Source organism: Pogona vitticeps, chromosome 3, assembly GCF_051106095.1.
Source record: "Pogona vitticeps strain Pit_001003342236 chromosome 3, PviZW2.1, whole genome shotgun sequence".
NCBI lineage: Eukaryota > Metazoa > Chordata > Lepidosauria > Squamata > Agamidae > Pogona > Pogona vitticeps.
The window spans coordinates 225,423,418-225,711,775 of record NC_135785.1 but is presented as its reverse complement, the minus strand read 5'-3'; the positions used below and the strand labels follow the sequence as shown (position 1 = coordinate 225,711,775).

Below are 288,358 nucleotides of genomic sequence, written 5' to 3'. Positions count from 1 at the left end.
CTAAATTCCTAAAGACAATGTGCTTTCTACACATTCATTTTGGATTTTTATTAGTTAAAATTGGATGGTAACACTTACTACGTATTTATTGCTACTTACTTACACCTGACTCTGATGATAGTAATAATTTGAGGTAGCAAATAAAAATGTACAAGTACAGAACACAAAAGTTAGATTTTGAACACACACACAAAGTGATGTGGTAGCCATGAAGAAAGCAAAAAGCCTTAACAGCAAAAGGTGTTCCTAGACAGATTTCCATTTCCTGAAAGTCCTCAGCTAGCCCCAGTCTCAAGATAAAAACCAAAAACACCCTGAATGAATGGTAGAAAGTGCAAGATGAGGGACTGCTGTGGAGAAAAACTTGCTCTCTTCCCTGATGTGGAGATCAGGAGACACATAAAGGATGGAGTCTGAACCCAGAATAGTGTTTTAAAGGCCGAAAGCAACCCTTTGAAGTGAGACGAAGTGAAATGCAATGCAAAATTCTGAAAGCATCTGTTACGCTAATAAGAGCTTGGAAAGTTGCTTTAAAAATAATTAGTTACAGTTACAGCCCGGAGGCCCCCAAGTACTTAATTATTGTTAGGGGAGGAGTATTACAAGCAGGTACAGCTTGGGAAAGTTACTTTTTTTGATTACAGCTCCCAGAATCCCTCAAGCATCACTGGCTGTGGAATTCTACTAATCATAGTCCAAAAAGTAATTTTCCATTCTAGATCTGATACTTCTGAACAATATGGAAACAAAACTGGGCTGTTGGGTGTTTTTTTAGTCACTAACAACTTTAGTGACTTTCAGGTAACCACATATCTCTCAATTTACATCAAAACAGGCAGTTAAAAAAAAGGCAACTGCCTAAATCCAGGGCCGTGGCTACACGTGCTTGTCTGCTGCGAGGCATTTGTGGGCCATGTTAGAGACCTGCTTGTTCTATGATCTAAATTATCCCATGACTGAGCCAACCTTCCAGCATGAACTGAAAGTCAATCTGACATCTGCGTTCTTGAGGTAATTTTTTTATGTGCTGGTTTTTTTTTGTTGTTTTTTTTTTGAGAGGAAGAGTGGTTTTGCATAGAAAAAAACCTCACCTCTCTTAACATAGCTGCTAAAAGCCATTTCTATCAGTAACTTGTCAACAGCCTTGTTGCGTAGTTTCCTGTCCCCCTTGAGAGTCTGATTAAAGTAGAGTTCATCCCTGCCTGTTTTACTCCATGCTGTGCACCTACATGAAGCTGAAGCTGGGAGTTATTTTCCTGCGTGGTAAAAAAATAAGCAAAGCCTGTCACATCCATTTTTCATGCTGAAACGATTCAGCAAATTGCCTCGCCTAGCTCAGAAAGCGCTGCTACTGGTTTGTTTGTGATCTTTTGTAAAACAAAGTGTCACTCAAACAGTTACTCCCCTCCCCACTAACATCAAGGCTCTTCTTTTACAACAGCTTGTCCTGAGATATCTTCTCAGCCTGCTTATGCAAGGTCTTATCTTATCCAGGGCTCTTTTTATGGTGTGAGCAATTTTTAATTTTTTTTTTTTAAGTTTAATATTTTGGTCATTCTCAGCCTTGATCAGATTTTGAAGGAACGTGGAGATACTGTGCGATCATGTGCAGATATATAATCATAAATACCGGAGTATAAGTGGCCATCATAATAAACCTTATAACAGTGGGTCCCAACATTTCCTCTAATTTTTAGCCCTCCTGTGTGGGAGCCTCACCCTGCGTGTGCGCAGAGGGGTGGAGTTTTATCTGAAGCCCAGAACTTGAAGAGTATCAACACCGACTGCCTCTGCACAAACTCAATGGAGCTCTCTGTGTGTGCATGTGTGCTTAGCTTGAAGGGAACAATGACAGTGATCTAAATATGTGGACAGATATATGCCTCTATATAACAGGAATAGGTCTTTTGTAGAACTGGTGGGTTTTATTTCTCCAGTAAGACCAAATCTTCATGTACCACTTTGCGTTACAATAGTGATGCTCACAAGAATAAATTGTTGCTGGCAGTAATTTCTCCACAAGTCAGTAGAGATTGTAGTTGAGCTCAGAGGAAAAAGGGAAGTCTGAGGTTAGTGGCAGATGATGTAATTGTCTCTAGTAATCAAATCTGCTGGCACTTTGTCCCTGTAAGCTCTAGCTCACTCCATCACAGATCATGCCGCCATACTTCCTCCTGTTCCACCCAAGAAAATTCCAAAGCACAGTACAAAACTGTTTAGGTTCTACAATTGTGAGGGTTTTTTTCCCTTTCAAATATCATGAGGTAGGGTGTGCACTGGATTCGGACAAATTCTGAATTGCTAACTGAATCATCTGATTTGGACCGTGCAAGGTGTGAATGTAAGGAGAAGGGCTGATGTAATTCCACGGCAAATTAAAGTGAATTTGCAAACTGATTTGTGCCTAGGATAGAAAGCTGGTTGGATAGGGGCACAAGTTACGTAAGACTTTCTGTTTTTTTCTAAAATTGAAATTAAAGGAGACTAGTACACAAGCCGCTGAAGATAGCTGTTTCAAATTTTGGCAGACTTAGTGCACTGTTTAGTCTCTAGTATTGGATATCTCCAAATTTCATGTACATTAGTGGAAAAACAAAGAAACTGAAAATGTTTTTGTTTTCCAGTGTAAGTTAATGGGAAGAGTACCAATACACTGAGGACCAGGATACAAATAAAATTGTGGAATAAATAATTTTGAAGTTCTGAAGGGCATCTAGATTGGATGGGAGGACCCAGGCATAGCCCTATCTAAAAGATTTCTTTACTCTCCAGGTAAGATTAACTGGATAGGTCAGTGAGTTAGGTATCTGCCTCACCTAACAGTGAGTAAGGAACATGGCAGTTTGATTCCCTGCCACACCTCTTAGGAGACAAGCCAGCCCGTGTAACTTTGAACAAGCTGTATAGTCTCAGAGAGCCTCCAAAAGAAGGGAATGGTAATCCACTTTTGAGTATTCTGTACCTATAAAAACCTGGAAAGGTCAGCATAAGTTTGAATCAATTTGACAGCATACAATTATTATTTAGATTGACTTTTAAAATACAGTACTGTATATATTACTATGCTACAGGTTGTCGTAACTAATAGCCATCATTAAGAGCAAATTCCACTGAAATAACCATTCAATAGTCACTATCAAAAATAATTAAGAAGGCAACTTTGATACCTTCCTAGTAGCAGCAGGAATCGGAGTGCATTTTGGGTGGAGACACACAATAGCCCCCAAATACAAAACATGCCCTCTTTGGGCTGCCTGTCAAATGGGCCTCTGCCCGTGAGCGTGTCCTCAAGAGAGCCTCTTTGCACGTTCTTAACTTGCGGACAGATTGTTAATAACACACGCAGTCTGGTGGCTGGGCGACAAAGTTCTTCAGATTTTCATCGTTAAAACCAACTCTGACTGGTTCTGGAAAGAAGCTGGCAACCAGTGCAGGTTTCTTGATATTGGAACCATTTTGTCTTGGTGCTGTGCTTCTACAACTCAGTAGCTGATTATTGGCCTCTTCGCTTGTGTTTCCATTTGCTGTGCTGCCCATCTGTAGCCAGGATAGAAAGGCAGAGGCAAATTTGGTGTTAGATGGGGAAGCTACAGCTGTTGTTTTCATCCTGCAAGATATGGAAAGGTACAGGAGCACCCTCAAAGCGGCACAATCATATGCATTTCTCAGGGGCTAAACATGGATTGATTCAGCAAAGGATGCAACAACCTTTAGTTTGTAAGAAATGAGCAGACCTGTTAATGAGTGTGACATAGATCAAAGCTTAGCAAAGATGACTGGCCCAGAGTCACCCAAGATTGTTTCATGGCTCAATGAGGACTTGCACCTGGATCTTCTTAAGTCTGCATAGAATATTACAATCACTGCACCATATGGCCTCTGTTATCATCAAACAGAAAAGTTTGGGAAGGGGGGAAATTGTACTACACTGTCCAAAATCTCCCAGCCACCATGGTCCCCCTTCAAAGTTATTCTTCCAACTTTTATTTGAAAATTCCTGCTGTGTACTGTTATTCCTTATCTGCCATGATACACGAGAGAGCAAACAGAGGGCTTGAAAAAATCCTGGCTGAAAGATTTTGGTACAAAATTGTAGTACAACATGGTAGTAAAAAAAAACCACTCCCAGCTTCTGCCTAATAGTGGTGCTCCAAAGAGTCATTAATGCATACAGTTTAACATTAATTTTATTGTTAACTGTTCTTTGCATTTCATGACATATAATCCTTCTCAACATACACAATGCTTCCTCCTCATGCGCTATACTTAGGGAGTAATGAGGAAATCTTTGTTTGCCCTCTAGATGGTGCTACAGCTCTGCCTAAGGCAACAATACAATACAGTATCTGTAATAACCAGTTTAAAATATTTATTTCTACAAGCAACTGAAAAAATGAGAGCCATTTAGTGATGTGCCTCTAGTTCTTCCTACTGTTGCATATTGGGCAAGAAATACAATAGTTTTATTTATATATTACTAATAACATGTGTCACAATCCTTTGTGTACACTTGATCGATAATTTGTGAATAGCGCACGAGTGATGGATAATATTCCTTGATGCATAAATAAAAAGACAATTTGTTCAAGGGAATACACAAAGTTTGTGATTAATGTTTTCTTTTTGCTTACTAAAAATCTAAATATGTACAGTTGTCCATGCTGAGCAGTGGGGTTTTATCGCCATACGCTTCATTTAGAGTATTGGCAGGGCTGTCTTCTGATGCAGAGTACAGAGGGAAATGACATTCTTCAAATTCCAGAGCATCTCTTAATAACATGTTCCATATTTATAAGGCTATCAGTCTGCACAGCATGTTCTCCTCCTGAATCACTTTACTGCCCCAGGTAGAAGAAGCAGAGAAGGAGGAATTCAATAGGTTATGCTTTGGGAATGGTATAATTTTTAACCACAGAGAGGCTTCCAAAGGCAGCTTTCTCTTACGAAGAAGGGTGGTGAGTAAAACCCAGAAATGAGAAAGGCTGCTTTTTCAGACTATGTCTGCAAAAAATGTTTTATTTGTCATAAGGTCTCATGACTGCAGCCCATGAATGATTGTGTCATCTACATACAACTTCCCAGTCTTTGAGGTGCTATAAGACTCTGGTTTCTGGTTCATTTTGGTTATGCTGCAACAGACTACTGAGGAACACAGTTGACTCTCTGGACATTTTTTGGATTTTATGTCTAAGAACTCCACAGCTAGCAGATGGTGTGCTAGAGCTACTCATGTTAATTACTTTCAACAGCCAGTGGACCAGTCATGTGGAATACTTGAGTCCTTAAATGTTTTGGCCTGGAGCTCCCATCAGCCCTATTTAGTATGGCTAATGGTAAGGGATTGTGGGAATTGTAATCTAAAACATCTGGAGGTCTAAAAATTTCCTATCCCTCTTCTATGGGCATTTTGGTTTTGAATTTCAAATGTGAACATGTTTTATTTCTGCCGATGATGCATGGGGAATCCTAGTTAATAAAAGGATAAAATACTGTGTTTCCCCGAAAATAAGACAGGGTCTTGTATTAATTTTTGCAGCAAAACAAAACAGAAAAAAAAACGCATTAGGGCTTATTTTCAGGAGATGTTTTATTTTTTCATGTAAAACAACCTACAATTATTCATATATAGTCATGTCACCTTCTTCTGGTTGCTGCACAAGGGTGGAGGGTGTTTTCACTTAACTGGGACTTATTTTGGGGGTAGGGCTTATATTACGAGCATCCTGAAAAATCATACTAGGGCTTATTTTCAGGTTAGGTCTTATTTTAGGGGGAACAGGGTAAGTAGGAAAAATGATTTGGTTTAAAGATCAGTTTCTTGCTTTCTTCACACTTCTTTAAATTATCAATATTAAATGACAGCCTGCAGCAAGGTGGAGTGTTTGGTGCTCTGCATGAAGCCTGCCAACTTTTTGCTCCCAGGAGAGTTGCGAAAGCTTCCCCTTTCCTTATTCCTCATTTTTTTTATATATTTTATTTTATCTTTTAATTTAACTTTAAATCTCTTGTAAATTGAAACAAAATAACTGCATTATACCTAATTTGAAGCCAGGAGCTTTCAAAGCTCAAGGAACTTAACTGTTTCAAGACCTCTAGGTAAAGGTAAAGGTTCCCCTTGACAATTTTTGTCCAGTCGTGTTCGACTCTAGGGGGTGGTGCTCATCCCTGTTTCTAAGCCATAGAGCCAGAGTTTTGTCCGAAGACAATCTTCCGTGGTCACATGGCCAGTGCGACTTAGACACGGAACGCTGTTACCTTCCCACTGAAGTGGTCCCTATTTATCTACTCGCATTTGCATGCTTTCAAACCGCTAGGTTGGCGGGAGCTGGGACAAGCGACGGGCGCTCACTCCGTCACGTGGATTCGATCTTACAACTGCTTGGTCTTCTGACCCTGCAGCACAAGCTTCTGCGGTTTAGCCCACAGCGCCACCACGTCCCTCTAAGCTCCGCCTTTATGAGGGTCTTCCTACTGTGCCTGCCTTCTGAAAAATGTTTGTATTAAATAGGCTTTTTAAAGAGGACACAAGCAACCTGAAAGAACCCTGGATGTGCAGGTATTTGCTCCGAAGGAGCCCCTGTTTGCAGGGGCACATACCAAGTAACTTTTGAATATTTCCTAGCCTTTCAGTTCATTTCTCATTAGGCCTTTGCCTCAAATTAGGGATTCGTACTCAGATTTTGGTGAATTCAGCATTCACAAAATAATGCCATGCTCAGATAGCTCTGAATATATCTGAATTTGAATTTCATAGTTCTGAATAACTGTAATAATGGTTCCTAATATTCAGAGTCCCACTTATACTTACAAATTAGAAAGCCAAAGGGTTAGATTTCTGCTTAATAGAGGAAGAAGTAAAAGTAAAACCCGTTTCTAAGGCATCCTGGAGAGATTTCTTGAGAAATAGAACTTAAAGATACTCTAGGTAGTGCCAAAGACAACTGATTGGGGTTGCGATGGGTTCCCCAAAGGGCATAGGGAGGAGGTGAGAGCAAACCTGTAAATGCCTGTTTTCACTAATGAAATCTAGAAACAGGAACACAGACATCTGCATAGCTCATCTTAGATACTCTTCAGCAAATGAGGTCCCAGAGCAATTTAAAGAAAAATAAAACAAGCAATTTAAAAAAAGAGAGAGAGAGAAATATAAAAATCCAAACAAATAATCACAATAAAACATAACATTGCTGCTGAGATCTAAAACCATATTTTAAAATCCAATATAAAATACATACAGCATTATTTATGAGTATGCTATTCCTCTTAGTCAGTTCGTGATGTGCTGTGTGCCTTAAGCTGTTCTCAGATAGTTTAACTGATTCCATTCCATTTGGTTTGTTTCTGACAAATAAAAAATATAGTCTGCATTTATAGCAATTTCTTTAGTCTACCATTACAGTGTAATTTCTACACTTTCTGGAAAAAAGAAGGATCACCAGTAAATTAATTGGGACATGAATAATAAGCTGCGAAAAGTACTGCCAAAACTATGAATAAGTGAGCGGAAGTCAAAAAGAAAATCTATAAGGTGTATAATTAAGTATGTTAGAGAAAGCTTTGCACTAAACCTTTATGAGCAATATTAACATAATGGACTAGATAAATTTAGTGCCCTAATTATAGGGGGGAAACCTGCATTTGGCTTTACCTTTGAATGAACGCAATTATTTAGAACGGGTATAGCTTGGTAGTAGAGCATACACCTTAAATACTGAAAAGTTCAGGGTTCAGTCCATGATATGTCCAGATAGGGCTAGAAAAACTCCATTCTGAAATCCTGGAGAATTACTACCAGTTAGCATTGATAGTCTCGATAACCAATGGTATTCCAAAATCATCCAGCAGCTTCATATGCTCCCCATTATTGGCTTGATGTGATTCTAAACTGAATGGATCCTTGTTTTTTTTTACCAACCACTGGAACACATGTCTTTATGCAATAATGTACACATAGTCTTCAAAAATCATCAAATAAGTAAGCACTCATTGGCTAAAATCCTGTTGCTTAGCATAGTAAGTCAAACTATAGGAGGCCCATTGGATATTACAGCTCCTTTGTAAGTTACACTAATTCAAAATTCCTGTTCTAATTGCAACTTACTATAATTAAGCAAATCACAAGTAGAATAGACCCATTTTAATATCAATGGAACCTAACTCACCAAATCTCCACTCATTCATTGGGTCTGCTCTAGTGTTAGGTGGGGTCTGTGGGATTTTTAAATTTTAACTTGTAAAATTTGTAAGTTTTAACTTGTAAGAGTAGGGCTTGTATTAATGGGATAGTATATAAATCAAATCAAATCAAACAAAGAAATAAGCTACAGGATTTCAGCCAATGAAGAAACAAAATAACTCCAAGTAAATGGACATTCCTGTACAGTGGTGCCTCGCTTAACGATTGCCTCGTTAAATGATGGAACGCTTGACGATGAAGTTTTTGCGACCACAAAACAATGTTCCTATGGGGAAAATTCACTTAACGATGATCGGTTGCCTGCTTCGAGAACTGATTTTTCGCTAAACGACGATTCAGAAACAGCTGATCAGCAATTCTAAACTGGCCACCCGCTGTGCAAAATGGCTCCCCGCTGTGTTTTCAGGATGGATTCCCTGCTTTACAGGCAGCGAAAATGGCCACCCCTATGGAGGATCTTCGCTGGACGGTGAGTTTTCAGCCCATTGGAATGCATTGAACCGGTTTCAATGCATTTCAGTGGGCTTTTTCGTTTCGCAAGACGATGTTGTAAGACAGCGATTTTCGCGGAACAAATTAACATCGTCTTGCAAGGCACCACTGTATTACACAAACAATTTTATTTGCCTTAGAATAATCAGTGTGTATAAAAACCCATTTCCAACATTTTCTTTCTCTTTGCCACTTGTGGCTGGATAATTCAGTGAGTTAGATATCTGGCTGCAGAGCTAGAGATTGAGAGTCTTGTTCCCCACTGTGCATCCCAGAAGAGCCAACCTGTGAGGCCTTGTGCAACCTGCACAGTCCCAGAATGCCCCAAGAAGATAGGAATGATAAAGCACTTCTATATATTCTTTACGTAGAAAAGGTGGTCTCCCTAAGTCAGAATGGACTTGATGGCACACAATTATTATAAGAACTGCTGGATAGCTTAGTGGTTTAGACAGAGGCTGGGAGTTCAATTCCACACTCTGCCTCCTTGACAGCGGCTGGACTCTGTTCATGGTCCATAGAGCCTCTTTCACCTTTGCAGTTCTCAGATTATTTATTTATTTATTTATTTATTTATTTATTTATTCATTCATTCATTCATTCATTCATTCATTCATTCATTCATTTTCACTTGCAGCAAAATAGAAAGTTGTTTCTATTCTTAGATAGGGATTTTTAAACATATTTTTATTTTATTTTTGAATGATAGCCTCCAAAATACTACAGCAGCATGGGCACTCATAGACCATGTTGGCTGAAGTATTTTATAAGTTAGTCTATAAATATTAATATTACCCATCTGTACTCTATACCAAGTCATACCATTGGTTCAATAGCTCAGTATTTTCTGTACACATTGGCAATGGCTTTTATAGATCTCAGTTTGGAGACTTTCACCTCTGTACTTAGAAGTGAGATGGGGGTTGAATTCACAAGCATATATACAAAAAGTTTCAGGCAATTATTGCATGCAATGGAGTCTGAATCCTCTTAATCTTTTGTGGAGGAGGTCATTAGAGGGTGAAAAAGAGCTTTTCTATTGCTCCCCATTTTAATAAGAAAAATGTTGGGGTGCAGAATCACAGGAGCAGGGTTGTTGGGTCTCCCTGGGTGAATTCACTTTAGCCAACCAGATAAAAAAGAGAAGAGAAAATTGACAATAAACCCTTGTTTGGAACTTGTTAAAGCAGTTTCTTCTGTAGCTGTTTAAATCTGCAGAGGCACAGCAAAGCTACTTTAATAAGCTGGAAACACTCTGATTGCCCATTTTCTTCTCTCCCTCCTGACTCCTTTTTTGGTTAGCTAAAGGAAATGGAGATCTGCCAGGTGGTCCTTGTAACCAAGAGGGGATCACCAATTTCCTCCACTCTCTCTCTCTCTCTGTGTGTGTCTCACTCTCTCTCTTTTTGGTCTTGTGGGTCCTCGAGTGAACTACCACTTGCACTAAGCTTTTTTTTTTTTAAAAAAAGTTGGGAGACAAGAAGTGCTTGGTTGAGGGGAACTGATACCACGTTGAATGCCCCTTTTTCTTCTTATCTCCCCACCTTTAATTAAGAGGCTAGGAGAACCAGCTTCTGGTCATCTATTAGGCCATGAAGCGGCACAAGCTCAATCAACTATACTATCTGCACATGCATTCACTTTGAAAACAAGAGTAGAAACTTCAGCAGAAGGGGGGAGGAATTCTGATGTAGACCTGGGTGTTACAATCCTGGAGCATTTCCATATTATTTGCCAATGCAGTCACCCTTTTAACCACCCTCCAAATCTCATTTTTAATTTCTAAAAAAGAAACAAAAAATAAAACAAGAAGTACTGCAAACTTGTCTTCACTCCTTTCAGACTCTGAGCTGATGATTTTATCAAAGCAAGTCAGGAGGGCTGGTGAAATCTCACTCCCACTGAGATACCATCACTCCCACTGAGATACCAGTGTAAGAGCCCCATGGGAACATATATAGCTATCTAATTAAGGTTTATATTTAAAGCTATCAAACAGTCAAATCGGTTCCTAAACTACAGCAAGCTGATGATAAATTTAAAACTGGGCAAGTTGGAATGAATTATATGCTACAACCTGGAAGAGCATATATATAAATAAAAATAAAAATAAAAATAAAATCTGATCCTATTGCACAACCATAGCTTGCTTGTCTTGTGGTCCCCGTCCAGAGAAGAAGACTCAAAATTAAATCTGTGAGACTTGCGTTAGTCAGAAGAGCATTAGTCTGACTGATTTCAATATATATTTTTAAATCCAAATATTTCTGCCTGGCACCAGTGACTGACTGTTGTTGTGTTTTTTTTACAGTCATTGCTCTATACTGCATTCTGCTGAAAATGACAGTGATATGCACAAGAACTAGAAAGTGCATGAGAAGTACAGCTACATTTTCTTCACTCTGCAAAAAAAAGTCTCCATAAAAGTTGTTAGCATTTATGATTCCCTGTTTGAAGGTATATGAATCTCGAAAACTGGTGTGCTATCAGAGCAGAACTTGTCCATTCTGCTCTAATATTTTCTGCTCTGACTGGCAGCAGTGCAGCAAGATCTCGGACAAGGTTGTCTCTCCCATTACATGCTCCTGGGCTAATGCTGCTAATTGTAAATTTCATGGATCGCCTTTCAGATACAAAGCAGGAGCTCAGAAATGACTATAATCTCTGTCCATAAAATAATACAACCAAGTGGAAACGCAGATCTCTTATCCCCATTCGTAGGGGTGTGTCTGGGATTATTTGCATCTCAGAGCCTGCTATTTCTGGTTTATCTCTTTTTTATATATTTACAATCAGTTTTTGAAACAGCATCCTCAAAAATGCTATTGATCACAGTAGACTAGAATGGCAACCAACCACACAGTAGTACTCAACAGTTCTGTAACCACGAATTGCCTGTTGACAGAGCACAGCCTTAGAAAATAATTTGGACATTTGTGTAAATAGTATTGGGAGAGAATTAGCTAGAAATTTTCATAAAGAAGCGCAAAAAAGGAAACAGTGGTGCAGTTACCATCAGTGGGTGGCTGGAAAGTTCTTTAGATGATAATGTCATCCATCTGCTTAGTTATTTCTAAATATAAGCTGCTAGACATTTGCCCCCAAGTCTTGGCCTGCTGATGCCCAAGGCAGAACTAGGGGTGGGTGAAAATGATGCAGCTAAACAAGCAAAGAACAGAAAGAAGAACTCCTGAGATACCAATTTATTTGCCCTCCAGAAATCTACATAGGTCACTAATTGCTGGTGATGATAAAGGAGGAAATAACGACAATGTTAATTTCACAGTTCTGTGACTGGACTTCAAGCTGTCATTTGATATTCTGTTCGTAGGTGGCAAAAGATCCTTCTTGTGTAGTGATGTCATTACACAAGAAAAAAAGGGGAGTTACTTTGGTCCAATGAGTCACAGCCAGAGTGTGGGATTCAACGGATGAAGAATATCTGTTTGTCAGAGCATGCCAGAGAATTTCTCCCACTTATCTGTCCACATTTAATGTCCTTTGTTTTGTGACTGCTCATTGGAATGTAACAGTGGGCTTAAGGTGAACATTTTTGTGAAAGGGAACACAGGTTAACTACCTGGAATACCTGTTCCTCTTAATATTGGTTTGACCCTGAGAAAATCCCAGTTGTCACCATGAAGGCAGTTTATTTCTATGAATATCACTGTGCTGTGACTGCCATGTAGAATGTGTCTGCCCTCACTATGATAAAACAATTGTCCATGAAAAACAATACAATTCCTTTGTTTGCTCTTTGTGTCCACAGAGAAGCTTCCATTCCTTTCCTCGTGATTCCTCTCTCCCCATGCTTAAATATACCCCTAATTGCATTCATATAGTTAACATGGTATCGTGTTCCGCCCTGAAGTATATTACTTTGCCATAGTCCTGATGTAGCTGCTTATAAGTGGGCAGCTATGTATAGTATGGAAAGTGAACATCTGATCTTGTAGCTGGCCTGGTTGACCTTCCAGGAATTGTACTGCAACTCATCTTATCCCTTTCCATTGGCTTTAACGACTAGGGCTGATGGGAACTACGGTCCAACGGCATGTATATGGCCATGGACCCCCCATCCTGATTTATAAGGTTAAGAGGACAATTCATTATCTCATGCCAGTGCTACAACCTCACATTTAAGTAACTTGTATAGCATTATTTGATGGCATCGCAGTGTCTGACAGGTAAATACTGCATCAGCTTTATTTAAAGGAGATCCTTAGCCCAGTGGTATGTCAACAGAAGCTAGCTGAAGATTATAGAAAGTTGGCAGCTTCCTTAATGAACAACTTAAAGATTGCTTGGATGCTGTGGTACACTCCGAGAGGTGATTCTTTTTATAAAAAATTAATTCTCATGGCTGTGTGTGATATTGACAAGTCTGCTGCAGGAGACCTGGTAGCAATTATCTCTGTGCAAATGATCATTAGCTCCATTACCTAACTAGCTAGTACATTAGCACCAACAGTCTTTTGTGTGCATGCAACAAACATTGGGGGGGCACGCGATATGGTAGTTACACAAAGCAAATTAGAATGACCTAATCCTATAAACCAATCTAATTAAAAAGGCTTTCTACAACACAAACAGTGTAATTGCTGTACCCTTGCAATATAGTCTCTGGAATTGTACAGATACATTGATTTTACCAACAAAATGGGCTTTGTTGTGACACAAATTGGCTATGTAGAAAATGCAAACACATGACATTTTCACTGGAACTGATAATAACTATACTGAATACTTTGTGGAGGTAATCACACACAGTATTATCCTGCAATGTGAGCTCATGATGGATATACTTATAATTAGTTTGTTTTACCCCTCAATTTGCTCTAATATTTTGTTGATATACTTTCATCTCCAGTGTTCCTTCAGTGACGTTATCAGTTTATTAATATATGCTGTTTTGTAGCTCAAAGCTGGCTATAGTATGTGAAAAATCTGAGTAGTTAATGTCAAATTACAGAATATAATGATGTAGGGTTGGCCCCAAAGTTTTTGTTGTTCGAGCTAAACCAGCAAATTTTGCTCTCCTGCCAGAGTATGGCATCTGAAACCAGCCACTTTGCTCTGCTACATGGGACACAAGATCCAAGAAGGCCCCAACCGAATGGCAGAGCTGATCCCATGAGGATACAGTATTTTTGGGGGGGGGGGGGTCCAGAAGAGTCCCTTTGTTTTGGCATTCAGCTGTCAAAAGCAGCCAGCTAGATTCTCTGGAAAGTTCAAAAACATAAAAATGTTAATAGTCAAATTTTGTCTCCAGTAGGTGTATGAATACCCTTTTGTTCCTTCACATCAGCTGGAATTTCACTCTCTGATCTCCCATTCTCATCCTTCACATCAGTATTGCAGTTTTATTCAAGGAGGGGAAATGTTTATTTCTCTTGAAAAAGAAAGCTGGAAAAAAAAATCTTTAAATCCTATCTCTAGCCTTTCCATCCTTTCTCTTCCCCCCATCACAAGTGCTCCAAGCAACATAGACTTTGATAGTTTAATTAATGACTTTTGCAGTCCACTTTGGTAGAGAAAGAAATGAAAGTTTTGCTTCTTTCAAAGTAGAATAGATTGATTTTCCTTTTCATACAGACACAACAGGTGGCTCAAAAACTTTTTTAAAACACACATTAAAACAACTGCCAGAATCTTATTGGTGTTTGTGAAACATTTTTATAACTTGCCATAGCTTTTTTGCTGTTAATTAGGCACATAACCAGGCACAAAAACTAACCTTGTCAATTAGCTGCATGTTATACAACCTTTATGCAGAGACCAACAAGATTCTAGCCATTAATAACTAGAACACATATGTCAACATTTTTAAAAAAAATCCAAAGTAGCACTGAATTTAAATTAACCAAGATCAGTGTCAAATGCTTGTTTAAGAAGAATGAGGAAATGCACTTTAAAGGTGATTTACACAAATGTGATTTACACACATGCCACTAGTAACTACCCACAGTAATTTTCTGGCTACTTTTTAAACATTGCGTTTTTACCATTCCTTCCTCACACAAAATCATTTCTGTTTTTGAAAAAAAAAATCCTCTTGGAAATAGACATGGCTTCATTGTGCTCACAAGTATATTATATTTAGCAGCATTTCACTTACTGTTTCCAAGCCATTCAATAATGGCTAAAATAGGTCACTCCAGCTTCTGTGGAAATGTCCTTTGTGGACATTTTATACAAATCTTGACTTTTAGTGCTGTTGTCCTGATCCTGATTCACATTTAGCTTCAGTCATATAAATCTTTTTTTTCCTTCTCCCTCACCTCATTTTCAGTTTCTAAACTTTCAGTGAAACTGAAACATATGGAGCTTCATTACTATTGAGAAAGCAACCTGCTCACAGAAGTACATTTGATAAATGGAGTCCAAGGTTCTGCTCAAAACATTATTGCAGAATAGATCAAGTTCGTATCGGAGGTGCTGAAGTTTTTATCGCCTTTCCATTTGAAATAACAGTTCTCTTGTCACAAGGGCTTCATAATCTCAACAGAGGGAATCTTTCAGATTGACAAAATGATTTATAAAACTCCCGTCATGACTGAAGAATAGAAATGTAAATTAGAAATGTTTTCTTGAAGTGAAAATTGCTGCTGCTGAAGCCACTCTTTGATGAAGAGAAGCTGCATATTCTAAAGAGAAATGATTTAAATTCAGAAATCCCACATGTACTTTCATGGGAATAGCATTATGCTAATGAAGACTAATATCAATTCACAATCTTCACTAATTAAATTTGAGTAATGGCTCCTCACTTGAAAATATACTCAGTTTAATTTGCTGCATGACTCAGGAATTTTTTATTCTGGGAAAAACAGAACTCGCAGCATTAAAATGGTGGACATTGGCAACAACCTTCACCTCCTTTAGTAGCTATTTGAGTATCTTTAAAGAAGGATTTGAATTAGGCAAACCCATTTGTTCCTCCACTACACTTTGGAAGTATGATGGAAGATCACACATATTACTGAGCAAGAAGATATTAAAGTGCTACAGTAACTTGACTAGGGCTGAAGGACTAAGTTATAAGTAACATAGTTTTATGTAACTAGTTAGTTTTGCGAGTAACAAATATAATTATAGCCTTTTATAAATAATATAATAATATAATTAGAATGAAATATGCTTTATTGGTATAAACAGTAAAGTTTTCTAATTCCAAAAGTCACTTCCTACAGTTTTCAGGCACTGTTAAAACACTGTGTTAGAATTTTCCAAATTTTATGCTTATGCCATTCTTTTCCCAATACTATTTTTTTCCCCAAAAATCTATAGAAATTAATGGGAAGCACAAATTAGTTTTCAATTTTATAACAAGTAACAAAAACTGGTTACTTTTCAAACACTGCAGCTAGTAATGAGAATAAATTACTTTGTAAGTTTGTGTGCCCTCCTTCACACTTTACTACTTTGCTGTGACAATGAAATAAATACGAGGGCTGCAGGCCCTCGAATATTTCCTGTTAAATTGTAGAAATTTTCAAGACAATTAGAAATGTCTTTTAGGAGATAGTGCTGATACTGTATTTATCTTTACTGGTTGTCAATCACACAACATTTTCCTTTCCATCCCATGTTTGGGAAATTCTGCAGCAGCAGCTACAAGGAGTGGCTGGCCTTCCCATCAAAGAATTGAATACAGCAATTAATGTTTTTAAAAAATGAGAAGAAAGACACACATTGATACACTAGTTGTACACAATAGGCCAGCTGGCCACATGCCATGTTTTTTCTTTCTTAAAACCTTCCACTCCCAGAATCCCGACCCATAAGGCCCTGCTGCCTGTGAGTTCTGAGAGCTGTAGTCCAAAAAAGTAATATTTTTCAAGCTCTGGGCCAGCCTTGCCTCTTCAGTCTTGCGCAGAAGAACATCTGGACAAAGTGTTCCCCCGGGCAAGACATGTCCAAGTCGGCATTTGCATCCCATTATCATGAACTAGTTCAGCAGTCTAGCCTCAGATTAGGCAGGCAGGCAGGCAGATATTCTGACAGATTTCAAAGGGTCTTTCACATTGTGTGGGGATGAGAACAGTTGAAACTTAGATGACAGTCACACTTGTTTCTTGCAATCTGACTGGATTATACATCCCAAGGGCTGCGTTAAGATTAAAAAGCAAGGACATGTGAAGATGTTACTGTACATCATTTTAGCTAAGAATTATGAAAGTTTAAATTGGCTTAGCATCAAGGCAGACAACTGGGGTTAAGAAAATAGGTCAATCCAGCTGTTGTGCTGCTGTCTCCGCCCACCACCAGCAGAGGGGCATCAATGAACAAGGCTAACCTTTCCCCGTACCCTTTACATTTATCGCCTTAATTATTTTGCTTAGGCTCCATACAGTTTCACTCTGCTTGAGACAGAGCAGAAAATCCAGTGACAAAAGGCTGGCCTTCCAACGTCTTTTAGGAAATGAGCCTACTTGGATATCCTGTCGTGAAGCAGCTACTAGATGAGAGGCTGTCCCTCTGGCAGGGCTGCTTGAGAAACTGTCATATACCTTAACACTTCATGAGAGCAGTCAGCAAAACAAGCTTTTCTTGTAAGGTGCAATGAAAGAAGTCCCATGGTTGAAAAAAAAGAGCAGACTTGGAGGAACAAAGGCAGGAGGGGAGAAAGGCCTTTTAAAGATCCTGACAGGCCCATGATAGAATGACTTCTGGTGCCTTTCCCCAGTGCTACCTTGTAGAGGGGCATTGGGATTTGGGTGAATCTGAACAGGAGACAGTCTGCTACATGTTGAACCCCCCTGTGCAGTCTGGAACCATGATTTTGCCCAATTGTGTATATAGCAGAAGCTTTCCTCTTCAGACCATCTAGGTGGAGCTAAAACTCTGTTTTGGTGGTTGCTTTCACATTAAGCCTTTCTTGAATGCCTGAACAGGGCTAGTGGCAGTGAATGAGGTCCCCTCCATTTATGAGGCCTGGTGCAATTGTCCCCAGCCATGACTCTGGGGCAGAGAACAGAGTGAGGTTGCTCACATCCAGCCCCACACCCTTTCAGCTTCTTTGTTGCCATCTAGAGCAGTGTGTGTAGTCTGCTCCAGGCTTCCCGAGATAGTTCTTTTTGCTAGCCTTGGGTGCAACACAGGAGACTGTTTCAACACTGGTATTTAAGGCAGTAAGTCCGACAGTTACTCTTGTTGGCCTTTGCACATGAAGTGAGTGGACGTGGGAAAATATATCAGGCTGGACTTGAAAAAAGATTTCTTCTAGTGACAAGAGTGCAAGTGTAGTCCAGTGGATGAGCCACAGCAGGAAGGGCTAACACTGGAAGGAAGAGAGACATTAGCAAATAAGAAGTATGTTTTGAATTACTCTTTTCAGATATTTTCCAGCAGTGAACGAAGACATGATGTAATTGTATTGAGTATTCAGGGTTCTTCTGAAATGTATATTAACATTGGGGATGTGCAAGGGCTGACACTGATCAAGACTGCATGAGGAAGAAAAATGTAACCTTTTGCTCTTTGCTGTGATCTTAAGCAAAATCCTTCTTCTGAAATATGGGTTTGCACTAGATGGCCAAATTTGTCTGTTGTTCATTGGGAGGAAACTCCCTATTAGAGAATTTCAGCCTTACCATTCCATTTTTGTTGTTGCTGTTGAGAAGATCTTTGAAGCCTTGCCAACATGTTCAGAACTTGACTCCAGTGTGGTTGATACAATAAAACAGCAAGTCAGTGAGACAGCCATCTGAGGCAACAAATACAGTGGTGCCCCGTATAGCGAGGTTAATCCGTTCCGGATTAACCTTCGCTATGCAAAAACATCGCTGTACGGGCAAGGAAAGCCTATTGGAACGCATTAAACTTAGTTTAATGCGTTCCAATAAGCGTCCAAACTTACCCCTCCAGCGATGTTTTCGCGTCCGGCGGCCATTTTGGAGCCGCTGAACAGCTGATCGGCGGCTCCAAAATGGCTGCCGGACGCCCCAATCGTCGCAAAGCGAGTGCGGCGATTGGGGCAGATCCGTATAGCGATCCCCAAAAAGGGATCGCTATACGGATTCTTCGTTAAACGGTGCACTCGTTAAGCGAGGCACCACTGTAATGGGTTTCATTTGTAAGTGCTTTTGATTTCTCTGACATTAAATCTGGGAAAGCCAGTATCTTGATTTTTGTCTCAGGCAACAAAATGTTTCCAGTCCCCCCTTGTTGAACATCTAACAGGATGGGAAAGGAGATGAATTTGTACAAAAATGGATTTGAGGAAGGCTTTCTCCTGCTCACATGTCTAAAAGTAAGCTCAGTTATTCATTATTTATTTATTTGTTTGTTTGTTTGTTTGTTTGTTTATTACCCCATGCCATTTATTTATTTATTTATTTATTTATTTATTTATTTCATTTATACCCCGCCTATCTAGTCAATTGTGACCACTCTAGGCGGCTTACAACATGCATTTAAAAAAGAAACATATAACAAACCACATCACAAATAATAATTACATAAATTAAGATAGAATAAAAAAGCAGGCCACTCTGGGTGGCTAACGCCAGTAGAAACAACAATATTAAAACACAATAAAAATAAATTAATTAATACAAGCCAAATAGGATGAATTAAAGCAGATGGCAATAAAGGTGGAAAAAAAGGGTGATGGAGAGGATGACATAAAGGATGGTAAAATGGAGGCCAAGATCTTAATGCTCTGGGAAAGCCTGATTGAAGAGCCAGGTTTTCAATGTTCATTTAAACCCATCTAGCGAGGGTGCCAGGCGGATCTCAATTGGCAGGTTATTCCATAGGCGGGGGGGGGGGCACTGAGAAGGCCCGGTTTCTTGTTATTTCCCTCTGGGCCTCCTTCGGGATCAAGGTCCTCAACTGCCCTGCCTGTGAAAAATGAGTATTATGGACAGATCTGGCTGGGAGCAGGCGTTCTGATAGGTACCGAGGCCCTAAACCATTTAGGGCTTTGAATGTTATTATCATAACCTTGAAGTCGATGCGGAAATGAACTGGTAGCCAATGAGAACGGCCAGAGTGGAGGAGATGTGCTGGAATTCTTTCACCCCGGTTATTAATCTGGCCGCCAAATTTTGGACCTGTTCAAGTCTCTGCATTAACCTCATGTAGAGAGCACTGCAGTAGTCTATTCTTGAGATTACGAGGGCATGAATCAGTGTCATGAGTGCCCCCCCGTCTGGATCGGGACACAGCTGGGCAATCCTCCAAAGATGGAAATGGGCTGCCCAGACCACAGATGCCACCTGGGTGAGATCCGGGTCCAGGCAGATGCTCAAGCTGCGAACCTCACTCTTCGGGGGAAGATATAGTTAGATATAGTAGAACATGCTTCAAAAGAAACATACTGTACAGTATATCACAGAAGTGAGTACACTCCATCACATTTCATAAATATATTAGTATATCTTTTCATGTGACAACACTGAAGCAATGACACTTGGCTACAATGTAAAGTGGTGAGTATACAGCTTGTATAATAGTGTAAATATGCTGTCCCCTCAAAATAACGCAACACACAGCCATTAATTTATAAACTGCTGGCAACAAAAATGAGTAAACCCCTAAGTTACAATGTCCAAATTGGGCCCAAAGTGTCAATAATTTTGTGTGGCCACCAGTATTTTCGAGCACTGCCTTAACCCTCTTGGGCATAGAATTCACCAGAGCTTCACAGGTTGCCACTGGAGTCCTCTTCCAGTCCTCCATGACGACATCACAGAGCTGGTGGATTTTAGAGACCGTGTGCATCTCCACCTTCCATTTCAGGATGCTCCACAGATACTCAACAGGGTTTAGGTTTGAAGACATGCTTGGCCAGTCCATCACCTTTACCCTCAGCTGCTATAGCAAGGCAGTGTTTGTTTTGGAGGTGTGTTTAGGGTCGCTACCATGTTGGAATATTGCCCTGGAGCCCAGTCTCTGAAGGGCAGGGATCATGCTCTGCTTCAGTATGTCAAAATACATGTTGGCATTCATGGTTCCCTCAATGAACTGTAGCTCCCCAATGCCGGCAGCAGAAATGCAGCCCCAGACCATGACACTCCCACCACCATGTTTGACTTTAGGCACGACACATTTGTCTTTGTATTCCTCACCTGGTTGCCGCCACATACGCTTGACACCATCTAAACCAAATAAGTTTATCTTGGTCTCATCGGACCACAGGACATGGTTCCAGAAATCCATGTCCTTAGTCTGCTTGTCTGAAGCAAACTGTAGGCGGGCTTTCTTGTGCATCATCTTTAGAAGAGGCTTCCTTCTGGGACAACAGCCCTAGAGACTAATTTGATGCAGTGTGTGGTGTATGGTCTGAATACTGACAAACTGACCCCACCCCTTCAACCTCTGCAGCAATGCTGGCAGCACTCATACATCCATTTCCTAAAGCCAACCTCTGGACGTGACGCTGAGCACAGGCACTCAACTTCTTTGGCTGACTATGGTGAGGCCTGTTCTGAGTGGAACCTGTCTTGTTAAACCGCTGTATGGTCTTGGCCACTGTGCTGCACCTCAATTTCAGAGTTTTGGCAATCTTCTTATAGCCTTGGCCATCTTTATGCAACAATTGGTTTTTTCAAATCAGATAGCTCTTTACCATGAGGTACCATGTGGAACTTCCAGTGACCAGTCTGAGAGAGTGAGAGCGATAATACCTGCTCCCCCTTCACGCCTGAGACTTGTGATACTAACGGGTCTCATGACACCAGGGAGGGAAAATTGGGCCCAATTTGGGCCCAATTTGGATATTGTCACTTAAAGGTGTACTCATTTTTGTTGCCAGCGGTTTAGACATTAATGGCTGTGTGTTGCGTTATTTTGAGAGGACAGCAAATTTACACTGTTATACAAGCTGTATACTCACTCCTTTACATTGTAGCCAAGTGTCATTTCTTCAGTGTTGTCACATGAAATGATATACTAAAATATTTATGAAATGTGAGGGGGTGTACTCACTTCCGTGATGTACTGTATGCAGAACTATACAGTGGACCCTCTACTTAAGGAATTAATCTGTATTGGAATGGTGGCTGCAAGTCGAAAAGTCTGTAAGTCAAATCTCCATTGACCTACAATGCACTGAAAACCAATTAATCCCATAACCAGTGGTTTTTATTCTATTTTTATTCCATTTTGGTTTTTTTCTGGTCTGTAAGTCAATTCTCTGGCTGCAAGTTGAATCTAAATTTTGCAGCCAGAGAAGTCTGTAACTCGAAAAGTGTGTAAGTCGAGCCGTCTGTAAGTCGAGGGTCCACTGTACTGCAAATGCATCAAGGATTTACAAACACAGTGGAATGACATTTCCAAACTGTTAATCATTATTTGTGTTTTATGTGCTGTTATGTTGATTCCAACTTATGGCAACTCTCTTGTGGTTTCCAAAGTATTTACCAGTGCCACTCCCCATTGAGCTTTCATGTGAATGAACCCAGATCTGACAAACCTAGACAGTATCTTAAAAAGCAGAGACATCACCTTGACGACAAAGGTCTGCATAGTCAAAGCTATGCTTTTTCCAGTAGCGATGTATGGAAGTGAGAGCTGGACCATAAAAAAGGCTGTCCACTGAAGAATTGATGCTTTTGGGTTGTAGTGTTGGAGGAAACACTTGAGAGTCCCCTATCCGTTCTTAAGGAAATCAACCCTGAGTGCTCACTGGAAAGACAGATCCTGAAGCTGAGGCTCCAATACTTTGGCCATCTGATGAGGAGAGAAGACTCCCTGAAAAAGACCCTGATATTGGGAAAGTGTGATGTCAAGAGGAGAAGGGAACGACAGAGGATGAGATGGTTGGACAGTGTCATCAAAGCTACAAATATGAATTTGACCAAAGTCCGGGAGGCAGCGGAAGACAGGAGGGCCTGGTGTGCTCTGGTCCATGGGGTCACAAAGAGTCAGACATGACTTAACGACTAAACAACAACAAAGTAATTCCGGAAGGGTATGACTCAGTAAGAACTTTGTTCTTTAATGAATAGTTTCTCTTCACTTAAGAAAACTATTTCTATTACCCTGTTTCTTTGAAAATAAGACCTAACCTGAAAATAAGCCCTAGTATGATTTTTCAGGATGCTCATAATATAAGCCCTACCCCCAAAATAAGCCCCAATTGAGTGAAACCCCGCCCTCCACCATTGTGCAGCAACCAGAAGAAGATAACATAACTGTGTTTGAATAAATGTAGATTGTTGTACATGAAAAGAATAAAATATCACCTCAAAATAAATCCTAATGTGTTTTTTTTTTGGGGGGGGGAGAGCAAAAAGTAATATAAGACCCTGTCTTGTTTTTGGGGAAACACTGTTGGTCTCGGCAGCTGCTTCCATACAAAGTGAACAAATACAGGGTGTTGCCCCACTAGATCCTGGCATGTCTGTCATGTGTGTCAAGAAAGTAGGCAGTGTTACTCTTAATGGAAAATGTGCGCATGCAAAATTACTTTGATGCTCTGGCCACAAGCATTGTTCAAAGTTCTGGGGGAAAAGTAGTGGTTTCTCCACAGGAAGTCTACAATGCTGTTTATAGTGAGAACATTCTTTCGACTGCAGGTGATACTACCACAGTAATGTTTTAAGAGACACTTTTAACTTCAGTTGTAGTTATGTGCTATTTTAAGAAAAAAAAGATGCTATTTTAAGGCAGAACATAGACAATTGTTATCTTTATTATTTATATAGTTTTTATTACTTTCATTTATATGGTATGCTTTTCTTCTGTCCGAAGACACCCAGAATGACACATGCGATGCAAACAACTATGTAGCAAACACAGCAATCAAATAATAGAATACTTTGCAGAAATGCTAAAAATGCAAATAAAAATTTGCAACATGTTTTTTGTGTGTGAAAGAAAATGAAATTTGGGGAAAGAAAGGATAATGCACTGATTAAATGTGCATACTGGTAAATTTTAAAAAGAAAGTACAGTACAAAAATATGCTTTGTCTCTAAACGAGATATTTATTCATTATAGCTTGCATCAGCTCAGAAGACATAGCGCTCACTAGATGGGCATTTGTCCCCCTCTTTGCTGCTTTGCAGGGGCAGATGGGTTGGCTCTCTTTGTTTGGCAATTGCACAATGCACGGATCAATTTGACCCTGTTTATACCCAGGGTACCCCAACCTGTACCTTTGGAGTCCCCGTCAGGGCTTCTAGATTTTTGGCATGGGTTGGTGTGCTCTTACTTAGTCCATTTCCACCACATGCAACTGAACATGTCACTGGAAATGGACTAAAATTGAACTTTGCAACTGTAAAAGCTGCCAAGGTTCCTTCCTGTTTGAATTTCTAGTATCATGAATTGCCTTAATAAACAAGGTACTTAAGGATATTAATAAGATGAACACTGTCTCTGCTGTCTCTGGAGGGGCAAAAAAAGTGATATTATTCAAAAACTACCAGGCATAGTCAATTAAAATTATATATTAAAAAATAACTGGTGGTATTATATAAAGATACAAGTCTTAACCAAAAACCTATGTATCTGTTAAATATCAGTTCAGTATGTATGCTGTTCCTATTATTGTCGGGTTTTTGTAGCTCTGAGGGCGTGATTATTGAGATTTGCAACTGTTTATAGTACTGTGTGAAGTTTCTTGATATTGTTCCCAAAGCCCCAATGACTACGGAGACCACTGAAGTGTATTTCTTCCAGAGGCAAGATGTTTCGATTGCCAGGTCTCTGTACTTTGTTAGTTTTTCCAATTCTTTATTTTCAACTCTGGCATCCCCTGGAATTGCAATGATCTGGACATTTCTTCATTCTACCCTGCTTTCCCCAAAATAAGACCTAACCTGAAAATAAGCTCTAGTATGATTTTTCAGGATGCTTGAAATATAAGCCCTACCCCCAAAATAAGCCCTAGTTAAGTGAAACCCCACCCTCCACCATTGTGCAGCAACCTGAAGATGACATGACTGTAAAATAAAACATCCCCTGAAAATAAGCCCTAATGTGTTTTTTGGAGCAAAAATTAATATAAAACCATGTCTTATTTTCAGGGGAACACGGTATTATTACTATGTCTGGTGTGTTATGTTCAAGGTGTCTGTTTGGATCTGGAAAGCCCACAAGATCTTGACTTCCTCATTTTCTGACACCTTCTGTATCTGATGTTTCACAGGTTTTTGGAGGCCAGCAAGTTATATTTTTTGCATAATGACCAGTGCACTAACTTTGCCACTCTATCATGTATAACTTTGTAATCTGTGCAATCTTTGGACATTCACAGATGAGGTGTGACACAGTTTCATCTTTTCCTTGGCAGTGCTGATATTTGCTGTTAGCACTAACTCCTTGGATCTTAGCTTTCACCACATTGATTTGGAGTGCTTGTTCTTGTGCAGCAAAAGTCAAGCCTTCGGGTTTTTTTCTTAAGGGTCCCCAGTTTTAGCCATGCCCTTCTTGAATTATGATCATGCTTTCCATCAATATTTATCAGGTGTTGTCCATGTAGTGTTTTATTTTTTCAACTGTTTAATTTCTTTTCAAATGGTTGTTTCTTATATTGAGCCTTTGTTTCTGTTGTTTTCAAAATATTATCCATTTTTACTGCTTTCAGTAATTTTTCTCTGCCGTATTTGCAGTAATCCATGGCCTCCAATTTTTCATAGTAAATATAATCTGTCCAAATGTAATCTGTAAATACAATCTGATGCATATTCATTAGTGTCCGTGTTTTTTGATCTAATTCTTCAAATTTGTTTTGAGTCCAATATATTATTCCAACTGGGTATCTAATTACTGGAACTGACCATATGTTTATGGCTTTGATTATATTTCCCCTATTTTGATTTTAAGATTTTTCTGCTGTCTTTTCATATATTCTGTTTCTGTCAGTTCTTTAACATTTGTGTGCACAATGTTGTCTGCTTCTAGTTTTCCAATGTATTTATAATTTTCATCACTTGATAGTGATTTCATAATATTCCCATTTTTAACTCTATTCCATCTAGTTTTTGGATCTTGACATGGTGTATAGACAGAGCTGCACATTTGTCAATTCTAAGTTTCATTTGGATATATTCACTAAATATTTGCACTGTGTTTAGCAGTGATTCTATCTCTTTGGAACTTTTTGCATATAGTTTTAGGACAACCATGTATAAGAGATGATTGATTTTTCCAGCTTATTGTGAAATATGGTAGCACAATCCAGTGTTGTTTATAATTATTGACATGGGGATTAGTGAGATGTTAAACAGCAGTGGTGACAAAGAATCCCCCTGAAATATTCCTCTTTGATGCTAACTCCCCCAATTTCTGCACCATTGGTCATTAAGATGGTTTTCTATTTTTCTGTGTTTTTCTTGAGGAACTTCTGAATGTTTTTACTAATCCCAAACATTTTTAGGCAGATGTTAATCCAGTTGTGTGGCAATGACATTAGCAATTTAAAAGACTTGAAAGATTCAAAACTTAAAAAGGAAAAAGGAAAAGCCAGACTATGCATCTAGCTAACTATCTGTCCCAGTGTCCTCTGCTAGTTGAAATTACTTGCTATATGATTTTTGGTCCATGTCCAGTCATTGTCATAGTCACATTTCAAGGAGAGAACAAAAAGAGAGGCAGTTCTGTAGATCCATAGAAATAATCCTGTTTGAATGTTCTCCAAGATCATTTGCAAAGCTACGGACTCTTGGTTGAACATTTAATACTGAACCATCCCAAATTATTTTGCGTCTTGGGTTGTTCCTGGAAAAATCCATCCATGTCACTCTCTGCCCCTTGGCACAACCACCAAGATACTGTGAAAACAGCACTATCTCTGCAAATTACAAAATTGGCAGTACTTCATGCTATAGAGCCCTGGCTTCATTGCATTATTGTAGATTAGCCTTTGTCAAACAATTGATTAAAGTGGAAACCAATAGTATGAGAATTCAGAATGGATTTTTTTTTACCAGACTATCAAAATGAAGAGCTCTGAGGTACTGAAGATACGTTTTATGTGAACATACACATACTAGAGTACAGCTTGTGGAGGTTTGACTGCTTTGCTGGTTGGGGGAAAGTTTCTCTCCTAAAATTGAAACAAATAACTGAGCCATCACCTTTTCATGTAGCAGTTTAATAATGCTAAATCTCATAACTGGATTTGTAGGAAATACATGGAGATCATATTTAAATTGGCTTAGATGCTCTTTGTGTAATGTAATAATACGGAAATCATATTCATTTTACAATGAATGGAACGTTCAGGCTCTGAAAATAAAGACCGAGCTCACCCCACACAGCAATCCTATTTCTGTCTTCTTAGAACCAGCCCCCACTGAGTTCCTGCCAGGTAAATTGATAAGGTAGAAGACTTCATGTTTAATCCTGTACTTGTTTCAGCCCCAATAAGATTTTTTCAAAAAAGACTCATCAAATGTGTGAGTGTGGAGCAGGGCTGTATTAGCCACTCATCTCTTTGTTGTCAGTGCTTCCCTATGACTCTGTCCATACATTCAGGCAAACATACATTCAGGTCAACCATCTGTCAGATCTGCTTTGATTTGGATTCCTACATTGAGTAAAGAGTTGGAGTCGGTGGTGTGACAATCGCCTTCCAACTCAATGATTGTATGAGTCTATGGAAAGGTTCTTTTCAGGCATTGATTTGAATGCATTTACCTCAGGGGAAGATGGCATAAAGGGAATTATCAAGTATTTGGGACATTGATGGCTGATTAGTCCTTTATCCTTACTTTAGTCCTTACTTATCCCTTCCTGTCAAAGGAACTGGCAACAGTGTGTGTTATCCTCACTGGTTTTTATGTTCTGAATTGGAGGGACAGCTGCAGGTCACCCCCCCCAAGTTTCTTTCAACGGCTAGAGCCAAAGGCTACAAGCTCCACACTAACTCCAGTTTCCAGGTGCTACTCCTCCCCTTCCTTGGCCACCCAAGCACTTTCACTTCCTCCCAGGCACTTGGGGGCTTTTAAAAAAATTAAAAGGAGGGGAGTCAGATTTTGTACTGGGAAATGAAGCAACACAAAGCAAGCCAAGAGATTTAGGCTAGTCAAAACACTGTGGGAACTCATGGAGACTCCCTTCTTTTCATTCTTCTGCATAGATAATGGGAAAATCATCTGGATATTGGAGAGGAGCTTCCATGAAGACCAGAGCCTAATGCTGAACTTCACAAAGTACAGATTCCCCATCTGGAAGATCCCTTAGTTTCAAAAATTAGAATACTTAGCTGATGTTACTGTTTCCCTATTATTATGCAATGCTTTTTATATCTTTGAAACATCCATGAAAACTTAGCTCAAGAGAGAGAGGAGGACTTTTGCTGTCAAAACTTGCATACATCTTACATATCTTTGTGGAGAAGATAATGAAGAAGAGAACCTTAGCTCTGATCCCGTGGTTGTTATCGAAGTTACGTCTACGTCATTTCCTGTTTGCAACTACAAAAGATTTAAACTTGCAGTTTAGGTGCCCAGATGAATTCTAAAATTGGGCTACAAGAAACCAGCCTTTGGAGCCTCTGAGGTTCTCAACTCTGAAAAACAGTTTGTTTCCTGTTTCAGAAGAGGTCTCATTTTCTGCAGGAAATTGCAGAAAGTTCTGCAGGAAATTAAAAGGTACGTACCATTCCTTTGCACTGGCAGTTTTGAATGTGGTTATGTTGACAAAGTTGCCTTCCAGAGAGTTACAGATCTCACAGCAGGTTACCTCACATTGCTACATTTATTTTAGTAAATTTGTTGACTAATCATTATGATCATTTTCGTAGACTATGGCTAATTTCTAGTTCGGTGGACAGAAGCTTCCATTAATATTATTCGATAGAACTAATGTGCGTGCTATATATAGTTACCTTATGCAAGGAATTTCTGTGTTTCTCTGTACCTTTTGCTCTCTAAAAGTATGTGATCTGAATATTAAAAACCTAATTAACAGAATTTTGATTAATTGCCATTTAGGGATCCATTTCAAGAGATTCAGCCCTATCTCAGTAGGCCATGAAGGTCATCATTTTATGTTGATTTCAGATTATTAAGTCATTTAATAAATTTGCTTTTGGTAAGGGTCAGTGTTACAAAATCTTACTTACATCACAAGTACAGAGCAATGAGTAGCCTGCATAATTAAACTGTTAACTCCCCAGAGAACGTTCTAAGCACTGTGGGTGGTATACGAGCAGCACACTTTGCTTTTATTAGGGAAGAATATTTTCTTTGTATGAATCAGCATTCAGAAGCATTAAGCAGCTTCTCCTTTGTCCAGTCTGACATGGAATGAGGAGAAGATAAACTGTACCCTCTACTGGTGATCTTGTCATTCAAAGGACACTTTTCTTTAGAGGTTTAGAAGACATCCTAGTATGAAAAAGATCCTTAAACGTTTCCTGCACTATAACCTTCTGCATGTGTATTCAGACACAAGAGTGCTACTGATAAGGGTGTACAAGGCTGGAGCCTATATCCTAATTTGTTTTCACACACTAGTTGTTTCTCACATAATATACAGCATTGAACAGTATACGTACTGTACCTCATATTGTTCACTCCAAATTGCACGGGTGTCCTCAGGATGAAGGGCAATGGGAAATCCTTACGCCTATAGAATCCTGAACTTTCTTATTATTTTAATGCATGGAGTGCATTGTGGTATATACTACGCAGGCAAATATTGCTAACATACTACTGTTCACCTTTGTCTTCCACTGCATAAAAAGGCAGGTTTCTGTTCATCGTGCAGCATACCTGTCCAGCCAAATGCTAAAGCTCAGTAAAAGTCTGGTCCCTGCACTCTGTGCACTGCAATCAAGAACACTTAATATTATATTTTACCAGATTGCACATAGGAAGGTGCCCAGAACATTACTTCGGATATTTGTTAAATGCTAAGATAGTTAAATAAGAGTCCTGTCCAGATTGCTACAAGGACGATCACCCATTTAATACAGCAGGCCTAAGATGCTCCTGGTGAAATTATATTTTGGCTGTCTGCCACAGGGATAGATATATATTTTCAGAAGCAGTCCTTGGGTATCAAGTTATTTTGGATATGGCAGCTGAATTTAAGACGAATTGAGGAGCACATGTTTCAGATCACTGGAAAAATAATGAGGTTTGTTTGTCATGTGTTGTCATACAGCATTTGATTTATGGCAACCTTAACAAGAGAAGAGCCAGCATGTGTAGCCTTGGGCAAGCTGTTCAGCATCTGAAAGAATGGAACAGAAAACCACTTCTGAGTATTGTACACCTAGAAAACCCTGGAAAGGGCTACCATAGGTCAGAACTGATTTGATAGTTCCTAACATGTTCTAATGGTTTATACTTTAGTATTTGAAACATTTATACTTTCAGAGTGGTTTTACCAGTGCCATCCCCCAGTAAGTTTCCATGACTGGGTAGAGATTTGAACCTTAAGTCTTCTTAAGTCCTAATGCATCATTCTCTCTTCTACAGCACTCTAGCAGCTCCCAAAAATGATGGCAATTACCAACTTGTCCAGGGTTGAAATCAGTCACCAGAACTGTCCCAAATATTAGATTCTCTCATAAGCCTATGGTAAGGCATGCAAACAGCTAGGTGATATTAGAGCTGATGGGAAAGAAATAACTGCATGAATCTGATTATAGCTACATGATTCGTATGAAGCACAGACACCAAACAAAATGAAAGCCGCTGAGAATTAGTAATAGATTGAATGGTTATGAAGATTAGATCCTTAAGTTGTGTCTCATGAATAAGAAGCCTCCTAAAGAAGATGCTTTCAAGTAGCTGCTGATGTTAGTGAAAACAAAAAGACAGACAAAAAGTCATCAGTGAACTCCTATATTCTGTTTTTGCAGAGTCTGTAATACTTAATTTGTTTCAAGTACAGACCTGTGTTTGTTGATACCAGCCACAGAAAACTGATGTTCAGCATCAACAAGTCCATTGACATTTCTTGTTTTTCTTTTGTTGCCTTAAATCATGGCAATCATGGAATCCCTGGACAGTATCTCACAATTGATTGTGTAAAAATAGTATGCTAGAAGATTCTCATGTAGAAGACATGCAGCTGACTTAAGTACAGTTTACTAATAAGCAGGGATGTTGGCAAGTCTTTGGGTCCGATGTCCACATCCAAGTCCAAGTCTTTGGTGCCAAGTCCTGAGTCCCAAGTCCCAAGTCTGAGTTCCTATTAAAAACAAGCTTTTTTCCCCCAGAAAAAAATGCAGGGGTGGATGGGTTCTAAGTCACAAGTGAAGTCTGAATCCTTGAAAAAAAAAAGTCCGAGTCAAGTAACCGGTGTGACTTAAGTCTGACTGACAGGGAGTCCTGTAACTCACATCCCAGTCCCTGCTGATAAGTGACATAATGCAGTGCTTGGCCTTCAGTTGACATCTAGAGGGTCCAGTAAGACAACCATCTCTATCCAAACCCAAATGGGTGGAATCAAACATCTAGATAATTTGAAATTGCGCAGTTTCACATTGGTTTATTCTCAAAGTATATAGTTCTTTTCTTTCTGTTCAGCTTTTTTTTGGGTAACGAAATTAATGTGACACGGACAAATAGGTATGAGCAAAATGAAAATAAAAGTAAAAAAACCCCACACACCTTGTGGCACCTTAAAGGCTAACTTATATATATATATTAATGTGAGCTTTCTTAGACAAATCTTTTAATTCAGAGGCTGGAAGGAACAAGTGATTAATGTTCGATAGATATACAGTCACCGCGGCCCAGGAAAGTCCCTTCCAGTCCATCAAAACACAGATAGCATACAGGGTTGTTAAATTCCAACAACCAGTAGGGTGTTTTTTCCTTGCTGACGACTTTGCTAAATGAGACATTGATTCTGCATCTAGAAGCAGTGGAACGTGGTGGCATCTAGAAGCAGGCACCCACAAAAGGAAAAGACAATAACCAGTATCTTGGTCAATATTTAAAAATGTGGTGATCTGACAAGGTGATGGGTTGGCACTTTATCAGATCATCATGACATCTTTTGCAGTTGGAGCTCCATGTATGTAAATGCTAACTAGGATACTGGACTATTCTAAGGTGAGCTTGCCTCAATCCACATATGGCAAATTAACCTGTGTTAACTTTGTAACTGGTCCATTGAAAGCTAACCAAGCTTTGTTGGCATGATTGATGTCTTAGGTATCTTAATGTTTGATCTGACTCTTGGTAGCTGTGCCTTGGTCTGTAGTGCAAAGGTGCAATCTTATACTCACTTAGATCCTTTTGAACATTTTATTTTCTTCTGAGTAGATATGCACAGCATTGTGCTGTAAGTCTTCTGTCTGCTCCTATATTTCCTCTGAAGACTGTCATTAAATGCACATTTGTAGCTTCTGAATCTAACTGCATTTTCCCTCCTTTAATCACACTCATTTCCTACTTTCTGATTTGTTTAATATCCAACCTGATGAAGAGTTTTGGAGAATTTTTAAACAATTTAATGCTCAATTAAGTTCACAGGTTCAATTTCCATTGTATACATAATTCTTGGAACCTAAGCATGTTTAAATATCTGTCAGATTGCAAGTTTAAGAATTAATGAATTAAAATGCTCATTTTATATATGTATAAATGTTTTTATTGCAGAAATGGGGGATGAGTGTATCCATTGTTGGATACCTCTTGCTTTGATAACGACAGTTATGATTATTTCCTTACTGAAAAATATTTCGTACTACTTAAAAGAAAAGAAACAAAAAGGTAAGAAACACTGCAATTTTGCTCTTCCAGAAAAGTTATTCTTAGTGTCTCACTAAATGTTCCTCCATAGCATCATAAGTCAATTCATGTGATACACTTACACACATGTTAAATTACACAATGTTAAATTACAACTAATTCTCCTGCAAGGCTTAAGTATTATTGAATTAGGATGTGACTACATGGGGGGGGGGTCTGGGTTGTGTCCCTGCCAGATTTTATACAATCAGTTATTGTGTTGCAGGAATCCATGGGGCAGAGGCAGAAAGTTGTGAAAAGAGCTATCTTTGCTGAGATTGGCAATTTCCAGTGGAACGCCCCTTCATCTTTTTATATATATAAATGACATATAATTTAATAATATATAATTTATATAAAAATTAATAAATGACATAGTACTTATCTGGTACAGTGCTGTCTTTGGCAAGCAGATTTTTAAAAAATAGCAAAATTGTCTGGAGGATGGTAGGCAAGAGGTGCTCAGTTGAGGGGAGCTGATGTCGACCAGATGGGCGGGATATAATAAATGAATAAATGAATAAATGAATAAATGAATAAATGAATAAATAAATAAATAAATAAATAAATAAATAAATAAATAAATAAATAAATAAATAAATGTAGTAATGCATCCACTGACATCCCCATGACTATTCCTTTGCATCAGATTAGATGATCACACATGCCAGAAAGTCAAGAAAAGCAATGCCACCCAAATCAGAGCAGAATAAGCTATTCCTTGCCAGCAGAACTAAAAGAAGCAATTTCCCAGTGGAAAACACTGGGTTTCCTCCTCATGTGGTCAGCAGTTTTTAATTCAGTTCTACCTATGCCAAATCCAACACAAACTATGAGGTAAATAATCAATGTACTTGTCCCATAGTTTAGATGTGAAGATTTATTTCACTGAAATGTTTATCTGTATTTACATTGCTTTATTGGCATGTATTTCGTTAGGGAAAAATAATATGCATCTAAAATTTCATAGTAATAGATCAGTAATACAAAAGTAAAAGTGAAAGGTCTGTCCTGCAGTACATGTTTTGTTTGCACATGTCCATAAACTTAATTGTTGGCATGTCCAGTGAACAATGTATTCAGTGTATCACTCAGTCAGAATTATGGATCAGAAATCCAGATTTTGGACTGTAATTGCCGAAATTCTTGAACTTTGACCATACTGGTTGGGTCTCATGCAAGATAGAGTCATATCTAGAATCTAGGTTATACAGGACCATAGATTTCCCATTGCTTCTGCAGAGCACATTGGGCTAGATGACAGATATTCTGAATGAATATAAGTCAGCTTCATGTAAGAGTATTAATGGAATACGTTAGAATATTAGACCTTAGTTTGGGCATGAAGGGTGCAGTACATGACTGGAAGAAAAGGGAATAAGCTAAATGTTCACTATCCTCTTTGAACTAATGTGAGTCTGACTTAAATAACAGAGAACTGTGCTATTGAAAATATGGAAGGATAAATTTTGCAGGATGAGACAAAGCAGGAAATGCATTGGAATATGAAGAAAAAAATAATCTTTTGCTCGTCTTTTGTAAGAGGTTGACTAAGAAGACTGAATATTTATTTATTCCTGTGTCATGGTCATGTGCTCAGTATTACTTAATAATGTTAGAGGGTCTTGTTATCCTTTCAATGTATATTTTCTACACTCCGTTTGGAGATTAAATTTGGCCTCTATCTGTGCAAAATTAAAATTGCACAGATTTTCCCTGTCTTTGAAAAAAATTCTGGGCTTACAGGAAATTATTTAAACCAATGGACAGTTGCATATGAGAAAGCATCTGAATCACAACTACAACTGTGGGCTATGACTCCCCAGATCCCCCAGACAGCATTGAAACTGTAGTTTTAAAAAGTAACATTTCCAAGCTCTAGTCTGAATTAGAAGGACCCCAGTGGATCAGATCCAGAGCTCTATGAATTTAGATTATTAACATTTCTGAAATCTGGTCAGAAAACATGAGTTTTGTCTTAGATTCTGTTCACTACTGTGGCCAACCCTGTGGAGCTCAACACTGTCTTTGCTACATCCGATGGCCTGTCTGTGGAACTGTTGGGTCCCATAAATGTCATCAACCATCTTGAATAAGAAAATCACAAACAACTTCTTGGTCCTTTTGACTGACATAGTTGGGAAAATGTAATGCATTTCCTGTGACTGAGAAATCTTTATGAAAAGAGCACAAAGGAAGTGGGATGTGCATCTGGGGCAAGTTGTTAACATAATTTGTTCCCAATGTGTGAAGTAGCATCTCTGACCTGATTAGGCAGGATGTGTTATTTTGTTTTTCTTTTTTAAAATTTTGTCTTGTCTTAGCTAAAACACCCATTTTTCAAGGTTTGTTCTATTTCTTCTACGTTGTCCTACCTGAACTCCCAACAGGGAGAACAGGTGGTCAATAAAACTGCATAACCTGACCCAACTCATTTTTTTTTTGCTGCTGAAGGCAAAATACAGGATGGTTCTTTCCATTTCCTGAACAGAACAGACTGGCACTTGCGCCTAGCTGTAGAACTTGCTGATCGCAAAGGATCTTTCATTATATTGAAAGCAGTGGGAGGACACATCTCCTTGGGTTACACACAGCTCTGTGTTCTAAGACACGAATGGCTGAGAAATTCAGGAGGAACAGCGGGAGGAGCTGTTACTGCTCTTCCACACAAACACACACCAGCATTTGCTGCTTGAGGCAAGTACCTCAATCTACCCAGGGCTAGCTGAATAGATATTTGGTGGTTTTAAATCTCCTTTCCTAACCTCATGTTGTAATGCAGTGGGGTTTTTTTTTCCCAATTGCTTCCTGTTGCCATGGCCTCAAGTTGTTGGATACATTTATTATTTAAATATAAGAAGATGTTGGGCACATTTATTTATTTTTTTTACAATATTTTTTACAGTATGAATGAAAAGTATATTCTTAAAATAAAAGTCATTGCCTTTCACTAATTGGTACATGCCTACAGGGACATTTTTCTGGCCTCTATGGATTAATGGGAACTTTGCAAGAATATTTAAGATAAACTTAGTTACCTATCATTTCAAGTCAGAACACTTAATCTGTTCTCAGGGGAAAGTAATAAGGCAGGAAGGAGCATTTTTAACAATATGGCAACTTTTGATAACATAAATTACAATGCTTATTTGTTTTCAATTTTTCTAACCTTTCCCCCCAAAATATTTTCCAGGCATGAGTGTGAAGTGTGAGAACTACCAGGAACCATGGTATGATACATGTTCTCATTCTTTTGTTTGTCCTCTCATGTAAAGGATTGGTATGGGCCTTTATTTTGTGTTTATTTCCCATAGACATTTGAGGTTGGATCCTAAGGCATGCCTCTATTCACCAGTTGGCTGTGTAAAAGGGAAAGGAGGACACTGTTTAAAATGTTGGTACAATTTTCAAAGGAGAGGGGAGAAATCTAGAAAAATTACCTTGCAATCTCCCATTGGTATGCACTGCTTATGCTCTTTCCACCTACACTCATCTCAAGGGGAATCTTACAATGTGGTCCATTGTATTTACTCACACAGCTGTAAGATACAGTCGTTCATGCAAAGACTTGGCAGACAAGTCAATCTATTTTATATAACATTTTATTCTAAATATATTGTGGATTTTTGCTGCTATGTGCTGTTCAGTTGGAAATGACTTATAATGACCCTAGTAGGGTGTTTAAGGTAAGTGAGATATTTAATAACAGATTTACTTAGTTCAATTGCCCAGTGAGATTCCATGGCTAAGCAGGGATTTGAACTCAGGTCTTCTGAATCCTAGTCAATCACTCTTTCCACTATACCACGTAGGTACTGTGGATACTTTCATATGAAATGCATCCTGGGCTATTGTGTTCCTATGAATCTAAACTTGACTTTTTTTTCTTCTTTGTTTCTTCTTTCATCCTTTTTCACAGCAACAGTGAATTTTATTCTGAGGAATGTCCTGTTTATGACAATCTCAATCGCTGTCATCAAGATATACTAAGTAAGTTATATTTAAGGTTGTCCATTTATATTATTTAGGATCCTTTGGCTAAGCCACGTGCAGCTAGTGGACTGAGAAAGAGAAGCAAGCGTTCCCACACCAAGCTGTGGGAGATCTCCCCAGCCCTGCTTTGGCTCAGCGTTAAACTAAACTAAATTATTGTTTGTGCTTGTAAGGTGAAGATTTAATTCGATCTTTATTTTGAAAATGAGTAGTATATTGCAGTTTTTAGTGTCATCATGAGCACAGTTTCTTACATACAAATACCTTGAATACCCTTGCTTTTAAGTGATACAGAACATACTGACTTTACATTATCATTGTGCTCATATTTACTGTACTCACTTTAACTAGGCATTCTGGTAATAAGCCTTTCTGTACTCAGCTTGACTGACATTTGGATTATGAACATGTAGTTTGCTTCTGGAGTGTATTTAAAGTTGGAAAAACCTGTTTGAACTATACTGGCATTCCCTTTGAGAGACATGAGTATCTCCATGGTACTGTGAAATGGCAAGAGAAGGACTTTAGGATAGTCATATATGTATACCAGTGGTTCCCAATCTTGGGTAACCTAGGTGTTCTTCGACTGCAATTCCCAGAAACCTTCACCACCAGCTATGCTAGCCAGGGTTTCTGGGAGTTGCAGTCCAAGAACATCTGGGTTAACCAAGGTTGGGAACCCCTGATATATACAAATGTCCTCAATATGATACATGCATGTCTTTTTCAAATTTTCTCCTATTGTGCCACCTCATGTCTATAGCAATAAAGGTTTTTTTTAAGTACAATAAAACCTTGATGGCAGAAAATGATTCCATCAAAATATTTTTACAATGAATTGGAAATTTAAGCTTTTAGCAAGACATTAATAACATTTTAGCAGCAACTGTTTTAATTTTTTTTCTTTCAAACTATATCCAGATGAAAGTTGCTATGAACAAATGAATGCCCATGCTCAGCCTCACACATCTATCACTGAAGCACAGGTACTGTTATTAATAATTTTTATCCTTTGCATTTCTGTGATTTCCATACAGGGGAAGCATTTTTATAAGGTTTAATTTGTGTCTGAATGTTATGGAATTTTTTCCTTCCATAGATCGTTGATGAGAGGGTCTCTGGAAGTTCTAATCTTCAATCAGACCAAAAAAGGTGTATTTGTCTTAAGAAGTCTTTCATTACTGAGAATTGTTGGCACTGGATTATGTTACTGGTTCAGTAATGAAAGTCTTCCTCCTTCCGTCCTGCTGCTCCCACAGCTTCCACGTGATGAAATGGATTATTCTCAGTTAACAAGATAGTCAGACAATTCAGAAGATATAAAGGGAAATATTTTAATTACCAAAAATCTTCTCCTGTTAGTGATATCATCACCCTTCTGCAGGTGTAGTTATACCATAGGATTTCAGCCAATATATACTTGTGGTATATTTCCCCAAATAGCTCTCAGATATGAAAAGTCTCATAGGTGAAGAAAGAATCATATGTTAATCAATAATATAATTCTTTTTATAGCAGACAGCTGAGCGCCAGATGTGCTATGCTTCCCTGGATCACAGTGTGAAAAGAAAAAACAAAAACCTTCGAAAAAAGAAAAATCCTCCACCAGAAGTGGATGACCACCATACCAGAATGAGCTCGGTGCCCTCAGACACGTGTATTTATCTCAATAGTGCACAGCTGAATGCTGAAAATACACTCTCTGAAGATGCTACTCATGATGATCCCTTCAGTGTATTTGGTTTCATTCCGAGGACAAATGATGCCAGATTTTAGTAGAGACTTGGCCCACTTGTAATCGCAGTGAATGGAATGGATTATCTTCTACTAGGAAAATAACTAAATAACCATCTGTGGCTTGAACTTGGTAATTAAAAAGAAAATACTTATTTGATTGGGAAGGACTCCTGAGACCACAGCAAGAGCTGTTTGTTTGGCACTCATTATGGATGTATGTGGATGACATTTCACACAGATAAAGTCAGTCTGGTGTATAATACCGATATGTACATCTCCCTAGGTGCTCCAGAGGTGAGTGGTCACACATAGTGAATTACCAAGTCACTGTAAGACCAGGAAGATGTTAAGTGTGAGGGAAATCTTGATCAGATTTCATTCCTGATGGCACTGTTCAAAACATTCAGGGTTGGATTGAGATACAAATTTGTGATATGAACCATCTTTGGATAAATGTGTAAATATTAAGTGAATTGGTAATTAATTCATTACTGCGGTGAGCCTGTGGGCATGTCCACAAGTGTAAAACATGGTGGAGTGACACATGAATCCTTTGTCTTAAAGCTGACATTCACACATCACGGTTAGAAATGGGGGAAGAGAGAACGAAAGACTCTGGAAGATGAAACACACTATGCTCTTTACCTTAGAAATGAACTGACTGGAGGATAGCTCCCTCAAAGTTATATCTGGATTGAGGAAGCTTTGTCTATTGCACTTCTCACAAAGATGACATGGTGTAGGCAAAAATTTTAGCACATTTGTTGCTCTTCCAGTTAAGCCAGCGAGCAGCATGCCGCAGTATTCCATTATAATCAGACATTTGATTCGCAACAAGCGTGGAGATTCCCCTTAAAATGCCACTCATCATTCCAACTGGAAGTGAAAGCATGGAATCTCTCTTGGCACTAACTGGGGATAATAGCAGGGATGCCTTTCCCATTCACTTCTGGGGGAGGAAATTAAGGGTCAGTCTCTGTGGAACAGATTAGATACCCAGCCTGGAAGTTTTTCATCTTTGTTACATGCTTTTATCAAAATGAGGAGTTATAACACCCGAACAACTAGCAGTGTTGCTAACATAGGGTGTAAGCTTTGTTCATCCAGTGTGGTTGCCACATTGTACATGTAGCAATTACATACAATGTTTAAGGTTAATTAGAGAGTAAAGTAACTGTATTAGTTCATCTAATTAACACTTAGATAGCTAGCAAATTAGTGTCTAAATATGTTTCGCTTCCTGCTGGTAAGTACTGCTAGTGTCAATCTCCACCACTCAATGTCTCAATGTGTTTATAATGTCTTGTGTGCCTGAATTCTATTATTTGTAAAGAAAGGGTTATAAAATTAAACCTGCAAAGAAGACTTTGACATTCTTCAAATACTTAAAATATTATCATTGGCTTTTATGCCCATGTTTCATAATCTGTTCTAGACAATGCAATATTTCTCATTGTTCCCCACTTGGATGAACCCTCTTATTAATCCAGCCCGAGGCCTTGAATTTAAAGTCCAATGCTATAAAAAACATTTGCATAAAACAAATGTTAACCCTGTTGAAATCAATGGGTAACATCAGTGGACTGCTTAAAAAGTCTGGCTTTTTAATCTTCTTTGAATTATGATGAATAATAGCCCTGAGGTCCTAATGACTAACACAAAGGAACACCAGCATGGCTCTTTTGTTAACCTACATATGCCAAGACATTTCAATTTATGTAACAGTAAAGTGTTGGTGAAGACATGTGGTCTGATTTTGCTGCAAGAATGAACATCTAGTGCCAAAATGTCAATTGAAAGTAACTATTTCTAGTGATCAAACTGAGTACTTAAATTTTCATTAATTTATTTTTTAGCTGTAGAACTAGACAAATGCTAGCATGTGTTCATGGACCTTTAGCAGCACTCAGCATGCCGTATTTGCATACTGCCAACTGTAATTCTGAAGAAGCTGAATTTCTGAAAGTCTGCACTTGACTGAACGCAACATAAAACCCAATAGTTGTTGTGGGGTTTTCGGGCTGTTTGGCTGTGTTCTGGACATTTTTTTCCCCAATGTTTCTTCCTAATGTTTTCTTCCTAATGTGGCTGGCATCTTCAGAGGACAGAAGTTAGAACTCTGTGTTCTGGTGCAGTGTGTGGGATAGTGGAGTATTTCATCAAACCGAGAAAACAACACCGAACTGAAGAATAAAAACAGACACCCACAAATAAAATATTTCTGCCATACATCAAAGGGATCACGGATCGCATGGGGAAACTTTAAAAAAACAACAACCCCACAACCTACAAGCAGTATTCAGGCCCACCACAAAAATACAAAAAATATTATAGTCAGAACCACCTTCAGAACACGGCCAAGAAGCCCGAAAAACCCACAACAACCATTAGATCCCGGCCGTGAAAGCCTTCGCGAATACAATGTTATAGTCAGCTAAGGACAAAAGGGACCCCCTCACCAATGCAGGAGTATACAGGATACCTATATTGGGACCACAAAACACAGCATCCACACCAGAAACAAAGAACATGAAAGACACTGCAGACTAGAACAACCGGAAAAATTGGCAATAGTTGAACATGCACTGAAACAAACTGGACATGAAATTCTATTTCGAAACACAGAAGTACTGGACAACACCAGCAATCGTCATGTTAGACTACATAGGGAAGCCACTGAAATCCACAAACACCAGCAGAATTTCAACAAAAAGGACAAAAATCTAAAACTCAACAAAGCCTGGTTCCCAGCACTGAATATACAACCTGCAAAAGGTCAACGAACTCTATCCAGCCACAAGGACCAGTGATCACTGCACACAAAATACATTACTAGCTAATGACACTCATTAATCACAGTGACAGACCATCTCTCCCCCCCTTATTACAATACACTCATAACAAAAAACACCCTGAGCATCATAATCACCCAATCTCCTCAAAAGGACAAAAACTGATCCCACAGCTACAAATAGTCAACCATCCCACACACTACACCAGAATACAAGAGTTCTGACTCCTGTCCTCTGAAGATGCTTGCCACAGAGACTGGCGAAGCGTTAGGAAGAAAAACCTCAAGAACATGGCCAAACAGCCCGAAAAACCTACAAATATCAGATCCCGTCCGTGAAAGCCTTTGAGAATACATTATAACCCAATAGTTTCAAATTTTCCATTGAAAATGGAACATCAGCAAGTATTTTATTTACATACAAATGTGTTAGCAGTAAAAATAATCATATGGCTACGTCTCATCATTGCCCAGTATTAAGAAATACCTGGCATTTTATAGCAAATCAACAGAGGGAGAGATTGAAACTGAATAATTTCAGATTATTTAACCCTTGTACAATTGCAAAGGCATATGGCTAATGGCAAATAAAGAATACTGTTACTAACTCTAATACCATCTCACTGCCAATTAGAAGCAAATTGTTATGCTATTCACTTTGTGTACATAAAAAGCAACAGGACTGCAGCCACTGTTTAGACACTATGCAAATAGATTCTGACTCAACAGAATTTCTTTCTGTTAATAATGATAATCATGTGCTGTCAAAGTCAATTCTGACTTATGGCAGTCCTTTTCAGGGTTTTCCAGGTAGAGAATACTCAGAAGTAATATACCATTTCCTTCTTCAGAGGGTGCCCTGGGACTGTGCAGCTTGCCCAAGGCCAGATGGGTTGGCTCTACACACAAGAGGCATAGTGGGGAATTGAAGTCTCAACCTCTTGCTCCACAGCCAGATACCTAAACCACTGAACTATCCAATCCTGCTATGATTAACTAATACAATGATTACATGTATTTATTTACAATATTTTTAGCCGCACCATTACCGGTGGCTTCTGGGAGGCGTAAACATTAAGGCAAACATTCTTTGGATATACCATGGGAAGGCAAGAATCACTAGAAAAGAAACAAATGGTAGGAAAAGTTGAAAATGTCAGATGGCAGTAGGAAAAGAGGAAGACTGAGACTCAGATTATTCACTGAATAAAGGAAGCTGTGACCTGAGCAGAGCTGTTAACAGGATGCTATAGAGACTTCCTTCTTGTGATACCGATGTCCTCCCAAGGGCGATATTTCTCGATGCAGCTAGTTCACCCAAAATGGCAACAGGCAACCTCCTGTCTAGGGAGAGGAATCATCCCATGGGTCAGATTATAGTCAATTCCCAGGTGCTTCCTTGAACCTTACAGATACAGGAGGTGCTCTCCTGCACCTTCCTACCCTTCTCTAGTTGAGGGAGTCCTGATCCGCTGTATTCCAGGAGGGTTTTCTCGGAGCCCCGAAATATCCCAGCTGCTCTTGCTGCTCAGTCTGCTCCCCTCAAGAAATACAAGACTTTTGAAGGGTTTCCACACACATACTGTCTTCTGTCTGCACCTGAGCTAAGATTTGTAATGAGGATTTTGGTGCAAATTTTCTTTTTAAATTAGTAATATAGCCAAAGGAAACAAATATACTGTATTTCCCAGTTACTGACTGGAGATTTATTTCAGTCAGAAGCTAGAACGGTAGGATACTGTATCTGGAGGTAAACCACTGAGGTGATATACGGTAGTTATCTTTATTTATTCCACCATAGTTCTTATGCAGTTAATGATTCAAGAACTAGCACTCCAGGACTAGATGGCACTTAACAGCATTCAACACATTTTACAAAGGCCTCCACAGCATGAGTTTAGTGATTTTATTATAAAGAGATGCTACCAATCTTATATGAAACATATCATACCCATTGATTTAGATTTTACACATTGATATTTAGCAATCATTTTAGGGCACTATGAATTTAATGAAGTTCTTAGCTAATACACGGCTTGAAAGGTTAAGCTCAAAGTAGACAGACAATGATGTACTAACTTCAAGTTTTACTTAAGTTTTTTTTCCTTTCAGATGAGTAAGCCATTTCCAATGCAACTACCTACCCTCAAATTGTATACAGTAACTATCTCTGACAGAATGCAGTGTCCCTGGTACATCTTGATTGATGCAGTCTACACCTTCACATACACATTACTACTCATAGGACAACATCCTATTGCTTAGTGTGGCAAATGTAATAGGGTAGACCTATTGAATCAATGGTGTTTTGATGTATCAACTCCTCTGTAAGTTCCATTGATACAAATGGGCCTACTCTGTGACTTACTATGCTAAAGTAAGCCACCATTAGAGTATACCCATTTGAATCAACAGAATATATGGAGGAGTTGACTCACCAAATTCTCATTGATTCAATGAGCTTATTCTAGTATGACTTGCCAAACTAAGTAAAAGGATTTTGGTCTTTGTAAAATAGCTCCCCCACCAGCTTTTCTCATTAACCTATCCACTTTTCCAGGCAAGAAGCTAAGAAAGCAAGTGTTGAGAAATAGCCACAAAGTTGAAAAACACAGTCAATTAACTTAGCACTTCAGTTATTATTGTCAAATAGAAAACTCCCAGATATATTCCACTAGCTGACTAATTTCAATTAAACATCCAAACCACTACAAGTTATACAGGTTTATTAGGCAGTAATGATATACAAATGTCAACTACTACATGGACACACATTTAACATATTAAAATCAAATCTGAAATAAACAAAATAGATATTTCAAACTCTTCAAAGATATAATGCTCCGCTGATTCCAAAAGCTGAAACTCACTAAGTACCAAGTAGTATATTAAATGCATTTGAATTGCTTAGAAAATTATGTATTGAGAACAGATCTTGATTGGCCAAGCAATATACATTAGAAATAACAGAAATTATATACAGTCAATCACCATAAAGATATTTGTTCCCAATAAGAGAAGTTTAAGCTTAATGAGCTTTCAGGAAGAACCAGCAGTCTCTCTTAATAAGTCAAATATATCTTATGCCAGGAAGAAAAAAACAAACAAACAAAACTGCTTGGATTCTAGTCATGGTTCTTACTCAGCTGCTGGTAGAATATGCAATTCTCAAATGACAAAGCATACATACAATGTGTTTGGCTACATCTAAAGTCATGTGAGCATGAGTTTCTGTTCACAGAACAGAGTGCTCTCAGCATTCCTTTCCCTCTGAGCTTCTTGTATACTTAAAGTAGAAGTAGAAGGCTCTTTCCAAACATTGCTGGACTGCAGATCCCATCATCTCTAGCTGTAACAGCCAATAGTCCAACAATTTGAAGGGCCAAATTCACCCATCTGGCACCCCTTGTGGATCTGGTGGGTTGCAGCAGTAATGGGAGTTGATGAAAATTATTTTCCCATGTCCATTCATGGTAAAATCACCTTTCCCCTTAAAAATCATGTATTTCTCCATATCCTTTCAAGAATGATTCTTTACTGCTTTTGTACACAAGTTCTTCCATACTATCATTTTTGTTTCTTGCTCTCCCATCATTATAGCTGAGATTTCTGGAAGTCCTGGAAAAGAAAAGAGAACCTTATTTGTAAGAAATAAATATTGGAAACCGTTGAAATCACAATTTTGAGTGGAATGCAAGCATCTAAAACTGCATTGTCAACAAACAATATTTTTCATCTGAAAACGAAGACTTTTTTTACTCCCTCAAAGGAAAGCCCCCCAAAACAATCATCTTTCACTAAGATTCTCCAGCTCTATACGTAATTAACACATCAGTGCAGCACTGGAAAGATCTCCATACAGAAAATGCATTATGTATCAAAGTACAATAAACATACAAGTGTAACATAAACATGACTAATGTTAAACCATTACTGATTCAACAAGATGTAAAATTATAATCCCAGACCTCTTTAACAGCTGGAGCTGGAGCAAAAGACTGCTACATTTATTTATTTTATTTATTTATTTAATTTATATCCCACCCATCTGGTATATCATACCACTCTGTCATGTAATTGATTACAGGAGCTTTGTCTCTTAGTAATGGCACAATTTTAGCAGCGATGGAGAGCATTGACCATATCTAGAAGCTGTTTTTATCTGTCTGTCAAAGGATGAAGTGCTTTATCTACATAAAGTAGCTCTTTAGTAATTCTTTAATCATATACACAAGTTATCTGACTTTCTGCTGTTTGAACACTTCCTCAGCTTACAAACAAACATGCTGGCAGTCATTTTCCTTACAAAAAACAACAACACTGAGGCAGACGGAGAAAGTATTACTCTTTCTTGCCAATATTTGTATCTTCCCATTAGCTTTTTCCAGAAACACGTGCTTTTGGGCAGGCAACAAGTTCTAACCTTGTCTAAACTCATCAGCATGATTTTGTATGATGCAGAACATATTTACACGTTCATGTAATATTATGAAACGTAACTGCACATTCCTTCCTGAATTAATTTGGAATAAGGCAAAGCAACATCTGTCTTAACTAGAGATGGGCATGACTGAGAAAAAAAATGCTGATTTGATTTCAAGGTTGATAAATCAGAAATGCACAATTTTTCTGATAAAAAAATCAATTTGTCAATTCTTCAGAAAAATTGTTAATTGACAAATCAGTTTGTCAATTCAGTTTTGACTTTAAAATCTTATAACCCCCCCAGCACCCAGAGACACCAAATTCAGAGAGAGAGAGAGAGAGAGAGAGAGAGAGAGAGAGAGAGAGAGAGAGAGAGAGAGAGAGAGGGATGTGAATTGCATGGATAGTATCATCTGACCACTTCCATATATTATGTCAAATACTATACAGTGGTGCCTCGCATAGCGACGTTAATCCGTGCAGTAAAAATAGCTGCAAAGCGATTTTGTTGATATGCAATTTTAAAAAGCCCACAGAAACACATTAAAACCTATTTAATGCATTCCTATGGGCTAAAAACTCACCTTAAAGCGAAGATCTTCTATACGGCAGCCATTTTCGCTGCCTCTAAAGTGAGGAATCAGCACGAAAATATAGCGGGCCCGACGTTTTGTTTACCCAGTGGCCATTTTGGAACCACCGATCAGCTGTTAAAAATCATCGCTTTGCGATGATTGGTAAGCGAAACAGCGAACCGATCATCGCAAAGCAAAAAAATCCCATAGGTAACATCGCAAAGCGATCACTTTTGCAATCACAAAAAGTTAATCGGTATGCGGTTTTGTCGCTAAACGGAGCGCCCGTTAAGCGAGGCACCACTGTAGAGCTGGAAGGGACCCTATGAATCACTAAGCCCAGCCCTGTCAAGAAAGCAAACTGGGGAACTGAACTTCCAACTTCTGACTCTACAGCCAGATACCTAAGCCACATGTTTGCTTCTGTGAATTCTAAAAGGAATTATGTCAAACTCTGTGGGGCAGCAATGGGGAACGTACAGCCCACCAGGCTTCCACAGATGGCCTATGTTCTCTTCCCTCAGGCCAGGCTCTCTCATCGCTTAAAATCTGGCACTGCAAAGACTGGTTTAATCCTCAACTGTTGGACTGCTCTATTTTTTAAATAATAAAGTTCCAGTAAGTCACATGAAATTCAATGAACATAAAATGAAAAAAATGACCCCCTACCCATTTGTGTCAAAAACATTTTAAAACAAGCCTCAGCATTAAGTCCCAGTGAAGACAAAATTGATAGTCCTAATAAACATGTCATCATTGTAGCTAATAGGGATCCATGAAAATTGTTTTCTCTTCCCCCATACAATTCCACAGAGAAAGATAATAAAGGGAAATTCAGAGAGAATTCAAGTGCCACTTACTTTGTTGTAGTTTTGTGATTTTCCTAGAGAGATACAACTATATAAACAATTGTCATCTACATCTGCAATCCTGGATTCTGTGAAGAGATTAGATATGACAAATATGCTGTATATCATTTTAAGAACTTTGGACGCAAAAAGAACTGGACTACCTCACAGAGGACACAATACAAAGAACACAAAGAATCTGCACATGAAAGGGTGATTAAGTAAAAATAAATTAAAATTATTTAAAATAAAAATTGTGTATCCTCAAGAACTCATGAGAAGACTCCCTGGAAAAGACCTTGATGTTGGGAAAGTGTGAAGGCAAGAGGAGAAGGGGGACGACAGAGGATGAGATGGTTGGACAGTGTCATCAAAACTACCAACATGAATCTGACCAAACTCCGGGAGGCAGTGGAAGACAAGGAGGGCCAGGCGTGCTCTGGTCTATGGGGTCACGAAGAGTCAGACACGACTTAACAACTAAGCAACAACATCCCTCAGAACTGTAACTATGGCAGGGCAATTGGGGCTTTACCCCAAGGGACCAAAATCTAGAGGGTGCCAAATTTAGAGGTGAGTTTACTAGAGTGCCAGAAAAACAAACTACATCTTCCAAAACTATTCAGTTCTAGTGTCTGAGTTCTTTCCTTGTTTAAGACAAAGCCACAACAGCATTGCGTCAAACGAGAAAGTTTACACTTTCAATAAATAAATAAATAAATAAATAAATGGGGAGGCAGGAAAAGGACATCATTATCAGACAATAAAGACTTGTGCAGTTGTTGCATATGAATCTAATACCCAAGAAGGAGATGCCACATTGTGGGATAGCCTCATTCTTCCCAAATAAAGGGAAGGGGCCTCAGGTGCAGTGAGATAGGTGATGCTTCTTGCCCTACCACCTGAAATTGCTAGCTACAGCCCAATGTATCCTTTAAAGAAGCATTAAGAAGAAATGAAAGTATTCAGGTCTATAACTAATCACTTTTAAACCTGCATCCATGGCTACCCGGGTATTTAAAGCCTAGTTTTTATGTGAAGAACTAAGATGGAAAATAATTGACCTGGGGATCAATTGCTAAAATGACACATCTGAACTATGTTATCAGTTTATTAAGTCAAGACACTGTGTTTCCCCAGGGTCTTATACTGTATTACTTTTTGCTCCAAAAAACATCAGGGCTTATTTTCAAGGGATGTTTTCTTTTTTTCAAGTACAACAATCTACATTTATTAAAAAACAGTCATATCATCTTCTGGTTGTTGCACAATGGTGGAGGGTGGGGTTTCACTTAACTAGGGCTTATTTTTGGGGTAGGGCTTATATTACGAGCATCATGAAAAATCATACTAGCAGGGGGCAATTTCCAGTGGTTTAAAAGATCTTTTTTCTTTGTCTTGATTTGTCTGATTCATAAGTACTCTGTTTAATTACATGGAAGCCATAGGATAGATGAAATCTTTAATTACCAAAAATCTCCACCACCAGGTGAGGGTATTGGCAGGGGGTAATTTTCAGCAGTTAAAAACTGGACAAGAAGGTGGACAAGCTGTAAGAAGGAAAAAGTCTTGCATCGCCCCTGCCAGTGACAATGTCACCCTTCCAAATTTATTACTTAAACAGAATTTCAGCTTAAAAGGTAGAGCCCTACCTTTCATGTCAGTTCTTGAAGCAGTCAGAAAGTTGTTGCTTGAGGAAAAAGAAAACCCAGAATTCTGAAAATTAAATATTCACACATTAAAAGATGCAGTTTTACAATATGTATTACTATCTCTGAGGATTTTCATTGTCAACAAACTCTTATTCCCTTTTTCTGAAACTGCATTTGCTTTAGAGTTGCAGTAAATACATATATAGATCTTCCAGAAGATTGGGAAATACATACATTAAATGAAAACAACTATTTCTTTTTTCTTTCTACTATACATGCTGCTAAATTCTGTCCAGATTCCTGGCTGCAAGTCAAATTCTTCGTTCAAGTACTGCTAACCAAATACTTATACTGTTCTACAGTATTTGTTTTCACAAATATGGGGGGGAAAGCAATGGAAACAAACATTAACTGGCATGCCAATTAGAAAGTCTTCTAGCCCATTACCATGACTGTTTGGAAGTTAAGTTTACTTGGAAAGAAGACCCACTGGGTTTAGTCAAACTTATTTCCAGGTAGGTTTGCACAGAACTAACCTTGTTAATTCATGTCATGTTGTTGAAGGATACTATCAACTACTTAAAAAAATTACAGGCTGAAATACTTTTTACACAAGCCACTCATTTACTTACCACATCTGAGGGCCAATTATTTATGTTAGGAGTGTACGATGTGAAAGTCTTATCTGTTTTCTGAAGGTTTATGCTTTTCCAGGAAGGCATTTTCTGACATATTCTGTAAGAGTTCTCGGGTATATTTTTCAATCTTTTTATGGGTGAAGGCTGAAAGTCTTCCTTGCTGAAGTTTGCTGCTCTTTTAGTTCTGGCAACTGCAGGTACAGTTCTTAAAGGAGAATTAACTAAGGCATTTACAGTTTCAGACATATGTACTCCCTCATATTTCTTTTTTAGGTTTGCTGCTCTTAGAAATATAGGGATTTTTGGAAATCCTTCGGAACACAATTTTTGGTATATACTTTCAAATGCATCATTAGGTCTCTCATTAAATTTTGAAGATGTGCTAAAACCAGATGTGTGCAGTTCTGCAGACTTCCTAGGGCTTTTGCAAATATTTGAAAACTTAAATGATTTCTGCAACTTTGGAGAACACAATTCTTTATACATTTTTTCAAATGCATCTTCACAACTCTGGTGAACATTGGCAGGTCTTCGATTGACTGGAAGGGATGAAAATGAATGTCTTCGCTGAAGTGAAACAGCTGCACTGAGCATTTTAATTTCTGAATTTCCCAGTAATCTAATTGACATTTTAACTGGAGAAGACTCGTTCTTTTGCAAATAAGATTTCATGCTACTATTCAAGGACAAGCTTAAACGTGACGTAGTATTGAATGTCATAGTGCTTATTTCCTCAGGATTGTCTTCTGTTGTTACATTACATTTTTCTGAATCCATAGTGCAATCTGTAGGACAGCACTTTTCAGAAGTCTGACCCTTTCTTACAAAGTCTGTAGGTAAACAAATGCACATTGGGGTTTGGACCAGAAAAGTTTCTCCTGTAGAAACGCCACTAGGAATAATGGTGGTTTTCATACCACCTTGTCTGACTTTCTCAGTATATGAAGTATCTTCTGCCATGCCACAAGAGTCTATTTCCATGCTATCTGGAATACAGCATATGGAAGATAGTGTTCTAGTTATATTGTTCGCTGAACACTGATGCTTGCCATTATCAAAAAAACTACTACTTCCATCCACTAACAAGGGCAATTTATGCCTCTTCTGATCCTCTTTTTTAGTTGTCAAGCTAGACTTCGATTTTAAAAGTCTATACTTCCTTATTCTCTCTGTAGTAGTATTAAGCTTTGTTTTTTTTGGATGCCAATACCCATATTTGTACCGTTTGATTAATGAACTGGAAGAGGCTTTGTGCAACAGTTTACTAAGTGCCTTCACCATCCCTGGATACAAGTCTGCTATTGTGACATTATTCCAAGAACAATGCTCATCTGCAGACTCATACATTTCCAGAAAACTACTGAAGCCATTTTCATTGCCACCCCAAAGAGCGCTGCTTTCCAATTCAACACTGGCTGAATTTGATGCTACAGAGATGGGTAACTGCAGAGAAAGTGTAGTTGGTGGTTCATTTGTAGATGGCACTCGTTTCCCAAGGACATCGGGATCACCTCCTAGGCCAAATAAAAGGGACATATAGTATTTTGCACTTCATATTTTTACTATATTATTAATAACATTAACTGAAATGAGAAAGCAGTAACTATTATCTGTTTTTTGGTTACTTAGGTTCTCATTTGTGAAACAAGATATCTTCTGTTTCAAGAGGCCACTTTCTTGATTATATCTGGATAAAATTTAGCAGCGTTAACATAAATTTCACCTTACAGTAAGAAAGCAAATACCTGATATTATTTAATAGTTTAACATTTTCTAAAATATCTTTGTTCTAATCCAAAAACTTCAGCATAGTCCAGTGAGGCAAAAGTAACTCCGGCACTTGTCTACTTTTCCATTCACTTTGATGCTAAATGCATCCCCACACAGGTAATTAACATGAAAGGTTAAAACCTTCTCCAGTGACGAAGAAACTCAGCTTAAGCATGTTATGTATATATGTGCACAAAAACACAGAGTTTCTGAATCAGACAAACTATTTATAGATATTCAAAAGCATTTTGTTCCAGTTATCTAATAACTTAACAAAATCAAACTATGGAGACATTAAAATAAAGCATATGAAGCTACAAAGGAAGTAGTAGTTTGAAATCTTCATCCCAATTATTCTAAAAATTAAACGTTATTAGAAATCTCATTTTTCTCATAGGTTCACCATCACTGCTCTAGGGACAAAGCTGGAGTACCTCTTTCAGTTCAAGACCTTATTCAATTACAGAAATGCTCTGAGGTGCAAATTTTAGTGAGTTCATAAAGAAACTGGTGGGACCAAAAATACTGGCATATGTTAGCTGAAAGGTTTTACTATCAGTAATTAAGCTACAGGAGAACCAGTCCATTGAGAACCAGAAAAATCCTATACAAAAGTTGGAAAACCACTAATGGTGGAATTATGTGGATGGGGGTATGACCTTTGGGGAAACCCAGAAGGCTGAACTGAGAACCAAGGAATACCAGATTATGTCCCAGTACTTAAGTCCTACTCCACTGTACTTCTTAGCAAAACATATGTGACTTGTTATACTCACGTATTGAGGAATTATCATCTAACTCTTGCAAAGGAGACCACTGGTGAGCATTTCTTGCTCTTGTTCCTGTAATCTAAGCCCAAATCCCCAAACAAAACACTGTAAATAACTGCAGGAAAACATTAGCATTCACTCATGAAGAAGTTTAATTTAATTTGAAATACATATCCTATTTATATAACTTCATATTCAATTGGATGAGTGTTAAAATAGTATAGTTCTTAGCTAATATGCTAAGACTTAAGTATTAGTGAATGGCATTCCCATTTAAATCAAACCAAATTGTTTGATTTAAACTGTTTGGGGATGAATCAAACTGGATTTCATGAATTCAGTGTAGTAATTGGAATTCCTCCTGAGGAGCTCCTGTGACCATCCTTATTATAATAAAGGGACATGGTTTGAGCAGTCATTTCAAATGCATACACAGCTAGCACACCATCTAAATAAATAAATAAATAGCTGAAAATCTATATACTGGGGGTATATAGACTGAAACTGTGCAATAAACACACAAAAATCTGGACAAGTGTGAGTAGCTGTTAGAAGAGAATTTAATAGCATCACTGAACAGTTGTGTTACCGTAAGCACTTCAGGAACAGAGTTGGTACCATCATCCAACAACATGTCCATTTGAACTCTGTATTTATTCTTCACTGGTGTCTCAGAATAGCATATAAGAGGAATATTCTCCTTTTATTAAACAAAGAAAATTAAAGTGAAATAAATTTAGCTATTTGTAGCAAATAAAGACTAAATGCAGATGAAGTTAGTTGTGCACAGCTCCCATTGAATCAATGAGACTTTACTTAGACGTGATTAACTTTTTACACTGTTTTCAGTGGGATGCAAACTGAAAGAGCTAACGCCTTATTCAGGTGTTATGCCTAACACTATGGAGACGTTTAAATGGATGGTGTGACAGACAGTCCAAATGTCACGCCTGTCCATCATGTTAGAACCCTGATGTGGGAGCCAATGATAGGACAGGAGGACAGAACCAAGGAGGAAGGGGGGAAAAGGAGGACAGTTGGAATTAGTTAGGGTGGACAGTTAGGAAAAGCTGGGACAGGGGAAGAGTTAGAGAGAAGAAGGATAGGGATATATAGAGGGATAGACAGACAGGGAAGATAGGATTTAAAAGACAATACTTGGAAAGTTAATCTGTGACAGAACTGAAAGTGAAAGTTATAAGAATTAAATAAACAGTTACACCGTACTTGAAAATGAATATAAATGAACCAACATATGTATAAAGCAAAAGAAGTTTAATGAATTGCAACTACAATACCATCCATGATTATCTTTGTGTGTTTCACCTGTTAATCTTTAAATAAACATTGTTATATTTGACATCAGTGATTCTGTGTTCATAATTGGTAACTAAGGAAGTAATCCTCTGGTAGTAGCGTAATTAGGGAGAAAAGGAACAGTCATACACGAAGGCAAATCTGTCTGTTAGGGAAAACAGAAAGCTGGGGTTGTGTGACAGATGGTAATGTCACATACAAGCATGCAGACTCTGCCTGCATGTCCCCCTCAAACAATAAAGACCTTAATACATTTAATGTCCTACCAGATACATCCTACATTCTCAAATGCTCAAGCTGTGGGAGCCAAATACACAAGTATGCTGAAGTATTACCTTGATATGTATATTTTCCAAATGTCTTTTAATAGAAGCCAACTTAGCACTGCTTTTGTGATCTGCAACTGAAAGTTAGAATATATTTCAATCTGAATTACTAACACCTACAGATGCCAGTCATTTCTTATGTAAGACTGTTCCTGATATTTTTATTAGCAATTTTACTTTTATGGCAAAACAGCCCTCTAAAAGAACCCAAGGCAATGCTTTTTATGTAACACAATTCTCTCTCTATTTGTTTATTTGGCACATATAAAATCACACCAGTACTTGCATGATGTGAACCTCATATGTGGATGAAAAGCAAGTAACTTGTTTAACAAGACTTATGTTAGAATTAGCACTACAGCTCCTTCTTCTCTAAAAGAAGATCTAAAAATGCTTGTGGAGGGTAGTTGTCATGATTATATAACATGCAGAAAAGCTCTGAGATAACGCTTTAAAAAAATAAAGGATGCCAAGTATATCATTTTGTTCTTTGAGTCAGCAAAATAAGGGCCAGTCATGTTCTATTCAGTCAGAAGCTAGATTTAAGATACACTGGTGTCTCACATGACAACGTTAATTTGTTCCAGCGAAATTGCTGTAGAACGAAAACGTCGTTATGCGATTTTTAAAAGCCCATAGAAGCGCATTAAAACCAGATTAATGCGTTCCTAAGGGATTCAAACTCACCGTCCAGCCAAGATCCTCCAAAGCACAGCCATTTTCGCTGCCTGTGCAGCGAGGAATCCGTGCGAAAACACAGCAGGCGGCCATTTTGTTTACCTGGCAGCCATTTTGAAACCGCCAATCAGCTGTTAAAAAATCATCACTTTGTGATGATCGGTTCCCAAAGCAGGAACCGCTGTTAGCCACCTAGAGTGGTCTTAACCGATCAGATAGGCGGGATATAAATAAAATAAATAAATAAAGCGAAATTCCCCCATAGGGAACATTGTTTTGTGATCGCAAAAACATCAACGTCAAGTGATTTTGTCGTCAAACTGAGCACCCATCTTGTGGGGCACCACTGTATTTTAAATAACAATAATGAGCAAAGAAGGGGCTATAATATGCCAACATGTGAGAACTGGACAAATGATGGGGAGAGGTGTCTGATATGGCACCTGAGTTGTTGACCCTAGAAAACTCCCTCGGTCTAGCCCTATGAGTGCCACTACCTAACTATCTCATCTAAACAAGACTTCTCAAGAGTTGTTTAATCAATAAAAATGGAATATGTGAAAGGAAAAGAGAAGTAAGATTTTCCAGTTACATTTTTATATGCCACTACATTATAAGCTGGCATGTGGTACACAGTAATTCTGTCAAAAATACATGTTTGAAGACTTTATACGATAATGGAAGGAAGCTTGGGGAGGTATAAATTATGGGGGGTGCGGAGAAAGAGGGAGAAGTTTTATTTGATAAGATCAGTTTAATAACTTAAACCTGCATTTGACCTGCCCCTCATACTACACCCATTGCCAAAACTGCGAAGATCAATGCTACAGACCTCTTGAGTTGCATATTTTGTTTTGTGCTTCTTTATCTGCATCAAGCTGATTAGTTCCCAAGGAGTCTGTGAATTGTTCTTCCTCAAATGACTTTTAGGAATCAAACAAACAAACAAAACACCAAATACTAGATTAGATAAATTTGGATTACAAATATACTGTGAATTTCGTTGTATGGTATACTGTGTATATACTTACAATGACAATAAATTATATTATTATTATTATTATTATACTTACAGCCAAAGAAACCAGACTATGTTATTTTATGAAGAAAAAGTATTTCTATTTTTTTCTCAAACCATAGTCCTTATTTATTTACCACCCCTTTAGTGGAAACACTACTCTGGGTAGTTTACAAGAACCTTGCATAACTTCATATAACAATACAATCAACAAGGCATTCACTGATATAGATCTGAAAGCCACACAAAAATAAAAAATAAAAAGGAAAAAAAGGAAAAATTTAAATTAATTAACAGCATGTGGGGGGATAAGTTAGTGAAAGCTGATTTGTATAATTCTGTTTTCACTAATTTCCTTGATGTCAGGGGGAAAGAAGCCTGGCGTACCTCAAGTCAATGCTTATTACAAAGATTGGGGGTCACCATCAAGAAGGCCCAATTCCTTGCTGTCACCTTTTTAGCCTCTTCTCAATATACCCATTTTTAGCAACATGGATTACTTACGTCAGTAAATAAATAATAATTTATTTAGTATTTATAAATACTAGATAAATAAATACTAATTTATTTATCCAGAGAAATCTGTCCATCCATGTCATTAATCTTATCTTTTACAATACATATCAACAGACTTATAAAAGCATAGTGCATATGTTACACCCACAGAAGCATGATAATGCCACTTGCAGGAAAGATCTGCGGTAATTAAAGACTTGCTCTTCCTGTCCTGGGGCTTGCACACAATGAAACAAATTACATGTTGAGTTGGACAAGCAACAGGACAGAAGTGCAATCATGAGACTTAACCTTCCTCATCTTTCTCTTCTCCTTATGAATGGCTAAAGATGAGGAACAGAAGATTAATAGTTGCAGAGACAGAATAATTGCCTTGTTTCTTGTGTTTAGTCTTCTTTTCTGCTCCCAAAGAACAGGTAAATATTAACTTGCCAAGCAAATCAAGAAAGGAAGGAAGTCCTTCTGTAGGGGTGAGCTTACTAAAACTGGCCGCAACAAAGAAATTGGACTGGGGGAGTAAGCTGTCTATGACTCCTTAGTAAACTGCCTTTCCAAGTCCTGCTTATACAAATATCATCCCAACAGACAAAGAGAATGGAGTTACTAAAGCCAAGACTTAGTAATAAACACGTCATCCTGGGCACATAATAGGCTATCAACAATGTGTTGGGTAATTTTAATCAGTCATTTTGTTGTTTGTTTTTATTTGTCTAGATGGAATAACAGAAAAATTGAATTATAGCCATGTCCTTCTACTCATCTCTCTAGCTCTCTTTTTTCTTTAATAAGCCACTTTTCTCCTGATAAGGGCACCCAAGGTTTTACAAGGTATAAACCCTCAAAAGGTTTGTAGAAGGGTTAATGAATGAACTGTTTCAGCAACAGTGCTTCAATCTAAGTTGCCATGAAGCATTATTCAAAAGTATGACTATGTTTGTAACCTCCCAAAATATTTCTAGATTTTGAACTTGGAAGAAGTAATATTACCCAACAAATGAAAATAAAGGAAAGCATTCACAATATTATGTATTTTTAATACCTGGTATGATGTATCTGTACATTCAGTGCTTGATTCTTCTCCCCAAGCCCTTGGCCCTAGAAATTATACAAGATTGTTACTGAAATGTCACCTGCATAAAATTTTGTTAGACATGTATGGTATTACAACATATATAGGTTGTTGTCTTATATGATACTAATATGGGAAGACACAAGTGGTAAATCAGGAACATCGTTAAGGTAGGTGCTGAATCTGTTCACTAATACTGTACTACTGAACCCAATCACTGATAACTGAATAAAATAATAAAGAGCAGTCTCGTTTCCCAATAGTTATCAATAAAGAAACACAATAGTCCTAAGTCAACTCTTCTCCTTTCACAAAACAAAAGCAGTCATTTCACTTCTAGCTGCAGTGGTTTGCTAACTTGTTTGTCTTCTTGTTTTTCTAACAAAGGTGGCATTTCATATGCAATGCCTGAAGTAAATTGCAACTAAAGTAGGCCCAAATTAGGCTTTACCAAATCCCCACCAATTTGATGGGCCTACTCTAGTTGCAACTTAGTACCGGATTTCGGTTAGCAAATAATATACATATAGACTGAGTCTGGAGAGAAGGTTGGGCATAGTTATGTGACAAAGATGATTCTTGTACAGGAAACTTCTAAGGCCTCTAATTAATGGATTGTCACAGCTGAACCAGGAAAGTGGTGTAGTATCTGAACATAACCGAGACAGAATCAGATAGCAACTTCCTATCTGAAATGGATTTAGCAACCCACCCATTAGGTTTATATTTTCTGATAGGGACTACACTGGATCCTAAGTTTTAGAACCTGGCTCAATCTTTTAACTTACAGGGCTGTAAACACTTTCCACTTGACCTTTTACATCCTGACCAACAAAAACAAGTTCATATTGATATGGTATTAAAATCACTTTTAGGCCACTCTTAAGAATGGAGTGTTCCCAAAGCAGCAATACCGAGAAAGACATGGAGAAGTCTCTCCAAAATCCACAAGAACATTTTCCACCATGACCTAAGACAGAAGTGGAAGATAATATATTACAACACTGTGCCAGAAAGGAAAACAGAAAATGAGATATGTATTTTCACCTCTATTTGCCTAGTTTCACTCTTTTAATTATGTGAAGATTTAATTCTAGCTGCCTTGTACATAAACATTTCAGAAAGAGCTCTATGCAAATGTGCAAAGCACAACCCACTCTGTTAGTTGTGCCTAGAAAATATTACAACTTAAGTACATAACAATGGAATAACCATAAAAAGACTGCAATATAGCATCCCTTTCAAATGCATCTTGTATGTTTTCTGTGTCAACTTCTGCTTGTGTAAGAACAAATTATTGAAGATTTTAATGTATTTGTATATACAGTACAATAACTGAAATACTACTAGCATTCCTTTCTTTTCAATGCCTCAGCTAGGATCTTTTCCCAAATGTCATAGAAAGGAAGGTTTTATACACAATGTAATGTTAGAATAGTGCTACAAAGCAAGTTGCAAGGTTAACATTAAGTCTGTAATTTAAGAAGACTTGGTGGACTTTCACTTGAACAAGTGAATTCCATTCAGCCACACTACTCACGTATTTTTCATAACATTTATGCTTTGCAAAACCAAATGAAAATTAAAATATAATATATTGCTAAAGAGAACGTACCATCAGATGTATTGTATGTCAGTGATTTGATAGAGACAATCAGATCATCATCAAAAGGAAAATTATACTAGTTTCAAAAAGAGACAGAGACAGACCATTATTACAAAATAACTTATTGCAACAACTTCAAATACAAAGAAATCATCCAGAGGCAGTATGAAATGTTGATTACACTGAGATTAAAACTTCAAGATGCTAATCTATAGGAATTTAATCAGAACAAGGGCATGTCCAATTTGAAAGTTGCTTTCCTGTCCCACATAGTAATGGTCTGCATTACCCAGAACCAAACAATATGTTACTCAGGAGAGCTGTGACTGGAATTGTCAATTTATTTACAGCCGCACTGGCAGCATTCATCAGATCTGGTAAAAGTACTGAGGGTGGTACTATATAAATCAGCATGCTATTTTCTTCAGACTTCCCCACTCACTTGCACATTCTTTTAACTATAAGATAAACAGTGGCTGATGAAAAATACTCTTCCATTAATTATGTATTCTGAAGACACTGTCCTCTGCTATCTTTCATTCATGACAATCTCATAAGCATACATTTTTAGAATGAAAGCTCATCTTATTTGTAACTTTCTAGTGATCTGGAAAGGGCACTGCTCAACCTCATAACGTATTGCTATCTATGGCTTATACTGCAATTTCCTTTGGAATAGTAATGTCAGAATATACTGTATACATGTGTAAGCTGGCCATTTGCAACTGACAACTGTACATGACAATCTTTTCTAAAACTTTGAGAAGTTGATATGGCAGAATTCTGAAGCTACCAACTTGTGTTTCAGGATACAGGCAAAGACCGACTCCTCCCCAGCAAAAGAAAGAAAAAAAGTGAACAGACACTTATATCACTCTCAAGATTTCCACAGATATTCCCCAAAAAGGTGTCCAATTCTAATGGAGCACCCCTCCTAGAAACAAAACAAAAAAAATGCCTTCCACTGAGTCAGACCATGGATCTGTCTAGCACAGCATTATGAAATCCGCCTGGCAACACCCATCCAGGCAGGATGGATGATGCCCTTTCCAAGCCCCGATCTCTAGCCCTTACTAATACTTCGCAGCTCCATCCCTAGGGGTAGTAATGATATGATTTATACAAATGTTCACGGGACCTTCAGAAAATATAATTCTCTGTGCAATTAAACCTGAAGGTCGCAAAACGCAGGCGCTCAACAGCACCGCTAATGCAACCCTCTCCCCTTCCAGTCAGGACGGAAAGATGCCTATAAAGACCGCCTTCAGCAGCCAGAGATTTCGCCGTCCCTGAATGCCTCAGTCAGAGGAAACTCCGGTTTCCTCTTAAGCAAAAGGCACCGGGAGCCTCCAAGAAGGAAGCGGGCCAAGGAGGAATATAACCTGTGAGGTGGTCAAAGCCACGGGAGACCCCGAAAGAAGGAAGACAAGGCCAGGCGCTTCCTTCGGGGGCCTAAATTGAGGCCTTGTAACCCCTCCCCGGCCCTCCTTGCTCGGTCCCACCCGGGGCTCACCTTCTCCACGATGCTGCTCATGGCGGAGGCGAAATGGCGGCTACTCCGCCTCAGTCTTCGGTCCATGGAGCTGTCGCCGTCCTCGCACGTTCCTCGGAAGGGGCTCCCGGGAGGAACCGCCCGCCCCTCCATTTTCGTGCCTCGCCTCAGCTTCTCACGCCTCCCATCTCACCCGTTGCCTTGGTTTGTTCTGTGCTCCCCCACCTAAAGGGAGGCATTGGTTGTGCCCATTCACGCGACATCGGAGGAAAAAAAAAGGCCTCTCCAACTTCCTCGCCCAATTCAAATTCAGCGCTCTTCCAATCTCCCAGCGGCTTCGTTGGCGTTCCACACTCCGATAGGCGGATGCCCACGTCGCTTTACGTAAACCGTCCAATCAGCTGCAGAGAACGGACTGCTCGATTGGCCGGCTGCGACTAAAACCCTATTCCCGCCTTGATTAGCTTCTGAGGTCTATATTTTAAACGGGTTCTTAAGGGACATCCAGGAAGCAGAAGGGAAATGTTGGGCGCGATGGGTGTGTGTGTGTGTTAAAGTAGCCTAGCATTTCCACGCGAATGAATTTCTGTTGGGGGGGGGGTAAATCAAGGGAGTGGTGTCATGGGTCTCAGGTCCCAGGTCCAGAGATGGACTTGGGAAAGAATGGGGAGAAAGGGTAGTGGGCTGTTTTGTTAACACTTTTGTTAAGTATTAGTGTTAAGTATTCAGTGTTACTTTGCTGAGGGGCAATAAAATGAGGGACTTTTTTTTCTTTGAAAAAGCAAATTAATTTATCAGGAAATAGTAAACAAGTGTTGTTGTTGTTTAGTTGTTAAGTCGTGTCCGACTCTTCCTGACCCCACGCACCAGAGCAGGCCAGGCCCTCCTGTCTTCCACTGCCTCCCAAATAGTGGCCATTACTGTCTCCCAAATATACTTTATGTTTGTCAAATTCATGTTGGTTGCTTTTGGACAACATCCAACCATCTCAACAAGTACTGTAGTAATATTCTTTTGCCATGCTAAAATTAAATTTTCTGGAACATGTACCATCATAGATAATTTGCAACTTTTCACATTCTGCCTTTCCTCTTAACAAGTTTAAGAGACTGATTCTGCTGTTTTGATGGCTTTTCTCCACTGGAACCTCACAACAAACCTGTGAGGTAGGCAGACTGGGGAATGGAAGAAAGGCGAAAGAAGGGATGTCTGCCAATACATACTGTTTCCTGGCGTGAACCAGAAATCTCACACTGCTATGCCATACTGGGGCAGCAAGAGACTTGCCTTTCTTTTGGTGTATGTTTTTATGGAGTCAGCTTGATCAAATCACGAAGTTTCTTATAGGAGTCTGCTTTAAAGAGCCTTGGGAAACATTATTACTTATTTGTGGGTTTATATAAACAAATGCATTTTGAAAAGCAGAGACATCACCTTGCCAACAAAAGGCCGAATAGTCAAAGCTATGGTTTTTCCTCTAGTGTTGTATGGAAATGAGAGCTGGACCATAAAGAAAGCTGACCGCCAAAGAATTGATGCCTTTGAATTGTGCTGGAGGAGGCTCTTGAGAGTCCCCTGGACTGCAAGGACAACAAACCTATCCATTCTAAAGGAAATCAAACCTGAGTGCTCACTCAGTTTTGTCGGCAAGGTGATGTCTCTGCTTTTTAAGCTGCTGTCTAGGTTTGTCATCACTTTCCTCCCAAGAAGCAGACGTCTTTTAATTTCGTGGCTGCTGTCACCATCTGCAGTGATCATGGAGCCCAAGGAAGCACTGTAAAATCTCTCCCTGCCTCCATATCTTCCCCTTCTATTTGCCATGAGGTGATGGGACCAGTGGCCATGATCTTAGTTTTTCTTTATGTTGAGCTTCATACCATTTTTGCGCTCTCCTCTTTCACTCTCATTAAGAGGTTCTTTAATTCCTCCTGACTTTCTGCCATCAGAGTGGTATCATCTGCATATCGGAGGTTGTTGAGATTTCTTCCTGCAGTGTTAATTCTGGCTTGGGATTCCTCCAGTCCGGCCTTTCGCATGATGTAGCCTGCATATAAGTTAAATAAGCACGGAGACAATATACAGCCTTGTCCTACTCCTTTCCCAATGTTGAACCAATCAGTTGTTCCATATCCAGTTCTAACTGTTGTTTCCTGTCCCACATATAGATCTCTCTTGACATATACAGTGGTGCCTCGCTTAGCGATGTTAATTGGTTAAAAAAAAAACATCGCTATGGGAAAACATCGCTAAGCGAAACACCATTTCCCATAAGAATGCATTGAAAACTGGATAATCAGTTCCAATGGGAATGGATTACTGTCCTGAAGTGAAAATCGCCATAGGAAACATTGCTAAGCGAAACGCGGTTTCCCCCATTGAAATGCATTGAATAGGTTTCAATGCATTTCAATGGTTTTGACAGGTCCGTTTTTGCTATTTTTAAAGTGTCTTAAAATGTTCAAAAACTGTTTAAAATGCTTGGAATCATTAGTGCACCCCGTAAAACCTTTGCAAACTTAATTTGGCTTTGTTCTGAGTCTTCGTTAATTTTTGGTGAATTTTTTCTCCCCCCTTTGAAATGCATTGAACTGTAGGTTTGACAGCTGTCAATGCATTCTGAAATTCATACAAAAAGAATAAACAACAAAAAATGTCTAAATTAAAATTAATTAAGAGCTTTTGCTTTATTCTGTACAATTCTGTTTCCACCAGTTTCTTAAATATCAGGAAGGAAGGAGCCTGGCGTATCTCAGTTGGAAGCTTATTCCCAAGACTGGGGGCTACCACTTAAAAGGCCTGATTCCTTGTTGCCTTTTGCCAGAGTGTAGATTATTACTTATTTAATAGCCATATTAATCTGCTCTTTATCAAAATAAATTATTATTAATCTAATCCTTTACAACACATATGTTCCTGAAACAGATATATAAAAGCATTGGCCAAAATCATAGCGAGTTATATCCACTAGAGCAGGTGAAGCCAGTAACTGATTTCTGAGGGAGATGTTCCATTTTTTCTCCCCCCTTTGTGCTAAACCGTAAGGGCTTATAGGTCATAACCAGTGCTTTGAATTGAGCATGGAAACTGACAGGAAGCCAATGAAGGCAAGCCAATGTACTGATATTGTGGAGCACCTTTTTCTGAAACATCTGTCTTGTTCTATTATAATAGGCCTTCCAGTGCTCAATAGGGATTTTTCTCATGCATATTTCAGAATTATGCGGACTGAAACTGATTACTACTGTTAAAGTTTTTTATTAATTGTATTGCGTGGGTGTCTTGTTGATATTTGGTTGTATTGATTTGTCATTTGTACATATCTTGTAAGCTGCTCTGTATATCAAAGGATAAATGTTGGGGTATAAATATCGAGCACGGCTGTTAATGATGGGACATTTTACAGGTCATCCATCCACAGGGTTGCGGTAAGTGAGGAGCAACTTGATGGTACATAAGAAGAAATAAATATTTTTGCAAATAAAGGTCATAAAGAAGTGAACAATCTTGCAAATTCATCGGTGTTTTTCATCAGGACAAAGATTAAGTACGTAAAAACAAAAGGGCAGGGGGGCAGAAATGTGACAGAATGGGGAGAAAGTTTCTGCCTGTCAAAATAATATCTTTGCAACCTCGTGTCATGTCGAACCCTGAGCCAAGAGTGCTACACCTGGCCTGATATTTGAACTGTTTGCCTTAACCCCATGTTTTATACCATCTTTGCCTGGTGAAAAGTTCTGCAGAATGTCAAAATTCTTTGTATTTGTAACCTTTAAGTGTTCTAGTGAAGATATTGACCAATCTCAAACTTTGTTCATTAAAACTGGTGTTTGAACTAGCAATGGACCAAAGAATTAAACCTGAAGCAGATTTGAACCCTATTTTTTGAATGTTTCTTTCCTTTATTTACATGGAATACAGAGGTGAGAAACAATATTACTCTTCTGTGCCTTGATTAAGCCACATCAAATTAGATAAAAGCCTGCAATTAGGGTGTTTTCTTGGTAATCTACTGGAGTCAGAGTATTAAACAGCTCAGTCACTAATAATAAGAAAATATATTTAAAGAGTTAATCACTATTGTTAAGTGATTCCAGAGTACCATAGTGAGCTCTTTGAAGTTTTATTAGAAGGTCAGAACATGAAAGAAGATTAGGGCATGCAATAAGCATAACAACAGTGTTCTTTGTAGGTAACCTGTTAATCTTTCCTCTTTACTTTGTATTTTTTTAGCCTTGTAAGTAAGCCCATCAAAGTTACTAGTGTGTCATTACTTTACTAGCTCATGCTTGCATGCCATCTTCAGAAGAAGGGAAACAAACTAGGAAACCTAAAAAGCGGGGAAAAGAAAAATGTTCTGCAAAGCAGGCTGGTAGAGAGGGAAGGTGGGAGCCATCCATCACTCCGTAGGTAGCCTTCTTGTTTTCCATCCTAGCCACAGAAGTTTCTGTTTCTGCACGGCAAGCACAAAAACAAACCAGTTTTAAAGAGGAAAGAGACAGTGTGGAATTCTTTGTACCTATTATTTATTTATTTATTATTTAATTTATATGCCGCCCACACTACCCAAAAGTCTCTGGGCGGCTATGGTGATGATGACTTGATAAAAGCTGTCTTTAGATAAGCAAAAGCCAGGCTGGGATGGGGTGGGGATGGTGGAACTTTTGGAGGCTTCGCAGAACCTCAGCTGCTTCTTAAAACCTTTGAAACAATTCTTTCCTTTTCTGGTAGATGTGGTTAATGGTTATCCGAAAACAAGGTTTCTGGCTCTTTCTTCTGGCTATTCATACAGTTGGAATAGAATTGAACTCATGTAGTTTGTCAAGCAATGCCATGGCTTGGAGGTGCTTCTAGATCAGGGGTCTCAAACATGCGGCCCGGGGGCCATTTGCAGCATGATAGTTTGTGGCCCCCGCCTTGCCTGCCCCCGAAGCGCTCACACATCCTCTGCTGTCAAGAGTAAAAAAAAAAAAGCCTCGCCTCACTCGCCGGCTCTCCCAAGACAGCGCCTCTTGCACCCTCCATCCGGAACTGCAGCCTGCCAGCCAGCCCACCTGTCTGCCGGCTGGCAGGCTGCACTTCTGGATGGAAGGGGCAAGAGACACCGTCTTAGGGGAGAGCCGGCAAGCGAGGCCCACTGCCAGCCCTTTTCTCTGAGTGCCCGAGCCACCGCCAAGCGATGCCTGAGAGTGGAGCTCGCTCCTGGCCCCTCCTTGAAGAGCGCCTCCAAGTCGCCAACAGCAGCTGCCGCCGCCGCTTCCAGGGAAGCTGCTCTCTGGCTCTCTTTCTCTCTCGGCACCCCCAGCACCAGCCCGGCCAGCGGCCGCCTCAGCACCCGGCAGTGCTTCCTCCTCTTCCTCCTGCTTCAGCCGCCTTGGCTCTGGAGGCTGCCTAGGCTTGGCTCGCAAATTTTGCTCCTCTGTTGTGGTGGGGGCAGTTGCTGCTGCTGAATGCACCTTTTTTTGGAGGGGAGGCCCTCAGAGGAAGGTTGCCAGACCTCCGTGTGTGTTTGTGTGTGTGCATGCACGCGCACCTATGGCCCCCCCAGGTCTGTTTAATTTTGCGGCTACCAGTGGGGGCTTTTCTCCTTTGGCAAGGTGAATTCTGTGAGGGGTTTTTAAAATTTTATGTTGTGCCCTCCTCCCCCCCCCGGCTAGGACGTCGCTGGCACACCTTCCTCCGCTTCTTCGTCCTGCTGCTGCTTTGGTGGTAGTGAAGAAGGAGCTGGAGGGGGTCGTGGCCAGCGACGAGGACTCGCATGCCCCTCCCCCTCCTCCTCAGAGCCCCAGGCGGGCTAAGGAAATTCCTGGGTGGCTTCCTCAGGCTCCTGCTCCGCTTGGCGGAAAATCTGATGCGGCCCAGCCTTACCCAGACTCTGCACTGGCCCCCAGGTAAATTGAGTTTGAGACCCCTGTTCTAGATGAAGCTTTTCCTGTACCCTGACATAGTCACAGAATTTTGAGATGGGGGTATCTCAAGATCTGGTTCTCAATCTTTGATCCTCCAGATATTTCGGACTTCATCTTCTAGGACTGCTGACCATTGGCTATGCTGACTGTGACATCTGAGAGTTGAAATTAAAAACATCTCTAGTGGCAAGGTAGATGACCATGTCTTGCATTCATAACCTTTGAATGTTTTTCCTCCACTTTTTTTGTCTTCATGTCAGAAAATAACAGAGGGTCAGAAGAGCTCCATAGATAAGAACTCCCAAGTTTGGTATCTGGCTGAGGAGAAAGAGTTGGAAGGTAATTGAAGGCAGGTAATTATTATTCATCTGGAAGGATATTTGGATACAAGAATGAAAAATGAGGGCATATTCATTGACAGTTAGCTGAAGCGGAGACCCATCCTGTGTTTTGTGAATGTATGTAAACAGCTTGTAACGGGTGCAGGGTGCTAGCCTACCATGAACATCGTAGGGTGAAGTGCTCTCCTATGTGGACCACAATGTGCCCCTCCATAATTCATGACTAAAAATAATGTGGGTTTTTTTGGTGGTAAAGACCAGAAGGGATTGTGAAGAGCTCCAGAAGGATCTATCCAAACTGGGAGAATGGGCGGCAAAATAGCCAATGTAAATGCGTTTCAGTATATGAAAAGTAATTTTTCACATGTGGGCAAAAATCAAAACTTTATTTATTAGCTGGTAGGTTCTGAGCTGTCTATGATGGATCAGGAAAGAGATCTTGGTGTGCTGGTGAACAGCTCGATGAAAGTGGCAACCCAGTGTGCAGCGGCAGAACAGAAGGCCAATTCTGTTCTAGGTATCATTACAAAGGGGATTGAAAATAAGCAGCTAACATTATGATGCTATTGTACAAAACAATGGTAAAGCCACACCTGGGGTATTGTGTACGGTTCTAGTTGCCACAGCTCAAAAAAGACATAGTGGAACTGGAAAAGGTGCGGAAGAGAGTGACTAAAATGATGACTGGGCTTTCCTTATGAGGAAAGGCGACAGCATTTGGAGCTCTTTAATCTAGAGAAAAGGCACCTGGGGGCGGGAACATGATTGAGATATATGAAATTATGCAGGCGAGGGATAAAGTGAATAGAGGGAAGCTCTTTTCCCTCATACAATACTAGAACCAGGGGACATCTACTCAAATTGAGTGTTGGGAGAGTGAGAACAGACAAAACAAAATATTTATTTATCCAGCAGGTTGTTAGTCTGTGGAACTCCTTGCCACAGAATGTGGTGATGGCATGTGGCCTAGATGCCTTTAAAAGGGAATTGGACAGATTTCTGGAGGAAAAGTCCATTGCCGGTTAGAAGCCATGACGGAGATGTATAATCTCCAGACTTAAAAGGAAGGTATCTCAAAAGGCCAGATGCAGGGAAGGGGTATCAGGAGACAGGGATCTAGTTGTCTCATGTGCTCCCAGAGGCATCTGGTGGGGCCACTGGGATATACAGGAAGTTGGACTAGATGGGCCCTTGGCCTGACCCAGCATGGCTCTTCTTAGGTTCTTAATGCCTACATGAGATTTTTCGTTATTAAAACATAATTAGAGAATAGTACATTTATTTTTCACACAGTTAAAGTTTATAACAACAAGGAAGTTAATGGATTACGAAACAGAATGCTGAATGAGTGTTCTACGGCTGTCAGTGCTATCTTTCTCTCCAAATTAATTGCTTTTCAATTTGTGCCAAACAAAATAATATTAAAAAACAATGCAAAGAAAAATAAAAGATGTAGTCTGAAAGCAATACTAAAAAATAAGCTACAGATACAGTATCAATGCATTAAAGGCTTCTCAGAAGAACCACACATAACCTTGGCTGTATAGCTGGGGCCTTGAGTGATTTTTTTGTTGTTGGTTTCTAATAGATTGCTACTGTGGGCCCCAGTGTGACCCAGAGCACATGCTTCCATTGGCTTTACCAAGAAAGGACCCATTAAAATCTTACATATCTTTGCTTGGAAGTAAGCTCTACTGGCCAGAATCTTACTGCTTTTCACTATGTGCAGAAAAGAAATTGCAAAATCCGCAGTAACTGACCTCATCAATTACCTGTAATTAGGCATGTCAGCTTCTATGGACAGTAAAAAACAGTAGGATTCTGGCTGTTGTGTGCAATGGAACTGGTGGGTATGGATAAGATTGCAGGATCAGCTGAGTATTTATTTAGTCTTAGCATTTAGTATCACTTCTCACAAAGGCATTTAATTCTGTCAGTGCTGGTTGGAAGCAACTCTGCTGAAAACATCGGAGGATCTCTGCAGAAAATGGGAGAAATGTTCCTACTTCAACTTACTGTGCTCTAAAAATTAATATAAAAATATTATTCAGTGGTGAATTTGGGGCCAGTCAGTAAGCAGTATTCCTGGCACCATCTCTGTTAACTATATGGCACCAGATGATGACTTGTTTGGGATACCAAGTGAAAGTTATTTTTTTACCCGTTTAGGAGTGTTAGTTTTGACAAATGAATTTATCTCACTTTCACATCTGCTGTTATATCAAATTGCTGCTGATTAAAGACTTCCTATTTGTCTCAATTTATGCAAGCTGTATGTGCCCTGAAATTAAAAATGGAAGTTTTTAATCAATGGCAATCTACCACTGATGATGATATTATTCCCATTGTGCAGGCAGAAGCTATTCTGCAGGATTCTGGCTGCTATATTGAATAAATCATTATTAGTACTGTATCATTAGTAGGATACATATGTAAAAAGTGATGTATCCATACTCTGTACTTAAAATAACTTAGTAATTAAATAAGAACAAACCCTCCATCAAATGTATCATTTTTTTCTTTTCTCCTCCACTGTTCAGTTCTATACCTTTATAGAAATTTTGTAGAAATCCAAAAACAATATATTTTCATTTTATTTAAATCACTTAAACCAGTAACAGAAATGGTGCTAGTCTGGATTGTTTTGCAAATCATAACATAATATTTGAATAACAAAATAATTTTGAAAACCCCATGCTGTTTTCTTGTAGCAACTGCTCCCAAGCAATCTCTGAGTGTTCCTATAGAAGAGGCATTATGACTGTACACCCTCCACTTACTTCATTCCTTTGGTAACCATCTTTTCCTAATTACTTGGATGTAGCATATTTCATATGCTGTTACACATACATAGTTAACTGAATCTTTAACAAAATAACTATTGAAGTGTTTAGACTGCTGTCTTTTTTATTCCTCAAATTTCACAATATATGAGGAAAAACAGCTTGCAGAGACACATCCATCTCTCAGCTACATAGAGTAATATTCAGGTATTAATAGGCATTTTAAGTATGGTTTCATCTTGAGATATTGGTAACAGGACTGCAAGCTTCTTCAGGATTTGTGCTTCAGTATGGAAACCCTTAGTTCTGGTATTGTCAATCCAGAATTAGGGGTTTCTCTATTGAAGATCAAGGATCTTTCATCATACAACCTGTATATTTAAGCATGGACGATTCTCTGTAGATATTAGGAAGAGAGACATGTTTGTTTTCTGCATTGTGCTTAAGCCAAAGATTGCTTTAACAACACCTGTGGTCATTCCAACCAAATCTACCCCAAACCTTCCATTTCCTTGCCAACCTGGGAAAATAGTTCAGATGAAAGGGACATGTGGTACTTCAAGATTTGTAGGAAAGAGTTTACCAGTAGAAAACGTTACCCAGGTTTCCTCTAGGATTTTCAGACAGGAACATACAGTATATGAACACTGTAACTGAAGTAAAATTTACACATGTTTCGTCCAACTGCAAAGTATGATTGATTAGGAATTTATACTTACAATAAAAATAATCTTTTTTGCTGTTAACAGTGGGGAGAGGGGATTGTCTGATCTGGCTATCTTTTGAATCAGATTAATATAAATTTATTTTAGATTGGAATTAATGTTTGATCACTAAAGCCAGTGTTTTGAAATGTCTTCTCTGAAGTTTTAATTATTTTCCCCAAATGGTGTCACTCCATGACAAATGCAAAGCTTCTCTGAAAAGGTTAAGCCCATTAAAAAAGCACATTACTGTAATTTTTTTTAAAATGGTGGGAGAATATTTGAAACATCAAAGTCATATATTAAGTAACAGATGTAATAATAATACCAAAGTGGTAAACAGCTTCTCCAAGTGGATGTTTATCTTTGGAGCCATAAGCTGATTGAGGTGTTTCCCAGATAATCCATTCCTATTTTAAGCACTGATTAGTGCAAATGTTAAGTTAATGCAAACCATGCTTCATCCTTAATTGATCTAGAAGGAAGCCAATCCTATCAAGTGGTTTATCACCACATTGTAACTTCCAAGTTAAAAGACCATGACTTAAAAGGAGCAGTTTATTAGCTCTGTGTCTTCTTGAGAGGTCCATTGCAAAAATAATACATTGCAAAGAAACTGATAGACTGTGTTTATTTGTATTAGTCTAAATGGCAGCTTCTGTGATGAACAAAGAAACAGTTTTCTGCTCTTCTTGTCGCTGCCACGTCCACGAAAAAGGAAAAACAACAGAGAAACAAGTCTGAAGTGGCTATCCCTCTTGGAGCTTATGTTTTGAACAATGGATGGGTAACATGACATTCTGTGTTGATAATTAATAGGTTTCTTGCATTGTTCTTGTTACCACAAGTCCTTTTCGCAAGGTGAAAGTCTCAGACACTGTGTCTTCTCCCACTTTGTATAACTTTCAGTACATTGGAAAGGTCAAAGCTCTTTGAAATGACTTCCAGAAGAGTTTCATCACTTTCTATTCCACTAATGAACTCTTCTAATGACAGTTCCCCTAGAACAAATGCATAAAGATTCAGGAATCAGTGCAAGTATCTACAGGCAAATGGTTTCAAACCATCATACTAGCTGACTTCCAAACTCTTCAATGAAAGATATGATTCCCAGAATTAGGGAAAATACTATTCGATCACAGGGATGTTTATATTCCCATGGTAAAAGCAGTGTAAAATTTCAAGGGGATGTTTAGTTACCAAATAGACCACATCCTTCATATTCCGAATGATATCTTTCTTTGCCGCCACATTGAAATAGTATGTGCAGGGTGGAGTGGGCTGTGAGGTGGCATGGGTCACACTGTAGCATAAGAGACTATGTGTGCTTGCCAAGTTTCTGCTTTAGATGACATTCATGAGAAGTCTCCTTATAGAGAGTTAGATCAGCATAAACCAGGTGTAATTTCTTGAGGGGAAAATATACTTACTTTCAAATAAATTAAAATGTGTGGCTAGCTTTCTGAGGAATTACTACCAGAATGCATTTTAAAATTCCTCAAATAAACCTGAGTGACAATGCAGTATAATGGATAAAGTGATGGACTAGGATCCTAGAGACCTGGATTCAAATCATGCTGAGTCATGGAAACTGACTGAGGGTGGCATTGGTGGACCAATGATATAGATCTTACGTACCTCAAAAACTCTTATACATTGGAAGTCACTTGTTTTTCTTTCGTAAGAGAAAGGGAGTTCATTAGAAGACTTATAAGATCTTACCATCATTATTTACATCTATCTTCTGGAACACCATGTTTGCAAATTCTTCTGGGGTCATATCTTGGTTCCCATTGATAGTTTGAATTGCCTAAAGAAATAACAACACAAACGTGTTAAGTTGCCTTCATATTCTATATGTAAATGTGCCAGTCAGTGGATTTTTTTTCCAGCAGGGGTGGGCGTGGAGAGTCAAAATGAGTTTTAGCAAAATCTCCAATAATGAGAAATGGAAATTAAATTAATCTAAGAGTTTGAAGGATTATAGATCTAATTTGCATATCATTGAAGGCCGTATCAGTCCATGAGATTTATTCTGAAGTGGCTACATTTTTATCATGCCCTAGAGAATTTGATCTTTTAGGATGTGTGCAATGTTCTCTATTACTTAAAGTTAGGATTATCTTATAAAGGTTTATGTACACGAGGAGATGCTTTAGCAACTTTTCTGATCACAAATAAAATTATGTTCATTTTAATCCTCCTAATGAAATGAACATTTTAAGTTAAATACAACAGACTGAAAATATCTTTGGCTGAGAGTGAAATAGAAAAGAGCATTTTCAAAACAGGATTACATTCTCTACATTGTAGGTGTTACTTTTGCACTACAGATGGTAAGCATTGTGTCAAATCACCCACATGGTAAACCAGCATATTAGGAAGAAGACTGCTGTGAAATAGTACCATCATACCAGAATATGTGTTTTACGCACATTATCTAAATGCATAGTCTCTTCCAAAAGGCCTAGATTAAAAGGCTTCCTCTTCTATAAATAAGCCCTGGCAGATTTATTAAGTGGCTGCAGTAACAGCACTGGGCAGTTAAGTCTAGCCATCCTTTCAGTTTCCCAAAGTGCCCCAGAATGATGCTAGGTGAGGAGCATAGTGGGAAATTTAAAGGGTGGCAGAGATGCAACAACCTGGCATTCCTTGGTGTTCTGTGAGACGCGAGGCGAGAGTGTAAAGGCTCTTGCCGGAGTGTCGTCCTGCCTCAAAAAGAAACGAGAGGCACAGACAAACCTGCCTGCACCATCCATTGAGACCAAATAGCGGGGAGTTGATACCTGGGAATTGGAGCGGGAACTGTTAAAGATGACAGTAGCCACCCAGATGGGATGATTTGGCGGGAAAAGGAGAAAGGGGGAGGCCCATCGTAGAGACAAGAATGGGAGATATAAAAGGAGAGGTAGACTTAATACTGGGGGGGGGGGCTGGGAAATGATGTGGGAAGAAGACCCTTGGACCGGGAAATGGGAGAAACTACGGGTTCCCTGAGAGGAAGCTGATTATCGAAGAAGAAGGGGTCTACCGCAATGTCCTTCCTATTGGGCGGGGAGTCGGAGGCCAGAGAGTGGCTCAGGAGGCTCAGGGAGGAGAAGGAGGTGGTAGATAGGGAAGAGAGAGAGCACCGGGCATGGCATCTAGAAGAAGCCCAGAGGAGGGGCTACTTAACAGACTGTGGACCCCTCTAGGAGGAGAGGAAGACCTTTATGGGATGGAGGTGCGATATGAAGAGACCACCCCGCTACTAAACCCTAAATTTTTTGTTATATTTTATATGTTGTTGGTATGTATTTTGGAAGCCGCCTAGAGTGGTCATTCGACTAGATAGGTGGGGTATAAATGTAATAAATAAATAAATAAAATAAATAGAGACTTGTGAGTTGGAAAACAGTAATCCGTTTTTGAAAGGACCTTGGGATGAGTTGAGCTGTAACCCCTTCGTTAAAGACGTTTGGATGCCCTCGCCGGACCCGTTGGCAATGAGAGAAATTGCAGAAGCTGAGTTCGAGCATAAATATTTATTGTTACATATTCTAATAAAACCTAGTTATGATTTTTCAACAGGATTGTCTCCAGAGTCTCAGACAAAACCAGTGGAGGCAAAGTACGAACCCTCACATGTTCCCAATGAATTTTTTTAAAATATGAGTATCTCAGGGTAGATATCAGCTAAAAGCTGAGCACAGGTCCCTGCTCCAGCTTCAGAAATGTTATTTCTCCTGTGAAGATAGTTTTGGATAAATTCTGATACCCTGGAAGGGATTGGTGTGATTTTCTTATTTTGGAAGGGGGAGAATCATTGCATGTTGACCAGGTGCCTTAGAATGCTTTCATTTTTTTTCTTTTCAAAATATCCTATTTGAAGCATCAAACAGCATGGCTCCATGTCTCCTGAGCAGCTACCAGGTTTGAAAATGGTTCCATGAATGTGCCCCTTTTTCAACATGACACTATCAGATGACAATTTGCCATTGCCAAGGCATGTGGGAAAAGGGGGCTTCCTTGTTTCCCTTTTATTTAAAAGGAAGAAACAAACAAAATCTAATGTTAAAAATACTCTTTTTCTAGACTGTTCCACTCCAGACCTTTTGTGGCCCCATCTTGATCTTCAGGGGAGGAGTTTTATCATTCTTACTGTACCAAAACGTTTGATTGGGAATATCTGGCACAGACCTACTGTCAGCTTTGGAATCCACCTATGTACTGGATACCAGCTGATAACACTGATGCATAATCGTGTACTATAACACAAACACACATTGGGAGTGTAGAAATATCATGCCCATGTGCTACACATGGGGAGCCCATGATCCCCAGTGTGTAGTTCCATCTACAATGTTGCTGCCCTACCCAGTCCTGCAGGCAGATCCACAGAGCAAGAGAGGGATGAGTAGTCTTTTTCTAGATAGACTGTGACTTAACTAAATAAAAACAGTGTTATATTTAAATAATGGATTTGCCATTAAATTTTCACAACTGTCTGTAGATTGGTTTACAATAAAGACATGCTAATATATAAAATTTCCTTACCGAGAATATGCTTAAAAGTTCTTTTTTGTCAATCGTTCCACTCCCATCAGCATCATATAGTTTGAAGTACCATTTCAATTTCTGGTCAATTTTCCCTCGTATGACTAGATTTATTGCAGCTATAAACTCCAAAAAGTCAATAAATCCATCCTAAAGAAGAAGGGGGGGAAGGTATGTTAGTAACATATACGGTTAATCTGGTAATAAATGAATAGGCAATCCGTCTGTTATAAAAGAGAATAAGGGTTTCAGATGGGGAAAAAGTATTTAGAAAACATCTTACACCTAAGGCTGCAATAGGAAATGGATGGGTCTTGAGCTAATTTCATGGGAGGTGCTTGAGAGTCAGCACCAAAGAGGACAGCTGTTCAGAAAGAAAAAGTACAGAGCAAAGCCTTTTGACCTTGGACAGGTGAGAAACAGGTCTGTGTAAATCCCAAATTCGGAAACCAATGAGCCCAATTCACACTAATTTGTATGAGGTCCAAGTGGAATGGCTAGATTTGGTTCTAGTGATAAATGTAGAAACTGAAACTAACTGTCTTGAACTCAACTCAAATGAACACAAATCATTTTAGACTTTTTAAAAAAAGCCTTAAAGGTGCTTAATATGAAAATCACCGAAGCCCACTGTCCAAAATTTGGCATTCCCCCTTTAGGTTGTCCTCAAATTTCATGAATATCAGTGTAAAAACAGAAGTTATAAGGTGGTTTGTTGTATTTTACAGGCCAATACTTGTCCATGGGATACCTGCAAATTGATTCAGATCAAAGGCATATAATGCATTGGATGAAGCACACATAATGATAGACCATATCCATATATGTGCCAGTGCCCCAACCTGGCTTCCAGATTGGATCAGAGAACCAGTGTCTAGGCCTAGAAAGAAACTACTTCAAGCTAATACACTGGCTGACAACTTAAAGGGTTTATCCAGGTAATATGGTGTGGAGGTCCTATCCGCCTCATGTTAATCATTGAGAAGAACAAGAACAAGGGTGAACTGAAGGGAATATTAAAATTTAAAATACTGAGAAAAGCAGATAAACAAATTTTAAGAGTTATATATATATATTCATATATATTCATATACATATATATTCATATATATATATATATATATATATATATATATATATATATATATATATATATATATATATATATATATATATATATACACACATGAATAATTCTGCCTCAGACATAGGTATTCACAATCATGACAAAGGACCCTTTTGAGTGTTCACATTTTTGAGATTGAGTTGTATCAGTAAGTAGCTTACAACAATCTCCGTCCACATTTCTTAGAGTTTAGGTTAGAAGTTTCACGCCCCCAGTGCTGCATCCTGAGTTATTTCCTATGTAACCTTTAATTGCACTAAATTTCCTGTAAAGAAGTTTAACTTTTGCTTTAACTACTAACAATAATAATTCCAAAACTATAAGTTAGTCAGGTTTTGGAGATATTTTGCATAAGCTTCCACTATTCTTTACCGACTAGATCAGTATACTTGCAGACAAAGACAATGGTGCAGATTGCTTATGTAGTAGCTTGCAATGATGTATTCCAGATGTTCAATGAATTAATCTCTAAAAATGCATTAATACCATGAAGGTGAGGATTTGGTGTAAAAGCAACCTATTGATCTAAGCATGGAGGGGAAAAAGCACAAATCAAGCTGTTCATCTTTTTTAACTAGATTGTGCACCCTAGGAAACAGAATTAATTCTTGCATTTTCAGATGCGTGAAACCCAGTAGTAAATCACATTAAATTAATGAAATGATATAGGTGTCCTCACCAAATCCCCACTAATTTAATGGGACTACTATAGCTGCAGTTTAATACTGGATTTCGCCTATGATTTCTTACTAAGGTATCTCAATGTGTTTATTGGGAGCTTTGTGCCAGATAAAGGTGCATAGGACTGTAGCATTGCTGACTAATCCTAACCTCATTATAGTATAGTCAGGCTATATAATCTAATCAGCTGAGTGGCACAAATGTCACATTGTGAATTCCAGACAAAAAAACATACTGAAGAAAGGGGTGTGGATAATTTGTGTTAAAAAAAACAAACATAAAGTATATTTGGGAGACAGTAATGGCAGTGGAAGACCGGAGGGCCTGGCGTGCTCTGGTCCATGGGGTCATGAAGAGTCGGACACGACTAAACAACTAAACAACAACAAAAGTGGCCACAATAATATTATTTGCTCTGGTTCATTTGGCTGTAGGATGAAAATGTATACTGTAACCTCTTTTTAGATATCTTGTTATGAAAGCTTTGTAGAGGTCTTATGACTCATGTGAGAAAGACAGGCAGGAGCTTTATTTTTTTTCCTTTCTAATAAGAACAGTAGTGATATGAAGCTAAGTAATGAACGGGCAAGGGGCCCCCCAAAAAGGAGAATAGTAAATAATTTCTGTGTATTCCCTATCTAGAAAACCCTGGAAGTGTGACCATAGATAGGAATCATCCTGACGGCACAAAATTACAGTACAGTGGTGCCTCGCGCAACGGTTGCTCCGTGGAGCGACGAAATCGCGCAACAGTGCCGTTTCTGCGATCGCAAATGCGATCGCAAAACGGCACCTGAATAGGGCACAATTCACAGAGCGAAGGTCGGTAAGCTGTTCGCTTACCAACCTTCGCTTTGCGACCCACCGATCAGCTGATCGGTGGGTCCAAAATGGCCGCCGCGCGACCCCCAAATGGCCGCGCGCAGCGTTTTCGCACCCTTGGTAAGCGAGGGGAGGGCGCGAAAACACTGCCGGAACAGCCAAAATGGCTGCGTGCAGCGTTTTCGCACACTCCCCTCGCTTACCAAGGGCGCGAAAACGCTGCGCGCGGCCATTTGGGGGTCGCGCGGTGGCCATTTTAGACCCACCGATCAGCTGATCGCAGCCATTTTCGCGCCCTCGTTCAGTGAGGGGAGGGTGCGAAAATGGCTGCCAGCATTGCACAACGGTGAGTAAATCAATCAATTGGAACGCATTAAACGCTGTTTAATGCGTTCCAATTGGTTTTTACTTTCCGTTGAGCGATGTTTCACACAGCGAGGGTTAATCCGGAACGGATTAACCTCGCTGTGCGAGGCACCACTGTATTAGAATTCTGTCTAGATACAACTAAATCCAGTGCCATCTGGTGATTAAACTATATAGTGACATGCCGCAAGGGGAAAATGGTAGCCAATTAATCACGTCTAGCAAGCCTCCAGCAAGTGTAGGTCAGTCTTCGTGCACTAGAAAATGCATTATTTTGTCAATGCACTCTGGTCGTTTTTGATGCTACTCTTCATAGTGCTTAACTCTGTGCTTGCCAAATGGGAAGCAAGCTCCACTGAGTTTAGTGGGCCGTACTTCCAAATACGCACTCATAACATTGCAGTCCATTGGTCTTCTATTTAAGTGAAAAGGCAAAGTAGTTTTCCATCATAATCAGTTTTTTAAAAAATAGTTTAACTCAAGCTAACCCTTTCTGACTTTGCTCTGGGTTATGAAATTTGGTTTTGTTTTCTCCAGTGGGAAAAAAGCTAGCAATGCTGCAAGAGACCGAGAAGCTGTTTGTTTCATTCGGTCAGCAGGCACGTCCCCCCAGCATCTAATCCATTTACAACTGATGCCATTACATCGGAAGACGATGACCCTGGTAAATGACCAATCCGCATAACAATGACTTTTTACGTTCGCTATAGCAATTCGTAAAACAGTTATTTCAATGGGGGATTTTCACTGGACGTCGATTAGGACTGTGCTTCGCGAACCGTTTGTTCACAAGATGATGATTTTTTTTTCCGGCTTCGCAAAATGGCTGCCCTGTGTTTTCCGGACCCATAGTTCGCAGGGCAGCCATTTTTACGGCTGATCAGCGCTCGCAAAATGGCTTCCCTATGGGCGATCTTCGCTGGACAAGGAGGTATTTTCCCCATTGGAACACATTAAACGGGTTTCAGTGCATTCCAATGGGGAAAGGGTTTTCACATGACGACGATTTTGCTAAACAGCAATTTCAATGGGACAGATTATCGTCGTCATGTGGGGCACCACTGTATCATTACTCACTCCTTTGGTGGATAACAGGAAGCAGTAATGACACAGGCCACGAATGCATCAGTTCTTAGTCCAATGGATGATATTGCTGCTGTTACTGATAATTATTTAAAATGGCTTGCGGGAATTCTGTTCTATTTTAAACTTGAAAATAGTGGATGCATGCCACTCAGACCAGGTTGAGATCCTTCTCCAAAAATTGCAGAAGCAAGGAAATGTGGGAGACTTAATTAAAAACTGCCTAAGGATGCTCTGGGCACTTCAGGAAACTAAGGGTAGCCTGTCTCACACTGACATGAAACAGTCAGAGGGGCACTGTTCTATTTGCCCTCCCCCAAAAATTCCCCATCAAAAACAAAAATGACCCCCCCCCCCCACAGACATTTTTTTTAAAATCTAGCAGTTTCACGTCAAATTATTCAATGCAGTTTTTCTTATCAAGGAATGTAATCATGTAATGAAAAAACAACACACCAGTCTTATATTACTCAAAATTGTTCCTAAATGTAAACTATGGATTTAACCATGATCAGATGGCAACAAAGTTGGCTGGCAACAGCCATGGCTACTTGATTCATGTCAAAGTAAATTATCATTGTTGCAAGTGTGGAAGTGAATGTGGGGCCTATAAAATATTACTGACCACCAAATCAGCAAGATTCTGTATACCCCATACTCATTTGAGATTTGGTTTCACATCACAGTATTGTTTAAAGGATATATGGTGGTACATTTATCACAAGGGAACAACTTCTTTTTAATCATTGTCAGACATTTGGGGTTCTATTAGAAAATATCAGTTTATAAATTTGAAATCAGATTATATGTTATATAAATGAGAAACAATACAAAAATAATTGAATTTATATGTGTTATCAAGTGTTATGTTTAGTTTACAATATATATGATGTATGCTGTATATATAACATGAAAAATATGTCTGTGCTAATGTGATCTTAAAGCTGGACATTGTGATGGTTATGTAATTTGTAAAGTGAACAAATATACTCACACTAGCTTATTATTTTTAATTCATTTTGCTTCTGCTTGAAATGAGGGTGAGTGAGGGCAGGGGGAAATTTTTGCAAGGCACAGAAGGCTTTTCTTTTTTAGGTGTAGATATGCTAGCAATGTACAGTAATAACCAACCAGGGGTTGGATCAATACCCGGACATATTCGGATAGTTGATGCCCACTGGGACCTGCCCCCCAATCCCCCCTCACTGTTGCTCTTCTGTAGCCCCATTGTCACTGGTATTGTAACCACCATTTATTTTCTTAAGTGAAGTTACCCAGAATCAGCATTCTTTAGATATAAGCAACTGGAGTTGTGTTGCCACTGTGGCATGTTCCCCACAATGAAATGGCCAATATTTTATTTATGTATTTATTTCAAATATATTTTATTCTGCCTTCCTCCTTAAAAACGACCTAAGACAGATATTTGATGTAGCAGTATATAACACAAGGGCTTGCATTGTAGAACCCCCGAAGTCCGCCATGAAATAAACCTGCCTGGGGCAGGGAAGTGGGGAGATGGAGATGATTGATGGCTGTAGCAGCAATACCAGGGCCTGGTGGCCTAGATAGGAATGGCAAGGGTGTTCAGGAGGCATTAATTGTGAGATCAGTTGACACTAAAAATTCTTGATGTTGGAGATTTCAAATCTAACCTACTCCCATCATTACCACTACCATTACCACTATAGGTAGTCCATTATTACAGGAACCTTCTTAGAAGCTATCCCGTCATGTCTTTGAAAGTTCTTACCAGACCATTGACTCTGCTATCAAACAGCTGTTAACTGCTGAGAAAAAAAGCCATCCCAAATTGACAAGGACATTTTCAGCCACGTTTTGTACCCCTTAAAACAGCCTTTTTTATTTTATTTTTTTAGCTTTGGCTAATTTTCAAAACACTCTTTTGCATTGACTGGAACGGAATGTTCTATAGTCTGTCTCCCCTAAATATTCTTATTCTCTGACAGGTACAGTGTTACATCTCTCCAAGCAAAGAACCATGATTGAAGCAGACCTATTAAAACTAGAAAGTCATTACATGCCATTCCAATTCACTCTCCTTTTAAATGTGGATTCTTAGGAACATTGTTTTGTTTTTTAATTTTTAATTTTGTCCTGTTTCTTATGGTTGTTTTTTTTTTTTAAATACTAGACTTTAATGTAAACCCCACAAAGATGCTATATTTCAAACAAAACCTACTGTTTTCAAAGGCGGTCTAAAAGTAGGAATGAGAGTGGTATTGATAAGCATGTGTGAAAAGAAGCCCACCAAACTGATATACAGGTTACAAGCAGAAGAATCGGTAAAGTGATTTTAAAAATAACAGGGTTGGAGGGTTTTACAAATTACTGATTCAATTTCATGCCTTTCTGGATGAATCATTGTTTTACTCTAAACATGCCAAGAAGTTCTTGCTAATGTTTATCACAATTTAATGGAGACACTGCTATCTGTTTTCCCTGCTGGCATAATGCCGTCAGAGCAACTTTCAGTGGCAAACTATGGCCATTTACGGAGTTGTGTGACTCAGTGTGCGGTGCAAAATGTCTCCTTGGATTTCTAAAAGGTGAAAGATTTATATGATCTGAAGAGAAACAAGGCTGCTCTGATTTCTGAACTTTTAGCAATCTGCCATTGAAAGGCACACCACTGGTGACACTGGTGGGTGTAACAAGTAACGTGTTCCCCAATTTGAACATGTTCCTTTGATTTCAACTCTCTGAAACAAAAGATAACAAATACTGTGTGCCCATGGAATACACATAGTCTTAAGATCAAATGTTATATACCGTGTTCCCCGAAAATAAGACAGGGTCTTATATTAATTTTTGCTACAAAACAAAACAAAACACCACACATTTGGGCTTATTTGCAGGGGATGTTTTATTTTTTTTCCATGTACAACAATCTACATTTATTCAAATATAGTTACGTCATCTGCTTGCCGCACAATGGAGGAGGGCAGAGTTTCATTTAACTGGGGCTTATTTTTGGGGTAGGGCTTATATTATGAGCATCCTGAAAAATCCTACTAGGGCTTATTTTCAGGTTAGGTCTTGTTTTCAGGGAAACAGAGTAGTGGAAAAAAGTTCTGTCCCAGACAGTACCTGCATTTGGGGCTATCAGTTGAATTTCCATAGAAACAAAAGTCCTAAAATAGCTTTATAATTTGTTAGAAGTAGCTTGATTTCTGCAGCCATAGGACTTCAATACCTGCCCTTGGATGTAGCCATCAAAGACAGCTCTGCCCCTGAGGAGCTAAATGTGCCATGGAAGGCATTAGGCCATTATGCAAAGGTCAGGTAGTAAGCTAACTGGAAGCTTAATAAGACCATTATCCTTATATATTTAGAATAGTGTTGATAATCTCCAGAACTCTTTAAAAGGATCCAGGCAGCAGTCATTCCAGGGACCTCTTTCCAAAAACAGTCTCAAGATGTCTGACCAACTATACAGCCATTATGTTACGGTAACACTTTCTATGGGCCCTGATCCTAGGAATGGCACACTGCAGGACAAAACATTTTGCTATCTAAACAAATGGCACCCCTCCTATGCATCCTGACCAGGAAGTGGAAGAGTTATGAGGACAGCAATCCTGATGAAGCAAGTCTGGGTCTTAGTCAGAAGATAAGCCCAGGACTGGTTTCTAAAAAGATGTTGTGGATAACGATATGTAGAAACGTTTTTCAAAAATTCAAGCGATGGGAGTGCATTTTCACCACTTGGATCTTTGAAAACCTGATTTTGTGATAAAATTTACAGAGAACCCATGAAACTCGCTATGTATATAACTGTTGCCACTAACCTACCTGTGTGTGTGCATGTGCGCGCACGCTCTATCCCCTACACTACACTGGCTATAAATACATGTATTCAGTACGTTTATATCTCATCTTGGCTTTTCCTTCCCCATTCATCACAACAACCCTGTGAGGTATACGTGGCTGACACAATATGTCTCCCAAGGCCACCTGGTGAGTTTCATGGCTAAGTGAAGTCTTGAACCAAAGTACCCCCCAACCCAATTGTAATTCAATGTTCTAACCAGCACACAACACTGCTTTTCAACATAGGTAGAAGGAGATAAGACTGGCTCTGATGTTAGGCAGAACAGAGCAAGAATGCTGTCTTCAAGACCAAACACAAGGGGATGGAGAGACTGTGTGTCATCTGCTCTGAACCACCCCAAGGCAGTTCTACTTTGCTAGCTTTGGGTGCAATGCAGGAGACTGTTCCAGCACTGGTATTTAAGTAATACACAACACTGTATTTGCGAAGGCTTTCACAGCCAGGATCTAATGGTTATTGTAAGTTTTTCAGGCTCTTTGGCTGTGTTCTGAAGGTTTTTCTTCCTAAAGTTTCACCAGTCTCTGTGGCCGGCATCTTCAGAGGACTGGAGTAGGAACTCTGTCCAAGAACATGGTCAAAGAGCCCGAAAAACCCGTAACAACCAACAGTTAGCCTTGTTGGTTTTTACAGATGGAGTGAGTGGAGGTGGAAAAATATCTCAGGCTGGCCTTGAAGAAAAAGGATTTCTTCTACAGGGAAGCGTACGAGTGTAGCCCAGTGGATGAGGAACCCTAAAAAAGGCCCAATGGTCTTTGGTTTGAGGTTACACAGAGAAATTTGGAAAAGTATAGAGTTGCTCCTCTTCAGGCTCTAATCGTCTTGATTTAGAGTCAATTCTTCAAAAGGCCTCTGGTTTATGAATGTGGTTCTGTACCCACAATTCAAAATGCCACGAAACGGCTCAATATTGCTACATAATATTGTGCTGTGTACCCAGCAAGAAAAAAGATGTCAAGCTTTACATAGCAAAGGGCAACTTGAATGTTGACAACATAAATGGCAGCAGGATACCCTCATGTGTTCATTACCAGTCACATAGTGGCACCACAAAAGGGAAAATCCCAGAAGCTGACTCCGTTTTTTGTCAGTTAACCATTTCTTACCCAAACACAACACAATTGCCAGGGTTGTTTTTTGACAAGTATAAATGGTAGTACTAGAGTAAGCCCACTGAATTAGATGGACATTGTGAGTCAATTCCATAAGTTCTATGGATTCAAATGGGCCTACTCTAACGAAGATTTACTATGTCCATTTAAATCCATTAAATTTACAGAGGAATTTACTTACCAAACCCCCACTGATTTGATGGTTCTACTATAGTGTGATTTACTATACAAAGTAACAGGATTTCAGCCACTGAAGGGCTGCCTTTGGTTACCACAATGATAGTATGTTGTGCACTCCAGCAATGAGATAATGGCGTTCCAACTTCATTCACACTGGCTCATAAATCAAATGCTGCAGATAAAGCAGGTAAGTAGGTACCTATTGTTGGAAGCATTTAAGAAATAAAGCTTTGCAGTGCCATCCAATATACATCTGTTTAGTAGATAATCCAGTTGAGTTATCCTGGTGTTTCCTCCCGAACAAGAACACACAGAATTGCAACCTTCATGTATCTGTTCCAAAAGCATTGCTAACATTATTGCTTGCCATTTTAATACAGTGGTGCCCTGCATAACGAGTGATTCGTTTAACGATGAATCCGCATAGCGATGTGTTTTTTGCAATCACATAAGCGATCGCATTGCGATGTTTCTAATGGTAAAACATCGCTTTGCGATGATCGGTAAGCGTTTTGCTTACTGATTTTTGCAAAGCAATGTTTTTTAAAAAGTTGATTGGCGGTTCCAAAATGGCCACCGGGTAAAGAAGATGGCTGCCCGCTGTGTTTTCGCGCCCTTTACTCGCTTACTGGGCAGTGAAAATGGTGGCCACATGGAGGATTTCCGCATAACGGTGAGTTTTTTGCCCATAGGAACGCATTAAACGTGTTTTAATGCGTTCCTATGGGGTTTTTTGCCCCACATAGCGACGAATCCACATAGCGACGATTTTTTCGGAACGGATTATCGTCGCTATGCAGGGCACCACTGTACTTCCTCTCAGCGATGTACACAAACGGATACAAACCAAAAAGTAAAACAACACACAACAATTAATAAAACCCAAAACTAAAATAAGGAATTAAACAACAAAGAGAACAGCCGGCACTGAATTTTTAATTTATTAGGAAATTAAGTTTGTATTACTTTAGATGGCATAAATTATTAAATCCTTGCACCCATCTAACAAAGGTTCTACATTGCATGCTCCATTTGAGCCATTGACAAATACAATTTAAAGGGGAAATGGGTCTCATTTAGAAACAGCCTCACTGCTTTGTTTGAAATCTACCTTTCGGCTCCAGGGATACAAGGAGAAACAATCTCAGGATGTCTGGGATAGGTAACAATATGCAGTGTCTTTACTGCATGGTGAAAATCTTAAAAAACTTTCTTGCTTAACACATTTCGGCAGGGCCTTCATCAAGTAAACAAAATTTAAAAATTACAAAAACAAAACTTATGAAAACCAAGCAAATTGTCCTATTTGCTTGGTTTTTATAAGTTTTGTGATGAGTTAGTAAGGTCTCGAGCCACATAATGGTTTATAAAAATATACCTCATATGTATACAGTATATGTATAATTTTGTAATTTGTTTACTTTTAAGCTTCTGATGAAAGTTTCTGATTAAAAGCTTCAACCCTGTCAAAATACACTAAGCAAGAAAGTTTTTAAAGCTTTTCACCACACAATAAAGACACTACATATTGTTACCTATCCCATACATCCTGAGATTGTTTCTCCTTGTATCCTTATGTTTTTATTGGATGTGCCAGGAAAGAAGCATATGATCAAAGTATAACGGAAATCTGCTTAGTGGATGGCATCTGCTAACTAGCTGATGCTATTAAGTGGCTGGCACACATGATTATCACTCAGCTATGTTCCCCCTTTGATCCCTAAAGGTGTTTTGCACTTTTAAAAATATGTTTTGAATTAATAAGGCAACAAATGAATTGATAAACTGGAAAAAGTGTGGTCTATTAAAAAAATCATAAAAATAGGCAGGCAGTCTAACTGAACTATAGGGAGAGAGCAGCACTGAAACAGCATTTGATGTACCTAAACCACTGGATAGCTCAGTGGCTTAGGTATCTGGCTGCAGAGCCAGAGGTTGGGAGTTTGATTCCCCACTGTGCCTCCTTCAAGCAGAGCCTATGTGGTCTTGGGCAACCTGAACAGTCCCAGGGAAAGGTTAACCACTTCTGAGTACTCTCTATCCTGAAAAGGTTTGATCATAATCATAAATTGATGGTACATGATTATTTTCTTAAGGTAGGACTGCCATATCCACAGGATCAGTAGCTGCGGTTTCCGTTATTCACTACCTGAAAATATTGAATTTAATATTAAATACAGTAATGTCCCGCTTAACGATTACCCTGTATAATGACGAATCCGCTTCACGACGATGTTTTTGCAATCGCAATTTCGATCACAAAACGATGTTTTAAATTTTTTTGTTTTGTTTGTTTGTTTGTTTTTTGCTTTGCGAAGATCGGTTCCCTGCTTCAGGAACCGATTCTTTGCATTATGACAATCAAAGCAGCTGATCGTCGGGTTTTTAAAATGGCCACTGGGTGCTCAAAATGGCTCCCTGCTGTGCTTAAGGACAGATTCCTCACTCTACAGGCACCGAAAATGGCCGCCCCTATGGAGGATCTTTGCTGGACTGTGAGTTTTCAGCCCATTGGAACGCATTAACCGGGTATTAATGCGTTTCAATTGGCTTTTTTATTTTGCTTTACGACGTTTTCCCTCTACAGTGATTTCGCTGGAATGAATTAACGTCATAAAGCGAGGCACCACTGTATAAAAACCCCAGAAATATGCATTTCTACGGTGTATTACCAGAATTGGCCACCAGAGGGAACCAGAGACAATGCTATATAGAGGGGTTGCTATAACCATAGTTTTTGCCATTGGCGGGGGAGGGGCTTGGAACTGATCCTCTGTGAATACTGCAGTTCTACTGTATTAAATACATTGATTATTGAAAGGAGAAAGCTAGAGATTCTGCCATAAGCTCTCTTTTTGTACTATCCCTGTCAAAAGTTCTTGAGAAGTTTTGGACGGTCCTGAAAGTGGCATGGAAATTGACACATACAACTCATTCAAAACATTAACAGCTTTATTTTATTTAATAAAGGGGTATCAATAACAACTTCAGTGGGATAAAACAGATCCCAATCATTCAACTGTCTTTCTAAACGTGTAACGCCATCATAACCATTGTCCTTTCTCCATACTGGGGTGCCGGGCCAAAACATTCCTTGTCGGTAGGCTTCCTCAACGGGGCGCTCCTTACCGCACATATGGTGCCTTTATGGTCATCCCTTCTCTCTCAGGTACTGGATCTGGCAACAAGCCTCCCACCTTCAGATTTGGAAAGTCTTTTAACAGTTTGCTTACATGACCCCCTTCTCCTCTTTCTCTTACTGGTCGATATCTAAAAGTCCCGCGCGCCTGTCCCCACTTTTATATCCTCTTCCCACACATCAATCACTTGCTCCTCCTCCTTTCCCTTTCCTTCCTCCGTAAGGCTGACCTCTATTTTAACCCTTTCTTCTTCACCCCTTGGCCTTAACACCTCCCTCTCCCTTTCTTTGACCATCTCATCCTTGTTGTCTGGAGGAGACGACGCACTCTCGTCCTCCTGGCCTTCACAATACTCTTCACTTTTAGGTATCATACACTTGGAGGGCTGATAGTCACAGATCTAGATCCATAAAGAATGACAAGGCAGCTCCATAGAAACGTTTCAGAGGAGGTGGGACTGGGTAGAAAACAAGAGTCATTCAGCACTGGCTAGTGTTAAACCCCCTCTTTTTAGATGAAAGCAAATTGGACAGCAGCTTGTCAAGAAAGCCTTCGAACCTGGTAGGGCGGCAGTTGCAGTCACACTGCTTTTTTTGTACCAGAAAAAGTCACACAGATAGGAGATGGGATTTACTGCTGATTAGTACAAACTGCACAGTGATCAGGTTGAAAAGGAAACATGAGTGCCGAATTCCCTTTCTTATCCTACCATGGCATTTCCTGCTGTGCTGAGATTACATTTTTGTTTGAACACATAAACTTCAAGAATGAATTTTCCCCCCATGGCTAAAATGTTCTTCTCTTTTTCTCTGATCCTACCCCAAGACAACGGAGCAGCAGACACATGCTCGATTGCTCTGTTTGTCTTACTGCAAGGGCAAGATGAAAGGGGTAGTGGTGGTGGAGGTGGAGAAAGGGATAGAGAGAGAACTTGTATTTTTTTTTATTTAAAAACAGATAAAATTCTATATATGCAGTTTCCCCAGTGACTGACATGCAAAGACAGGAGAAGAAAACTCATTCTCTCTCGTTTTAGCACCAATGGTGTACAGAGGAACATGAACAAAAACAAAGTGTTTTTGTACTGAATCTACATCATTAAATTTCCGCTTTTTGTTCATTTTTTATTTGCATGGGTACCCTGTCTGAACGATGAATGGTAACTCCAGAGATAATGTAAAAGGAAAAGCGGGCCACATAGCTATTACCTCTATCATTACCATTATTATTATTATTATTGCATTAATTATGTAATCAAAGCTCTGAAAATGCAAAAGCACATGCCATGAAATTGGTGAGAGAAAACCAAGTGAATTTTTTTAAGCCATCAGTTAACGATAAAAATTATATGCCATCAAGCCTATTATGACTTATGGTGACCCTCCCCAGGGTTTTCTAAAGTACAGAGTCCTCAGAAATGGTTTGTTCTTTCCTTTTTCCGATCGTGCTCTGGGGACACACTGCTTGCCCAAGGCTACACAGGCTGGCTATTCTCCCAGGATGCATAGTGGGGGAGCTGAACTCCAATGTGACTGAGGTATATAATACAGTTAAATGCTCGGCATTCGGAAGGCAAGCCATTTCCATGCATTCTTATTTTGATCCCAGGGGAAAAACAACAACAACAAAAAAACTTAGGAGGGATCTGCCATACTCCTTAAGAGAAAGGAAATCTCACAGTATTCCTTATGTGAAATGGAGTATGTGGTGTGCTGTAAATTGAATAGTACAATAAGCCTTGAAGCAGGACTGGTAAAGCCCTGTAGGATAAATGCAAAGTTTAGCCTCTTACAGGTTCAACACACCTTTTAGCCATAATCACCAAGAGATGTGATGGCCAGGGATGACGGGAGTTATAGTTTGGCACAGACACTGCCCATGCTTGTTGGGGGATTCTGGGAATTGTAGTTGAATGATTTAATTTTTCTGGGCTCTGGCACCACCGTGAAGCATAGTGGTTAAACTGCAGTACTGCAGCCAAAACTCTGCCCATGATCCAGGTTCAATCTCAGGTAGCCAGCTTGAGGTTCACTTAATCTTCCATCCTTCCGAGGACGGTAAACTGAGTACTGAACTTACTGAGGGGACAATGTGTAGTCTATGTAATTAAATTGTAAACTCCCCAGAGACTGCTTTGAGCGCTGTATGACGGTATATACCGTGTTTCCCTGAAAATAAGACAGGGTCTTATATTAATTTTTGCTCCAAAAAATGCAGTAGGGCCTATTTTTGGGGATGTTTTCTTTTTTCATGTACAACAATCTACATTTATTCAAATATAGTCATGTCATCTTCTGGTTGCTGCACAATGGTGGAGGGCAGAGTTTCACTTAACTAAGGCTTATTTTCGGGGTAGGGCTTATATTCTAAGCATCTTGAAAAATTATACTAGGGCTTATTTTCAGGTTAGGTCTTATTTTTGGGGAAACAGGGCAGCATGCTTTGCCTGTAGAAGACTGTTGATGTCTGCAGTGGGTTTAAGTAACATGAGCAGACATATAATAAAATTGTACTCAACCTCACTCAGATTACAAGCAGGAAAGCTCCTCACTCTGGATACTGCAATGGGCACTTGTCACTTTTCGAGTTATATCGTTTTAATTCTCCTTAGTGAATACTGATTTCAGTTGCCTAAAATTGTCAGTATAGGTAAGATTTCCCATATGGCAGGGAGTATTATGGAGGAGCTTAGAAAGTTGCAAAATGTTCCTCCTCTTTTTTGGGGTAGATAGTACAGCTCATGAGCCATACAAGACATTTTGCATTGTACTAAGTACCGATATAATTGCAACCGGCAGGTAATTTAAGTGGAAATTGCCCCGGAGTGGTTTCATGTAATTACAGCAAAGCAGAAGCAAGCTAATTGAAATAAACGGGGAAAGCACTGTTACACACAATTGTCCTATTACTATCGTTTTCTGGTTCTCCTGAGTGTAGCTTGACAGCTTCTAAATTAATGCTTATTGTATATATTTCACTTGGTTTGTTTTTCCATTTATAAACTCATCGGATTGTTTTCTTTCTTCTGGGAGAGAATTAAGCTCCAACAAATAATTATCTTAATTGCTAGTGAGAAGATGTTTTGGTGATAAATTGGAACGTCTCCTCCTCAACTTTCACTGCAGCCATGGAGCTACGTGAGATATAGGAGGTCCATGGTACAAATAGGGAGGGAACCTCGCCCTGAAACTTTGGTGTGAGGTGCCCTCCTGTTCAGATCTTGAGACACTGGCAAGTTAGCAGATTTTAGATAGCCTGCTGTTCCCCATTGTTCCTCCTCTCTGATAAAGGGAAGATAATCCTATCTTATCATACAGAACTGTTCTAAAGATTATTGACGCATAAATCATTCTGAACATATTTTTTTGGCACAACAATACAGGATTGAATTCAATATGCCAGGAGAGTAGGGCAGCTTGTTGAGTTTGGGGTTTCCCCTCTTTTCTGACCTCCCTCTAAATATCTGCCCCATCTGTTTTGTAAATATTTGTGTCCCTCCACTGTGATTTACCACCACTCTTGTTTCTTGAGTTTTGACTGAGGATTGGGAGGACTTTGGATCTTAGTGATCTAAACCCTCCCTGACCTGCCCACAACTTGCCACCTAATTTTGTCTCTTTTTGGCAATGGAGCTTTGATGTCAGAGTTGAGTTCCCCAGAGTCTGGAAAGGGAGATCCAAGGTCACATCTCCCTCTTCAAGGAGCGGGGAGGCCTGATCTTCCTTTCTATCAAAGGGAGGGCGGAGATCTGAGCATCTTAGAGACCCTTCTAAGGGGTCAGAGATTGCATCCCAAGATTATTATGTTTTAGCTGTGCTTTTAACTTCGCAATTACACAAAATAACAAACAACCAGAACAATACAATTAAAAAGCACAACTAACTACTGTAATTTACGCAAGTAAACACAGCTGATAAGCCTAAAACCCATCCCACCAAGTTTTAAGAATTCATCAAAAGGTCTGAGAGAATATTTTCTAAAAGGGTTTCCATTGAGCTAGAAAGGTGATATAGGAGACAGAAGGAATTCCTTAAGGAGGGTGCTGCACATTTGTAATGCCAGCACCAAAATGTCTTATATTGGTAACAATTATTTATGGAATTTGTTTCCCTAAGAGTCTGCCACACATAATGTACATTATAGCTGTATTGATTCTGTTTATTCTTATGCAGTTGTTCTGTGTTATTCACATCTGATCTGTTGATCGTACAAATAAAATTTAAAAATGTCTTATATTGGTATTTGCTGAAAACTGCTAATTGATATTTTATACTATTTCCATTGTCACTTGGCTATTATCACTATCGCTATCATTATTATCACATTGATTTAATCATAGCTCTATCAAAATGCAAAGCACATGCCACGAAATAGGGAGGAAATGGTAATGAGGATTTTTTTAAATAGAAAATTTTAAGAATTGTTGTGAAGATGTTGCTTAGAAACATTATAGAACACCAAGTCAGACTATACTTCAACTAGGACAAATTATTTTCCCATGTAGCCCACTATTGCTTGGTCTAGCCTTTTATCAGCCAACTCCCAGTAGATGAGTTGGACTGTGACTCCAGAATGCAGTGCAACTCCAGAATGACTAGGATTATGGAAAATGTCTGGAAGCAAATAAGACATGGAAGGTTGGTCTTCTCTGATGGATGGCAGCTTTCCAGAGTCTCAGGAAGGCATCCTTCCCATCACCTGCAACCTGATCTTTTTATCTGGAGATGCCAGGCATTGAATGGTGTACAAAGGCTCTACCCTTGACCTGCCTTTTTGGCGACAATGTATTTTAAAAAAATATTTTACCCCACCTTTCTCCTCAAAAGGACCCATATAGAGGGTCTTAGTTCAGCCTCAGACTTTGCAGGGAGATTAATGAGCTAGTGCTGCTATAAGCACTCCGCCCACATGGGGAGGGGCAGGACCCACCACTGCCCAAGGCCCTTGTCCCACAGCATTCACGCGAAAGCAGGGGAGGAAGCAAAGCCGCATTGCCTTTCTCCCTGCTTCTATAGGCCAGCTCTGGTAATAATGTCTAGGCCCTGAAGGAACACAAGGCAGCTGACCAAAAGAATCACGTGGCACAGGAAGGGTCCTGGGCCACTCTTCTGCATAATGCTTACTGCTTCTTCTTTATTTAATTTGATTTGATTGATTTAGGAGTGGGATTTGAATCCACCCTTCCATTAAGAGACCAGAAACTATGTCTATATGGTAGGCCGTGGTATGATGGCAAATTATAATTCCCCCGTGTATAAAACCTTGTGAGTTAGTCTGAAAATGAGCACTGGTCATTAAAGCATGTTTAACCTAATGGGTCCAAATGGACTCAGTGTCATCATGTTAATACTCAATTTTCTCATGCCACTTAAAAAAACACACCTAAAGAAAGATCTTATAAAATCATCCAAGCACCGAGTGGGGATGGAGAGGGTGTCATGCCATTTAAAAATGCAGACAGATTGCAAATAGAATGAAAATTTACTGGGTAAGTGGAAAAATGAAAAAATGAACAGTATACCAAAAAGGCTAAGTAATGAGCAGGAAAGATTTGATTACAACCTATTGTAAAAATCATGCTCAATTGTGTGCCCATGGTCATTGAACAGAGTATTAATAAGACTGTAGGATGAGCAAATGCATAAAGAATTTTAACATGTTCTGCATGTACAGAGATTAAATGGCACATTCAATAGAAATGGTGAGACAGAAGCAAAATACGGATGAAGAAAGAAAGAGGATGACAAGGTGAACTTCTGACAGCATATGTATTTTGTACTGGGTAATATAATTATGGAACCTTTTTTCATAGAGCAGGATAGTCCTTTATGAGGGCCAAGCAGAAGCTGAGTTCTCTTTCAGCCAAGAAGTTAAAGAAACAGGAGGGTGAAAAGGTTTGTGTTCTTCATAATGTATGGTCCTAGGAACAGTCCTTTCATTTAGGCAGAATGAGACAGTTGCCTCAGGTAGGAGATGATGGGAAGCAGTAGAAAGGTATTTCAAAAGAGAGCTGTGTGCTAGACATCCTCTCTTACGAGACTTAAGCTAGCTAGCTGTTTTAATGGAGAAGGCTAACTCATCACTGCTGTTATGTGCTATCAAGTCACATCTGAGCTACGGCAGCCGTCTGAATGAGTGACCTCTAAAATGTCCTATTGTTAACAGCTCTGTTCAGCTCTTGCAAACTCAAGGATCGGGGCTCCCTTTATGAAGTCAATTCATCTCATACTGAGTCGTCTTCTTTCCCTGCCATCTGCCACTTTTACTGTCTTGGATCCACACCTTTATATAGTGAGGTGGGTTGAGTGGGTCTAGGAAGCTAAGAGCAATGTGGTGAGGTTGATAAACTCCATTATGAGCCTGGATAGCTGCTAGGCATGTGTGTGCACAGACACAGCAGGCCTGGCTTCTGATTGCTAATGAACCAACTTGGTTTTTTTAAACAACAACAACAACAACAACCAGTAAAGTCACTGATACAATCAGGTTGAATAATTAAGGATACTGTACAAAATGATAAATGGCAATATGCAATGAATGCCTGGATATCTTTATGGGTCTGGGGTCTGAGTGCAATTCAATTTATCGAAGTCTTAATTTCTTTGATTTGCTTATTTCACATAAAATATTTTTTTAATCTGAGGGATGCCACCGAATGCTCAGGTAAGGCTGGCCTGGCATTAGGTTTCGGCAGTTGCCTCAGGCAGCTGAACACTGGGAATAGCATCAGAGACACTACCACTCACTTTCTGTGCTGTAAACAGCCTTTTAATCATTGTTTACTATCTTCTCCAGTCCAGCAACACACATTGTTACTGAGAGCGGCAGGGGGCAGTGCAGCCAGCACCCACCTCCACATGCCTTCCATTTCTCCAATTAAATAAAACATCTGGCTGAGCAGAGTAACGTCTTTCATTCGACAAATGTTTAATTTATTGGAAGTTTTCTTCATTTACCTGTGTTGTAAGAATTATTTTGGTCATACCAGAATGCAATGTGGTGCAGCTGTTTAAAACACCATTCTGCAGATCAACTTCATATGTCAGATTGGCATCAGCACCGTTTTTCCTCACGTGGAGGGGGGGGATGTCAAAATTGAACACCATGCTTTCTTGAAACACTGAAACCTCACACATGTCTGGAACAACATTTTGCATTTTAAATGTGAACTTCAATTAGATCGCAACATCTGTTTTCATCAGGGATATGAGTAATACTAAACAAACAAAATGCAAAGTCTTCCTTTAAGACTGAAACATCAGAATAGAAGTTGGTTTAGATAGTCAGGCAGTATTAGACCAGTGCTTCTCAACTTTTAAAAGCCCACTTTGCTTTCTGAAAAATATAAACATTTCACACACTGCTTCATAGCTGGTGTGTCTGTGTGTCTCCTCCCCATGCATGCACATGTGTGTACAGTATGGCATTGTTTTGGATTGGTGTTGGAAGAGAGAAGAATTTGCATTTCTCTTCCCACACTTAATCTAACATCAGCAGTACGGAGGAGAGACTCATTCACTTTTAATCCAGAGAAAATGGAAGGCTTGGTGGAGAAACCTGAAAAGGTAGTGTGGTGCCACCCACATGCAATGAAGTCTACACTATACCATTGTTTAGAGATAACAGGTACACAACTGTGCATTGTAAGATAATGAAATTGGAGGTAATCATTTTCTTATCCATTTTCCAAATAATATTTTATATCTCTTCTCCTTCATGAGGGTGTTAGGAATGGGCCACATACAGAGCTTGGAAGAGTTAGGGATTTTGACCACCTCTCCTCAAATCCTCCATCAGTATAGTCACTATCTGTGTTGACTGGAACAATGTGTGAATGCTAGTCGAAAATATTTTTTCCCCCAAGCTCTGGTTAGGTCCACAAAATTCTGTGTAACAGTTGTACCAAAAAAGGCTAGGCCAATATCTTTTATACATGTGAAACTGATATTATGCAACACTAATTGAAGTGATGCGGGCTGTGCGAGTCTTCACATATGAGGTGCACCTCATCAGATGGCTGTGGCAGCTTCCACCACATGTACATATACAGACTGAATGGTTTACTGACCTTAGTATTTATATTGCCATTTTCCAGAGTGGACACAAAACCCTTACATACCTCATTATCTCACAATAAAAAGTGACACATCCATCCATCCCATATAAGTGTAGAGTAACAGATATCCCAAGTCCTTTTCCTGATACAGATATGAAAGGAACTGTCTTGTTTGTGACCTGAATCACAACTACTGGCTAATACTGTACACAGAATGCATGTGTTGTTATCTGAGAAGCACCAGCAATGTGCAGGAGCAGTCACCGCCGAGAGCAGAAGTGAGGGTGACAGTGGCGGCAGCAACATCAAATGCCAAGGGAGCGGAGATTGCAGGCTGTATGGATTGCAGGAGTGGTGGCAACGGTGATGGTGGCGCTGATGGCAGTAACAGTGGAGCACTGAATGGATGATGTGGGCAGCAGCTGCTAAGGAGTCCTTGGGGGAGCAGCTTGGACCCAGGTAGCCAAGCTCTCCTCAGAGAAGAATCACTGGGATATATATCCATATACCATCTAAGACCATATATGCCTATGTGCTCTCCCTAGAAAGAGCAGAATTCTTTGGGGCTTGGCCATCCTGAAATTTAGCCTGGGATACATAGGCATAAGGGACGTGGTGGCGCTGCGGGCTAAACTGCAGAAGCCTGTGCTGCAGGGTCAGAAGACCAAGCAGTCGTAAGATCGAATCCACGCGACGGAGTGAGCACCCGTCGCTTGTCCCAGCTCCCGCCAACCTAGCAGTTCGAAAACATGGAAATGCGAGTAGATAAATAGGGACCACCTCGGTGGGAAGGTAACAGCGTTCCGTGTCTAAGTCGCACTGGCCATGTGACCAGGGAAGATTGTCTTCGGACAAAACGCTGGCTCTATGGCTTGGAAACGGGGATGAGCACTGCCCCCTAGAGTTGAGCACAACTGGACAAAATTGTCAAGGGGAACCTTTACCTCTACCTTTTACATAGGCATATGCCCACTGGTGCATATGCCTATAAAACAAGTAACAAAGGAGCTCAGGCTAGTTGGGTGTGGCCAGCTGGATAAACTTTACACTGAGAGCATGGAGTCCATATTGGAACTTACACACACGCACAATACACTGAGACCGCTCTGGACCAGGATGATAAACAGACCTGACTCTGGAGACCAGCATTCAGATCTCCAGAACATATCACAGGGCTTGGTCCACATCACCAAACAGCTTTGTTGGCAGGATTGGCCAGGTCTGACCAGTCAGGATCCACAGATGGAGAGCTGACTGGGGTCACTGAATCCATCAGCCCCAGTGTGGAGTGCCAGGAGCACAGGAGGAAGGAGAAGTGGAGATGTGCTTCTGGTTACAAGAAGGTCCTGCGAGCACTCATATCATCAAGGAATGGACCACAACTTGGGCGAGTCTTTCTCAGACAGGGATATCCATGGCTTATCAAGGGATTACTTGCAGGAAGTGACATATCCTGGGCCTTACATGTTGGGCCACCTGTAGGGGGCACCTTACCACAGGGAGGATGAGAGAGGATGCGGGATCAAGGGCAGATCCCTGAGGAAGAATAAAATCCATCCTTCACAGACAATGAGGACTCCCAGCATCCACCTATCACATAAGGTCAGGAAATGGATTCTGGATGAGTATTAGGATAACATATTCACGTTGAAGCCAGAGGCTGATGATGGGATGACCATGCATGACCATAATGGGAGAAAGAAAAAGGCCAAGAAGGAGAACACAGACAGAACTTTTAATAACTGTTTTGCTAGGCTTGCTCAATGGTCGAGGCCTTTGGCTGTGAAGCCAGAGGCTGGGAGTTCAATTCCCCACTGTGCCTCCTTGACAAGGGCTAGACTTGATCCATAGGGTCCCTTCCAGCTCTGCAGTTCTGTGATCATCATCACCATCACCATCACCATCACCATCATCATCATCATCATCATCATCACCATCATCAAAAAACACCAAGCCCAGTCAATCAAAATTATAAAAGCACTGACTGGTATTATTTAACTGACAGTTTTTAACCAAAAACCAATGTGTCTGTTAAATATCAGCGCAGTATGTATGCTGTTCCTAATATTGCCATATTGTAGCTCTGAGTGTGTTATTTCTGAAATCTGCAACTACTTATAGTACTGTGTGAAATTTCTTCATATTCTTCCCAAAACCCCAATCAAAACACACTGACATGATCTTTTGATTACCAGGTCTCTGTACTTTGCTAGTTTTTTCAGTTCTTTATTTTCAACATAGTATATCATCTAGTATGAGTTCTAGATAACTTTACATTAGATGGGTAGTTTCAGTGGATCTGGGAGGGGTACACCTACCCTATTTCCTCTTTCAAAAATTGTTTGCTACCACTAAAAATTAAACAGGCATTATATGGGGGGGGGGGAGATTATTTAAATAAGCTTGCTTTCAGTGGCTACGCAATGACCTTTCTTCTTTGTTATTACTTACTTACTTACTTACTTACTTACTTACTTACTTACTTACTTACTTACTTACTTACTGAGTCACTTCCTGATAGATGTTCTGATCTACTGGACCTTCCCATACGGATATTAACCTTCCCTTCCTTTCTGCTGTCCCCACTCTCTTACTTAATTCTACACACAGTAATTAATTAATTAATTAATTAATTAATTAATTAATTAATTAATTAATTAATTAATTAATTAATTAATTAATTAATTAATTAATTAATTAATTAATTAATTAATTAATTAATTAATTAATTAATTAATTAATACTCCGCCCATCTAGACAGATAGTCTACTTTGGGTGGCACTACAAAATTTAAAAACAATAGAACCATTTTTACAATCCAAGATGTAAAAATGTAAATATTAAAATACAGCAGGAGGGAAGGCCTGCCTAAATAGCCATGTTTTAAGTTTACTTCTAAAAACGCCCAGAGAGGGAGCCAGGCAGATTTGTACAGGCAAGTTGTTCCAGAGGCGAGGGATACACCTGCCAGTCCTTCTTTTCCAAAACTGGAGGTGAATAAAAACAGTAACATTTCCTATATCTGCTACCTAATGAATTAATGTATGTTATGGTGCCATCAAGTCAGAATGCACAGTGACCCTAAAAAGCTTTCAAGGTAAGTGAGATATTTAAGGAGTGCTTTAACCATCTCTACCTCCCCAATTATTATCTATGGCCAAGTGGGAATCTAACCCAGGTCTCCTGAGTCATAGTCCATCACTCTATCCATTAATCACACTAGGTGTCCCAGTGAGTTCATAATACATATAATTGTGTGCTGTCAAGTCAATTCTGACTTACAGAAACTCTTTCCAGATTTTTCTAAATAGACAGTACTCAGAAGTGGTCTACCACTTCCTTTCTTCAACTTGCCTGAGGCCACACATTCTGGCTCTTCTGGAACTGGGAACTGAACTGTGCAGCCAGATACCTAACTATCCAGTCAGCTGGTGTGGCTAAATTTGAACCAGGACATCACAACTTTTCTGTTGCTAGACATTGGCTTTCTCTGCTTAATGATCTAGCCACACAGCCCCAGTGTTCTCTTCGGCAGGAGCACAGCAAAACCGATAGCTTCCAAAACCAATAAAGTGATTCCTCTATCACCTGTACTAATGCAGTCTTGTTGGAATAAATTGGAGTAAGCCTGTGTGAAGTGGTATTTGAATTCACACCTCGAGTGTGCTCTTGCTTGGATTCCCACACTTCACAGCCTAGATTCCCCCAACCTTCTCCCATAATTTCTCGCACATTTATTTGGAGAGATAATTGGGCCCTCAAACCGTCATTGAGCTGAAACACCACCTTACACATCAGCAAACTACTAGTACATGTTGATAAGTGGATTAGCCTAAAGTGAAACAACTGCACTGATGAATCACTCTTGAAATCTTCTAAACCATTTTAAAAGGTGAAAGGGTACAGTGAGCTTGAATGCCACACTTAATTCAGGAAGCATTAGGAAGCTATGGACTCCCTAGGGCTCCATGTTAAATAAAACTCTTACATTAGATTCTAATTTTGTTTCATAACCTCCAACAGCTTCCTGTTGTAAAGAATTTAGGAACTGGGCCTCTGCATGTTTTAACTGCTTTGCATTTCCATTTGCACAGCAGAATCTTTCTTTTTCATATCATAGCATGGCACAATTTAAAATTATGGACTATATGAAATATACGTAAATTCAAAAACAAATTAAAATGTTATAATTAAGACTGTTTTTGACCAGATGTGGGCTACTTCAATAACATTCTTTTGGCCATTTGCTAGATCTTCTTTTGTACATGAGATGGGATTTAAATTGCATGCACATAAGCACTGCATTGATTCTCTCCATAGTCACAGAAAAGTTGTCCTCTATCCAAGTAGCTTTATTTCATTTGATTATTCTTTGAGCTCCCTACTTTGCTTCAAAGTCCATTAAAGTGACAAGCATCTTGTCCTTGTGGGAGACATTCTTCAGCATTCATCCATTTGGCAATATGTGTTGTTTTTGTTCTCCATAGGTTAACCTAGGCTCTTTTGGCTTAATATTTAGAGCATGAGACATATGTAGATAACTTTACCTCAGTTTTAGCAATCATCTAGAGGGTTGGCATCCATGAAATGGATGCGTTTGGTGCTGTATTACTTTATTTAGTTCGTTATTTGCTAGGGCCTCTCAATGTACTTCTGGAGCAGGAATGCCAGCCAGATAGTACACATTTTCAGTGGGTTTCAGGTAGCCAGTAATAATCTTGCACAAATAAGAGTTACATCCACTTGTTTGGCATGTGGTGATTCATACCATATGGCACTAGCATATTTTGTTGCGGGGTAGCACAGGGACAAAGCTGTTGTTCTTATTTGTGGGTGTGTATCCCAGTCTGACCCAACCAGTATTCTAAGTATGTTATTTCTTTTTAATTTGATTTTAATTTTACCTATATTTTATATACGTCCATAATTTTAAATTGTGTAATGATCTGATACAAATAAAGGAAAACTACTTTTTTGTTTTGTAGAACATGTTAGGAATCTGAGTATTCCATAGAAGGCGTGCTGCCCTGATGCAAAAACAAACCCTCCGGCACTGTATTAAAATTGCAATAATAAATTTTCAGCAAGATCAATGAGTATTGTCTAAAAATGACTATCTAACCTTGTCCTTGCTAATGCCAGAAAAAGAGGTGATGGATTTCCAGGAGAAAAATGGTTAATGTAAGCTTGTTGTGGGTTTTTCGGGCTCTTTGGCCGTGTTCTGAAGGTTGTTCTTCAGAACACGGCCAAAGAGCCCGAAAAACCCACAACAGCCATTAGATCCTGGCCGTGAAAGCCTTCGCGAATAGGTTAATGTAAGCTTCAGACTATTTTTTTTGTTTGTTTGCTAGTATTTCTAACTTAAAATATATATATATAAAAATCTCAATGTAATATACACAAATTCCAGTGAGGCTAATTCAAAAACTAATGATCAACAACATTTTTAAAAAATATTTTAAGTCAAGTGCATTTTTCACAAATAGGTGATCACAGTAAGTACACATGTTTTTCCACAGAGACTAAATAGGCATAACAATGTAAAACAGGTAGGTGAGCCATTCAAAGTAAAGTATGATTTTAGAATGTTATTCAGAGTGAGCTGCTGTAGCCAAGTGCAAAAACAATGAATAAAAAACTGGGCTTACCTTGTTCAAGTCAAAGGTATTGAACACTTGTTCTACATAGTAATTTGCCTCTGGATTCAGACCATGCAGATCCAGGAGACCTTTGAATTCATGCAGGCTCAACTGCCCAGATGGACACTCCTTCATGAATTTGGTATACAGCCCGTGGGTGTCTTGGTCGGTCACATGCCCAGATGCTGATTCGGCTATACCCATGGTACTGCACAGCAGGTCTCCTCAATTGCAATGTTTTACTCAGGCACCTTAGATTTCGTCTTCAGTGGCTTCCAGCCACACAGATACCTTGTTGTGCTAACAAGAGCCCTAAACCTCTTACATGATGAGGGCAAAGACAGGCTAAGTAAGAATAGATTCTTAAGCGAGAGATTACCTTCAACTCCAGTTTTTAAAATGGAGGGGTTTTATAACACCTCTAAAGCACAGAGAGCCACTCTGGGAACAAATGGAAAGAAAACTTTCATTTCTGAAGGCACTGCAACATTGGTGGATGCGTTTCTTCACTCACCCACCCTGATCGTGAAAGAAACATGTTTTCAGATACAGCATTAGACAGATAACATTAAAAAAAAAAGATTCATGGCAAAGTCTGATCTTTAAGCGGTTGCAGATAATAACTACCAATTTTGTGGTAATTAAGAAGAGAAAGGGAAAAGGTGAAGCAAATTAAGATAGTGTTCTGCATGGCTAAAGCTATGCTACCACTCAAAGGTCAAAGTTCATAATTTCAGCTGAATGTCTAAATTCAGACAGGGCTTCCAATTAAAAAAAAAGGTGGTTGAAGGAATCTAGTTAATACATATAAAATATATTTTAGCCTAACCGTAGCCATTTTGCTTTCTCTAACTTGCTTTGCTATATGAATGTTTTGCTTAGGCAGGCAAGAATGAACAAGGGAGGAGGAGGGGGTGTCTGTCAGAGTTTCTTCCAATTTACAATTAAGGTCTTTCTAAATGAAAGGTTTGACCTTGGAGAAGTCTGAGTGTCTTACAGCCCGCCCCCCCCGAAATGAATTATAGCCTGTTGCCCAGGCACCTGCAGTCCCTCTTGTTCTCCTCCTTCTCCACACCGCTTTGCCTCCTTCTTATGCTGAACATATAAAAATGTGTACTTTGGTATGTGGGGCGCCTTCTCCCTCTCATGCTTTTCCAGTGAGTGGAGTTTGCCTTATTCTGCTTACTTTCAGCTGAAAATAAACAAATACATATACTGGATCTCTCTGTCTCTGGCTGATTGATTAAGGTGTTAGAGACAGGCAAAAATCCAGGAGTTAGTCCTGGATCCTTCATTGATTAATCTTGGTACCTTTTATTGTAATTACGTCCAGCTCAACACATATGAAAACAAAAGAGGTGTGCACCTTAAAGACTATACAGATTTATTACAGGGTGAGCTTTCATGGATTACAATCTACTTCCTTGGAGACAGACTGTAATCCAGGCCCATCTTTGTTGTCCTCCTGCAAGCAGACAAAGATCTTTCTTTTCAGACAGGCTTTCTCTTAGTAACTGACTATCTGGAAGGGGTTTTTAAATGGAGTACAGTGCCTTGTTACTTTGAATCTATTTTTGGTGTTCTTTCTGTTTACTGTTTACAATGTGGTATTTACAGTGGTGCCTTGCATTACGATGTTAATTCGTTCCAGCGAAATTGCTGTAGAATCAAAACGTCGTAATGCGATTTTTAAAAGCCCATAGAAACGCATTAAAATCAGATTAATGCGTTCCTAGGGGCTTCAAACTCATTGTCCAGTGAAGATCCTCCATAGCACGGCCATTTTCGCTGCCTGTGCAGCGAGGAATCCATGCGAAAACACAGCGGGTGGCCATTTTGAAACCGTCGATCAGCTGTTAAAAATCATCGCTTTGCAATGATCGGTTCCCGAAGCAGGGAACTGATTATCGCAAAGCGAAATTCCCCCATAGGGAACATCGTTTTGCGATCACCTTTGCAATCGCAAAAACATCAGCGTCAAGCGATTTCATTGTCAAACGGAGCGCCCGTCTTGCGGGGAACCACTGTATTTCATTTTTTAAAATATGAGTATATGTACTGTTTTTAAATATTATCTTTTAATAATGTAAGCCACCCTGGGTCCTTTTAAAGGAGAAAAGCAGGGTAAAAATATTTTAAGTAACTAAGTAAGTAAGTAGTTTTATGGTGTATTCAAGCACTCATCAAATACAGATTCTGAAAAACAACTGGGCTTAGGGCAAGGAAGGTCAGGCCCTATTATTAGGCAAAATGAGGAAACTGCTGTAGTCTATTGAGAGGAGAGCGTTATGTGCCATGCCGCCTCCCCTGTACCTCCAAACCTACCCTGTTGCCTTTGAGTATGGTGGCAGAATCTGTCCTATCATCAGTGTTGATGAACATTCACTACCACCACTTGGCTTTTGTACACAGAACTGGAGGGGACTCTCTCTCTCTTCTTTTCTTTTCTTTTCTTTTCTTTTCTTTTCTTTCTTTCTTTCTTTCTTTCTTTCTTTCTTTCTTTCTTTCTTTCTTTCTTTCTTTCTTTCTTTCTTTCTTTCTTTCTTTCTTTTCTTTTTTTTGCTTCAGGCAGCAAAATATCAAGAAGTGACAAACTTCCCACCTGTGGGAAGGGTTTAAAATAAAATTCTTCTGAGCACAGTGCATTGCACTAAAGTAGGCACATATGAATAAAGGAAAATATATTTTATATCCCTAAACCTTAGTGTACATGATAAACATCAAAACAGAATGCCCATAAACATGTAGATGCTCTCTGTGGGAACAGTGGGCATTTTATTTCTACCATGGTGGGACCCAGATTCTTTGGCAGTGTGATTTGTGTGTCATGTTTGAGACTTAAGATATGGAAGAATGAGTACATTGCTCTGGTGATATCAGTAGCTTACAGTATTTTTGAGTGGTCCTGCTTTTGTTCCCAGACAGGCACTCAACTACACAGGCTTCGCTGTCAGTATGCATTGTGTTGAAAGATAACTAAGCTATACACAAAGGTTAACATTCAGATGTCTTTCCACAAGTTATTAAAATCTAAGAGGTGTGGCAGAGAGAATTCATAGGATCAACCTGTGAAGAAGGGTTCCTCCCCCCCACCGCCCTGCTCTTTCCTCCACAGATTGAAACCTCTCACTTAGGACACATTTTGGCAAATCTCACAACGAGTCACTAACAGGCAGCAACAGGGATTTCCAAAATTTGTTCCAACAAGGCACTTAAGTGTGTGAGCCAAATGCCTCAGAGAAAAGAGAGAGAGAGAGAGAGAGAGAGAGAGAGAGAGAGAGAGAGAGAGAGACTTCTGGATGTAAGAGATGAATCATGAGAGATGGGGCTGGTAATCCTGTGTTTTACTGGAAGCTTATTACCAGACCAGATGAGCACAAGAAGACGTAGGAAGGCTGCTAAGAGGAGACAGACCATTTTGCTAGCCAAAAAGGGCAAGGCCATTGTCAGAGATGATGCCCCAGACCTTCAACTCCTTCCCACTGTTGATCTCCCTCGTTGGTCCTGGGCAGTGATGTCCTGCCACCAGTCTAGGATGAGCCTGCTTTCTAAAGAGCCAGGCTACCTGCCTCTGGGGGTTGTTCCTCTTTGACCTTCCTGCCTTTCATGGAGAGTGAAATTATCTTTAGCTTCTGAGGAGCTCAGTGTAATGCCTGCTTGGCGGCTTGTGGCGAGGAGGCGGCAGTGCTCAGGCTTAATCCTATTCCCAGGACCAAGGGAGGGGGGCGGGGAGGAATGTAGTCAGCCCTCACACCTTGCAGCCAGAGTGCAAGTGCAGGGAATAAGCTTGGGCAGCATTTGAGGGTGAACAGAAGGCGGCGGTAAGCAGGAGGAAAAGGCATCTAGGGAAGAAACCAGAAAACTGACCAAGACCAGGGTGTAACTACGGGGCCTGCTTGTAACAGTGAGTTGTGAAGAGGATTCCCAACGGCATTTGTAAAATTTTTATTTCAGCTTTGTTCTGGAAACATGAAAATAAAATTAGTACACTATTGTCTAGGTTAGGCCTCATCCTCAAAGAGTTTAACTGGCTCCAAAGGTTGAAATAAGTGAGTTGTACATTGCTAGGAACACCCTGTTTGTTTGTTTGAGTTTTCAGCCTCCCATGAGGGCTGTAGTTTGTGTGACTGGGAGGGAATTTCTGGGCTGAGGTGATTGTCTATCGATCCAGCACTAGCCAATTGTTCTTTGCTGCCTTTGAATTTGAAGAGTTTCCTCTCTTGGTGGCAGTTCTTTGTTGTTGAACTGTTCAGTTGGTTGCTAAGCAGGTAGGCAGTAAAGAAAGGCGTCTGTACAAGTCTGTAATGTCAAGCAACCATAAGTAAAGAAATGTTTTTTATCCTTTCTCCTACAAATGTCTCAGAGTGAGTTAGAGACTTCAAATAAAGGAATGGACTCTGAAGAACCCTATTCTTCTCTGTGAATCTCTGTGCTTTCACTGTGAAGCAATAAAAGAGTTTTAAAAACTCTGCAACACTCTTCCCTGAGATTCAGGACCAGAACTGAGACCAGAGGCAGGCACTTTCAGAGAGATACAGTCGTGCCCCGCTGGACGATTACCCCGCTCTAAGATGAATCCGCTTTGCGATGACATTTTTGCAATCGCTTTTGCGATCGCAAAACGATGTTTTAAATGGGGTTTTTTTTTTTTGCTGTGCAATGATCGGTTCCCTGCTTCGGAAACCGATTTTCACTTTATGATGATCCAGGTCTTGTGCCACTGCTGCTTGTGCCCCAAAAAGGCTCACAAATCACAGTGCTGGTGTTCCATCCCTCCTTGCTCCAAATGTCGGTGTTGCCCCCAAATCACTCATCCATCAGCATTCTTCTCCACCTTCCCCCCCTTTTCCTCCATCCACTCTGAGATTATACAATTCATGGGTACCATCTGTTTTTAGGCCTATCACTGTTGCTTTTAATGTTTTTATCTTTATTTTTGTTTTCTGTTATATGTATTGTAACCGGCCAAAGTAATGCCTCAATACTACTAGGAGTGGGATGCAAAATGGATAAATAAAATAATAAATAAATAAATTAACTGGCACTTACCCTGTTTCCCCGAAAATAAGACAGGGTCTTATATATATTTTTTGCTCCAAAAATGCACTAGGGCTTATTTTCAGGGGATGTTTTATTTTTTTCATGTACAACAATCTATATTTATTCAAATACAGTCATGACATCTTCTTCTGGAACATTGCCATAACTCTCCAAACCCTAAATTCTGACCTGAATTTCTTGTGGGTGGCAGTGGTGGTGATGTTAGCATTAAGGGCCCCAACACAATCCGACCTCAAACCCCTTCCGCTACAGGACTGGACATCTTCAGTCTCATTTCGGGAATGCACTTGCTGAGGTGGGGGAGAAGGAAGTGTGGATCGCACTGGCCTGCATGGACCAGACAGAGTCCATTCCAGTTGCTACACAACAAATCTCTGGTAGAAGGTGGGGTTTCACATAACTGGGGCTTAGTTTGGGGGTAGGGCTTATATTACGAGCATCCTGAAAAATCATATTAGGGCTTATTTTCAGGTTAGGTCTTATTTTTGGGGAAACAAGAGTTGAGTCTCGATAACTTTAAAACATTAACAGGAGAAAGGACAAAACATGTCATTACTTGTGAACTGACTAACAAATGCATTCGATGAGATTAAAGAGTGGGAAAAGGAACACTGCGCAAAGAGGTGGTGTTTTCTTTGAAATCAGAGGTGGGAAAGGATGCTTGTTTAGTGCTGGATTTATTGACCATCAACTCTGCCCAGAAAGGTCCCTCCCAGCCAAACAAGCTACAGGCAGCATGCAAGGCTATAAAAACTCAAGCACTTGTTGGGTGTGCTGACAGTGAACAAATACATATATGAACACCTTTGCACTGGGAACAGATAGACATGTCCAGACTACAGTGGTGCCTCGCATCACAACGTTAATTTGTTCCACCAAAATCGCTGTAGAACGAAAACGTTGTGATGCGATTTTTAAAAGCCCATAGAAACGCATTAAAACGCATTAAAAAAAATTGTTTACCCAGTGGCCATTTTAAAACCACCGATCAGCTGTTAAAAAATCATCACTTTGCGATGATCGGTTCCCGAAGCAGGGAACCAATCATCGCAAAGTGAAATTCCCCCATAGGGAACATCGTTCTGTGATCACAAAAAGTTTGTCGCGGTGCGATTTTGTCGTCAAATGGAGCACCCGTCTTGTGGGGCACCACTGTATTTCCAGAATTAGTTTGAAGCCTCGTGGCACAGAGGTTAAAAATGCAGTAGTGCAGTTAAGACTCTGCTCACAACCTGAATTCAATCCCGACAAGCTCAGGAAGCCAGCTCAAGGTTGAATGAAGCTTCCGTTCTTCTGAGGTTGGTAAGCTGAGTACCCGGCTCAATAGAGGAGTGTGGGGGGTGGGCAATGTGCAGCCTGCATAATTAAATTGTAAAACTGCTTTAAGTGATATGGGATGGTATATAAGTAGCACACTTTTCTTTCAGTTTCTCCTTTTTTTGGGTAGATGTAGTATTTAATTCTTCCAGCTAAGATGATCAATAATTCTAATGCATCTCAGTTATAATAAGTAATTACATTCCTATGATTAATTAAAAGTGATGTTCTGGATATGGATTATAGCAGCAACAATTATAGTATAGGAAAATTACTTTTTGGACTATAGCAACTAGAATCCCTGGGGGACTCTGGAAGCCATGGTCCAAAAAAGCAATTTTCCCAAGATCTGACAGTATAGTAGGAGAAGGTGTTCAATTGTTTAATTGATTCAAATTTCCTCCTTTCAAAGAAATAGCAGTTTTGGTGGGGACTTCTTATTAGGTAAAACTGTGGGACATAGTAAGTACCAAAGTCCTCTTTTCTCAGTGCTGCTTTGATCAAATAAGTCACCTACCGCTGTGTTGAACTTAAAATTAGCCATGAAATCCAATCAGGGATTTGATGTGTCACATTGTTTTGACACTTCATGAATGGATTACTACTACTAACACCTATGCTGATGTCATTCAGTTCCTCTTAATCTTTAACCCCTCACAAAACATGTGTGAAGGTCAAATGCTGTATCTATTACAGTTTACAAAGAGAAGATCTGACAGGGCAACAAGGCAGAAAAGCATTAAAACCCAAAATTATAGGGATTACACTATTTCCTTCAATAATGCTGGGGTTACGGGCGCCGGAGCCCTGTCTAGTTCAAAATCAATTTATAACTCTTATGCTCCCCAAACCTAACTACGAAGCATAAACAGTTGATTCTCTCTCTCTCTCTCTCTCTCTCTCACACACACACACACACAGAGGGAGGACAGATGAGTTTACTGTATTAATTCTACGTACCAGATGATGATTACAATAAGGTACTGTATTTACAATTCATATTTACAAAGGTCTTCATCCTTGTTGTCATCATGTTGAGTAGGTTGATGGGGAGGAAGGAAATGTAACTTTATGAGAAAACATCATTTTTTTAGTCTGACATATTGGCTTTTTCATTTCTCTAAAAATGTTTCTATACAGTAGCAATCCTCCCCAATGCCCAATGGGGCAGCACACCACTGTGACCTCCCTCAGCCTGTGTCAGCCTTCTGGCATGCCTCATCACTGCCTGGAGCTGCCATGTGGATCTCCCAGGACAGGACAGGCTGCCCATATCAGACTAGGGGCTGCCATGCCATCAACAGCAGGGGCCTTGGTAAATCCAAGACCCACCTTTCTCGGATCATTTCTTGAAGATGAATAGCAGCACAGGATTGACTGATTGTTTGATTGAAAGATGTATTTATTTATTTATTTATTCATTTATTCATTTACTGTATTTATATTTTTAAAAATCAGTGCAGAATCAAAATGACACTGCTCAGACCTGTACTGTTCAAGAGAGAAGTGTACATAAATGTCATAAATTGCCTGTGGAGGCTATGGCATTCTGGGAATTGTAGTAAGCATTCTATGTTCTGGGAATTCAGCACCACAAGATGTGGCAGCAGCCACCAACACAGCTGACTTTAGCTGGGATGAGAGAAATCCACGGAGTTTATCAAAGGCTCCTGGTTCTAATGGCTTTACGCCACCTCCAGGACCAGAGGTAGAACGCTGCCAATGCAGGTTTGTTGTAGAACAACAATGGGAGGGTGTTAACTTTGCTTGTTTTGTCACTGCTACCCAGATAATTCAGTCTTAGAAGAGATTTACATATATCATAACTATATGAAAAAATACAGTATGAGCTTCCTATAGTCATCTGGATGGATCTAACCTAGTAGGACTCCTGCATTCTTATCGGTGGATATCATGTCAGAATACTCAATTGAAAAGTAGCGTTTTCCAAAATCTTATTGCGTGAATTTTTTTTCTTTTTCTTTAGTCTACTTCATCCAACTATCTGTTTAGATAGTCTATACAGTCTAAGCACATCAATGTAAAATGTTAATATCTTAGTATAGCATTTTTTCAGCTCAAAAAAAAATGAGCTGAAAAAAGCTGAAAGGATATGGAGAAATACCTCAGTTTCATAGCTTTCCCCCTCTCTTAAAATTAGCAGCTCATTTAAAATATTTCAAAGTGGCGTGTATTCTTTACTGTCTACCTTTATTCCATATACCCTGTTTCCCCCAAAATAAGATTTAACCTGAAAATAAGCCCTAGTATGAATCTTCAGAATGCTCATAACATAAGCCCTAGTTAAGTGAAACCCCGCCCCCACCATTGTGCAGCAACCAGAAGAAGACATGACTGTATTTGAATAAATGTAGTACATGAAAAAAATAAAACATCCGCTGAAAATAAGCTCTAATGCGTTTTTTGAGCAAAAATTAATACAAGACCCTGTCTTCTCTTCGGTGAAACACAGTAGAAATAGCAACTCCAAAATGACATTTTAAATACAGATCAAAATAAAAAATATTGGGTATACAGTATGCAAATAATGGAAAAATAAGCTGCAAGTGATGCACAATTTAACAAAAAAAAAGCACTATGGAAAGAACTCTTACCTGATTTGTATCAAAGATATTAAACACCTTCTCAACATGACTATTGGCCTCTGCACTGGCATTTGCAAGACCAAGCATCTTCTTGCATTCAAAAACGCTGAGCTGTCCAGATGGGCACTCCTTCATGAATTTGGCATACCACTGTCCGTTATCCAGAGTATCAAAGTCTTCCTTTGATTCACTGATACCCATCTTGTTGAAATCAGTTTGCTTTTCTCCTTACCTGCATTTGCTTCTGTACAGACCTGTACCCTCACTATCAATGGCCCACATCCAATTGAGATACAGGAAAACACTACGGACCATATAGCTGTGGTAAACCTCTTACAGATCATTATAGATGTAGGCTAGATAAAAATAGAAATGGGATTACCTTTAGCACTCAATTTTAATATGGGTGGATTTTGTCAAGAGATGCCTCTCCTAGGTGATAATAATACCTGTAGTTTTCCTATATGCATTTGTAAAATACTGCTGTTATTTGTGGCATACTTCTGAGTAGAAGGGAATAGTGTGTTATCTGATTGATACTGTGACCATTAGATGTCCTACTGCACCATGATTTGTGTGGTCAAAGAAGATCTGACTGTTTTAATAAAATTACAACTACAGCTCATTGGTTTGCTTGGATCTTTATAAGAAAAACAGCAATTTTTCAAGATAGACTATCATTCTATTATGCTGTTTGTGGAGATCCTTAACTTTTGCAATAATACGCAGTCCAATAATAACCAACTTGGGTGCAATACATCTTTCTTCTGTTTTCCTAACTGTTTATAGGGGACAGAATGAATTGCTTGTTGTTATTCCTAGGATTACATATAATTGAATTCTTTTTTAAAGTCTTCCTCTCCTTTCCATCAGGCCACAGCTCATGTAACATATCTATAAAGGCATATTAAAACTTCCACATGAAAGTCATGAGGTGCAGCAACATGCAATAGCTTTGTCAGACTGTATTCTCTGATCTCTAGTCCTATGTTATATGTACGTATTCTTCTTTACTTAGTTTTTTGGTGGGAAAACAGTCAGAATGGTTATAATTTTTTTTAAATCACATCACTTGGAATGGATAGGTGGATGAAAATTACACCTGAATCTGCTGGACATCATCCAACTTCTTTCCTATTTTGTTCCTTTGTCCTTGAGGATATTTTTATTGCAGAGTTTTGTATTGTAAAGATTCCTTTAGCTATGCAGCAGAAGTAAAGAGACTTACAGATGAGAATAGCTTTACGTTCCTCAGATAGTCCACCCCTTTCTCATTAACTGACACTTAAAATCTCAGTAACTCACTTTCAGACATCAGTAGCAGAAAAAAAAATTAAAACTGTTCATTGCTTATAGCTGTGAACAGATCAGTGGTAAATAACCAAGCAAACTGCTTTTGACAGACTAAAGAGAGCAAAAGGAAACATTCAAAAGAGAGGTGGGGCTCTCCTGGAATTCAGAGATAGTAGGGAATGATTGCTTAGTGCTGGGTAGATTGACAGCTACTCCAGCCTAGGAAAGCCCATCCTATTCACTCAAACCACAGGCAGCATGCGAGGTTGCAAATCAAACTCCAACAATTTCTTGCCACATTTTCTCTGAATGATGTTCAAGGGCCAAGCAAATGACAGCAATCACTTGGAAGGTTCCTTCACAGTCTGTCATAAATCTAGGCAGCATTGTTTTATTGTACGTTTCTAAATGCCGATGAATTTATCCTGGGTAAGTAATAAAGTGTGGGAAAGCTAATCAGAGAGCAGAAGTGGAGAGACAAGACTTGCAGAATCAGCTTTTGATAAACAAAGTAAAATTCTTAAAAACAAAACAATGCTTCCAAAATTAAGAATATCAGTTTATAGTCAGTGTATGGTGCCATTACTGACCTATGCAGCACAGACCTAGATTTCAACAAAATCCGTAAGAGAAAAGCTTGCAAAAACTCAAAGAGAAATGGAAAGACAGATGCAAAGTAACAGACTGATAAAGTAGGAAATTAGGTTATTTGACAAAATAAAAAACAAAAAGAACAAGACACATTTTTAGAATGGCGATAGGCAGGCTGCACTTTAAGATAACTAGATGGGCAGTGGAATAAAGAAATACATCAATGATGATCCTGGATCAGAAGGAGTAGAGAGGGAAATGGGGTTTCATTATAAGAAAAATGGATTCAGTATATCTCCAAATGGTGCACTGTTGTGTAATTTAATAGTTTGTGTTGTTTTTATTTTTGTATGTATGTTTTTTAGTGTAGTATTCTCTCTCTCTCTCTCTCTCTCTCTCTCTCTCTCTCTCTCTCTCTCTCTCTGTGTGTTTTGTGTTATGAAGTCAGAAACTACTTATAGCAACTCTAATAGGGCTTTCAGGGTAAGGGCCTGATAATGTAAGACAAATGTTCCCTACTTATACCCCAGTTAGACTGTTGCATAAAAGTCTAATCACACAACGCATGGCCATTATAAAATCATTTCCCCAACCAGCCGTGTAACTGCAGTTTGTTTCCCCCTTGCTGGGAGGCTTCTGTTATTTTGTTCCAATGATATATCAGAATATTCTCTACCAATATTGTTTGTATGAACGTCAATCCCACGAAGGAAAATGGAGAAGGGAGAGTAGCCAGGAACAAGGCATCCTCTTGAAGAAGTGTGCCTGCCCCACGGGGCTCAGTGCAGGGGTGGCAGAGGGTACACCTGGCAGAGGGAGGGAGGGAAATAATGACAGAAGAGCTGCCACGCCAAAGAAGCGAGCCTGCCCCACAGAACTTGGTACAGGGGCAGCAGTGGCTATGTCCAGCCTTTGTTGACAGAGGGAGGGAGGGAGGCGTGGGTTAGGGACTTTATTTTATTTTTTAATGTAAGAAAATATAAAGTAAGGGGCTGCACTGTTCCCTGAGGTAGCTGGCCGTAACATTTAAAACAGGAAGAAAATAATTGGCATCATTAAACGAAAGGGAACCTTTGACCAGGTATATATATCATGTAATCACAATTAGCAGTGGATTAGTGGTGTGGGTTAAACCGCTGAAGCCTCTGTGCTGCAAGGTCAGAAGACGTGCAGTCGTAAGAGCAAATCCACGTGGCGGAGTGAGCCCCCGTTGCTTGTCCCAGCTCCTGCCAGCCTAGCAGTTCAAAAGCATGCAAAATGCAAATAAATAAATAAATAAATAAATAAATAAATAAATAAATAAATAAATAAATAAAAGCGAGTAGATACCACCTTGGTGGGTAGGTAAACGGCGTTCCGTGCCTTGTCATGCTGGCCACGTGACCACGGAGGATTGTCTGCGGACAAACGCTAGCTCTATGGGTTGGAAACGGAGATGAGCACCACCCCCTAGAGTCGGACACGACTGGACAAAATTGTCAAGGGGAACCTTTACCTTTACCTAACCACAATTCAGTGCAACAGATATGAAACAGGCATGGAAAGTATCATTATAAGTGGGGAACATCTGCCATGTGTGGTCAGGCCCTAAATGAGAGATTTAAGGAGTAGTTTTTTGAGTTCTACTCCGCCAGTGAGTTTCTGTGGCCAAGTGAGGATTCGAACCCAGAGTTCTAGTTCATCACTCAATCCACAACAGCACACTGGAAATTTTTATTCTTTGTACTATTAAACGTTTTATTTTGTATTGTATTTCTTTCTCTCTCTTTTTGAAATGAAATTTAAAAGAAAACGAAGGAAGAGTAGAGGAAGACCCCAAACTAGATGGATGGATGATTCTAAAAGAGCAGCAGGACTAGCACGGATGAAAATACCAGATTTGTGTTTTTTTTTTTTAATGGAAGTAAAAAGAGGCTTATCTCAAACACTGGATGTCAAGGGACTAATGAAAAAACGGAAGAAGCAGAACAAAAGGGGAGGTTCTTGTTCCTGACAGAAATCAGTATCATTGACCAATAGAAAGATCTGTGCCAAGGGCCTGTTGCCACTGCTGGAATAAACTGGGAGAAAAAGTGTAATTTTTGGATTGGTACTTAAGTCACATGGGCATTTGCCTGAATCCAAAACGTTTGTGACAGTGTGTGCCTCCTCACCCTGACACCGCCGATGCTACTGCCATCGCCTTAATCTCCTGTCAGGTAGGTCTGATGAGGGGGCGGGCGGGGGGGGAAATGGCAAGGGAGAGGGAGGAGGACAAATGAGAAAGGGGCAAGGGTATTTTTCTCCTGGCAAACCCGTTACACAGGCACACAAACAACTGCACATGCACACACAGAGAGGAGAGAGATTTAGAGTTACAACAAGGGATGCACAAGGGTGGGTTCTTCCCCCTGGATGCAGGAAACCCAAACCTTCCATCTAGAGAGTGAGCCAGTGGAGGAAGGAGGAACCAGCCTTCCCTTTGGGCTCCAATTCCTGGGGAAACTCTCCCTATTGATCCCCAAGATTTGTGTATGTAGAATCACCCCATGCCAGGGAAACAGGGGTCCCAGACATGGATCCCCATGGATTTTATATGTAGTATCAATACAAATGGCAAAAATATGGGTCCCAGGCATACCTTAGATTGGTAGTCTCTGGGCAATGGATGGGAACTATGATTTCATAGCAGTTTGGTGATCCCCTATAAATATCATATGAAATCATGAAAGGGGGTGGAAAGGGAAAGAGGGCAAGGGGGTGAATGGGGTGGCAGGTGGCTGAGGGGAATAGAAAACAAGAAGGATTCGGAGAGGGCTGAAGAGAAGAGGTTGGTTGAGGGATGGGGCAGAAGGGGAGGAAGGTGGGTAATAAGGGCTGAAGGGGGAGGTTGACTGGTGGTCCTCAAAAAACCAAAGAAACAAGGAGCAGAGCGTTCACATGTGTAGAATCGATTCATGGACTCTGCCTCAGAATAAATAGACCTCTGGCGGGGAGCAGAAAAGCTTGCTCCCCTGTTAGAGTAGTTAACATGTGTGCGCACTTACAGATGTGTGTATGTTTACATTTGTGTCGGGGGTTTTCCCCCCCAGCAGAACATGGATTTTATTGTCAGTGGGATTGAGCCCAGGTTTCCCAATTTTTGCTTCACCCTGTAAAACAAATGCTTCTGCCTCATTTTCAGGGTGCTTAAGAAGTTCTTCCAGTAGTGTTGCTGAGCTTACCAATTTTCTGCAAGGTGACTGAGGGTACTGTGTGTGTTTTCTTCATTCACTTTATGCATTTCTCCAGCTCTTTGCAGCTTCCCCATGTGCTGGCTCTTCTTCATCGGAAAAAGGCCCCTAAGAGGAATTATCTTATAATGTCTTCCCCTGGGTATTCATGAAAGAGCAGAAGCTCGAGAGGCTGGAGACTGCCAGAGAGATGGCTGCATAATAATACTTGTATAAATCTTTCTCCCTCACTCTCTTTCTCTCTTATACTCACACACTTGTAACTATGGGGAAGTACAAAGGCCAGCATTAGGAATGCTACATTTTAAAATGAATCCACTGTGTTAGTCATTATTCCTCTGTAGCAAAGCTGCATTTATCACTGACACCACACAAGGAATTTCATCAAATTATGCATTACCAATGCATTGCATTTGCTTTACCAGCAGGCCAGAAAAATACAGAGAAAGACACTCTGGTTCCCTCTAGTGTCCCGTTCTACTATTACTGCTTGTAATATTACAAAAAGACAAAAAACAAAAATACTTCTATTTCCAGTGAGGAGGGGTGAGATCTTGATGAGTGGGTATGCATTTCTAACTGATTATGTACTTATATCTCTGATTTTTAGTATACTGGCCTCCCATTATGTCAATGTTTTACAGTATGTACCGCTTTCAAAGTCATATGGCTAATATGGATACATGTTAAATAAATATTATACAGTATGTAATTCTCTGCAGATCTTGAAGCAACAATCAATGCATACATAAAACCATAGTTTTGTTTTGAATTGAACCACAATTGAATTGAAATCCATTTCATGATTTCTGCTCTTTGCTGGCTCTTGCAATTATTGGCACAGACTTGAATGTTCACTTCATACATACAAAAAGGAAAATTCCATCCTTATCTCCTTTTGCATATTTCCAATATTTGATCTGAGTAATGGGAACTATGCACAAGTCAGCATTTATGCTGACTTTTTAATAACAATTTAAGTGCTGCATTATTTATTCATGTAAAGCATACTCTCAGCTACATCATGAGGTCTCTGAATCAGACACAGCACAACAGTGTAAAGCAATAGTGTGAGCCACTTCGGGTTTCTTTTCAAGGAGAAAGACATTTATTTATAAAATATTATAAATAAATAAATATTATAATATAATATTATAAATAAATAAATGATTTAAGATATATAAACACATTAAACAATTAAAAACCATTTATAATATATTTTTACGTACAAAATGTATGTTATTGAGCATAAATATATTTGCATACAATTTAAAAAATATATATAAACTACTCTGTAGAAATTATAACTATTAATAAGTTACAAAAACAATTAACTCTGAAACTTCAGACCTCCCACATTGTAAATGCCATATTTTTTTTAAAAAGTGTCTAACTTTGCCTACTTGCTTGGATTTTGATATCAAATTTCATTTTGCTAGCCATAGCTTTGTCAAACGTTTAGATGTGTTCTAGGTGGTTTTACCCTTGGATTAGCATTCTGGTTTAAAAACTTAATAAAGGCAAACTAAATATTAATAAACTAATCAGCATAATTTTGGTTCCTACTTTCTCTTGCTTTATGTATTAGCTTTTTGGTAAGAGCTAACATCCATTCCCTCTCATATCAAGCCCTAATAGATATTGGGATGTTAAACCTTCCACCTTTTCACTGTTTCAGTTCTAGCAGCTGTTGGTAAAAAGAGAATCAAATCATGGTGGGAGGCAGGCTTATTTTTGTTTGCCAAATGAAAACTAAATTAAATTTTATTAGTTGCAATATCTCCTGCATGCTTCTTCCTGCAAATTTGCTATTGACAGATAAAATCATATGTGCATCTTTCACCACATCCCTTCCAGTATTTTATATGGGGAGTGGGGTTCAGTGCAAGCTTTTTAAATAGGCGTTATAGGTGCCACCTATGTAAAAGTTTTCCCTGATATTTGCTGAGATAGATCTCAGTGTTGGGATTCTCTGGATTATTAGCCATTCTTCATCCACCATGTTTATGTTGCTATATTTCCTTATAACAGTCTTGAACCTACATTTCCAGATGTTCTGCCATTCAATATTTTATAAAGAGATGTAAGTTTTTAGATTCAGTTTTACAAGATAGCATTACCTACTCATAAGCAATCAAAGTTCTGGTTGTTGCATTACATTTGGGTTGCTCATAAAATGTAGTACCTGAATTACAGAAAACCATGATACTTTATTTTGGGGAAAACCATTCTTAATTTGTTGTCCTGTAAGCAGAATATGACCATAGTACAAATCTTTAAGTCTAATAAAACCTGTACCTTCCCAGTCTTTAAATTGCTCAGAATTGTCATTTTAATAATTGAAAAAGGGGGATGCAAAAGACATGGGAGAAGTGAGGATGCTGAGGGTGCTATATTAGGCACCCTTTTGTTCCAAACCTCAAGAGCTGTCTTAAGGAAGGGATTCATTCTCTTTGAAATGACATGTTTAGATTGTGGAACAAAGAAAGTCCATTGCAGATGTATATCCTAATTCAATTTGTATCCATGATTTTGAAAATATGAGTTTAAAAAGGGGAGGAGCTGCCTCAACTGAAAGGCATCATCACATTTTTGAAGGTTTGTCACACCCAACCCCTCCTTTCTTAGGGACAGTTTCACTATTTAAATATGACGACTATCTGGGAACCAAATTTAAGATGATAGCCAATATAAGAAATGATAATGTGGGGACCCTGAGACAGGAGAGGGCATCTAAAGATCAACGTGCAAACTTTTCTGGGCAAAGTACAAATTTGCCTACAGACTGGTCCTGTCAGTTTTAAATGGCACAATCACAGGTGATACCCCAGGAAAATACACATTTATGGCAGCATCCAAAGCCAGTACAATTGACTACATCCTGGTGTGCAGGGGGCTCCTTTCCATGGTTGAAACTCTCCAAGTACTGCCTTAGATGGAGGGGGATCATTTCCCCCTACATTTAAGTTTTCACCTAAACATTAGAAATCTAGACACAGAACCAAGATATCATACTGAAATCACAGCATTAGAAAGAGTGGGTTGCCGAGTAAGATGGTCACCTAAACTTGCACAAATTTTAAAACAGTTCTTAACCTCGAAAAATCTTATTGATGCCAGTAGGAAGCCAGACAGTCCACCAGAATCCTATAGATACATATGAAATTATCTTACAACAGCTAAATCCACATCTTGTCCACTCATATAGCAGAAACCTTCAGAAATCATATAACCGATCCAAACCTTGGTTCAACCAAAGCTGTAAGGCAGCAAAACAATTAGTAAACCAGACATACCAGGAATACCTGAGAGCAGAAGACCATGTCAAAAACGAGGCCCTCCTAAAACTATTGATATATAAAAAAGAATACAAACAGCGGATACAAGACAGTAAAACAGAATACACGAGAGAACTTTGGAGGAAGGTGATAGAAGCAGCAAAAGACAAAAATCCATCCCTTTTCTGGAAACTAATCTCAGGCAGACTATCAGAGCCCAAATATCCTTTATCCTCTTGTATTCCACCAGATAAATGGGTATCCCATTTTACAAGTATGTACGAGGATGTCATTTTATTTATTTATTTATTTATTCAATTTATATGCCGCCCACACTACCCAGAGGTCTCTGGGTGGCTTACAATAATTAAAATTCAATACAGTAAAAGATAAAATAATTAAAATACAATTAAAATACAATTAAAATTGCCATCAAACCCACAGCTTATATTATTCCAGTTAAAAGCCTTCTGGAACAGGAAGGTTTTGACCTGGCGCCGAAATGTCATCAGCGTTGGCGCCAGACGAATCTCAGTCGGGAGGGCATTCCATAGTCTGGGGGCAGATGCCGAAAAGGCCCTTTGTCTACAACCGTCCCTCTTACCTCCTTAAGGGACGGCTCTTTCAAAAGGGCCCCCTGGCTAGATCTTAACTGCCGGGTAGGTTCATATGGAAGGAGGCGGTCCTTCAGGTATCCAGGGCCCAAGCCGTTTAGGGCTTTATATGTCAAAACAAGCACTTTGAATTGGGCCCGGGCAGCAACTGGTAGCCAATGTAACTTATACAGAATCGGCTTGATATGTTCCCTGGCGGCTGCACCACTCACCAGCTGCGCAGCTCAATTCTGGACCAGTTGCAGTCGCCGGACCGTCTTCAAAGGCAGCCCCACGTAAAGCGCATTGCAGTAATCTATGCGGGATGTTACCAGTGCATGTGTGACTGTCATGAGACTCCGCTCGTCCAGGTAGAGCCGTAGCTGGTATAATTTCCGCAGCTGAAAGAAGGCGCCCCTGGCCACCGAGTCCACCTGGGCTTCCAGTGTTAGACTGGGGTCCAGGAGCACCCCCAAGCTGCGGACCCTGTCTCTTAGGGGGAGTGTAACCCCATTCAGGGCGGGGAAATGGCCCTCCAGCCTGTCCGGTGAAGCACCCACTAACAGCACTTCCGTCTTGTCTGGATTGAGTTTCAATTTATTAACCCTCATCCAGTCCATTATCAGGTCCAGACACGAGTTCAGCACAGAAACTGCCTCACCTGGATTGGTGGAAAATGAGAGGTAGAGCTGAGTATCGTCAGCATATTGCTGACTCCTCAGCCCAAACCTCCTGATGACCTCTCCCAGCGGTTTCATGTAGATGTTGAACAGCATGGGGGACAGTATTGAGCCCTGAGGAACCCCACGACATAACTGCCAAGGGGCAGAGCAACTGTCCCCCAGCACCACCCTCTGGACACGGTCAGCCAGGAAGGAGCGGAACCACCGTAAAACGGTGTCCCCAACTCCCAACCCAGCCAGCCTATCCAGAAGGACACCATGGTCAATGGTGTCGAAAGCCGCTGAGAGGTCCAGGAGTATCAACAGGGTCACACTCCCCCTGTCTCTGTCCCGGCAAAGGTCATTGTACCCCTTTCTTCACTAATGCTTGGAAGCACTCCCAAATGGCCCCCGGTGACCCCAGGTGAAATAATAGCTCACATAGATCAGCTGAAAAATGGCAAAGCCCCAGGCCTTGATGGCATTCCACCAGAACTCCTAAAAGAAAACAAGATATGGTGGGGCTCTTTTCTAGCACCTCTCTTCACCCATATCAATGACACAGGCCATATCCCAATATCATGGAAAACGGCCATAGTGGTCCCATTTTATAAGAAGGGGAAAAGGGAAGATCCAGCCAACTACAGGCCAATAGGTTTGCTGAATATTATAAGCAAACTATATGCAAGGCACCTCCTAGACAATCTCCTGGAGTGGCTTGAAGTAGAAAATATCATTAGGGCAGAACAAGCAGGCTTTCGGCCAGAGAGATCCACAATAGAACAATGCCTAATTATACAACATCTTATAGAGAAATACTCAGCCAAAGGAGTAACATCACTCTATGCCGCCTTTGTGGATTTTAAAACAGCATTCGATTCTATATGGAGAACACACCTCTGGGACAAACTAACAAACTCATCTATAGACAAAAGTCTTCTATATCTAATCAGGGCCCTACATGAAGAAACATACTTGAGAGTCAGGGGCAGCAGACAAGGACACCTCACAGAATCTGTGCAAACGCACAGAGGTGTTAGGCAAGGCTTCCTATTGGCACCAGCATTATTCAACTTTTACATAAATGATTTATCAAGCTGGCTTAACACCGCTGATCTCCTTTCTCCTAAACTTGTAGATAGAACAGTGCCAGCTTTACTCTATGCTGATGATGCAGTAATTCTATCCAGAACCCCCGTAGAGCTGAGGAGGGCACTTAAGAAGCTTGCCTCATACTGTGAATATAAATCCCTAACTATTAACTGTCAGAAGACCAAGATAGTTGCCTTTGGACAGAGACCCAAGATTCAGTCATGGCAAATAAACGGGCACAGAATCGAGCAGGTGAACAGCTTCAAATATCTGGGGGTAGTACTACAGGCCTCGGGATCTAGGCTTCAGGATAGTAAATTTGTGGCAGATCAAGGAGAAAGATCGGCAAACAGTATAGTAAAATTCCATCTCTCCCAAGGAGGGTCCTTTATACCAGCAGCCCTCAAATTCTATAAAGCAAAAGCTCTAGCTCAGCTGCTGTACAGCTCATTCATGGGGCCACCCAGCTCTCACTTTGCATCACAAGAAATAGTTCAATCCAAATTTCTAAGATCTATACTCCAGGTCCCCGGATGTGTGTCAAGTGCAAGGATAAGGCTAGAAACAGGATGCCTTAAAGTAGAAGCCTGGATTAGGATTCAGTCTATATATGTGTGGCTAAAGGGAAAGTTAAACCCAAAAGGCCTATTTTCCTTGATATTTATGATAACTACCAATCCAAGTGGGTTAAATCAGTCCAGGAATACTTGGGGGAAATTGGCCTTTCACCTCAGGCACTTATATCTTCTGGAATAGTGCAGGCAAAACAAATAGTTAAACAAAGAATAGAGGACAATGAATATCAAACAGACCTTTCTAGCATTCAAAACTGTATGGAGCTGGCCAAATACCTAACGTCCTTGGAAATTAAGGGAACTAGAAGAGCCTTTACTTTGGCAAGGTGTTTGGCCCTCCCCTCTGCTGTACTAGAAGGGAAGTATAAAAATACCCCTTTTGCTGAAAGGTTATGCTCCTGCCACCTGAGGGAGATCGAGACCATACAGCATATGTTCTTCACCTGCCCATTGTGTGAAGCAGTGCAAATAGAGACTATAACCCCCTTGATTGATAGGACATTCAGAGGGAAATAGGCTTAAGTTCCTTCTTTCAGATGTTGATGTGCAGATCACCTGTTGGGTTGCGAAGTTCTGTGTTGCAATACTTCAATTGCAGAAGTCAAATACCAAATAGATTGCAGTTTCCAGTTGTGTGTATGCCAACATGTTTTAATGGAATACTGAAAGTTAGAAATTCTAATGTTTTATTCATTTTATTTATTTATTTATTTCATTTCATTTCTACCCCACCTATCTGGTCAAATGTGACCACTCTTATAAGGTTTTATGCGGTTTTATACTTATGTGACTGGTCTAAGGACCGTAAATAAACTTCTTCTTCATCAGTCTGAGAACAGTCCAGGGAATTTCTGTTGGGCCAAATGAATAGCTGTCTATGTTCTTCTGGCCACTCACTCATGTCTGGGTAGGGGGATTTCTGTTCAGCAATTTACTTGCTGAGATGATCTCTATGTGAATATGAAAGCTCACCAAGACTTGGGGTGCATTTGTATATAGGGTAGTTTTGTTAGGAGCAGATCCTATGAGTACCCATACAAACAGGCATCTACTGTGCACTGCTTTAACAAGCAATTTAGGTGTAAAAATTTGGAAATGACCCATGTATAGTGGTTATATATTTTCTTTTATGGGGCGTCAGTTCCTATTTGAAAGACTGCCATAGGAAAATTCTAGATTTGAAGCTGCCCTCTGTTTGAAGAACTGTCCAGTCTGTGCCTGAGGGAGCTCAAAGATCTCATAATTGACCATTCAAAGACGACACCTGGACTCAGCAGGCACAAAAGGTCACCAGGCACCAGTCTCCCATACGCTATATAGTTCTGTTTGAATTCTGTAAATAATGTATAATCTTTTGCTACATACAGCTGATGCAGTTTTATGTGAATCAAGACTTTTTGGGGTCCTTTTGGGTGATGTGTAAGTGGTCAACCTAGGTCCCGGGCTGTGACTTTCTCATCTTCTCTAGGCACACTGAGAAGATCTGCACATTCTTTTCTGCTTTGCCTCTGAACTGAGTTAGTTATCGTCATGACAGTACTCGTCAGCAACATTCAATAATGGAAGTGAGAACCTTAAAATGGAAGGCATGTCTATTAATGGAGGCCTCAAGAGTCTCAAATCTCTCCCTCCCTCCACTTCAAATGCTACTCCAACCTCCTACAAATGAATTCGTTCACAAGGGAATAGTTATATGCAATTCTGATTGTATTGTACTGACTGTTTTATAATGGCTGTTGCTAATCTAGGAGCAGTCCTTTATAACAGAGGTGCGTAACCTTTGATGTTTTAGAATAGAGACTTCAAATATACTTATCATTGTCCATACTGGCTGGGGCTTACGAGGACTGAAGCCCAAAAGAAGGTTTCCCCCCTTTTATAGTAATGAGACAGTACTGAAAAAAGCTATCCTAATTCTTGTGTGGCATTATGTGCTGTCAAGTCCATTTCTTATCCCTTAGCGCCTAATAGGGTTTAAAAGGTATGTGAGATGTTCATGCTGTGGTTTACCGTTGCCACTCCCACAGTGAGTTTCCATGACTAAGCAGGGATTTGAAGTGAGGTTTCATGTCCTAGTCTGACACTGTACACCATGCTGCCTCTCACGACGCTTACACCCCTAGAAAATCTCAGGGTAAAACAAGATGTGATGGGCCAGAGATGAGGCAGACACTCAGGAATGGTATCGCCCTCCAAATTTTCCAAGTGGAAATTCCACCCTTTTACTTGGACCATGGGCTGTCTATGGGAAGAAGCTCATGATTTTGCTCTGCTCATATATAAAATGTTGATTACATGATCTAGTACAACTCTCCTCAATCTGTAACCAAAGCTGGGTAAACCAAGGGGCAGACTCCTTCCCACTCCATGCCTTTTCATGTAATGTTAAGAGTCTGCTGACTGTAGTTGATGGGTATTGCAGTTCAGATTTGGGAAAGCTGCTCCCTCTATATCGATACTACATACATGGATACCGAGAGCAAAATCTGCCTCTTCCCTTGACCTAGCTACAGTGGTGTAGCTTTGGTGGGGGCAGAGGAACCATCACTTGGAACACAATATTTTTTGGGGGTGCAAGGCATTTAGCCTCCCCAAAAAGGTCAGAGGGAGGGGCAAGCAAGGCCTTTGGCACAGCAGAGGAGTGGGGGGGTCAGCTGTCTGCCGCCTCTAGAATAGACACCTTAGTCTGCCTCAGCCCTGCTCCTCCTGCTGGCAAATGGCAACTCTGCTTCCATGCCCTTCAAACCGTGGATCAGCCTTCAGCTCCCCCTGCCACCTTCCCCCCTTCTCCCTCTGCCGGGCTCAAGGCCTGAAAGCCCCACCTCCATGCCTGCCTTGTGTGCCGTACAGGTGCCACTCCAAGGAGAGCTTCCTCAGGTGGGCGTGAAGCAGGTGGGTAAGCAGGTAGACTGCCCCCCCCTTGCATCTTTTCCCCTTCTCTCAGTCAAGCTGGTCTCCTGGGTGGGAGCAGGAGAGTCTCTCACTAATCTTCTTCCTGCCACTGCCACTAAAAACCCTGGCCTTCTGGCTCCAGAGGGCTTCCCGGCCTCACTTGCCCCTCCGCCCCATCAGTCCAATGGTCATACCTGGTCTCCTGGATCACCATTTCTTGTGGCAGCGGGCCCTTGGAAGCTACTCCTTCCTTGTGGACCCACCACATTGCCCCGTGTCCTGACTGGACCCACAAACCCGGACACTGTTCCTGCTCACTGTTACCCTCAGCAGGAGACAGCACCTGCCTGTCAGTCCTCCCTCCCTCCTTTCCTTCCCAAATGCTGCTGCTGTGCAAGTCAGCTCACAAGTCAGTCCGAATGGGAGCCGAATGGCAGCTGCTGTCAGTGAAGGCCAGCCAAGGACCACCCAAGCAGCCATCGTTCCCCAGGAACCCTTGGCATCACAGGGGGGTGAGAGGGAGCAAAGTGCCCTCATGAGGGAGGTGGCAGGGGGCATTAGCTTTGGGAGCACCTGCATGTGATATTGCATTCCAGGGCTGCTGCACCCTTCTTCCCCAGAGGCTGGTGGAAACAAGATGACCCCATGAATAGGGGCAGCCAGATGAGGAAAACCCAGATTGGTGAAAGGGACTTTTTCCACTTGCCCTGCCATGCTCGGTGAGCCCTCCCTCCACTGATGCACTTCACCCCTTTGGGGGAGGCAGGACCAAAGAGAGATCCATGTTTGGAGAAAGTTACATCTTTGAACTACATGGTTGCCCACTGACTGAGGGGATTGTGGGAGTTGTAAACCACAGGTTAGGGTCCATGGGTTAGAGCAGGGGTCCTCAAACTATGCCCCATGGGCCACATCTGGCCTGCCGGCTCCTCCTCCACTCATTGGAGCCAGGCGATCGTTTTGATGCCTTTCCCCCCCCCCTCTGTGTCCCCACTGGGCATAGAGTGAGGGGGAAAGCCTGACACAAGGAGCAGTTGTTTTTTTTTTAAAGCCACTGGCCTCTCCTTAAAGAAATCTTTTGACCTATTTACAATGTGGCTTCCACAACCAGCACCCAACTTCTGACAGTAATCCATGTGCTGGAAAAGCCACTGAGGGCTCTGAAGAAAGCTTTCTAAGCTGCTAGTTCTCAAGGAGACAGGCTGTTTTGTTATTTTGAGACATTCTTTTGAGGAATCACTAAACCCTATCAGATTTCTTGCCTCCATCAAAATAAAGGGACATCAAGCACTTCTTTTTTCCCTGCACTTTGCTTAAAATGTCTGTGTTTCTCTGCACTGATACCTTCTCTAGTTATGAAGCACAGTGCGTGTGCACACATAAATGATGCAAGAATACCAGCTGACAGATCAAAAAAAATGCAGAAGACCTATCTGGTGCTTATGATTTGTACAAGTCCGCACAACAAGTAACTGTCCTAGTTTAGCTACAGAGTTGCTGAAATTTGCTCATTCTTGCCAAAGTGAAAACTCTTATCAATTTTAACAGAAACAATCTCATTGTTTAGAAGTCAAGGTATGTTTACAGTATCTTGTCCTCATTAATTAAGACAAGCAAAGATTTATATCTTTAAACCCGGCTGCTCATGAGAATCTTGTGAGTTGTGCAAAAAGTCTGTATGCCAGCACTGGTGACTAGAGAGACTCCTGATGCATTTGGGTGTGCCCCTGCGTCAAATCGTCTCCTGATTCTGGCCATTAGTCCATCTAGTTTAGTACCATGGAGGCAGCCCTCCATGGTTTCTAACAGGGGAATTTCCCAGCCCTACCTGGGGTGCCAGAAATTGAACCTGTGACATTCTGCACGCAAAGCACATGCTCTGCCATGAAGCCCTGGTATTTCTGGCAGCTGTATGAGCCAGCGAGCTATTACTGTGCAACCGGATTTGCTTGGTGCTTTTGCATCCTTCTTGAGAAATGTTCCTTCTACCACAGAAGGCTGTGCAAAAACTGCTGTCTTTGTGCAGCATTGGCTGCCACTGTGCAGATGCCATTTAAGATCGTCTTTCCATGTTGCTGATTTTATGAAAATGAGCCTTCAGTGGAATGCCTGCTCATTTACAAATAAATAACTGGGTATATATGTGCTGTATTTGCAGGTGAAGCCTGTGTTTCTCTTCTGATGACCAATCAAAAAACAAGTCAAGCTAATTTGTATATTGCAGGATGTGTGACATTAAAATATTTTTAGTATTTAAGTTTTTTTAATATTTAAGGAATTCCTTCTTCTAATGGCTGGCTACCTCTTGCTTATAATTTAGGCCTATACAGTGGGGTCTCGACTTACGAACTTAATCCATATTGGAAGGCAGTTCTCAGGTCGAAAAGTTCTTAAGTCAAATCTGCATTTCCCATAGGAATGCATTGAAAACCATTTAATCCGTATCTGCTCTTTTCGTCCATAGAAACTAATGGGAAGCTGCTATTCCACCTTCTGCCACTAGAGGGGGATATTTTTTCTTTTTTCCTTTTAACCTAAGATGACTTAGCTTTAAAAAAAAGGAAAAAAAAGAGTTCGTAACTCGAATCTAAGTTCGTAAGTCGAGTCCATATATGAGAGCGAGTCCATATATGAGCGCGAGTCCATATATGAGAGCGGTTCGTAAGTCGAAACGTTTGCAAGTCGAGCTGTTCGTAAGTCGAGACCCCACTGTACTGAGTAGGTCTGTATCTGTGTGGTTGCTGCCCTGGGCATATAAGCTCCCCCCCCCACCGGATGGGAAAAATTGTCATTCTCTTTAAATGGCTCTTAGAATCATAGAATCATAGAAAAATCATAGTTGAAAGGCTCCTACAAAGCCATCAAGTCCAACCCCCTGCTCAACACAGGAATACAATCAAAGCATATCTGCCAGGTGATTATCTAAGTTCTTCTTGAATGCCTCCAGTGTTGGAGCAAAACGAGTAAAAAGTAAAAATAAAGACCCAGATATAGACAAATATAGACAAATAATTATCTAAAATTGATTTTTTATTAATAAAAAATACATTCCAATTCCCTTAGAAATTTTAAAAATTTCTAATACTTTGTATACAAGTATCCTCTTGTATATTTTTTTCACTTAAAAACTAATTCAAATAATTAATTCACCCCTATCAAGTTAAAAAAAAGGACCCAGGTCCTTTTTTCCCCTTTTACTTGATCCATTCATTCATATTTTTTCAAACTACTGTATAGTCCGCCCCCCCAACAGTCTGAGGGACAATGAACTGGCCCCTTGTTTAAAAAGTTTGAGGACCCCTGAGTTAGAGGGATGCAGTACATGCTTTTCCCCAGGTGCTGGCAATCCAGGCCACGCCACTGCCTAGCTTGTTTCTCTGCTATTTTAAGCAGATTAACTGCAGTTTAGATCTATGTCTGCTGGTAAAAGGCTCTTATCTCTCATCTCTGAGAGCAGCACATTCTATGGAAACACAGGAGAGTGAGACTTTATATAGAGACACTCTGGGAGGCCTACTTCTGTGTCCATATTGCCTGTATTTCTGTACCATTTCAAACCCTGCCCTGTTTATCTGATCATTCAAAAAAAAAGTAAAGATCTTCAGTCCTTGATCTCCGGTCCTTCAATCTTTCCATCTGCTCTCTTTATCTTAACTGTTATTTTTTTCAGTGTTTCAAAAATGTTTTAATTGTATTACTAGATTTACATTGTATGAGATTTTAAAATAGCAAGTTTATTAATTGATGTCAACTTGACACTTCCTGGAATAGTATTATCTGATTAAGAATAATTTATAGAGCCAACAAAAATGTCTTCATCATACTTTAAAACCAGTGATGGCTAATCTTTTTGAGCCCAAGTGCCCAAAAGGCGACACAAAACCAAATTATTCTTTTGAAGTGCCAACACTGCAATTAAATCTGAATACTTATGTTTTAGTTTAGAAAAAGCAACTCATACAGTTGTCTGAATTAATCATTACCTTTTGTCTTCAAAACGTAACAGAACTTTCAATGATACAGATACTTTTTAATCGAAAAATAACCATTAACTCTAGTAAATGGAAACAAATATTAAAGTAATACAAGCCAGGTAATTTATACAAACTTTTGAAATAATTATATGTATGTATTTTGATAAGGGACACTCAACTTGACATGCTTTCGCACAATGTGATTTTTGATGTTGTATGCATGCTGATAATTAGTCAAACCTTGGCCCATATGCTGTTAGTTTGAGAGCAACACATGCAGCACCCAGACACCTAGATAGTGTGGTTGCTGACCTTGAGCCAGACATCCTGGAGAGTGAAGTCAAGTGGGCCTTAGAAAGTGTGGCTAACAACAAGGCCAGTGGAGGTGATGGCATTCCAGTCAAACTATTTAAAATCTTAATAGACGGTGCTGTTAGGGTGCTACACTCAATATGCCAGCAAGTTTGGAAAACTCAGCATTGGCCAGATGACTGGAAAATATCGGTCTACATCCTAATCCTAAAGAAGGGCAGTGCCAAAGAATACTCCAACTACCGTACAGTTGCACTCATTTCACATGCTAACAAGGTTATGCCCGAAATCCTACAAGGTAGGCTTCAGCAGTATGTGGATCGAGAACTCCCAGAACTACAAGCTGGATTTCAAAGAGACAGAGGAACTACAGACCAAATTGCTAACATGCGCTGGATTATGGAGAAAGCCAGAGTTCCAGAAAAATATCTACTTCTACTTTACTGACTACGTAAAACCTTTTACTGTGTGGACCACAGCAAACTATGGCAAGTTCTTAAAGACATGGGAGTGCCTGACTACCTTATCTATTCCTGAGAAATCTATATGTAGGACAGGAAGCAACAGTTCTTTCTTTCTCCAAACCTTTATTGGCATAAATACAGCTGGGATTACTAACAATAAACACAACGGGTTATAATTTGGAAGTTAATTTAAGAATCTCAAGCAGAAAAATAGCGACAGCTTCAGTGATACGGGAGGAAGAATCATTCAGAAAAATCTCAGGGGTGTTCGGCAGGGAAGATAACCAGGGTTCTAGTAGTGCCTTACGAATGGAAAAATGAACTGAGCAGAAAAACAATATATGGTCAAGTGTATCCGGAACCAAATGGCAAAACAGGCATAATCGATCCTCTTTAGGAATATTTGCAAATCGACCGGTATGGTTCGCTGAGGGAAAAATGTTAAATCGGGCTAACATAAATGCTCTTCTTAACCTGGGGTTGATAAGTGAGGAAAAATAATTTGGATGATAACCAAGTGAAGGGAAAAGACCAAAAGAAAGCGGGGAACAGGTAGGATTCAGTTTGGCTGCAAGAACCTCAAACTCATGCTGCCAGAGTTTAGATTTAATAAGAGCATGGGCCTGTTGAATTCCTAAATCATTTAGGGATTCTAGATTCAAATCAAGGGATTGAAGTTTAATCTCAATCAACTTCAGCCACTTGGAAAGGAAATTGTCTCTGAGTAGATCGTATAGTAAGGAATTGGGCTTAGAGTTTAAATGTAAACGAAGCCAATATTTAAATGTGGTGGACCAAGCAAGGGTAGAAGGGAGATGGGTACCCAATTCCAAAACTAAAGTTGAAAGACGAATCATGTTGGGGACTCCTAAGATTTTCCTGAAGAAGGCGGCTGCCAAAGTGTCAACATCGTGATCTATGGCCTCAATCCAAATAGGAGCTCCATATAGTAAGTGGGAAAGCAATTTAGTCCGAAAAATAAGCAACGCTGCAGGTACAAATTGATTGCCAGATGAGTAGTGAAATTTTGAGATGGCATTAAGATGGAGGCTAGAGGAAGATAGAACCAATTTTTTGTGGGGACGCCAACTGAGTTTATGATGCAGAGTGATACCTAGATATTTAAAGGATAAAACCTGCTGAAAGGTTTGTGCTCCGATTGTCCAGGGAGATAGTGATACAGAGTTGGAAAAGTTAATTATTTTAGTCTTGTCAGCATTTATAACCAGGTCGTTAGCTGAACAAAAAGTTTGAAATTTGGATAGGGTACGACGGAGACCAGCTTTTGTTAGAGATAATAGGACTGCGTCGTCCGCGTACAAAAGCACAGAAATTGGGGAACCATTAAGAGAGGGTGCAGCATTAGTAGAAGCAGAAAGAGAGGAAGGCAGGTCCGCTAAAAATAAATTAAAAAGTAGTGGGGCTAAGACACATCCCTGCCGAACACCTTTGTCAACTAATAATTTGTCAGAGAGCTCATAGGAATTTGGCAGCCGAATCTGACATATATTGGAGGAGTGGAGACGCCTAAGCAAAAAAAGCAGTCGGGGTTCAATACCCCAGTTGTTAAGTTTATCCCACAGTAAATTCCTATTAACTGAATCAAAGGCTCCTCGTAGATCGACGAAGGCGGCAAAAAGTCTAGCTTTGTGATAAATTGAGTATTTTTCGGCAAGGTGATACAAAAGCAGAACATGATCCAGAGTCGAGGCTTCAGAGCGGAAGCCTATCTGTTCCTTCCCAGGGAGGTTTTTAGAAGAGGCCCAAGCTGATAGTTTTGATAAGAGAAATTTAGAATAAAGTTTGCCTATATGAGACAATAGGCTGATTGGGCGATAGTTACTAGGAAGAGAAGGGTCGCCCTTTTTGAAGATTGGTATCAGAATAGAAGATAGCCAAGAGTCCGGAAATACACCGGAGTGATTTACTATGGTAAATAATTTGGCAAGCAGATGGGACCACCAAAGAGGATTGTTAGACAGAATCTCTGAGATAACATGATCAGGCCCTGGGGATTTGCCAGGTTTAAGGGTGGAAATTAACTCTAGTACCTCATCGGAGGTAACCGGGGGCCAATCTGGGAAGTTTTGAGAGGGATTGATAGAATAATGGGGAGAGCACGAGGAGGAGAAGATTTTTGAAAAATGGGTAACCCAAGAATCAGAGGGTATTGGAGAGTACGGAGAGAGAGCATAAGATAAGTTTGTACGGGAAACAAGGGACCAAAAAACCTTAAAATTCCGAGAAAGAATGGCTTGCAGCAGATTGGTCCATTTGCGTTGGGCGTGTAGATGTTGTTTCATATCCAGAAGGGTGGTACAAGACCTTCTGGCTTCGAAGTAAATTTTAAGAGCATTAGGGGAAGGGTAGGCTCGAATAGAATGAAAAAGGGATCTAACCTGTTTCTTTGCCAGCCAACAATCGGAGTCGAACCAAGAATTAGCTCGATTGTGGGAAGAAGACCGATAAGGCCTACTAAGAGCTTGAACCAAGGAGGCCAAGAGGCAGTCGTAAGTGTCTATAGCCTGGGGGGTAGAGTTGGTTGAACCTATAGTATTAATAAGGTCAATAGTCTCTGGCAATTGTGACCATGATAAAAAGTCAGTGTCAGATTGAGGGGACCATTTAAGGCGTGGTGTGGGGCTGAGAGGGGGGGGAGTAATAGGAGGGGGATGGACTGGGAGATTTAAGGATAGTCGAAGAGGCAGGTGGTCACTGTCAGTTCGTGATTCAACAAAGAAATCAGATATAAATGGAAGGAGAATAGGGGAGGCAAGGGCATAATCGATTACACTGGGGCCCTTGACAGAAAAATGAGTATAACCCCCAGGAATGTCTCTCCCCACAGTTCCATTTAATATAACAACTTGGAGACTGAGACTAAGGTTGGCTAACAAAGCAGCATAAGCATTGATAGAATGGTCTTTAGAGGATCTTGCAAGGTTGAACCAAGGAGGGGTTGATGTTTCAAGATCCCACTTCAAATGGCTAGCCAGTTTGATGTTATTAGGTCCTATTCTGGTATTTAGATCACCCATGAGAAGAACAGAAGCTGTGGAGTGAGTCCTTAAATGGAGATTTGCAAGATTCTCAATCTCGGTCCAGTAATTATTCGGGGAAGGAGCAGAAGGTGGTATGTATAAATTGAAAAGTAAAATAGTAAATTTGTTACACTGCAATAACAGAATCTGAATATAATTGGAATGGGAAGGGATAGAAGATAGTGTAAACAAGGAAGAGGATTGAAAAAGACAACATAGTCCAGCTGCAGGGCGACCCTTAGGGTTAAGTTTAATAGCGGGTATATGAAACGTAGAGAAACCCGGAATAAACGGAGGTGTTAATGACCAGGTTTCTTGAAGAATAATAATATCATAGCCGGATAGAAAACTGGTTAAATCCTTATCTAAGGCTTTTCTCTGCCACCCAGAAATATTCCAGGAGAGGAATTTAATATGAAAAGGGGAATTAGGGGGCAACTGAGAAGTATCACCCAGTCATGAAGAGGCTGGAAATCTAGGATTAGGGGTGGATGGAATGGGAAAGGGGGGGGAACAAGCAGATTGGAGGCGAGGGGAAGTTATCTGGGGTGGGCTGGGGCTAGATTGTGGTAAGGAAATTAAGGGCATAGTATGACAAATACCTAAAGAGGAAGAACAATTTGAATCCCTACAGGGTTTTGTGCTATTAAATGTAAGTTTGGGATTGACTAAATCAAACTTTAAAGGGGGAGGGTCTTGAGTAAGAGCATCAACCAGGAGAAAAGCGTCGGGTGTTACACTACGTTTGATTAAACAAATTGGGGATAGCGGGATAACGGAAGAGGGCTTGGAAGAGTTGGTAGGTATAAAATTACAATCGGAAATGTCCAGTTGTTTGGGAAGGTCAACATCAGGTTGTGGATCCTGGGAGGTTCCTGAGAATGTCGTGGGTAGATTCATGATGTTATCAGAGGGAAAATTTTGGAGAGGCAATGATTGTATTTTAGGCGAATTAGGAAGTACTCCTGTAGTCTTCTGGAAGGGAGTTGGGATCAGGATGGAGTTCTGCAGGGGGTCCAGGGGCAAATCAAGAGGATTGGTAGAACTCTTGCAACATGAGGTCCGGGCAACTGAAGAAACTTGCAAAGAGGCATGCAAAGGCAATGTAGATATAAGAGGTCTGATTGGAATAACATCTTTAAAAAAACGATGGGGAGTAACTCCCCAAGTGCGTAAAAACTGTGCAGATGCAAACAAAAGTCCCGGGACAAGATGAGAGTCAAACTTCAAAAGTACTCTACTCTCAACATGAGACTTAGATAATAATTCAATGTTGACCAGATCAATCTTCCGAATAGGCATTCTGAGAAGAGCAGCGAGGTGTCTCTTGGCCAATATAATTCTGTTCCAGCATGGGTAGCTTGCAGAATTGCCAGAAAGACGCACTGTGATGACAGCCACGTGTGGATCGTAGACTAATTGAGTGGCTGGCTGCATGGAAGTCCGTTGAGTAGCATTATCTGGCGAAGGATGATGAAAAGCAAATTGATGAGAGTCAAAAGGAATATCTTTCAGGCTTTTAGGAGGATTAACCGATATCTGGGGGTGTGTGTGGCAGAGCTCCCTCACAGCAGCCGTGAGGCAAGTAAGCTGCGTAAAAATGCGAGAAACCGTCTGGTAAGTCAACAGTGAATGATGTTTCAAAAGTTCAAGGGTATCACAGTCCAAGGATTCATCCGCACAGGAATTCTCATTAGGCTTCTGCGTTGGGGGCTTAATTGGAGAAGAGGAATGTTCTGGAATGTTCTGGAAACGCCCCGTCCGAGGAACACTCATTCACAGGCAAGGGTGGTTTATTAGACACTGGGGGCTGAGATGAAAAATAGGACTCCAGCCTCGACTGTTTGAACAAAGGCAGCAATCTTGCAGAATTAGGGCTAGGTGGCGAAAGAAGTCTCTTGGATTTCCCCATGGCAGTAGGCAGTTGGATAAGGGGGCAGGGTGAGAATAACACACACTCTCTTCTCAGAGGAGCAATGGCGTCAGGAGAAGTCCTTTTAGCTGGGAGCTGTATCAACAACGCCGTAGGAGCAGATGCATTGGCAGGCCACCAAACAAAATAACCACAAATGACTCTCCAGCTGATAAATAGAATTTGCAGGGAGAGAAAGTAGCAACTCAAGGAGAGAGGAAAAAGCAAAAGGATTACCGGAGCTCCGATTCCAGCTGCAGTCGGCTCGGACTCTCCTGAGCAGTTCCTTGTCCACGCTGTCTAATTACTTCCCCAGACTGGAGTTTTGTAATCCTCTGTTGTTTGCTGTTGTTCGCTGGTATTAAGGCTCTTCTTGATAAGGACCGAGCTGATGGTATCCACCAGATATCCACAAGGCTACCCGGCCTTATCTGCACTCTTCCTTCACGAGGAAGTACGGTTCTGGCTGCAGGGAGACTATCACTAATTGTGAAAACTATAAGGTTTGTTTATAAAAATAAAGATAAAATAACGCTTGCTCACTGCACCCAGCTGGAAAGTAAGGTAGCAGCTTCAAGTAAATAAAAACAGTAAAACCCTATAGAGTTAAATAAAATAAAGATAAAATCATCGCCGCTTGGCCAAAAGCGTGCTGCCTGGGCGAGCCGGAACCGGAAGCAACAGTTAGAACTGGATATGGAACAAATGATTGGTTCAAAATTGGGAAAGGAGTATCACAAGGCTGCATATTGCCTCCCTGCTTATTTAACTTATATGCAGAATATATCATGCTAAAGGCTGGACTGGATGAATCCCAAACCGGAATTAAGATTGCTGGAAGAAATATCAACAACCTCAGATATGCGGATGATACCACTCTGATGGCAGAAAGTGAGGAGGACTTAAAGAACCTCTTAATGAAGGTGAAAGAGGAGAGCACCAAAATGGTCTGAAGCTCAACATAAAAAACACCAAGATTATGGCCACTGGTCCCATTACTTCCTGGCAAATAGAAGGGGAAGATATGGAGGCAGTGACAGATTTTACTTTCTTGAGCTCCATGATCACTGCAGATGGTGACAGCAGCCACAAAATTAAAAGACGCCTGCTTCTTGGGAGGAAAGCGATGACAAACCTAGACAGCATCTTAAAAAGCAGAGACATCACCTTGCTGACATAGCGGGGGGAGGGGGAAGGTAATGCTCTGCTTGCATGCCAAGGGAGACGTCTCCACGTGTCACAGGTGGCACACGTGCCGTAGGTTCGCCATCACTGCTTTAGACTAAGTCATGCTTAGATCAGAGAATACTGAAAAGGTGTACGAGGTCCTCATAAGTAAATACTGTAGGATCAACAGAGAACTATTGCATTTTCAAGTAAGACCTGTTTGCTTCAGAGTGCTAATCTACAATCAATTTATCTAGGAGGAATAAAGCCCACTAAATTTACCAAGATTTACTTCTAGGTAAATGTGTATGGAAATGTAACTCTCTTCAAAGAAATCACTGTATGAATGAAAAGAAAATTAAAACTTTTGGCAAAGGGTGAAAGGTGTGTATTTGAACAAGATCTCTGTGTATCTTTTTTTCAACATTCTGAGCTACTTTTCCTAAGAAAGCAAGTCTTCCTCTGTGCTTCTACACATGCCATAAGTACTCATGTATTTACTGTTCTGCTCCAGTATGTGTTATATTGCCTTATGTTAGTTTAGGTCATGTTTGATCAGTTGTATTTTCTATCTGGTAGAAATCCTGTCTTTGTGATTACACTAGCCATTTGCCCTACAGTTTGTGTCAGATTTGGCACAGATAAAACAGAATTAAAAACCAACAATTACATAATGTAAAGTTGAGTATGAGGAGACCCAGAGTTTTTCAGTGGGAAATCATCTCTTTCTGTTCTGGCAGCAGGGGTTAATTTATTTAGCTATGATTTAGTTGGCATCAAATTTCTCTGCTTTTGAGCCCTGTGTTAATTGCATGACCTGATGCAAATTAATGTCGTCGGAGCGTCAGGTACCCTCAACCGAATGGCTGTAGTGTTCAGTGTTTCCTTCTTTTAAAAAAATATTTTCCAAAGTTAGCACTAATGCAGATTATTGTTATGTTGAACTGAAAAAACATAAATAGTTAAAAAGAGGGAATGCGAAGAGATGGAAATTGCTCTTCCACAGCTTTCAACCTCTGCCCCTGCTGACTCCTGCAGCGTAACTGTTTGAAAGGGACTACAACGATTTCTTATCTATGAAAACCATGAACACCAACAGGGATACCAACTGAAAAACTTCAGATCAAATTGGTTTCCCCTGCTTTACTAGTTGTACTCTTAAGTTGTTGAATAAAGAATGTACATCAGAATTGGATGGATTTGAGTTTATATATCTAGTTAAAATAAGTTGAGGCCAGAATATTTATTATCTTCTTTTCTTGAACGCAATGGTATTTAAAGATGCATATCTCTTTGTGATGGAGTGTCTGTCCCCCTTTATGTTCCCTGTTGAGTACTGATCTTAAAGGGAACACCTGAATATCTGGATAACATTAATCTTCTCGTGCTTTATATTTATTTACAATATTTTTTAACCCCGCCATTACCAGTCGTCTGTGAGTGCTTTATACCAAAGTTCCCCAACCCCTGGTCTGCGGTCGGTCTGTGGCCTGAGCCGGACCGGGCCGCAGAGACAGATCTCCCGCCCACCCCCTGCCCGCACTTACCCCTGCAATCAGACTTGAGCATGCACGCATGATCATGTGCCCATGAGAGCGTACAGTGGTGCAGTGCGTGTGGTGGGGCATGCACATTCATGTGCATGCACATGAGCACACATGCACCTCACAAGCGCCGTGCTGCCATTTGCACATGCGCACGAGTGCACACCCCGCACAAGCCCTGCACTGCTGTTTGTACATGCATGCATGCTTGTTCATACATGCACATGAGTGTGGGGGGTGCCCCGCTTTCCCCACCCAGTCTGCGGGTGGGGACCCTTGCTTTATACTTTATACTATCTTTTTAAAAGGTGGTCTCTAGACTTTTTGACCTTCCAAAAAATCTTAGCCATGTTTTGTATTGCTTTTTGTTCAGGAAAGGAGTTCAGTGCTGTGGCATGTAGCAGGCAGGCAGCACTTCAGGACAGCTTGACATTTGGGGGGGGGTAGCTCAATTATAAACAAAGCTGGAATGAGGAGAGAAGCAGAGGAAGCACCTGGCTGTGCACACACTGAGAGAGAACTTGCAAGACGCTAATCTGAGATGCATGCTTGCATGTGTTTGTTCCCTACTGAGCTGCTAATAAGGGCAAAAAAAATGCCTTGACAGATGCTGGCTGTTCAGCTGTCCGGCCGTGGTGGATCAAGAGTGGGGGAGAGGAGGAATCAGTGGCTCATTCTCTTTCCCTTCTCACCTTGGAAAAATGGCTTTTTACCTCCATCAAGGTGCAGCCATTCTTGCACTCCCCCCATGTCTCACCCTTCTCTGTTGGAAGTCCTATGTCACAGCTGATGCCCTTTATGCTGAAGCATTTTAACAGTGCACAACAATTTGGATGTGAACCCTAGAATATTACATATGCTTTCAAAACCAAGCAACAGAAGTGGGGGAGCGCAGAACATAGCAGTACAAATGCACATGCACGCACGCACACACAGAGCATTGCCTTACTTGTGGTTAATTTCAGACTTAGCTATCCTTTCACTCCATACACTTGAACACTTTTCTTACTGTTTAGCAGAGACCAAAAAGGTCTTCGTAATTTATCAACCAGATAATCAGAAAAACACAGCAAGGCACTTAAAATGTTACCACAAACTTTAAAGATTATCTAATGTCTGGTTAGTTATGGATCCGTTCCAAGAACAAATCCAGCCATCTCATGCTGAACTACCAGTTGTAAGTTAATAAATGAGTTGCCACTGACCAGGCAATAAGTGCACCTATGCATAAGAACATGTCATTGTTTGCTGAGCCACAGGTGTTATGCACTGTTAGCTGGTGTGAAAACTCCAGGAGTGTGACTTCACTGGCTGTGGGGACAGCATTGCCAGCAATGTTAGGTACTGTAGCTGCTTTTATTTATTTTTATTTTTTATTTTAAAAAACCCTACAATACAACAACAAAATCGAGAAAAATAAAAATGTCATCATTAATACAAAGTAATGCCTCTCAATATACAGCTGTCTTCATTGCTAACATTTAGTGCTCCCCACCACTGGGACCTTTTGAGATATTTATACTATTACTATTATTATTAATATATATTTTCTCTTTCTCATTACAAATTCCCTTGTACTTTCCAAAAATGCCATGTTTCTTGTGCTGGTGCTGCCCTTTCTCTTTCACTAGAATAAATACTATAACATTTCCCCATATATCACTAAATCCCTTTATTCTGAACATTTTTTTTATTTTAATCTTATGCGTCAACTTGTCCCAAATGGCTAAATTCCATACTTCTGTATACCATTCACTTAACTGAAAGTCATATTTATCTTTCCAATGTTTCGCTATAAATAGTTCTGTTGCAACTATTAAATTTCTAATTTATTTGCTTTTCAACCAACTCCATTGATACTTCTAAAAGATAGATAAAATTGCAATTTTAGTACATAATATTTCATTAATTTCTTTAAATACCAACTTCCAAAAATTCATAATTATGTTTCCACCACATATGCAGAATATTTGGAACCTAAATAATTCAGTTTTATTGGTGTGAAATACCATCTCCAAACTATTTTATAACAATTTTCTTTTATCCTCACAGATATGCTTTTAAAAACCCATTTATTCCATATATTCTTCCACATGTTGGTACTTATTTCCTTATGAAAGTTGGCTTCCCACAGTTTTAAGACGATAATAAGAAAAATACAGCAGGGCACTTAAAACTGGTACTGCAATGTTTAAAGATCAGCTTTAACAGTCTGATTAGTTTTGGATCCATTTCAAGAACAAAATCCAGCCATCTCATGCTGAACTATAAATTGCAAGATAATAAATGAGTTTCTATTAAATTCCCTGACCAGCCATCTCTGCATAAGAATGTGTTATTGTTTGCTGAGCCATAGGTGTTATGAACTGTTTGCTGGTGTGAGAACTCTAAAAGTGTGACTTAACTGGTAGTGGTGACAGAATTCCCAGCAATCTTAGGTAGCTGCATTAAACTTCCCTTGTTAATTTCCCATAATGCCCCAGAACTATGCTAGGTCAGGAGTGCTGTGAGAAATTATAATCCAGACACTTTATGCTACTTTATCAGACTTTTTAAAGGGAGACTGTAGCAGGTACCCAAGGATGCCAGATAATAAGAGAAAAATATCTACTAACCAAGACCAACTTTTTATTATTATTATTATTATTATTATTATTATTATTATTATTATTATTATTATTATTATTATTATTATTATTATTATTATTATTATTATTATTATTATTATTATTATTATTATTATTCAGTTTATACCCCGCCTATCTGATCCAGATAGACATTTAAGACATTCTACTGCCTCAGAAAGTTCAGAAGATAATCCCAGCCCACAAGTCATGGTGGGTAGTACTTATGTCCAACCCAGTCATTTTGTCACCTAAAAAGACAACAGTGCTCATCTCACCCTGGGATGTAAACCTTGAAAAGCAGTTAATAATGGACACTGTAGTTCCTTTTCATGACACCAAACAACACAGAGTCAGCCCTGCTGATAACATTGATAGCTTCCTGGCCTTTTGGTTAAGATCAAACATGGAGAACACTGATCCAGGTTTCAAGTCCACTAGGTCTCCCTGCTCAATAGAGACATTTAGCTACCATCCCTAAAATTTTTCCGAACCTTATTTGTGGATTTGAAAAAGAGAGAGAGGGGGAGAAACCGCAGCCATAGAAGTTCCTGTACTGTTTAATATTCTGTTTTCCTCTCCTGCCAAAATGCACTGAGGGATGTCTGGAGTCACTGCTTTCTTATGTCTCTTGTCCCCCCCCCCCAATGTTTTGGGCCTCAATTACTGTCCAAAATTCTATGGAAACATTGCACAAGTAACAATCTTAAGAGGTAGCTGTAGCCGAACCTCTTTAGGAAAGGATCAGGCAACTTTGTGCCCTTCACCTTTTTGGGCTAGGAGTTCCCATCAGCTCTGGCTGTTCAAATATTGGCCAGACACAGAGGGGTTCAAGTCCTACATAGGCCAAGAATCCACTAGGTGGCTTTGGAGCAAATGGCTACGTTTTGGCTTCTACTCCCTCGTTAAAGTGGAATATTTCCCTACCTCACTGAGCTGTTGAGTGCGCAACAGAGAGAAAACTAATAAATTATTCTTATTGTAATTGCTGCAGAACTTAGCAAAAACTTACTAGGAATAATAATAATAATAATAATAATAATAATAATAATAATAATAATAATAATAATAATAATAATAATAATAATAATAATAATAATAATAATAATAATAATAATAATAATAATAATAATAATAATGATGATGATGATGATGATGATGATGATGATGATGATTGATAATTGATAATAAATAAACAACAACAATTAATAATAACAACAACAATAATAACAACAAAACAACAACAATAATAACAATAATATAAAAACTAGTGCGGTAATCAACACTAATAGTCGTGCGGTAATCACAGTAAACAGAAATTCCAGAATTCTATCTCTTCACAACTTGCAGTTTTGTTTTTCACACCAAATCATGTACATTCTCTAGTACATTAGGCAACTTAACATAGTTGAAGCGATCTGCTTAGAAAGCCACAGGAAAGAGCCACAGAAATTCAGGTGTACATTATGATTTTGTATTCTTCAAAAAAGAACGTTATGAATAGCTATTTTGTCCATTCATGCCCAAGTATTAGCATTCAGTGACACAGTTGCCACCTGACATACACATTTTGAATGTGTTCTGAATGGTTTAAATACTGTATAACGTTATCTGTCTACCTTGTTTCCCTGAAAATAAGACCTAACCTGAAAATAAGCCCTAGTATGATTTTTCAGGATGCTCATAATATAAGCCCTACCCCCAAAATAAGACCTAGTTAAATGAAACCCTGCCCTCCCCCATTGTGCAGCAACCAGAAGATGACATGAATGTATTTGAATAAATGTAATTGTTGTACATGAAAAAATAACACATCTCCTGAAAATAAGCCCTAATGTGTTTTTTGGAGCAAAAATTAATATAAGACCCTGTCTTATTTTCGGGGAAACACGGTATCTATCTATCTATCTATCTATCTATCTATCTATCTATCTATCTATCTATCTATCTATCTATCTATCTATCTATCTATCTATCTATCTATCTATCTATCTATCTATCTATCTATTCTATCTATCTATCTATTCTATCTATCTATCTATCTATCTGTCTGTCTGTCTGTCTGTCTGTCTGTCTGTCTGTCTGTCTGTCTGTCTGTCTGTGTCTGTCTGTCTGTCTGTCTGTCTGTCTGTCTGTGTCTGTCTCCAAAGTCATACATTGATAATACACACAGTGCAAAGATAGAAAATAATGAGTCCTTACCTTATTCATGTCAAATGTTTCAAAAACTTTATCAACATATTTATTGGCTTCTGGGGTGAGTCCTTGTAGCCCCAACACTGATTTAAATTCATGTAAACAAAGCTGTCCAGATGGGCATTCCCTCATAAATTTTGTATACCAGTGGTGGATCTCCATTGCATTGATGTCATCTACTGATCCATTGGCACCCATGATAATCAACATTCCAAATATCCTAGCTTTTTTCTTTAGTGCAATTTCATTGAAATGAGTCTTCTGTGGAGTTGTCAGAGCTTTGCATTGCAACTGTCATTCAAATGCTAGCTTGCCATATAAAGAAGGGCTACCATAAACCTCTTTAAAGATCACTGCAAAGATAGGCTATGTATATATAGCTGCCTAGCAAGATTACCTTCCGGGTGGAGTTTAAAAGCAGAAAGGTTTTATCAGTGGGTGGCAGTCTCTCCTCAACCAGGATACTTACTGCAGTGAATTTATGACAATCACAGGGACATTTTTGAGGAGGGTACTTAGCGATTGTACTACTTTAAATAGCTGTAAATGTATGTGAAGTTGGGTTCTTTTGGAGTTGAGGCTCTAAAAGGAGACAGAAAGAGCTTTTTTAGTAGGCGCTAGATATTTATGGGATTCTCCAGAAAATTTCAACTGGCATCTTCCTTGCTCTTCTTTTATTTAGTGCAAGTAGTTTCTTGTTCTCCTTGGCTTTAAAACTCCTGTTTCACTCTACTGCTGTTTTAAATGGCTAGCACACGGATTTTAGCAATAGTGGGAGATGTGTTTATATTGATTTTCTTATACATGCCTGAATCCAATTGTTAATACATCGAATCAATGGGAGTTATGTAAGTTTCAAATCACAAATCTGCAGTTGAGTAAGTAACTGAAATCCAGTAGGAAGTCACAACTAGAATCGTTGGGATTTATGGAAGACCCAACTTATACATCTCTTCTGACTGGACCTACTCTAACTGTAACGTATGACTGGATTGCAACCAATGAGTCTACTACAGCTGTTGCTGGATTTATTTATTTTTTGAAATTGTCCACTATCCTGTTAAGTGTGGGGGTAAAGGAGTAAGTATAAATGTATAAAATAATTTAAATTGCAGAAACATGTGGCTGAACAATGTTTGTGTTTATCTGCAGGGAACAACTAGTTCATAACAACCATCTCTTGTGCAAGGTTACTTTAGCATTTAAAAATGAACATGCTTATTACCACACAAGTTTCATGGACGGGTGGATTCTAGCCTATGAATGTTTAAGTCAGGAGTGGCCTTTCTATTAAGAACTGATAACTCATATGAAAAGTCACCTGGAGCCACTGGTTCATGGGCTGATCTACTTTACTAAAGCATTGTGGTCATCCAGCTCTGGCATGAATTGAATGCCCCTTCCAGGAATTTGTTTCTAAAACTTTTATTTATTTGGATGAATAGAATTACTCTTTTTGAACTTGTTCCTAATGTGTGATGTCTTTATCTTTGGGCTATCAGTTTGATGTCAAGTCAGTCAATGCAAATGTAGGTATCATACTGAAGGATCAAAAGTTGACTAGCTTCCTATAGCTTTCTTCATATTTCAGCAACTTTTCATGTGACAACAGTCCACAATATTCCATTTGCAGATTCCTGGGCAGTATTACAAACATCCTGTGCTTCCAGATAGGGTGTTTTTGTTGCAATAAAAATACTACAGTAATAACATTCCCTGTTTTTTCAATGCTGGCAGTCCCGAGTTCTCCCTTTCCCATCGGGGTTTTCACAAGTGGTGCAAAATAACTCTGCATAATACTAGGCTCCTTTACCTTTGAGAAACAAAGTACACACATGAAAAGCATGGAAGGACTGGGTGATCACTCAAAAGGGTGCAAACAACTCATCCAATGCTTCTCTTCTTCCAAATGTGCAAATTCCTGTTGAAACTGATTTTTAAAAATGGCCTTTAACAGGCATGGAGAAAAAAAATACACACACATAGTTTCATGTTCTTGAACACAGGAAGAAAATAACTAGAAAAATCACACCCTTATCCTGCATATAAATATTCAAATGAACAAATGAAATTAAAAAACAGTCTTTTCTCCCTGCTCTCTTTATAAGATATTTACACAGCTTGAAGCAGGACATGCTTAGAATTTCAGCAGCTTGTACCACTGTGAGCCTCTGCTATAAACAGGACCATTGTAATATGTTTTCCCACTCAGGCTAGCCATGCGTGACAGAAAATATATATACCTCTTCCTTGCATTTAAGAAGGGCTTAGCCTTTAGAAGCAAGGCTGAGGTGAAATTAACTCCTCAAATTACGCTTCAAGCATTCCTGCCTACATTTTCATTTTAGGAATCCGAGGTACAAAAAGAAGGAAAAGTACCTTTATGAAACTCTGTCCTCAAAATCACTTTTAGCTAGACAATGATTTCATTAAACAGCGATTTCAGTGGAACAGATTATCATTGTCTAGCGAGGCACCACTGTAGCACTGTTGAAATACTAGTATAAGAACACAATGATCTGCTACAGCACCCAATATGCATCATTCTAAGCAAGTTCTTAGGTAAGAACTTGACCATCTACATATGCATCAGTGAATAGAGAAAAGCACAAATCTCCATAAATTCAATGTCTCCATTTATGTCAATTAACTTCAATCAAAAACACTTGGCTAGTGAGGCAAACTCTAAATTATCCTCCTTTATTATACAAGGTAATTTGTAGCAACAATAACTTCAATTGAAAACCTTTCCTTTTCTTGGAAAAAGTCCAGCCTTTCTAATAGTGTAAGATAACACATTATGGTTTTTGAGGTTAACACTGCCAAATAAACAGAAAATTAAATATGCAAGTAATTCCACAACAGAAGAGAGAAGAACACAGAGACCATTTGCTGGACCACATTTGTGTATTTCAATAGGACCAGAATGGAACATTCCAGTATAATGAAGAGATGTTGCAAAGGAACAATGGGGGATGGGATTGGTTCTGGTACCACTTGGACACAGCCAGTAAAAGGTATCTGGGACTTTAGGGTTAATCTGTATCCTTTCCTTTGTAAACTCTCTTGCAAACTGTGATACTGCTGCAGGATAATTCTTGGTGAGTTGTTTACTATTTGTTGTATATTTAGATATTATGAAGTGCTTAAGGGTTTTGCAATCTCTTCATCTAGCGAGAAAGGCCACTTATTCCAGAGGTGCTGGCACATTCAGGCATACTTGCCTTGTCCAGGTTCAGACTCTCCTCCAAGAAGCTATCAACATCTTCCAGGTTGCTTATAAGAAAATGCTGAAATGGAAGGCAACATGAACTAAGACTCCGGACATCATTAGGTCAGTCATCAGTCACTTTTCAATGTCAGACTGCGTTGTCAAACTGCAACTATATGTAACAGAACCCCAATAATTTAGTTAAAACACTAAATGCAAAACAAAACATGCCAGAAACTAATGGGAGGAGGGAACATTCTCAGGATGGGGGGAGGAGGAGAATGACATTTTGTTTGGGCATCAGTGAAGCCACTATTAGTACTTTGCTGATTTTATGGGGGAGGGGGGAGTAGGGTTTTGTTTGTTTTCTTTTAATTCATTGATTGATTGATTGATTGATTGATTGATTTGATTTGATTTGATTTGATTTGATTTGATTTGATTTGATTTGATTTGATTTGTATCCTGCCCATCTGGTCAAATAGACCACTCTTTTAATATGTTTTATATGGTTTTAATATTTTTAGCTGTATGCTTTATATTTTGGAAGCTGCCCAGAATAGTGGCATGCTCACTAAATGGGTGGAGTGGGAAGAAAGAAAGAAAGAAAGAAAGAAAGAAAGAAAGAAAGAAAGAAAGAAAGAAAGAAAGAAAGAAAGAAAGAAAGAAAGAAAGAAAGAAAGAAAGAAAGGTAGGTTTCTTAATACTAAATAAACTCCCAGCAACCATCAAACTCCCAGCACTTACAGGATGAATTTTCAAGAGCAGTTGAGCTACTTTCCCACGAAGATGCTCAAGCTTTTCTTGTGTAGCCTTTATTTGTAAGTCACACAGACTTAGCTTTGTTTCAATGGCACTTACGGCCTGAAGACCGTGTTGTTGTATAGACTGAAGTTTTTTGGTAATACGTTCTTCGTACTGCAAAAATAACTGAAACAGACAACAGTGTTCTTGAAATTTTCTGAAGAACTCCCCTATAAAATTCATTTTGTCCCCTCACCAATAAACAAAAATAGTGTCATTTCTTCCTTTAAGTGTTATTTTAGTCATTCTATAGAATTACTCTTCCTATTTCCATATCACTAGGACTTGTGTCTGTCATGAACCTAGAACAGTAATGGCCTGTTTCACAGGAAGATACTGGATGATCCCTACTGTATGCTGGGCAGATCCAGAATTCAGGAAAAGAAAGACCCGCTTGTATTATATTGGTATCACTGGTGAATATTGTATATCTGAATGCACTGATCCTATTAATTTTAATTGGATCATCTTTTTTTCCTGGACTGTGTCCAGTGTTATTCACAAGAATTACTGAGTTTAGTTCTTCTACAAACAGATTACGAAACAGGTATTGTCAAATACAGAGTCAGCTGAGATTGAACCACAGTCTTCAACCAGTTCACCCTTCCGTCCTTCAGCACTGCCCCTGGAAAAGCAAGACTTCAGAAGACTGTCAAAGGAAGTGGTGGAAGTGTTTCATTTCTTAGTGTCTCTACTGCCTCCTACAATAGGAAGTTCTCCTTAAACAGTAAAGGAAGAAGTTACTTTCTTGGGCTACAACTTTCAGCCATCGTGGGCACTGCCTATGTCCCAAAACTACATAAACATGGAGACTAGTCACAGCTGCAGTACCTGCTGGTATCTAAAGGGCACTTTGTGCAAGAGGTACTTTGTGTGCATTCTGTAAAGAAAGGACATGACTGGAAGATAATGGCCAGAATCCTGTTGGTATCACACAGTGGTTTTCAGAGACTAGGGAAGTTGCTGTCTGTCTCTTCTGCACTTGGGTATGCCCTGGGTGCACAAGTGATTCCACAATCAGCTATATGCTCAGCCACATGACACATGGCCAGCAAAATGCAAAAACTACTTATTTTTGCATTTTGTCCTCGCACAAGTAGTGTTCTGTACCAGGATTTTTGGCCAGTGTTCGATAAGAACGTTACAAAGAGCAGGGGGTGACACTTGAATTCCAATAAGAGTTTTCACCACTGTATTTGAATATGTAACAGAAGCTTTTCATATTATTCACTGAACACCAGACGGTCAGCTTCCCACTGATTGCATTTTGGTTTCCAAATCTCACATTTTTATTTCACTTTTTATCATGCTTATTTGCCAGTTTAATGGGAAATCATTACAGATTATACATTAATTAACCATACTAAATATATTTTACCTGATTAACATATAAGGTGTTTGTCTTATTCTCTTCCAAATCTCCTTTCACCTATTTCCCACAAAAAACAAACAAACAAACAAATAAAAGCAGAGTCTTAGCAAATGGCATGAGATTCTATGGATATCCAAATCCAGACCCTGTCAGGGAAGCACAGTGGGGAATCAATCTCCAAACCTCTGGCTCCATAGCCAGATACCTAAACCACTATGGTTCATTCATCTCAAGTATTACAAAGTTTGACTGTTCCATTTCTTGTTTCACAATTTTGAACTTACTTTATTTCATATTTCTCACATTCCATATTCCAATTATATATGTCACACACCACTGGACTTTCCTTTTGCCTCTAATGCACATAAAACTAGACATCCTTTTGGCTTTAAACTAGTTGCTTCATTAGTGAGAGCACTTTGCTCTTCCTTCCTAACTGGTGGAGTCCTTCTCACGTGAGATTCTCATCTTCCAGGAATATCTTGCCTTCTGCTTGGATAATTATGGGATTTAGCCCATAAAAACAATACAACAATTCTGGCCTTCTTCACAATATCAAAAGAAAAGGAACAGAATGAAAAATCCAGGTAATAGCCAATATATTTATTATTTACTATTATTTGTCCAAATTCTAAATGATGAAAAAAAATTAAAATATTGTGAACCACTCTGAAACTATCATAATTTTGTGTACTTATTTTTGTCCCCATATTTGAAAACAGTTTGCTGAAGTGCTGTTGCTTACTTAAAACTGACCGGTTATATATATATATTTTGGAACATAATTTACTCTAGAGCCTCACTTGCCTTGAACATAAGTAAAATATCTTCAGGACCCATTGATGCAAGTTGTTCTCTTGAAATACCACTTTCAGGTAAAATATACAGCAGCGTCTCTCTGGGAAAAGAAAACAAAAGCAATGAACCACAACATTTTCATCAGAGTGACACTTCCTCCAACTGTTTCAGAGCTCCACTGAATCTTTTGGAGCAGCGTTTCGTGGGGTTACATAAGGAAGGGAGAACTAATGGACGTGACCTCCCCACTTCCAGCTGCGGGTGTATCCATGAATAGAATTCCACTCATTTGAACTCAAGTTCCAAGTATAGTAATTATACCATAGCTTTGCTGGACTAGAATCCACCACATACACCTGACACAATAACCTCATTCAAAAAAGCTTCTGCTGGAAGAAAATTTTACTGTCATTTAAGTGCCACAAGGCTATTTGTAAAGCTTAGTGTGACAGACATCCAAATATGTGCTTACAAGACTGAACTTAAGTACAGAAATCTTAAGTATGTTTCAGGGATGGGGAAGCACTGCTGCTTCCTCCATGTGGATACCTGAGCCTAGAAATGAGGGATCCTGGTTGCATTCTGTACCTCTATGTGGGCAGTAATTTCTCCTCTTCTGGTACTTTGCATAGAAAGTGATGACAGAGAGGTCAGAAGTAGTCATTCCTTCGAAAGCATACTGATAAGCTCAAGGCGCAGAAGACTGGGGTCAGAACTAAATATTATACTAATTCAGAACCTAGACAGTGTTGCTCTCTCAAGTTCTGGAACATCCGATTGTAATATTATAGCAATTCTCCTAGCTATGTATTTTGCATTTCCCTGGCTTCATTTTAGCCACATGAGTCTGCAGCACTGCATCTCAGTGTTGCATCGTAAAGAAAAGTGAAAGAGAAAGCATCAGTGTACCTACATAAGCACTCCAACCCTCTGCACGTAAGGTTGTATTTAAAAACAGGAAAACTATTCTATTGGCATTTAGAGAAAACACAGTTGTAGTCTGCAGAGAATGTTGGAGAGAAAACACAGGCAAATCCAAATTCTGTGCATAGCAATTTGGACTTTTTGGATTACAAATCCTGTAATTTTTCATTTGGGAGATCCATCTGACTGGTAGGTAAAGGTAAAGGTTCCCTCTGACATTTAGTCCAGTCGTGTCCAACTCTAGGACGCGGCGCTCATCCCCATCTCCGAGCCATGGAGCCAGCGTTTGTCCATAGACAGTTTCCGTGGTCACGTGGCCAGAGCGACTAGACATGGAACACCGTTACCTTCTCACCGAGGTGGCACCTATTTATGTACCTGCATTTACATGCTTTCGAACTGCTAGGTTGGCAGGAGCTGGGAGTAGCAACGGGAGCTCACTCCGTTGTGTGGATTTGATCTTATGACTGCAAGTCTTCTGACCTTGCAGCACAGAGGCTTCTACAGTTTAACCTGCAGCGCCACCACATCCCTTTTCCACCTGACTGACCGACACCTAAATATGGCTCCCCTGAACAAAAGGGAGGCAGCTTCCTTTCTAAACAGGAAGATATGGGGAAGCTAGGCCTATGCTAGGCCACAAAACCTTCCCAGCTAGGCCTTTTCTCCAGGTGAGCCACATTTTCCATATTTTTCCAAATAGTCCATATTTTTAAAAAAAGTATACTTAATATAACATACAGTTTGCCCTCAAGTCTAAGGGCACATTTAAATAAAAAAGAGTTCAATATTATTCACAATGGCACATCAGTGTCTGAAAAAGTGACATTAAGAACCTTTACAAAAGGTGGCATCACTTCTGTGCCTACCATATTTTCTTGTGCTCTACACTGGAGATATGGTCACCCTGATCTATTTCAATGCTGATTTCCCCAAAGTGTATCTAATTCATTAAATATCTCACAGCTGAAGAAGCCCATCACTCAGCTGCTGTCTTGATTCATCTGCATAAAACTGGGCTTCTAGAAAGTCCTTCCTAGAAAAAAAGGGCACATATTTTGCTGCAGGACTGTATCTTTTTGAATACTTACTTGATGTGAGATGTTAATGCTTCTATTAGCTTGGTTTCAGGAATGTGCTGACATATTTGTGTATGTGAACCTGCAGCCTCAGACTTCTGTGCAGCGACAAGGACCTGCCCTTTACTGTCTTCCTCTGAAGTCTCTACAGAAGTACTGAACGGAAACACCAGGAAGATTATATCAAGTATTATACCAAGAAAATATTAGGCAAGGGATCTTCTGACTTTCAGATGTCTCTGAACATCCATTCTCATAAGTCTTAATGAGGCTTACCACTTGTGAAGGATGATGGGAGTAGCCATTTACCATGCCTGAAAGGTCAACGGGAACCTACATTTCAAATTTAACAATTGGCAACATTCAGAGATATGTTCTTAAAGCCTCCCTTGTTTAATTCTATCTTTAATAATTTCTTAACTATCTAGAGCAGGAGTCTCCAAACTATGGCCCACGGGCCACATCTGGCCCACCTTGCCTTTTTATCCAGCCCAGCGAACATCATAGTCTCAGGTCCATTCCCTTCAGCCCGTGCAGGCAGGCGGACATATGTACACACATGCACGGACGTGTTCCTTCAGCCCTCGAAAATGTGGAACATATATGATGTAGCTGACTCACTGAAAAAGTTCAGACACCCGTGATCTAGAGGGATGGGTTCTGGTGCACCTTGGTTGGCAGTCCGACCCACAGGGTAGGAGAAAGCCAGATTCCTCATTATCCTCTTTCTAGCTTCCCTCTGTGTGGCCACCCTTAACACTGTGGACTGGGAGGAGCATGTGAAATGAATAGCTGTTTTCTGGGAGATAACATTCCAACAAGTATTGAGGTCTTAAACCACTGAGGGCTTTATAGCTCATAACCAGAACCTTGAAAATTGAGAATGGAAACTGACACAGAACCAATATAGGTGGGTCAAGACTGGGGATAGATCATTGAATTTAGTGTCCCAGGAATCAGTCTAGCTGCTGCATTCAGATGACTGAAGACAGAAGTGCTGGAAATGATTGACAACCCAGGATCAAAGATGATTTATCCAGAGCATCTTATAATAAAGGATTGTGACCAGGCAGTTGGAGATGAAAAGTGCTGTGGCTCTTGACTTGCATGTGAGACAGCACACCATGTCTCTGGGTTATCACTTCAGTTCCATTCTGTTTGCTTTGTTTGTGCTTGTCATATATGTACAGGTAAATTTGTTGGTTGTATGAGCAAATGAATAGGTTTATTGGCAGGTTGCTGATAGCTGAGTGACAGCTGGGAGGGGGAATTAATATGCCTCATTGGAAACATATGTTTGCTTTAATCCAGACCTGACTTAGCTTGTACCCTGACTCTCCTGCTGACTACTATTTACAACCTCTGAACTACACCTCATGGATGTCTCTGACATGCCCAGGCTGGTTTGATCCCAGACTCTCTTTTTAATATTATCTTTGGATTTTGGGTAGGATTCTACTTGCCACTCCATGGACAGCAATTTGCTCCTGATTCTGAGCCTCCCTGAATGGGCTTGTGGCATACTTCTGCCCATCCAGATCTTACCTCTGGAAGCTGGACATTATTAAAAAAGCCCTTCCAGGTTTGTACTTTAATAAACTTGCTGTGTTTATCGTTAAAAATACCAAAAGTTTTTTTCTTGTAGTGCTTATAAAATAGCTTCATTGTTTGAGGTGTCTTCAGCAACACGTAGAGGAGGGACCATGCAAATCATCCCACTTTATCTTCCACAAAGGCTCTGGTTTTGTTCCAGGTGTTTGAACTTCTAATGGCACTTTTTCAGAAATAATCATGAGGGCCTGGAGCTAGTTTTTTTTTTTAAGTTGTGGGACTGTTCTTTTTAATTATTTGTGGGTGTAACAGGAATTTAACTGCCTGAAAGGTACAGTTAGAAGGAAACACCTATAATCAAGAAATCATATTCTAGAGTTGTGCTAAAGAAGTGTGGTAGAAAGTGATCCAACAATGGCTCTTTAGAGATCTACAATTCTCAGATTCAGGTTTCCTGAATTCCAAGATTCTGTGGGAAAAACCATAACACTTTGGTTTACTAACTTAGTCTTCTGAGTGGTATAGTCCAAATACACCCATAGGACCAAGGTTGGAGCTAATTAGTATATATCTTGTTTTTCGAAGGAGGTGTCTTTCCCTATGGAGAGGGAAAGTGCAGACGATCATATGCCTCAGCATGTTTTAATTAACATGATAAATAAAGTTAATTTTGTTCATTAGACATTCTCAGTTTTAAACATTAAGAGGTTCCAATTTTTAATATTTAACAATCCTGAATTAATTTTCAGACTTAATGTTCCAAGCTACAATTCAAAATAACTGAACTCTCCATGCAGTAGAAATGTATGTGTTTCTGTAAGTCAGACATGCTAGTTATGTGGCAATTTACTTGTCCCTCAGTGAAGAGGAAAACAACAATAGATTCCTATTGAGTGTTTAGACCTTTGTGATACAACTGGTGTAAAACTTGTTGGTGAATTGCTCCATTTTAAGAAGTTAGCAGAGCATTTGCTGTTGTGGACTGAACTGTGCAACTCAATGCGCAACAGCAAATGTCTACACTAACTTCTTAACTAACAGCAATTCACAATCAGATTTATACTGGTTGTGTTACTCTGGTGCGTGTAACTAAGAGGATTTCGGGCAATATCTCTTTATTAAAACAGGGGTATTGTTGCTGCACTCACCTTTTGGAGCCTTTTTTGGAGAAGTTTTTCTCAACATTTACACAACTTGATATGCTTAAGAAACTGTCTCTGTTTTCATCACACGGTTCTTGTTTGTCTTCACATGGATTGAACATTTTAAAAAGTAACACAACAAGGTATTATTAGCCACAGATTTGAGCAAATGAGCAAGTTTGGATATTAAAGGGGGACCACCACAGAAACTGCTGTGAAGTTACTTAAAATAGGGGGGGGGGAAGGAAAATATGTGGACAGGGCCAACATTACTGCTGTGTTACTTTAGAATTCAAGTTGGTTTGTGGGTCGAACTTCCAGTAAGTTGGAACTTAAGATAATACAAACATATGTGAAACATATTACATATACATGTCCACATTTTGAGAGAAGTTACAAAATGCCATTAGATAATGCCCATTTGCAGGGCATCCAAATAATACTAACCTACTAGACTGCCAATAAGCAGACGGTGTGGATATACCACTACTGCTCCATAGAGATCTCCAGGAGCCTAGCCCTGGCACAAACTAGTAAACATTTCTGCTAGGACAGTAGAAGACTTTCATACTGCTGGACACCACACAGTATTTGAAGGCTGATTGACTAAAGTTAGTGTTGCAAGGGAAGCAGGAAAAGATGCAGATCAGCAACAACACTTAACTGATCAGGCTATAAGATACATGTTCCAAGGCACTGGTTCCCAACCTTGGGTAACCCAGGTGTTGGACTGCAACTCCCAGAAACCCCAGCCAGGGTGAAGGCTTCTGAGAACAGCAATCTAAGAACATCTGTGTTACCTAAGGTTGGGAATGCCTGCTCTGAGGTAACATTTTCTAACTTGGCACTTTCTGGCTGTGTTGGATTAAAAAATACTATCATTTCTAGCCAGTAACTGAATTGTAGGCTTTGTAGTCCAAGACATCAGAGTCCCATGCCAGAAGAGCCAACTAAACTAAAGAAGGAATTTGAAGAAGTAAACAAAATGACATAAGAGAACCATAGTAACATACACTATGACATATATAGTTTCCCTTCCTTTGAAACTAATAACTTAATGGCTGAAATCCTGTTGTGCAGTTACACTGCACAGAAGGGAATCTGCATAACTTGCAGTGGTGAATTGCCACTATATAACGCACCAAGGTGCTTGACTGGTAATGTGGAATTCAAGTGGGGACTCATTAATTAACAAGAATTCAATGCTGCAAATTAGGCAACTCCCCTTCTGCCGATGTAATTATGCAACACACTTCTGGTGAATGTTTAACTTCATATTTACTTTATGCACTTTAAATTTAAACTTTGAATTAAAAACTTTACTCACCACAGTTAATCTAAACTAAGTTAGCCTTTGGGATCCTTTAGCTAAAATCTTAATAAATCAGGTCTTTTGTACTAGCATTAGAAGCTCTGCACCCTCAAGATGTATCAACCATATACATAACTTTCCCCCTTTCCTTCACTATGCAGTAATAGTTTTTCACCAGTGTTAGTGATAGCACATCCATGAACCACTAGAGGCACCTCTCTTGTGCAATTCTCTCCTATGCGGGAAACTGCCTTTCATCACCTATGTTGATATTTTTACTGTGTGCCCTTGCAGATTTCTACGATATATTGAGGAACATACATGACTATAAAACAAAAACCGGAATGCTAACACTATACTCTTAATGTTATACTAAAGCTAGAAAATAACACATTACATTTAATGCATTGATGTTTTAATTATTACTTTCAGATTATATGTAATCTTAGGAAAATAAGAATTTAAATGTAACATTAAATCATTACTAATGTTACTTCTAAAATATTATTCTTTAGATGTACGGTATCTGCAACTGTGTTTTCCCAAAAATAAGACAGGGTTTTATATTAATTTATGCTCCAAAAACACAGTAGGGCTTATTTTCAGGGAGTGTTTAATTTCTTTCTGGTACCACCATCTAGGTAATGGTAAAGGTTCCCCTTGACATTTAATCCAGTCATGTCCAACTCTAGGGCAAGGTGTTCATTCCCATCTCCAAGCCGTAGAGCCAGCGTTTGTCCATAGACAAGTTTCCGTGGTCATGTGGCCAGCACGACTAGACATGGAATGCTATTACCTTCTCACCATGGTGGTACCTATTTATTTACTCGCATTTACATGTTTTCAAACTGCTAGGTTGGCAGGAGCTGGGACTAGCGACGGGAGCTCACTCTGTCGTGTGGATTCAATTTTACAACTGCTTGGTCTTCTGACCTTGCAGCACAGAGGCTTCTGCAGTTTAACCCACAGTGCCACGACGTCCCTGCATACAACCATCTACATTTATTCAAATACAGTTGTGTCGTCTTCTTCTGGTTGCTGCACAATGGTGGAGGGTGGGGTTTCACTGAACTGGGGCTTATTTTTGGGGTAGGGCTTATATTACGAGCATCCTGAAAAATCATACTAGGGCTTATTTTCAGGTTAGGTCACAGGTGTCAAAAGCAAGGCCCGCGGGCCAGATCCGGCCCGCCAGACCTCGTCTGATGGCCCGTGGAGCCACCGCCAGCCTTGCAGCCTCCCCCCCCTTTTTTTTCAATGAATTTACTCCGTGCCTGCACGGAGTAAATTCATTGAAAAAATGGCTCAAGTTAACAAGGCTACGTCCTCCTTCCGATTGGCTGTGGCGCTGTCACTCCTTTCCTCTCCCTCCGCCCCCGCTCCCCCTCCCTCCCTCCCGTGCCTGTTCCTCGCTCGCTCTCAGCCTGAGGCGAGAGCCGTTCCCAAGGCCGCGCGAGGAGGGGGCTCCGCGTCGCCTCTGTCACCCCTGAGGGGAAGGGAAGGGGAGCGGTGGGAGTTCCTGGCCGGGCTCCGAGGCGGAGGGAGGCGATGCTGGGGGGACGCAGGAGGCAGCGGCCAGCGCGGCCCTGAGGAGAGGGAGAGAAGAGAGAACGCAGAGCGATGCGCCGGCCCGGTTGGGTAATGTCGGAGGCGGCCGTTCGACCCAGCCGCGGAGAGAAGGGAGGGAGGGCGGGAGGGCTGGCTGGTTGCTCGCTTCCCTTCCCTTCCCGGACGTTCCGTTCTCTCTCTTGCTCAAAAAAGGCCTGATTTCTGTGAGGGGCCAGTGGGCGACATTCCTTGGGAGCAGCTTTTCCGCCCCCGCAGGGAGGTTGAAGGGAAGTGGGGTGGGAATCTCTCTCTCTCTCTCTCTCTCTCTCTCTCTCTCTCTCACACACACACACACACACACACACACACACACACACACACACACACACACACACAGACCCCGGCACTTTCCCTTCCTTCACACACACATACACGTTCTCTTCCTTCCTGTAACTCTCTCTGTCTCTCCCTGTCTCTCTCTCTTTCTCTCACACACACACAGAACCCGGCACTTTCTCTTCCTTCACACACACACACACACACGTTCTCTTCCTTCCTGTATCTCTCTCACACACAGAAACACACACACACACAAAGAGAGACCCCAGCACTTTCTCTTCCTTCACACACACACACACACACACACACACACACACACACACACACACACATTCTCTTCCTGTATCTCTCTCACACACAAACACACACACTTTCTCTTCCTTCACACACACACACACACACACACACACACACACACACACACACACACACACACACATTCTCTTCCTGTATCTCTCTTTCTCTCACACACACACACACACAGGCACTTTCTCTTCCTTCCTTTTCCCACCAAGCCGGATGGGGTCCTTGCAAGGCCATCAGTACAGATACAACCGGCCCTTTGATGGGGACCAAACTGCTGATGCGGCCCCCGATGAATTTGAGTTTGACACCCCTGGGTTAGGTCTTAGTTTTGGGGAAACAGGGTAGCTTGTCCTCCTTTTAACACAAAACAATTTTATGCAAAAGCAAGAATTTTATTTCCAAGCTCTGCTCCCTATAGCTATCTTCTGGTACAGTTATATGATGGTCCTCAGGAATAGCTCTATCTTTAGTACCTATTCCAAGTCTTTAGTATCTATTACAAGTAGCAATATTAACTTGGATTCATATATATGGAAGAAATGAGTAATGGCAAATGTCACCTTTGTGCATGAACGAAAAGTTTTTGCACCCTTCAGATGTTGGAAAATCTTCAGTCTCGCTCTCAGAAAGTATAATCTGCAATGTAACATTCTGATTGTAAACAACACTTTCTTTAAAATATTTAGAAACTCTTAACTCCTTGAGCTCCATCAGCCACGTAGTTTCAACCTAACCTTTTATCAGTCCTTCTCTTTTTGAACCCACATCTTGCCTAATATAACCTGTTATGTTGTTGTTGTCTAATGAGATGGTTCCACCACAAGCTACTCTGACACACATGTCCTTTTTTAAAGGTTGTGGCAAGTCAATAGAACAACAGGTTACTTACCTGTAATTGTAGTTCTTCGAGTGGACCTCTGTGATTCACACCCTGGATAATCCGTGCATGCGCAGAGCCTCGTCAGAATATTCTAGAGCTTCTGCGGTAGCAAAAAAAGACATTAGTGTAGACCCTTCCCCCTCAGTATGTGTACCTTGTCAGCAAGACTCTCCCTTCAGTTAGATCAACCGCCACATAAAAAAAGAATAGCATGAAAGTGGGGAGGTCGAGTTCGGCTTGTGTGAATCACAAAGGTCCACTCGAAGAACTACAATTACAGGTGAGTAACCTGTCATTCTTCGTGGCCTCTGTGAATCACACCCTGGGTGACTAACAAGCTGTCTTACCCGGAGAAGGGTGTCACACCAAGGTAGACACACCAGCATGTCCAAAGGCCGCATCAGATTTCTGACGAACGTCCAATCTGTAATGCTTGATGAATGTGGATGGCTGTGACCATGAGGCAGAGGCACAGACATCCGAAGAAACACCATAGATGTTGCCACTACCCTGGTAGAATGAGGCCGAACGCCTTCAGGAGCTGGCAGGCAAGCAAGCTGGTAAGCTAGGTGAATGGTAGAAGCAACCCATTTAGAAATCCTCTGAGAGGCCACTTTACAACCTTTAATAGGGAGTTGGTAGCTGACAAAAAGTCTAGCTGAACATTGAAAGGGTTGTGTGCTGGCTACATAGAAAGCTAGAGCCCTTCTCACATCTAGAGTATGAAGGATCTTCTCCTGAGGAGCAGATGGGGATGGAAGAAAGGACAGAAGAACCAACGGTTGGAACAGATGAAACTGGGAGACAACTTTCGGCAGAAAAGAAATGTCTACAAACAGGTTGACCTTATCCAGATAAAATTGGAGATACAGGTAATTAGGCCAAGGTGGTAGGCCTCTTGGGACAGAATAGGGCGCAGTGTCCCATTGTGCTTTGGCTCCTTGGACATTGGGTGATGCAACCAGGGAGGAGTCACTAGGAGAGCCAGATTGTTGAGGGATAGAAGGGAAGGATGAGAGTAGGTCAACTCGCTGCTCCCATTCTGGTGACTGCGATGGGGATGATTGTTGAGATGGGAGGCCTTCTTCATCCGAGGGTGAGCCCACACATGAGATATCTGGATTCTGGGAAGGGGTGGGGTAGGGGAAGTAACCCTTGGCGATTTTGCCTTTGAAGAGTTAGACTTCTTCGGTGGCGAGGGTTCTGGAGCTGAAGATGCATCGGTGGACAGTTTCCTTTTAGTGGATGTTTTCGATGTCAAGGCCTTCAATGTCTAATGCTTGGTTTTGTACCCCTCTGTAGTAGTCTTGGTCAATGTCGAGGAAGCATTGGAGCATGATGGTGTGGCCAAAGGGTGCTGTTTTGCTACTTTGGAAACGGTTCTGTTCATGGCTTTAGCTTGTGAAGTAGATTTACAAGCAGGCTGAGCCATAGATTTAGCGGGTTGGAGAGATGGCTCCCATAGCTGAAGTCTGAGTCTGGAAAGGCGGAGAATTCTGCATTTAAAATGTGGAGAAATCCACGTTTAAATGTTTTTACAGTGAGGGCATGTGGAGGTTTGGTGGGCCTCACCAAGACAACAAAGACATTTAGCATCTACGTAAAAGAGGAATTTTGTTCTCACAGACCACACAGCTTTTAAACGGGGCTAACATGGGCCATGAAATGATATATAAAAGTTTAGCGGAAGGCGGGGGTGAGCTTCGGTCTTAAGGCCAAAGTGATATTTTTCTTTCTTTTGTCTTTTCTTTTTAAAACAGCAAATAAAATAATAGTAATAGGGAATGATTAAAGAATCAAGAGTGGACTCTTTCTCATTTTTGGTTAAAGAATCACAGAAGCAACGAACGAGGCTCTCAACGTGGTGGTTGAAAGAAACTGAAGGGAGAGTCTTAGCATCAAAGTACATATACTGAGTGGGAGAGGTCTACATTAATGTGTTTTTTTGCTACCGCAGAAGCTCTACAATATTCTGATGAGGCTCCACACATGTGCAGATTACCCAGAGTGTGATTCACAGAGGCCATGAAGAAGAACTATTATTTTTTAATTTCCAATGCTCAGAGCTGCAAGTAGGTCCGGTGAATACATTGTCTGGGGTTTGTGGTGTTTGAATTTATATAGTATTGTGACATATTTAATAATACAGCGGTGCCTCGCAAGACGATTGCCTCTCAGGATGATTAATCCGCAAGATGATTGGTTTTTGCGATCGCTGTGGCGCTTCGCAAGACAATGTTTTCTATGGATGATTTTCACAAGACGACGATTTCGCCTCCCACTGGAATGCATTAAATAGATTTCAATGCATTCCAATGGGGAACTGCATTTTGCAAGACAATGTTTTCACAAGATGACATTTTTCGCAGAACGAATTAACATCCTCTTGCGAGGCACCACTGTACCTGGCTTCTTTGTAAATAGGCAAAATAAATCCCATGATTTGGAGAATGGCGGGATATAATTCAAACAAGCAAGCATAGGTAGAAGCAAGTACCAAGCAAGCTCCTCAGACATAGGTGGTTTGTTATCTCAAGTCTACTGAGGGAGCCAGATAGAATCTGAAGAGGTCCCCAGGTAGAGATGGCAAAAAATGTCATTTATTTATTTATTTGATTTGTATCCCGCCCATCTGGTCTGGTCTACCACTCTGTCATTGGATCCAAGAGTCTTGACTTGTAAGGAGGAACACACCTTGAGACTCTGAACAAATGTGAGGCTTAGAGTGTGTTTCAGGAAAATAAAGTGTGTATAAATCAATGCACAAGTGTTAAAATAATAATGATAACCTGGGCCCAGTCAGAAAACACACACTTTAAATGAGAGATATGTGCAAAATATGTAGAAATCCACAAAAATGTGAAAAATATGTACAAATCTGAAAAATGTGTACAAATTCCATTGCAATTTACCCTCCCATGAACGTTTGTGAGCTGCAAGGAATCCTCACAACTCACATACTACAGTGGGGTACTTTTCTTCCTGCTCAGCAGAAATGGCATCAGAACAGAAGGGAGGAAAGAGGCTGCTCTATCTCTTATCAGTTTGAGGGCTTTTATTCCCATAATTCAACATATGGGGGGGGGAGGTTCTCACTGAATTATCAGAGTAGAAGTTCCCCCAAAAAAATCTCATCCTTATTCACCAATGTCTCTTTCACACTAACATTCTTTCAGCTTTAATGACTTACATAGTGTCTGCTTTTGACAGCATCACTTAAGGAAAAAAAAGAGGCAAGCTCCCTCACTACAATGCCATGTGCACTTTTTTTTAACAAGGATCATTTCTATTCCTTGATCTCCAGAATCAATACTACATAAATTCAAGAGGCATTGACTTATGCATCTTAACACCTCCTCCTATTTTGATATTTGATCAATTAATGATTATTCTCATAGAGGAAGCGCTTCACTCAAATAACAGAAATAATTTCCTGAGATATATTATGTGCAGAAATCAATGAAAGATCTATCACATTTACATCTAAATTTACCTTTTTGGTCACCACCCCAAATTGTTCGGAATCTTGTTATTACAACCCCAGCCTCTCAATGGCCTAAACGTAGTGATTCTAAGATCTTTAATTTCTATTACTTTTTAGAAACTATTTCTTACATAAGCAGCTTTGCTTTACATTTGCTGATTTTATTTCTGATTCTGCTGCTTGGTATCGCTACCAGCCGTAGAGAGCAATTGTCAAAACGAAAAGATCTGACATATGTTATATATAATCCTACTTGCTGGCATTCTTTTTGTTTTAGATAGACCACCTGCTATTTACAGAAAGTGGAAGGAACATAATTAACTTAGAATGCCAAACTCTCTTAAATATGTACTAATTACACCAGCATAATATCGTTTACGGACTGCTTTCTTCTTTGTCAGAAGCACAGCACATTTCTATACAAGCCAAACAGTCAAGCAGATGAGCCTCAAGTAATTAAGGGAAGGAGCATTTTAAAGCCAAGGTTTTAGCGTGCTCAAAGGAGCCAGCTGAGTACTGGGAACTTAAAATAATTTAATCCTCATCTGTGCAGACTTTTCTGCAGTGAACATTGTTTTTTTTTTAAAATAGTGTATTACAGAGACAGAAAAGTGCATTTTTTTGATTATTTTTAAACTACTGCCAACTGTATATAACATACTTCTTACAAGCAGGCATTATATAAGGAGCATGTGCAGATATCAACACAAACTCGAGGCAAAATATATACAGCAGGGACAGGTCTGTTGGTTTAAACCTGGATCTGTCTTAATCATGTAAGCATGTAAAGAAATGTTGCCAATATCTCGTTCATGGCCAGAACGAGACAACCCAGTGGGGAAGTCTGTTGAGAATGTTCAAATATCCAAAAAGAACATTGCTTCCAGCGCAAAAGAAAAATGCCAAATGCTTTTCCCCCTTATGTGTTTTGCACAACTTGCAGAAAATGTCTTCTGTGCCTCTTCTCTGATTGAAGCTAAACACACACATATTGATAGAGTAAGCACAAAATGACAGGCTCACTGCGCAGAATGACACAAACAACCTACTGAATGTCTCTGGTTATTTAAAAACTCATTGCAAAATCCAGCAACTGCAGTGGTTTAAAATTACGCGCATGTACACAAATGCACAAAATTCAGCCTTGCAAGTGAACAAAGTCTCTTCAAGATCAATGAAAATGTTTTGTTGTCTTGTAGGTAAGGGAAAAGGTTCTGTTTTTTTTCTCAAAAAGCCAGCTCATGACTTACATCCATTGTTCCCTTTAAGCTGCATGGGCACACAGCACTGCATCAGGGCTACACAGCTGAGCTAATGTTGTTGCCCATTTGGTTCTGGTTGCAGCCAGAACTGCATGCGTGGGGTGTCTGCGGGACTTCCACCCAGTGCTCCGGAAAATTAGAGGGAACATTGGTTACATCCCTATAATCACGTGGCAAAGGAAGCCTTACTGAAGGGCAAAATGGGAATATGGGAAAAGGAATGTAGAATCCTCATTGCACCTTGTAACCTCATCCTGTCTTGTTCCCAGAAAGTACCAAAGTTCAGTTTGCATCTATAAAGACTGAGAATTTATTTAATTTTTTTGCTGCAACTATCAGAACCCCATAGCTAGCTTGGCCACTAGCCAGGGTGGGTAGAGAATTCAGATTGTTGTACTAAAAATTATTTTTTCTAATCATTTGATGAAAGAGCAAGTGAGAAACATGCCATAGGAGATGAAGAAATCAGCACTACTCGACCTATCTTTATGTGTCATTTTTGTACCTAAATCTCTTTATAAATGATTTGGGTTTCGAAACATAGAACCTGTCAGTAGCATGAGCCTTACAAGACAGATTGATTTGTGCAAGCAAAGAACAAACTGGCTCTTACAGAAATGATTTCTGGCTCACTGTCTGTTTCAATTTTGATGACCTCAGGCTCTTCACAGTAGGGTTGTTCATTTTGTTCTTCAAAACACAACACCTGCATTAGAATTTAGAATAATAACAGTAGTTAATTATAACTCATTGACAATGATGATATAGGTGTTAAGCACATAACTGGAGGAATTGCTTTCCTCAGGATATGTTACTGGTTTAAACAGCATGGCAGGCTATTATTAACAACTATGATGATAGAATGTATTGCCCGTCATCACAGAAGCTAGGCAGTGGCAGTTCAACCTTTTCAGGCTCAGAAATATGACAGAATCATAGAGTTGGAAGGGGCATGTAAGACCATCGAGTCCAACCCCCTACACAGTGCAGGAATCTAAATCAAATCAGATCGGACAGACGGTTGTCTAGTTTCTCCCTGAGTGCCTCCAGCTTTGGAGTGCTCATCATCTCCCTATCAGTGGAGAGTTAGGCAATGTATGAATTAAGAGTGCAGAACCATACCAAAGCTGTGGAAGAGTGATTGTATCAAGCCCACCCTGCAAAAAACATTGTACCTTTGGCAAAATGAGATCCTTCCTCTCCTCTGGCACAAAAGGAATTCTTTTTTCTTCCTGACATGGCTGCTGCCGCCTATCAGAGGGACGCTTTTCCTTCACAGGTGGAAGCTTATCATGGCTCCATTGTTGTATGCTTCTTTTATTTCTTCTACTCTTAATTGAACGTCTGCAAGCTGGAGATGGTTCTTTACGCAAGGTATTTCTCTGGCATGCTTTCTTCTCCACATTTTATTTTATGTTATGTTAGGAAAAAGCAAAATTGGCATGACTTTCAGAGCTTGGATAGAAGCATTCCATTCAAAAAATCTGCCTGGTGGCTGGTTCATAAGAGAATATGAACTACGTCTTCTTCAAGGATAAATCCAAAACGCACTGGTGCTCTTAGAAGAAAGGCTTGTTAAACCCAGCACTTGCTAAATTACTTACTTTCATAAGTAGCCTTCCCTTTGTGAAGCTAAGCACACACACACACACGCTCGCAGAAGCTACAGGACTGTTTAAAAACATCCACAAACAGGCCATCCACCACTTCATATGTTTAAAAATCTATCAAACAAGGCAGCGATTACTGCAGATTTGTGCAGGTTATGCAATTTGAAGGAGGGGGAATGAATTCCCAGCAACACAAGAATATCATGCGTCCTTGCAGGATGAGGAGAAAATCCTTGCAATTTCTTGTGTTTGAAAATAAGACAAGCAAAGATTTACGTTCCTACTGTGAACACTGTCAGAAGCATAGCCTCATTTACATTCTCTATTGTGCATCACTTACCATTCACTGTCCATGTGTCTTAGAGGCACAAATCTTGGATCAGGACTTAGGAGACCCAAATCCAAAGAAAATCATGGGTTTGCCATGCTCAGTCGCAGGGATGTAACAAGTACTCTGCAATTCGTTTTTGATTCAGCATTTCTGACATTTTGCCCTAGTGGGGGAATTCTCCTATGATCCCCATGGAGGCTAAGAGATTTCCCAGAGCAGTGGCTGAGAGAAATACTGAGGACTGCTTCTTTTATTTATTTATTTATTTATTTGATTTTTACCCCGCCCCTCTAGACCATGTCTACTCGGGGCGGCTTACAGAATAAAACAAAACAGTATAAAAATACAAAAAACCATAAAATTACAAATTTCAATTTAAAACAATTAATTTAAAGAGAGGATTACCAAGATGGAATAGCCAAGAGAGAGAGAGAGAGAGAGAGAGAGAGAGAGAGAGAGAGAGAGAGCTTCTTTTCTTGCCCCTTTCTTGTGCAGGATTAAATATGACAGTACTATGCTGTTTGTGCTTGATGCATGATCCTCTGCAGGATTTTTGAATATTTATTGCTCTTGTCAATGCCAGGTTTTTACACTGGTGAGATTCAAATGGCCCTGTTAGTTGGCTATGCATGGGATGATCACAGGTAATTAATTATTATGGCCTGTCGTAACTACTGGAAAAATCTTTTGGAACCCAGGAAACAATTTTTACACACCTTTCTCCTTAAAAGGACCCAATTCCCCAGGAATTGTGTAAAAATATTTTAAATAAATAATAAATAAACCATATTGTTCTTTAGTCAAGGTGAGGAATAATCTCTGTGTCATGTCCCCACCACCAATATTTAAATGCTTCTTCACAATTGGAAATGGTAGATTTGCCTGAACTCAGCATTCAAGCACCAACTCAGAGAGAAAGGGAGAGAAGCTATAGATGGTCTACAACCCTACTCAGGAAAGTCTATACTCTGGAGAAGGCATTACTTGTATATTCATAATTATGCCGTGGAAGATTCCCCCTCCCCTCATTTCAGTTCAAGCTGCATTGCTACTGCTTAAAATACAAGGAAACAATGTCTGAAATCTTGTTGTACAGTGCTGTGTGTGGGAATTATATCATCAGCAGAGACAAATTGTTGCTTCCATTGGCAATTTTGCCATGTATAAGAACTTTCTGGAGCTGCCAAAGCAAGCTTTTAATCAGCAATGCTTTGCTGTTGCTGATGACATCATTTCTGTTGTGAACACAGTGTTTTGCAACAGGATTTCAGCTGGTGAATGTTAGAGGGCTTCTGAACACAGGTCATTATAGGCCATTATTTGGCCATTAAAGAAGAGAACAGCAAACAATGAAGGCTATGATGGCAGCACTTTGGCAGAGAAAAAAGTAAAGGTAAAGGTTCCCCTTGACAATTTTATCCAGTTGTGTCTGACTCTAGGCGGCGGTGCTCATCTCTGTTTCCAACACATACAGCTAGCGTTTGTCCGCAGACAATCCTCCGTGGTCACGTGGCCAGCGTGACTAGACACGGAACGCCGTTTACCTTCCCACGGAGGTGGTACCTATTTATCTACTCACATTTTTGCATGCTTTCAAGCCGCTATTAACGTCTGGTCTCTTCTCCCCCCCCTTTAAGTTTGATTTTATGTAAATATAATCAGGTTACATTACACAGCATTTTGAATTTATGATCATGTCAACTAGCTTCTCTGCTTTCTGGGCTTCAAAACACAAGTACTTCCTGAAGTTGCCTTTTTTTCCATGGCTTGTTTATACTACACATCAGGTAGGCTGTTCATCCTTTTTGTGAATAATTTCCTCCTTCCCCTGCCCTCATCATTTTCAGTGTTTGCCTCTGCAAAAGGAAGGTAAGGGCAGCTTTCATGGCTTGCTGATGGTTAAATAATGACCGATGCTCAGAGGCAATCTGATTAACATTTATTGTTTGCTTGCACAGAAGTGGATAAGATTTATCTAGGTGCTGATAAGGAATCCTGTGGAGAATGGCTTCAATTTCCATGCATTAGGTAGGGAATTATACCCTGGAGTCTGAAGAAAGAAACTGCTGATCAGGAAATCCCTGGTGAGGGGAGACAAAAGGAGGAAAATCACACAGAAAGCTTTGGGACCAAGAAGCATTGAGATTCACAGCATTTCTCAATAGGGAATCATTTTCTCAGACCCATGCAGAAAATGGGAATAACAGTGGCTTATTCTTAAACTACTCTCTGCAAGCTCTTTGAACATCAAAAGTTTGATCCAAAGAACTTTGAGTACAAAAAAAAGAACCTCTCATACAGCTCCATAAATTCTTGTGGAAGCATTTCCCTAAAGGCCTTTGAAACCAAAAGAGTTTACTAGAAAGCATGTCTGTCACTCACCTCCTGAGGAGTTTTGGTACATGAGGCAACTGTGTGTGGTGGTATCAATTGAAGTTTCTGTCAGAATTTGGAAAAAAAGGAGCTTGAAAACAGACATTTATTTTTATCTGCTCATTATTATTCTAAAAAGAGATTGTGCTCCCATCAATACACATTCCTTGAACAAAACTGGATGAGGATATTTAGGGCTGAAATTCCCAAAATGCTGGCTTTCCCTGAATGGCTGGAATTGTTCAGCTGCCTTCCTAGAAAATATTCAGCAAATCTATCCCATTTCATTTGCAGACTGAGTGAAGAATTTTGGGTGCAACCAGAGTCCCCTAGTGACTCTTTCGAGTTCCACTGAGTCTTTAATTAATCAGCATGAACAATATTGCTTTATTCAGTATTAACTGAGCTTGTTCAGTATTCTCTGAGAAATTTCTAAAAACTGTTCTGAGCCCAAATTTTCTGAGCACAAACATTTTCCAAACTCAGCAACGGCATACTGTACAGAATATACAAGCCACGAAAGAGAGTGTCAACCCTTACATTACATTTCTCTGAAGCAAAGAAAAGGTCAAAACATTAAGCAAAACTCAACCTGTATAGGTCAAAATCTGTGGGGAGGGTGTCATTCCACAAAATGTTTTCAACAAACAGAGATTTCTGGCTCAATGTTGTTTTTTAAAATTTCCCATGTAATTTTTACCCCCCCCCCAATTAACTTGTATACTTGAGCAACAAAAAGCATTTCTTTGCTGAAATAGCATACACGTATGTTCACAAAATAAATAACAAATGTCTTCTCTTTTTCTTCCCTGCTCAGAAGAGTTCTAATGAGTCTATTCAACACCCAAGAGTTTGAAAAAAAAGTTTAAAATACAAATGTAAATGTCCTGTCTACAATACCCCATCCCCTGCTGAAAGTGCAATCTTTTCTTTGACATTGCCACAGAAAATGGAGGCAGTTGAATGTAATGAGTCTACTGACTATTTGCACTGAGAGACATTCAGCATGGATTGAAACTAGAGAAATAGCACTTATGCTTATAGAGGTCTAACAGGCCAGTCACTGTCTTCAAAAACAATTACAGCATAGTTACATGTTTTGACTGTACTAAGAAATGACACTGAACATTAAAACATATGAGATATTTAGAGATGGGCATGAACCACTGGTTTGGTAGGCAACACCCAGAGGAGGCAGAGCAGGGAAGCCAGGGTTAATTAGTTATCTGTTGAAGTTCAACCCTGTGGATGTTTGGGAAAGCACTCACCTGGGACTGTAAATCCTCCAACCTTTTCTTATGTTCCTGAATGGATTCTATGATGGCTTTCTGTCTGTGATTCAGGGACAGAGTTGGGTTGAAGGTGCCCAAAGCGATGGAAGGCAAATGTTCTGGTGCACTACATCTATCAAATGGAATCCATCAAGGCAAAAAAAAAAAAAAAAAAAAAAAAAAAAAAAAAAAAAACCCACACAAAAAAAGGAAGTTACTATGAACGAATATCTGTACTCACTCCTTAAATGATTCAAAGGTTCCCCTTGACATTTTTAGTCCAGTCGTGCCCGACTCTAGGGGGCGGTGCTCATCCCGTTTTTCAAGCCGTAGAGCCAGCACTTGTCCGAAGACAGTTTCCATTGTCACATGGCCAGTGTGACTAGGGAATGCCGTTTTACCTTCCCACCGAGATGGTACCTATTTATCTACTCCCATTTACATGCTTTCGAACTGCTATGTTGGCAAGGAGCTGGGACAAAGCGACGGGAGCTAACTGGGTCACGTGGATTCAATCTTACGACTGCTGGTCTTCCGACCCTGCAGCACAGGCTTCTACGGTTTAGCCTGCAGAGCCACCATGTCCCAAAATGATGCAAAAAAGGACTATTAATATGGGAAAGGTGGGGATCTTTTTGTTGTCTCATCCACATGAGGTGTGTGGCTCGAATCTGGTTGAGCTGGAAGAGCGATCTCTTTTTTCCATGGACAAAGGATCACTCCAAACTTCCACGCCAGTTTTAATTTTTCCTTGAATGTAATTCTTCTGATTTGAATTCCGACACCAAAAGACATCCCCTCTCTTCCTCTTTCCATCTCTTCCTCTCTTTCCCTCATGCCCTCCCTATTCTCCATCTTATCTCCACTTCCTTGTCTATTTCCTTCCCATATGGAGAGGTACAGGCAAGGAACTTCCACAGTTGATGACAGGGGAGTGTGCACTCTGCATGTCCCATATGATCTGGGCTTGTTTGGGGCAAAGAAAAATATAGGGCTGGCACATGTGGAACCAACTGGGCTGCCAAAAAAAAGGTTAAGGAAAATAATCCTGAAGTAGAAGGGAAGTGAAAGGCATCAATTTGAGTCTCTGGTAATATCAGGTTAAATCCATTAAGCTAATCCAAATGAATGGGCAATGGAGCCAGCTCTTTAACAAAAGCAAAGCATATGTGTGGATGAGCCCATTGCTATGCCAAAAGGCTGTACTTCTCTTTATGTTTGAATGTCTCTTTTCTCAGCCTTTTCCGTCTGTAAGGTAACTTCAAGAAAAAATCAGTTTGTTTTTTTTACAGTGGTTATACTCACATAGAACCATCTTGTCTTACTGTACATAAAACTGTCCAAAGAAATTAGAAAAGTTGGGTTTTTTGACTATACATTCTAGAATATTCTTAGCAATTGTGCTGGCTGGAAATTATACTAAAAAGAAACTTTCCTCATATCTGACTCTGCGTGCATGACCCATACCAACAACATTTTGATAGTGCCAACCTCTCCCCACTGCTGCTTTTACTGCTAATACTGATTTGGTCTGGTAAGACCAGGGTCCAGGGTTATTGTCCTCCCTATATTTCTTCAAATTCACCTTCTAACTAAGCTTTATGATCGGATAGTGTGGGACATTCCCCATAGCATCCGTTTACTGTCTCCTGATTATGGAAGAGAACAAAGAAACCTCTGTGTACTCTGTATTCTGCTCACACAGCTGTGACAACACCTGGTGGTCACTTTGTGTAGCATCTGGACTGTCTTTCCGGATCAAACAAGAGGCCATACTAATTTGCAAACAGAACTCTGAGCAAGCACGTATGAACTGAAAATACAATATTATTTACACGACAGAGTGTATATAGATGTTAATATATGGATATATATCAATATTAACACCTATATTAAAACCGAGGCTTTTTTCTTAATGATAATTCCCAGAATTCCCCAGTTACCATCCATAAAAGTAAGTTTTCCATGCTCTGGGCTTTGCAGTGGCAACTAGCTAGCCACATTGAGAATGCTAGGTTACATGGATCTACTAGCAGGGCTTGGAAACCATTAGCAGGTCAGATCCTGACATTAATAGGGCATCTTCCTGTATCATGTACTGCAGCATATCGAAAACATGTATAAACAATAGCATGCTGTACAGATGCTGTCAGACAACAGATCTCACTGTTCCTTACTGAGCTAGCTGGGGCTGGAGAAAGCTGAAGGCTGGGCAACATCCGAAGGTCTACATGTTGCCCATCCAATCTCAAACACTACAGACAAAGGGGGTGGAGACACTGTGCTAGGTGCTACCTGTCATTGATTTTGTTGAAATGTCAAAGCTTACTTATTCTCCCAAGTGTTAGGGCTCTTCGCACAGTTCCAGATGTCATGACTTCCTCTATGATTTATATCACTGTCAAGTGACACGAGTCTCCATTTGAGGCACATATCTAATGAAATGAATAGAGTTAAATCAGAATTAATTATTACAAATTATAATGACACAATCGATTTCATGTGGCACTGTTGACTAATTGCCTGCTTTGTTTATTTTTCATTATCTCCTCTTTGACAACTTGGGTGGCTAATGAGTTACAGTAGTTTTAGCAATGGCTTTTTCTCTTAAAAGAAATGCATTTTTATCTCCAAAGGTCATTGATCCAGGATTCAATTGTATGAGATTGAATAGGGGGGAAAAACATCTGTTAAAGCATCAAAACTGTGCTTTGATACATAGGTGAGCCACCTGCATGCCTTACAGAAGACAAAGCATAGATCTTTTCAAAAAGCCATTCTAGCCATCTATGAACCTCACTCCACCTCACCATACTGCTCTTGAATGACACCCTCCTGCCAAAAGTATTTTAAAAGCAAGATATTTATTTTTAAAATGGCTGTCTTAAAACCACAAAAACAAAAAGCAAGCAATTTGCCTATAATCCTCCTTATCCCACACTGAGGCCTACAAGGCTACTTAAATTCTGTGTTGGCACTGGCAGTCTTTATAACAGACTGTTCCATTAGCTGCTTCATAGACAGGTGTTCAGGGCAGTAAAAAGTGGTCTAAAGAAGCTGTTTATAGAAGGACCATTTTTTAAAAAGGAAGAGGCTAAGGGATTGTGTTTTTTAAAGGAAAAAGCAGTGTACAATACAGTGAAAAGAAAAGTTCAAACTAATGCATATGAAGTCAAAGGGGGAAAAAGAATCCTAATTTTTATCCCACTGAATCTTATCTTTTCTCCATTCAGTTTTTATTTTTCCCTCCCAGCTGCATAAACTCACCACACTGAACAATGTCAGGAATTTCTACTGCCCGTCTTCTCTTATACTGAAGTGTCTCAGAAGCTTTTTCATTCCACTTGTTGCTCTGATATCCAAAATCACTCCAAAATGCCTTTTCTCCTTTTTGACCTTGAAGGACCAATAATTGCAATAGCATAATATGATACAAGGATAGGCAAGTTCCAGGGGTTGTCAGGGGCACACAGGGCTCTCCCAAACCATGGTGGACCACTTCCAAATTTCACAGCCCCATGACTTAAAATGGCTACTTGTACAATCAGGGTGTCTTCAATACCAAAAATGGTGGACAGTATTCCAGGGAAAGTATTTTGCACCTTGCTCACCACTGTTGTAGTGAGTCTGCACTCTGATAAGAACTTCTAGGTATCAAGAGTCTGGGCTTGAACACCATAAGCATGAGGACAGATTGTTTGATATTGTTCTGGGCAACATTACAGGATGCTGTTGTGCCAGTTTACTGTAGTCTTGAACCTACATGGTTCTCATTCAGAAAAAGCAGAAAGTGATTACTTAAGAAACAGTTGCTTCTGGGCAAGCAGCAGTTTCTCCTAGGGGGAGGGGTGCTATCTGTTAGGACAGAGGGTCAAGTAGAGGAATCATGCTGCCTTCTGCAAGGAGGAAGGAAAGATAAAGAAGTTCTATCACATAAGCAGGGAAAACAAAACAAACCAGTAGGAACTGTATGAATAGACTGAAGTTTATTTTATCATACCTCTGTGTGTACTGGGCATGCTCATGTGTTTCTCAAGTTTCTAAATCAGCCAACTGTGGATTCAGATGGCAGTTTGTGGTGAGTTAGCGGAAGGGGGTCTGCATACTAGAAGAAGCTATTTTCCAACAAACTACATAGTGACTTGTCATGATACCCAAATGTGATCTTAAAGATGCCATCATTACCATTCACATGGTACTGCCAGAGACTTCACAAACCATCTATTTTTGCTGTGTTTCAAGGACTGCACAACCATCTATATGTCATTTCTTATGGAGGCCTACTATAATTGTACTTAGCATGAACAAATACAGAAGATGAATGCTATTTTTTAAGTTAACCCAGAGTGACAGACAGACAGACAGACAGACAGACACACACACACACACACACACACAAACACAAACAGAAGCCAAAGTTCTTGGAAGGCAAAAACTCAGAAACACTTCAGTACCTTGCTCAAATATTAATGATTAAAAGTGGATTTTTTAAATGTGCATTAGAACAATGGCATTCAAATCCCAAAATGCAAGTTACTATCTATGTTTGCATATGCACACAGATGCAATTTAGCAAAAAGAAAGCACAAACATGTTTGCTTGTTCTTCCAGGCACTCTGCTAGTGAATAGTAATTACTTGTCAGATTTTATGAGCAAGAAGCAGCTTGATGTTTCTCACCTCCTTTTTATTCTCCCCTTGTTCACAAGGTACGTTTGTTTCTCTTGTTTGGTTATGTTCATTTGGGTAAGCATTTGCAGCACTCCAACCAAGGACGGTGTAGGGCAATTGCATTTCACTTACCATTAAATTCACGGTCCCTTCTTTCAGATCCTTCTCTCAATGCTGATGTCCCCGAATCTGGTAGTATCTCCTTTTATTCTACTAGCTAGCAATCATAAATTTCCAGGGCCAGGAGACTGATTCAGAAATAATTCCTTCAAGTCCATGATGCCCAGATGCATTTGACTACCACACCCATCATCCCTAGCTAGTAATCCAAAGATGATGCACACTGCGGTTTGATGGGAATTGCAGCCCAATACATCTGGCAGGTATTAGGTTGGAAAACTTGGTCTCCATTTTGAAAGAACCACATGTCCGCTCATGTTGGAAGTTGGGAGGATGCCACTACCCTGCCGAAATCAAGCAATATTGCTAGCAAATAAAGTGGATTGTATGTCTAGTCTCTCACAAGAAGTGAGAGTTCTGTATTCCATGCCATTCTCTCTTGCTTGATAAAATAAGTCCTACTGGTTACTTGCTTGGAAGATCCACATGATCTATATGAAACCCTTGTGTGCGGCAATACAGGACCCACTTCTTGGACCAGCCCTGCCCTCTGGCACCTGTAGAAGGAATGCAGTCACCAGCAAAGGAACCTTGATACCTAAGTGCCTGTTTGTACATTAGGAGTTTCATGCAGCTGGCAGATCTGGTGCCCTGACTGAGAGGAGCCCAATTCCTTCATCTGTGCAACAGCTTTTCTGCAAGAGGTCCTCTCCAGATAACATGCTAAACATGGAACTGCAGTCCTAAAATGTAAATTTGCCAGGCTTTGGTTCAGGTGTAGTGTCTGAATAGGGCAACAATAAAGCTGTCTTTGGCTTAAATCAGCTCCCAGAAACCAGACTACTCACTTATTCCTATGTCTTTCCAGTACTGAGCAAGACAGTTTCCCATTGCTTTCAACAAGCAGTTATACTCCTTAACATTTGCAAAGGCCTGCTTGTTGTGTGTCGGTTCCATGATTTCTGTGGGTACATCCACAATCCCCACTGCTCCAGCACCAAAACTGTAATGAAAAAAACAAAACATAGTTTGAACACAAAATACAAGACATGATTATTCTTTCATGCACACCACAAACAGAGATGTCTAAACTTATGACATGCTCAGGTTTTATGCACAATTTTTAAAAAATGAATACTTTATCCTCTGGATCTTATCTTTTGAACAATGAAGACTGTGGACTGCTAGTGTCTCCAATTACAACAGCCCAAGGCAAGTAAAGCCACGAGCTGGTCTCAGTCTCTCAAACAATCTCCACAGATGGCATTGCTTGTTGAGGAACATGCTTCTGCTTCACATATTCAGACTTTTGTCAAGAACCTGGAGCTCAGCAGCAGCCTGTACCAACACTTAGATGCCGAGGGGCCAGTTGTACCAAAAGGGGTGGTGCCACACATGAGCATCTTGGTGTAAACAGCAATCACCAAGCCCAATATGGCAAAGAAATCTCAAGCCAGAAATACTGCGTTACACTCAAACCAAAGACTCTTGAGTCTAAATTCACAACCGCAGGTCCCAAACTATAGAGATGGTTTATTGATGCCAGCACCACACCTGGAAGTGCTTGAAGAGACAGAGTTCTTGAAGAGACAGAAGCAGAGATTGTCTTTCATTCATTTCTTTAATCTGTTGGATGGGGCTTCTAGACTGAAGCATGAAAGTCTCCTACATCATCAAAGTAAAATGCTAATTTATTGCTCTGCTAAGTATTTGCAACAACCAGCCTGCTTTGCCTTCCTGAGCCCTAAGGGTTCCTGATTTGGACCAGAACATGGCATGTATGATTTCTCCACAAAGCCTCTATATATGCCAGTTTTCCTCAACCATGAGCTGGTTGAACTACGAGCTCACATCGCCCCCAAGCAGCATACACAACGGCCATGGTGGCTAAAGATGGAAAGTATCTTATTGGGAAACCCTTCTATATGCATGTGATACTACCATTTTAGAATGGAAAGACCCATCACAGAACTCTTCAGGCAATTCAGCATTGGTTCTGTTCTAGGTACAGACTTGCGCAACCAGAGACCACCAGTAGATTTACACCTCAGATTCTACCTACATGTAGTCTTATCCAATGGGTTTTTTCTGAGCAAGGCAAAAGAACTGACTACTCATTCTAAGTGCAACAGCCCCATTTAAGACGTAGTCTCAAAGCACCTACAAACCACTGCTCTTTAAATGCAAATCTATCTTTGAGAAAAGGGATTTTCCTCAGGATTCCTCAAAGGAAAATCTCCCTTCTTACGCATGTTGTTATGTTGATAATCCTCAGCCCCCCCCCCCCCATATCATGAGTTATATTGTCCTAAATCTATTTTCTAGTCTCAGCTAGAGGAGATCCACAGAATGAATTGCTGAATGGTAAATTAGCGCTAAAATAAATTCCATTATTTCAGCCCATCTACTCTGACTGAGGCAAGTAATTTAGGACCTTAGATTCCCGGCAGAAGCAACAACAGCCAGCTGTGACATGTGAGTACGTGTATTTTTGTTCCTATGGTCATGTGTTTGCATTTTTAATATACAAGTAGGTTTACATAGTCCACGTAACCCTCAATACTGGCTAGGCAAATCTTAGAAACAGCTTATGTCTTACCAAGATCCTATATTCTTCTGTGGTCCTACTTTCTCAAACATCCGGATCAAGCGATTATTACTGTAGATAAGCATGCCATCTTGACTTCTGTTCTGAATGTTCATTCCAAATATTAAGAAGAGTTTTTTTGGTCTTCTCAGATTTCTGAAGGAAAGGTGGGACAATTAAAAAATGTTTTCAGACTGCAGATGACTTCCTTCTGAGACTCATGCCACAAGTAACTCAGGTACATAACTGCAGATTTTAAAAATCAACTTAAACATGGGACACATTAGGAAAGAGGAGAGCCTTAAGAGAAAATTGTAATTCATCACCCCCACACCATTTAATTAGGTATTTCTTCTAGGCTTCAGGTATGTGCCGTTTCATTTAGTCTTGCCCGACTCTTCGTGACCGAAGAGTCACGTCACGAACAGTCAGGTATGTGACTCATAAAGAATCTTGAACATTCCTGCTAAGACAGCTATCTGTATACATCAATAAACTGCTCTTGAGTTCACTGGAACCTACTCTCCTACACACAGGATTGCAACCTAAGACTGCCATCTTATCCACACTTTACAGTCAGTTCTCCTGAACACAAAGGGACTTCACTATGGTTTTGTAATAATTTTGAAACTTACTGCAAATACAAGATTTTTTTTAAAAAAACCCTGATACTAAAGTGAAACAGTTATAGATTATTATGATCTGCATTTATGAACTCAAAGGTCAACAAGGCACTAAGGCGGGAAACTACAACATTAAAGAAAAATATATTTTTCATATTTATATCCAAGAACATTCTTTTAAATTATTGGAAAAATTATTGGAAATGAACTTTCTTAAGAAATCCAGGGCTGAATTTTGGCCACCCTTTAGTGATTTTTAGTATTTTGACAGAAAAATGGCTGGTTTTAGTATTATACCCATATAACCACAGTTTCTGGTGCATTATTGCATCCATATGAAACACAATGCCAGAAATATTAAAATCTATATACATCTTAGGATTGGTTTATACATAACTGGCCATTTAAGGCAGACACATTTCTTCTCTTTTCTTGCACTTTTTTTCTTTTATAAGCTTTTTGTGGACAAGGTTCCATTTCTATTACAACTCTATTACACAGATCTACACCACTCCATGTCTTCACTTGCCTTTGTATATCGTCCAATTTTTCTCTCATTCTCTTTTCATTCTCCAGAGCATCACGCAGTGCATGCTGAGTGAATGTTATTCCCAGAAAAGTACAGCAGTAGGGAAATAAAGAGAGAGTACGTTACCATTTATTTAATACACATGATGCGCCACAGCCTTCTTATTTATCAGAGATTTCACTCCATTCATGGAAACCTGAAATAAGACTATAACTGGACTGCTAACTGGTAGTACATCATATGGCAGTGATACTGAAAGACCCATACTGGTTCCTAACTACTTTCCAGGCCTAATTCAAGGTGTTGGTTTTACCTTTAGCCTTAAACCAGTGCTTCCCTTTCTTGGGTGTCCAGATGGTCTTGGACCACAGCTGCTAGGAATCCTGGCCAGCACAGTTAGTGGTGAAGACTTCTGGGAGTTTTAGTCCAAGAACATCTGGGTGTCCAAGGTGGGGAACCACTTACCTAAACAGTTTGGGGCTGCCTATCTATGGGACCAACTTTCTTATTATGAACCTGTCCAGATGTTAAGATCTTCAGAAGAGGCCTTCTTCAGAACACTAACGTCTACGGAGGCCCATTTGATAAGCATGTTGCCATGTTGACTTGGGGTATTCTGGAAACTGATTTCTAGAAAACAAAACACAACATTCCCCATCTCTAGGGCTCTTGCCTGTTTTATGTTCAGTTTCTTCCTTAACTTTGGTTCCACCAGAACACATTCCAAAAAGTATAGGTGGCTCCTGCCTCATTATTTGCCCACCAGCCTAATAATTCAAGCTGCCTTGACTTGCATTGTTTGGACTCTGTTTATGTACAGCACCCAGCACACCGCTGGCAGTATAGAAATATTGAACTGCTACCTCTAAAGGATTAGTAACAGTCATAGGTTATCTAAGTCTAGCAGTTCAGCATAATGGGAATTAGCAATAGTGAATGCTTCCCCATGAATATAAATGATTATTTGTGCAGGTATGGTTAAGCTATAATTAACACATTGAAAATCCTCTGAAGTGGAAAATGCCCCTCCAAACAATCTTAAAAAAAAAAAAATAGATCTGAAACTGTAGCCAAAGCAGCTTGTTAATGATTTTTAAGAATCCTCAGCAATAATAAATAGGCAATTAAGTGGATCTGAAAATCTTCCCTACTGTTTAAAGGTCACACTAGGCAAAACTTTCAAAAGCCTACCATTAACAACGTTCATGGCCTATATTTTCATGCAATTAACGTATAAGTCTAATCAGGTAGCAAAGATTAATGTGTCAAATGTTGACACTCCACACTGGCAATTGTGGGCCAACACAGTGTGTTACATAAAGGACACGCTCAGGGCACAATTCACTGGGAGGGCCCTGAAATGACAAGGGACAATACTGCCCCGTTGTTTTTGCTGCAGCTAACATGGTTACCCCTCTGGCAAATGTTTGTTGCTTGTCAAAATACCTCATTGTCTTTGTACAGGTGAGAGTCCTGCACATGTTTCAGCATACCCTTTGCTTCTTTCACAGCATCTTCAGCTACAAGTAGAAGCAAAAACATATGTCAGAATGTGTCTTTATATTCTATAAGAGCCTCTATAAGAGCCTCGTGGCGCAGTGGTTAAACCGCTGTACTGCAGCTAAAACTGTGATCATGACCTGGGGTTCAAATCCCAGGTAGCCAGCTCAAGGTTGACTCAGCCTTCTATCCTTCTGAGGTCAGTAAAATGAGTACCCAGCTCGCTGGGGGGGTGGCAATGTGTAGCCTGCATAATTAAATTGTAAACTGCCCAGAGAGTGCTTGAAGCGCTATGGGGCGGTATATAAGCAGCACGCTTTGCTTTGCTTTTGTGTTAGAGATAGACCTGTCTAATCTTCTCCCTGAGCAAGCAAAAATATCAAGACCAACTCTAGATGGGACCTTGACCTTCGTGGAAGTCCAGAGAACAGCCCTGTGATCCCCCTGCAGATCAGAGCTTAAGCTGCAGCTACGTTTTACTTACGGGGTTTGGGAAAGTGTGTGGAATTAAGGGCTTGTAAAATGGAGCCCACCTTGAACTAGACTTGAACTTTGAAATGGGCCACAGTGCGGTATTCTGGTACTGGTAATCAAAAAAAAAAAGTCCGCATCTGTACTGAGCCAACGTGAATGCTGATTTGTGTGGAGGTAGGCTGGCTGGGTTCATGCAAGAAATCTATAATTCAGACCTTCTTGTTCACAAATTTTGTGAGATGCTGCTGACCTTCTCACAAAGTGAGTCAAGTCCCTCCACTTTTATTCAAGGCACTTCTCAAATCGATTGTCTAATTCTAATGAAGGAATTAATTACCCTTTTCTCTCCTAAAGCTACAGCGATTTTCGTATTTTGCGCATGTTATAAAAGGTCGCTGCCGAGAGCGAAATCAAATCTAGCAAGCTACCACGCTTGCAACAAACTAGTGTTTGCAGCAAACTAGACTCCTTGGCACTATCTGTTCAACAGGCAATTCTCCCACTACTATTAGAATGGGTTCCCATGGAATGAGACGAAAACAGATCTGCTCGATTCTCTAGGCAGGTAGAAGTCAGTTTGTTAATGAAGTAAAGACAAAGTAAGAATTAATGTGTGAGACCTGTATCTATGTATGTATTTATGTGGTAGATAAAATTAGACTAAATTAGAATATAAAGACAAATTTTATCTTATGAAGGCTACAGGACATACCAGCCTTCACTTCCATTTCAGTCTCTTCCAATTTCTTCATAGCAACTTCTCTGAATGAAGATGATATATATGGATACATCCTATCAAGATAAGAAGCAAACTAGAATGAATTATTTTCATGTAAGGCATGCAGTACGACCGAGGATCATAAGAATGGAGGGAACAAGTCCTCATTATTCCCATTTTGCAGGAAGGAAAATGAGCCGGACAATTTCCTTCCCTCTTGCCCCCAACACTTTACAAATGAAGTAGGCATTGAACCCAGCAGGAGGCATGGATTGCAAGAGGTCTCCTCCCTCCCAAGAAAAGCTATATTGACATGGGCAAGGTAAGCTACTGTGGTCAGGCACAAAGAAATGAGTTAAACCAGTCATGTATGTTTAGCACATATTTTTCTGTCACGATTCCATTGGCTGCTCGGTTGCAAAAGGGAAATTATTAAAGCACCTGGCTGAGATATCAGTCTTTGACCTTTGGACTCAGCCAGATGACGTACATGGTAGGGAAACGCTATGTAGACTTTAGCTCACGGAAGCCATGCTGTGCATGTTTACTCAGCAGCAACTCTGGCTGAGTATGATGTCTAGGGGATTGCAGCCATAATGACCACCAATATCCAGATATCCTATTGCAGTACATCGCCAGTATGGGATGAACTGGCAGCTTACCACTAATGTTACACTGGGGTTGAGCGAAGTATGCTGCCAGCCCCCAAATCCTCCCAGAGCTCTGCCTTAAATATTTTCACAAGTACAAATAGCAACTTCTTCCCCAGAGAATGGAAAACTGGCAATTTAAATGGCATGCGAGCCCCATCCCGGGCCTTTTAAGGGCTTGGAATAGCCTTTCTAAAATACTCTCTAAAGTGAGCAACCATCTCTTCATTGTTCTTTTTTTTTTCAAATTTATACCGTCGATTATTACAGAGAAAGGTCGCCATGAGGTTGCAAAAGCTCTGGAAATTACCTGACAGTTCCTTTGTTCAGAACAACAGTTCACAAGGTGAAAGACAGGCATGATTTGTTTATTTGAAACAATAAAGATGGCATTTGCTTATACTGACTGATTCATTAAACTTGCTTTTTTATGCTGTTTAGGTTGATTTATTAAACTTGTTTTTTTTATGCTAGATATTTCCCATGTATTTAGGTCACTTGAATCCCCAAAACCTCCAGTCTTCTCTACACAATTTGGTACAATCAACAGGATTGCTATTCAATGTACTTTTAAGATTCATGCTCCTCACACCTGCATATTATAGGTATCCTGCTACTGAGCTGAGTTAGAACTGGACCAGTTTCCAGCTCGATTAAGACTTCATTTGGCTTATCAATAGAAATGGCATGAAATGCTGCTGGTTTGCGTTTCAGCCAAACAGGTATTCAGTGCTTTTCACTCCTGTCTCCTCCATTAGGTGTCCACTCAGAGGCAGTGCCTGGAGGAGGTGGGGCAGAAAGGCTGGGATGCTACCTCCGAGGGGCGATGCTGCTCATGGGGATGCTGCCCACTGGAGGAGGCAGGGTTCTGAAGTGCCAAACACCTGTTTGGCCGAAAAATGAACCAGCACAAACTGCTGTTTCGTGCCTGTATCTACTCACCCGACCTTAATTCAAATTCACCCTACATGTTGCAAGATTAAAAATCCATTTTAAAAAAAGTCTGTTAAGTGGTTCGTAAGTATTTAGCGGCATCTTTCAAAAATGGCCTGAGCAACGTTTGGCTTGCGTACCAACGGAGAAATAAAATGAAGCAAAGACACACAGTGCCCCTTGCTGTCTGGTTATTATCTTATCTAAAACGTTCCTCACTCTGGGTCAAAGTGTTTGGTCACAGCTGATTTACTTTTTAACAGTCTAGCCAGCCAGCGCGGTCTGAACTTGGCTTAGATTATAAATTGCTCTGCCATCAAAACCAATTTCTCACTGAGGCGGGAAAGCTAATGCTTTTCAGCACACTGCTTTGAAAATGTAAATACCCAGCTTTGTAGTCATAAGAGAGGCCGACTCACCTTGGCCTATAAAAGCAATAAGGCAAGCGTTTGGTTTCTACTTTCTGGGCTTGAATGAATATCCTCATTCGGGGGTCGAAATACAATATAGCTGTATAGGCTCTCAGCGACCGTTGTTCTGGAAAGCTGGCTCAGAAAAGTGTTTAAGGCAGAATAATTTAAGGACCACAAGGGGGGAAATTTACTGGCTACAGGAAATTAGGTGCATAATCAGCTTGAACAAAAAAACAAAAACAAAACCTAACACAAATGTACTCTAACTCCTTCACTAAAGCATTCTTGAATCCCCATAAATTGCTATGCATTTCTTTTCCGGAGAAGAACATATACATATTTATCTGGGAAAAGCTTGAAAATAAACTTGTTAAAACACAGTGTTCTGCTAATGCTCAGGATCTGCTGGGGAAGATTTTTAATAGTGGAGCTAAATGGCCCTGTCATCTGACCTGGGGTAAGACAGTTCTCTGTTTGTTCACCTGCAGTTCTTCATAAACTGCATTGACATTTCTAAAGGAGCAACAGGATATAACAAATAGCACATGATTTCTGTTGTGAATTCCGAAGTACTGACACGTTCAGTTCTATATGAAGAATGGGATACTAACAGGGGTGTGTAAGGGACCCCAAACCTGCCAAGAGCCACACCACACTGCTAGAGCCATCTTGCTGCATTTTGTGTTGCACCACAAAGTATGATCCTATTCTTATCCATATATGGACAACGGAAGATCACCTTGCTGGAAAAAAATATAATATTGCATGCTTCTAACACTATGTGTCTATGGAAAACATGTGCTGTACCAGCCTCTAGACTTTAACAAGTTTTCCCCACATGGCAGAGTCTTTGGGACAACCCCTTCTAGCCCTCTGCTTCTGTTGTTAGTCCTCTCTTTTCCCTCCTCCACCTTCTGATCTGTGAAGACAGATGTGTGGCGATGCATCTCCACACTATACATATAAAGGAACAAAATCCTGAACTGTAAGTAAACACCTCTAGCTTACTTTAGTGAAGAAGTGTCCGTTTGATCACTTTCCTTTCACAAAGGAAGGAGAGAGATAAGGCAGGTCTCTCCGTGCTTCTTCTGCACCAGAGGGCAATAACCAAATTCCAGATCCTTCCAATCACTTTAAAAAGCTACTTTTCTAAACAACTTCTCCCAGAATCCCCCAGGCAGCATGACCACTAGAGTGTTTGGCTGGGGTATTCTGGGAGCTGGAGTTCAAACATGGAATGTCCCAAGGGCTGCTGAGAGTTATCTCTAATCAGCTCAACTTGGGAGGAGATACAGGAAGGAAGGAAGGAAGGAAGGAAGGAAGGAAGGAAGGAAGGGACACTACACTATCAAGGCTAAGGATGGCTCAGATTGGAATACTAGAACTGCCCTGGATTCACTTGTTGCAGGATGGTGCAGAGGCAGGAAGTGAGCCAGGGCTTACCTGTGTGTGTAAAGCTTTCTCAGCTTGCCCTGTTTTAAGCAGAGAAGGAGGTAAATCATGTCCGTTATGTTGAGTCTACCTAGAATTTTTGGATTTTTTTTCTTTTTGAACATTGGTCAGGGACCAGAAGTGCTAGAAACATACATTTAATGACAGAACATGGAGTTTTAAGAATCCTGAGCAAAAGTATTTGGGGGTTTGGTTTCTATCTGCCAACTTCTGTGACACATGGGCATGTCATAGTTTTCGGATGCCAAGGAAATCAGACGGTACAAAATGCTTTCCCCCCCCAAAAAATTTGTCTTATATTTCTTGTCCATTATGGTGACTAACAAGCTTACTTCTCAGGTGCCCCAGCAATCAACAAGTCCACCTCATCTGTCTGATTATCAAGCTCCGTTTCACCTGTGACCGAGAGTTTCAAATTATATACCACCAGCAATGTTCCTAGATGAGAAGGGTAAAAATGATCATTGCAACAATCATTTCCCCAGTTCTCAAAAATATGAATTAAAGGGGAACAGAGTGACAGGGAGTGGGGGCTACAGTAGATAATCACAGTGAAAGAAAGAAGTGTCTGTTCCTGAGATCAGATTCATATAGATCAGCTGTCAGTTTACAAAGATTCTTTCCCTGGTGGAAGTTCCTTTCCTGGGAAGGGAACCTTGGGTGCATCTCAAGTGTTTCCATACTTACCACCAAAATCAAAAGTTTCCCATCACCAAATGAAGGACAAAAGCCAACCACAAACCATTTTTTAAAAAAGCTGTATTTTGATCCACTCTGTTCAGTTACTCCGAGAGTACACACAGCAGAATAGCTATTGCCCAGTGTAGGATCCATCAATCAAGGAACCATCAGCAGGGGATACTTGACTATCTGGTGTTTCTTTCTTTCATGCCTTTGCCGTATTGTGTGAAATGGGAACACTGCCATTTTCAAAGGAGTGACATTTATTCAGTTTCCGGGAACAGAAGTGCATCAAATGCAGAAAAGGGAGAAACTGTTAACTCTCCTATCTTACATGTCACCAAGGATTTGGGGTACATCTGTGCTTTGACAGGATAATACAAGTCCTTCTCTTAGTCTGACTTTGAGTTACAGACATATCTCTGTAACTGAGCATCCATCCAAGGGCCTTATTCAATGACAACAGGCCTTATTCTCCCCACTCAAAAGAGGGGACAGACGTCCCTTTAGTGATTGGCTACCAGAAAGGATTTTTTTAATGGAGTGTTGTGCCTTGTTGCTTTGAATCTGTTTTTGGTGTTGATTTTGTTTACCATTTTTAGTGTGTTACTTGTTTGATTCTCTTTCAATATTTATATATTGTTCTTCATTTTAAAATATTGTCTTTTACTGGTGTAAGCGGCCTTGGGTCCTTTTTAAGGAGAAAAGTGGAGCAAAATATTTTGAATGAGTGAGTGAGTGAGTGAGTGAGTGAGTGAGTGAGTGAATAAATGAATGAGGAGCACCTTGCTTCTCTTATCTGCCCCTCCTGCTCCAACATCTAGTCGTTTTCAGCACGGAGAGAGACCTAGAGTATAAAAACGTATTGCAAGCAACGGGTTTCAGCTTGTAGTGAGTAGCTGGCTGACATTCAGGAGCCCAACATCTCTCTTATGAGCATTTCTTTGAACATCTGAACATCTCATCTATCTCACTAGACTGTTGGGAAGATACAGCAGGTTGGAGAGCAATGTATGCCACCTGGAGCTCTCTGGAGGACAGGAGGAACATAAATGTCTAAAAACAAAGAAGAACTATTTCTGAAATGCCCACTGGGCTACTTCTATGAGTGGGGAGGACCACTGTGCCCTACTTCACCTATGCAGTAATAGAAGAAAACCATGGAAATTTTATTTTTGGGACGAGGGGCATAATCCTCATTTCCCCAGTTCCCAGAACCTTGGAATTCTGCATCATCATTGACCTGCAGTGGCACAAACCGGAGTCCATCCCATTTAAAGCAACAGAGCTTCAATATTCACAACTGAATATCCTCCTTGTGCAAGTGATGAGAAATCACAACTGCTTGAGCAGGCAGCTGAGAGAGAGAGAAAAAAAGGTTTCTTCTTTTGGACTGCATCTCCCCTCGCCAGCACTGGCCTGTAAGTGCTGCCCTGGAGCCACACTCTTTATTAAAGATACTGATGCTGGATGCTCATTTCACATAGGGGAAAATGCTCATGAATTAGGACCCAGCATTGAGCTGGGGACCCAGGTAGAATCCCTGGACTCACTTCTATCCAAATTGTTTACTGCCTATTCCTATTCACAAGTTCCACGAGAAAGACCTGCAATGATATGTTTTTGTTTCAGGGATCTAGAAACAATTCCATTTCCCTTTCTCCTGGTTTTCCATGAACTGTCCATATATCTATCAACACCCAACAAGCATGAAAGACGCTCAGCCTGGGCCCTTTTTAAACCTTTTCTTTTCACACAGATCTTGATATTATCTGAAGTCTACTAATGCCTCCTTCTTGTGTGTGTATGGTGCTAATTACACAAGCAGCTTCCCTCTCCCTATAAATATGGACATTTTCAAATGACTGCCAGAGATAGTATAGAAAATATTTTTTGGATAAGGACCTCACCTGTTTTTCCATAAATGCCATCAAACTGCTTCATCAGTTCTGCTTCACTCTTGAAAGGAGAATATTTGCAAATTATGCATAACTGTGTAGCAAATTTCTCAGAATCATCTGTTATTGGATTTTTTGTGTGACCTGACCATGAAGGTATTGGAACTACAACCTATAAGGAAAGAAAAATGACAATAAAAGAAGCAGTAAAATCCAAAGCCATATGTATTGTAAAACAAAACATTCCAAAACTCATTCCTTGACTCTACCCGGGTAATACTGCACAGTCTAAAAAGGACACATAAACTATTCTTTTCAAAGTTCATTTTAATGGTGGGGAAAACTCTCCCATGTTATCTTCAGACTTCTGCTGAGCCAAAAAGAGTAAGGCAGACTTCATATGACCCTAACGGGGCTTTCAAGAGAGATACTGAAGGAATGGTTTTACCAGTTTCACATCCTCCCCCCATGGTTTTCCATGACCAAGCAGGAAATCAAACTCAAATCTCTTGAATGCTACTCTAATACTTTATCCACTACATCACACTGGGCATTGCTGTTATCACTGTATTCACTGTCAGTCAGTCAGTTTGTTTACTCTCTATTAATCTAAAGGCTGTATCTGTAGGCCCTGGAAATCTTTGTAAATATTGTATATATTTACAAAGAAAATGTGGCAATAGTAGCCGGAAGATTCTGGAAATTGAAATCCAAAAAAGTAATGTTTCCAAACTAGTTGGCTCTCCCAGTCCTTTCTCCCATTGCTGCTGCCAATTCACTCATACTAATGCAGTGTTTCCCAGTCCGGGGGTTGCTATCCCCCCAAAAGGGTCACAAAGTGTTTTCAGGAGAGTTGTGGGTTGTGTTGTAGCTCTTGTTAATCAATTTCTTCCTTACCCCTTTAAAAATGCCTTTTTGTGCGTGGAGGGAGTGTGTGTCACAGGTTACTGGGCAATGATAAAAGGGGGTCACGAGTCAAAAAAGGTTGGGAACGATTGCACTAAAGGCAAGGGCAGCAGAGGTCTGCATGGGCCTACTGGGAAGGCTTCAAAGAGTAGACTACTGGAGAGTTTGAAACCTGCAGCCTTTGTAATATTCATTGTAATACTAAATAAGACACTTTAAGAGAGGCAGGGCAGCAGGGAAACTGGCTGCTACTGGAATCCTTTCCTCTCCACATCTGGTGCCTGGGTCTGCTCTTCTTTCCCACTCTGTTTCATTCATTCATTCATTCATTCATTCATTCATTCATTCATTCATTCATTCATTCATTCATTCATTCATTCATTCATTCATTCATTCATTTTTTCCTTTTAAAAGCTTGCAAATTCAGGTCTAGGACAGCTAGGTGATCAAAGATAAAGAAAAGAGTGAGGAATTGGCACAGAGAGGGGAGGAAGTTATGAATCAGCTTTGTTTCAAGCTTCTTAAGGTAGATCTGCTCTAACCATTTCTCCTGCAAATCTGGACAACCAGAACACAGCTACCTTAACAAACTTCCAACAAGTTTTTTGAGAGCTAATTTCCTCCACTCTCTGTTGTCTCCTGTGTGGTGGGCTGAATCAAGTTAATCCAGCAAAATTCAACTTCCTGGGTGCAACTTGATAGCAGATGCATTCACATTTTTCCTACAGTGTAGCTGTACCCAAATACAGCTACCTCTTTGGACATTGCTACAACAGTATGTATAGGGCAGTTGAAATGCAACTCACATCATATCAGCAGCACAGCATAAAAAATTAACCATAGATTTTGAAATTAATCACTCAGTCTAATTGAAGGAGCTTCTGAAATATGCTACTTTGTTAAACCAAGGCTGAAGTAGCTGATTTCACGGGACATAAAATCTCTTATCTTTTCATGTAGCCAGAAGCAAAAGGATGCCTGTGAAATCAGGAACTCAGCATTTGAAAACAGATATTTTGAAATATATTTCTCCATACACTTCCAAGAACTCTGAATGTATGGAACATAATAAGACCAACATATTACTTCACTGAATAACTTTTAATAATTGTTGGTTGATATTTGTTTTTTAAAAAATAAAATGCTATGGCTACCAACAGTTGAAGACCAGTGATAGGGGAAGTTAGCTTTTCAGGACTCTAACTTTTTGGGGAATTCTGGGAGATTAGTTTTTAAAAAGTACGCTGTCCCATCTCTGATTAAAACAGTGCTATTCATATGAGAATCTGATCTGGCCCGTCCTTGAAACAAGCAAAATATTTCTGATTTGTGTAACTTTGGGCTATTTTAATTAAACAATAGATGAAATCCTTCCTCCAGAAGTTACACCAAGATGTCACCAGCTCTGGTGATTTTTTTTGGAAATAAAATCTTTCTGCCTCCACTTCCAACCCATCCAGAAAGATTCTGACACTCCCATGGGGCCCCTTTCATAAATGGGAAATCGAGAGGACTGGTTGAGTCTTCAATTATTGAAATTAATTACTGAAATTCAGTGCCACCAGGATGACTTTACAGGTAGTGGTCATTTTTGATAATTAAAAACTCCCCCTCCCCCAACAGCTTCTGGACGATGAGAGATTTCATGGGAGCCTGAGGATCTAAGGGTGGGGGTAAATTGGAAATACTTTATTTCAGAAAAATTGCTGCAACATAACTTACTGGACAAGATTTCAGCTAATAGCTATTCTGTCCCTGTGAGATTCTCATCTGCATTGGAACACTGGGCTATAAACAAATGAACAAAATAAACAAACAAAGGCAAACCTACCTCAGTGAGACCTTCGGTTTCACAAAAAGTCTGAGAGAAAAGGAGGCATGTCATTGTACTCTCTTTCTTGGTGAATAATATGAAGTCTTTCCCTATACGCATGGACCCTCTGTAAGAAAAAAACAACAACTCCAGAAAATACCATATTAAAAATATTTTTTTCTGGTTGTTTAGCAAAAACTATTGAGCCTGTGGAAATGGGTGGTAATCCATGAATGTTTTGTTGTCCCCCACACCCTTGAATAGACGCTGAAACAGACATGGTTATCTGTTTAAAACCAGTTGTATTTTTTGCACGCAACTGCAATGTGTTTTTAGCAATACAGAAAAAAACACAGATACACATGGGTTTCATTTACTCCTTTAGGATCAGGATGGAATTTTTCCTATCAGCTAGGAAGCTAGAACATTTTCTTTCTCTCCTTCTTGGCTACAAAATTAGGAAGTGCACTGATAATACCAGAGAAGCTAGCTTAATAAAACCTGAATTATGCAGCTAAAATGTTGACCAAAGTTGGATAAGGAAGTATTTGATTCTTACGTCCTAACTGCTTCACTGGCTAATAACTTATTTCTGGGCAAAGCTCAAAGTGCTGGCTACAACCTATAAATCCCTTCATGATCTGCAACAAGGTTATCTGAGGACTGAATTACATGATACAGTTAACACATCATTGAAACAGATATCAGTGTTCATTTATTTTAACATAACCTTTGTCCGTCTGCATTTGGCAAATTAACCTGCCCCTGTTTTGTAACTGGTCATTTGGAGATAAGCACAACTTTGCTTTTATGTCTGATTTCTGAGGCACTTGGCTCTGAACAATGTAAGTACTTGAAGGGATCATGACATAAGAAGAAACGCACATCTACCTTAACATGTGCGCTGACCCTTAAAGACTATGTTCTTCAGTGGGAAGCTGATGAACTTAACGAGAGATTGATCTACTTGTCCCACCCATATCCTGTATCTGGCAACAAGGCTTTGGGAAGGGGGGGGGTGGAGCCTGAGAAGACTCTTTGTGGATTCCATTTTCTGGAACTCCTTTCCAGCCCTCTCTCTGACGATCTTGTATGGGCAGGCAAAGATATTTTTATTGAGAGAGATTCCGATCTTCTAACATGACTACCAGTGCAACCAGATTAACACACCTTTACTGGCCAGAATCCTATTGGTGTTTTCATATGGTTTGCATAAGTTGTCGTGGCTAACTGATTTACTGATGAGGTGCTGTGGAGCATCTGAGGCACATGACTGAGACATACCTCAGCACCTTGTCAACTAGCCACAGCAAACTGTCACAAACATTATTTGAACACCAACAAGATTCTTGTGTACTAGAGGGTACTGATTTGTTTTACCTGCAATATTTCTTTAACACCATATTTAATTTATGGCCTATTTTATGCCATTATATTATTGTATTAGTATTACATTGCTGGTAGCTGCTTTCAGCACTATTTAATGGAAAAAACAAATATAAATTCAAACAAATAATAAAACATATAAACCAACTTTACAGCTAATGGTGGGGAAAATGTTTCCCTTAATCCAGAGGCTTCTTCCTTGCTACCAAAGCATGAGGTATTTGAATTCTGTACATATCCAAAGACACACAGAGGTACACTTACGATTTAAGGCCATTGCCAAAATGTCCAATCATCTTAGGGTTCGCCCGCTTAGAAGATCTTCCAAAGTATATAAGGTCTGTAGCTTCTCCTGCAGAGATTTGTGATAAAGCAAAAACAAAGCATGTTGCTTATATACTGCTCCATAGCACTTTAAAGCACTCTTGGGGCAGTTAACAAGTTAATTATGCAGGCTGCACATTGCCCCCCCCCCCCAACGATCTGGATACTCATTTTACCAACCTCAGCAGGATAGAAGGCTAAGTCAGCCTTGAGACAGCTAGCTGGGGTTGAACCCTGGGTCATGATCACAGTTTTGGCTGCAGTACAACAGTTTAACCACTGCGCCATGAGGAGAAATTGTTAGAAATTCTTATTACAATATAAAATTAAAGGAATTTTTAAAAATCACATTTTTACATCTACACAATAGTTTGCACAATCAACGAGCTCTGTAAACATAATCCTGCCTTTTCTTTATGACAATCTTTAAATGTAGGTATTATAATCCTTATGATTAGGCATGGTGAGTTGAAATTAATAAGACACTTATCGCCTAGCTATTAATTTACAAGAGAGATGAGGCATGAATGACAGATTCAAGGCTCACGTTCTTAGTCCTACCATGGCCTATTCTGCACATAGGTGTAGAGGTCTTGTGGTGGTACACCCCCTGTCTGTACAACTTGGAGAGCCACACCAGCACCCATAAACACCTTCCCCCAAATTTGTTGTTAAATGCAATGGGAAAAACCCACCCTTACACCCACCCTACTGGACAAAAATTTGGAATTGGTTTTCTTTTTTAAAATTTGGGGTTATCAGGGACTCCTGGGGCCCCTCAAAATAATGGGGGGTATAGTAAATTTTCCCACGCTCCCTATAGGACACAAGGTGACGTTTTAAACAAACATCTCTACTACTTATGAACTAAACCAAAAGAGTTTACCACTTAAGAAAATACCTCTTATGAAGTTTAATATGATACCAGTCTGGTATGGTTCCACCGTAAGGAATTTCGGGGTTATAATTTGAGGAGGTATTAGAATTCCCTGCTGCAATTCAGGGGAAGGAACTAAAGCTATAGCAGAACCTTTGGGTGTTTTGGACTTTAACTCTCCTAACCTCTGACCACTGGCAATAGGATTTCTGGAAGTTTAAAGTCCAAAACATCTGGAGGGGCAAAGACTGAGAAGCAAAGGACTAGAGCTGTTTTGCAGAGAGCTCTAAATACTTCACCAAACTATAAATCCAGGATTCCACAGGAAGAAGGATGACAACGGACATGGCATCAAACTATGTAGTTGAAGAAGTTCTATATATTAAAGCAGGTGTGTAAAACTTCTGAGATACCAATAAAGAAACACAACTTGCTAGACAGGTATGAGAGGCCACTAATCAGGGCCAGTCGAAGACATTTTGGAACCTGCAATAGAAACCACATGATATCTCCTAGCCTTTCCTCACCAGATCATGGCACACAATATGTAAAGTTGATCATGCTGTTGCAGGATTCTGTGCACAATAGTTTTTTTTAAAAAGTAACTATCACAAGTTCTATTTAAAAACAACAGCAACAGGGAAGGGCAATACGCGGCTCTCCAGATAGTTTTGCACTGTAACACCTATCAGTCCTAGACATCACAACTGGTGGTGAAGAATTATGGGAGAAGCAGTGCAAGAAACATCTGGAGGGCCACATATTGTCCAACCTGTTTTAAAGAGAGGGGGAGAGAAAGCACCGGTAGTTTAAGTGCCTGTCCAGGCTATGCTTCATACCTCCTCCTTCCCCCATTCCACAGTGATTCAGCAGAAACCAGTTAATGCTACGTGTCACCATCGCCCGCTCTTCTCATCCAGAGAGGCAAGAAGCAATGAAAACCTTTTGCTCAGGACAGGGGTGCCTCTCTGCCAGGGCCTGAAATAGAACCAATCATCCTCTGTCCACCCAGAGTGCTAAAAATACCTGCCTCCACCTTGTTAGCATCTGCTTTAAGTGGCATTTTTACATAACAAAAACTCAACACTCCCACATGCTGACCAAGCTGCTTGCAGACTCAAAGCCACCCCCAGTAGCTCTGCAGGAGAAGCTGGCATGCCAAGTTTCAAAGAATTAAAGCTGGCACAGTGGGGATTCTCAGAACACCTGATGCACACATTCTGAGAAGAGGCTATTTTAAGCCCTGGTTCACCTAAGCCGTCGGGGGGGGGGTGGGGGGGGTGGTGGCTTTATCTTCTTGGCATCGGCTCCAAGCAACCATGATCCTGTTTCACCCCTTAAGCTGTTTGTACTTAACACCAAGGGGGGAAAAGTTTCACTCCTCCTGGGAAAAGGAAACCTCTACAATTAAGCAAGAAAGCATCGGGCAGAGTTACTTTCACCGTGGGGAAAAAAAAAAGTTCACCACAAGGTGAGCAGCTGGTGAGCAGTTGAAACCGTGAGCAGATGGTGCAAAGATCACACAGTTCTGACACTCAGGGCCCTTTTTTGGTTAATGGACACATATGATGCAGAGGCTAGCCAATGCCTATTTTTAAAAAAAGCTTAAAGAGCAGGTGCAGGTTAGCCTTTCCTAAAAGATGAGGAATTGAGACTTCAAGTCCCAGAAGCCCCAGTCAGCACACCCAAGAACGATCGGCACATTCTGAAGTAGGAACTGTGGTTCAAAACAACCAGCAGGCTAAAGGTCTTCTCCCTCTTGCTCTAACTCAGTGGTCCCCAAATGGTCTTGGAATAAAACTCCCAGATGCCTTCGCCACTAGTTGTGCTGGCCAGGTTTTTTGGGAGTTGTAGTCCAAGAACATCTATGGACCCAAGGTTGGGAAGCAGTGCTCTATCCTGCTCGTGCGATTTTGCAGTCCTTCCTTTCTTCCGGGGAGATCAGAGCAGCCCCTGCTCCATTTATATGGTCACAAAGATCCTGTGAAATAGCACAGGCTGGCAGAAAGTGATAGGCCTGATACCATTCTGCGTGCTTCATACGGTAGTTGCTGGAGGATCTGAATGCCCACCTTCCCAGTCCTCATTCAATATTCAAATCTATGTAAGAATGAATGCTTAACCAAATGAATGCAGTGATGGACTTACGAGGGCTCATGCCACAGCCGTCATCCAAAAAGCACAACATGAACCCTCCTTGCACATTCTCTTTATTAACTGCAAAATAAAAAAAAGACGGAAAAGTCTTAGTACACAGATCTTACTGCATGCTTGAAATTCACATGTGACAGTAGCAACAGAGCTTTGAAGTAATGCTAGATTTAGAAGAGGTGTGTCAGTATCTGCTAGCATAAGCAGGCCAAAAACCAAAGAAACATAAAAGATAAAGAATCTATATCTATATTTATATCTATATCTATATCTATATCTATCTATCTATACATATACATACACATACATGTGTGTGTGTGTGTGTGTGTGTGTGTGGATAGATGGATAGATGGATAGATAGATGGATAGACGGACGGACGGACGGACGGACGGACAGAGAGAGAGAGAGAGAGAGAGAGAGAGAGAGAGAGAGAGAGAGAGAGAGAGAGAGAGAGAGATTGGTTTTGGACTGATACCGAAGTTATAAAAACCAGACACTTCTAATTAATCTCTTTTGACAATAACTACTGTATCATGCTCATGGCTGTAACATAATGGCTAAAATACTGTTGCATAGTTATGTAAACAGTGTAATGTTAGTAAGCGAATTTATGTGTTAAGAACTTTCCATAGACACTGGAAAAAATCCTTTTGGTGCAGTTCCAGTGGCACAAATGGGACCAGGGCACCGGAAATAACTAATCTACATTACATTAAAGTTTCCTGTCTCCCTGTTTCAGCTTCCCAAGACTCCCCTAGGCTCTCTTTTGCCCCAGGGAAGACTTTCAGAATCTTTAGTAATCCTGGCAGTGCTGAACCACCACCAACCTTTAACTAATAAAGACTCCCCTTCCCTATCCTGAGGCTTCCAGAGGCTTCTCCAAGGCAAGAGGGAGCCCAAAAAGCTGAAATGGGGGTGAGAACAGGAAGCTTTGAATTAATTTAAAGTCCCATCCAGTTTATGCCAGAAGAACAGCATATTATAGTCTTTTATAATCTACAACAAGATATGGACTATATGTGTTAACCACCTCTATGAATGAATTTAGCATGTCTTATGAATGATTATGGAAGGCTTCCCACTGGATATGTATTTATCAATATAGGAGTTGTGTACATTATAAATATATGTGTATGTATATTTGAAAAAAATCATTTTCCCTGTGGCTTTGGATATTTCAAATTATGTGGTTTTGATCTTGTAAACTTTCATACGGTTTCAATATAGATAGATTATAAAACTACATAGGTACATACTTGTAGGATATTGTGTTTATTAAGTTAACATGGATTTTGTTTATATTTTTAGGCTTTCAGTGTTTCTCTTGTTTTTGAGGAAAAACAGCACCAACAGGATTTTACCTGCAACTCAGTGAGCAATGGATAGTGCCTACATAGTTTTCTTTAAACTACAGCAATTTGCATCTAAAAGTTACATCATTTGTGTATCTGCAACAGGATTTGAGCCAATGAGGGATAACCTTCCTCCTCTTGAAGTGCACTGTAACTTGGCTTAGTCAATTTCAAGCTACCTTTTTGGCAAAGGGGTATATGTGGCAGCGCTGCCAAATTGTTTTTTGTACCACAGGCTAGCATTTTATAGCATTCTGATTTTTTTTTTAAAAAAATACATTTACTTCTGAATAATGATGAACAAAGAATTTGCTTTAAAATGGTAGCCATAACAGCAACTAACAACATTTGGAGTACTGCAATGTTAAATGACTGAGCGGAAAGACATGAGCAGAACTGTAGCAGCAGACCCTCACAGAGCATATGATAGACCGGAAGTTGTGGTGGGCCCTCCACAATTCTTTGTCCTTAAAACACAAGTTCACAATCTTCCAGAAAAAAAAACATACCACTGCACAGGATATGAAAACTTGGGAGAAACCCAAGATTGGATAGATGACAAGAAATCAAAATAAAGGTGCAGGGCTTTGGAATTCGGCTTGGCATTGGAATTGTGGAAAGGAAATGGAAAATCGGGGAGGGAGACGGGAAGATGGAATGGACTCTCCTGGAAGTGGGCAAACCAGAATGGCTAAAACCATGAACAAGAGCAAGCAACAGGATGGCCTACCAAATTACAAAATGTAGTATGTTTTGTAAACTTGGACATAGTTACAGTTAGGAGGAGGATTTCTATGAAATCTCATATTTTTTTTCCTGCAGTCTATGTTTGAGCATATGGGTGGGTTTGAACATGCTTACGAGTAACCTGGTGAGAAAGGCCAAATTACTCATAAAAATATTTGAACTTGCTTATGGGTTCAAGTGTAGGTTGCAGAGAAAACGTGAAATGTCATAAAAATCCTCCCTCTAGTTACAATATATTGCTGCCACAGGCGCAAGGAGAAAGTCTGGTTTTCTTAGGCAGACTTACAATGTTTCAGATCAGTGGTCCTCCTAGCCCAGTATTATCAACTCTGACTGGCAGCAGCTGCCCAGGTTATCCAGCAGGTTTCTCTTTTTTGCCCTACCCAGTATTCCCAGGTAGTCTTCCATTCAGTACCACTCGGCCCTTAGCCTCCTTAGCTGCTAAAATCAGACAAGACTGATGCGTTCAAAGTAGTATGATGGTATGGAAGTCAAAAGTGTTCTGGGCAAATGCAATTGCCTTTCTCTCTGTAGCAAGGATATCCAGGTTTGCAATGCAAAGTTGCAATTGTAGGCATGCTTACTAGGAGTAAAAAAAGCTTCATGAATCTCAGGCCTTTTTCACAGGTAAATTGACATAGGATCAGGCTGCAAAGACAGCTGCTCAGCAAGAGAGCCAAAGAACACCGGGCAATTATGTAACATGCATCAGCCAATTACTGAAGCCAATGAGCACTAAAGGATTTGTATACTTTGCACGCACGGAACTGGGCTAGACCTGAGAGAGACAGATTTCTTTTAATAGGGATTCTGCTACAGAATAAATACTTTTAGGTACGCTGGTAGGCTCACCATGTTACAACAATTGTGACTTTTATTCCAGTGTATTCCTTATAGGCTATCAAAAAGGTCAAAACCTATTTTTGTCACAGCCATTTAATCTCCCATACATCGTATTTGCACAGGGGAACAAATATGTCATTTCTTCTCAAAATAAACAAGCGAGCAAGCAACCAAAAAAGGAGAAAGGATGCTTTCAAAACACTCATTTAGACAGAACTCACCAGTAAATATGTCCAGTCTCGTAGCACCTGCATCACTGAAAATATTGTTTAAAAGTTTTTTTAAAACACACAAACACACAAACCACTAAAAAAGTTGTGAAAGCAGATAAATATAAAAACAAATTAACTGCAACTATCATACAAGTCAGAAGATTCTATGTGAGCCAAGAATTCAAAATACCATATGCATAAATTCAACTGGCTCAATCAGTGTCAACTCATTTTACTGGAATACTAAGAGCTTTTAAGGCAATGACCACATATGAATATATATCATAACATATAAATAATAAACTTTTAAAATTATTTAAAAACTCTTTTTAAAAACCCAGAGGAGACTGTACAATAATATTTTACAAATTTTAACACTGGAAATACAGATTTTACATAAAAACAAATTATTCAAAGAAAAGTGGATAAGCAACAATTATTTGCCAAGTTACATTTGTAGCCTGTTTTCCCTATGGGAACCCACCAACCTATCGGTTCAAAAGCATGCAAATGCGAGTAGATAAATAGGGACCACCTCGTTGGGAAGGTAACAGCGTTCCGTGTCTAAGTCGCACTGGCCATGTGACCACGGAAGATTGTCTTCGGACAAAAACGCTGGCTCTATGGCTTGGAAACGGGGATGAGCACCGACCCCTAGAGTCGAACACGACTGGACAAAAACTGTCAAGGGGAACCCTATGGGGAGCTCAAGGCGAAGGGGGTGGCTCTTTTCCTCCTCCTACTTTTTCCTCAGGACAACTACTCTGTGAGGCAATTCAGACTGAGAGTGATCAGCCTAACAACAGTGCATTTCAAGGCTCAGTGAGGACCACAGTCTCTCCAAAATCCCAATTCAACAGCATTTCAACAAGAGTTCTAATCAACATAACACATCTCGGGGACTTCAAGACAGAATTCCTGCGGGTCAGCAGAAAGGCCAACTAAGAATTAGGGTTATAGCTTGTTCTTGGTTATTTGCTGACAACAAACATTTGCTTTTGCTTTGCTCTCTAGCAAACAGTGAGAAATATTGCAGTAAGTTAGAACTGTATTGAAAGCATGCCATTATTATTTATTATGTCTCCCTTCTCAAGGGCAATGAGTTCAGTGGAGCTGACCAATCCCAGAACAGCTCATCCAGAGACTCTCAGGAGGTGACTATATGGCCATTTGCCCCACTGCCTGGTCTGATCCTTTTGCCAGTGACCAGATAATGTAAGCGCCAGAACAACCCACCCCATCTGGCGTATTCCTACCTGCACCTTTCTGTCTCCCCGTCAGGGCTTGTTTTTTAGGTGCACATGGGATCACTCTGTTTTAGTTTGTTTCCAGCTTGTGTAACCACTAGGACTGAACCAAAGCAGAGCTTGCTGCTCTAAATGTCCCATCTAGTTCCATTTTCCACATATCTTTAAGCTTAGTCACTTCATCTACTTTCCCAATATCATTAAGCAGCTAAGCTTAACAATAGTGGGAAATTGAAAGCACTGCACCTTTTAGGGAAAAAATTAAAAATTTAAAGCTTCCTCCTGGAAGGAGGAAGAGGCAGTAGTGTGCTTGTTTGTTTTTTGTTTTCTCTGTTTTTGTTCTTTGCTTTAGGGAGGTGGGCCAAATAAGTTTGCTTGAGGTGTATATGCTACGTGGATGCAAGGATCACACCAAATTGCATAACAGACCTCTATATAACCTTAAGCAACCCTACTACTTAGCTCCAATTGAGCCAAGCCCTCACATACCCTTATAACAAGAAGAGGAAGCTCACTTTAAAAAGTGTGTTTCTTATATACCACCCCATAGTGCTTAAAACACTCTCTAGGTGGTTTACAATTTAATTATGCAGGCTACACATTGCCCAAGCTGGGTAACTTAGTTTATTGATCTCAGAGGAATTGTAGGCTGAGTCAACCACAAGTCGGCTACATGGGATTGATCCTGGGCAGTGAACAGAGTTTTGGCTGCAGTATTGCAGTTTAACCACTGCTCCATGAAGCTCCTTTTAGAGGCCACTTAGGTAGGGCCATTTCCAGGTGGGGAGATAGGAAGCATCCTGCTCACCTTTCTGAATTTGGATCCCCCCTTCGAGGAAAAAAAACAATGATTTTTATGAGCAGTTGGGTGCATGAACATCTGGTCCCTACTTCGGCTCTCAGGCCAAAGTAGTTTGCCACCATCACATGACAGCATTTTCCACTGTTTAGTTGTCCTGAACTGGCTGGTGCCCTCAACGTGTGGGACTACATTCCCCATCTTCCCGGCCATAAGGGAATATTTACAAGGCATCAGCCAAGTGGGGGAGTGGGTACAGCACAGAACAGTTTTGCTTGATTCTACCAACAAACCAAAGCTATGCTGTGGAAGAAAACTGTGTGGCATCTTCAATAGATATTTGAACAACCCAGGACTGACTTATTGAATACTGTTTTGTAAACTGGAACAGTTTTTGATAGAACAGAGCGAACGGCAGCTGCCACAGAGCATTTACCAGCCACAAGTGTTTCAACCTGCATGGAATTTCACTCTGACAAAGTGTAATATTTACCGGGAATTGTCAATCAGTTCAGCAACTGCTCCAAAGAGAAAGTCGTGTGTTGTGCTGGGGAAAAAACATTAGGACACCTTTATTAAAAATAAAAGAAAACTGAAACAGCAACAAACTAAAGACTAAAGTATCAGCTGGTGAGAAACAGCCAGCTTTTAAAATATAACAACAAACAGAAAAGGAGGGGAGTGGCTCCAGCCAGCGGTACCTGGCAGCTGGATTCTGGGAATGGAAGTCGAAAAGAGAAGTAGGGCAGGGCTCTGCTTTTGTCATGCAACTGGGTTGTGTGTGTGTGTCTGTGTAGAAAGCGATGGCAATGACTGTTCTTCTGTGACATTTAGGTTAAATGCCCCATGCAGCTCCATCCTCTGCGTGTCTCCTGGTAAGCAAGTCCGATGGAGTGCAATTGGGGGGAGAGGGACTTCTTGTGAGAGGAGTCTCCCCCAACGGAAGTTTTAATCCTGCACACACGTGGGTGTCTTACTGAACTGCACTTACTTCTGAGTAGATACCTATAAGATTGCCTTGGTAATCGGCCGTAATGGAGAGCCCCCCCCCCCCAAAGCACCATAAAGGGCTTAGAACCTGCACAGTTTTATCCATCCTGTTTGCTCAGGAGGCAGTTCCACTAACTTCAAAGGGACTGGATGTCTGCTAAGCGTTAATAAGACCTGACACTCACACACACACACACACACACACACACACGCACACGCACACGCACACGCACACGCACACATAACTTCGGCATCGTTTGCCACCCATTTAGTTCCAATCCACATTTTCCGCCCAAGGTGTTAAGGGAAGACATTATTTTCCGCCCAGCGCTTCCTCGCTTTGAGATGAAAAAATGATGCGCGGATCGCTTCGAGGGGACCACTTGGAATGAAAAACAGGGACTATTTTTTTTGGGTCCCCCCCCCCTTTCCGGAACAAGAATACCGCCGGATCGACACAGGGGACCTGGGAGAGGCGAGGAAGCAGGAGGAGCCCCCACCCGAGCCCGCCCTTGCACAGTTGCCCGAGGACTGGGAACAGCGGGTAAAACGGGGGGAGCCGACCCTCCGTCTCCCCCAAACGTGGCTCCACTCACGAGTTGGCATGCAGGTATTCCAGCCTCAACTTCGCCCTACACAGAGCCCCATAGCGAGTCGCTTCGGACATCGCCACGCCCCAACCGTTCCCCCGGCGACTCCGCACCACTCTAGAAGCCAGGGGGAAAAAGCTCAGTCCCCTAGCGCCCCCTGGTGGCGAATGGGAGAACAAGCCCGTCTTTCGAGGGCGGTGGCCCAATCGCAGTGGCCGAACCGGGCAACAGGTGGCGCTATTTTGCCGAAGGGAGATACCGCTCGGTGAGGAAATAGAAGTACAGTACCTGAAACCGATTCATTTAGGGATGTTGTCAGGATTGCTCTTTTTCAGCAGTAGTCATGAATCTGAGTTCTCTTTTGTGAGCACTGGGAGGATGGAGAAGACAGGCAATAAGCATCAACCTCTCAGGGTCTTAAATCTTTTTGCACCTGTAGTGGGACATCAGAATGACAGGCACACACAGACAGATGTACAGACACACAGATGTCATCATAGAGAAGTAAATCTTGATAAAGGGGAGGTTGGAAGTATACCTCCATAGTAGGCCTTTAAGAGGCTTGAATGGGGGGGGGGCTTTGGGTGAGTGGCAATCACATAGTAGCAACCAATTGTACTCTTACCTACTTTACCCGTCTTCTTTACTCAGTCAGGGTGTTATGGAGTCAGAAGTCTGAGGAAAGTGTTTATTTAACCACACAGTTATTCGAAATAATGGAATTAACCAATGAAGGTTCTAAAGTATGTAACAAATGAATATGTTTGTCTGCTATTGTGACATATATGAAGATTTTGTGAGTAAAAGAGAAACAGTTTTTACTCTAGCTCAGCATCAGAGTATCTGACTGAGTCAACTGAGATTATTGCCAATTGAGGTAAATCTAACTAAAAATAACTAACAATAGAATATTTGAGGGAGACTTGCAAACTATAATAATCTGCGGTGTAGGTCCATGACTATATTTTTCTCTGCTGTGCAACCGGAACTTTCAAGTCACCAATTCCCACTCTACTAGGGAAGCAGGGAAACTCCACTCCTTTCTCAACTCTGCTGACCATGCATCATTGTCTGTCCACTTTCAGGGCGGCCCTGAAATCAATCAGTCAGCAACTGACACAAGAAAATGTGCATCTCTGGATTCTTCTAATCAAAGTGATGACTTCATATTATGGTTGGCCTGAAACTGATCTACATATTAAGAGGCTAACAAGCCATTCATTCAAACAACAAGATGCAGTATTCAAAATCTATGGGAATATGTTATGTTATAATTATAAGGATACTTGTTTGAGAGAAATCTATAAGTCGCTGCTAAAGGAGATGGGAAATGTTTTTCTTTTTCTTTTTGTCCACAGCTCTGGGAGTTATCCCTCCCCCCCCCCCCCAAAAAGAGAGTCCTGTGTTCAGTTCTTGTTGTTTCCAGCTAGGCGTGGAATAACTGTAGTGAAGAACTTTGAGAACAATCCTCTTGTTATTTATTTATTTAATTCATATACTCCCCACCTAGGTGGTTTACTACAGAATAAAACAATAATCTATGATTATAATAAAACAATTATATTTAAAATAATATAAAGAAACAGACATGTACTAAACATTATAACTTAAAATATCATATATTTAATAAAAACATTCAAGATGGTGGTGGTCAAATAACCTAGCAACTCATAAGTTCCCTGCATTTCTGCGTTCAGAAAGGCCTGTCTTAATAGCCAAGTTCTTAAAAGTATCTTAAAAGTTCCCAATATTTAATTAATTTAATATACTTAATTGATATTCCATCTTTCTCCCAGAAATATCCCAAATTGGCTTACAAAGAATTTTAAAACAGAGCAATTAAAAATACAGCAAATTAGCTAGATGGACCCGTAATGTGCCTTGATATAACATACCTTTTTATGTTGCCACAAAAAATTCTACAGACATGAAAAATGTTTTAAGTTCTCCAGATGTAGGGTGTGACATAACGTTTAAGGAAATTTTAAATATTGGTATAAAATAAAGATATTTAGGAATAGGGTATTAATAGTCTTGAACAATTGTGTTTTAACAGATTGACTTAAATGTTATGTTTTGATCAACATTTCCCTTTTAATTCTATTTTTTAGTATTGTTGGCTGTCTTGAGCACCTTTTTAATGAAAAAAATGAGAGTCCAAGTTCATTAATACAATCAATACTGGACATGTTTGCTTATTTACTTGTCCCTGACGTGTCTGAAGTCATAGGGATTCTGCAGAGTAAGGAAACATCTCTGCTCCTTCTTACATCCTCTCCTTTAGAAATGAGAACATGTTTGATATTTTGCATAATCAAAAGTTGAGTAGATTAAGGCTCTCTTCACCTAGGAAGAAAACATGTCTGGAATATAGCAAAAAGTCCATGTCAACAGTCCAAAGGGTACCAAGAGGTTGATGAAACATGTCCATGCAACTGTGGATTTTGCCCTCTCTGTGTGCATCTGGCTATAGTAAATGATTTACAAAGCAAAGGGCATTGAAAGTACAAAAAGCATCCCCATTTTGCTGCTTTACTGTGCAACATTTTCTATTCGGGAAACACACTATGACCACGACAATGCTTCAATTCACTTTATGTATCCTGTTGCTGACAGGTAAGATTTTAGAATTATGGTAAAGCAAATGCCTAAGTCAAGAATTGAACACACAGTGAGGTATTCTGAAGTTCTGGCAGATCCCATTTCAAAGTGATATTGTAAATTGTTCTAGATTATAATTCAAGAGAGGCACAGAGAGTTCCTTGTGGTAAGTAAGGCATTCTCTTTTCACAGGTCTTACTTCGGTAGTGAGATTGCAGAAACCTGGTCAAGTTTTCTTTATGCTGTTTGATTTATGACGCCCACACTTGTTTCGATTTACAGCCCTCCATCCTGCCCTCTTTTAGAGCTGTCCCATTCCTTTTTGGTACAGCACTGGGGCTATAGGTTTTTTTTGGGGGGGGATAATTTGGAATGTTCCTAATTAGCCCATTCTGTAGCCTGTGTGGATGGTTAGTCCACACAAAAATAATGCTGTGGTCAGTGTTATCTGAGGTGACAACCCTGTGACATATTTGATGGCATTGAAAGGGACAACTAAGAATCCCCCCTCCTCTATTTTCATCTGCTGTACCATTTTAAATTTTTAAATATATCTTCCTATTGATGCAGCACTATAAATGAGATACATTGGCAGTATTACGCTAGGTAGATGAATTGCTGTTTTGCTGTTTCACTTTATTTAACAAACAAAGGAAAGTCACTGCAGCCCATTAAATGATGGCCATGAGAAAAAGTGGAAAAAGGGGTGGGAAGGAGAGTGTCATTAACCTGAAAGGGGACAAATCAGGGTGTTCCTAAGACCTGTTTGGTCCCTTCTCACAGGAGAAAAATGTTGATCAAAATAGATTGTGTTAAGAACCTTTTAAGCGTCAATCAGACTGCTCCAGCCCCCGTCTGGTCATGCCCTTATAGAAGCTCATATTTAACACATCTAAAATGATTGATTATAGTGCAACAACCCAGACAGATAGGGATAAATGTAGATGCATATGATGTGGAAAAATTTCCTTGGAAAAATATAGCATCAAAAAAACATACCTGCTCACCCTGAGGAACTCAGAGGTTAGCCCTTCTGGCCAGCTCCTAACTTGTTTTACAAGGGGACTTAACTGTTATCTCCACTAGAGAGGGGCACTTCATCCTTTGCATCTAGAATGCAGTGCAGCACTACAGGTGGTGCAAGTTCCCATCCCTGTCCCCCTGAGCCGGCCAGGTCACTAACCAGGCTCCATTCATCGCTGGGGTCCTTCTTCAGCAGTGGTGCACTAATCTGGGCAGGAGGCTGGCCAGTCTGGCCCCACCTCCCCAGGCAGCTGACCACCCAGGCCAAGAGAGTCCCACCTCCTCGCTGAAGTGGTCAGTTGCCTGGGAAGGCGGGGTTGGGCCGTCTGGGTTGGTGCACCACTGCCAAAGAAGTACCCCACCGATGCTCAGAGCCTGGTTCATGGCCTGGCCGGCCGAATGGGAATCCACACCACCTGTGGGGCTGTGCTTCATTCAAGATACAAAGGCTGAAGCACCCCTCTCTAAGCTGCACCTCATGAAATCTCCCATTCTCCCCTGCTCTACTGAGATACAACTTCACAAGGCCGTTTTGTCAAGAAGTCATTTAACTTTCATTTGGTAAGTAGATTTTACAACCCAACACTCTCAGTGCGATGTCTTAAAACACCTTGGCTTCTCGAAGATTTTAAACATAGTTCATAGTCCAACCTTGTAATACCATGTAAAAGGCATATGAAGGAATAGAGCAGTTTGTTAAACATATTAGGATTTGGGTTTTTTTCTCTACATCTCTTAATAAATTTAATATACTTAATTTATATTAATTTTAGAATTAATATATTAATAACATTAATTTTAGAATTAATGTTACTGTAGCTGTTTTCTGTGCCTTTCTCATTTCAGGAGCCTTGGGACTACCATTTTTCTCAGAGGAAGAAGCCAACCAATTTTTGAGTCTTAAGAGACAAACACCTTATTTAGACTACTTGCAACTAACTAGCAGCCAGAGTACTCTGGGTGAACAGGTATCCATTCTTTTCTAAGATATTGTAGTGACGTTTGGAGAGAACTATTATGATCTGAAAGGTAGAAAGTTTACTTTTCCTAAATATTTTGGCTGACTTTGAGTCAGCCTGAATTTCCCAGTATAATATGATAATACTTCTTTCAGCAATTTACAAAGAAGAAGCCATATCAGTTTGTCTTCATACATTGGCAACAGAAAAAGGGTGGGGGGCGGGGGAGAGAAGAATGGAACAGAACAAAACGTTGTAGAACTTTAAAGACTAACACTTTTATTTCATTGTGATCTTTCATGGATCAAAGTCCACTCCCTCATAAACTGTTAGCCTTTAAAGTGCTACAGTATTTTTAGTATTGACCCTACTTTTCTTTTGTCAACAAGTACCCCTTTCAGGGACTTTCACAAATGTGGCTACTCGTGTGTGTGTGTGTGTGTGTGTGTGTGTGTGTGTGTGTGTGTGTGTGTGTGTGTGTGTGTGACCCCAATGTTTACATATAGAGAAGTCTTCTTATATTCAGAGAAGGTGCCACCAGCAAGCTAGAGTGCAGTGACGTTGCCTTATTTGAATTAGATCCCAGAATCTGCCCATGACGGCTGAGGACTGTAGTCCAAATATAGCTGTTAAAATCTTTCATGTCCCTTTCTCATATGTTCCCAGTACCATGTTCTAAACAGCTGAAAGGAGCTGGGAATTCACCTAAAACTGTTATTCTGAGGATTAATTAAATAAGCACCGTGAAGCATTTTACATTATTGACTCAGCTATCAGACTAATCACTGTGGCTGTGTACTCTTAATCATAACATCCTTATATACTAATAGAGGAGCTATTGGGGGCCTCTTAGGAACAGTTGAGCTTCCTAATGTGGTCAAGCCTGAATGTTCCCATGGAGATAACTAGTAAAACCTATATTTGCCTTATCTTAAATGGTCAGTTGAGAAGTTCACCATGGATTTAACTGTAGACAGTTTTGTAACTAGCCCTTTAGCATGCAGGAAAGAACATAATTTTTTTATAACTGATGCAGGACATCAGTAATAGTCCATTAAACATGGACTATTTTTAAGTTCACTTTCCCTGCCCTTCTGCTGAGGAAGTTATTATTTTATCAGTATCCTGAAGTGGCTTACTTATTAAGTCACTTCACAATACTGGCAAATTCAATCTCAAAAGCTTGCTTTGGATTGGCTCCAGCGATCACAAGCACTGGAACTGATCCAAAACAGAGCAATCCTACCTGCACCAAGAAAGTAGAAGTAGAAAAGTATGGATAGGATTGCTCTGGAGGTGGCCTGGTTTGCTCTAACAAAGACATCCTATAGTCTGGTAGCAAACCAAAAAGCAGGCTAAACACATTTGTAATCAGTCTCATAATCTTCTATTAAACTTGAAGTCTGTGTCATATGTAAATGTTGTAGAGAACATGTTTCTGGCTAAACAAATGCATATTCTGCCCTAAACAGGTTAGTGAAGCCTGGACTACACTGAAAAACACAGGACAATATTACATGGATCTGGGATATTCTGTATTCAGTACTGACACAGCCAGGTAATTCATACGGGAATAAAAATAGGTGATAGCTGGCTTGGCTGTAGTACATGTGAAAAGGATCAAGGGTTCTTAACAGACAACAAGTTAAACATGAGTCAAGAGTGATATAGCAGCAAAATAAAAATTAAACACAGTACTTGGTTGTATCAACAAAAGTATGGTGGTCAGATCAGGAGAAACAATTGTACCACTCCCAATGTTAAACAACTCTTAGTGTCAAGAAGTTGTTGCTCATGTTTATCTGCTATCATGCAATTGGAATCTACTGATTTGGGTTCCTATGTTCTAGAGGAGTAGCAAATGGGCATTCTCCATCTTGTGCATGACAGCCTTTTGAAAATAGCTATCATAGGACCTCTCGCTCTTCTCTTTTTCTGGATAAACATACCCAAGAGACCCTCAAACATTCTTCATAGATCTTGTTTTCTACAGCCTTTGCTTTCCTGGATAGAACACTCAGCAGGTAGGTAGGGCTGTCTTTGGAAGGGACCTTTGGTTTGTGATGGATAGAATCACCCCAGCCTAGAAAAGTCCATCCCAGTCACTCAAACTATAGACAGTAGGTGAAGTTGCAAATAAAACTCCAACATCCCTTCTCAAACTTGAATGCAGCCACCCTCTTGAAGTCCCATCTTGTTATACACGTTCTGGAAGCAGTCTCTTGAAGAGGCTTGGTGTGATGTCTGCTGTCATCTCTCTAGTGTGACAGTAGATCATCTCGATGATGCCTTTCTCAGTCAAATCACAGACCAAGTAGTATCTCAGACTGATGTGTTTGGTGCATGCATTCATTTTCCCCCCCTGGGATGCAGATCTGGTTGTCTTCCATCATCTGGATTGGCATCTTTTCCTTTATCCCAAAGTCATTCAGCATCTTCTCCAGCCATAGCAGTTCTTTGCATGCCTCAGCCACAGCAATCAGTTCAGACTGTGGAAGATGCCATGTTTATGACTAACCCATGAAATCAGACCATCACCATACATGGCCAGGAAATCACTAGTGGACTTTTGATCTGTTCTATCTTCTGGCCAGTCTGTATTAGCATACCCTATAGGTTTTGGGTTTTCACTAGCTGGCAGTCTAAATTAAAGTCCATTCATTTATAGCTGTCCAATCATTCTGTGTTGACAAAACTAAGCTTTCTAATTAGTAGTCCTACAGAAGTAGCTGTGTCTGGCCTGGTAGTTCTTGCGAGATACAAGAGCTTACCTATAGCTGTTCTGTATTTGGTAAAAATTTACTTTCATCCTTGATTTTAAGAAAATCTATTTACATGGGTGTTGTAATACTGTGGGCATCTTGGAGGCCTAATGTCTCCAGAAGCTCAACTACCTTTTGTTTCTGCTTTAATAATAATAATAAACCTTTATTGGCATACAGCAGAAAAAGCCGCAGAATAAATACAATAAAATACGCATACAGGGTTCGTTGCATGCGAGTGGGGTGGAGAAAATAACAGCGTTAAGCCCCTCATTTTAGAGAGGGCATGTTGCGACGTCTCTGAATAATGGCGTGAACATATCGAGCAGTTGATACAGTAACTTCCTTGTTAGTACCATTTAAAAGGTATTGGGTTTTCTTTAGGTCATCCCATCGCGTGTAGGAGGGGGGAAAGACCGACTGGTGGAGCAGGCGGATATCCATGTACAAAATGCAATGAAATAGCATATGATGCAGAGATTCAGTTTTTCCCTGGCCACATGGACAGGTTCTCAGGTCTGTAGGAAGGCCCAAGTATCTGCCCTGCACTAGATTTGATGGAACTATGTTGCATCTGGCGAGAGTAAATGCCCAGCGCTCTAGTGGCTGTTCAAGAAAATATAAGTAGCTTGGGCTGCGTCCGAGAGTGAGTGAGAGGTGAAGACGAAGTGGAGAGCAGACTTTTTGTGACGCACTAAACAAAGTTTGCCCTTCAATGTCCAGGACCCTGTTTTTGATGGTTGGAAACACCTTGGAGGGGGGTATAAGGCCCAGAAGGTCGGGAGATAGCCCTAGAGTCTTAACTTTCTTTGTGAATAGGGCCAAGCCATTGGGAAGCAGGCTATCGGCTAGCAACGCTTGCAAAAGGGTGTCCTTGGGAGAGAAAAAACAAATTTTGACCCAGTATTTGAGAAATCTGAGCCAGGCCCTAGTCTCAATTCTGTATTGGCCACCCTCAAGACACAGAGCTGCGTATGGGACACAGTGAGGGAGGCCAAGGATTTTGTATAAAAATACAGATTGTACTCTCTCCACAGAGCTGTGTAGTGAGGACAACCAAATAGGGACACCGTATAGTAGCTGAGCAACTGATTTCGCGTTAAAGATCTGTAAAGCAGCGGGAATAAAGCCATGGCCCCAGGTGTGGTGAAATCGTAGGATGGCTTGGGCTGAGAGTTTGGCTGTCTTGATTGCTGCCCGTTGGTGAGTTAACCAGGAGTGTCGGTGATGGAAAGTAATGCCCAGATACTTAAACTCTCTGACCTGCTGAATGGAATTCCCATGGAATGACCATACGAAGGGTTTCCACGCTTTGCCAAAGACCACAATTTTGGTTTTCTCAAAGTTGAGTTGAAGGTTGTTGTGAGACAGGTATTCAAGGCAGCAAGTAATTAGTCTCTTTAAGCCCACTCTTGAGCGTGAGAGGAGAACCATGTCGTCCGCGTACAAAAGAATTGGTATCGAGAGGTGGCCAATTTTGGGGCTGTGACCGTTGACAGTGCGTAAGAGAGGGGCGAGATCGTTGATAAACAGGTTGAACAGGGTTGGAGCCAGGACGCAGCCTTGCTTCACTCCTCTATTGGCAGGAATTGGGCCATACCACCCTGAACACGCCCGATCTCGTCTGCTTTAATAACTATGACCACTCTGCTTCCCTTTCAATTTCATGGAATATGTTGCATTCCCTAACTCTTTGATTTCTACCTCTTTATTAAGATGCTTTACAATCCTTTTGTCCTCCTATTCCCTCTGAGTAGCTACAGTTTAAGTAATCTACAAGAAAAGTAAAGCAAAATGTCCATTTCTACTTCTGTTAACACCTTGCTCAAAGCTTTGTTGCAGTGACGTTTCTTTCAGTTTCTCATTTTAGGCCCAAGCAGTTTGCTTCAATCCGTCCAGGTCTTTTGTTAGTTTGCATACAAAAATGAGGATGTTTGTAGCTGGTAAATCCCAGTGGCTGCTCCATATACAGCTCCTCTGTGATCTGTCCATGTAGAAATGCAGTCTTGATGTCTAGGTGCTTGGCTTGTATTTTTTTGAAAGCTGCAGCATTCAGGAGCATTCTTATTGTACTGTACTTGACAACAGCAGCAAAGGTTTCATTGAAGTCTTCTCCATATTTCTGCAGGAACGCTTTTGCAAAAACTCTTGCCTTGTAGCACTTCACTTCTCAGACAAGGTGACTTGTTTGCACCTTGTCTCAGCTTGAATACGTTCTTGCTCCTGATAGCTTTCTTGCCTGGTGGTAGCTTAGCCACTGTTCCTGTCTCATTCTTGTGCACTGCTGTAGCTCTTCCTTTCTCCATCTGGCAGCTTCAGCTGCTGGCTTCTGCTCAGTCTCCTCCCAGATTACTGGCTCATTTATCTGATATGACCTTGCAAAGTAGAACAGGTGAGGAGCTGGTACACCTTTGTTGGGCCACAGTGAACATCTAATGGCTGTTTCTGGAGCATCTTGTGCCATAGATCTCTCTTCCAGTTCAACAGCTTTGACATCTCCAGTTGTATCCCATTCTCTTGATTTACTACTCTCTGTGTATCACCTTCCTGCTTCATATCTGGCTCACATTATGGAGGGACTGGCACAGTTTCATTTAGAACAGGTCCAACATAGTGGTCTTCTATTCCTCTTTTGTCAGCTTGCTTTTGTTGATCAAAATTAACATGTCTTATGCCAACTTCACCTGCTTTGAGTTTATCTCTTTATATTCTTTACTTCCAGGATCATAGCCAAGCAAGATAGTCTGTTTGGTTCTAGAGTTCAGTATATGCCTTTTCTGAATTGATATAAAAACATATGCCAGGCTTCCAGAAAATGATGGAATGGAGACTGTTGTACTTTTGGCCCATCATGAGAAAGCAAGATTTTCTAGAAAAGACAATAATGCTGGGAAAGGTTGAAGGCATCAGAAAAAGAGAAGGACCGAATATAAGATGGATTGACTCTCTAAAGGAAGACATAGGCTTGCATTTACAAGAGGTGAACAGGGCTGTTGAGGACAGCACATTCTGGAGATTGCTCATTCATACGGTCGCTGTGGGTTGGGGCGGTTTGCCAGCATGTAACAACAATAACATTAAACTTAAGACAATCGAAAATAAGATCCTGAGCTCTGTAACAATTTCATTTGACAAGGAAATCGCAAAACAAAGTATATTTTCATGTTATGCTTTTTGTCAACTTCTGTCAAAACAGTTATTTTGTTTATTTACAGGGATCATATTAATTCTTACATGGATATGTTGCAGCAACCCAGAGCACATTTGAAAAAGCAAAGAAGAAAACCTACAGAAATCGGACATTGATCCTTATTGTTCAGACTGCCCTTAAAGGCCAGCATTTATGGCAGCTTGATGCTTCCTGGAATATTGGGGCTTGGAGCAAACAGTGTGAAACCAAACAGCAGTCTTTATCCTGTTGACCTTCATTGACTTTCACTGTCAGTTTTCTCATCATCATCACCTTCTGTGTTGCATCTCCTCTAAATTCATCTGCTCTGGTCCACTTGTTTCTCTTTCAGTAGCAGCAGGTACCAGAAAGGCAAATTGGAACACTAAAAAGGGATTTCTTTTCACAGTAGACTGAATGAACTTGTCTGTCACAGCTCTGATTGGTCACAAAGCACACTGTCTCACAACGATTGTGACTGATACCCGAATTCTTTTTTAAAAAGTGCTGAGAACACCTGTTACTTTTCTAAATCTGGAACTCTCTAGTTCTTTGTGGCATAGAAAATTACCACTTCCCCGCAGAATTTCATGAACATTATATCAGGATAAGATGCCTGTCTTTAAGATGGAGAAATATTCGTTGAACTGACACAAACGTCTTTGTTCTGCCTTGGATTGAATAATACCAAGTAAAAATGAAGTTCATTATTTGCTAAGTGGGTGAGTTGAGTAACTAAAATGATCTCAGGCTCTTCATAGATGCAATTTATTTGAAGATTTCTTCAAACGACAGCAAATAAACAGGAAATGAGATCCATTAAATTCAGCCACAATAAACAAGAAATTATAGGAAGATCATGTATTTCAAACAAAATGTGGTATACATTGTAGAGGGAACGTACGGTCTTTCTTAAATTTGTATTTCTCTTGCCTGATCCAACATTCATGTAACAAAGAAATGTCATATCATTTTGAAATATGAATTATAGACTAAAGGACCATCTGAAATTCAGCCTGAGTACTTGCAATAAAAACAACCATGCCAGGTTCCTCTTCTTATCCCTTTCCTCTATTTCTTCTGTCTTGATTTTTGTATTGTAACTTTCTAGGCCATAGAATCTAGGGGGAGGGGCTTGCCCTCTCGTACTTTGCAAGCACCATGTACACTGATGTCTTATAAATAAATATGAATAGGGTTGCCTGGTCTCTGGACACTGGCTTAAGTTTCAGGAACTGCTATGCTTATTTGGGTCTCTGTGTGGGATGATAAATCTCAGGGTGAGTAATGCTAAAGGAGAAGAATATTTTGTTTTTCCTTGTGAGGTCTTTTCAAACTCATCCTCACCAATTCTCGGCTGGCACCATGTTTCACTAGCTTAGTACAAGTATATGTGTGTGGCGCTTGGCCAGTCACACAAAAAGCCAGGAGCAAGGGGAAAGAAGAGGATGGAGTTGGTTGCTGAATGCAGCTGGGGCCACCACGTCATCAGGAGCAAGGGAAGGAGTGGAGTGGCAGTACCAAAACTCATGAGCCGCCTTATTGCATGAACCCTCGCAGTAGCAGAGGATGGTCTGGGGGAAAAAAATTCCCAGTGGGCTGACAGCCTATTAAAAACTTTCCACATGCTAATATGTGCTGTAGGTGAGACCACATGGGACAGGAGTCCTAGCTGGAATGGTAGTAGCTATGGCTCAGCGTTTTGGGAGCTGGATGGTTTCCTGTTAACATTGTTGGCTAGACCTTGCCCAGATTCTGAGCCCATTTACTTAGATTGCCTTCATGCCTGTTTCTAGAAACGTCTGACTGAAAAATAGTTGCAGCTCCTCTGTCAGTCCTTGCCTTCTCTGTTTTGGCAACATCATAACAACCCAGCCCTGTCTGATCTCAAGGACCCAATTCTAGTCTCAGGTGTTGATCCTGGAATCTTAAGGAATGAGAAATTTTAAGGACCTGACAACCCTAACAAATCGACTAATAGACTGGTAATCAGATGGCAGCCATTCAAAGAGTCACCATTAGAGATGGGCATGAACTACTAGTTTGGTGGTTTGTGTTAGTTTGGTGAATAGTCAGACAGGTGTTTTGCAGTTCAGTGCTCTGCTCCTTCTGCCAGGCATCCATTTAGAGGCAGCACCTGAAGAGGAAGGGAAGCTGGGGTACTGCTTCTGAGTGGGTGCCTGCTGAAGGGGATGGGTCATTGAATTGTGGAACACTTGTTAAGTCGTCCGCCAAACCAGAATGAACAACTGAACTCATAGTTCGTGCCCATCTGTGGTAACTATACTAGAAGGTGGAAGTCAAATCATACAGTGAAGCCAATATGTCATTAGAGTGGAAATCCTGCTAGTGTTTCAGAGATGTCATTCAGGCTGATTTTCATGCCTAAGAAATCAAAGTTGCAAGCAAAATCTTGCTTAGCTTCTGAAGATCAGTCATAAAACAAAGCAAGCTCATTTGTTAGATACAGGAGTGAGGAAAGCTCTTGCTCTGACAATCATTCACATTCTGTACTTAAGTAACTCCCTCTTTTAGAGCTGGCTTGTCCAGCTTTGATTGTCTCTATATATTCACATATGGTGGGAGGAAAGGGGAGAAAAATATTTTACTATCTACTGATGACACAGAAAGCCACCTTGTAGTGGCTTTTATCCATGTTAAGTGGCTGTTGAAATTAAAAAATATGAATAATGGCCAAGAAAAAAAGTAACAGGTATGCCTTTCTGTGGGGGAACTTGACCAAGGAGTATTACTTCTATCCAGAATTCTGGGAGGAAAAACATATCATTGTAGTCTTCTCTGTAATATGTGTCGCAAAGGAAAAATGAGCTTTGAGTCTCAAAGTGACTCTTAATAGGGTTGAAATATTCTATAGCAATTTCTGCAACTGATGTGACATTATTAATACAAATGTTTTGCCAAGATAATAGCCGTTGCTACTTATCTGTCACGGCAATTAAAAATTGCTAATAAAATAATGAGGAGATAAATCACACAGCGCTTGCTGTTACGGAGCTCATTTCAGAAAACCTAATCTTTACAGCCTGGGCCACAACTTGTTAGGAAGTCATTTTTGCAAGTAATGCCATGAGAAATATTAATGGTATATAGATAGCACTTGCTTCGTTGCCACATTAATTATGCATTTAAAACTCTGCCGGCCAAGCCTCACAAGGAGAGTGCATGTCGCCTGTCTAAGCTGTAACCCCAGCCAAATTACAAAGGTGCCCAATTCATCAACAGCGGTGGCTTTTGACATCATTATTCTACTCCCGTCTCATTTTGCATTAAATTACTGTTATGCTTCCTTAGCTTTCCAGCTTATGAAAGGAGCACTAAGGGTTTTGTTGATATTGTCTCAGGACTTCCCAGCTCTGCTGAATGTTAAATATTTGAGTACTTTTTCCACATTTCTAATTACTAAAGGCCATCATGTCTGGTTTATTTGCCTCCTGGACTAGAAGGAAAGTTACTCTGTGGTCCTGATTCACTGAATGTGGCTGCTCAGCACAAATATTTTCCCAACCAGAACTTACGTGAGGCTGTCCTCATTTTTTGAGTGATAAAAGACTTGCAGGGGGAGGGGACGTGAGATAGTAGGAATCAATTCTGTTTACCAACTCTCCCATTCCCAAACAGGTAGTTCTACTTGGTCAGGTAGGATTAGAAGAACAGATTGTGCAGTGGCTGTTTGTGTTTGCCACTCCTCCTCCTCCATCATTATCATGGATGAGGGCTCAAGTCATGGGACTCACTATCAGGTTGGACTTAAGTCACATCAGTAACTCAATTCAGACCCAGCTCAGTTTTTTTCCCAATGACTCAGCCTCAGTTTGTGGTTTGGAACCCCTCCTTTTTTCTGGGGGTAAAAAAGCTTGTTTTTAATAGGGACTCGGGAATCAGGACTTGGTACCAAATAGACTCAGACTCATATTTGGGACTTGAATCCAAAGATTTGCCAACATCTTTGCCAACATCATTGTACTGCTGATCTTGGCTGGATAAAGAAATATACATGCATTAGTACAGATTATTGTTCATTGATAAGGTTTTTTGACCTCAGAAACACTTTCATACAGTTATAAAGTTCTAGAGTGATGATGCCAGGTTAGGAAAATCTAGTTATTGAGTTAAAAAGCCATGAGCATTCTTGAATTGCAATGATGTAGTTCTGGTTCAATAACCATGGAGGCTGAGGGATTCTGGGAAATAAAGTCCCCAACAGTAATGTATTTGCGAAGGCTTTCACAGCCAGGATCTGATGGTTGTTGTGGGTTTTTCGGGCTCTTTGGCCATGTTCTGAAGGTTGTTCTTCCTGAGGTTTCACCCATCTCTGTGGCCGGCATCTTCAGAGGAACAGTAGTAGGAACAGAGCATGGACAGAGTTCCTACTCCTGGCCTCTGAAGATGCCAGCCACAGAGACTGGCGAAATGTTAGGAAGAATCTTCTGAACATGGCCAAAGAGCCTGAAAAACTCACAACACCCCCAACAGTAAGTTTGATAAACTCTGACTGAACTCAGCTGACATTTTGTGTCCAATTTGTGGTCCGGCTGGGCCAAAATTTCTCTGAAGACTCTTTTTTTCCCCTGAGAAAATTTCTGAGATATTTCTTATTTTCAATTGCCAAAAATGAAACAAAAGCAAAGCAAAACGAACACAGGCAAAAGCTATCCCACAATAATTTTTGAATCTTTTCCACTGTATCTGTGTGAGACAACTGTCCTACCTCTTCTGGGTGCTTGGTCTTGGAGAATTTGTAGTATACAAAATGGGACCAAATACCTTTCCTCTGTATAAGTTTGAAAGGAAGAAAAGAAGGGAACAAACAGATGGATGGACAGACGAACCAACGAACCAACCAACCAACAAGCAGCTGCTGCCGCTGCCTACTTTCTATATGTCCTATTACACCTGCTCCCACCCATCTCCAAATATTTTTCTTATATATTTATTTAAACTGAACCCCCGCTTGTACCCCACTTGTACCTCTAGTTATTATCTACTGCCAAGCTATGTCTGATTTATGACCTCTGATAGGAGTTTCAAGGCATGTGAGATATTTAACAAGTGGTTTACTAGCATCCTAGTCATGCTGGCCACGTGACCACGGAAACTGTCTTCGGACAAACACTGGCTCTATGGCTTGGAAACGGGGATGAGCACCGCACCCTAGAGTTGGATACGACTGGATTGAATGTCAAGGGGAACCTTTACCTTTGCCTTTACTAGCATCACCCTTGGTGACTTTCTATGTTTGAGTGGGGATTTCAACCCATGTCTTCTGAGTCCCAGTCCAACACTCACAGAGGGTAAGGGGCCCTTAAAGTGTGGCAAAATTGCCCTCATGCCTTCTAAAGGCCATAACAGGTCTTTCGGAGCCATTTTGAGGGCTCCTGTGGCATGTTTGCCCACCTCCATATTAAAATAACTATATGGAGTTAAGACTAGTGCATTTGGGGAGGGAGGTTTAAGTTTGTAGTGAGTGGTTTTAATTTCAAAAATCATCCCCATCTGAACACAGTGTTGAGATTTTAAGGAAGAGAGAAAGTCCCAAGCTTTGGGGGCAGGGCAAGCAACTTGTGACTTGGATTTGGGGCTTGAGGCTCAGGACTTTGTACCAAAGACTTAGACTCAGATTTGGGACTTGTATCCCAGTACTTGCCAACATCCCTGGCAAAATGTGAATTATACGAGCATGTCTATTACTTCATGTAGTTGGCAATAGTTAACAGTGGGACATGTAAGAGATGGATTAGAGCTTCTCTTCTTTAATAACTTCAGTTGCATAAACTTCATGCTGCAATTTTAGTAAACACAAGGATCTGAGATTTGGGCCATTGTTCTGCCTCTGTCAGCCATCCAGCTCCAAATTGAAGGTGGATTTAACCTGTATTCCTTCATTCCTTCATTCCTTCATTCATTCATCATTTGACTTTCATAGTTCCCAGTTAGTGCAAAGCAGTATTCTGCTATCAAATAAGTCAAAGCAAAAATATAACAATAAATCAAACAATAACAATGATGATAAAAAAATACAGGAATCAAATCAAATAAAATTAAGCATCATAAGACAAACTTATAATGCCCAAATCAGGAATGTATGAAAGGTATGACCCTTGACAAACACAATTTCCCAGCATTTTGGTGGTTGAGTGAACATGGAAGACAACATCAAATCAGAAGGATTGTTCTTTTTAACTGGGTAATTTTAGTAATTGAACACTCTAAATGGTTAGAATAATACATGCATACTTTAGAAACATACTTTGAGGAAATTCTTCCTATTCTAATTATGTCTATGGGGAATTGAGATTGAAAGGGATTCGCAATTCTGTACACATTTACCTGTGAGAAGGCTGCAATAAAAACAATGACACCTCTGAGTAGACATGTATGGGGCTGCTCTGTTAAGAAGCCTGCCTTGTCTGACATAAGAGTTCCTATAGCAAAACCTAACACTTTGTTTCATGTGCTACTCAGACTAATGCAAACTACTAATATTGTGAAAAAGCAACATGTGATTTTCACACTTTTCAGAAACCTCCTGTACAAATAGCAACCTGCATTGAGAAATCCTCCAGTTCCAGTCTTTGAGATAAGGAGAATCCCAGTTTGCCCATTCTTTGTTCATACACCTTTTATCAAGTAGTTTAGGCATCTGGCTGCAGAGCCAGAGGTTATGAGTTCAATTCCCCATTGCGCCTTCTTGACAAGGGCTGGACTTGATAATCCATAGGGCTGTTTCCAGCTCTGCAATTTGGAGATTATTAAATGTGGCCAACATTCATTAGCTTCCCATTTTTTCTTTCTCATGCTGAGTATTATGTTCCTTTCTGTTTTACAAAATGATGGCCACTATCATCAATTTGGAGATCCCCCTAAGAGTGGCAGATACCTGGGTTTGTGATTAAATATATCTAAAATTGCAATGCCTTGCCTTCTACTGTTTCGTGAACAGATGAGTTGTGTTTATAAGCATGGCTGCTTAACTTTAAAGGGGAGACAGTGAGAATTTCAGAGGGGCAAAAATGCAAGCTGTCAATAACATTTTAATGTGGGGAGCAATATAGTAATACAGCTACAGCTTGCATCCTCCTTGTGCTTTTAAGTTGCCACTGCCGCCTCCATTGGTGTCCATTCGAGCTGCGGAAATGGAAAGGAACAGTTTATTCATTCTGTGAATGGCTGGATATCATGTGAGCAGAATTATTGAGAGTGTATAGGCTTCTGTCAGAAAATGGAGTGGGCACTGGCAGAAAGAGAATTTTAGATTAGATAAAGAAGAAAAGAGCACATCCCAGGAACCCTGATGCACAATCATCTTTGCTACCAGTGTTCATTGGGCAAACAGGACTTTTAATTTGAAAAAACAGGGTTGGCTCATATCTTTGAGTCACCAAAGTATATATATACAGTACTTAAAATAAAGAAAGAACAAGCCTGTAAGTCCTTCAGAACTTCTCATGAGGTTGGGCATTGCTAGAGCCTGAATGTTTCATTGAATTTTCTATACCTTTTTAAAAATCCAGTGCCAAACACTAAAAAAACCCGCACTTTTATTTATTTTTTTATTTTTTATTTCTTTTTTTTAATCTACATTGGAGAAAAATGCCACACTGAATGTCAATGTACAACATTGTGTGTGGGTTCTGTGCTTCATTTTTAGAACTCCCATCTTGCACTGAATAAATTCAGTTCCTATACCAGGGCATCACTGGATTAGACAAACAGGTTTATGGCTTTTAAAAAACCACAACAAAAATAGCAATTGCCTCAGAAGTGTGTCACTGCAGAGGGAAAAGACATCTTACAGATTTGCAATGTTTTTGGTCTTCAGTATCCAAGCAAAGTGGTTCATTGCTTTGAAAAGCATTTTCCTTTCTTCAGATTTGATGAGCCAACCATGTTAATCTAAGGATGAACAGAAAAGAAGGATCAAATGAGGATGCTAAATCCTGCAGTTCTTGGCCCACTACAAAGAATAGCAAGAATCAGTGCCCCTCTTTCTGATGCAAACACTACACTGGTTCTCAAAGAGCTATCAGACAAAACCAGCAGGTATGTTCCAGCAGTGTTTGCCTGCTGCAACACACCCGCTGGTGTCTTGTGATTAAAACCAGGCAGTTTGTGTTTTGCTATGAGGTTGTATACAAACAATAAAGATCAAGTGGTTTTCATATAAGGAAAAAAATCACAGTAGAGAGATCTAGGAAAAATGCAAAATCTGTTTCTTTCTTCTTCCTGGACTGTTTTTCTCCAACCTACACCCTCCTGCAGGTATTTGCATATTGGAGGCTATTGCGAATATGGAGAAGGTTGAACCTGGCATGCTGGGTTGGAAAGCAACAGGTACTGGCACCTCCAATTTGGGGGTGAAGCGACCCCCTCCAGAAACAGAGACATGTTTCTGAGCACCTATTGTAACAAAAAAAGGACAAGGAACAAGGACATACATGCAGGCATTTGGGTTAATCAGCACAAGCAAATAAAATAAGAATCCCTGACGTACGAATAAGTAGCTCATTACGGTCCTGATTCTACTCATGGTATCTAGCAACTTCTTACTCTCAATTGTCCTGCAGAGACTTGGGATATTTGTATTGGGATATTTTCTCACAGAGGAGATGAATACAAATATCGGCACCACAGGTCCCTGGCGAAGTTGGGCCCTCCTCCCAGCACTGGCCAGTTCACTTACCGCTCACTGTCTGGCACACACGGCTGGCATAGTTCTCATTGCACCCATCCCAGAAGTAGCCCCTCCGATGTTTCCCTACTTCCCTGCACAGCTGGCCACTCAACAGCTGAGCAGGGAGACTCATCATCCCACTCCCTTGACAGAGTGGTCAGCAGTGCAGGGAGGCAGGGAAGTGCCAGCCAAGATTGGCATGGCATGAATGACACTGGCTGAGTGCACTATGTGACGAGTGCACCCCTGGGAGACCAATATGAATATCCCATGTCTAGTCATGGTATCAACTTTCTGTCATGGCCAGCTGAAGAGGAAGGCAATAGCAACAATGGAAGCTCTTGCTGAGAATTTAAAAATCCCTGAACCTGTGAGTCATCCATAGTATCATCACGTGACCCACCTTTCTCTGAGTCTTAATTCTTTCCATGCTTCCCAAATCAGTCTGTGAATTATACATCAGGTCTTTTGACATGTTGCTGCATAATAACATAGATGAATCCACCATAATGACATGTGCAGATAGAATTGACCTGTTTACCTTTTGTTTTGTATATAGTTTATTATTTCTCTCTTTGGCTTTGCTACATACAGGGCAGGCCCAACCATCAGCTGGAGCAAGGAACAGCACTGGCACCAGCTGTGAATAGAGAAGGGTATAAATCACTACTTCGGCAATTTGGCTGGGTTCATTTACCACCACAACTGGTGTTCAGCCATTTGGTGCCCTGCCCCCACCAGTGGATGTCCACCAGAGAGAGATGAGCAGGATTCTGAGAGTGGGTACCTGCTGAAGACATCTTGCAGTGGTAAATGGACAGGGATGAACCCTTGAATTGGTGCTTCGTGCCCATCTCTAGCTGGAAAGCCCTCATCAGCACCCATTCACTATCTATCAGCTAAGATAACACCTGTCTAAGCTGGGTCCTTTTTTATTCTAACTGCTAGCAACACCCCCCCCCCCGAAGTAATTGGAGAAAGGTTCTGGCACCACTAATGGCCTCCTCCTCCTCTGTTTAATGTTTCTGCACAGCTAGAGTACAAGGTGCTTTTGTCAGGATTTTGTTCTTTTGGTGAACAGGGAGTTAAATTTTAATACTGTAATGGCAGTGCAGAGTCAGGAATGCAGAGTAAAAGCCAATGTAATGACTAACAGCATGCAGGTGAAACAAGCTGATGTAATGCTTGATTGTTAAGCAAGACCAGCTGTAAATGGTGAAATGTGATTGGTTGTTCTGGGTATAAATGTAACAGAGACAGAACAGACCTTTGCCACTCAGCAGTAAGTCTGGTGGTCATTTGCTTCTATGTAACGATTGCTCTGAATGTTGTAATGCCAAATGTATATTGCCTTGTGTATATGTGTAGCCATATCTAATATATTATATTATAATCACTAGGAGCTCTCTCAAGTTGTTTTCTCCCCATGTCTAAGTCTCTTACTTTGCTATATTTAAGTGGGAAGAATGGAAGCAGTTTGATAAGAGGCTCTGTATAACTAGTGTCCTTAAGTTTCAAGGTTTGTCTTTTAAACAGAGTGCTCTTGCCAAGCTTCACATTCAACCGGACTCTAAGAAGTTTTCTTGAGGCCAGAGCCTCATTAAGCCTCTGTAGTTTTGTCCCCACACCAACAGCTTTTCTGCTAGTTAAAGGTGGTGGAACACTTGCACCAGCCCTGCCCAAACAGTTCTCTTATAGTGGTGAGAACTTCAAGTTTTACATGCTGAAGGAAAGAGATAGTAATTATTCTGGGCAGCTAGCTTCGTCTGAAACCCACAGGCAGGATTGGCTCTATCTTTAGACAACAGCAGTGGCCTTAGGTGGTGATTCTGGACAATGGCAGTAGCTACCTCATAGCTGTCCCTATTGGAACCCTGTCTGTTTCCCCTTGTTGGAGACCAGAATTTCTGTCACACAACAAGTCTTAATGATAGCACTAAGTTATATTTATATAAGCCACCACATCACTGGGTGACAAGCTGTCAAGCTGCACATGCTATTTGAGAACTTGGTGGTGAAATATACATTCAAAACAAAGGGCCAAGTGCCTGTCATTTGTAAGTTGCTGATGGTTAAAAAGCATGCTAATTGAGAGACTCAGGACGGTGTAGGAAAAAGATGGGAAGAGGACTTGCTAGCTAAGTGTCTTCTTCTCACACCAGCTGCTGCAAAAGTGAAACCACCAGCTGAGCTTCCCAGAGTGTGGCTCCTATAACCAGCTATTCTCAGAGAGTGGACTTGGAGCTCTGTGGTTGGCTCCTTGACCTGACAATCAGTTTCTCTAGGTCCAGTCCAATCAATTGCCTAGGGGATTGACTGAGTGGAACCAGGCTGTCTGGCCAGGGACAACACACCCAAAAAAGAAGAGTATGAATCACCAACGCCGATAATATTGGGTATTTAATTTCATTCTGGGCAGGCATGTTTCCCCGAAGCACTGAGAAATGAACTATGAAATGGCCTGACTCATGGAGTTTTTTTGCTTTATGGTTCATTTCACGCCTGTCTCTATTCCTGGTTAAACTGCTAGATCTTTGAATTGTATTTTTAACTTTGTCATGTTTAGCTTTGCTTTCCCCCAGAATTTAGTGTTACATGTAATTATCTTGGACCTTATGAACTAGTCTGTGACTTCACGTGTAGCGGCAGTGCTGTCCTACCAGCAATACTAAAGCAAGAGTCAATTACATTACCAGCTTGTAGATGGTATGGAGCAAAGATGTTGCTTTGCTCTCTCCATTAGGCAACAAAGTACCGTGGTGCCCCGCATAGCGACGATAATCCGTTCCGGATAAATCGTCGCTATCCGGAAACATCGCTATGTGAAATAAAAAAGCCCATAGGAATGCATTAAAATGCGTTTAATGCGTTCCTATGGGCTTAAAAACTCACCTTATGTGAAAATCCTCCATAGGGGTGGCCATTTTTGGTGCCTCTAAAGTGAGCCAACACAGAGGGTGGCCATTTTGGAACTGTCGATCAGCTGTGCGAAAATGGGGCCTTTTGGAGCCTTCTCCTGAGGTCCTCCCAAAGCCTCCGCTGGCATTTTTGCCCAGCTAGCTGGCGGGAGCTTCAGAAGGACCGTGGGGAGCCCTCCCCCGCGGTCCTTCCGAAGCCTGCACCAGCATTTCCCCCCAGCTGGCCGGCGGGAGCTTCGGAAGGACCGCAGCCGCGGTCCTTCCAAAACTCCTGCCGGCCAGCTGGGGGAAAATGCCGGTGGAGGCTTTGGAAAGGCTCCCCCGTGGTCCTTCCCAAGCCCCCGCCGGTCAGCTTTCCCCATAGGGAACATCACAATGCAATTGCAAAAGCGATCACAAAATCCACATCGCTATGTGGATTCGTCGTTAAATGGGGCGCCCGTTAAGCGAGGCACCACTGTATCTTGAGTTGGCCCTTTGTTGAAGCTTGAAGGATCATTGCTCTAAGGAAGGTTCATGTTTAATTTGTCATTTCTCAGTACAAGATGTTGTTTTATAGTGTCTGAAGTTCTGTCTAACCCTGCCACTGCTTGAGTGGCCATATGGGCTTGGACTGATGAGGCCAATGCAAGTCATTTTGCCACCTGAGGCAGAACAGCAAATAGAACTCTCCCCAGTCAAGTTGCACAATTCCTCTCCATATCACTAAAAGTACAATTACATCAAATTAAGCATGATCAGTTTGCTGCTTTTTCATGACACACAACATCTGCTTTCTAAGGCAGCCTACAAAGGTTTTATAGTTTCAACCTGCATAATAGTATGGCTGCTCCTGTGGGTTCACTGTCACCACTAAAGTAATGCACAGATTTGTAGGAAACAGGATACGTCTGGCAGCAAAACCTTAATCTTCACAGATATTTCTTCTGTGTTTTGCCAACTGTTATTTTTTCACTTGAAACTCAGTTTTTACTATGTTAACAATTCTGGCTTTGTTTGTTTGCTTGTTTTTTTGGTAAAAACACCTGTTCAAGTATCTCTTTTCTGACATGAAGGACATGAAACAAGACTTATCAGTAAGATGTTCAGCAGCTTCCTAGGAAATGTTCCCCTACTTAAATCATTAAACCTGGGAGAAAGTTCCCTTTTTCACCTGCTTCCTTTAAATAAACATTTTTCAAATCATCTTTTTCTGCCCTTCAAGAGTTATTCACACAGAGTGAGCATGAAAAGTAACAGCCATACTAAATTAAAACTTATGAAAGCAAGAGGTTTTCTTTAATGTTACCTGGCAGACATGGTCATATTGAGAACTTTACATTCTGGAGCCCTGGATATTTCTAGTGAGCAGTCTATTTTTAACATAAAGTCCTCTTACACAAACCCATTCTTTTCTTTTTTCAAAAGATTAAATTGTTTGGAAATCCCTACTGAGAAGTATATTTTTAAAAACCCAATCTGCAGGACTAAGATACTGCAGTCCATTTTCTGTGTTAACAGCTAACGAATATGCAACTTATTAGCATTGATTTCCTTTGCTTTCTTTTTTTAAAAAATCCACCCATTGGTGGATATCTTGTAAAGCATTACTCAGTATGGAGACTCATTTTCAGAAGTGTTGAATGTGCAGGTTGGCTATCAGTTTGAAAGATGTGCATTAATTATGCAGCAGAGACAAAGTTAATAGGTTGTACTAGAATACAATGATTCTTGCTCTTTAAAAAAATTTTTTTTTTTTTTGCAAAACTATTTAAGAACTCATTTTCTAGAAGAAGATAATCCAGTCCATCAATGGAATCTTGTATGTGATTCTATCATTTGAATTCCATTCTTGACTGGCTGCAGCCAGACATATATGCCTGTCCATATACATACTTGTAGACATCTCCGGCTTACTAAATTTATTTTATTTTAGAGCAGTGTGAACCTCAGTGGATTCTGACCCAAACAGTGCAAACCTAGTTTGCTGCATCCCATTACCTGATGCTATCTGGAGATTCATAGCTGTGGATGTGTTGCAGACCCATCAACCTGAGCACTGGACCTAGGACTGGACTTCCTAGGTCCAGTACTGTTTTGGTTTGGTGGACTCATAATAGAGACTTCCGGTGGTGGCCCCATTCTTCTGGAATGTGTGGTTGTAGGAGGCGCACTAGGGACCATCTCCAACTCTTTTGCATGGGTCTTATTAAACAGGTCTTAAAGACCTCAAAGTTTCAGGATGCTTTTAATCAATTGTAGTCTCCATATTCTATATTTTGCATTGTATTTTTATTTTTTATTTATAGTTTTATAGTTTCTTAATGTATTATTGCTTCACAGTTTTATTTTGCAAATTTTATGGAAAGCATGCTACTCTTTAAATTTGATGTAGCTACACAAACAGGCAATTAAGAGACGGGAGAAAGAAAGATGAGCAGGAAGTTTAGAGCTGAGCATTCTGGAAATCTCTTCAGAAGATTAATAATCTAGACACTAGAATCCAAAATTTGCTCAGATGGTGCATCACTTACAGGTTGTCATTACAAATCTAAGTTAAGAAAATATCTCTTTGATTACAAACTGAGAATCAGAACATTCATTAAGGAAAACATTTTTTCTCCTTTGACAGCCTTCTCTCCAGTCCATTCAAATATTTCAGTGCTACCTGCCTGATACATCAGACATGCAGACAAAGTTACATTATCTCCATATTACAAAAATGAAGCAAGTTAATTTGCCAATCAAATGGTGGATTCAGGTTTATTCCCCCTACTCACTTTCTTGACATATGAATAGCATATATTTTGTTCAAGCAATTTTACCTATATTCAATTCTTGTTTTTCGTTATGAATATTACCCTTCAGAGTTCTTATTCCTCATCATTAGTCACAAGAACAACACTTGGGTGCTGTTTTCTGACAGACTGTATGAAGCAAATGTAACAGTTTGCTTTGCGAGACAAGTAATAGACCTATCAGTCCTAAGCAAGGATGGGATCTGTTGAAATACCCAAGTGCCCTAAGTGAAAGGGCTTGCTGCTTTTAGGGATTTTAATCAAATATGAACAGATACTGAGTTCAACATCTGAATTTTTAAATATTATATATGTGTTCTGCGTCTTCACATTCTTGTTGAAGTGAAAAAAAACTATTTGATTGCATCAGCACATTAGAAAGAATCTATATAATTCTTTGTCATGCCTCCTTCAAAAGCAGAAACCATAATAGGAGGGGGAACGTTAATAAATAAATAAATAATTTCCTCTGACCCTCCATAGATGACCAGAGGAGGCACTTAATTGACAGCTGGTTGGGCTACAAGGGGTGGTTTGCTGTTCGGACAAGATGATCATGACAAATGGCACATTGCTCCTTCCATGACTTTAACAGGTCCTTTGTAGCCTGATGTATCCCACACCCAAAATGACCAGTCTGGATAGGCCTTTGGAAGCACCAGCATGAGCTAGGGGAAAGTTCATAGGTCTAAGGGTACTGACTGAGGGTGCCTAGCAAAGTACAGTCTCCTGATGCTTTACTCCATTTCAGTAGTCACATACCAGGCCATTCCCTCTGCTTCTAAGTACCAAATAACAATAATACATCTTTCCTACTCATCACTCCCTTCAGAAAATGCAATGTTTTTTTTGCTAGAGGTGTGAAATAGCCAATCACAGAAGGTTTGTTTTAAGTCAGACCAAGGATAACCATCTGCCTGGGCAATATACATTTACTTTGGAATAAGGCCCACTGAACACATGAGTCTGGTTTTTGTGCTAAACTTTAGTAGATACAAGACAGTTGCCTTAACTTTGGTTTAGCTGGGTTAGGGAGCTTCTGTAAATTTGATTGTCATTCCCAAGATAACTAAAGAACAAAATTGTGAGATTCCTGCTTCTGAGTACTGTCCTGAGGGTTGCAAGAATTTAAGCTGATAGTAGTGGTTGGGTTGGGGGACCACATGGAAGCAATGTTGATTTTTGCTTAATTTGTAGAACCATCCAACAACAACAGCAGCAGCAACAAATTTTTTGTTACCTGAAAATGCAAATTGCATCATCAAAGTAATTTTGCTATTCATTATCACATTTCAGTCTTTACTTTTAAACTTAGGTTAAGAACAAAAATCCTGTTAAGAGGAGCTATGCTGGATCAAATCAAAAGCCTGTCTATGCTAACATTCTGTTCACATAGCTGGCAACCAATTTTGGTGTTTGCTAGAAAAATCCTCATAAGAAAATATATAGCTCTCAAAAGTCTTTGTATTGTAAATCCCATGTTTATCTGTGAGCAAAATGAAATCAACTGCATATAAGAGGAACTGATCTTATATAACTACATCTGGTAGTAAATGGATTTCTTGCTGCATCTCACACCTAATCTCATTTGAAAGTAAAACAAAAAAATGATGTTTGCTTTAACCAATTTGCCACTTGAATTCACAGCCCACAAAATTGCATACAGATAGCATGGTGTATACATTAAAGTTGAGGGAGTTCAGTAATGTGTTTTATTTCATCATGACCTAAACCAGCATTGTCATTAAAATCTAGAAACTCTATATAAACTTCTGCGATATTTATAATTCCATGGTCATTTGTAATTAACAAGCTCCAATGCATAGAACATGTGAATTTACTCTCATGCTGTTCTAGACTCAAAACTAATTCTGTGGAGATGACTTTAGAAATGGGGTGACCCTAAAATAATGTTCCTATGCCAACTGTATTGACTCCCACTTTCTTCCCAGGCACAATTTAAACACCTAGTTCATTTCTCTAATGATTTAATGCACTGTGCTCTGGACCTCCTTAATGAATCTCCTTACCGGGCTCTGTGCCCTCGCCCTTCACTTCTTGGTGGACCCAGTGGAGACTGTGATTGGAACGATAATTGGAATTCAGGTTCCAGCAAAGAGCAGATGTGAAGGGGACCAAGGAAGCCAATTCAGCCCTCTTACAAACGGATGGAGCAGAGTGCAGCCAAACCCAGCCTTTCTTTGCCTTCCCATTCTTCTGTGTTAATAGAACACAGTTCCAGCAGCTGTGGGAGTCTTGACTTTATGGAACTCATGGCTGAAGTAGGTTTCCCTGTCACTCTCTCCTGCTCCCAGCCTCCTACTATATGAACCTGACCATGGTGTATGTTCTGTTTCATAGTCCCAACTTTTTGTTTCATCATCAAGAGGGCTAGATCGGCGAGAAGACAGTACAAGAGACTTCAGGTCTAATTCACCTTGGGTCCAATCTATTGTTCCAGCTGATTATTTAATTACTGAAACTGCCCATGTATTATAGTTATATAGTTCCACCATTTAATTTTGTTTTTTTTAATTTTCATCATCATCAACAACATCATCAACATTTTGCACTGGCTGTGCTGTCTGAGGAATTCTTGGAATTTCAACCCAAAAGTCACTTTCCTGAACTCTGATCTTGGACTGGCCTGAGACTTTAATGCCAAGCTTCTGCCACCTGTGATAAACTATGACACAGCTTCATGTTCATCGTTACTTCTGAGATGTGAACTATTGTTACCTAGCAAGAGTGCCATGTGTTAACAACAACACAAAAGAGAGCTGGCCGCTAGCAAAACCAACAGGATGGATACACTAGACGTTTCTACTTAACTGTGCTTAGCCCTTTCATCTTCAAAACTTGTTTCTTTTTCTTTTTTATAGGTGTTAATTAATTAATCTCCACTACACCCTGGGGGGGACAAAGAAAGAGTTACATTCAATACTATTATTTCCCAGCTAGTCCAATTAGACATAATTGTGTCTCATTTAGGCTGACCGTATAAAGAGTAAGGCAAACAGAGGCAACAGTAGTTTAGGGAGCCTCACACATAAAACCCAATGAGGAAAATCAGTGTGATTGGCACTGCGATTGCATGCTTCCTATTTGCAGGTAATGAGAAACAGCTCTTACTGTGGAATACATAGGCTCATGCCTACAAGTGTGTTAGGAGGGGAATAATTCCATCTGTGTTTCACATTGCAATGACCTTTATGCTGGACTGCCCTTAAGGCTGGTGCAGAAAATGCAGCTGAGGAAGAATGCTTTGCCTAGATTCTGGAGCATCATGGCTTCCTGCAACATAGCATTTCTAAAGAGGATGGCATGACTGCCTATTTAGTGCTGGGCCAGAATGATGGTCTTGTTGATACTATACAATGGCATAAAAATGTGGCCCCTATAACTGGATAAAAATGCTTTCTTCCTATACATCTATTTGGTCCTTGAGGTCATCTGAAGAGGGCCTCCTGATATTGCCACATGCTCCCAAGGTCCGTTTCATACTCACCAAGTATTTAGTATGATGGCACCTATGTGGACTAATTTTTCCTTTTGATACTAGACATATTAAAACAATTCTAATTTTTAGGCACATATTGGAGACATGCTTATCTTTGCAAGCTTTTGTGGCATACATTTCTAGAGGGTTAGCTATGTTCATAGGGTTGCCGCTATGTCATAGGCAGCTTGGTGGCATATACCAACAATAGCCATATTAATGCTGGGGAAAGTTGAGTGCAGCAGGAAAAGAGTAAGGCCAAATATGAGATGGATTGACTTAGTAAAGGAACCCACAAGACTGAGTTTCTCAGAGGTGATTATGGCTATTAATGATTTTTGGAGGTCACTAACACTAAAGGTGCTACACTCAATATGCCAGCAGGTTTGGAAAATTCATCAGTGGCCAGAGGACTGGAAAAGATCAGTCTACATCCCAATCCCAAGGAAGGGCTGTGCCAAAGAATGCTCCAACTATTATACAATTGCACTCATTTCACACGCTAGCAAGGTTATGCTCAAAATCCCACAAGGTAGGCTTCAACAGTATGTGGATCGAGAACTCCCAGAAGTACAAGCTGGATTTCGAAAGGGCAGAGGACTAGAGACCAAATTGCTAACATGTGCTGGAAAGCCAGAGAGTTTCAGAAAAACATCTACTTCTTCTTCATTGACTACACAAAAGCCCTTGACTGTGTGGACCACAGCAAACTATGGCAAGTCCTTAAAGAAATGGGAGTTCCTGACCACCTTATCTATCTCCTGAGAAACCTATACGTGGGACAGGAAGCAACAGTTAGAACTGGACATGGAACAACTGATTGGTTCAAAATTGGGAAAGGAGTACGGCAAGGCTGTATATTGTCTCCCTGCTTATTTAACTTGTATGCGGCATGTATCATGCGAAAGACAGGACGGATGAATCCCAGGCCAGAATTAAGACTGCTGGAAGAAATATCAACAACCTTGGATATGCAGATGATACTACTCTGATGGCAGAAAGTGAGGAGGAATTAAGATCCTCTTAATGAGGGTGAAAGAGGAGAGCACAAAAATGGTCTGAAGCTCAGCATAAGAAAAACCTAAGATCATGGCCACTGGTCCCATCACCTCCTGGCAAATAGAAGGGGAAGATATTGAGGCAGAGACAGATTTTACTTTCTTGGACTTCATGATCACTTCAGATGGTGACAGCAGCCACGAGATTAAAGGATGCCTGCTTCTTGGGAGGAAAGCGATGACAAATCTAGACTGCGTCTTAAAAAGCAGAGACATTACCTTGTCAACAAAGGTCCGCATAGTCAAAGCTGTGGTTATTCCAGTCATGATTTATGGAAGTGAGAGCTGGACCATAAAGAAGGCTAACTGCCGAAGAATTGATGCTTTTGAATTGTGGTGCTGGAGGAGACTCTTGAGAGTCCCCTGGAATGCAAGGAGAACAAACCTATCAATTCTAAAGGAAATCAACCCTGAGTGCTCAGTGGAAGGACAGATCCTGAAGCTGAGGCTCCAATACTTTGACCATCTTATGAGAAGAGAAGACTGTGATGTTGGGAAAGTGTGAAGGCAGGAGAGGAAGGGGACAACAGATGACAAGATGGTTGGACAGTGTCATCGAAGCTACCAGTTAGTGTATTATTATACGGTAGGTAAAGGTAAAGGTTCCCCTTGACAATTTTTGTCCAGTCGTGTTTGACTCTAGGGGGCGGTGCTCATCCCCGTTTCCAAACCATAGAGCCAGCGTTTTGTCCAAAGACAATCTTCCGTGGTCACATGGCCAGTGCAACTAGACACTGGAACGCTTTTACCTTCCCACCGAGGTGGTCCCTATTTATCTACTTGCATTTGCATGCTTTCGAACCGCTAGGTTTGCGGGAGCTGGGACAAGCAACGGGTGCTCACTCCGTCGCGTGGATTCGATCTTATGACTGCTGGTCTTCTGACCCTTCAGCACAGGCTTCTGCGGTTTAGCCCGCAGCACCACCACGTCCCAATTATTATATGGTAATAGACCCGAAAATACAAAAATAAGCACATTATATAAAATATACAGAATAAGTAAGTTGTTAAAAGATATTAGCAATATAAAACATGAGTCATGTAGTTGTCTTATTATAACATTTTGCAAAATCTTAAAACTGTGAATAAAAACTTAGCCACCGACTATGTTATTAACTGGACGAGATGGAGTGACAGTGTCATCAAAGCTACTAATATGAATTTGACCAAACTCTGGGAGGCAGTGGAAGACAGAGGGCCTGTCGTGCTCTGGTCCATGGGGTCACAAAGAGTCGGACATGACTTAATGACTAAACACCAAAATAGATTGTTGGCAGGAGAGGTAAGTAAATTTTTAAGAGGAACACAAGGTCCTATCTAGACCTGCTTTCTCCCATATATACTTCACACATTTTGTCTCCATCTCACTCCTTAGCCAAATCTTCACCTCCTCACTCAGTCCTAACATCTGGATTCATCCACTTTCACATTGACCTGCCCTCCCCACACCTCCCTCCCTCCCTCCAACAACTGACAAAACATGTCTCTTCTCCTCCTACCCACAATCCCCCATCATTGCTTTTCATGCAATTACTTTTTCAAAACATACATGCTATTACTTTTTTAAAAATAAAACCATCACCTCTAGACCCACCCAACTCCCCTGTCATACATACACCTTCTTCCCAGCTGTATGGCTCCCCTACAGGAGATCCTCCCCTCCCAATCCCACACCATGCCACATGACAACTCCTGTGCCCCACATGGACAAAAAGCATCCCACTATGCACTCCCCTCATTCCTTCCATGCCCCACATGCCTGACAGCCCTAACCAATCACTCACACCATTTATAACATGCCCCCACAACCCACCCCTGAATAGAGGGGTTAAAATCAGTTGTATGTTCATAGTTAACTCCAACACTTGAGTCCATCTCTGTAGTTCTGGAGCTGGTGGGTAATGTAAACCTCTTCCGGCGTGGATTCATACACTGGCTTGCAACTATTTTTCCCCACATCTCCTGATCTGACATAAGCAGGTAGAGGCACCAATTGGCGCTTCCTACAAGGCTGTGCTGGGGCTGGATGTTGGTGCAATTATAAGATCTTTCTGCCCCCAGCCAGCCCTTTTTCCTTTGAGTTAACCTGCCCAGCCTGGGTCCAGTGTGGCTGAGGTGGTCGCTTTGGGGCCGGATAGGAATTTTGGGTCCGTCTCTGCTGATAGGCAAAAATACGTCGGCCCACCTTTTATATGCCAGTCTCACACTGTTTACCCATGGGATTCTGAGGGCTATTCTAGGTTTGAGTCAAATGTTTAAATAGGTGAAACTGTCAGGTAGTGTGGAAGAGAAGGTGAGTTTCAGTGAGCTCCCCAAAAGCACATGGGGTCTTACTGCACCCAGCATCACAGCAACCAGGATCTAGCATTTCACTTGCTGGGATGAGGGGTGAATATGTTATTGTCCCATCCATTGCATGTCTTAGTTCTACACAATTGGATGGATGGCAGATAGGGAGGTTTTTCTTCCCAGTCTGTGGCCAGCTGGGAACGAGCTGTTCAGGGGACAGCTCTGATCAGGGGCTTGGGACTCACCTGCTTAGGTTTGGAGAGAGGGTAAGAGATACCCCTAGAGCCGGCCCCAGGATGAGAGTGATTGGAGGTTAAAAGCAATAAAGTGTGGTCCTAGTTAACTCCAACACCTGTGTCTGTCTCTTTATTTCGGGAGTGGGTGGGCAGAGATTAAATAACAGTGGTGGAGGAAAACATTGAATATTAATTTTATGAACTTTAAAATATCATGTGAATGAATCTACAGTGTTTTGGAAATTCATAGTATTACTGTATATTCCAAAGTGTCAATAGTCAACAAGGGACCACAGCGGAATATTTTAACTACAAAAATTCTCAAATGCTTTCCAGACAGTTTACATGTCTCCTCTACGTTTTCTCTTTTGCATTCTTTTTCAACAGCTCCACAGTTCATCCCAAAAGCAATCTTGACTGCCACTAGCAAAGTTCCATCTCCCACTCCTCCAAATGTAGGATATCCACAAGAATAATCACAGGCCTGATGCTATACTGATTTCCTACTGATTCTGCTTCTTATCACACAAGAGGTGAATTACCGAGACAGGGCTCACATTGCTGATTTATCAGGAAAACATCAAACTAGTGGCATTCCCATTTGAACATAAGAAAAAAAGCTCTCCTCTTTCTCTTGATCCTGAAGGATAGAGATCCAAGGGTTTGACCCTTATAAATTTTAAACAGAAGTTTCCAAGAGCTGCAGATGGAGATGGGGGGAGGGGAGAGAGAGCTAAAATTAGAAGCCCCAGACCCCTGAGGGAGAAGACTGTCAGGCAGGGAGAGGGCTCCCCTTCTGGATGCGTGGGCGCTTTGGGGGGCAGGTGGGACCCAGCCCCTATGAGGTGGAGAGGAAGCCCCGTGCTTGCCAAGTAGGTGCCGCCCATGACCCAGTTAAAGGAAGCCCATGGATCAGCGCCGGGCCACGGACTGGGGGGTGATGACCCTTGGTTTAGATTGTATTAGTAAGTATTTTGTATTTTTGTATTTGTCTTTGTTTTGGAAATTTTAAAAATATTTTTTTTAAAAAAAGAAATCAAAAAGGTCAATGACTCCCTGCAACAATCACTCAAGTGCAAGACCATAATATAGATTATGGTCTTAATAAAGATTTCTCTTTAACCCAATGTTGTTTTTCCTGTTTGTGGCTGACTGTTCTGGGACTCTTTAGCAGGGACTCTTTAGCAGGTATTCTGCAGTTGAGTCTTAAGGTTGTGAAAAGGCAAGTGGGAGAATATCTAGATGTTATTGTTATAATCAGTAATTAAATAGGCTGATGTAGAGGTGCTACCTTTCTTCACATAACTTGACAAGTATTTTTTGTGCTACTTATTTTTCTGCTAAGTCATTATACTTTGGATAATATGAGCTGCTGGTGGTAGTCTTGATACCCAGCCTTCTGTGAAATTGCAAAATTTCTATCATGGGTACTGGGACCCATTATCAAATATTAGCTCGTTTGAGATGCCATGCCTTGCAAATATTTCCTGAATTTTTTTTTTTACTATAGCTGTGCACCCAGTGGCTTTGCTGCCTAGGGAATTCTGGGAGTCATAGTCCACAAATCTGCATAGCTCTATTTACTACTATGCTGCAGGTAATGAGAAGTAGTTGCACTACTTGGAAATAATGTTTGTAGTCGTCAACATTAAGTCAGTAGTGTCTTCCATCTACTGCAAACAAAGTATATGGCCACATGCTGCCATGCTCTGCTGGGTCTTTCTGAGATAATTATGGCTTCTTTGAATTTTGTTTTTCAAACTTGGTAAAGACCATGCAGTTTTTGAACCTCACCTCTGGGAAGATGTCAGAAGACACAAGGAAATCCTTTTAAAATGTTTTGCTTATTTGTGTTTTTTTTAAACATGGGGAAATGATTGTTACATACAGCACTGATGTTACCTGTCTGTCATGGGTTTGGAGGGAAAGTTCCATCCTATGGGGAGTGGAAGGCGGGACATCAGGAGGAGGGGCTGTACTGTATATATATGTGGAGCTTGTGTGGAGTAGTTTAGAAGAAGAGGAGGAAAAGAGCTGAGAGAAGAAGCTTGAGTGGGAGTCTGTGTGTCAGACAGGGTACTACTGTGTGTCAGTCAGTACCAACCTGATAGGTTCAGGTGTCTGTAGGGTTAGCCAGAACTGATAGGTTCAGGGTCTGTGCTTTAGTTAAATGCGTTCTGTGTGAACCAAACTAGTGTATGTCTGATTGAGACTAAGCCACGTTACTGTATCTTATTCATTTGATCATTTTATTTTCCCTGTGTGTTATGTAAATAAACCTTGTTCTTTTATTTGTTAAAAATCCATCCCTGGTCTGTGTGACTTCTTATAGGGAATGGTTGGTGGCAGCTTAGTGAGACTGTGGCATCCTCCAGTAGGTCTGGGGTTGTCACAATGATAACTATATTGTTAGTTATATTGACTGCAACAAAGTGCCATATATCCAGAGATTCTGAGTTTTTAAAATTCTGAATCCTGATTCCAAAGGATAGTAATTCCAAATCCAAATTCTGGTATTAATACACATCCCTACAAGCAAGAAATGCAGCAGTTTTTGTTACCTTTAAAAATGTAGTTTAACCTTCCTGAAATATTGTGGTTCTTTCTAACACGTAACAGAAACAGCAAAGTAGTTTTAAAATCATTTTCTCAACTGAAGTTAGCATTTAACTGCATTTGTAATAAAATAAATAAGAAGGACTTCTATAAACTAAATGAAGATGTTATTGAGCAATCACTGAAATAGGCAAATCTAGGGCTTTGCCTCTAATCCTTTTTCTGAGAAATTGGTAAAAGCAGAAAATATGCTTGTGCTGATTTACTTTGTATACAATTTTCTTCTAGGAAAGAATGAGAGTGGAACGGAGGAAGCATAGGGATTAAAACTGTCCGATACAACTGATTGATTGGAAAGTTTTTGATATGACACATTTGAGGAAGTTTTATGCAATTAAGGTTTTTCCCCTAGAGCTGTGTGTAATCTTAAAATTATGTGATTTATTTCTGAACAGACCAAACAGAAAGGCCATTTCACTGGATTTTTCCAAATTTAAAAGCATTCAAACATTTACTTGTTTAGGGGATTCACCAGTCACTAGCACAAAAGAAAAAGAGGGTGGGAAAAGCAAAGGAAATCCAGGAGGAGAAGTTCAACACACAACATGAAATTGTCCATGTCATTCACAGCAAGTTATTAAGGAGAATCCATTGAGGAGGCTTTGAGCCTCATGGCGCAGTGGTTAAAACGCTGTACTGCAGCTAAAACTGTGCTCACGACCTGGGGTTCAAATCCCAGGTAGCCGGCTCAAGGTTGACTCAGCCTTCCATCCTTCCGAGTTCAGTAAAATGAGTACCCAGCTTGCTGGGGGGGGGGGCAATGTGTAGCCTGTATAATTAAATTGTAAACCGCCCGGAGAGTGCTTGTAGTGCTATGGGGCGGTATATAAGTCCAATAAATAAATACAATAAATAAAATTTGACCATGCAGACATGATGAATTCTCATATCCAAGTTTTCAGGAAGCATAAAATTAACTGCTGCTGTTGTGAGAATCTTTGCTTAGTGTTAGGTGCATGCTATTTAGCCCTTGGTCTCTCTATAGCAGTGGTTCCCAACTTTGGGTCCCTGGATGTTCTTGGACTAAAACTCACAGAAGACTTCACCACTATTTGTGCTGGATTTCTGAGAGGTGTAGTTCAAGAACATCTGGGAGAGAATAGCATCGTATAAATGAGAGAGAGAGGGAGAGAGAGAGAGAGAGAAAGACTCGCTCTTTCTTGCTCCTTATTTGCTACCCTGAAGGAGTTTCATGTTCCAGTTGAGAGCCTTATATTTAGTCTGAGCCTTTATTCTTCCCTACTCTTGTGAAGTGAGAGAAGGCCCTAGCATCTTATCTGAGTCAGGACTTAAGCATTCTGATTTCCTTATTTGAGTCAGGCTTCTTCTCCAGAATTATGTTATCTTTTTTCTTTCAATCACATGGCTGAATAAAGTGATCAGATGAAAAAGAGGCCAGGATCCTGTACTTTTAATAATTATTTAGAAGAAGAGCAAGTACAGCTTTCCACACAAGCTATGCTTGCTAAAATCTCCTCCTCCTATCTCCAACTATGCAAGGTACAGGAGTGCTGCCCTTGTTTTCATTTGGTCATCCTACAGTTAACTCATATTTAGTTTGTGGTCCGCTAAGATTTCTAGATCCTTCTCACATATGTGACTGCTAAGCCAGGTGTCATCCTTTCTGAATTATGTGCATCTGATTTTTCTGCCTAGATGTAACACTTGCAAAACTTATTTTGTTTTGCCCCAGTTTTCCAAACTATTAAAGCCATTTTGAATTCTGTCTTCTGAGGTACCTGGCCCTGACCATTTTGAGTCATCTGCACAGTTCACAAATTACCCTTCACTCTCTCATCCAAATAATGTGTGAAGAATGAAGAGTGCCAGATCCATGGCAGGACCCTATGGCATCCCACATGTCACTTCTCACCAGGATGATGAGAGAGTATTGGTGAACACTATTTGGGTGTTTACAGTTCACCAATCACCTACTTATACACCTAACACTGGCATAACCTAGCCTACACTTAAACAGCTTCTTGAACATAATTCTTCACTTGATCAAAAGAAAAAAGGAACTATTCTCTTACTATGAGTGCTGTTTCATTTCAACTAAATACTAATATTTCTTTTATACATTTTTTTTAAGAATTACTGTTTTCACAACTCTTTACAGACTATTGCATTTAAAAGCACCCTGATTTTCCAGCTAACTAAAACAGACCATAAAATTAATCACAGAAGACAAAGCATAAAGCATATATTTTCCAGATTGGGTTCGAATGAAATGGGTCCATCTCCTGATTAAACTGCCAGGGCTGTTGTAGACCTGCTAAATGTAGTTAAATAGGTAAGCACACAGGATAACAGAAAGATATATTTAAGTCAAATATTTACTTGCTGCACATTCTAGAAAAAACTAACTTTCATAAATCAATTGCCAGAGCATATGAGATGAGGAACAGTTGTCTTAGTCTGTTACAACAAAAACAACACACAGTCTTGTGTTTTTATTTATTTATTTATTTATTTATTTATTTATTTATTTATTTATTTATTTATTTATTTATTTATTTATTTATTTGATTTCTATACTTCCCATCTGATCAATGGTCACTCTGGTTTAAAGATTAATATCTTTTATTTTGCAGAAGTTTTTTGTGGACTGCAGCCCACTTTGTCAGATCCCCACATGTGATGCAGTAGCCTGTAATCCAGAAAAGTTCATGCCAAACAAAATTAACTAAACTTTAAAATACTACCGGACTTCAGTTGTTTATTTATAAGGCAGTTACTTAAAAAACCCAAAAGGTTTTTAATGGATCAAGAAAATGTCCTAATGGCATATTTGGGCAGCCACACAATTGTCTGATTTCTTAAAGGATGAACGTCCTTTTCAGAAATGAAAAGCACATTTGGAAATGGAGAAATGTTGAATAAACAGCTTTCTCTGCCATCAATTCAGCACATGAAAACATTAAAGGGCTCCTGCCATGAGTAACCAGTCAGCATGAAATGCAAGACAAAGGAAGAATGGTGGCCATCTCTCATCTTCTGTCAGAGAGAACAGATGCCTTAGATATCAGAACACATGCCACTTTGCAACTAAAGGAGTCATCCTACAACTATTCTGTTTCTGTGGTTAAATCTGGGATTGTAATGCCACTCTGTTACATTTTAGAAGAAGCCTTTAAAATACTGCAGTTGCAAGTTAAGTCAAGTGTGGCTTTTTAACACCCACAAATGCTTTTAGCCTGAGTTGTGTGTTTTGCATATGATGTCTTTTTTTAACTGAAATCCATGGGTGGGATCAAGAATTCAATCCACAGGTGAAAGCTAAAAAGATCACATTCATCAAATGTGTACTCACATTTGCTTTTGTACCAGGAACTGGTTTTCTATTTTTGAATTGATACATTAAAATATCTTCTTATTTTTTAAAATAAACTATAAAAATCCTTTCAAGCAAACCCTTCTCTTGAAGGTGTTAGAAAGGCAGTGTGGTACTAAATATTCAGTCCTCACTTTGGGCAAGCTACTGAAATTGCTAATATTGATTCTTATGGGAGCTGATGGCAGCCTATTGTAACTTTAAGTTTTATACCCCTGGAGTGCACATTGCCTCACAGGCTGAAGGTGTGTTTGAGGAGGAAGGATCCCTGACAGGGCTTATAACCATTTCACATACCTGCTCCCACTCAGAGAAAGCAGGAGGCAGTGTGGCAGAGGGGTCTGGCAGATGGCTTCTGTGATAGTCATGTACACAATGAGATAGCTGTCTTGGCTGAAGGATGTTGGGGGTTGTAGTCCAAAAGTGGCATTTGCAAGTTTTGCCTGCCCTCCACTGTATTTCCCTGTGGTACCTTGTACAAAAGCTTCTTCATGAAATGTTTCTGCCTACAGGATTCCAGCAGCCCCTTTGCTGTTCTCTGGATGAGGGCATTCAACAATAGTTTAATGTTGCCTTAATAGACTCAGTGATTTTAATGTAAGTAGAAGCCTGCAGGGACCTGCTGGATCAAATCAGAGTCTATCTGTTCCACCAGTCTGTTTCCAATCGGAGCAAGCCAAACCAGCCAGATGCTTCTGAGAAGTGCAGAAGCAGACACAGCTTGTAACCATTACATTTGGGGACTCAAGCCTTCAGACGCTTGGCCCCAACTAGCATAACTAATGCTGATAATTATGGCTGAAGAATTCTGGGAGTTGTAGTCCTTCCAATTAACATTTCCAAGAGGCTGCCTGGATAAGCATAAAAGCAATATGGGACAATAATGCTTCATTACTGTGTGAATGATAAATTGCAGAGAAAACTCTGCTCAGTATCCAGGATTACACATATTGCTTTGCCTGTAAACCAAAGAGAGCTTTCTAGCATCCACAATCTGGCAAAGATTGTAGTAAATGCCACTGCAGAACATGTTTCCACATTAAGCTACTCACTTGACTCTCTCTCCCCTCTGTCTTTCCTTTACTTGATAGAGATCTAATTTAAGATTCAATGGGTGTTGTAAGCCAGGAGAAGGCCTTGAGTTATAGTGAAGTGTCTCCCTCTTGCAGACCATGAGCCACTCCTGGGAATGGTGGAGAATTAGCAGGGAAGTCTTTCTATCATTGGGAAATGGATCACTTCTCGTATGCCTGGGAGAGAAGGAGGGAAGGACGGTACCACCATGGCCATATTATGGCAAAGGAGGAAAAATGTGGAATCCCTGGAGGAAAGAGAAGAGGGGTGGGGAATAATAGTTCTTCTAGTGCTGTCTGAAATGCCACCACAGTCAATGAAAGATATTTGAGAAAGTTGAGTTCAGAAACAATAGAAAGTGTGAGGAAGAGATTCAGACCCTGTTCCACATACACTGTGATCTCATATAGCTTTGTAATTAAGTTAAAACTAAGCAGTCAGAAGACCAGCAGTCATAAGATTGAATCCACACGACAGAGTGAGCGCCCGTCGCTTGTCCCAGCTCCCGCCAACCTAGCGGTTCAAAAGCATGCAAATGCAAGTAGATAAATAGGGACCAGCTCGGTGGGAAGGTAACAGCATTCTGTGTCTAAGTCGCACTGGCCATGTGACCACGGAAGATTGTCTTCGGACAAAAACTGGCTCTATGGCTTGGAAACGGGGATGAGCACCGCCCCCTAGAGTCAAACACGACTGGACAAAAATTGTCAAGGGGAACCTTTACCTTTTTTTAAGCAGTTTTCCTACTTTTAAGAATTGCAGTTAAGTTATCCAAGCAGAATTCCAAATCAAGTGCAGGGCTTTCTACTTAAGGTAAAATGCATGTGGAGCTACTGAGTAGTTCCCTTCGTTTTATTTACCGTAATATACTACATACTTATGTTCCATTGTAGCACTAAAGGCAACATGTATGAAGCTGTGAAGTAATCTCCTTATGCACTAACCAGACCAAATCTATGGCTCACCAAAGTGGCTGTCTCATGTGCATGCAGAGCTTGTGTTCACTGGTGGGAAAAGGCTATGCAGAGAAAATGTTTGAAATTTGCTTGCATATCCTTAGTTTCTATGAATATAACTTTCATGCCAATTTTTCCCCTGGATATTGCTCTGATATATAAAAACATTTCTGCTCTCCAGCTGTCCTGCTAACTATGGTAGGAAGAATAGTAAAAAGGCATGGAACAGCATGAGGAATAACTACAGATAGTTTTGTGCCTCAGCACTTCACTAGAGGGAGCACTAGCACTATTTCCTTCTCTAAAATAAGCTTTTATTAAAAAGCATAATCTTTTTGCGGGACTGGCTGAGATGTTTCAGTTGCTGAAAGCCAAATGACAATCATAAATAGAAAATTACGTATTATGACGGGATGAAGATTTTTTTTCCTTATAAAAGAAATGTAATATAAATGTGTGGATCACTGCACTTCTACAATGGAGAACAGATAAAATTGCAGTTTGTGGAGGGCCAAGCTTTGCAAATATTGTTGTTTGATATTTCCTCAGTAGTCAGTCTTCAAAATATAGGAAGCCTCTTTTTAAAGAATAAAACCACTGGCCCATAAAGTTCAATATTGTCAGCAAGGCTTTTAGGCAGCAGTCTCTTCAGTCTTATCTAGAGATGGCAGGGATTGAATTGGGACATCTTGAATTTTAGATCAGTTTCTGGATTCACATCTCCTTCTTGAAATACAGGAGGGGACCATAGCTTAGCCGTACAGCAGGTGTGTTCCAGGAAGTGCATGTAAGTCCAGGAACTGAACTTAAAAATTGCTAATTTGCCTTCAGGAAAAGGAAGACCTATCTTCTTGGACTTCCACAGTCAATGCTCTAGGTTAAGAAAAAAAAAGAAATTTTAGTGGCAGTTTGCAGCTTGAAGTGGATGACAGAGAAAATGGGGTAAAAGCAAGAGACCGGTGACCCTTCTAATGATGTGCATAGAGATATCATCTTAGCACTCTGGATGCACTTGATTTCCTAAGATTTTAGAAGCTGAGCCATGTTGGGTCTGGTTATCACTTGGAAGACCACGAAGTAATGAGAAAGGTGCTCTAGGTTGCCAATCAAAGGTGCTAATATTAGGATACATGGACCAGAGGTCTGACTCAAAATGAGTCAATTATCTTCATTCATTGTTCTAAGAGTGTGCAGGAGATCTCTTGAGGAAAGTGTTGTGGAAACAGCAACATTTCTACTTGCTATAAAGGGACGGCTAACTTTCAAAAAGTGTTGCTCATACATTTGTAAACTACAGAGGCACCTTAACTATTTAGTGATCTGTCAGCTAATGGAAATTAAATTTTTGATCCTTTACATACGTCTTCAGAGTACAGTTTCACTGAGCCCAATGGAATGTAGGTTCTAGTTAAATTTTTATAGGACTGTGGCCCTATCGAGTCATGCACACTAGCAGATCAAATCCCAGTTAACTTAATGCAAATTACAGATAATTTATATGTAACTCTCTTAGTGCTTCCCTTGGAATTCTTACTTCTTGGAAAAATGGAAAGCATGGAACAATATTATATTGCTATCCTTTAGCAAATACTTCCATACTTCCATAGTTTAAGATTGAAGGTAGAGTTAGTAAAACCACATCTCAACCTAACAGTTAAGGATCTGTAATCGCGAAGGCTTTCACAGCTGGGATCTAATGGTTGTCGTGGGTTTTTCGGGCTCTTTGGCCATGTTCTGAAAGTTGTTCTTCCTAACGTTTCACCAGTCTCTGTGGCCGGCATCTTCAGAGGACTGGAGTAGGAACAGAGACTGGTGAAACGTCAGGAAGAACAACGTTCAGAACACGGCCAAAGAGCCCGAAAAACCCACAACAACCAGTATCCCTCATCAGTCCAACCTTTCCCTAATTCAGTTCTTTCCTCATCTATCACTCAAGGGTCAACTAACTATCAATCTTTATTCATTGTTTAATTTAGCCCACTTACTTCCACAATCACAAAACTGCTATGTGGATGGTACACTTACATTAAAAACAGAGGGGAAATCACAGATGCAGATAAAAAACAAAACACAATCAGACTAGGAAATTATAAGAAGGCTACACTAACTAGATTATAACCAAACCTTCATCAGATCATCAGATAAAACTAAGTATTGTGTGTGGTTATCTTGTTAAAACAGTGAAGCTTATCTCCACCGCAGAGAGTAATAAAGTGTCTGTTGTCTTAGCCATGACACGTTTTGCAAAGATGTTTCACTAACTTGTGAAAAATATATGTTAGTCATAGTATAGATTCCTGCCACCCCATCCCATTCCTATATGTTGGACCTATAGAGAGTTTTGTTTTGTGGTCATTGAAGGGTAAACACAGATTGATTGCTTATGCATATATCTCTGTGGAAATACTGTTATGAAGGAAGAATGGGAATCTAAGGGAATACTTGATACCTTTGTTCTTGTTTAGTTGTTAAGACGTGTCTGACTCTTCGTGACCCCATGGACCAGAGCATGCCAGGCCCTCCTGTCTTCCACTGCCTCCCGGAGTTGGGTCAAATTCATGTTGGCAATTTTGGTGACACTGACCAGCCATCTCGTCCTCTGTTGTTCCCTTCTCCTCTTGCTTTCACTCTTTCCCAACATCAGGGTCTTTTCCAGGGAGTCTTCTCTTCTCCTGAGATGGCCAAAGTATTGGAGCCTCAACTTCAGGATCTGTTCTTCCAGTGAGCACTCAGGGTTGATTTCCTTCAGAACGGATAGGTTTGTTCTCTTTGCAGTCCAGGGGGCTCTCAAGAGTCTCCTCTAGCACCACAGTTTAAAAGCATCAGTTCATCAGCAGTCAGCCTTCTTTATGGTCCAGTTCTGACTTCCATACATCGCTACTTGAAAAACCATAGCTTTGACTATGTGGACCTTTGTTGGCAAGGTGATGTCTCTGATTGATACTTAGCTTGACGCTAATGACAGGACTTATTTAAAAGAGATTTTGTTGCCTGAGACAAAGGACAAGGTCTCTCTTTACCCTTCTCCAGTTCCATTCATATAAGCTACAGATGGGCAATGGACTCTTCCTTCAACAATGACCATAGACAGCATCCTCCACCGCATTGGAGGCAGTACACTAGCTTAGGGAGTATACAAAAGGCACTCCATGTGTTTCATGTGCAGCTCTGCCTTCCAGCACACCCACACTCTTCCTCTCCTGTCTGCCTCTACTTAAGAAAAGCAGAAAAGAAGGGGCTCGTAGACTTGCTCCCAAGGCAAACATATCTTGGCAAATGTGCACTCCTGGTAGTGTTGATTTATCAGTTTTTTTCATAAAACATTTAATTAAAGTTGAATTATAGCAACACAGAGGTCCTAAGGGTGAATGATTCCAGGGTCCTTTTCTGCTTATAACACCTCCAATGAGGAAATGACTTTGGCTTTATTTTCACTGCTGGGCCAGGCTTAAGCAGTGGTGGTGACTATAGTTTTGGTTTATAGTTATAGTTTTGCTATGAGACCACTCTGAGGTTTGGCTTGCACATTGTAGAAGCTATCCAAGATGCTAAACCACTGTCCCCCCATATAGGCCCAGCAGCACCCTGGACAAATCCTGTGTACTACAGACTAAAACCCTATATGGACTCATAACAACACACAATTGAAGTCACTTGCAGGCACTGTATTTAAGGTTTCATTTTGTTTTTTAAAAAACTGGTCTACAAAGTACTATAGAACATGAGATCTGTAGAATTGAGAGTAGGTCTTCTCCCTGAATCACAATGGAATTGCTGAAAGAGAAAGGAAGCTCGCCTTCAGTGTAAGGAAGGCATTCCAAATTGGAAAGATGGGCAAATACAGCCTGGGTGAAAGGCTTTGTAGAACAGAAAATACTTGATTTAGCAGGCTGTGAGACTCCCTTTCTAACCTCCACTGTAATGTCTATATTTTTGCTGCTAGAAATAACAGGATGTGAAAGAGACATAAAGGGTCTGAAAGAATGAGGTACGGAAGAAAAAGTGACAGCAAAGGGACAAATCCAGAAGATCTGAATTTGGTACTGCATGATTGGCTAAAAACTCCTACACTGTTAACTGCAACCACAACTCATTGAAGGGGTATAATGAGCTAGGAATTAACAGTGCAATTAGTTAGTGCTTCTGTAGGAACTAGGAGAGAGAAGACCAATGTTACAGCAGGTCCAGGGAACTGTGAGTTCAAATCCCCACCCAGCCCTAAAACTCATTGAATCACTTTTAGCCAAACCCAGAATTATATAAACTGGTGCATTCCAGCCTACAGGCCCCATAATGTCTGACCATTTGTCATGTAGGCTGTATGACATATGTAATCCAAAACAACTTGAGTATTCTGGGTTACCTACTTTTTGTGTGACATACATCACAGCATTGTCATAAGGGTAAAAGGTGATGAGAAAGTATACCATCTAGAAGGAAGAATGGATAGCAGAGACTTTGGGTTTACAAGGGAAACAAGATGGCTTCAAGATAACAGGTCACTCCACAACATTCAATCACAGTGGGAGGAAATGGGTCTTCTAGGTTTCTCAGTAGGCTTCATTGCTTTGGACAATTTTGTGTATGTCCTGGAACCTCCAGATTACACGATTGGAAGTTGCATCTTGTGGAGGTTTTAAGCACCAACAAAAAGTGTGATGGAACTGGTAGAAACATATGCTAACATAAAGCTATCATGTGGGGACACAAACATTATTTCTGTGTGAGCTCAACCTAGCATGGCCAGCAGTGCTCAAATTATAGAGTAGCCAGAAGTTCCCCTTAATAGTTTACTTCTCCTCCGTAAAATGGGAGAGGTTTGGCTGGGGTGTTCAAGCTTTTGTAATCCAAAAGAGTAAAATTTTCCATTTTTTAAAAGGGAGGCACTATATTGTGACAAAAATTTGAAAGATCAGGAGCAGGCTTCACAGATTTCAGTAAACCTGTCTTCTTTATCCTTAAAATTTGAGAATTGAGAGCTGACCGTACCATGGAAGAATCACTGTAAAGTCATTCCTCCCTAAAATTTAATCGGAATTTTACATGAAAAGCCATACCCAGGGAAACAAAAATGATTCGCGTCTGGACTGACATATTTGAAGAAACTATATCACGAAGGACATAACATTCTTTTGAATCCTTTAGGAGAATTTAGAAATAAGCCAGAGGTTGAAGTTTCAATTTATTTATACAGTAGTGCCTCACAAGACGAATTTAATTCATTCCACAGTTAATGTTGTTTTGCAAAAAATTCATCTTGCGAAATGCGTTTTCCCATAGGAATGCATTGAAATCTAATTAATGTGTTCCTATGAACAAAAAAAGTCAGAACAAAGTCACATTTGGTTTACAAAGGGTTTATTAGGTGCCCTTTAAAGCCATACATTTTGTGCAGATGATTTAAAAAATTTCAATCAAAAACGTTAACTTTTTAAGCATCAAAGAAAAACATTCAAAAATCAGCAAACATGAGGCAGGAAGAAAAAAATGGAAAGCATTCATCTTGCGAGAAATGACCATAGGAACATTTGTCTTGTGAGTCATCAACCCCATTGCCAAAACCATTTGTCTTGCGCGTTTTTTGTCCTGCGAGGCATTTGTCTTGTGAGGCACCACCGTACTTGTGTTGGTTAAAAACAAGTCAATTTAATGTCGTTTGCTAAAGGAACAAGAACCATCAGTAAAGAGGGAGGCAGCAGATGAGAAATCTTCTGTTACTTCCAAGTATGGCTTCATAAATACATCCTCTGGAGTCAGAAGCATTTCCTCTCCTAACTTCCTGTCTTGTCTTACAAATATTTTAACATATGGGCACATAAATAGGCATTTAGCTTCACTTTGCTTCCACAAGTTGAAGGAGGGGAGGTGACTGTGAGGATTCTCCCTCTATCTAGGGTCCTTTGTGCTTTCTGAAAATCTGCTCCAGGGAGCCTCAGGAAGAGTTTCGAAAATAGTGCTAGACACTACAGAGAGAGCAGAGAATTGCCAAAAAAACTCCAGTTTTTTTTTAAAAAAATACTATTTATCAAGAATATTCATTTGTTGCTTCTCTGCCCACTAAGCCTCTCAAAGGAATGAATCATAAAATAAGGAAATATATAAAAAGCTGCCCCTCCACCACTGAGATTGTTCAAAAAACCTTCTGTAGGCAGAAGGAACTTTTCCAGGCACAGAAGGAGAAGCTTGGATTTAGTCCAAAGACTCTTCTGTTTTATAGAGTCCTTGTCGTGTATTTGATACATGGCAACATATTTTGATTATTATATCAAGTGTTGAAATGTACCATTTTTCTTTCTTACAGTATTTTCATTTGTTCCTAGCCTCCTTTTAAAACATTATAAAAGTAATAAGGTGTTTTAGCATTGTAAAGACACAATATTTCCATCAGCAGTGGGCAACCCATGGTCTGTGGGCCACAGGTATCTGCCATTTTTGTCACATGCATCCCACCCACCCATTCTGCTGAAATTTGGTAGCTGGATGGGGGGTAGCCTGTGATAGGATCCGCAAATGGAGGACTGGTCTCTGGAGCACCCAAAGTTGCTCACTTCAAGAGAAATGGTTAGGAATAGTCTATGGTACTTCCAATTAAATGATTTGGACAATGGGCGGATTGATTGATTAATTGATTTAGCTAGCAGTACAGCTCCCAGAATCTTCTACCTAGCATGGCCAGAATGCTGTAGTACAAAAAATGTAATTTTTTGGACCTCTGGATCTAAGAGAACATGGTTGGGGCAAAGTCCCAATGAACCTTGATGGAATTATCTATTAAAGTTCACTTCCAACTCAGGGAATTATAATCCGAAAGGTGAAGGAATGAGTTATAAACTTTGGTACATCTGCTGTGAAGAAGTGGCTTAAGTGAATAAGGATTCCATGCCATGTCTGCTCATCCTTCATTCCATTCCATGCACAACAAACAAGGAGTAGAAGAGGCTTGATTCCACAAAGGAGGAGAAGAACAGAGGAAATTCTATTCATCATCAAGATTATATAACACTGTGAATTCTTCTTACACAATGAATGGTGGAACACAAAAACATACACAGGTTTTTCATTAGCATTTGCTTTATTTATCACACTCAACAAATAAAGCCCAACAGATGTGATGGTATTTGCAGATCAGGCAGCACATATTAATGGGGAAAAACAGGAAGATTTAATTGAAACATATGGGATTGTAGTGGTGGCACTTGGCTTGGCTACCTGGCCAAAACAGAAAAAAAAATGTTTTGGCTTCACATACGTAGGCTTATCATTTTATCAGACCAATTTTCTGGGATGAAAACAACAACAACCAACCAACCAACCCCACCCACTCCTAAACTAACAGACCAGGACAAAATTCATTTTACATCTGCCTTATATATTGTGTTTCCTTGTTTCTGTACCTTTTCTTCTTACATCACTCATTGACTAGTTCTCCCATGGTATACTTGCTATCACAATATGATGTGACTGCAAGACTTTATTATGTTGTTTTGTTTGGATTTTGTTATTTCCCCCTTTCTTCTACCAATGAAGATCAAATGGGACTTACACAAAGAAAAAGTCCTTAGAGATTAAAATATATTCTAACTGCCAGATAATGAGAATTTTAGCAACAAATTAGAAATACACAGCACCAATGCAGGCAGTCGTGCATAGCTTGTGTACAGCCACTGTTGTTTACCCTAAACACCTACCTATTTTGTGCAAAATTACTGAGAAATTTTCTGAAATGTGTTTAGAAATGTGGAAAAACTACACTGTTGGATGCTCCAAAATGATGCCAGGTTAGCCTTGTGTTACTAGTTTATTTCAGTTTATTTCATTATTTCAGAACTAAGAGTTGAAGTAATGAGTTGAAATAAGAATAATTGAACAAGTTAAATGGTTTCATTTTTAAATGGCCACATAATGAATTCATTTTTGAGTTTCTAAAATTAATGTTCAAATTAAGAGTCCAAAGCTCTGTGACAGGCTCCCTTTCTTTGGGATTCATCTCACCTTGAGCCAGCTACAGATTCAGGTTGCTGGTTCAAGGATGATTCAGCCTTCCATCCTTCTGAGTTGATAAAATGAGTACCCAGCTCACTAGGGGCCAAAGTTGTTGTTTGCATAATTATGTTGTAAACCATCCAGAGAGTGCTCTAACACTATGAGGCTGTATATAAGTTGGGAGGGGGAAAAGCCAATGTTATTGGTAGGCTCTTCACCCCCTGGTCTTCACTGACAGATCCTCATTCTAGTTCTAGAAAGAAAGAAAGAAAGAAAGAAAGAAAGAAAGAAAGAAAGAAAGAAAGAAAGAAAAAGACTTTGTCTCTTTAGAGAACGCCAAATTTTAAAGAACAATGCAAAGTATCCTCAGAGTCCAACAGTATTTTAATAATTATATAGTCTTAGCACATTGGGAAAATTTTACTAACTCCCATTTCAAATCAATGCAGGCAAATGTCAAAGTATGAAAATATGTTTATTTTGAGGGAAACCAAATGGAAAGGAAAGAAGGCAGCAAATCACATTCAGTGACTTGAAATGACATTACAGCCAATCTAACTTGCCTAGATGCTTGCAATGCAGAGTCTTGTGCTCCAGACAGTGGTTGGAGAAAATTTTCTTTCAAGACTTGGAGTCTTTGGGAATTGTTAATTGTTTTTCTTAAGCTCTGGTTTCATGTGAAATCCAGTGTTCCTTTCTGAGCAGATGGTCTGAGAGTCAACATCTTTAGATACATAGAAATTTTTTCATTAGACAAAAGCATTGAATTGAAACATTATCTGTTCATGGGACATTTAATTCCATTAAAAGGGAGTCTCCTGAAGAGTAAGTAGTTGCTACATTCTTTGCTTCCTTCTCTGCCCCTCCATTAAAATGTTGAGAGTAGCCCATCGTGGATGTCAATAGGTCATGCAACTGATCAGTAACTAAGTTGCATCAAGCTTCTTAATAATTCTTTGCCATCACAAATGACTTAGTGAGCACTGACCAAATGTGTTACTTTGGAAAAGGGATTAACCTAAGGATGTATACTTGAGGATTAAAGGCTATGCTATTGATCTGTTGTAGACTCCCAGAGAATTGATCTGATTACATATCCTCTAGCAGGCATTGTTGGCTTGTTCAGAATATAGGGTTATAATACATTGCCCAAGGAGTCAGTGACGTAGCTTAGTGGGAAATGGAACAAAAATAGCAAAATCAAATCTAGCTAATAGTTGAATACACACATTTACAATGTACAGAAAAACCGAAAGTAAGGCCATAAGCCACAGCATGAGTCCATTTTCCTCCCTTCTTTGCAGTCTCTGAATAATAGTTTTTGTTTACACTCCTAAACTGATTGCTGGAATAACAATCATTCTCTTTGTGTTTCAAGGGGTTGTAGGACTTCTTCATAAAGAAATGCAAAATTATTGGGGATTTTTTAGCTCAGAAGATAACATAAGGAAATAATGAAGAAGTACATAAAACTATGAACGGTGAAGGGAAAGTAGATTGGAAGATTTATTCCTCACTCTTTCACCATGTTAGAATCATGATCATCCAGCAAAAAGTGACTGCCTCTGATTTCAGGGACTGGTAACACAAGTGCTTCTTTACACAGTCTACACTGTTTATTTCACTGAGCCCGCTAGCTTGAATGGTTTTAAAGGAAGATTAGATAATTTTTCATAAGATAGATCTATCAATGGCTATAATCTTGTTGAGTGAATAGAAATACAATGCTGGGAAAAAGTCACAGAATATCTGTAGCTGGAGAGCAGTGGTTGTGCTGACTAAGCCTGATGGACATTGCAGTCCAACAGCATCTTTCTCTCTCTCTCTCTCTATCTCTATCTCCTGCACTTCCTCCAAGGAATTCAAGATGACAAATATGGTTTTCCATGTCCCAACTTTACAATAAAGCAAGGGTGCAACTAGGAGGGTATTTGTCCTACTGTTTGTGCCATGTTTCTCACTGTTCCTTTCACCATTTATTTGGTCAAACACGAAACATTAACACAATTGCAAGTGGTTCTGATCTTTTGACATGAGTATGCAGGATATTTTGTTCAGCTGGTAGGGCTTCTTTTTCTTGGTAGCATTTCCACTCACATTGTTTTGTCTTCCTTTTGGCTTGTGTGGTTCTATATCAATTCTTCAAGGCCATTGTTGTGCATGCATAACTGATATCACTGGTGAAGCACAGAATGGAATATGGTGTGGGAGTAAATCTTACTTGTTTCGCCTGCCTTCTGCTTGCATTAGTAAGGACTACAATTACAATGAAATTTGTAAATTATTTCTTTAAAATTTTCTCCTAACACTTAGTGCTATAGCACTGCACTGATATAGCAGTAATTCAAATGCTTAACATGTCTTAACATTCAGCACTATTATACTTGCTAAAATAAGAGAGAGAGAGAGAGAGAGAGAGAGAGAGAGAGAGAGAAGTGCTTAGAACACCAGCAAAAGGGGTGGGTAAGAACATAGTGATAATGGCAGAGAAGGGTGAGGGAGAATGGGTGTGTGATGTGTAAACACCTAAAATACACCATCCCAGGCTAATTAAACATTGTGTGTTAACTGTGGCAGCAATTTAAGTGCTAGGATGTGGTACAGAGAGGTTGACATCAAGCTGGGACAGACTTCCATATGATCACACCCTAAAGTAAATAAGGCTGAGAAGGGGGAAGTACCTGAACATCACCTAATGAATGTTGTGTTTGAATGGGAACTAGAACCTATATCTTTCAACTCCCAGTCCACCACCCTAAGCATTATACCACACTGGCTTATATGGAAATTCAGATTTCTCCATCCCTAACTCACTTCCTGTTTGTGGCGCTATGTAGCCATCTATATGGCCACTGGATGAAGCAGGATGATGAACTAGATGGACATTTACACTGACATAACAGGACTCTTCAGTCTATAACTTCAATTTCCCTTTAATCATGATGTATGAAGGCTTTGATGGGTTAGTTAAAATACTGGCCTGGTGTAACTGAAGCAACTGCTCCCATTCTGGATGAGGTACTACGCCTACACTTGCATTTGACAAAAATAAAGAGATGGTGACACATGGTAGATCACAACCTGAAATTAACCTCGATCCAGTACTGACCAGCTGAAATTAGCTTAAACTAAAAATGGGCTATGAAGAATTGATAGAATTTGGAAAGATTCATGAGGGGGTGCGGGAGACAGAGAAAGAAGGGGGGGAGATTGAGAGAGAGAGAGAGAGAGAGAGAGAGAGAGAGAGAGGTTAAGGGTGGAATGCAAATGCATAAAGGCTGATGGGAAAATATTAGCACAGATGGCTTGGTCTTCCATTAAAACAATAATTGAAATTAACATTATGGCCTCCATTCCATGTTTTGGAAAGGCTTCTACTTTCACACAGATGTTGACATAGACATTTATGCATTTACTGCTTATCTGGTGTAATGAATATAAAATTGAACAAAAAATACACAAAGATATAATGAGGTCATCCATCAAAGTTAATTAGAATGGACGGTGGACAAGATCTGGCACAAAGAAAAGGCGGGATCAAAAAGTGTGGATGAAATAAAGGAGAAGCCAAGGAGGCAAGCACTACATTAGCTCCAGATGTGTTGGCTGGAGACAATGTAACTTTTTTCTTTTAAAGAAGGAATTTCTGATTGATTGACTCAATATTGTGCTTATTATCTCTTTCCTGAGCTGACCAGAAAGATTATGGATTCACATACACCCTTATATGGGAGAATTGGACATTCCCTTTGATGAAGATGTTGTGTTAGATTTCATTGGGTCAACAGTATTTGATCTTCTGTTTGTGATTAGGGCCATGCAAGGCAGAAGTGTTAAAAAATTTTGCATGGTAGTAGCCTTGAGGTCAAATGCATTTGTGGCATACATCTACAGACCAATGAATGACACTTGTCATATGAAACTGAGTTTTCTTGATTGTATGGTTTGTATGAGCCTAGCAAATCTGTTGATCTCAAGCCAAGGTTTATATATTTGTACATATCTATTTATTAAGCCATCTGTTGTTTTTATTCTGCTTCATATTTCTCAGCTATGCTGGTGTTTGAGGGCAGACCAAAAGCTTTAAAAATTAGGAGTCAAGCCCTAAAAATTGTGAGATGTATATTCACAAAATCCAGGTTTTTTTTTTAATTCTAGGAAGCAAATTAACTGCTATTGACGATTGTTTAAAATTGGTAACCAAAGCTTTTGGAACGACTGCAGTTTCTTTCTTTCTTTCTTTTGAGTGTTGCACAATTTAAAATTATGGACACCTATGAAATATAGGTAAAATAAAAAAACAAATTAAAATGTTAAGATAATGACCAGAAGCTACTTCAATATTGTCATCTCAACCATTTGCTAAAGCTTCTTTTGTACACATGGTGGGACATAAATTGCATGCACATAATTTTTGCATTGATTGAATTTCTCCGCAGTCACAGAACATTTATCCTGTATCCACGTAACCCCATTTTACTTGGTTATTCATTGATCTTCCTACTTCACTTCAGAGTCTAAGTGATATTCAAGTGGTTCAGCCAGAATTTTGTCCTGGTTAGATACACTTTTCAGCATTTACCCATTCAGCAAGCTGTGTTGTTTTTCTTCTCCAAAAATTTAACCTAGCTTTATCTGATTTAATATTTAAAGCTTGAATTGTGTGCAGAAAACTTTGATTTTAGCCATCTTCTAAAGGTTTGGTGTCCATGATTGGTTGCTTCAGTTACTGAAATTAGTATGGAGATGACATGACCTTGCATCCCTCTTCTTTTAACTTCTTGCCTTAATGTTTGGTACTCTGCAAATTTGTACTTTCATACCTTTGAGGTTGCTTGTTGATGGAGCTCCAGCTTCTAGAAGATGTGTTTTTCTTTGTTTCTTATGCAGAACTATAGCATCCAGCATATTAAAATCAACTGTTTTATCTGCAATAACTTGCTTGTCCCAATATAGTACTACGGTTTCATTTTCTAAAATTGGAGGTAGCTAGAATTTATAATATGGAGGAAAAGATCTGATTAATTCATAACTGCTGAGAAATGAGCTTTGCAGCTTGGTTATGCCTGCTCTCATAATCCATTGATGCTAGCTTAGGGCATCCAACTATGCTGTGATGAATTGTTTCTTTAGATTTGTGACAGGTCCTACATATATCACCTATACTTACTACATAATTATTTTCTGAGACTATCCAGTCCAAATAACTTGCTCATGGATCATGTGAATGGATCTCTCAGTTTCAGACTGCAGATGGCCGAATTTAAGCCACAGCTTTGATAGTTGCTTATTGATATTGTCATTCAGAAGGCTGAATGGTTTCTCAAGCCATGCATCCCTGTGCTGTAGGTTTTTCATTTATGTAGGATCTCACTTGCAGATTGTAATACTATTAGTGTTATTAACACCTTCTGCAGATGGCTTCTGAAGACAACTTATAAAATCCGTGTCCCAAAGTTACCCTTACTTTTCCCTCTTGTATTAATAAAACCCAGTCCAAACCAGCAGCTAATATTTTAAGATGGACCATAGGCTCTTTAAAGATTTGTGTGCATTTAATACTTCTGGCACTATAATGTGAGATGGTGTTTCACAAGAAAACTGAAATATCAAAGGACCTAAGAGTGAAAACCGATTGATCTTCTGGGCAAACCTCTAGAAATCACCAGGTGGTGGTAGAAATGCTGGAAACAGCATCTCCTCCTCCACCTGGAAATTACTACACCCAGAGATAATTAACGCCCCCAATTTACCCATTTTTCGAGCCATGCCCACTTTCATAGTTTGGTGAACAAGGTGGGTTCCAGCAGGTTGTAGAGGCAGAATATTTCCCCTGGACTGGTGAAGCTACCCTCTCATGAGAAGTTCTGACTCTGGAGGACTAAAACTTAAACTTCGAGGAAAAACAGCAGTGCAGTGTTGCTAGCCACTGGGAATGGAAGACAGCAGAATATGCATTAGGCAAATAAATAAGTAGCATTGCTGGGATAGTGTTGACTAAATAAATAGGCCAGTACTCTATTGCCTAAACACAAAGTGGAAGAGCAACTGTGTAAGCACTCCACCCACCCAGGAACAGTCTTCCTATTATGTAAGCAGTTGCATGGCCAGTTTTGCAACAAGCAAAAGAATGGTCGAATAATTGAGAGCCCGCTGGAGTAGGGAATGGTTGCTTACACAATTGTCCTTCTGCTCAGCATTTCAGGCTTTGGATACCAAACACAGTGTAATAGTTACATTTCCTTACTGCAACAATATGTTTAAAAGCAAAACATGGGATTTATAGTCAGCACTCCATCATGCAAAGGAAGGTGCAGGAAAGAATACAGCCTTCCACACCTGAAACCTGAGGAATAACCTATTTATTCCTTAGTAATGCTACTTTAGATTAAATAGATCAAATAGGTGATAGCAAATAGCCAGAGCATGCTTTCCAAATCTGTGGCTTTCTTAAAACCCAGGCAGATTAAACATATTTTTTCCTAAGTACTATTTTTAAAGTGACTGCAAGTATATATTTATTGCTAAGAGGTGACCATTAATTTTGCATTGTGGAACAAGTTGCATTTTCCCCATGCGCTTGATTGTGCTTTCACATCGTTTTCAGTTCCCTTGCACTTGTTCCTTTTGGTTTTGCTGTGGTCTGCATTCCTAAGATTAATAAAATATATTCTGTTCTCCCTTCAGAGCAATCCTTCCTTCTGAAGTGATGACCTTGATGTATTAGTCAAAGCTCAAATATAAATACTTTCCACAGAATGGGCCTACACAGCATTCCTATATGTTTTTGTGATAGATATCCTTTCTCCCTTGAACAAGGTGAAACTCCATGCATATGTAAGGCGAGCACAATAGTTGTCAATGTCCTGCATGGAGACCCAATTGGAGAAAGGGGACCCAAGGTGAATATTAATCATGACGGCAATTTCTGCTTGAGCTCCACAAGTGTAAAGCAATACATCAGCCCAGAATGCCATTTGCTCGACTCTCCAGTCTTCATAAAGAAGTTTAACAGGAATGCTCGCACCTCACATTACTTGCCCAAAACACAAATGAGTAATTGAGTTCTACCTTCTAGTGTAAAATACTTTGTTCTGATTGGCAGAAGTCTAGTATTTCCATTATAACTCGAACTAAAATCAGTCTCACCTGCATGCTAGAAATTTGTGCTGTGTAGCATAACTGTTGGTGTGTAAATACTCTAGGCATTCCTGCTTGATCATCTGATAATACTTTCTCCTAGTTTTCTTATCAGGCTGCATAAAAGAACTCCACTCTATTCAATAATGGCAATGGCTTTCTCCTCATATAATGGGGGCAGCGGTTATGAGCCAGGAACATAAACCAAAATGGAGTTGTTTACTTAGTATGTTTATTATGCTTCTATTCCATATTTCTGGCAAAAATCACACTTGGAGCAACTAACATTGATAAAATGTTAACAAATACAATTAAAACAGAGATTCATTTTAAAACTCTGTTTAATAGTTAATTTTTTTAAAAAAAAAACTTAACACACAACAAAGTAGGATCTTTCTAAATAAGAAAACAACTCAAAAGACCGAAGGATCCCATTTAGGTTCTCATAGCAAGTTGCTCCAAAGCCTAGGAGTGGCCACCAAGAAAAAAGAAACTTGGCAACTAATGCAATGCCTGTCGATGGTGTGGAAGGATGCTAGAGGATGCTCCCAAATTATACAGTGCAGCAAGGCTACGGGTCAGCATGTTCCATTCCTGACTTGTTGGGAAGTGAAGAGAAGGGAGGCGGATAACAACAGTCACCACAGCTGAATTGGGAGCAAAAGTAAGTAATGCAGGCTATAGTAACAATCTCAGGCTTGTCACTACAAGCATACTGCCTAAAAATTCACAGCTAATGCCATATGTTACCAAGCATTTGCTTGCCATATTCACACTAAATATGTCCTCCTACAACTACACTGTGCTAGCTGGGAATTCTGATGAGTGTAGTGCAATTTCCACAACCTGCTGGCATGTGAAAATAAAACAATCCCTAATGTTGACTATTTTGGATTTCTCACAGAACCTCTTTTTGCCACCTTTTAAAGTATGTACTAATACAAGTATGAGGATAAATGGAGGGTCAGAAATTTGGTGTGTGTATGTATGTGTGTGTATATACATATTATAATATCATTATATATAATGGCCAAAATTGTGTTCCTTAGCATAGTAATTTAGTAAATCATACCAGAGTAGGCCCATTGAATTAATGGGAATTTGGTGAGTCAACTCCTCTGTAAGTCCTATTGAATCAAATTGGCCTACTCTAACTGTGATTTACTACAGGTCCATTTGAATCAATGGAACTTAAAGAGATTGACTTGCCAAATTATCATTGATCCAATGGACCTACTTTAGTACAATTTACTATGTCAAGCAACATAATTTTGGCTATATATCATATATATTGTTATATTATGTTATATTATATGTATGTTTTATGTGTGTTATATATTTATAGAGCACCGTGCCCTAGAGTCAGACACAACTGGATCAAATGTCAAGGGGAACCTTTACCTGTAAATCAAGGGACTAAATATATATACACATCAATACATCAATATATCAGGAACAAGGTTCCCTCAAGGTCCGTGACTGTGCAAGTGTGTGTGACTCTGCCCCCTCTGCACAGCTTCCCCTTTCCCCTATGCACCCACAGTCATTGTTTCCAGTCCCTTTCATTACGGTCAGAAAAGAATCCCGCATTGGGGGGGGTTAGCCTCTCATGCATAGCAGGATGGACTTGCACACAAGGGACTGGAGCCCCACCCAGTGGGGCTGAAAAGTAGAGGGAACATGGATTGGGAAGGGGCTTGTGTTTGGGAAAGTGTCCTTTGTTGCACTGGCTGCTCCTGCAGAAATGCATTGCCCACAATGGACAAGGGATATGTGCACAACAGTACTGGCAATCATGCCCCCCCCCCCCCGGTGACAGTGGCATACCAACAGTTCAATTAATCTTGCCATAGAAATAAAAATTACTATTACTTGCCAGTAATGTAATGGTGGCAGCCCCCCCCCCCCAGTGACATACTTTTACTAACATATCAATGCATCTAGTATGAAAAATGAAATAAATTAATATGTACACTGCAGTAATAGTGGCCACCTTCCTGGCTTTGATTCTGAAAAGAAACAGGGCAGGCCATGCACACCAGCAATCCCAGTAAGGAATGCACTGGTACAACAAAGGTCCAAAATAACACAATCCTCCTGGCAATGGTTACACCGCTGTTACACTACAATTATACCGCTGGCCAGGAAAATATCTCGATCTTGACTGAGCCTCGTGTGACCAGGAAAAAAAGCAACAAACTAACAGGGAAATATTCAGAGAACATTTCTCTCATGTGACCAGGACATTATAAAACTATGAGGGGTCATTAGTGACAGTGAAACAGTTTGTTTCCTTCTTGGCGTCTCACAGGAGCTCCTTGGAGTGCCGCCGTGCTGCGAATATTTCAAAGAGTCTCCCTGCTCCCATTATGTCAAATAGCTGCCCATTATTCTTCTTTATCTTCTGGCAGGCAAGAACATCCATCTGCATTCGGGAATACTTTTTCCGAAGGCACCGCTGAATCGCATCAGACGGTCTGTTCTAGCCAGCTTGCTACCTTCTTGGCCAGTTGGCATTATTGCTGTCAGCCGGTGCAATCCTTCAAAATCACAGCAACTTGAGTAATGGAGGTGCTTCTGTAAACTTTGGCCCTAAATGCTTCTGGATGTAACCTTGACCATACTTCTCCTTAAAAGAGTGCCAATATAGAGTTGTGTAGCTAGGACTTGTTCTGCTGGAAATCAAAGGTTGTGCAACTTTGAACCTCTGCTGGTCAGATTGCAAAGGTTTTCCCCACCTCGAAGGAATGATAATAAGTCAATGGGCCTAACCTTAATCTGATAAAAAAAGGTTATAGATGGGGTTGAATAAATATTAGGCAAATGTTTGGCAGATAAAAGGCCAATATTTGTGGAGAGCAGGCTACAGAGGAACAGGACAGAAAGTGTATTTTAAATTCACTGTAACTCCTTTTAACTCTTCTACATTTCATTGTTAGGAAAATGTTCCACTGTTGTTGCTCTGCCCAAAATGCAGAAATTCTGGGAAGGAAAATCTTTCATCCATTGTCCAAGCAGCAGTTTCAAATCCCTTGAAAACACTGTCACATGACAAGAGAATACAGGCAGCCAGTAACAGGATTACAGCTTTAAGATAAATAAATGGGAGAGAAATGATTAAAATCAGAAGCAATTTGAGACCAAGAGAAAAAGATAAGAGTAGGAAAAGTTCAATAGGGCAAAATACAGTTTAAAGGAGATGAATTACTATACAGCCATAGACTTACAGAATTAGAAAGGACCTTTTTATCTAGCCTAATTCCCTACTCAATGCAGAATCTACAGTGCAGGGCACCTCTGCATAGAATCGTCTAGCAAAGATGAGTCTCCCATCTTGTGGTACTACGGAACTGTGCAGGTTAGGGATGCGAAGAATATTTGAAAAATCTCTCATTCTCAATGATTTTCAAGATCTCTTCTCATCAAGACTTCTCATCAAGACTTTCTCTTATACCAGGGAGATTTCTCAGCTTCTCATAAAAATGAGAACTCTTCCTGTTTCCCCCCCTTCATTTCTTGCTCGGTTGTGTTTCTGCGAGAATCTGCCAAATTCTGTGCAGGCCAATATCCTTTCTGTGGAACCTTTACAATTAAGATACCCTTGGAGTAATTCTGTACATCTAGGTATTTTTTCTGGGACCAAATGTCCACCAAATATACAAAACAGTGTGCAAGATTTCTCAAAATATATATTTTAAAAATCTTGTGTAGTGAAACCTCAATAAATAGAGAAAATGAGGTATTTGCTACTTTGTTTAACCACTTGCCAACCTCATGGCACAGTGGTTAAACTGCTGTACTGCAGCCAAAATCCTGCTCACAACCTGGATTCAATCCAGGTAGCCAGGTCAAGGTTCACTCAGCCTTTGATTCTTCTGAGGTTGGAAAATTGAGTTCCTAGCTTGCTGGAGGGACAATGTGTAACCTGCATAATTGATTTTCATATAATTTTTTATTTTTAAACTACTAGGAATGGGGTAGAGGATACAAAAGGTAAAAGGAAGTGTAAGGGATGGGAAAAGGGTTTTGAGGATAGGAAAACACAGAATATACAATCATCCACTCTCTTCATATTAAGTATACATGCCTCTGATCTATTCACTTTTCAATACAAAAACAACTTTGTATTCTTTTTTATATATCTGTATACTATTTGATTATCCTATAAATATCAGCTTATATTCATATGTTAATTTAAGTCTAAGTTATCCCAACTCTATCAAAAAATCGAGACCATTTAAAAAATACATCCCCTCTTTCATTTTCCTTCTGCCTTGGACGTACATTCAGCCTGTCTGGAAAGATATCCATTTCTGGCACTTCCCATATTTTCTCAATACCCTTCTCTCGTTTCTGTGCCTCTATTTTCTTCCAGTTTTGGGAAGATAAAATTAAATCCAGGACAGTAGTCTGATTTTGAACATCACCTTTTCTGACTATTAAAGCTGGGTAGCTCACATGGTAACTCTTAATCCCATCTATGTTACCTGGCATCGCTCTCAATAAAAATTGTTCTGGAGTTACAATTTCATTCAGTTGTTGTTTAACCTCTGATGGATTCCCTTTCATCAGATCTTCTACCTGGTTGAGGTGCTCATTTACCTGCTGAAATCCTGTTACTATTGTCATTTGCATGGTAACCAGCCATACTTTGTCTGGCAACATTCCCGCTAGGTATGTCCTCCCCCTCCTTGCCCAGATATTATAGCAATATTCTCAGAATCCACACAGTCTAACCAAAAGAGAGTCCAAAGTAAGCATCAAACAGGGAACCAGTCTCTCCTAAAAAGAAAAACCGTCGTAGTCCTTTAATAACTCCAGACCTGATTTTCTTAGGTCCTCTGTCTATTCTGTTAAATTCCTCTCGCTGATGAGCTGATAATTTACTGTCCGTTGCTCCCAGGGATTTATTCTTCTTTCCAAAACCAAATACACTTCTATTATCAAAGTCCCATTCGACTGGCTTCTGCCACTCTTCAATTTATGTCGCCACACTGATGATTCATCGCCTGCTTTTTATTCCCAAAAGCTTATACCTCCTGCTCCAAAGACAAGATTTTATTTTCACAGTCCCACTCAAACTAGTGAGAAAAGTCCAGATTACACACAATTGACAAGATTTCAGTCCCTGTTGAGTAGTATTTCCTCTGGGATTTTTTTTTCCAGAAACACAACATTTTTTCGTCTCACAGTGTATCTGAATGATCTTGAGCCAGCTTCCTAATTATAAAATTGCTGTTTATCAGACAGTTCGCTTTGGGGGGAAAAAACAAGCTGGCAGATATGGCTTGTTGCTTCCTCTTTCTCCTTTCGGTCAGGTATTTTCCCTTTAGTTTCTTTTACACCTTAATGAGGTTATTCATAAATCAAAGGCTTACTTTGCTGTTGTGTATTTTCGGCTGTATTTCTGTTCTCCTACCTCGGGAATTTGGGAATGGAGTTCCGTGCAGCTTTCTGCCATAAATTGGTCTCCCGTCTCCGGTCTGTGCGTGGGTGAATTTTCAGAGGGAAGAAAGACCCGGTTGCTGCCAAATCCTCTACCTTCTGGGCTCACCATCTGCCTCGGGGTGACCTCTCCTGGTCTCCCCTTCTGTCCTCACCTTTCTAGAGGGACGACAGGCCAGGCGGTTCCAACTTTTCCCGGGAGCTGTTTGCCGGGAGCTGCTGGCTTCACTGCAGTCAAGCTCCGCCTCCTCCATAATTAAATTGTAAACCACTTAGAGTGTGCTTTCAGTGCTATAGGGCAGCATATAAGCAACATGCTTTGTTTTGCTTTTGCTTTCGTGCTTTACAGGTCTTCCATAATGTGGAAGAAGTACCCATGTTAGTCTGTGCTATCAGGTTTGAAGAAGTGGACTTGCCCATGAAAGCTCACATAAAAATATAACTGTTAGACTTGAAGGAGCCACAACATTTTTGTCCTTTTTTTGTGGTCATTTTTGTTTTCTTTTTGCCTGACATGCTTTGGAAACTTCTTCTAATATTTCACCAAACTCTGCTTTCTTGCTGTTTCTCCTTTTTGTCTCTAGTCCTGGAGGAAAATATTTGTATCATGCATGATACTGGAAAATCCATGAATATGGGCAATAAAAGGAACATGGAGATAATATAGTCAAATGTTTGTGTGCTACAGATCTATTGGTAAGCAGATTTATTGCCTTTAATGTCTTTATCTTTGTTTTTGTTATTTATTGTACTAGTTGTAGCTGCTCAGAGTAGTGCCTAGGCACTAATGGGAGCAGGATACAAATTGAACAAACTAACGGATGAACAAACAAACAAAAATGAGCAAACAAACAAACAAAAGTATTAATTTTGTTTTCATGATAGAACAATGCTTCTAGGGTTGGCTGGAGTCCATTCAAAAATATAAGGATAGCCTAAAGAAAATCTAAGGCCTAAAGCCTATAACAATGAGCATATTTTCTCATCCCCATTAACTGCAGTGGTCTAGGCTGCGTATAGCCCTTTTGAGGTATTCTGAACAGAAGGCAAATAATCATAATATAGAAGAATAGTCTAAGGAACATAACATCATGAGTGAGAAATCAACACATGACAAGACCTCTATTTGGAACTGATTGCCCATGTCGTCTTCCTTTTCTTAAAGTCTCCTGTCAGCAGAAACCTTCTGAGTTACACAGAGTATGAAACAATTAAATGCAAATTCCAAGGTGAACCTTTGAATGACATAGCTTGCAAAATATTGCATGGGGAGCCGGTGGGCCATGCTTTCTAACAATTTCTCTGTATACAATGTGATCTTCAGAAGACAAATAAAACAATCTCATGCCAAGTTCTTGCACTAGGAAGGAAGATAGAGTGATGTGGGGCAGAAATTCTGTATTTGCTACTTTAATATATTCATGATAAGTAAAAGGAAAATGTGAGATACAAGGTACAAATGTTCTGGTAGGTAGAAAACTAGATGGATATATAAGCATAATTTACTATATTGTATAGAGTCTATTTTTAAAAGGGACGTGGTGGCGCTGCGGGCTAAACTGCAGAAGCCTGTGCTGCAGGGTCAGAAGACCAGCGGTGGTAAGATCGAATCCATGCGACGCAGTGAGTGGCCATCGCTTGTCCCAGCTCCTGCCAACCTAGCGGTTCGAAAGCATGCAAATGCAAGTAGATAAATAGGGACCACCTCGGTGGGAAGGTAACAGCGTTCTGTGTCTAAGTCGCACTGGCCATGTGACCACGGAAGATTGTCTTCGGACAAAACCTTGGCTCTATGGCTTGGAAACGGGGATGAGCACCGCCCCCTAGAGTCGAACATGACTGGACAAAAATTGTCAAGGGGAACCTTTACCTTTATTGAGTCTATTTAATGCATTTTTATATCCTACTACAGTGGTGCCTCGACTTACAAACATCTTTTTTTTTTCATTTTTATGTATTTATTTAAGAACAGGGATGGAGAGTACAGAAAATAAGGGGGGAATAGGGAAAAGGGAAAACATCTTGACTTGAGACCAATTCGAGTTACTACCAGCTCCGGTCGCAAAATTTTGCTTTGACTTGCGACTGGTGAATAAGATTTAACAAGGATAAACAAAGATATATCTGTAGGCCGCATCTGTTGCATACTGAGTCACACAATTCTTTATGTAACAGATAATCTATACAGAGATTACTTAAAATACAAAAATTGCATAACTATGCAACAGGATTTCAGCCAATGTTTGATAGGTGAGCCAAATCTAGAGCCAGGAAATGTTACTTTCAAGACTACAATTCCTAGAAACATCCAGCTGCTGTAGCTACTGGTCACAATAGCTGGGGGATTTGTAGCTTTCTTGTCTAAAAAACGGACTTCTGCTAGTCCTGTATTCCCCAGGGAAGTGTTTCTGGGCTTGTAAGAGATGAATTACACAGACATTTTTTTGCAGCTCTAGAGATCACCAGTGCCAGACTAAAGCACAAGCTGAGCTACGCCTTCAGTTCCCAGCTTAAGGGCCTCTAAAGAGAACCAAACAAAAACCTGCTATCCAGAGCTTTTAAATAGTGCACGTATTTTGGCACTGCTTTGTGCCCCTTAAATTTGAGATACAAAGCCTGACTATACAGGGGAAAAATGCTGGAAATGCTACAGGTTTGGGGCAGGCTGATTCACATGTTTCCTGTTGATCACATCACACAAGATACCTTTCTAATGTTTAAAAAGCTGGATCATTTCACTTTGATTCAAAACATGTGATCACTTCGAACCGATGCAGAAATGAAAGACCAGACCAATTAAACACACACACCACACACACACACACACACACACAGAGAGAGAGAGAGAGAGAGAGAGAGAGAGAGAGAGAGAGAGAGAGAGCATTCAGTTCTCTATGCAAAGCCTCTTTCCCAATGCACTTTTTAATTTTTTACTTTTCCAGCTTCTCCTGGGTGGTCAGAGCTCCTATTCCTTCCTTCCTTCCTTCCTTCCTTCCTTCCTTCCTTCCCACTTTATCAAGCTTGCCTGGTCAGCAAGATAAGAAGAAGAAAAGAAATTGAAGAAGGGAAAGCCTTCCTAAGGCAGTTCCTTTGAACTGCATCACCTACATGTGCTTTAATAGAACTACAGTAGAACTGCAATAACAAGACTTTACCTCCTCTGCCTGTGTGGCTACTTAAATCAAAGAACTGAATCTCCTACTGAGACTTTAAAGCAGAAGAATGTGAGTGAATATGCATTTCACTGTGTATGTGAACTCTTAATTTCAGACATCTTGACTGAAACCTCAAACTTAAATTTAACATTAAAGTTAAACCTCAGTATAAATCTTAAACTTCAGTCTAGTCTAAATTTAATCTCAATATTTTAATCTGAGTTTGGGTACTACCCTTGGTTTGTTAATGAGAAAAACAAAATATGCAATTAATGGGATAGGGAATCAAACAAGTAAATGGTTGTCTGAAAGACTCTTTACTACTACCAATACTAAATTTAGCTTAGCATTCCTTTTATGGCCAAGTTGTCACTAAGCTTCTAATTGTGCAAACCTGTAGACACCACTCAGTTTAAAAGTGTGAGGTGATTAATGTCTCTATTCTAGGTCATTATAGGCCTAAGCAATTTTGTTGCCTTGTGCTTGTCACTGTATACTTAAAAACAATTAAAATAAGACGAATGAGGAATTAAATAGGCATAATTGACACAATAGGTGGTTATGCTCTTGGATTTGCAACATTAACCTGCAATGATCTGCATCAGATGCGGGGGGGGGCAGGCAGGGACGAAGGTATTTCTCACATCCAAGTTATCTACTGTACTGACAGGTGAGCTTTTCTTCTGATTCAGATCCTTCTCATATGGTGCAAATCTCTGTATCTAATGCCAATACTTCTTGAAATCAGATGATCACAATATAAACCCTCATTCTCAAATCACTGCCTTAGTTTCTTCAAAGTACACCCAGACACACGTTATGGTAATGTCAACAACTGCAGTCCTCAAACCTCACTTCCAATGCAGAGCCTCTTCTTGATTATGATAACTGTGCTGGGATATTGGTTTTTGCATCAGTCTGAATGTTAGTAATTTGGTATTCCCAGAGCCTATCTGCCAAATAACCTCTTGTAAACCAACAATACTTTGCAGTGAGTGTTTCTAAATTACTGACAGTTAAAAGGAGACAACAGCATCGGGAAGAAAGCATTCTGTGCCATTAGCTGCATTCAAATCCACTTGTGTTTCATGCATTTGAATGTAAAACAGGTGTTCAGTCAACTGACAGGTATTTGGTGAACTTATTGTTCAATATGAAGCGGGAGTCATTGATAGCAGAACAATTTTTTCATCTCTCATTAGACTCACTAGGCAGATTTTACTTTGCCTCCCTCTTAATTGATGACAGCGTTTTAAAATAGCTAGACACAGAGTGGGATACAGGCTTTAAAAATATGTGTGCCCTATCTAAGCAGGTTAACAGTTCCTCATGCTGGTAAAAGTTCAGCATTTTGACTTGTTTTAAAATCTGTTACATGATTGAGTGCTCCAGGGATATTGCTTTTCAATTTATCAACTAAGTATAAGATGCCTTACCTCTATTGGATGTAAAATGTGCACAGTATAGGTGGAACAGTCCCTTCCAAGCGATCCCTTCAGCTGTAGGGTTTCCTACTCCTTCACCTTGACTATCTCCTATCCAAAACAAGTTTCTTAAACTCAGATATTTTCTTTTACTTTAGGCTTTCTGGTATTCCTTCCCTTTGAATCCCAGAATCAGAAAACTTCTCTTTATTTTTGGCTCACTGGATTCCTTTTGTTTTGGATCCAGCTTAATAAATTTCACTTTATTTTGGCTCACTGGATTTCTTTTTCATTCGAATCCCACCGCTAAGCCGCCACTTTATGTCACACACCCACAGCTCCTCTGTATGTTCTCCCTAACAAACAGATTTGCCTTCGGGCATGACAATTTCTCTTGTCTCCACTTCGGCTGCCACCAGAGGAAATCCTTCCTCAGTTACTAATTAGGACCACAGAATCAGTTGTGTCAAATATAACATTGTTTATTAACAGATTAACATATTTAAGACTCAAGGAAATCATAGATGGTATTGTCTTTGATATTCATTAAACTTCATTTAACTTTGAAATATGCTGATTACTTTATATTTAGTTTCAATCACTTTATAACAGTTTATTTATTTCTTATAGTTTTCATTACATTCAGTTATCTTACACGTTTCTTTCCAAGGGTTTCTTTCCAACTACCTAACTGTTTCCCTAACTCCTAACTAACTGTCCTATATCATCATTAACTGAATCCCCTAACTCCTGTCTAACCGAAACTCTAACTCAGTGGTCCCCAACCTTGGGCCTCCAGATGTTCTCAGACTAGAACTCCCAGAACCTTCGCCACCACCTGTGCTGGCCAGGATTTCTGGGAGTTGAAGTCCAAGAACATCTAGAGGCCCAAGGTTGGGGACCACTGCTCTAATTGATTATAACTGTCCTCCATTCTCTTCTTATATTCCTTGGTTCCGCCCTTCTGCACAACCATTGGCTACTGAACCAGTGTTCCATTGTGATGGACAGTGTGGTTTCTGGCCTGTCCAGAAACCACAGCCTTATAGGCCTCTTCTAATTCCATTGTTCTATGATTCTATGTGCTCTTTTAAAAAAACATTTGTCCATTGATGGGGAAAAACATTGTGCCAGGGAAGTCTGAATTTGTTTATTTGTTCTTCAACATTTGTATCAATGACTTGGATGATGGGGTGCAGGGAATGCTTATCAAATTTTGTGGATGGCACAAAATTGGATGGGAAAGCTAACACCCTGAAAGACAGAAAGCACATTCTAAAAGATCTTGATAGGCTTCAGCACTAAGCTAAAAACAACAGAATAAGATTTAACAAGGATAAGTGCAAAGTTCTACACCCAGGGAAGAAAAAAACAAACAAACCTCAAATGCACAGTTACAAAATGGGACAAACTTGGCTGAGCAATACTACATGCTGAGTGTCTGAAGTGTTCGGGAATTGTTGTAGATCACAAGCTGAATATGAGCCAACAATGCAATGTAGCTGCAATGAAGGCTAATGCTATTGTAGGCTACATTGGAAGTATAGCTTCCAAATCACATGAAGTACTAGTTCCCCTCTATCTGGCACCAATTAGGTCTTGTCATCACCTCATAATCCGCTTCGTATCAACTTAGAACTGCAGAGCTGGAAGAGACCTTATAGAGCATAGAGTCCATTTCCTGTCAAGAAGGCACAGTGGTGAATTGAAGTCCCATCCTTTGACTCCATAGCCAGATGCCTAAATCACTGACCTATCTAGCAGTTATCTTGAATAATGTGTCCAATTTTGGATACCTATTTTAAGAGGATGCAGACAAAGTGGCACAAGTTCAGAAGACAGCAACAAGGATGAACAGGGAACTGGAAACCAAGCCCTTTGAGGAAAGATGGAAAGAACTGGGCATATTTAGCCCTGAGAAAAAAGATTGAGAGGATATAGGATTGCACTTTTCAAATATTTGAAAGGTTGTCATACAGAGAAAAGCCAGGATCTGATCTAAATCATTCCAGAGTGTATGAAAACCTTTCTAACTGTTAGAGCATCATGACAATTACCTCGGGACATGGTGATTGCTCCAATGCTGGAGGCATTCAAAAGAAAGTTAGACAATCATCTGTCAGATATACTTTGATTTGAGCAGGGGACTGGACTCAGTCATCTTATAGGCCCCTTCCAACTCTATTATTTTATGGTTCTATGTTTTTTTCATTTATATTTTGCCTTGCTCCCAAGTCAGAGATCAAAAAGTCAGTCATTGGAAAACATATTGTGGTGGTTTCCACCATTCCCCCCCCCCTTAGCTCTCTAACAAGCAGAGAAACAAACAAACCTTGACATCTTTAGGGTCTAAAAATAAGTGATTGAAGTGTTGATGCTTTCCGACACCTGTAAAATGCAAAAAATAGAAATAGACACGTGTTTTCTCATGCCTGAGATGTTGGACATTGAACTACATGTTAGCAACATTTCAAGATCCTCGATCTTGAAGTATTTGGCCTTTTCATTTCTGAGGGCTGTGCATGAATGTGTGTGTGTTTAGTATGTAGTCGGAAAGGGCTTTTTAAATTATGTATACAGATGAATAATGCAGCTGTTTTTATATATAGAATCAAGGGGTGAAGGTTCAAGAATTTTTCTTTTTCCTGCTATGCAGGTTTTGCTTTTAAGGAAAGCTTTTAGTTAAATGATGGTTGTTTGTGTGCTTGGTTTTTTTTTTTTTTAAATTCACTCTGTAGTATTCTCTGATTTGTCCAAAGTTATTTACAAAACTATGCTACTGTCATAATGAAAAACAAAGTTAGGGGGACTGTAGTCCATCAAGATAGCTGGATATTCCTTTCAAATCAGTTCAGGTATGTAGCCCATGGAGACCAAGTCACCCCAAATATCCCTCTGGCCTTTCTTCCTAAAGAAAGAACAGTCTGGTTACTGATGTCACCAAGCTGTGGAGCTCCTTATGGAAACTGGTGAAGGTTATGGAGCCAACTGAATAATATATTTATGAATATATCACTGGTGACTGACAGAGCTGTAAGCAGCAATTTTCGTGTCCAGTGTTTCAGTGCACTATTGGTTATAGGTAATAAGGAAGCATAGGAAGTCTGTGTGAGATTGGTCAACCTTTTATCCATGATATATTGATGCTTTTATCGATGTAAGCCGCCTCGAGTAGACACAGTCTAGAGGGGCAGGGTAAAAATCTAATAAATAAATAAAAATAAATAAACCTGAGGAAAGGACAGAGGATTCAGAGGGATAAGGAAGTCTAAGCAACTGGCCGTCATATTTGATCTGCACTGATCCTGCCTGTTTTGTGTTTCCTTTTGTCTGGGGAGAAAAATGGTTTATGTGTTCAAAGTGGGTGGGCCATGCTATTCCACTAGCAAATACCACTTGGAGGGTTTGTGCCATTCCACCAGCGAATTTTTGTGCTCTTTAAATGTTGGTGCCTTTGGTCCAAGTCCCCATCGCTGTTCCCTACTTATACCTCTTATGATTTCACTGGGGTGAATGTTTGCTAGTGGAAACTAGTGGAAGTTGTATTACCTATTTAATAACATTGTTACTGCTATAGTGCTTTACTTTCTCTGCACTTTACTCCTAACCCAGCATGAATTTCCATTATTTGTGTCATTTGTGTAAAATAATAATAATAATAATAATAATAATAATAATAATAATAATAATAATAATAATAATAATAATAATAATAATAATAATAATAATAATAATAATAATAATAATAATAATAATAATAATTGCTCATGTTCACTTGTTTTTTTAATATTTATATGCAGCTGAAGTCCTACAGTGATTTGGAGTTTGTTGCCATCAAAACGCAGATGACACACAGCTGTATTTCTCCTTCTCTTCATCTGCAGGTGATGCTGTGTGGGTCCCTGACATTGATAATGGCTTGGATGAGTGCTAACAAACTGAAAGTGAATCCAGATAAGATGGATATTTTACTGTTCATCAAACCTGTTAGAGGGATATTTACTTGGCCTCTATGGGATTAGACTTTTCCTGAAGGACCAGGTTCATGGCCTAGAGGTACTCTTGGAACCATCTCCCTCTATAAAGGTAAAAATACCTGTTGTGACCAGGAGTGCCTCTTACCAACTTACAATGATTCTACAGCTGCATCCCTACCTGGATAAGAAATGCCTCAGAACAGTGGCTCACATGTTGGTAATCTCTGAAATAGGCTAGAGCAATGGTCTCTATGTAGGGCTGTCCTTGAAGTCAGTATCAAGTCTTCAGCAGATCCAGCAGCCAGACTGATTACAGGTACCAGCAGATATGAATACATATCCCCAGTCTTGGCCTGCCTTCATTAGTTCCCTGTTAATTTTCATGCTTCTATTGGTTTAGGATCTCAATATTAGGTAGAATCTCTCCCCCCCCAAGCTACATATTCTACACACTCGTCACAGTCCTTGATGTTAAAAATTGTAACACCCAAGGAGGCAAAAAAAAAAAAAAAAAAAAGCCAAACTGACCTTTCTCTGTTATGGTCCAGAACAAGCTTCCTACAGAGGTTAAACAGGCACCACTGCTCGCTGTTTTTAGAAAGTTAATAAAGATTGAATTATATAAAGCTCCCTTCTTTTAGTGCGAATATTGTTCTGAGATATTTGGCGCATTTTTTTTTGAAGGTAGTTTTAGCTAATGACAGGGTTACTGCATTTTATTGTATTTTTGTGTTTATTATATGGTACTTTAGTGTATGATTTTATTGTATATTGTGAACAGCCCAAAGAGTGGCAACACTAATGGGGCAGTATAGAAATGAAAATAAATAAAAATAAATAAATTGTGAGGTGAGGGAAATGATTTTGGGATTCCTTGTCCTTACATTTATTTATTTATTTATTTATTTATTTATTTATTTGTTTGTTTGTTTGTTTGTTTGTTTGTTTGTTTATTTAACCTATATGCTGCCCACACTACCCAAAGTCCTCTGGGTGGAGACAATGAAAATACATTAAAAAGATAAAACAATTAAAATGCAATTAAAATATATACTCTAAAAATTACCATCAGGATTCACAGTTGATATTATTTCAATTAAAAGCCTTCTGGAACAGGGAGGTTTTGACCTGGCACGGAAACGTCATCAGCGCTGGCGCCAGACGAATCTCAGTCGGGAGCACATTCCATAGTCTGGGGGCAGCTGCCGAAAAGGCCCTTTGTCTACAAGCTGTCCCTCTTATCTCCTTGAGGGATGGCTCTTTCAAAAGGGCCCCCTGGCTAGATCTTAACTGCTGGGTAGGTTCATATGGAAGGAGGCGGTCCTTCAGGTATCCAGGGCCCAAGCCCTGGATGAGATGAATATTTACATCCCTAAATGTTGGTCTTCTTACCATTCTAGTTTTCCTTTATTAGAAAACTCAAGAGTTTGGAAGTAACAGGTTACCAGCAGAGATGGGAAAAGTTACTTTTCTGAGTTATAATTCCTAAAATATCCTGGCCGTCATGGCTACTTTATAGAATCATCCCTAAAACCTTTCTTTGTCTCTAAATCTAATTAATGTAGTTCCTGTAATGAATTACAAAAAACCCCCACAAAAAACACACACATCACCATAATGAAGGTGCAATCCAAAAGCAATGTAACAAGTGAGTATGAAGTTACTGAGTAACCTTTTGCAATTGCTTTTTAAAATGACTTCTAATGGACATTTTGTGAGGATGTTTAAAGTTTTATGCAATTCTCATAACAAGCCTAAGCTTTTTCCCCCTTAAAAAAGTAACAAAAAGGAATAAGAAAGCAAAGAGTAATGCGGTGAATTCCTTTTGTAATGTAATGAGTACTAATAATAAATCCCTTAATGCGCTATGATGAGTAATGGGAAAAAATGACTTTTAAAGTTCTATACTGGCTTGAGCTATGTATCTTTTGTTTCATGGTGGACTCCAGAACTACATGTATCAACCTCCTTTGGCCCATGCTAACATTTTCCATGCATACTTTTATTTTATTTTATTTAAAATGTGTTAACCCCATCTTTCTCCTTAAAAAGGACCCAAGGCAGCTTACATCAATTAAAGGACAATATTTAAAGCTAAAAACAATAAGTATACAAACTCTAAAAAGGGCTGAACAAATGCCACACTAAAATGTGGGAAACAAAAACAACACTACAAACACATTCAAAGCAGTAAGGCACAACATTCCATTTAAAAACGCCACTCAGGCAGTCAGTCACTAAGGAAAAGCTTGCCTGAAGAAGAAAAAAAAAGATATTTGCCTGCTTTAGAAGAGCAGCGAAGATGGGGCCAGCCAGGCCTCCTGTGGGAGGAAATGACAACATCTGGGAACAGCCACAGAGGAGGCCCTCTCCCACGCACAAGTCAGCCAATGATCTGCAGGAAAAGGAAGAAGCACCAGCAAACAATGATGTTGTTGTACAATGGGAACAGGAGGAAGCCACTTATCATGTTATAATGAAGTGGTGTAAGATAATTATGCCAGTGAGGTATTGTGATAAAAATATTTCAGAATTCATGACATTATTTAGACTAGTGTTGTCTCCTGAAATCATTACCATTTCTGGTTAAAACAGATGCCATGCTTTCTTTACTGGAATGAACGCATCTTTTCAAAAGGTCTATACAAATGTCTCTTTGTGTGATATTAAAAAAGTGTTCTGCCTCCCTCTATGGAAATTTTATCTTTTAAAAATATCCTGTGCATCATCTTGGCTTGGACAATCTAAGTTTCAAAATTCTACCGCATCCACTTGCCCTCCATATTGACAGCCTCATCCTTGCTACATGCCTGTAGCATCTGTAGATGTTTATTTTTCTTCCACAGAATCCTTCACAAGTTTGGGCCTATACAGACTTCTCAGTGGAGTGAAAAAATTCCAACACATTTCACCCACTCTGGCCGCACTGCATTGGCTGCCCATCCGATTCCGCATCGACTTCAAAGTGTTGATGCTCACGTATAAAGCCCTAAACGGTTTAGGGCCTCGATATTTGGCGGAACGCCTCCTACCACCAAGATCTACCCGTGTCACTCGCGCGAGCCAGGAGGTGAGGCTGAGGAGCCTAACGCTGAGGGAGGCCCGGAAAGAAAAGAGAAGAAATCGGGCCTTCTTGGCGGTGGCTCCTTGCCTCTGGAATAACCTTCCCCCTGATATTCGCGCGGCCCCCTCGCTGGGTATTTTTCAAAAAGCAACTAAAAACATTGATGTTTCGGCAGGCCTCCCCCCCCGTTAATTCCTGACCCCTCTTTCCTTCTCTTTCCTAGTGTTTTATCCAATTGATGAAAGTTTCCCTTTTTGTAAATTGGTTTTTACTATTGTTGTTTCCTCTGTTGTGAGCCGCCTAGAGTGGTCAATCGACTAGATAGGCGGGATATAAAATAAATAAATAAATAATAATAAATAATAAATACAGATGTTGAACAAGAAATTGAATCTAGTTCTGTATCTGGGTCCAGAAGATAAGCATTTGGTTAACTAACTGGATAGATTGTGTTTCTCACTCATTCCTGATGAGCAGGGAAAAGGAGAGGACATCATCCTCAAAAGTCCTTCAGAAGACCTTGTGCTTATTTGCAGAAAGGATATGAACCAAAGCAAAAGCAAAGCATGCTGCTTACATACCGCTTCAGAGTGCTTACAGCACTCTCTGGGTGGTTTACATTTTAATGATGCAGAATACACATTGTCCCCCTCCAGCGAGCTGGGTACTCATTTTACCGACCTCGGGAAGAGAGGGCTGAATCATCCCTGAGCCAGCTACCTGGGATTGAAACCCTGGTTTGTAAGCATAGTTTTGGCTGCAATGTGGCAGTTTTAACCATTGCTCCATGAGGTTCCTTATGTGACCATATGGTATGTTGGATGTTGAGCTCTTTGAGTTTTCAATACGCCCCTTGAAGATGGTTCCATCCCAGGATTTTTCTCCTCTGCACAGGAATTTGTAGCCCTCCTATGCCTGTGTGCACAGACTTTGCAATGCCATGTACTATTTTGAAACTTACTGGCATTTTTCTTATGAGTGATGAGTGCAGTGTATTCTGTAACAACACACACTTAATCGTTCATTCCTAAATTGTAGTTTACATCATTAAATTAATTTTTAAAACTTAAACAAATAATACACCCAACATGAAATCTGAGCTTGGCTTGATTTATTTATATGTAGGTCTAACCGCTTTCCATTGTCCTTTCATGCATAAGCCAAGTAATATTACATCTAGATACTTTCTCTCCCCCCACAGATATTAGAACTGTTTTCATTAATATAATAGCCTAGTGTAACATAGGCACTGGATCTTATTTATCTATACAGAAAAGGATACCAAAGCATAATATAAGATGCATTGCAGCTCATAATATTTCAGAACACCTAAGAAGACCTCACTTTCCCATTTCTCAGTCTGTCTCAAATGAAGTAAAATTTAATTTCCAACATGTTAGTTTAATGAACAATTGTCAGAAATCAAATGTTACCATAGCATAATAAAATTTTCTGCCTTGCCAAAGGGAAGTTAAATTTCTACATATCATAATTTACAATTGCTTTTCACTCTATCCTTGCTTTTCATTTAAAATGTGAAGAATGTTTTAACCTGTATGGGAATATCTTTCCTCTTGTATAAAACAGATGTTCCAACTGACGCATTTCTTTAAGTGTTACATGATGGAAAGAGCATCAAGATAATATTTTAATCTCTGAAAGAGAGAAACCTAGAAAAACTCAGAACGCGAGTAACTCTGTCAGAGAAGCTAAGATAACATGCCAATAGATTAAGCACATATCACATTGTAATAAATATGTTATCTCCTTTCATAGAGTAGGTGGGCATGGAAAGGTGAAATGGAACAATATTAATCCATCAAATAGCTGTCCTGTGAAAGCTGAGAAAATAAGAGTATCCTGTTTTAGAATGCAATCCTACATACTGTATGTCTTCTCAGAACAAAGGGGGGGGGGAAAGCCATATATTACAGTTAGTCTCTCATAAGAAGAGGGGATTTTTAAAATGCTGAAAACATCAGATTTTCAAAACAGGAGCATCATGTATACCCTGTAGTTTGCAAATTAGCTTGCTTTTTTTTTTTGATATGTACTTGAAATAAGCAAAATGGGCTTTGTTTGAAAGTATAATTGCTCAGTTATAAAGGTCTGTGTGAGTCTTTGGTCCCTAGTGGATTTTAGCATTCTAATATCAGATTGTCTGGAACGTACAGTTTGGCTTTATGTCATACTTACTGATTCCAGTGGTTCCGACTTCAGGGTTTTGGATTTTGTGTAACAAAACCAACACTGTGCTAATGGTTAGTCTGGAGAAATAGAGGTCTCCCCAGCATCTTTCATAGATCAATAATGCTAGAAACACGACCAGCCACACTGCTGGATGAAACACGTTTCTACATGGGAATCAAGAAATACATGGGGAAAATAACCAGCAATTTCCTAATTACCGAGAGAGGGTTCATTTGCATCATTTTAAAGGCCATGGGTCTCTTTCTATTTAATACTCACAGACTTTAATTTTGAGAAACACAGGGTTTACTTCTTCTTTGTGTCAGTTCTTAACATTAATTATGCTGGATCCAGAGAGCCACGAGGAGTGTTTCAGTCACGGAACAGGGTTTTTCAGCCTCTTCTTTCGCTTGTCAAACTACTGGATGAAGGCAAAGATAATGAATAGTGCAGAATTTGTAGTTTTGGAGGGAAGGAGGGAGGAGGGAATAAGTGGAAATGATGCCTCTTCTTCATAAAGAACAACTGGGGCCAATCTAATGTTTTGCTTAAGTCAGATATTCATTTGTATTAAACATCACAATTCAATAAATAATGAAGGACAGAATCTTGTTGTGAATCTCAGAGTGTAACAGCCCATAGCTATCATACTTCATGTGGTCTCTGGCTTGCAGTTCTACAAGCCAGAGATCATCCTATTGAAAGCAATAGACCTTCATTCTGTGCTGAGAATACACAATTGTTTGTACAATGAACCGCTGAGTGCATAGTTAAGACGAGTTTCCATCTAATCTCTTGTAAGCACTTGCCCTTCTGTGTTTCCATTCACATGTCTTGAAAAGTTATGGTTTTTGATCTTTTTAAAGGGTGTCTTAAGCATGAGAAGGTTGATAGCAGAGCATGCTGGTTGATGAACTCTGGGAGCTGGAGACTAGAAGGGCCCAACTGTGAGTGATGCTGCTATTGAAAAATCCACTCTGAGCCAGGCAAAATCAGATGGAGTCAGGAGCACTACTGTTGCAGGGGTGAAGTGGGGACAGTCATTAGCCATGTCTTGCTTTGCATTTTAATCAGGAGTTTAATGTATTGGTCTAAAAGCAAGATTCCATTATTTAAATGTAGCTGGCAAATAATCAATTACATATCCCAGTCTGTTTTTTTAAAACTGGCACCCTCGCTGGGTGTTTTCAAAAGCCAGTTAAAAACTTGGCTGTTCAAGCAGGCCTTCCCTCCAGTCAATTAAGTGATCTCTCTCTATATATATATATTTCTTTTCTCTCTCTTTTAAGTCAAGCCATCTTGGTAATATCTCATTTGGACTTTAATTGCTATAATTGTAGTTTTTGTGATTTTTATGCATGTTATATTGATGTGTTTTTATCGATGTAAAATGCCCTGAGTAGACATAGTCTAGAGGGGTGGGGTAAAAATCTAATAAATAAATAAATAAATAAATAAATAAATAAATAAATAAATAAATAAATAAATAAATAAATAAATAAATAAATAAATAAATAGAGTGAACCAGTGCTTGAGGTGTAGCATTTATATCCTATGGCTCCACCTTAAATATGAACCGGTGTTTGTTTAATATGATATATTGTATCTAGGGCCTCAGCAAAATCACTGATATCTCTTTTACACTGACATTTGGTGGGACACTGAGACTATGTCAGGGGTATAACCCATGCTTTCAGTTAGGAAAAACAAAGTGTGCTGCTTATATAGTGGCCCACAGCACTTAAAACATTCTCTGGGAGGTTTACTTATGCAAGCTACACAGTGACCAGCAAACTGGATAATTTTATCAACTTCAGAAGAATGGAAGGTTGAACGAACCTTGAACCAGCTACCTGGGATTCAACCTGGGTTGTGAGTAGAGTTTTGGCTGCAGTACTGCAGTTTAACCACTGCGCCATGAGGCTCTTCAAAACAAGTTTAAGAGCATCTTGTCCTGTGAGTTCTCTAGCAAGGGCAATCTGCAGATGGCAGCCAAGCCGTCCCACTACCTGAAGTGAAAAGTGATGCACTGTCATACACATTTGCATGGGCAAATTCCACATATGGAACCACATTCCGTATAATGATAGTCCTGGGCCTGGTGATCTTTTCCTATGATAGCAGGCTCCTGGCCAACGAGGAAAAGGGCAAGAGACAAGGGAAAGGATATAAAAAGAATAGTCAGAGAGAGAGGGAGAGAGGGCGGAAATAAAGGGAAGAGGGGGGAATGAAAGGCACGGCTCTTTCCATTGGCCTATCACCAGTATATAGCACTTAAGAGGTTACTGAGGGAATTCAGAGCAGAAGAAATGGGTTTTAGTGTCAAAGAGGGTGGTGGATAAGGTCTTTCTCTGAAATCTGCAATATATGTTGAGGACTGCTTGTGAGTATGATTGTTACACTTCTAGCACTAAATCCAATTTTTGTATCAACTCAAATACAGCCATTGAAGGAATGGGACATGTTAAGTCAACCCTTTTTGTAAATTCCACTGATTCAATTAGTCTACTTGGAACTAACAGCTGGATTTAACCTATAATGGTTGTGATTCCGTTGTTTAGTGTAGTAAGCTGCACTAGAGTAGGCCCATTGAATCAACAGGGAGTTGTTGAGGCAACTCCTCTGTAAATTCCATTGATTCAAATGGGCCTACTCTAGTTGCAACTTATTTTAGAGTTACTATGATAAGCAACAGAATTTCAATCATTGTACAGTTGCTAAGAAAAATTCATTCCCCCTCTGGCTTCTATGAGAATTGCAGATACAATAAATAGTAAACTGTATGAGATGCCATGCCACCTTTGCACTGAGGAGAGGATAAGATCAGATTTTTGAAATAATATGTTAATTTAACACAAGCATCATAATCATTATTTTTGGCTTAAACAGGACTTAAACTGATGCTTCTAAAGAATAATGTTTAAAAGTAATATTTGAAACATTGCTTTCAAAATGTTATTTTATAAAAGTTAGATGCATTTTCCTGTTTAAAGCAAAAGTAATGATTTTTATATTAATGCATGGAATTTAGCACATTATTTCCAAGCTCCGTCTCCAGAGAAGCATTTCTTCAAAGCTGCTGTGTTTGCCCAATTAGCTTGTAAATGATGCTTGTGATTATCTCTAAGTCACCGATCATCTTGTTCCTTGTCTTGGAACCAAATTATCTTGGAACAGTCCTGATTTCATCTATATATAGTCATTAGAAGTTCTGGCTTGTCTGGATTAAGTTTTAGTTTGTTTGCCTTCATCCAGCCCATTACTGATATCAGGCACTGGTTTAGACCCAAGACAACTTCCTTGGAATTAGAGGGAAAGAAGAGATAAACTTGGTGTCATCAGCATACTGGTGACGCAGAAACCAAAAACTCCAGAAAACCTCTCCCAGAGGTTTTATATAGATGTTAAAAGCATGAGGGACAAAACAGAACTCTGAGGAATGCCATAGGCCAGGACATCGAACAGAGTCCAACAGCACCAGGTGCAGGTAGGCATGGATTAGGGTCAGACTGATTCATGACTGCCTGTACATCATGTGGTCATCAGAAAATGGAGTGAACCGGGCTGTTCTGAAAGAGGAATGAAGCATTGTCTGATTGCACCTTCGCTTTTCCACTTTATGATGAATAGCTTTTGAAACAGATGGAAATTTCAAAAGCAATTTGTGCAAGTGGTCTTTATGTGAGAGGATCTTTTATCGAAACAAGATTCTTGTGCATTCTAAAATAATTCTTTGAACATTAACTTTCAGTTTTCTAACATGACATCTCTCTCCTCTGTTAACATCTTACATTGTAAAATCAGTAATGTGTATATGCATGTGTGCTGCTGGTGGTGGTGGTGAATAATGAGCTAGTGGAATGAATTCTAGTGACATTTCAAAAACATTTGTTGTAATTCTGAATACTTTTTTTTCTTATGAAAATACAAAGAGTCTATAAAAATATTTAATTTGCATAATCAATGGCAGAATATTTAACATATTTTAACATACCATCGGATATATTTATAGTGTCTCAGCTTTAGTTGAGTGATGACAGATGAGACTAGTGGTAAACAGTCATATTTAGCTGCATAAACATTCTGGAAAATGAACCATTTGAGCAAGGAAGAAAAAGTTTAATCAAGGAAGAATTATTTTTATGATTCAGACTGTTACAAAATATAGTATTGAAATGGCATAAAGAAAAGATTACAGAGGCCCTTAGCCTAAATGTAAATTAAACAACAATAATCTAATACTTATTAGATGATAGCTCCTGGAATTATGAAATCACTATTCTCAATATAATTTCCTGGCTTGAAAAAAAGAATTTGAAAAGAAATGATCTAACTATTGGAAAAGCAGAACCAAATCTTATGGGGCATGGTGTATGTAAAACATGCAAGTCATAACATTCGCTGTGCATCAAGTGATCTACTGGTGCTATTTCATAAAAGCTCAGAATGTGTTTTTGACTCATTACATGACATCAGTAATCTCTTATCTGCAGTTTCTTTACCTTTTAAAACTGTATCATAAGCTGTTCTGAAATGTTTGTCCTTAAGACTGTTTTTGTTTTCAGGGATTAAATTATTATCTGCTGCAATGCTAAGATCAAGACATTTTTGTGCTTTAAGATATTGGCCTGAATCCTAACCTTCAACTACAGAAGCTCTATTGAACAAATGGGATTTACATGAGTGTGGACTTAACCATTCAGCAAGTGACTGAAAGTATCTGCTCTAGCTGGCACTATTAATTTATTTCAGGCTATAATCTGTTAAGAATATTATACAGATGATGCTAACAGTGTGGTGGGCTAGTGGATGTTTTCTTTTTTCTGGGCTGGGGAATTTCCACATATTATATGATCAACAATTACGTATGTTTTAGTCCTCTAAATGAAATTGCCATCAATTTTCTTTTGTCTCCTCCTTGTTGAAAATGTTATTATTTTGGAAACACGTTTTGTATTGCTATCATTCAGCAATGAAGCCAGTACACTCTGCCCCTTTGTGTGTCATGAAGTAATGTCAACACTTGATAGTGTTTCTGAGGAGGCGGGGCTTTGTTGCGGTGCTGCCAGCAACTCCAGAGAAGAGCTCTCTGGAAAAAAACTGGAACCCTCCGGTCCGGGATCCCCCTTTTGAAATGGGGATCAAAGGAGAGTCTAGAAGAAGTCTCTCTGAAGCAGATGGTGAGCAGCAGAAGGAGAAGAAAGGGAGGCAGACCCGGACTTTTTTCTTCTGAAGAAATCACCGTGCACGGACTGGAGCGGGCGCCATTTTTTGGCACTGAGCCGCGAGGAACCCTTTACCGGGGGAGAGGAGAGCAATCAATATAAACTAATAATATAAAACAAGTAAGTAAGCCGAAGCCTCTGATTTATGAAACAGCCTCATTAAGCTGAAATAAGAATGAAAATATTTGGCTGAAAGAATAAATGCAGCGGCGGGTTTATCTTATCAGTCTGACTCAAAAGCGAAACTAAGCTTCTCCAAGTGAACTCTTAAAACACCAGGCTGATTCTAAAGCCGAGAGTCTGAGATGGAAAAATAAATCTTATGTTTCTGGAAAATAATCCCAGACAGCAACACCGTCTGACTGGATTTAAGAGACTTCGGTGGATGCAGTGTGGCTGGGATACGTTACTCTTTGCCTTCTCTGGACTTTGGGAACTATAAATAATAGAATCTGGTGGTTTTCGGGAGAAGGAGCTGACGTGGCCGACTGGACTAAGGAGCATTAAGGGGTTAATGAAGATCACAAGACGAGCTCCAAGGACAATCTACTGGACAGTTTGAGACTCTGTGATTGTTGTTTGGTTTGTCGGACTGCAGACCGCGTGTGAGTCTAATAATAGAAGCTTGCTGAACTCAGGAGAAGAAGAAATAACTGTGCCACGGTTCTAATTGATATTGTATTTGCTGGGCTAAAAGTTGATTTTTATACTACAATATTTGGACAAAGATTGGAGGGAGATCTAAGGGGAGGTTTATGATGAGGGGTTTGAATTGTTGATAAAATTGTGGAAACTGTGGAAGGATTTCTAGGGGGTGATTATTGTGGTATTTATACAAACCCCAAAGCCTGAGATGGACCCCAAAAATTCAAAAGAACAAATGGAGACTTGGTCTGTTCAATCCCAAAGTTCTGGAATAGTGGTGCAAGAAATAGAAAAGGAATGGCAGATTAATATACAAAGGCTAATATTAACAGGGTTCCAGCGAGTGAATGCAGGTCTTAGCAAAATAGAAGATCTGATGAAAGGGACGAAAGAGGGGACAGTAGATGCCAAACAAAACTTAAATGAAGTTGTACAAACTTTAGAATCGTCTGTATTAGACATGACACCAGGTAATATGAATGCAGTAGAGAGTTATCCAGTGACCCATGCAGCTTCCAAAATTAAAAAGCATTATGACAAAAATCTTAAGGAGGCAGAGATACTGAAACCAGACAATCTTATGGTGAAAATATGGGAAGTGAAAAAAATGGATATTCTGTCAGATGGGCTGAAAGACTGTTCAATTCAAAAAGAAACTGAACGATGGGATGTATTGTATAAATGGCAGCAGCTACCAGACAATGTTGGAATAACATAGAATAAAATTAAAATTAAATGATAAGATAAAAGCAGGAGGGTAATCAAACTGTGAAAAAGCAAAAAGTTGATATGTATTAGTAATATGAATTGATTGGATGATGTTATACTTTATGCTCTCCTATCCCCCAAAACCATTTTTCCTTCTCTATCCCCTCTTTCTTTTTGTACCCTCTATCCCTGTTCCTAAATAAATATATAAAAATTAAAAAAAAAAACACTTGATAGTGTTTCTGAAGATAAAAGCCAAAGTAATCACAGCAACTTTAGAATTTGCAGTGATTGGAGAGGTGCAATGACAAATGTTTCACTGCTCCCATAGGGAACATTTGTTCTCTGGGAAGTACCCATTTTTGGTGATACTGACCAGTATTCGGTTCATAGCTCCACCTGCACAGTGGGAGTGATATCACTGGCAGTGGCAGGTTGCCACTGATTATAAAGTTCCTGGTCCAACTTCACCTTTTTTCTCTAAAGATGAAAGAGGCAGCCATGGATCTAGGGCTTCTATCACCTTTCCTATCACCTATGCATTTTTCTAATATATACAGAAATGTTTTCTTATATTCCTGATTCTTTTACAAAGAAGTGTCATCAAGTAAATATTTTGAATTTCAAAGGGCTGAATCCACAAGTTAGCATTGCTCCTGTGTGTCTGCATGTATACTCTCCAAAGTGTTTAACTTCATTCTAGCAGTTTCTTGCCAAACTTTGGTGGCAAACTGCTACAACACACTAAAAGCACATTCCCCTGAAGTTCTGCAAGGGATTCCTCTCCCAAACCTGCAGAGCTCAATTTTAGCATTCACTGGAAATCTCTTCCCTCTGTTCAAATGGATTTTGCTACCAAAATTCAAGAGCAAAACTGCTCAAATATTTGCTTTAAAAGGAAGATTTTTCCAGTTGGTTGTTGTAGGTTTTTTGGGCTGTCTGGCCGTGTTCTTGAGGTTTTTCTTCCTAAGTTCAAAGCCCTTTGAACTGAGGTTTTTCTTCCTACTGTTCAAAGTCCTTCAGTTGCATTATCTTTCTGTGTCTCTGTTGCCTTTCACCAGTCTCTGTGGCTGGCATCTTCAGAGGACAGGAGTCAGAACTCGGACTGCGCTCTGGTGCAGTTTGTGGGACTGTTGAGTATTTATAGCTGTGGGATCAGCTTTTTGTCCTTTTCAGGAGATTGGGTGATTATGGTGATCAGTGTGCTTTTTGTTGTGGGTGTATTGTTGTGATAAGGGGGAGAGATGATCTGTCACTGTGATTGATGGGTGTCGTTAGCTGGTCTTTTGTGTGCAGTGATCCTGTGGCTGGGTAGAATTTGTTGACCTTTTGCAGGCTGTGTTTTTCAGTGATGGAAGCCAGGCTTTGTTGAGTTTGACCATGACATCTAAGAAAGGGACTGTGCAGATCATGCAGTAGCTGAACATGCCCTGAAACAAGCTGGACATGAAATTCTATTTCAAAATACTGAAATACTGGACAACACCAGCAATCATTATGTTAGACTGCACAGGGAAGCCATTGAAATCCACAAGCACCAGCAGAATTTCAACAAAAAGGAAGAAAGTCTAAAACTCAACAAAGCTTGTCTCCCAGCACTGAAATATACAGGGTGCAAAAGGTCAACGAACTTTACCCAGCCACTAGGACCAGTGATCACTACACACAAAATACCAGCTAACGATACCCATCAATCACAGTGACAGATCATCTCTATTAGGCTCAATATCAGGAAAATGCCTTTACTATTGGAGCAGTACGACAATGGAACCGGTTACTTCAGGAGGTGGTGAGCACTCCAACACTGGAGACATTCAGGAAAACATTGGACAACCATCTGTCAGATCTGCTTTGATTTGGATTCCTGCATTGAGCAGGAGGTTGCACTCCATGGCCTTATAGGCCCCTCAGTTATTCTATAATTGTATGACTCTAAAGTTCCCCAGCTTTCTGGTGCAGATATCCAGGAACACAGGGCAGTGGGAAGAAGCATGAATTGATAAAAATCCTCTCACCCGCTTGCATTAGCACGACCATCCCATGAGTGGAACTCTACCTGAGATATCCCTGGAATTAAGTCAGCATGTATAACTTAGCTAAAATTTAAGAGATCAGGCTATGAACCAGTAAAAAATGAAGAATTATGTGCCATCATCATCACCACAACCACAATATGAAGACGGTATACTGTTCAAAGCCCTTCAGTTGCATTATCTTTCTGTGTCTCTGTTGCCTAAATTTTGGCTGCTATCTCAGATTAATACTCATCTATAGATACAGTTGTCTTTCAAGTTAGGATCGACCTTTAGTGCTGATATTCATGGAGAAGAATGTTTTGTTGTTTAGAGCAAAATATCATTATGCCAAGCAGCTTCCAGTGGACGACAAGCTTTCCTCTGGTATCCCATGAACAGCTGGTGCCTTTCAGCTGAATTTTGGCATTGAGTTACCTGGCATTTGCACAAACCCTGGGGTGGGGAATGAGGATATTGGTTCAGTGAAAAAACAAACCTGGACTGTAGAATCCAATATTGATCAATCTTGTTTAAGTGGTTTAAAAGCCAAGCTTCTTCCGGTATCCAGCTGAGCTCATAAGCATGGCATGGCTGCAGATGGCCTGGCTAATCATCAGTTTGCTTTCGCAGATTTTTCCCATGTGCAAACAGAACGCAATACATAGGCGTGGAACTGAGTGTCTCCAAAATGTCTTATCATCAACAGACCTGCTCAGCTCTTGCAAGCTCAAATCTGTGGCTTCTTTTAGGGCAGTGATGGCGAACCTTTTTGAGCCCGAGTGCCCAAACGGCAACACAAAACCAAATTATTTATTTTGAAGTGCCAACACTGTAATTAAACCTGAATACTGAGGTTTTAGTTTAGAAAAAGCAACTCATGTCATTTACACATTTTGTCTGTCTGGTTCTTTATTGATTCCTCCAACTGACAGCTCTTTTAGAAAAAAGTCAAGTACAAAATGCTACACTAAATTAAATGCACCTTATTTGTAAAGCTTATTAAGTACATTGCAATCCTGAACTTGTTTCCTCCAAAGTAAGCTGCCCTCAGAAAAGCAGCTACAGTGGACCCTTGACTTACAGACGGCTTGACTTACAGACTTTTTGAGTTACAGACTTCTCTGGCCGCAAAATTTAGGTTTGACTTGCAGACTGAGAATTGACTTACAGACCAGAAAAAAACCAAAATGGAACAAAAACGGCCTGTTACGGGATTAATCGGTTTTCAATGCACTGTAGGTCAATGGAGACTTGACTTACAGACTTTTTGACTTGAGAACCGCCTTCCAATACGGATGAAGTTCTCAAGTCAAGACCCCACTGTATATGAGTGCAGATTTTTAAAGTGTATACCTGCATTTTATACACTACATAAAGTGTATACACACTTTTAACTTATTTGAAATGTAGTGTTGGAAAAGAGATTTACAGATATCATGACTTGTCAGAAAGATAAGTAAAGCAAATTAAGTGTGGACTCTTACTAGAAGCTAAAATAACCAAGCAAAGGGTATTGTACTGCAGTGGCATCATGAGAAGACAAGCTCACTGGAAAAGGCAGCTATGCAGGAAAACGTGCAATGCAGTAGGAAAAGAGGAAGACTGCACATGAGATGGATTGACTGAATAAAGAACACCACAGTCTTTTGTTTGTAAGGCCTTTTATTTGGTTTTGCAGTCAAAGCAGGACCAGGAGCAGAGAGACTGGGATTCAGATTTGGGGAATAAACTATGATACTTTTGCCTGCTTTGGGATGAGAAACAGAGAAACGTGATTGCTACACACTTGAGAAACCTAGTTCCAGGTGTGTTAGTTGTCTTTTATGGGGTGTTTGCTGTTAGTGAGGCTCTGCTAAATATTCCAGTTTTGCCCAGTTCAATTTAGAGTCTAAACAGAATCTTGAAATACTGTACTTGCTGTTCTCAGCAAAAATTGCAGAGCTAAATGCAGTGGAGATGCTTTGGAAGGTTCCTTTTTTCATGGTTTTATTTTTATTTATTTATATTTAATTTATATACCACCCGATTAGTACCAAGGCACTATTCTGGGCTGCTTATAGACAATTACAAACCAGGACAAACAAATTATGGTCACTAAAATGTAACAGAAACAGCAATGACAAATCAAAACCATAAAAGCCAATGCCACCAACAAATTTTCAAAATAAAGAGGACCAGATGGGAGGCGCTCAGACAGGATTGGATTGAAAAGCCTCCCTAAAGAATAGTGTTTATTAAAGCTCAACCCCCATCTCTGTTGTATGCTTTTCTTAGAAAATCTACTTTTGTTTTCACTTTACCAGTTTTTTTTGTTTGTTTTTGTTTTTGCAGAGTATCCCATGACTGGTCACATCTATCATGGCAGCGTATCTCAATGTTCTCAGTCTGGGGGCCCTGGAAATCATAAACAGAATCTGGGGACTTTGCTGAAGCCTCAGATGATCGGGAGCTAACCAGTATCTTAACTAAAATCATCTAAGGAACCTGACGAATAGCATAACTGAATTCAATTAAAGATAGGTGAAGGCATTCTGAATGTTATACTTAACCAATAAATGGATTAAGTACTCATACTGTTACTTCATCCTTTAAAAATCCAGAAAGATTAATGAATAATCATTTACCAAGCAGGTCTTCCTATAAACACCCTGGGAATAAGCACCATTGACTACAAGGGACTTAACTTGCATAAACATGGATAGCATTGCATTTTAGAAGTATTACATCACAGGACTGCAGAGCTCCATCCCATAACATATGGTGAAGCTCTAATGATATATTTCCAATATATTTCTATAGTACTATAATTTTTCAAACCTTGACCCATTGCTGCCAAATTAAAAGTTTCTTTCTTTCTTTCTTTCTTTCTTTCTTTCTTTCTTTCTTTCTTTCTTTCTTTCTTTCTTTCTTTCTTTCTTTCTTTCTTTCTTTCTTTCTTTCTTTCGTTCGTTCGTTCTTTCGTTCGTTCGTTCGTTCGTTCGTTCGTTCATTTGTATGCTACCCATCTAACCAGGCTATTTTGGGTGGCTCATAACACAATCAAACAAAAACATAATTACAAGTATAAAATAAATTCAGCGTATAAAACATCATAAAATATAATGACAATTAAATAATCACATAATAAAATATTAGATATTTAAGTATTTCAAATGGTGCAGATGGCAGAAAAAATCTTGTCATCAAAGGCTGTTGTTAGACAAACATGTTTAGGCTTCTTTTGTTAATTTCCCTATTTACCAGAAAAAGACATTGCAGGGCCATATTTTGGATTTAAAATAGAACTATGTAGAAAATGCCTTAAAATTACTTCCACCTCCCACTCTGTCAAACAGAAAGCAATTTGTAAGGCTGGGGAAAAAAATCAAGTGTGTACCATAATACAATCTTACCGAAATCCTTTACTGGGTACTTTTGAATGCAATGCAATCCATCAATCCACACACACATACACACACACAAACATTTTGGAAGATTTCTTTTTTCATTGGTTTTACAAAAGAGTCAGTTTCTCACACACACAACCTCCCTCCCTCCCTAAATTTTCAGCAATCATTTGCATCAGTTCAGTATGTCCCCTTTTTCCTTTCATTACATTCAAACAAGCTGATGAATCCACCCGTCACTCTCTCACACCTTCCTTCCTGCCTTAATTGGAGCATTCCGCCCTGCTTGCATCAGTTCCTTTTTTCATAGTTTTGAGTCAGTCTCTCTCTCTCAAACATACATCCTCCTTCCCTCCCTAAAATTTTTCTACAATCTTACATTTAAACAAGCTTGATGAATCCACCCGTCCCTCTCTCGCACCTTCCTTCCCACTTTAATTGGAGTTTTCCCTCCTGCTTGCAGCCACCTACAGCGAAGTAGTAATTCACAAGCTGGATTTACTGCCCCGGGCTGATCTAGAGCAGTAACCAATTAAGCAGCCTCATCTCCAATCTCTAAAAGAACTGATTTACAAGTGCCGCAACCAAGGAAGGTAGCAGAGATAGGTGGCTTACAATCCAGCAGTTTGAGGTATGGCTGTGGGGGTGGGGGTGGCGGCAGGTAGTGCTCTGCTTGCATGCTCAGGGAGAGGTCTCAGTGTGCCAGCTGTGGCACACATGCCATAGGTTCGCCATCACTGCTCTAGGGAGTCAGTCCATCCCATATTCAGTCTTCTTTTTCTCCTGTTGCCTTCAACCTTTCCCAGCATTACTGTCTTTGTTCTAAAAAAAGGTAGTGGAAAAGGAGAAAGTCAGGAGAAAAAGACTGCAATTTTAAGCAGAGAAATGCTTCACCCTTTCCTTGTTGCCTGTTTCCTCACCCAGAATTTTCCTCCTGTTGTCGTCCTCCCTATAGGAGATCAGACTGGTATTTGGATGTCTTGGGGAAAATAGTAGTGGGTCATTAGGTGTGGCAAATGGCTAAAAGAAAAAGGGTGACACATCTTCTTCCATCTCTGCCTGTTACATTGCTCAGAACTGCAGTTTCCCAATTTTGTTTTTCATTTTTAGACTATCATAGCTTTACTGTGTAGATTTTCATGCCATATGCAATCTGCCTCTAAGTGGCTGGAAAATCAGACTTGATGCACCGTGGTGTAACGAACAGATATATTAGATAATTCATTCTGGTTTAAAATATTGTGGAAGGAGATAATGAGAAAGAAGTAAATAGCTGAGAGCAAAGGGCAAATAAATAAATAAGTTGCACACTAAAGATGTAGTAAATAGAAAACAAACTTGGAGTAAAGAGATGACTCAGAACTGAAAAAGCTTGGTAACTAGACACTCATGGGATTGTCTGCTAAACCAAAAGTATTCAATAAAATGAAGAGTTGGGAAAAACTATGAGTAACAATAGATTGAAATATGCTGATAACGCTAAATGATTTAGCTAAGAAATATCAGCTAAGGGCCTGTCTAGATGGTTATATAGACCACTGTTTGGATCACTGTTCTTGCACTTTGGTGCAAACTAGATTGTGGCATCCACATGTGTTTTTATGCACAGTGCTAGGGCTTCTGGGTTTTTTTTTTAATTGTAAGATTCAGCATACTCCTAATTAGCCCACTGTGTAGCCCATGCAGATACCTAGTTCAAACTCAAATGGAGCTGTGGGCAGCACTAACTGAGAAGTTAACTGTGTGACATATTAGGTGGGTTATGACATTAAAAGGGAGAGTGGGGGAAAAACGTCCTCTATTTTTGTCTTCTTGTTAAAAATATTTCTGTAACTGACAGCAGAATTCTAATACCATGCTAGGTAGATACATTGCTATTTTGATATGCCACTTTATTTAACAAAAAAGGGGAAGTCACTGTAGTCCATTGAATGATGGCTTTGGGGAAGGGGGTAGTTAACTCCATAGACTTCATCCCCACAAGGCAGCTGATCTCCAGCAGAGCCCTGGCTGAGGAGAAAGGTGGGAGAAAGGGGATTACCTCCTTTCCATCATCCTAATGATCTCACCAACACATTCCCCTTGTGCCGCCACTGTTCTTCACTGGTGCTGCTGCTGTTGCCTTCTTACATATGAGTAAGCCAGGTAAACCTTGCTCATGAGTAAACCAGGTAAACATGCTTGCAAGAAAACTGGTGATCCAAAGGTCTGTGTGGATCCTTCTTAGAGAGAATAAACATTTCCTGAGTGAATGGAAGGATCGCTCAAATGAGGGATAAAATCATCACACTGAAGAACCTTTAAGCATAAGCTGGACCACTACAAATGTCCCTGTAATGGCAGGACCCAAGACTCTGAGAGTCACAAGCTAATACATTTTCACTGGAAAACCTGCAACAATACAATTCAGGTCCCAAGCACAAGGGAAACAAGATTTGAGAGAACATAATGCAGTCGTTTTGGTGAAGTTAGGTGTGGGTGGGTCTGGTCACTTCCTGGAAGCCATCTTGATGTTTAATAATTTTTTTAAAATCCCATGGTGGAAGAAAGATATAATATAAATATTGTGAACAACAAACATTGCTCTACATTTACATTCTAGCTCTATTCACATGTAATGCATGAAAATTTGAAGAGAATAAACAGGTGGTAGGCATTATGTGGAACTAGTTATTTGGGGGAGGGGTAACAAGGTTATAACTAAATTACATTTCATAAGTAATGTAATCAGTAGTTAAATGACTTTTTTGATGGTCTGATCAACATTTTCTAGTTATGTCAAACATTGCTTTTAAAGGACATTTTAAAACATTTTAAGAACATATTGAAAGGAAAATTTCAAGCTTTATAGTACTATTCTCTTATTAATCCTACATGGTATGTTTCCATAAATGTTTCATATATTATATACCCTGTTTCCCTGAAAATAAAAACTTTACCTGAAAATAAGCCCTAGTATGATTTTTCAGGATGCTTGTAATATATACCCTAGTTAAGTGAAGCCTGGCTTCCACCATTGTGCAGCAACCAGAAGACTGTGTTTGAATTAATGTACTGTAGATTGTACATGAAAAAAATAAATAAAGCATCCCCTGAAAATAAGCCCTAATATGTTTTTTGAAGCAAAAATTAATATGAGACCCTGTCTTATTTTCGGGGAAACATGGTAAATAAATTTGAATAAATTGATTAATAAGGTATCTTTGGATTTCAATAGATGAATACTTTCGATATTGTAGGGTAAACTCAGTATTTAAAATGAATATAGTATCTGAGATAACTTACTTTTTTGAGGGAAAAATTCTTCATATTTGGAGCTGAAAATTTAATACAATCAGCACTTTATTTGGAAAAATTATATGGGATTCTTCATCACCACACATCTCATTGAAGAGAACTCAACATGTATTCAGTGAGGGGGGAATTTAGTTTTCCTAATCTTAGACTACACCATTAGATCTTCTTGCTGAAACCTATTAAGTGCTGGGACATTTTACACATTGTCAGATGCTCCATTTTAAGTTGCTTTGGAATCATCTATCCTGAGGTCTTTTCTAAATGGATGCCTTAATATAAATCATAAACATTATCCAGATGCCCAGATATATGTCATTTGGAGTTGGTGTTTGTAGAACAAACATTCATCTGTACCTAACAGAGTGGTGCCTGCTACCTTTCAATGATAGAAAGTGTATGCTTACCTACTCACCCTTAAAAGCTATTTGGCAATAGCTAGAATTCTTAAAATCCAACTGTGAAGTTCTGAACTTCAGGACCTTAGACTGAAAGTACATATGCATCTACTAGAGATGGGCATGAACTGCTTGTTTGGCAGTTTGACACAGTTCATTTACCAGCCAAACAGCTGATCAACGGTTTGGTACCCCACCCCGTCCAGCAGGCACCCACTCACTGGCAGTGCTCCACATTGCCTCCTCGGGTGCTGCCTTTGAGTGGGCACCTGCTGGAGGGGGTGGGTGCCAAATTGCAGAACAGGTATCTGTGAAGATTCTCAGTCATCCAGGTGAGGTTATCTGGAAACTGAGTCATGGCAATAGGACTTCTATCTTGTAATATTAGTAAACATATGTTTGGCTGATAAACAAACCTCACTGAACTGCCAAACCAGTGGTTTATGCCCATTTCTAGTATCTACAAATGTAAAAAAATTATATCTCCAAACAGAAAGTGACCACCACTGAAACCCAAATTATTATTTGCTTCAAAGAAGCACTGCTATATTGCATTGCCAACATTTAGCTTAAGTGGTTGATTTCTTTCTTTAAAAATGAAGTGATGTCCAGTACATTTTAAACAGCAGTTTTTGCTGAAGAGCAGCCTTAGTTCTAACATGATTTTAAGGTAAGAGAGATTTCCACTGGAATTTGCACTGGACGTTTCAGTTCTTTGCTCCACTCCATTCTCATTTCATTAAGATTTAATTCAGTGCTTCCTAACATGTATTTCTAAATTATGGATGCTGGTTTCAGTTTCTCTGAAGATGTGATATAAATATTTCCAAAACAGCAAGATTGCTGAGGCAGTCAAGGCTGATGGCTGAAAAATGAGTACCAAAAGGTGTTATAATTGTAAATTGGCTTCTGAACTCCAAGATTATTGTACAAATAACAAGCATTCTTTTTCTTCAGGTGCT

The 288,358-nt window shown here is 40.0% G+C and overlaps 5 protein-coding genes and 2 long non-coding RNA genes across 20 annotated transcripts; 4 read left to right on the top strand and 3 right to left on the bottom strand.

Annotated features, from left to right (window-relative positions):
• The first annotated feature begins 27,635 nt into the window (after positions 1-27,635).
• On the top strand, positions 27,636-39,472 carry TRAT1 (T cell receptor associated transmembrane adaptor 1). 4 transcript variants are annotated; one of them, XM_020806383.3, is made up of 6 exons: positions 27,636-28,242; positions 32,215-32,328; positions 35,540-35,576; positions 36,266-36,336; positions 37,261-37,325; positions 37,858-39,472. In XM_020806383.3, exons 2-6 carry the CDS (start codon positions 32,217-32,219, stop codon positions 38,113-38,115), a joined length of 543 nt encoding a protein of 180 aa, XP_020662042.3. In that variant the 5' UTR covers positions 27,636-28,242; positions 32,215-32,216; the 3' UTR covers positions 38,116-39,472. The 4 variants fall into 4 exon arrangements, with proteins under 4 accessions (XP_020662042.3, XP_020662039.3, XP_078245979.1 ...); XM_020806380.3 differs by having other exon boundaries at positions 37,855-39,472; XM_078389853.1 differs by lacking the exon at positions 27,636-28,242 and adding an exon at positions 30,109-30,180 and having other exon boundaries at positions 37,855-39,472.
• Positions 39,473-43,576: 4,104 nt separating this feature from the next.
• Positions 43,577-59,875, bottom strand: HJURP (Holliday junction recognition protein). 4 transcript variants are annotated; one of them, XM_078389849.1, is made up of 11 exons: positions 59,589-59,875; positions 58,085-58,151; positions 56,440-56,495; positions 54,738-54,789; positions 53,198-53,268; positions 52,135-52,245; positions 51,552-51,624; positions 49,000-50,519; positions 48,368-48,431; positions 46,728-46,804; positions 43,577-44,485 (listed from the first exon to the last, which is right to left on the bottom strand). In XM_078389849.1, exons 1-11 carry the CDS (start codon positions 59,718-59,720, stop codon positions 44,462-44,464), a joined length of 2,247 nt encoding a protein of 748 aa, XP_078245975.1. In that variant the 5' UTR covers positions 59,721-59,875; the 3' UTR covers positions 43,577-44,461. The 4 variants fall into 4 exon arrangements, with proteins under 4 accessions (XP_078245975.1, XP_078245976.1, XP_078245977.1 ...); XM_078389850.1 differs by having other exon boundaries at positions 53,198-53,264; positions 54,740-54,789; XM_078389851.1 differs by lacking the exon at positions 52,135-52,245.
• A 5,371-nt stretch (positions 59,876-65,246) lies between these two features.
• On the top strand, positions 65,247-73,843 carry LOC110085849 (uncharacterized). Of its 2 annotated transcripts, none has more exons than XR_013543303.1 (2): positions 65,247-65,812; positions 68,526-73,843. It is a non-coding gene; the product is annotated as an uncharacterized LOC110085849 (long non-coding RNA). The 2 variants fall into 2 exon arrangements; XR_013543302.1 differs by having other exon boundaries at positions 65,247-65,826.
• On the bottom strand, positions 67,077-141,425 carry GUCA1C (guanylate cyclase activator 1C). Of its 3 annotated transcripts, none has more exons than XM_072993934.2 (4): positions 140,308-141,425; positions 73,838-73,987; positions 71,024-71,111; positions 67,077-70,302 (listed from the first exon to the last, which is right to left on the bottom strand). In XM_072993934.2, exons 1-4 carry the CDS (start codon positions 140,509-140,511, stop codon positions 70,172-70,174), a joined length of 573 nt encoding a protein of 190 aa, XP_072850035.1. In that variant the 5' UTR covers positions 140,512-141,425; the 3' UTR covers positions 67,077-70,171. The 3 variants fall into 3 exon arrangements, with proteins under 3 accessions (XP_072850035.1, XP_020662020.2, XP_072850036.1); XM_020806361.3 differs by lacking the exon at positions 140,308-141,425 and adding an exon at positions 108,889-114,595; XM_072993935.2 differs by lacking the exon at positions 140,308-141,425 and adding an exon at positions 99,905-104,050.
• Positions 136,738-146,254, top strand: LOC144588006 (uncharacterized). The gene is made up of 2 exons (XR_013543304.1): positions 136,738-136,822; positions 144,040-146,254. It is a non-coding gene; the product is annotated as an uncharacterized LOC144588006 (long non-coding RNA).
• MORC1 (MORC family CW-type zinc finger 1) lies at positions 142,981-197,762 on the bottom strand. Of its 5 annotated transcripts, XM_020806353.3 has the most exons (27): positions 197,391-197,528; positions 196,298-196,351; positions 193,768-193,802; positions 190,601-190,669; positions 187,516-187,603; positions 185,884-185,992; positions 183,159-183,318; positions 180,900-181,005; positions 179,122-179,247; positions 177,114-177,193; positions 175,874-175,947; positions 174,428-174,492; positions 173,288-173,431; positions 171,537-171,691; positions 169,166-169,294; positions 168,228-168,333; positions 165,896-166,031; positions 164,637-164,693; positions 161,489-161,707; positions 160,927-161,019; positions 155,248-155,323; positions 151,189-151,285; positions 148,502-148,645; positions 146,496-146,586; positions 145,695-145,745; positions 144,260-144,442; positions 142,981-143,591 (listed from the first exon to the last, which is right to left on the bottom strand). In XM_020806353.3, exons 1-27 carry the CDS (start codon positions 197,459-197,461, stop codon positions 143,472-143,474), a joined length of 2,838 nt encoding a protein of 945 aa, XP_020662012.3. In that variant the 5' UTR covers positions 197,462-197,528; the 3' UTR covers positions 142,981-143,471. The 5 variants fall into 5 exon arrangements, with proteins under 5 accessions (XP_020662012.3, XP_020662016.3, XP_072850032.2 ...); XM_020806357.3 differs by lacking the exons at positions 142,981-143,591; positions 197,391-197,528 and adding an exon at positions 197,673-197,762 and having other exon boundaries at positions 143,908-144,442; XM_072993931.2 differs by lacking the exon at positions 142,981-143,591 and having other exon boundaries at positions 143,908-144,442.
• C3H3orf85 (chromosome 3 C3orf85 homolog) lies at positions 197,756-209,105 on the top strand. The gene is made up of 4 exons (XM_072993937.2): positions 197,756-200,000; positions 201,855-201,976; positions 203,440-203,525; positions 207,945-209,105. The coding sequence occupies exons 1-4, from the start codon at positions 199,952-199,954 to the stop codon at positions 208,033-208,035; spliced, it is 348 nt and encodes a 115-aa protein (XP_072850038.2). The 5' UTR covers positions 197,756-199,951; the 3' UTR covers positions 208,036-209,105.
• The last annotated feature ends 79,253 nt before the right edge of the window (positions 209,106-288,358 follow it).

What these genes read in the sequence shown, in the direction of transcription:
- C3H3orf85 (XM_072993937.2), top strand. Translation starts at nt 199,952, where the DNA reads ATGACCACGACAATGCTTCAATTCACTTTATGTATCCTGTTGCTGACA. An exon ending in ATGTATCCTGTTGCTGACAG is followed by an intron (nt 200,001 to 201,854) that starts GTAAGATTTTAG and finishes TTCTCATTTCAG; the next exon opens with GAGCCTTGGGACTACCATTT. An exon ending in TTCAGTACTGACACAGCCAG is followed by an intron (nt 203,526 to 207,944) that starts GTAATTCATACG and finishes GTTTATTTACAG; the next exon opens with GGATCATATTAATTCTTACA.
- TRAT1 (XM_020806380.3), top strand. Translation starts at nt 32,217, where the DNA reads ATGGGGGATGAGTGTATCCATTGTTGGATACCTCTTGCTTTGATAACG. An exon ending in AAAAGAAAAGAAACAAAAAG is followed by an intron (nt 32,329 to 35,539) that starts GTAAGAAACACT and finishes AATATTTTCCAG; the next exon opens with GCATGAGTGTGAAGTGTGAG. An exon ending in CTGTCATCAAGATATACTAA is followed by an intron (nt 36,337 to 37,260) that starts GTAAGTTATATT and finishes AACTATATCCAG; the next exon opens with ATGAAAGTTGCTATGAACAA.
- GUCA1C (XM_072993934.2), bottom strand. Translation starts at nt 140,511, where the DNA reads ATGTTGATTATCATGGGTGCCAATGGATCAGTAGATGACATCAATGCA. An exon ending in AACTTTTAAGCATATTCTCG is followed by an intron (nt 71,112 to 73,837) that starts GTAAGGAAATTT and finishes TTATTTCTTTAG; the next exon opens with GCAATTCAAACTATCAATGG. An exon ending in GATAGATGTAAATAATGATG is followed by an intron (nt 70,303 to 71,023) that starts GTAAGATCTTAT and finishes CATTTGTTCTAG; the next exon opens with GGGAACTGTCATTAGAAGAG.
- MORC1 (XM_072993931.2), bottom strand. Translation starts at nt 197,461, where the DNA reads ATGTCCGAAGCGACTCGCTATGGGGCTCTGTGTAGGGCGAAGTTGAGG. An exon ending in CGGCTGTGGCATGAGCCCTC is followed by an intron (nt 187,604 to 190,600) that starts GTAAGTCCATCA and finishes AAATCTCTGCAG; the next exon opens with GAGAAGCTACAGACCTTATA. An exon ending in TGAAATGGAAGTGAAGGCTG is followed by an intron (nt 175,948 to 177,113) that starts GTATGTCCTGTA and finishes TTCTACTTGTAG; the next exon opens with CTGAAGATGCTGTGAAAGAA.
- HJURP (XM_078389849.1), bottom strand. Translation starts at nt 59,720, where the DNA reads ATGGAGGGGCGGGCGGTTCCTCCCGGGAGCCCCTTCCGAGGAACGTGC. An exon ending in GACATACAATACATCTGATG is followed by an intron (nt 56,496 to 58,084) that starts GTACGTTCTCTT and finishes TATAATTTCTAG; the next exon opens with GGCCAAGGGCTTGGGGAGAA. An exon ending in GGGAACTAATCAGCTTGATG is followed by an intron (nt 53,269 to 54,737) that starts CAGATAAAGAAG and finishes TATTCTAACTTT; the next exon opens with CAGTTGCAGATCACAAAAGC.